At 39.7% G+C, this 249,510-nt stretch overlaps 2 protein-coding genes, 2 long non-coding RNA genes and 6 other non-coding genes across 23 annotated transcripts; 4 read left to right on the forward strand and 6 right to left on the reverse strand.

The window, feature by feature from the left end:
* Positions 1-10,236: 10,236 nt before the first annotated feature.
* Positions 10,237-14,305, reverse strand: LOC123320147. 12 transcript variants are annotated; one of them, XR_006538703.1, is made up of 7 exons: positions 14,111-14,305; positions 13,691-13,751; positions 12,680-12,713; positions 12,433-12,613; positions 11,387-11,671; positions 10,704-10,994; positions 10,237-10,321 (listed from the first exon to the last, which is right to left on the reverse strand). It is a non-coding gene; the product is annotated as an uncharacterized LOC123320147 (long non-coding RNA). The 12 variants fall into 12 exon arrangements; XR_006538704.1 differs by having other exon boundaries at positions 12,675-12,713; XR_006538706.1 differs by lacking the exon at positions 12,433-12,613 and having other exon boundaries at positions 11,387-11,568; positions 11,668-11,671; positions 12,653-12,713.
* An 11,837-nt stretch (positions 14,306-26,142) lies between these two features.
* Trnar-ucg lies at positions 26,143-26,215 on the forward strand. The gene has a single exon. It is a non-coding gene; the product is annotated as a tRNA-Arg (tRNA).
* A 23,633-nt stretch (positions 26,216-49,848) lies between these two features.
* Positions 49,849-51,450, reverse strand: LOC123320098. 3 transcript variants are annotated; one of them, XM_044907272.1, is made up of 5 exons: positions 51,134-51,450; positions 50,930-51,012; positions 50,840-50,869; positions 50,662-50,778; positions 49,849-50,593 (listed from the first exon to the last, which is right to left on the reverse strand). In XM_044907272.1, the coding sequence occupies exons 1-5, from the start codon at positions 51,223-51,225 to the stop codon at positions 50,052-50,054; spliced, it is 864 nt and encodes a 287-aa protein (XP_044763207.1). In that variant the 5' UTR covers positions 51,226-51,450; the 3' UTR covers positions 49,849-50,051. The 3 variants fall into 3 exon arrangements, with proteins under 3 accessions (XP_044763207.1, XP_044763208.1, XP_044763206.1); XM_044907273.1 differs by having other exon boundaries at positions 49,849-50,189; positions 50,353-50,593; positions 50,840-51,012; positions 51,134-51,448; XM_044907271.1 differs by having other exon boundaries at positions 50,840-51,012.
* A 24,837-nt stretch (positions 51,451-76,287) lies between these two features.
* On the reverse strand, positions 76,288-208,416 carry LOC123320387. The gene is made up of 4 exons (XR_006538754.1): positions 208,388-208,416; positions 137,720-137,828; positions 121,451-121,484; positions 76,288-76,325 (listed from the first exon to the last, which is right to left on the reverse strand). It is a non-coding gene; the product is annotated as an uncharacterized LOC123320387 (long non-coding RNA).
* Positions 78,386-79,180, reverse strand: LOC123320386. Its single transcript, XM_044907699.1, has one exon. It carries the CDS (start codon positions 78,881-78,883, stop codon positions 78,422-78,424), a length of 462 nt encoding a protein of 153 aa, XP_044763634.1. The 5' UTR covers positions 78,884-79,180; the 3' UTR covers positions 78,386-78,421.
* Trnat-agu lies at positions 87,981-88,054 on the reverse strand. The gene has a single exon. It is a non-coding gene; the product is annotated as a tRNA-Thr (tRNA).
* On the reverse strand, positions 88,352-88,424 carry Trnak-uuu. Its single transcript has one exon. It is a non-coding gene; the product is annotated as a tRNA-Lys (tRNA).
* A 14,635-nt stretch (positions 208,417-223,051) lies between the features above and the next one.
* Trnav-aac lies at positions 223,052-223,124 on the forward strand. The gene has a single exon. It is a non-coding gene; the product is annotated as a tRNA-Val (tRNA).
* A 537-nt stretch (positions 223,125-223,661) lies between these two features.
* Trnav-aac lies at positions 223,662-223,734 on the forward strand. Its single transcript has one exon. It is a non-coding gene; the product is annotated as a tRNA-Val (tRNA).
* A 532-nt stretch (positions 223,735-224,266) lies between these two features.
* On the forward strand, positions 224,267-224,339 carry Trnav-aac. The gene has a single exon. It is a non-coding gene; the product is annotated as a tRNA-Val (tRNA).
* The last annotated feature ends 25,171 nt before the right edge of the window (positions 224,340-249,510 follow it).

A 249,510-nucleotide genomic window follows, 5' to 3' on the forward strand; every position in this document is an offset into this window, starting at 1 on the left:
TTCTTAACTAAGTATTTGAAAATGAAGTGGTGTTTTCATGGCACTTGTAGTGTTTTTTTGTGAAAAATCGACATTTTGAGCTTCAAAACAACCATGACTGTGGCTTCCATCCTCCAATCCACTGACATAGAAATCTTTAATCAAGATGTCGAACAAACAAAGCGTATTGCGAAGGAGCTCAATCTTGCTGAAACTCAATCTAAATTATCTTCGATATAATTTGCAGTATTTCCAATAACATGCGGTAACACTTGATCGATAGAAATCTCCAAAAAGTCCAAATACGTACACATCTCTTAGCAGATTACCAGGTAAGAAAATCAAATCATTAATGATGCCACAGAAATATTCCAGTCCCAATTCGTGAAACGATTTCCGACTTAATTATGAAGTGTTTTCTCAGTAATGGTAATCTGATTAGAGATATGTACGTATTTGGACTTTTTGGAGATTTCTATCGATCAAATGTTACCGCATGTTATTGGAAATACTGCAAATTATATCGAAGATAATTTAGATTGAGTTTCAGCAAGATTGATCTCCTTCGCAATACGCTTTGTTTGTTCGACATCTTGATTGAAGATTTCTGTGTCAGTGGATTGGGGGAAGGAAGCCACAGTCATGGTTGTTTTGAAGCTCAAAATGTCGATTTTTCACAAAAAAAAACTACAAGTGCCATGAAAACACCACTTCATTTTCAAATACTTAGTTGAGAATATTTTGAGAACTAATGCATAAAATGAAAAAACAATTACTGTGCTGAAATCAGTATAAAAATACCTTTCAAATAAGGTATCACTCACCCCATCTTCCCAATTCAAAAATTGGGGGTGAGGGTTGTAGTAGCAAGGGTTGAAGCGCTATGCGTCCGTACCCTACATCTTAAGTTGTCCCCCTCGAAACAGAAATCGACCTGTCCGAGCATTTCTATCGAAAAACGTTATTTCGTCTGTAATCTCGTCTGTTTCGTTTTCAAATGGCCACCCTGTATTTGGTATTATTTGTTCACCGAATAAAACGGTTTGAATTTCATAGCAAATCTCGTACTCGGCGACTGCCTTCGAAAGATATCTTCCGGACCCGGCTTCGAATCCCGGCATTTCCCTTCCCTCGGACAACGCGAAAAGGTCCCTCTATCAATCTATTCATTTCGTTTTACAGCATCCGGTAGCAGAAAGACGTCGGGAGATTTTATCTGATTTTGATGGGGCGAACGTATTAGCAAGATGGGACATTACCGACTTTACGGTGTATGATTTTTTTCCCGTATCGGGGTTTTACCCCTCGCAATAAAAAGGTCGTGAAATTTTTGCGACCTCTCGTTTTCGGTTTACGGTGTACATCTTCGAACTCAGCTGAGTGATTCCGTCGATCATCGGCCGATACGAAGGAGGAAATTGACGTTTACGTGATTCTTCTCGGATGTGTATTACATTCTAGTAATAAATCTCTGACTTTCATCCCCCTCAGTACAACGAATCCCTCTGTATATGGACAAATGTTCTATGTCGCCATATAACACCCTGTGCAAGTATCCCTTATGGTTCCGAAGTGAATGAGATTTTGACTTTAAAGTAAGAATTTTAGCTAGGTTCGACTTTAAAAAAATCTAATCATGATGGCATTTTTATCGTAGGATCTAGCGACGTTGTTAGTTTTTTCCTATCTTTCCATCTTTTGTTAGATATATTTATGTGTTTTTAAAGCACACCCTATACCGATTACTGAGTGGGACATCCTATTTATTTTTACTTATTTCGATCGAGCACGACATTCTTAATTCAAAATCACGTCACTTGTCAGTATCTGACAAAGAAAATCATTTTTATTTCAATTTGATTTTTCCATCTAGAATGCCATGCATCGTGTAAATCGCTTCATTCTTAATCAAGTAACATGGGAAAACAACCACTTTGAAGCTTATGACCGTCACAGTCGTTTTAAGAATTATTTAAAAGTGGCAATTCCAGTTAACTTGAGTTTTTCAAATGGAAATAGGCTTTTTGTGAAATGTTATTTTCATATAATTTGATAAGTTTCTACCCCATTTTCACTTTTTTTCTGAATAAGTGCAAGAAAGTCGTGAAATAGTCGACTAAGGTTTCAAATTATCAAAATAAAATTAACATTTCCGACTTTTAAATAATTCTCAAAACGACTGTTTGTCTAATATTGACAAGTGAGGTGCTGTTGGATCAAGAATGTCATTCTTGATCGAAATAAGTAAAAATAAACAGGGTCCTGCAGTAGTTCGTTAGGTTCCATAGCTGCCAGACCATACGTTTTAGGAATTTAGTTCAGAAGCATTCCCTTGGTACTTTCAATTCTGCATCTCAGGAAATTATTTTCTGATATACAGGGTGGTCCCAAATAAAATTATTAAACAAATGAGTGATTTTTCAGATTGAACACTCCTTATATTTTTGCATATTTTCAATGTTCTTCAATACCTCTACCATGATGCAAAATATTAGGGATATTTTTCTAACGGTACGGATCTTCTTCAGAAAAAACTGCAAAATTTCGACGAAACAGTAGTTCGGTAAAAACCATTTACCGATTTCCAGAAGCGATAGAAACATGAATTTGATCAGGATTTTCTTTTAACTTAAGAATTTGCCTAGTCACCGTTCCTAAATGATCAACTTCTCTTATGCAGGGTGTCCGTTATCACTGTCCAAATATGAAGAATCGTGTACATCATCATGAAAAAAATACAGGGTGTTACATTTGAAAAAATCGAGAAAAAACAATTTGAAATAATTCATATTTGGACATTGATAACGGACACCCTGTATAAGAGAGGTTGATCATTTAGGAACGATGACTAGGCAAATTCTTAAGTCGAAAGAAATCTTGATCAAATTCATGTTTCTATTTCTTCTGGAAATCGGTGAATGGCTTTTACCGAACCACTGTTTCGTCGAAATTTTGCAGTTTTTTCTGAATAAGATCCGTACCGTTGAAAAAATATCCCTAATATTTTGCATCATGGTAGAGGTATTGAAGAGCATTGAAAATATTTCAAAATATAAGGGGTGTTCTATTTAAAAAATCACTCATTTGTTGAATAATTTTAATTGGGAACAACTTGTATGTTAGAAAATAATTTCCTGAGATATAGAATTGAAAGTACAAAGCGAATGCTCTTCAACTAAATTTCTTAAACGTCTGATTTGGCAGATATGGAAGCCTAACGCACTATTGCAGGACCCTGTATAGGATGAGAACCGAAAGTTGGAATCATTTCCGATCAAACAGGAAGTACGGCAAAGCAAGTTATAAAATGTCGAAAAGTCTAACGTCCAGTTTCATAATGAAATTTAAACTCACTTTAAGCTTAAAGTTTCCTTTACTGTCATTTTTAGTAGGGTTAAAGGAAGCCTTAAAATTAAAGCGACTTTAGGTTTGATTATGAAACCGGCCGTAACTGTAACTATAATACACAACTTGCAAATTTAATTTCTCTGTCTCCAATAATGAAAAAGTTATAGGGGTGAGCCACCTTAGAGAATCACCCGGTATATTATTTTCTATATTCATTATAGATTAAATGGCCTTTCTAGATTTCTATGATGAATTCAAGATTCATCTCTAAAATTTCCCTCTGATTCTAATTGGAATAGGAAGGCAAATTTAATTGGACCAAAAAGCTAGATGTCAAAAAATTTCACACTATCTTGTCATTTTTATGATAATTCGCGAAATATTTCTGCTTCACATTATAAAATATTAAATTTATTTCACAAGAATGGAGGTTTACGAAAGTAATGATGGTTTATTTCACACAACCTGATGGAAACCAGCAGAAAGCTTCGGAATTCACGCCTGATGGATACAGAAAATAATATACAAGGTGTTTCATTGTAAGAACGTGTTGTCTTCATAATTAAAAAACACAGGGAGTTATTGAAAAACAACAACGTCACTGGATTCTAAGGTAAAATTCTTCCAGAGCAACTTTTAACCGTTAGATATCCATCAAACCATAAGGGATAGGTGTAACCCGCAAGAGTGCGCAAATGGAATGACACACACACAAGATCGCGATTTTTCCGTCAAACACGGAAAACCTCCCGTCACCGCAACGATCAAAGACGGCCGATAACCGGAAGAAAAATCCAGAAAAACCACCTGGTGGGGGATTACGTAGAGACGCGAGGGGTGGGGTTGGTACACGGCTGATACGTAAATTGAAAGGCGTGTAAACACAAGGATGAAACATAAAAAGCAGTGATTGGAAAAGCGGGAGAAATTTCACCGGCAGCATCAGAAAGAATTAACGATTCTGACGATTTCCACTCTCTTTGCTCATCCTGAAAAGCAATCCCTACGTCGCAAATAAGGACACCAGGGACGGACGCCGCAGAACCGGGGGGTAAAACATCGGGAAGAAGTATCTGTACGAATCTCAAGAACTATAAGAGCTAGAAAAAAAACAGAGGACTCTTTTCCAGAGAAACGAAGACTAGTGAAAACCGTAGCCTCCTACGATACTTCGTTTTTGAGTTATTAGTAACAAATGAGATGATTTTGACGATTTCGAAAAGTTCTCATAACTATTTCGTCTTTGAAATTACAGAATCTAAACTTGAACCTTCTACAGGCACTTTTTCACGTAGAGTCCACTGACGAGCTCAAAATATTTATTCATTTCGAATCATTAGACAACATGGAAAAAAAAATAGAACAGAATAACTCAGTTTGAATATTGAAGCTTTCATCCTGGTTTTCTTCTCCTTGTCCATCGATAGTTAGAGCTGGAAACGACTTCGGGGAGATCCCTTAGCAGCCCAGCCCAAAGAGGGACAAGACTGTTCCCTAAGACCCTTCCATCATTTCTTCGCTCTCACCACGATGGCAACTTATCCATTTTTAAATGCAAACATTCATTGGGTTTGTTATTATGGAATTGGAAAAAATCGTTTGTCAGTGGATTCTACGTATAAAAGTGCCTAAGAAGATTCAAATTTCAGATCTGTAACTCCAACGACAAAAAAGTTATGAGAACGTTAACCGTTCTCTTCTAGATCTCATAGTTTTCGAGATCCCCCTAGTAGACAACAAATTTCGCCACCCCATGTATTAATCGATGTCAATTCAGAGTTGATAAATCAAATAAAGTCAAATCAAATCAAATGTAATCAAGTAGTTTGTCAAATATAGTCATAAAGTATCATCGTGACTTTTCTATTAAAAAAATTCAAAAGGGCAGCTATCTATTCAATTATTTCGACAAGCAATGGTTGAGTAAATCTCAAGAAAAAAATTCCGTCTCCCAGTTACAAAAACTTCAATTACTATTTAATGGTCCATTCAAATTTCAATCATCCATCACGAGACGTAAATGAATAGTTGCAAAAAAATAGTGCGAGTCTTTTATATGATGTTTTTTCGAGTAACCCCCCGCTTAGATACAAAACTCCCTAAAGATAGAACCTGAAAAGCGATTTTTAATTTTTTTCATTAGAAACCAAAACACTGACAAAAATTGAATTGAGCAGAAATTCTATTGGATGAGACGGCAATGAAAATACTTCTGGTGGTGTTCCCTATAAATACAAGGGGTATAAGAAACCGCACCTAAAATTTGTTTCACGAGAATGCAGGGTTGCTACTTTTAAAAGGGCCAAACTTCAAGGGGCGATCATATAAGTGATTTGCAACAAAAAATCTCATATAACACATGGTCGAAATGTTGACGGTTATTCTTCAATTTGACAAATACTGATTTAACCAAATAGTCCAAGTTTTTCCATAAAATCAATTATAATTGTGTTATCCTTGTAGTCTCGTCAAATTTCACCACTCATCTGAAAACGGCATTAAATCTGCTACAGGATGAGAATTTCTTTGGCTACGAGGATAACTGTAGTATAATTGATTTTTGGGGAGAACTTGAAATATTTCGTGAAATCAAGAAATGTCAAACTGTACAATAACCGTCAATATTTCGACCATGTGCTATATGACATTTTTTGCTGCGAATCACTTGTATGATTCCCCCTTTGAAGGTTGACCCTTTTAGAAGTAGAGACTCTGCATAAATATTATACCATTAAAAAAATGCAATAATTGATAGCTTGATTCATTTGAGAAAAAAAAATTATTGACAGCGTAAGTCGTATCGGCTGGAACATCTTCGAAATTGAAATTTAATTTCTGTTAGTATTCTGATTTCTGAGTGAAAAATTGCTTTCAAGGTGCCATCTTAAGGGGGCTGTATTTAAACAGAAATTATTAAATAAAATTTTTTTATGACAGACCCATACTATTTTTTGACAAAGAAGCCATGTATATCACATTGAATGGAAGATTAAAATTGAATACACCATTAAATTCTAATTGACGTTTCTGGGCTTGAGTAATATTCAATGTTTTGTAAATAACCAATCATTCTTGGGAAAAATTTTCAACACAGAAAAAATTGCAAAATGCATGCATCACTTGATTTCGTACAACCTTAAACCTTATACAGGGTGAGTCTTCGATTCGTACAAATATTCTAATTGGATATTCTCGAGGTGAAAACAATCTATTTCATACCATTTTTTCCGAATTGGCTCGGTTCAAAAGATACTGGCTATTGAAAAACCATAAAAAATGTTGTGTATGAGTTCTATCATCTATCTCACGAACGGTTTTATCGAATGAAATGAGTTTCGGAATGTAGTTTTTCGTTCATTCAACACAAGATATCACCCACGTCTTCTAGTTTTCTCATTATGACTATTAAGAACCATAAAAATACCAAAAATTTTAAGATCCCAACTATTGAAACTAAGTTGGACGCTATCTAATGAATATCTGAATGTTTTGTAAAATAAAAGTAGTCTTCATATTTTCTCGTATAATGTGCCGTTTTCGAGTAATTTGATGTTCAAAAATTAACAGGTATCTTGAAAATTTAAAAAATTGGGAAGGCTGTATCTTTTAATCCGGGCTGAATTGGAAAAAATGGTATAAAGAATGTGTTTCTTGTGATCTCAAGGATCTTCTGTTGAAATATTTGTACGAGTCAAATATTCACACTGTACAGGGTGTCCCAAAACTAGTGAATCAAACGACTCACCACGATAGAGTATAGACCAAACACTACCGAACGACACCAACATTAACGTTCAGCGAAATAGTACAGTTTCCAAAATGAATAAAAATTTTATGAAAATACCTAAAATGCCGATTTTTCGAACAATTTTTTTCAATCACAGGACCAATTTGTGATTGAGGATAGCTTTTTCCGCCCATATTGATCTTAGATTTTTTTATTATCACCCCTAATTAAAATTACTCGGAGTAATTAATCGAAAACCTTAGTAAATGTAGATTGAAAATTTTTTTTTTTCAATAATTTTTTTACTCAGAATAAACCCCCTATAGTTCAGAAAAAATGATGAAAAAAATTATTGAAAACAGTTTTAAAAATTTTCCCATTTTCTGGACATTCAAAATTGATAAATAACATTAAAAATATTTCTTAAACTTATTATCTGTCTAGGATGCGAAAGAGTCAGATAGAGAAATCGATATGGTTAATAAGATTGTTCTAAGAAATTAACTCAATTTTCACCCTTATGTACTGCTGGTGCTCATGAAATGCATAAAATTCTGATTATTTTGGAAACCCTACATTTTTGCTATTGTTGGTGTCATTACAAAATATTCGGTCTACTCTAGAATGGTGTGAGGTTTGACTCACTATTTTGTGACATCCTGTATATGCAACTTTCCTAAATTGCCCTGAATTCACAAAGCAATCAGGAAAAGTTACAAGAGGTTCTTAAGGTTATGTGAATCCTGCTACAGGAATATTCAGATTCAAAAATACAAAATTTTCAGTTTCTTGACCATATATTATTTTTTTAAACTTTCGAATAAAATCAAATTGGAAATTCTTATGATAACCTAAGCAGTTTTCTTGATGAGTACAATGAAAATTATTCTATTTTGAAACTATCAGCGATAAAATTTTCAAAGTTCATCATTGTTAAAAACTAATAAAATTTGAGAAAAAAAATCCAACTAACAACAAAATTATTTATATCACAAATCTGTCATAAACCCTCATTGACCCCCCACTGATCTAAAACGGAATTTCCGGTAATCTACCTACTTCAAAATTTTGCTACGATATCTAGAAGAATTTTTTGAGTATTAAAAGGAACGAGAAACTGAAAACTTGTATGTTTGAAATCTTCCATTGCGATATATGAAACAAGTCAATAAAAATTCATCAAATCACTCACCCTTTGGTCGAGCAGAACATGCGCAACTCTGGGATTGCATCACCATACCATGCTGAAAAATGAAGATTCAAATTACTCAACAGAATTTTGGCACACTGCTTTAATTTCAGAGAACCACATGGGGTTTGAGCATGGTTGAAACATCGCAGGGGAAGTTGATTTTAAATTTTTTTGATATACAGGATGATTCATTCAGGAAACGAACTCCCTATCACTACTAGAGGGCGTTATGTTTCACTTCACTATTTTTAATTTTTTTCTGGAAAAATTCAAAGCCAATTCTTTATCTATAACCAACTGATAGAAAGCCATAGCATTAGATGTTAAAACCACAAACTCATATCTCTTGTTTAACTGAAAGTATTGGGATTTTATCAATTTTAATCGCTAGCCTTAATGAATCACCCTGTAGGATTCGAAACCCTTCAGTAGGATGCAGCACAGTGTTATTCAGAGCCAACTGCTAGGTGAAAAACATTTATAAAGACCCTGTTTTTTAAATCATTGCACTGCAACCGTAAAAAATTCTGAATATAATGAGAAAATAATCCTATATATAGGTCATATAGTTCGAAGTTTGAACAAATCTCTCTGAAATAAGCAAGGATTTCCAAAAATAAAATTCATTGAAAAGTTAAATTTATCAGAAATTAAATAGAGACTAGAAAAAACAAATAAAACTCCTGAATCAGTTTCAAAAATCGACCTACATGATGACATTCAAATTTCCTCTAGATAATTGTGAAACATTCTACTCGTATTGAATTCGAACAGATTTCACAAAAACCGAACTGATCGACAATAAACAGAAAATAGAATTAAGAATCAAAAATATCACTCACCTCTGTCGACCTGGACGTACACGTTACTCCATGGTCCTCCAAGTTCCTGATTGCATCACCAATCCATTCATACCATATGCTAAAAGACGAAGAATAATATTAATCTCATTATAAGTAAAATTAATTACAATATCTCAAGAGAATTTTAGTAAATTGCTTCTACTGAAGAATTGACATGTTAAAAAATTGTTGAAAAATCGCAGCGGGACTAAATTTTTAACTTTCATAATATTTAGGGCGATATACAGGCTGGGCAAAATCAGTTGACTACTGAGGGAATCTCGAAAACCATAGAAGCCAGAAGAAAACGGATGACACACTTCCCAGCTCTTCTTCAGAGAATTCAAGAATGGTGAAAACCGTAGCATCCTACGATCCTTCGTTTTGGAGTTATTAGCAAAAAATTAAATTTAGACTTTCATTGAGCGTGTTACTTTTCGAATTGAAGAAAATCTTTTGTCTGCAGATTCTACGCATAAAAGTGCCTAAGAAGATTCAAGGTTCAGATATAAAATTCAAAAGGCAAATAAGTTATGAACTTCACTAAATCGTCCAAATTTCATTTTTTGCTGATACTTCAAAAACAAAGAATCGTAGGAGGCTAAGATTTTCACCATTCTTTTATTTTCTGGAAAAGAGCTTGAAAATATTTCATTCGTTCACTTCTAGCTCATATAGTTCTCGAGATCCCCTCAGTAGACCAGGAATTTTGCCCACCCTGTACTCTTATTACAATCTCACCTACACAAAGTAATTGCATTTTCTACTAAATACATCCCAATCAAGAAGTTTCAACAATTAAACGAAAAAGATTCAGAAAAAGAAAAGATGGATCAGAGTCAAGAATAAATTAATAAAAACCTAAAATTAGTTAAAAAAATTTACTTACATTATATGAAATGATCACTTTCAAATAAAGGTATAGCTGACCACATATTCACTCGATAGTCGCGAACAGAATGACTTTAATCGAACAATACTGTGAATGGTAAAGAAAAACCAAACTTTCAGATGACGCATTTCTTATATAAACGCGTCGAGAAAAACATCGAAGAAGCTTATATAGGATTTGGTTTTCCTTTGTCTGATTGATAATTTGCAGAAAATAGAATTAAGATTCGATAAAATTACTCACCTCTCTGTAGAACTGGGCATGCTGTAACGTATGTATGTCTATGAAGGGTCGTAAACCTATGAAGTTCCTGATTGCATCACCAATCCATTTATACCATACTGAAAAATGAAAAATATTATGACTTATTCTCATTATGTGTAAAGTTAATTAAAATTTTTGATGAATGAATTACTTATATTGTAGAGTTGATATGTTGTTTAGGAATTGTTGAAACATCTCAATTGGGGTCAATTCTGAACTTTCAGGAAATTCAGGACGATATAAATACGACTTGCTGTATGTCCTAACTAAATCTTATTACAAATTCACATACCAAATATAATTTCATTTTCCACTAAATAAAACCCAATCAAGAAGTTCCAACAATAAAACGAAAAAAATTCATAAAAGGGAATAATTAAAAGCTAAAAAGATCAAAAGTTTAAAAGAGTCAAGAATAAATTAATAAAAATCTTCAAATCAGATTAAAAATCCACTTACATTATATGAAATGATCACTTTCCAATAAAGGTAAAGCCGACCTCATTTTCACTCGATAGTCGTGAACAGAATGACTAGTATCGAACGTTGATACAGATGGTGAAGAAAAACCAAACCATCAGGCGACTCATCGTTTATATCATTGCGTTGAGAAAAACATCGAAGACGCTGGGGATTTGATTTTCCTTTGTCTGAAACAGAATTTAGAATCAATAATATAAAATGCTCACCTCTTTGTCGAACTGGACCAACGTAACTCTATGAAGTTCCTGATTGCATCACCATACCATGCTGAAAGATGAAAAATATTCAGCCTCAAAGTCATTATAAGTAAAATTAATTAGAAAATTTCAACAGAATTTTGGTATTGAAGAGTTGACATGTTTAAAATTGTTGAAACTTCGAAGTGGGAGTCAATTTTGAACTTTCATGATATTTAAGGCAATATAAAGACGTCAAGTTGTATCTCGTAAATCCTAACTTCAAGGAAAAAACTCTTATTATAAACTCACATACGAAAAATAATTGCATTGTCTACTAGAAATATCCCAATCAAGAAGTTCCAACAATAAAACGAAAAAAAAATCATAAAAGCGAATAATTAAAAGCTAAAAGGACCAGAAGTTTAAAAAAGTCAAAAATAAATTAACAAAATCCTCAAATAAGTTTGAAAATTCACTTACATTATATGAAATGATCACTTTCCAATAAAGGCAAAGCCGACCTCATTTTCACTCGATAGTCGTGAACAGAATGACTCGTATCGAACGTTCATACAGATGGTAGAAAAAACCAGACTTCCAGGTGCTTATCTCATTGCGTTGAGAAAAACAACGAAGACGCTGGAGATTTGATTTTCCTTTGTCTGAAACAGAATTTAGAATCATCAATAATATAAAATGCTCACCTCTTTGTCGAACTGGACAAACGTTACTCTATGAAGTGCCTCATTGCATCACCATACCATGCTGAAAGATGAAAAATATTCAGATTGAAACTCATTACAAGCAATATTAATTAGAAAATTTCAACAGAATTTTGCTGAATCGCTTCCACTGAAGAATTGACATGAAGAATAAACTGCCTAAATCTCATTATATATTTATAATTGTTGAAACTTCTTGATTGGGATGTATTTAGTGGAAAATGCAATTTTATTTTGTATGTGAGTTTATAGTAAGAATTTTTTCCCTACAGTTGGGACGTACGAGATATAGCTTGTCGTCTTTATACTGCCTTAAATATCATGAAAGTTCAAAATTGGTTGCCACTTCGATGTTTCAACAATTTTGAACAACGTGTCAACTCTCCAATAGAAGCATTGCACCATATTTCTGTTGAAATATTCTAATTAATATTGAGTATTATTTTAATTAGAATATTTCAACAGAAATATGGTAAAATGCTTCTATTGAAGAGTTGACACGTTGTTTAAAATTGTTAACATCGAAGTGATAGTCAATTTCGAACTTTCATGATATTCAAGTCAATATAAAGACGACAAGCTATATCTCGTACTTCCTAACTTCAGAGGAAAAAATTCTTATCATAAACTCACAAACAAAATAAAACTGCATTTTCCACCAAATACATCCCAATCAAGAAGTTTCAACAATAAAACGAAAACAATTCATAAAAGAGAATAATTTAAAGCTGAAAGGATCAGAAGTTTAAATGAATCAAGAATAAATTAATAAAATCCTCAAATAATTTTCAAAAATCCACTTACATTATATGAAATGATCACTTTTCAATAAAGGTATAGCCGATCTCATTTCAACTAGATAGTCGTGAACAGAATGACTCGTATCGAACGTTCATACAGATGGTAGAAAAACCAGACTTCCAGGTGCTTATCTCATTTCGTTGAGAAAAACAACGAAGGCGCTGGAGATTTGATTTTCCTTTGTCTGAAACAGAATTTAGAATCAATAATATAAAATGCTCACCTCTTTGTCGAACTGGACAAACGTTACTCTATGAAGTGCCTCATTGCATCACCATACCATGCTGAAAGATGAAAAATATTCAGATTGAAACTCATTACAAGAAATATTAATTAGAAAATTTCAACAGAATTTTGCTGAATTGCTTCCACTGGAGAATTGACATGAAGAATATACTGCCTAAATCTCATTATATATTTATAATTGTTGAAACTTCTTGATTGGAATGTATTTAGTGGAAAATGCAATTTAATTTTGTATGTGAGTTTATAGTAAGAATTTTTTCCCTGCAGTTGGGACGTACGAGATATAGCTTGTCGTCTTTATATTGACTTAAATATCATGAAAGATCAAAATTGGTTGCCACTTCGATGTTTCAACAATTTTAAACAACGTGTTAACACTTCAATAGGAGCATTTTATCATATTTCTGTTGAAATATTCTAATTAATATTAAGTATTATTTTAATTAGAATATTTCAACAGAAATATGGTAAAATGCTTCTATTGAAGAGTTGACACGTTGTTTAAAATTGTTAACATCGAAGTGATAGTCAATTTCGAACTTTCATGATATTTAAGTCAATATAAAGACGACAAGCTGTATCTCGTACATCCTAACTTCAGAGGAAAAAATTCTTATTATAAACTCACATACAAAATAAAATTGCATTTTCCACCAAATACATCCCAATCAAGAAGTTTCAACAATAAAACGAAAACAATTCATAAAAGAGAATAATTTGAAGCTAAAAGGATCAGAAGTTTGAACAAATCAAGAATAAATTAATAAAATCCTCAAATAATATTCAAAAATCCACTTACATTATGTGAAATAAGGTATAATATCGGACCTCATTTCCACTCGATAGTCGTGAACAGAATGACTCGTATCGAACGTTGATACAGATGGCAAAGAAAAACCAAACCATCAGGTGACTCATCGCTTATCTCATTGCGTTGAGAAAAACAACTAAAACTGCAATTTGGTTTTCCTTTGTCTGAAACAGGAATTTAGAATCAATAATGTAAATTGCTCACCTATTTGTTGAACTGGACAAATGTAACTCTATGAAGGTCCTGGTTGCATCCTCACACCATCCTGAAAGATGAAAAATATTCAGTATTAAATTCATGATGAATAAAAATTAATCAGAATTTTTCTATAGAATCATAGTGGTTTAAAAAATGTTGAAACATCGCAGTGGGAGCCAATTTTGAACTTTCATGATAAAATATTCAAGACATATGTCCTTACTTCAAGGAAAAAACTCTCATTAGAAACTCACAAACAAAATATAAGTGAATTTTTCACGAAATACATCCCAATCAAGAAGTTTCAACAATAAAACGAAAAAAAATCATCATAAGAAAACAGTTCGAAGCTAGATGGATCAGAAGTTTAATAGAGTCAAGAATAAATCAATAAAATGCTCAAATAATTTTGAAAAATCGACTTACATTATATGAAATGATCACTTTCAATTAAACGTATAGCCGACGACATTTCCACTGGCTAGTCGAGAACAGAATGATTCGTATCGAACAGCGATACAGATGGTGCAGAAAAACCAGACTTCCAGGTGTTGACACATTTCTTATCTCGTTGCTTCGAGAAAAATATCGAAAACGCTTGCGTTTTGATTTTCCTTTGTCTGCAATGAAATAATTATATTATTCAGGATATTTTCGATGATTGTGTTAATGAGAATCACACCCTTGTTCATAGGGGTTTATATGAACAAGGATCAAACATAAGACCCAGATCGCTTCTTAGTTCTTCTCGAAGGAAATTGATCAAATTTTATATACGTATCTAATTAATTGAGATGTAATTCATTTACAAAGTAATAATAGGATGATATCTATCCTATTCTATCCAACGTTTCGGCTAGCATTCTACAGCCGTCTTCAGGGAATCAGCCTTCTTAGGCTGATTCCCTGAAGACGGCTGTAGAATGCTGTAGAATGGTTGTTCTGTCAGTTATACGAACTTTGTCAGATTTATCAGAGCACCAATGAATTTCGTTCATTTTTATGAAATTTTGTTTCGAATCTACCTTGGTTCATAAGAGTCAATTTTTCAGATTACTTCAACTCTACAGTTGGTCCGAAATACGCTGCAATTTTTCGAAAAGGACCGTTGAAAAATGTCAATAACTCCGTTTTTCCAAATGGAATGCCCTAGGGGGCATTCATTTAAGTTCTTAACTGAAGTTAAGAAACCATTCCATCACACAGAAAAGGGGAAAACTACCCCAGATAAATTTTCAACAAATTTTTTATGCGTTAACGATCTTTGTCAAAGCAGCGGCTCGGATCCGAGTGTCGCCAGTCCTGCCCTGTCGAAGCCAGTCGATTTTCTCTCTGTCGACTTTGATCAAAGATTAGCTTTGAGTTAGTCTGATGGGTATGATTCCATGAAATATTAATGGATCGAAAGGTAATGGAATAAATTAATTTCTAAAAGCAATATTTCGCATCGCACTCCGAGGATTAGACATTGCTCCCATCCCAATCGAAACCGTCCGGAAATTAAAGAGAATGCCTAATCAGCACATGCTCGAATCAATATATTAATTGATCCCCCCGGTAGAGTGAAGCCGTATCTCGACAAGATTCCGCGATTTTAGGGTTCGAGAGGGATCTCCGGATGATTAAAATGTTTTGTAGGCTATTTAATCTTCCTACAGTTTTCACACTTGCATTTATCTACTTCCAGTCACTGGAAGTAATATGGATTATACAGGGTGAGTCTTTGACTCGTACGAATATTTAAACAGTAGATTCTCGAGGTCAAAAAAAAACACTTTTCTCTCTGCCGATTTTTCCGAATCGGTTCAGTTTAAAAGATACAGGCTGTTGAAAAACCATGAAAAAATTATTTTCAGTTTTGTCTCACAAACGGTTTTATCGAATGAAATGAATTTCGAAATATAGTTCTTCGTTTATTGGATTAATCTTTTTCGGACACAAGATATCACCCAAGTCTTCCAGTTTTCTCTTACGACCATTACGTGCCATAAAGATACCAACAATTCAAAGAACTCAACTCTTGAAACTGAGTTGGACGCTATCTAATGAATATTTGAACGTTTTGTAAAATAAAAGTATTCTTTATATTTTCTCGTATGATGCGCCGTTTCCGAGTAATTTGATGTTCAAAAATTAAAAGGTATCTGGGAAATTCGAAAAATTGGGAAGGCTATATCTTTTAATCAGGCCTAATTGGAAAAAATGATATAAAGAATGTGTTTCTCGTGATCTCAAGAATCTTCTGTTGAAATATTTGTACGAGTCAAATATTCACCCTGTTTTGGGGTGTCCCAAATCTAGTGGATGTTCAGAAATTCCGAAGTAACTGTGAAATTTGAAAAATTTTGACCTAAAGAATCTACTGTTAAAATATTTCTACGAGTCAAAGACTCACCCAGTATATGTTTTATGGGTCTGTGATTGTCCATCGAGAATTTTCAGCAAAAATTGTCCAATATTCGAAATACTGTGTAATGTTCTAGCCATTGAATTGCAGTTTTCCCCAAAGAATTAGGAATATTTAACTTTGAGCTTTCGTATGAATAGAACATTTCCGAGAACTCAAAAACAGTGTTGCCACATTTTTGAAATGCACAATTTTATCTTTCTCTTCGAATGGGACCACCCATATAAGATGGCATCATTGAAAAGCTCTTTAAATCCCGAATTCAACCATATATATCAACACAGGCATAAAGCGTGTGTTCCTTTTACAGAAACGTAACTTTGTATCGTACCTCTGTAGACAAATACGTAAGTCCTATTGAACCAATGAATTAATGAGGACTTGAAAATTTTTTCGGTACCTCCAATAGATTCGCATTCTATAAGATATAAGGTCTTTTTCTGTCGGACACCCTGTAAAGAGCAAAATTGGTGATACCTCAACAACTAACTTTTTAACCCAATGAGACAGAGGAAATTGTCTTTTTTCGGGAAAGTTACACTGCCATTAATTGCATTCCACTATCTTCTTTTGTTTTCGAGTTATAGGCCAGAATTAAAATTTGGGCGATTTCAACTTTGGTCATTATCTCCGTTTCTGTTTGTGCTAGAATGTTGAAATCTAAACATTATGGAGACACTTTCTTGATAGCAATCCAGTGGCTTGCTATGATTTTTTCCAAAAGGTATATTTGCTGAGCTATAACATAATGTTGTATTTTTTCGTGGGAAACCAGTAGTTTGAAATGGCTTAGAAGGAATGGCTATTCTTTTGCTGTTTCAGAAATATATCATACATCGCCCTCAGTCATTTAAACTACTGTTACTGTTACTATGTTATAGCTCGGGAAATATACCAGTTGGAAAAATCATAGTACGCCACTGGATTGCTATAAAAAAATGTCTGTATAATGTTTTCATTTCAACATCCTAGCACAAACAGAAACGGAGATAATGACCAAAGTGGAAATTGTAAATTTGGTCTATAACTCGAAAACAAAAGAAGATAGAGGAATGCAGTTGATGGCATTATTAGTTTTTCGAAAAATGACCCACCCTGGACAGGGTGGGCAAAATTCGTTGTCTGCTGAGAGGATCTCGAGAACTATATCAGCTAGAAGAAAACAAAGAATGATGAGAACCGCAGCCTCCTACCATACTTCGTTTTCGTGTTTGACAATTTTGTAAAATTCTCATAACTTTTTTGTTTTTGAAGTTACAAATCTGATACTTAAACTTTCTAGAGGCGCTTTTTCACGTAGAATACACTGAAGAGCTCAAAATATTTTTTTTTATTTCGAATCATTGGGCAAGAATTTATTGAATTTGTCATTTTTGAATTGGAAAAAAAATCTTTAGTCAGCAGATTCTACGAATGAAAGTGCCTAAGAGGGTTCAAGTTTCAGATCTGTAACTTCAAAGACAAAAAAGTTATGAGAACTTTTCGAAATGTTCAAAATATCAATTTTTGTTTATAATTCGAAATCTAACAATGATGGGCCGATTCTGTTTTCAGATTTGGATTAGTCATGAAAAAAGACCTCAAATTGTGTAATCTGTTTTTTTCTAGCTGTTATAGTGGGAATTTTGCCACCCTGTACAATGATACAGCTCAAATTTTTGGTAGAGATACTTTGCAGGGATCTTAGGTGTCTAACCATATAATAATCTGACACAATCGAGTAAGTTTCCCTCTTGGGCTCCCCAACTCTTACTTTCAGCGGTTTATGAGAGGTATCCAGGCTGGTAAACAGTCAAGCGAAGGATTTTTCACCATAATTGCTAATAACTGAACTGAGCTAACGCGATGTTTAGGGATGGAGTATGGGTTGATTATTGAAAACAATGAACCAGAAGGCACATACGATTCCGGTCCACGTGTCGCCCCAGCCGCCGCCGCATTATCGACGGCATCAAACATTACACGACGCGTAACAGCTGACGCCGATAACGCGTCGTCGGCCGATCGAACGTTCGAACACGCGCTGCGACATTACGGATCATTCCGGCGGGTATGCCCGGACATAGGAGAGGTATCGAAGCTGAATATGCGATCGGGTCCTGCCTGCACATAATGCACGGCCGACCGGACATCGGCGACAGGCCGTTTGGGTTCCCGCCGCACCGATTGCGGTGCAGTTCGCGCGGCCTTCGAGCCGTTATCTTGGATCGCATGGTGCGGAAGGTTATGGGGTGGATGGGGCGGAACGCGATGCACATACGGCGTGATCCGCGATTTTACAGTTCGGCGAAAGGAGGTCCAGTTGGAAATCGAAATGAAAATATGATTCCTCCCATGTCCATCGGCAATTTTTCCGGAATATTTAGAATAATTAAACAAGGTTGAATACTCACTTTTGTTGTATTCATGTACAGGGTGGACAAAATTGGTCATGCCATCAACTGCATTCCTCTACCTTCTTTTGTTTTCGAGTTATTCGCCAAAATTCAAATTTCAACTTTGGTCATTATAACCGTTTCTGTTTGTGCTAGGATGTTGAAATGAAAACATTATAAGGACACTTTTTTGATAGCAATCCAGTGGTGTACTCTGATTTCCTCCAACAGGTATATTTGCTGAGCTATAACATAAAGTTGATGTGTTTTTTCTTATGAAACCGGTAGATTAAAATGACTTAGAAAGACTGAGGGCGATGTGTGATATATGTCTGAAACAGGAAAAAAGTGGCGATTCTTTCTAAGTCATTTCAAACAACTGTTTTCATACGAAAAAACACAACTTTATGTTATAGCTCAGCAAATAAACCTGTTGGAAAAAATCATAGTACACCACTGGATTGCTATCAAAAAAGTGTCTCCATAATGTTTTTATTTCAACATCTTAGAACAAACAGAAACGGAGATACCTACTGACCAAAGTTGAAATCGCCCAAATTTCAATTTTGGCCTATAACTCGAAAACAAAAGAACATAGTGAAATGCACTTGATGGCATTATAAGGTTCTCGAAAAAAGACGAACGTAACCTGCCATTCATTTTCCTCTATCTCGTTGGGTTGAAAAGTTGTAGTTCAGGTATCACCATTTTAGCCTTGTACAAGGTGTCTGCCAGAAAAAGACCTTATATCTTATAGAATGCGAATCTATCGGAGGTACCGAAAAAATTTTCAGGTCTTCAATAATTCATTGATACAATAGGACTTACTAATTTGTGTACAGAGTGACAATACAAAGTTACGTTTCTGTAAACGGAACACCCTTTATTATTATATGAATAATGAAATGAAAAAACTTAGCTTTATACCTGTGATGATATTATATGGTTGAATTCGGGATTTAAAGAGCTTTTCAATGATGCCATTTCATATGGTTTGTCCCATTCTAAGAGAAGGATAAAATTATACATTTTAAAAATGTGGCAACATTGTTTTTGAGCTCTCGGAAATGATCTATTCATAGAAAAGCTTGATGGTAAATATTCCTAATTTTCATTCATATTCCTTTTTCTCGTTGGCTTAAAAACTTGTAGTTCAAGTATCACAAATTGTGCCCATCCTGTACAGCATGTCCCAAATTCGATGTCCAGTGAGGAAATCTCGAAGACTAGAAGAGCTAGTGCAAAACAAAGAATGGTGGATACCCTAACTCCCAATAATCCTCGCAATGATCCTTCATTTTTGAGTAATTAGCAAAAATTGAGTTTTCAACGAAAAAAGTTCTCATAACTTTTTAGTCTTTGGTGTTACAGATCGGAAACTTGAACTGAAAAAGTCCAAATTTTATTTCGATATCTTCAGTCAGAAGATTTACAACTGAAATAAACAACACTCCGACAAATGATTTCGCACCTTTTCAAGGTCACGAACATCAAGTCACGCTTCGTCACTCAAGATTCATCGATAAAAAAAAAACAATCGATCGAATATCCCCTTTCCGGTCCAGACACATCGGCTAGCAGCAGCGATTTAAAACGATTAAAGATTCCGATATTTCCAACTCATCGCCCGGTCATGCTTCTTCTCCCCGTTCTCAATAACGTATTTAGGGATTGTGCACCAACAATAGACAGGATGTTTATTATATCGCCGAAGGCCTCGCGGCTACCTGATTTCACTCCGATCATTTATTAAGATTAGTATTTTGTTAATGTTACATTGTGGGTGCCATTTGAGGGCATTAGCGTTCGATAAAAATATAAATAACCGATGCATTACCTGTTTTTTTCAATGGAGATGGATTACCTCCAGGGTATATACCGAGGGTATATCTGGAGTCTAAGCGATATTTATGGCTTCATAAGTCTGGAAGCCGGGTTTTACCTTTTTTTTTTCGTTTCGGATCGATGACGCTACATGAATTCGAGTGTTTAGATTCTTCTGTCGGAAAATTACTGGGGTAAGTGATAATCTTAGTGAGGGTGAAGCAGCGAAAATGGAAGAAGAAAACGATTGTATAGATTTTCCATGTACGAGTATATCCCTGAGGATATAAAAATAAAATTTGGACTTTTTCAGTTCAAGTTTCAGAACTGTAACTGCAAAGACAAGAAAGTTATGAGAACTTTTCGGAATCGTCAAATCTCAATTTTTACTAATTACTCAAAAGGATCGTTGGGGGTTGGGGCCATCATTCTTTGCTTCTCTGAAGAAGAGCTCGGCAAAGAGCTCTTCTATTATAATTTCCGAGATTTCCTCACTGGATATCGAATTTGGAACATGCTGTACAGGTGGGCAAAATTAATTGAACTACAAATTTTTTACCCAACGAGATAGAGGAAAGTGAATGGCACATTACATTCGTCTTTTTTCGAGGAACTCATAATGCCATCAACTGCAATCCACTATCTTCTTTTGTTTTCGAGCTATAGTCCAAAATAAAAATTTGGGTGATTTCAACTTTGGTCATTATCCCCGTTTCTGCTTGTTCTAGGATGTTGAAATAAAAACATTATGGAGACACTTTTTTCGTAGCAATCAAGTGGCGTACTATGATTTTTTCCAACAGATTTATTTGCTGAGCTATAATATAAAGTTGTGTTTTTTCGTATTAAAACAGTAGTTTAAAATGACTTAGAAAAAATTGTAATTTTTTTCCCGTTTCAGAAATATATCATACATCAGTCTTTCTAAGTCATTTTAATCTACTCTTTTCATAAGAAAAGCATATATCTACATGTTAATAGCACAGCAAATATACCTAATGGAAAAAATCATAGTAAACCACAGGATTGATATTAAAAAAGTGTTTTTATTTAGCTGAATACAACTCTGTTTGAAAGATCTACAGGTGTGTAGTGTCACAGATTTAGATAGTTATTCTGAAGGTAATTTTGTTTTTCTAGAGGTGGCACAGCTCATTATGAAAACTTTAAATGCCTATATTTTTTCATCAGGGCCGAATCAGAAAAAATGGTATGGTAAAAAAGTGTTTCTTTTGACCTCAATAATCAACTGTTTAAATATTTGTACGAGTCAAAGACTCACCCCGTAAACATGCCATAGCTTTTGTCGCAAGTCAGGAACTATTTTAGTTAATGGGGGAGATATCCTAATGAAATGTTATTGGGGTTGGAAAAGCTCTTCTACAGCCGAGGGATACATTGAAGAAACCATCAATATTAAAATGAAAACAGCACAGAAAAACTTGGGTGAAAGTGAATCATCTAAAGTATGCAAATCTAGACTTTTTTCAGCTCCTAGAATTGTTATGAAAAAATTGTATATACTGAACTTTCAATTTTCATTCATCAGAGTAAATGAATTTTTGGAAATATGTGAACTGCTCTATCGTAAAAAAAACCTTGTGTGTAATCCGATCGTAAATCCATTTTCGAGATTGAAATGCCCCTACAGGAAAGAGTTTCAGGAGAAAGAAGATACTGAAAGAACCCTCCTGATCAACATCGATCGAATCAAATTTCACAAAATTCCCCTTTCGAAATTTCCCAATAGTCACCGATCCGCCCCAATTCCTCCAACCGCCCGCCACCCACCCCCTAATTCCTCCTAATTGTTGTCAGTTGCCAAGGTGACGCCCGGAATAATTATCAATAGATCTGATTATTATTGATGAAGGCATCGCGGGATGCCGTGCCGACGACCGTTCGTTTGTTTCTGCGTCGCCTGCGGCGATTATTGTGACGTCGCAAGACCGCAATTTCGAATTTTAATTGGCAGCGTATGGATCCGAGCCGAAGTCGGTAAATGAGAAGGGGGTGCGGCCGGGGGTCCCATTGAAATGGGGTAAAAAATTCTGAAAGAGGTTTTCACTTTCCGGATTCATCCCGGGTATTTGGAAAAAAATCAGTTAAATCACAGGTTTTTCCAGTAGCAAGTATCACAATATTGAAATTAATACAGATATTATTGAAAATGAGGCTAGATATTGTAGATATAATCCTTTTGGATGAAAGGTACAGTACTGTAGTGGCATTATGGCTCTTATTCACTCGTATGGTAAACCAAACCCACGACATTTAGAGAAATCTACTGAAATAAACTACGTAAACATGGACCACACTCTATAGGAACTGCTTCCTTGCCAATTGCCTGTAGAATCACCCTGTGAAATTCATCCAGAGATAACTTGCCCAACCTATATAACAAAGTTCCTTATTAGAGCTCCCATGAAGACATAGCACAGATGTAACCGAACCTCTGGGCAACATTCAAAATACTCGAAAACCCCGGAGTATCTGACCAAATTACTGTAAAAATCGACGTCGATGAGAAATTCAAGGTCAACGAACAGCGTTGCTTCCCGAACGCCTCCTCGACGTCCGATAGGCGCCCGTCTAGCCCACCGCTAATCTCCCATATGATCCCGCTTCCTCGGGGCCGTAAACAAAATTCCCCATTTTTATTATGCCATCGCCTGTCGATATTCGGCACTCGTAAACCGTTCAGACGTACGTGCATGTGTTTGAGATGTTCCTTAATTATTGAGTTTTTGTCTCGAGTCGTAAAAATCGCGACCGTGTGTGGTCCGTGGAGTTATGGACGTTTTATTATGAGCATTCCCCGATACAGATCTCTGGAAATGAACTACGGGAGGGAGTGGGCAGATTGTCCTGCTGAACGGGACGTGGTTAGATCGGTAATCAGCTTGTTTGACTTGTTGTTTACAAGATTATAAAAATATGTCCCCTGAACGTCTCTCTGAAATCACGAAAAACACACACAGTAGGATAAACTCATTAAAATAAGACGCTTTTAAAAAGGATTAAGTTGGAAAATCCACCATTCCCCAATGTAAATGCTCTTCCATAAAATTTCAAGTACGGACCACTATTTTGAATTTGGCGACAGCAAAAACTGCACACCCTGTGCACTTCGTGTTTGACACGATATTTGAAATGTGGCTCTGCTGTGCCTAGATTTCGTGAATATGCTTTTTGTATCCGGGTAACATAAATGTAAATTTGTTCTCTATTTGTGATGTAACATTTTGAGATCATGGAGGGAATAACTGCCCTTGGGGGAGCTGCATGACGCGAACAAATGTTTAATTGACACAGAGACGATTCCAAATCACTTATGGTCACAGGGTATGCAATGCATATTGTAGAATATTCAAGCTATTTTAATCCTTTGGTCCATATTTTCGAAGAGCCCTACATGTGACTTTCGGAAAATACGAACCAAACGAATAAAATTAACAGCGGGTTCCATAAAACTTGGATTGTCCAATCAACGATTCAACAGTCACTCGCTTTCTAAAACGAAATGACTGTAATCTTTTCTGCACACCCTGTGCACTTCGTGTTTGACACAATATTTGAAATGTGGCTCTGCTGTGCCTAGGTTTCGTGAATATGCTTTTTGTATCCAGGTAACATAATTGGAGATTTGTTCTCTATTTGTGATGTATCATTTTGAGATCATGGAGTGAACAACTACCTTTGGGGGAGCTGCATGACGCGAACAAATGTCGAATTGAGGGACACACAGAGACGATTGCAAATCACTTATGGTCACAGGGTATGCAATGCATATTGTAAAAGATTCAAGCTATTTTATTCATTTGGTCCATATTTTCGAAGAGCCCTACATGTGACTTTCGGAAAATACGAACCAAACGAATGAAATTAACAGCGGGTTCCATAAAACTTTGATTGTCCAATCAACGATTTAACAGTCACTTGCTTTCTAAAACGAAATGACTGTAATCTTATTTGCACACCAGATACTGCACACCCTGTGCACTTCGTGTTTGACACAATATTTGAAATGAGGCTCTGCTGTGCCTAGATTCCGTGAATATGCTTTTTGTATCCAGGTAACATAATTGGAGATTTGTTCTCTAATTGTGATGTATCATTTTGAGATCATGGAGGGAACAACTACCTTTGGGGGAGCTGCATGACGCGAACAAATGTCGAATTGAGGGACACACAGAGACGATTGCAAATCACTTATGGCTACAGGGTATGCAATGCATATTGTAAAGGATTCAAGCTATTTGATTCATTTGGTCCATATTTTCGAAGAGCCCTACATGTGACTTTCGGAAAATACGAACCAAACGAATAAAATTAACAGCGGGTTCCATAAAACTTTGATTGTCCAATCAACGATTTAACAGTCACTCGCTTTCTAAAACGAAATGGCTGTAATCTTATCATTTCTGAACATATTGAAGAAGTATCAATTGTGAATAATTGAATGGACGTATGAACGTCATAATTTGAGAATGATATTCTGAATGATCACGACCCAATTATCGATTGAAAACAAATCGACGTCTATTCGTCAATCAAGCGTTGATTCCCCGATCAAGCTTTATGAAACTTATATCTTGAAGGATAATGGTCTCAAAGATATTGATAACTAGTTTAAACTAGACGACAACCATAACGTTTATGTGGAAAAACGTTGAACTATACCTCCCACCGGCAAATTCTGAATTTCCCGAATCCGATTCGGGTCGTGAATGGAAAAAGTCGAATTTCAAACGCTGAATGCGGCACTTGTTCACGTAACTGAATAAACAGACATTCCTTCTGCATGATAAAACGCGGGAATTGTAAATCCAATACCCCGGTATTGCTCATTTTCATCTCCTTTGTCGGAAATGCCACATGTTCCGATGGCGCCCCAGATTCCAAACATGTGTGCGCGGATATGCGTTATTAGTGTAATATAGTTTGTCTATAAATATGGTCCCCAACGATGGTTATTAAATAATGATGGCGAATGCGGAGCGCTTCCATCGGGAGTTCGTTAACCACTGAAATACACAGTGTAAACTCTAGAAATACCCACCGATACTCGTAAATATTGTAGTGTTTTAACGAAGAATTATAAGCTTATAGGGAATGCCGAGCAATATTAGAAGCTATTCTTTCAACCTAAACCACCCTTGAGTGACCATATCACAAAACAGCTATGAAGCAGAAATGTATCCTGAATTCCTTGTTTAGTCACATAGATATCTCATGGAGAGCGCAAATATAGAGCAGCTATAAAACAGCTAAGCCCTTATATGTGCATCAATCAAGGATCGTTACTGAGTTGGTACATTTATCATCCTGCAAATATTTGTTCCATAAAAGCTCTTTTGTTGATACCTTTGAGTGATGTAACGAAAAATGTGCTACTTAGCTGGAAATTAGCAGAATGATATGGATACAGAACAGGCACAGTCACATCCAAAATAGCGCACCAGACATAATAAGATTTGATCTCCGAAGAAAACATAGCAGAAATGTAACTGGTCAACTGAAGAGACTTTAAAGACGGTTTAATAATCCTGAAAAATTGTGAAAAATTACATGTGCGAAGAATTGAAAAATTTGTGAAAAATATTCACATGATTTCAATAATGGGAAAAGCAGAACTTATAATCTGGACTTTTGTATGATTAAAAAGTAATATCGTGCCCTATATCCATATTATCATTTTCTCTTGTCACAACTCAAAACGATCTCAAGTTCCAATTTTTCTAGTGAAATGAATGTTCGTTGTTGAAAACTGGGTTATTGGCTTTGGATTATCGATTTTGCTGGCAACCATTGATACGTCAGGAGCATTATATCTGCCTACTCTGCCAACAGACCGTGTGGCCTAATGGATAAGGCGTCGGACTTCGGATCCGAAGATTGCAGGTTCGAGTCCTGTCACGGTCGAAAAACTTTTTTGAGTTAGGCATTGTTATATGAAACGAAAAATAATGAACTTCTGATAAGGGACCTTTATGGAGAGAATGAATATTACTATTTCTGTATCCAAACAGGGTATTTCTACATTTATGGTGACATTTGAGGGTATTTTGATGTCATTGTTACGTTCTAAAGACGCTGTGTACTATTCGACAATTATTCAAAGGTAGATACAGACTGTCATAGATCTTGTGTAGAAGTGGTAGATCTTGGGCTTCAACTTCTTGGTCTTTCTGTCACGGTTCCAGTTTCTCGACATCAATGAACGAGCTATAAAACTAAGCTTGCACTGAGTTCACGTCTAGGCAACATGGTGAAACAAATTTTGAAATTATGAGCCAAACTTGATTGTAAGAACCTATATATTTAGAAACTGAAACGACAAGAACTGAAACTGAAAAAGTTATGAAAGAAAGATAAAATTCAGATTCGGATATAAGAAAGTGAACATTTCATTTCTTATAAATTGATATTTGGTGGACAAATGAGTCAAAGACTTTGACTCTACAAATATTTTTACAGTTAAGTGTTGAGGTCAAAAGAAACACTTTTTTCCTTTATCATTTTTCCAGAATCGGCTCGGTTTTAAAGATACAGGCTGTTGGAAAATCATGAAAAATGATTTTTTTTTGTTCTATCTCACACACGGTTTTATCGAATGTATTTTTCGAAATATAGTTTTTCATTGGTTTGATGAATCTTTTTCGAACACAAGATATCACCCATTATGAGCATTACGTACCATAAAAATACCAAAAATTCAAAGAACCCAACTCTTGGAACTAAGTTGGAGGCTATCAAATGAATATTTGAACGTTTTGTATAATAAATTAAAATATCTGCGGCATTCGGAAAATTGGGTACTTTGGCTGAATGCTACTATGTTTAAAAGATCCACAGATATTTAGTGTCGCAGATTAAGCCAGTTATTCTGAAGGTAATTCAGTTTTTTCAGGGGTGGCACAGCTCATTATGAAAACTTAAAATAGCTATATCTTTTTACCAGGGCGGAATCGGAAAAAATGGTAAGGAAGAAAAGTGTTTCTTTTGACCTCAAGAATCTACTGTTGAAATATATGTATCGGCGAAAGATTCACCCTAAATATACATTGAGAATTTTGGTGCTGGGACTCTCTGGCCTCCACTGACGAGCCGCCCACGATAAAAAAGCTCGCTGAAATGACGTCAGGAAATTCCAGCGCCGATAAAACATAGGTAAGTGACGCTCGAACCTATTACGCCGTCCGCACACATAAATAACAGCTCCTGTATCGGCCCTCGAAGCTATCGAAAATCGGGCGCGACTCAACGCGGCCATAAGTCGAAAACAAACGCCGATTAAACGGCCCTACAACGGCACGTACCCGCCAATTGACTCGTTAAGCGGCGTTCGAAAATTGAAACATCGACGGACGTAATTATCGCCCCGGGCGCCGCGGACGCCCGCCGCCCGGGCGCGACCGGTTATCGGAACTCGCTTCCCCGAACGAATTGTCCGTTATTTATCGCCCACGCGGGCCGTCGCGATCCGGAACAGATATTTGTTGTTGAGTTGAGTTTAATTGATTCGACTGGATTTTATAGCGTTTTGCCGGTAAACCGGGGGGGCTGTAGGGGGTAGTTTTACGATCGCGCCGATAGGAATTTAAATTTCGATACTGTGGAGTGTTTGGCGGTATGGCGCGAGGTGACAAACGGCCTGTAGGTCTGTTTGTAACAGGGATAATGCGTAATATATCGGCATTAACGAATTGAATGAGCAAAACACCCATCAGCGATCATTTATTGTTTTGGCTGATCCTGAAGGGAGGTCCATGAAGTGTTAACAAACTGTCTTTGAAGAGGACAAAGCGGGCGTTAAAATTGGCACAAATGGAAAATCCAAATCAATGGAAGAAAGATTCAAGCAATATTACTGCAAAAGAGAAGATTGAGGATGGAAGAAAACCTTGAAGTTGATGGAGAAGAGGTTGAATGGAAAAATGAAGCAACATACCTAGAAGTGACGCTTGACAGAGGATTTACATGGAAAAACCACATCAAATATGCAGTTGATAAAACAAAAGCCGCAATGAGTAGACTTTATCCACTCATAGGCAGAAGAAGTCATATGAATAAGAACATCAAGTTGACGATGATTGAAACTATCGCGCGACCACAACTCACTTATGGATCGGCGGCATGGGGCTTCGCAGATAAGACCCACATCAAGAGAATACAGGCCACTAAGAATAAACTCCTTAGAATGGCAATGGACGAACCCTGGTTTGTTAGGAACAAACAAATCTACAAGGACTTGGAATGGGAACCAGTTACAGAATTTATGAAGAGAAAGGCGGAAAGGATATTCGACAAAGCCAAACAACATCCAAATGAGGATCTACGAAGATTAGTCGACTACGATCCAACGGAAGAAGCTAGAAGGTCAAGAAGCTATCACCGAAGACCGAGAGATCAGTTGAGGATTTAAATGTAACCAAAGAAGAGCTTAACCTATAAAAGCTATAGGCACCATACAACTAACAACACGACTATGATCGTGTGAGAGTCCAGAAACCATTAGAGTCAACTGGTTAATAGGCAAAATGCCAGGAACCTATGAAGAAGCAGTTAAGGGTTTTTAGTGGGTCTCGAGCTCAGAGAGTGAGAATCCCCACACTGTTCCCCCTCAGGAGAGGGTGTGTTCGTCTGTTTTGCAGATTTTCCCTCTGCTACACCAAAAAAAAAAAAATTAGCACGGAACGTTTTTTTTTTTTTAAATTAGAGACAGATCATTCGAAATGTTCTCCATCGCTAGCTACTACAATTTTCCACCTCCCTTCGTCTTTTTAGACGATCCAAGCTGCCAACCAATTTTCGATTGGCAAGTGTTTTAGGCTCATCGTTTCCCTTGACTCTCTAGAACTCAGAAGAAAACCTTGTCATTCTTGCTTTCTTCATTTACTCCGAACATCGCTACTCAGACATCATCATCATTCATTGCTGTATCCCATTACCGAGAATAAACCAACAAAAGGATTGACTTTCTTTCATTATGTCCATATGCTGCTTTCATCTTCGACTATTCCTTATCCATCTAACCTCATCATCTGCTTGACACCTCTTCCTGTTGACTGAATTCCTGTGCCTATCATCTCTGGTTTTACACTTGTTGTATATTTTCGACTTGCACGTAGTACATAGTAGGTTGTTCCAAATCAATTCATTCAATGCTGTATCCCGTAACCGCGAAGAAACCCTAATTTTCTAGGGCTACTTGCGACTATGTGCCCTTCTGTGACTGAAGAGACCCAGTCGCGATTTACAGATCCTTCCACACTCCGGGCATGGATAGTCATCAACCAGATCTGGCCACCGCTTTATTCTTCTCGAGTCTCCATTAGAACTGTGTACCAAAGACCTCCACTGTGACCTGTCTAACGCTAGTTGTTCCCAGTTATGATTGGCATTAACTAAATTTAGGGATTGATGTAGTGTATCCTTAAACCGCTTATACTGTCTACATGGTTTCCGAGCTTCCTCTGCGAATTCACCATACAGAGCAAGTCTTGTGTCTTGCATCCTCAGAATGTGGCCGCTCCATCTGAGTCGGGCTCTCGTTACTTGTGAGTCTCAATTGTTTCACAACTCGTGCGCTGCAAGATTCTACATTTGAAACTTTGTGAAACCATCTGATGTGCATTATTTGTCTTAGATGACGTTGTTGCGTTTGTTCAAGCTGTTTAATATGTCTCCTGTAGGGCGTCCTGCTTTCGCTCCCGTAAAGAAGCATTGGGAGGACGACTGCTCTGTAAACAGCTGTCTTGGTCTTCAGATGGAGGTCGTGATTTTGAAATACTCTGTGCTTAAGCTTCCAGAATGCCCGTGATGCCGAATTGATACGATTGTGTATTTCCGTGTCCAGGTAAGCCCTAGCATTCAAGAAGCTTGTCAAGTGTTTGAACTGCTCGACCTGTTCCAGAGTTTCATTCTCCAGGCTGATACGTGTTTGCAGGCTTTCTGGCGGACTAACCAGGATTTTGGTTTTGTTAATATTGAGTCTAAGGCCCAAAGCTTCGTATATATGTTTATAGGTGTCCAACATTATCTGTAGATCCTCTGAGCTGCTAGCGATAAGTGCGCAGTCGTCTGCACATTGTTCCTTTGTACGATTTTTTGCTCTGAGGCGCTGCAGGTTAAACAGCCCTCCATCAAATCTGAATCTCCACTTAGTAAATCAGTGCTGGAACCACGAAAACACCCCGGAAACCCAATCGGAAAACGACCCTTAGCGCCGAACGCAGTTCGGGTTACCCGGAAAATTGATAAGGGTTGAAATTGAATCGACAGGAAAAATTGGGAGGAAAAATAATGCGGTCGCCGGGGGCAATTGACCCCGACCGAAGCCCCTGAATAAGGAAATCGGTGTATGAGAGGGTCGTGAAATATCTACGCAGTTTGCCGCCCCGTTGAGCGAGGCGTCCCCTATTTTTAACCTTTCTTAGGAAAATCGACACGTCTCGTTTGTCGAAAGGCTTTATTGGTGTACCTTTCATCCCTTTCCTATTATTCTCATTCTGAGCCGATTGTTGCACTGAAGGATCTACCAGTTGATCTACCCCCTTTGCAACTGAGCCTTGTATGTCCAAGACGGTAGCGTCTCTTATAAAATTTGATAAACTTGATAGTACTAATCGAGAGGAATTTATATCACCATCTAAATGGAAGATGATGTCAGTTCCTATCAACTGAATATACAGGGTGAGTCTACCATGTTTGATCTGTCTATAAAAATAGCAATTTTAGGCAAGGAAATCGAGTAATGAGATAACTATTTTATTTTTGTGCCTCTTCGAGGCAAGCCACTTTTTTCGACAAATTAAATGGTTATGATGGTTTTAACTAGAGGTCATATCTTGAATATTGTTCGAGATAAATTAGTGGAATTGTCTTTCAACAACACTTTCAGTGAATTAGTTTTTGAAGATTTCATCTCCACTTTCCTGATTTTTCTCCTGGAGATGAGCTGTTAATCGCTCGAAACATGTTGAGGATATATTGAAAATCACCTAAGTAATTCTATCTGGAATAGTGGCGAAACGAAGGTTCTTGTAGAAACGTGAGAAATAATCGACCAAAACGAGGTTATCATGGAAGACCATCCAACTACCCATCAAACACGTCACCATATTTCGGCCTTCCTTTTTTTTTGGTGTAGCAGGGGGAAAATCTGCAAATCAGACGAACCACCCTCTCCCGTCGGGGAACAAGTGTGGGGTTTCTCACTCTCCTGAGCTCGAGACCCAATAAAAACCCTTAACTGCTTCTTGAATTTTGGTTCCGGGCATTTGCCTATAAACCGTTCATATCTTAGTCGGTTTTCTTCTCGCACACTATCGTGCTGGGATTTATGTGCTTATCCTCTATCGGATTAACACTTTATTGAATTCTTCAATAAGTTTCTGTTGTTATTTTAATCTCTTTTTAATTGATCTCTTGGTCTCCTTCGGTATATTCGCATTCTTTTCTTGTCTTCCTCTGGGTCGTAGTCCACTAGTCTCCTGAGTTCTTGATTCGGATGGTTTTTCGCTGTTTCGAATAATTTCTCTGCTTTTCTGTTCATGAATTCCGTTATGGTTTCCCATTTTAGGTCCCTATATATTTGTCTATTCCTGACAAACCAAGGTGCATCTATTGCACATCGAAGCAGCTTGTTTTCAGTGGCCTGAATTCTTTTGATGTGACTCTTTGCCGCGAAGCCCCAGGCAACTGATCCATAAGTCAGTTGAGGCCTAGCAACGACTTTGATTTATCTTCAATTTTGTCTCTTTCGACATGTGGCTTCTTCTTCCTATTAAAGGGTAGAGTCTATTCATCGCTGCTTTCATTTTGTCGATTACTTGTTTTAATCCTTCCTACTACTTTTCCTAACGCCGACAGTAGACTTATCGGTCTGTAGTTTTGTGGGAACTTCTTCTCTTTGAATGGTTTATTGAATACTATGACTTCTGCTGTTTTCCATTTCTCCGGGTAGTGTTCTGTCCTCATGATTCCATTCGCGATATTTGTTAGAGCAGCTATTCCTCACCTAGGTAATTTCTTTAACATAACATTCGTTATTTTATCGCTTCCGGGAGCTTTCCTCTTCTTCAAACTTCTAATTCGGCCTTCCGCTAGCGTCCACAGATTTTAAGGTCGTCAAACTCAGCCATATGAACAATCCACCCACCCCCCGACCGCCCCTCCGTTCATTCTCGCCGTCATCCCTTTCAAAATCCATCCCGTTCGGAAGCCGGGGTTTTTCTGGGAATACATACAGATACGGAGGCAGCGACGTTCATTAAAAATCTCATCGCATATACACGTTTCGCGTAACGACCGTAATGATGAGACGCGATATCGGAAAATTCGCATTGTACGATAATTGCAAAAATGGCAGAAGAGAGAAGGAAGGGCAGGGCGGAGGGGGGTGAGGGGTAGCAATTAACCTGAGAGGTGTCGCGAGGTTCATCTCCTCGACTACGACGACGACGACGTCGACGTCGAGGACGCGGCTATGCGATATAGGTAGTAAGAGATACCGCTGTATCGGCCGCGGGCTATGCCATCCGTGCGAGCTGATCGAAGCTGCGTTGTCGGATGGCACGACAGATTTCTTCGGAGGTGAATGCTCGAAAAGCTACTCTCGATTTTGGCCCATCATTCCCAATGATCAGCTTGATTTTGTCGTTCGACTCGAAATTCAGAATGCTGAGAAACAAGTCAGAATTCTGAGAAACAAGTAAGAATTCTGAGATACTAGTCAGAAGAATTCTGAGACACAAGTCAGAATTTTTAGATACAAGTCAGAATTCTGAGGTACAAGTCAAAATTCTGAGGTTGAAGTCAAAATTCTGAGGTTAAAGTCAAAATTCTAAAATAAACTTCGGAATTCTGAGATACAGTTCAAAACTTCTACTTGGAAGTGGAAATCCTGAGAAAAAGTCAAAATTCTGAATCGGACGTAGCAATTCTGAGATACAATTGAGAATTCTGACTTTCCAGTGGAAATTCTGAGATACAATTGAAAATTCTGACTTTCCAGTGGAAATTCTGTGATACAATTCAAAATTCTGACTTGTTAGCTGAAATTCTGAGAAACAAGTGGAAGTTCTTACTCGCAAGTCGGTATTCTGAGATCCATGTCGAAATTCCGATTTTGACCCATCATTCCAAATGATCAGCTCGTGTTTGTCGTTTGACTTGAAATTCAGAATTCTGAGAAACAAGTCAGAAATCTGAGAAACAAGTAAGAATTCTGAGAAACAAGCAAGAAGTCTGAGGTACTAGTCAGAAGAATTCTGAGACACAAGTCAGAATTTTTAGACACAAATCAGAATTCTGAGATACAAGTCAAAATTCTGAGGTAAAAGTCAAAATTCTGAAATAAACTTCGGAATTCTGAGATACAGTTCGAAACTTTTACTTGCAAGTGGAACTCCTGAGAAAAAGCCAAAATACTGGATAGGACGTAGGAATTCTGAGATACAATTAAAAATTCTGACTTTCCAGTGGAAATTCTGAGATACAATTGAAAATTCTGACTTTCCAGTGGAAATTCTGAGATACAAATGGAAATTCTTACTCGCAAGTCGGTATTCTGAGATCCATGTCGTAATTCCGACATACAAGTAAAAATTCTGACTTGCAAGTCGGAATTGTGAGGCAAAAGTTGAAATTCTGACTTGAAATTCGGTATTCTGAGACGCAAGTGGGGATTCTGTGATACAAGGTACAATGTTCGAACAAGAATGATTAAGTTTACAGTTAATGTACACGCATCGTTCTTATGGTTTGTTCAAGTGAATAATTAGAATGCTGAGAGTGAGTACTAAACAAGACTGTATTTCACTAGAAGTGCAAGCGAAGTGAGCAATATTATCTAAAGTTAGTATAAAGTTCATCAGACATTCTTGCAACAACACTTTCTCTTACCGAATGAATCAAAGCAAATGTCATTCGAATAATAAATTCTACACGCATTGAATCATTCTCAAACTTCTTGTCTTGTCTTGTCTTGTCTTGTATCTCAGAATTCTGACTTATTTATTAGAATTTTGACTATTGTGTCTCCGAATTCTGACCTTTGTCTCAGACTTCTGACTTATACATTAGAATTCTGATTTATGTATCAGATTTCTGACTTATATCTTAGGATTAACACTTATATCTCAGAATTCTGACTCAAAATGTGCTGAACTCAAAGTAGAAAGACCTTTCAAATGAAGTATCACTTACAGCGTCTTCCCTGTTCAGAACGGGTTGTAACAACAAGGGTTGATGCGATACGGTTTTATATTTGACTAGTTCTCTACGACCCACTCTGTATATCAGAATTCTGACTTTTATCCTAGAATTCCGACCCATACCTCAGAATTCGGATTTCAATTGTTACTTGTTGTTCAGAAAAAAGATTGCAATATGCCAATACTTCTTTGATAATTATTGGTAAAACACGTCGTTTCCAGAAAGGAGGAAAAAAAGCGCCTTCCTTGATCTCAATTGGTGGCAAATCAAAACACTTCTTACAAGAACGCCAGAAGTGCCGAAAAACAAAAATTCTCCCTCTTTCATTGCGGCAAGATCCGGCAACGTCGCCTTCGAACGACAGGTATTAGACGGAGACCGAGACGTGGCGAATTCTTCAAGCTCCTTATTACTGTTAACATTCGCGATCATTTCTCGAAAATTAAAAACGCCCCGAGCACGTATCATTTTCATTTCTGAACAGTGCGAGATAACAAAAACGTAATTTGAAAAATCGCAATTTGTGTTTTTGTCATTATCTCGGATCGCTCCGAGCCACCCCCGGCGTTTTCGTACTGTTTTTCGGTCCCCGCAAGGAGACCAATCAACGCCGCGAGGTGCATATCGGAAGTGGCCGATGATTGATGTTTATGACGACGGCTGCTGCGATTAATTTGTTTCGAAGATTCCAGAAAACCAAACAGTTGATGATTCGATAGAGAATTGCACTCCAGAGAGCTCTTCGAAGTCAACTCGATAATGAAAAGTGGAAAAAAAAAATTATTTTCTCCTAAACTGAACCAGATATTTGAAATTTTGGTATGGAAATATAGGTTTTCGAACACGCCGAATCTATTGCAAGCAATTTCGGAAGCCTATCTCCCTTCGTTTAGATTTTCATCTGTGAAATGGCATTTTTTCAAAAATTGCAATTTTCAATCTGCGATATCTCCTGTTATATTCGTCTGATCCAATTGGGATTTCCGATTTTATAATCAGCATTGCCAAGGCTTCCACCCAAGCACAAAAACTCGATTTCGAAAATCTCGATTTTTTGGGTCAAAAATGAGCAAGGGGTTAGACCCCCTAAAATGACCTATTTTCTACTCTGTCTGAAAATCAGGATGATCCACTATTGTCTTGGGATATGGAGTGCATAGAATTTGTTTAGAAGATTCAAGAAAACCAAACAGTTGATGATTCGATAGAGAATTGCACTCCAGAGAGCTCTTCGAAGTCAACTCGAAAATGAAAAGTGGAAAAACAAAAAAATTTATTTTCTCCTAAACTGAGCCAGATATTTGGAATTTTGGTATGGAAATATAGGTTTTCGAACACGCCGAATCTATTGCGAGCAGTTTCAAAGGCCTATCTCCCTTTGTTTAGATTTTCATCTGTGAAATGGCATTTTTTCAAAAATTGCAATTTTCAATCTGCGATTTCTCCTGTTATATTCGTCTGATCCAATTGGGATTTCCGGTTTTGTAATCAGCATTGCCAAGGCTTCCATCCAAGCACGAAAACTCGATTTCGAAAATCTCGATTTTTTGGGTCAAAAATGAGCAAGGGGTTAGACCCCCCCTAAAATGACCTATTTTCTACTCTGTCTGAAAATCAGAATGATCCACTATTGTCTTGGGATATGGAGTGCATAGAATTAGTTTTGAAGATTCTAGAAAACCAAATAGTTGATGATTCGATAGAGAATTGCACTCCAGAGAGCTCTTCGAAGTCAACTCGAAAATGAAAAGTGGAAAAACAAAAAAATTTATTTTCTCCTAAACTGAGCCAGATATTTGAAATTTTGGTATGGAAGTATAGGTTTTCGAACACGCCGAATCTATTGCAAGCAATTTCGAAAGCCTATCTCCCTTAGTTTAGGTTTTCATCTGTGAAATGGCATTTTTTCAAAAATTGCAATTTTCAATCTGCGATATCTCCTGTTATATTCGTCTGATCCTATTGGCATTTCCGGTTTTATCATCAGCATTGCCAAGGCTTCCACCCCAGCACAAAAACTCGATATCGAAAATCTCGATTTTTTGGGTCAAAAATGAGCAAGGGGTTAGACCCCCCCTAAAATGACCTATTGTCCACTCTGTCTGAAAATCAGGATGATCCACTATTGTCTTGGGATATGGAGTGCATAGAATTTGTTTTGAAGATTCTAGAAAACCAAACAGTTGATGATTCGATAGAGAATTGCACTCCAGAGAGCTCTTCGAAGTCAACTCGAAAATGAAAAGTGGAAAAACAAAAAAATTTATTTTCTCCTAAACTGAGCCAGATATTTGAAATTTTGGTATGGAAATATAGGTTTTCGAACACGCCGAATCTATTGCAAGCAATTTCGGAAGCCTATCTCCCTTCGTTCAGATTTTCATCTGTGAAATGGAATTTTTTCAAAAATTGCAATTTTCAATCTGCGACATCTCCTGTTATATTCGTCTGCTCCAATTGGGATTTCCGGTTTTATAATCAGCATTGCCAAGGCTTCCACCCAAGCACAAAAACTTGATTTCGAAAATCTCGATTTTTTGGGTCAAAAATGAGCAAGGGGTTAGACCCCCCTAAAATGACCTATTGTCCACTCTGTCTGAAAATCAGGATTATCCACTATTGCTTTGGGATATGGAATGCATAGAATTTGTTTTAAAGATTCTAGAAAACCAAACAGTTGATGATTCGATAGAGAATTGCACTCCAGAGAGCTCGCCGAAGTCAACTCGAAAATGAAAAGTGGAAAAACAAAAAAATTTATTTTCTCCTAAACTGAGCCAGATATTTGAAATTTTGGTATGGAAATGTAGGTTTTCGAACACGCCGAATCTATTGCAAGCAATTTCGGAAGCCTATCTCCCTTCGTTTAGATTTTCATCTCTGAAATGGCATTTTTTCAAAAATTGCAATTTTCAATCTGCGATATCTACTGTTATTATATTGATATTAAAATCATATTGAAGCGGATAATTTTCCCTCCAGGAAAGATGTAAAATATAAGAGTATGTTTTCTCAGGAATATATCCACTTCAATTTTTGAGCAGTCTATATCAAGAAGGTCTTGAGCTATCTGTTTCATTCAAGCACCATGCATCATCGAAAGCTATCAAGCAGTCGGAAGTCATTATCGCAATTTTTCGTCGTTTCAGAGCGCATATTCTCATTTTCACAGACGGCGTTGATGAAATCACGGCTACTGCATTCGTCTAGCTATCGTAAATCAGTGGCGGAATCGTGATAAACTTGGCAAGAAAAAGCACTTAGACGATTTGACTTCGGGTGCATTTGTTGTTCGCTATAAATCCGAATTTTCGATGGATCTCGTGACAAGTCACGATACATACTTTTTCACAATTTGTACTGGTTTAACTTCCAAATTCTCGAGTGGGCACTGAGTGCCTAGTCCGTTATTTACGAGTTCAAATGATGCTGAAAGTCGGTTCATTCGATTTTTTCATTTCAGGTTGATAAACATCCCGAAAATGATGAGGTCAGTTAAAAATTCGTCAAGACCGATCGGTTGCACCGACATTGATGAAGTTTACAGATTTATGACTAGAAAAGTTGCTCTTTCAGAATATGCATCACATTCATATCTACGATGATTTTCCTGGATGAAAAACTACTCGCAAGTTGACCTCTGAAAAATTCCCAAAAAGATGGGGTCAGTTAAAAATTCCTCCAAACCAAACGGTTGCGCCGAGCTTGATAAAATATCTAGATTTATCAGTAGAAGAGTTGCTCTTTCAGAATATTCATCAAATTTAGATCTACGATCTTTTTTCTGGCAGATCCGCGTGTCCGACAGTTGAGAGCGTCCAGAGAGGTCCAATCAGTGGAGCAATCCACCCCTGCAAGTACAAACAAAAGCCATCCCGCACCGCAACTTTTTTCGCACAATGTAATAAGCACGAGGTGGTTCAGCGTCACTTCCCGTCGTGAAACGTCCAAGGTGGCCTCCGAATTTCGCCCAAATAACCAATATGGACGTCGTAAACATTTTACGACGCCTGATACTTCGGCAGATAATAAAAGGCCAGACGACGTTACCAAATTGAAGTCCTAAAGTCGGCGAACATCTTTGCGATGAGGGAGATTCGAACTGGAACGCTGTCGAAGAATGTTTCTAATCCCATATTGGTTTGATATTGGTGTTGACCTCGGTGATGCGCGCGCCTCTCGGGTTTCCTCGATGAAAGTTCTTTTATATCGATGGTTTTCTTTCTATACTTGGTCTTTGGAGAACCATGAGGTCTCAGACATATATTGTCACAACTTTGGCAAAAAATTGAGCTAGATTTCTTTAACAACTAGCAACAACGTGTTATTGAAGCACGTGGTACATGGAAAGCTTAACCTTCAGTCAAGAACATCCTGGCCCCTGAGTATAAGCAACTGAGTCTATTCGCTGATGAAATTATTGACCAACTGTTCAATAAGCAAGTTGGAATAAGATTCAGATTTGATGGAGGCCTGTTTGAGCTGAAGCGCCTCAAAGTAAAAACCCGTACCAAGTTCATCACGGAACTTCAATATGCAGACGACTGCGCACTTATCGCTAGCAGCTCAGAGGATCTACAGATAATGTTGGACACCTATAAACAAATATACGAAGCCTTGGGCCTTAGACTCAATATTGACAAAACCAAAATCCTCGTTAGTCCGCCAGAAAGCCTTCAAACAGATATCAGCCTGGAGAATGAAACTCTAGAACAGGTCGAGAAGTTCGAATACTTGGGAAACTTCACAAATACTAGGGCTAACCTGGACACAACCGTATCAATTCGGCATCACGGGCATTCTGGAAGTTAAAAGACAGAGTATTTCAAAATCACGTCATCAATCTGAAGTCCAAGACAGCTGTTTGCAAAGCAGTTGTCCTCCCAACGCTTCTTTAAGGAAGCGAAAGCTGGACACCCTACAGGAGACATATTAAACAGCTTGAACAAACGCAACAATTTCATCTTAGATAAACAATGCACCCCCAGATGGTTTCAAAAGTTTCAAATGCAGAAGTCTTGCAGCGTGCGAGTTGTACAACAATTGAAACTCAAGTAACGAGAGCCCGACTCAGACGGAGCGGCCACATTCTAAGAATGCAAGTCACGAGACTTCCCAAAATAGCTCTGTATGGCGAATTCACAGAGGGAGCTTAGAAACCAGGAGGCCAGTATAAGCGGTTTAAGGATATACTACATCAATCCCTAAAATCAGTTAATGCCAATCATAACTGGGAAAAACTAGCGTTAGATAGATCACAGTGGAGGTCTTTGGTCCAGAGTTATAATGGAGACTCGAGAAGAATATAGCGGTGGCCAGATCTGGTTGGTGACTATCCATGCCCGGAGTGTGGAAGGATCTGTAGATCGCGGCTGGGTCTCTTCAGTCACAGGAAGGCACGCAGTCGCAAGTAGCCCTAGGAAGTTAGGGTTTGATAGCACCGATTTTTTTTTCAATCTTCGTGTAGGTTTACTCTCGGTAACGGGATACAGCAATTAATCAATGAATTTGGAAGAATATACATCTATGTACTATGTGCAAGTCGAAAATATACAAAACAAGTGTGAAACCAGAGATGACAGGCAGAGGAAGTCAGTCAACAGGGAGAGGTGTCAAGCAGATGATAAGGTTAGATGGATAAGGAATAGTAGAAGATAATGGAAGCAGCATATGGACATAATGAGTGCAGAAATCATGGCAAAGATCACCAAGGACAACAAGACCTACAGTTTAGTGAGGGGCTGCGACCTTAGTGTCTATTGTGTAGTTTGGTCTCCAGCTCCAGAGTTCCGATGAACTACAGTATCTGAGAGGGCTTCAAGAAGGCTTAGTCCTCATTCCTTCTATAATTTTCACAAGGCATTCCTTGTGCAGGCTTGCAATGTGAAGGAATTCTGTGTGCAAGGTGAAAAGAAATTTTCTTCTTCTCCCCACAGAATCTACGCTCGTCAGTTTCTGGTAAGCCCATTCTCAACATATACTTCTTAAGGCGATAATGTCCTGTGTGGAGACGTAACTTATCCTTACTCAGATACAAAGACTTCTTGGATCTTGCAGTCTCAAAATCCCGAAGGAAATTTTTAATGATGATGATAGGTTTTTCTTCTGGTTCCTTCCTTCTCCAAGAACTCCTTCTTATTGTTGCATTTTGCTATACCACAGAAAGGCTTGGAGCCAGTAAGTAGCGTTTTTGTAACCTTTCTGGCGAGTATATTGGCCACCCCTATTCCTTTGATTCCAGAGTGACCAAGAACCCACTTTTAAATGGCCTTGTCGCCTCATCAGATGAGAAGTTTCGAATGAAATTCGTACGGAGTGAGCGTAAACGCGGCCCGTCCAATAAACGTCCGTCAATGCTTTCAGACGTGTAATAGAGGCCCTTTTATAAGTCACCAGAGTGGATCGGGACGGCATGACGACCGGACTACCGACATGTGTGGATTGCGGACGCTGAAATCGTCCCTTTATACCGATACACAGAGAGGCGCAATAAATGTTTTCTATCTGTCTCAGCCCTCGTAATTGATTATTATGGACATTCGATTTCCGGCAAATGTATGCGGAAGACGGGGGTAGAATCCGGAGAATCTACATACCTCAGCGACGTGGATAACGTCTTGGGGGGGTTTCGGAGATTGGCCGCCTGGATTCCGGAGCTATTAATTTGATTTCCGGCGATTTGCCGGGCCTCGTTTTCAATCGGATCCTGAGAGGGTATCGCCTTGATTCCTGTAGGATGATACGGGCAGGATTCGAGGGCTAGTCCGAGTGGAACTCGATGATTCAAACAAGTTCATCATGCAGACTCTCAATCTCGTTGAAACTATGTTTTTTGACGCTTCTTCTTTTACACACCATTGATCCACGGTACTCAGTCGGTGAATGTTCACCCAGTGGCCCTCGAAAGTGCAACAGTTCTCCTGTAGCTGACGGCGACCTTCTTCATATTCGATCTGCCGAATGCGAATTCGATAAGTTCAACAATCCGTTAAGTACCATTGTTCACGACCACATCCACGAAATTAATTACGAACGGTTCACACGTACACGTGAGCCGGTAATTAGTATATATGAAAAATCGAGATTAGAACGGGCCGGATTGAATTCCGAAAAAATTACAATAAAATCCGGATGTGTATCTAATTTACCGTCAGATCGCGCCGATAAACAGAAGTGGTATTAGTCGGTTTTACCTGGGCCAATTATGTAGGTTATCTATATGGGAATAATAATTTGATCGTATGTGTGGTGAGTCATTATTCGGATTAATTTTTCGATAGGAGATCGTTGATTGATGATTGGAAACAGTGGCGTAGGTTGAAAGTCCTATATGGAACGATTTTCAATCGATGAACGCATCTACAGGGTGATTTAAACAGTTTATTCTTGAGGTCAAAAGAAACACTTTTTTTCTTTACCATTTTTCCCGAATCGGCTCGGTTTAAAAGATACAGAGCGGGTTTACAGAGCGGGTTTCATGAAACTTTGATTGTCCGATCAACGATTTGACTGTCACTCAATTTCTAAAACTAAATCACTGAAATCTTTTCATTTCTGAATATATTGAAGAAGTACCAATTGAGAATAATTGAATGGACGTATGAACATCATAATTTATATAGCGAAAATGATATTCTGAATGATCATGACTGAATTATCGATTGAAAACAAAATTCTTCAATCAAGCGTTGATTTCCCGATCAAGCTTTATGAAACTCGGGGACAGGCTATTGAAAAACCTTAAAAAAAATATTTTTAGTTCTATCTCACAAACGGTTTTATCGAATGAGCTGAATTTCGGAATATAGTTTTTCATTGATTTGATGAATCTTTTTAGGACACAAGATATCACCCACGTCTTCCAGTTTTCTCATTATGGCCGTTACATACCATAAAAATACCAAAAATTCAAAGAGTGCAACTCTTGAAACTCAGTTGGACAATATCAAATGAATATTTGAACGTTTTGTAACATAAAAGTATTCCTCAGAATTTCTCGTATAATGCGACGTTTTCGAGTAATTTGATGTTCAAAAATCAAAAAGTATCTGCAAAATTTGGAAAATTAGGTACTCTGGCTGAATACAATTCTGTTCAAAAGATCCACAGATGTGTAGTGTCACAGATTTAGCTAGTTATTCTGAGGATAATTGTTTTTCCAAGGGTGGCACAGCTCATTATGAAAACTTAAAATGGCTATATATTTTTATCAGGGCCGAATCTGAAAAAATGATATAGGAAAAGAGTGTTTCTTTTGACCCCAAGAATTTATTGTTGAAATATTTGTACGAGTCAAAGACTCACCCAGTATACAATGTTGGGATAATAGAACCAAGTAAATATCCAGCCATTGCTCACTTATGTGAAGGTCTCTTATCTCGTGGTTTCAAAATCCGAAAATGGATCAGGTAGAGTTTTGGATATAAGGGGTGATTAAGGAGTTTCTGTTGAGAATACAGATGTTGGCAACTTTTGATTGAGATATTGATTTGAATCAAGTTTTTTGTTGCAGATTTGTAATTAACACCAAGATCTCATACGATAGTGAAAAAAGATGGGAAAGATTTACAGGCGCGTATTGAGGAAAATTGGATTGTGTTTTTCAGTTGAAACTGTTCACCGCGTATACAAGGTGTGTTTAAAGGTGAAGCTTTTTTTGACAGAAGGTAGAACTGGCCAAAATAAAACGAAATCTTAGGGGTTGTAGCTCAACCATCTGGAATATTCGATGTAGAGAGTAAAATGACTCATTTCAATGACTTCCAACTTCTGTCAAACAAAGCCCTACCTTTGAAAACACCCTGAATGCATTTCAACAACAAATTCATTGGGGCGAGAGCTGTATAGATGGGTCCTTCTTTAACAATAATTTCAAACTCGGCAAGGCAAAGAGAAAAAAGTTATGATAGGATAAGTTTCGGCCAATTGATTTCTGAATGAATCGATCTAATACGACTCTGTTAATAAAGTGTCTTTTATGCAGGATTAAACTCAATGAATTTGCTCTCGAAAATGCATATAGGGGGTGATCATTTCCAACTAAAAAAATCCAATTTTTCCCAATCCATTCATTTACTGACGTATGAGCTCTAAGTGTTGACAACGTATACATAAAATTTCATTGAAACATAGCAACGCTACCAGAATCCCTACTTGGCATCATTATTTTGTAACTATAACTATCAGCAAACTTAAGGAAAAACAGAGACATGGAAACCTTCAGACGACAAATTAAAATCTGGATTAAGGAGAGTTCAAAAATTGGTTAGAACAAGTCCTTCAATCAAAATCACCATATTTGAGAGATTTTTTGAAAAATAATTCGTGAAAATATTTGAGTTACACGTCCATATGATACCCACGCCACTGCTACAGAAAATAGCCATCGAAACGTCACATTTCCATTTAATCGTTATGATAATCATGTGAAAGAACGGATAAACGTTGCTCCGAAGTAATATTTCGATAATATCTGAACTCGAACAGTCCGAAACAATGGACTAATAATTCCTTCTCGGCAAGATTAGATACCGGGGAAAAATCATCCGCCCGGTTGATTCGGAACAACTCTTGAAAGACGCGGATGAACTTCCTAATGTTTTAATTAGACGTACAGGACTCGCGCATCTAATCGCAATATGCAAACGAGAAGACACGTACGGTCTGAGGCTTGCTCGATAAAATTTGGTTTCCTAATGAATACAACGTTTTAAATGACTCGAATATCGAGCAACGATGCATCGATATCGCCTTAAATTTGATTAATTCATGAGGTCGAAATGTTTCGTGTTAAACTGGCCGAGACCCGGAGAAACTATGTACAGAGTGTCCGCCAGAAAAAGACCGTTATGCAAAACTATAGAAGCCACCGAGAACTTTTTCAGAGTAAAAGTGGTTCTGGATAAATCAGCCTACAGCCTACATAAAAAGATCCTTTTTTTAATGGAGCATCCTATATTTCATTCGACATTTGAATAGAGCTTAAAATATTTGTATTAAGAGTCGAAGACTCACTTTGTATATTATATTCTTTTGAAATAGAGTGATACAAATTTTTACAATCCAAAAACAATGAAGCAAGTGTAAACAAAAGGCCACAAAAGACAGAACCTAGAACCAGTTCCTTCGTTCCAGGTTCCAGCTCTCAGTGTAAGCGGAGGAAGAATGTCAACGGGGTACCATACATGAAAATTGAAAACAGAGATAAAACCTCAGTAAAAACCCTCTGAAATTATCATATTGAAAGACATCTTCTTCATAGGACGAAATCCAAAAACTTCTCCCCTTTTTTTTACCATGATGGTTGACTTGAGTGAGAATGATTTGAAAACAAAATGAAAGGAAAAACGGGTGGGGTATTGAATTTTATATTACCTAATCATTGAAACATTTTGAAATTTGTAACCCATCTCAAAAAGATATGGGCCACCAATTGCCCATAGTTTCTTTTTCTGTGCCACACTCACATCTCGGACTATAAACAACATTCCATCTAAAGAGCATGCTATTACACCGACCATGACCAGTTCTAAGTCGATTTAGCTTATACACCAAATTTTTCCAGGAAGATCAAAACCAAGGACTTTATTCGAAGGATCAATAATAAAACCTCTACTGAAGATGTTACACGAATTCCATTCTGATTGCCGAAATTCTTTGTGACTATTAATCGAATGAAGGAAATCATTAGTCCATAAAGGCTGACGAGATTTCAATCTGGCACTTGAAGAATCTGGTATATGCATGATAAAATTGGGAATAAATTTGGGAATTTATTCCAAGACTTCGAGACTGCCAGCTGTCAGAGAATACGAGGTGGAACGATGTTTGAAAGAACATGTAAGAGGTGTGAATTTGATGGTTCCAGTAAAAATCCTCATAGAATCATTGAATTGCTCAACGTTAGCAGTTCAGAGAGTCCCACCAACATCCAAAATCGATACGCCCAAGTATAGATCTTCGAAGATCAAATTTTTATTCCTAGGATCGAAACAAAAGCCACTATAACTCATGCCAGGCAGTTTCTGCCCACCTGTTAGACCCCTAGTCGACCCCCCTCTACCCCACGCACCCCACCTGTTGTCATTCATGCCGAAATTATACCGATCAGGTCCATTCAACTCCGATATTTATTGGTATACTATTCGGGGCACTTTTTATTCACCCCTGGCTGCGCGGGGATAGTGGATTATCGTTTCTCACGAGGTCCTTTCTCTTACTTCTTTATGGAATTTCATTTTTGTCAAACCGGTGGATCTATTCTTTGACTTTCGTCGCTGGTTCACGCGAGATATTTTTTTCTTAGGGGGGTTGCACACCGGTTATCTTTCACCACCCGCGATCGAGATTTTTTTAGAGTGGTTGGAATCTGGGATTTCACGACTGTTGCTGGCTAATACTGAAACACTGTTAAGGAAGAAAGAACGCATGAAATGAATACAGGGTGATTCACCACAATGGTCTATTAAACCAAAATTTGAAGGAGTAGTGCGCCTTGAAGTTCATTTTAGCCATCAGTCCTTAGAATATTTCTTGGTCATTGTTGAGTACAGGTTGAATATGTGACTAGTACCAAAATTTCAATAGTAGATTCCTGAGGTCAAAAGAAACACTTTTTTCCTATACCATTTTTTACAATTCGGCCCTGATAAAAAGGAGTAGCCTTTTGAAGTTTTCTCAAAAAGCAGTACCACCTCTAGAGAAACGAAATTACCTTCAGAATAATAAGCTAAATCTGTGACACTACACATCTGTTGGTCTTTTAAACAGAGTTGTATTCAGCCAAAGTAGCCAATTCTTCAAATTCCACAGATACGTTTAAATTTTTGAACATCAAAGAACTCGAAAACGGCGCATTATACGAGAAAATATGAAGAATACTTTTATTTTACAAAATATTCATTAGATAGCGTCCAACTTAGTTCCAAAAGTTGGATTCTTTGAATTTTTGGTATATTTATGGTACGTAATGGTTATAATGAGAAAACTTGAAGACGTGGGTGATGTCTTGTGTTCGAAAAAGATTCAACAAATAAATGAAAAATTATATTTAGAAATTTATTCGATTCGATTGAACCGTTTATGGGATAGAACTAAAAATAACATTTTTTTATGGTATATTTCAAACAGAGCTGACTCGTAGAAGATGGTTTGTTGATCTCAAGAATCTACTGTTGAAATTTTTGTTGAAGAGAGATAGTTCATTGTCGAATAACCCAAGACGCAAATTCTCACCACAATATCATGGTTTGTTCTTCCTAAACGTGAATCACCGTGTACCTTCGTCATTCACCATTTTATAACAGAAGGCCTGAAAGAGTCGTTTATTATTTTGAATTAACGAACTTTTCATAACTAGGGAGTTTATCTTGTACGCGCCATGTGAGATTGGATGTAGTAGAGCTTTTCAAATGGCATCCCCAACTTTATGTACCAAAACTGGATAGACCTTTTTTGATGAGTATCCAAGATGACCTACTTGGAGCTTTTTCGAAGTTTGATCCAAATCGCTACTTTTTAGTCGACATAGAATTGAAATGAACAGACAACAGGCGATACGCCTTCTTAAAGACCAAGAAGTATTCAAGAACATAGAAAGTTCGCTTCACCCAATATTACGCAGTGTGCTCCGGCCCTTAATAGCGAACAGATCGCATCTTTTCACGGTTTTTTTTTTATATCGATTCGAATCGGTTCCGAGGTAGCATTGTGTAAGGATCTCGTGAATTGTGACACTTCGTCGGTGAGTCGATCCGAACGTGGCCTACGTCGTATTTTCGGCTATTCGGATTTAACGATTGGATGGGTTTCCCATTTTGTTCGAGAGTTCGATGTGGGCAAGGATCGGGAATGAGCGGATTATCGAGGACGTTTTGTGATCGTTTCGGCCGAAGCCTCATCTAGGGGGTGATATATGCCTTAGGAAAGTGGGTGGATACTTATATTATCGAAATATATAAAATATTTATACATTCACGATATTCCGAAGAATCCAAGAACCATGCTAACGTTATATGCTGACGACACAGGCATAACAACTAGACACCGAAACCCAGAAGTAATAGAACGAGTTCTACAAGAGACGATTGACGAAACAAATGACTGGTGCATAAAGTGGAAAATCAAGCTCAATGGACAAAAGAGCCAAGCAATATTATTACAGAAGAGAAGACTGCGACCCACAACGAAACTGGAAGTTGACGGCGAAGAAATCGACTGAAAAAATGAAGCCAAATATTTAGGAATAACGCTTGACAAAGGACTTACTTGGAAAAGTCATATCAAACAAGCAATCGACGAAACGAAAGCAGCGATGAATAGACTTTACTCTTTAATAGGAAGAAGAAGCCACATGTCGAAATGAACAAAATTGAAGATAATCAAAGCCGTTGCTATGCCTCAACTGACTTATGGATCAGTTGCCTGGGGTTTCGCGGCAAAGAGCCATATCAAAAGAATTCAGGCCACTGAAAACAAGCTGCTACGATGTGCAATAGATGCACCTTGGTTTGTCAGGAATAGACAGATTTATAAGGACCTAAAATGGGAAACCATAACGGAATTCATGAACATGAAAGCAGAGAAATTATTCGAAACAGCGAAAAACCATCCGAATCAAGAACTCAGGAGACTAGTGGACTACGACCCAGAGGAAGACAAAAGGAGAATGCGAATTTACCGAAGTAGACCAAGAAATCAATTAAAAACAGATTAAAATAACAACAGAAACTTATTGAAAAATTCAATAAAGTGTTAATCCAATAGAGGATAAACACATAAATCCCAGCACGATAGTGTGCGAGAAGAAAACCGACTAAGAGATGAACAGTTTATAGGCAAATGCCCGGAACCAAAATTCAAGAAGCAGTTAAGGGTTTTTAGTGGGTCTCGAGCTCAGGAGAGTGAGAAACCCCACACTTGTTACCCGTCGGGAGAGGGTGGTTCGTCTGATTTGCAGATTTTTCCCTGCTACACCAATAAAAAAACCAAGTAGGTATTTCGAATTCGTAAGGAAACTGCAGTTTTCTACCTCTACCTGAAGAGAGAAATACTCGAAAACATTAGACAAAACTGTAGATACAATTTGGCAGAAAACGCTGGATATAAGTCTCTAGATTGTTATTTCTTGATTGAATTATAAAGCACAAAGGAATCCTCTCTTTCATTTTGTTGGCTTCTATGTATTCTACTTCGCAATTTTCCATGACAATTCTGCATAAAGGTGGCTAAGTTTCACTGATATAGTCTCTCATAATTCACAAGTAGTTGGGTATTGACTATTTGGTATTTGACTTCAAATAACCCAATAAAGTGAAATCTGATGGGGCTAAATCACACGATCGAACGAAATTGTATTTAATACAATCAAACTTTAACGCAGTAAATTCAAGCCAAGATCACCCCGAACAGGCCACGATCGTGACCTGGAACGCGTCATCGTTGTGTATCGACGACCGATGATGTTCAGACGACCGTGAAAGGATCCCTCTCTCAGGATTCTGCGGTACGCCCGGAATGTCTGGCTTTGGTAAATAACCGATCGACGTTTACATTACCCCTATTTATCTTTAACTTCATTGGGAAAACCCCCGCATCGCACACGGTGCGGGGTTTCCGAGCGCGGTCCTCCGAGGAATGCATGGGTGGGTATGTTCACAGTATAGACACCAACCAGTAGTTGCACTCTAGATCAAATGAACTGAATTATTTACTCCTCCGAGAACACGCGCATCATTTCGGCGCGCATGAGAAAATGCGCGGCAATTTTAAAGGGAATTATTTTACGAGAAGAATTATGAGCATTGAGGCGAATGTAAAAATAATATTATTTGATAATTATCACTTCTCAAGTATTATTTCGAAATTTTTCATGATTTTCTATTTGAAATGATTATCGTCAGGGGAAACTGATGCATTTTTAGTGCATATGTCCTAAAGTGAATGCGATTGTTGTGAATCAGTGTTTTTTCAGATAATTTTATGTTAATTCTCGGCTAGAAAGGTTTTTTCCTTTAGTTTCAGAGGATTCATTTTTCTAGATTTCTTATTTCCATGGTAATCAACCACCTTCTGTCACAAAGCTGCTGTGATCTGTATTCAATATAGAGCCTTTAGGTTCATCTACTGAATAGGTAATGCATATTTTGAAAATGTGCGAAGGTTTGCTCTGAAAAGTAATTAACTTGTTCATTTAGTTCATTGTTGAAACTGCTGTGACAACACATGAAAAAACTATACTGTGTTCACTATAAATTAGAATGTTATCGTCTACTTACAATATGAAGTCAACATATTCTAGACTGATGAAATGAAAATGCAGAATGAAAAGTTCAAAATAATGAATAAAATTTTATTAATACATACATATAATACAAAAAACACGAGAAACAAATAATATATCTATAAATGTAAAATTTTTATAATTTTTTTTTCTTTTTTGTTTGTTTTTTGTGCAATGAAGTTTCTATTGCAAAATTTAAGTGTGTAAAAAATTCTTAATCTAACATACAAACTTAATAAGTAATTCCAAGGAAATTTCTCACAAGGATTGGTGAAATCCAATAATTTGATCCAATGAGATATTGTAAAATAAATGGGTTTTTATTGACATCTCGTCAACACACACAATGCAATCCTTTGCTGCATCGTCCATATTCCTTGTCTTTAATGAAATGGCCTGAAATATGTGCTCATTTAAGCCAACAGAGAAATCCCAATTTGTGGTTATTCTACAAAGTGTTGCCTTGTGTGGCAAAAAAAATGTTTTTTGTAGAAATTGGTACACTTTGGGTCCCAAAAAGTATATTGTTAGTGCAAATTGTTTAAAAGCGACTGAATACCTATAGCCATGAGGTTTCCTTTTTCGAAGCTTCAATTGGGAGATCATAAAATCTGCCAGGGTCGAATTGAAATTTTTTCTACAAAATCGGATGAAATCTTCATCACTTATATCTACAGATTTCTTCTCTGGAGTTGCAACTAATTTTCGTTTCAAATTCTTCACCACTGATTGTAACTTTCTTTTCCTCGGAGTGGCTGAAGACAAACTAGGAGATGTTTGTGTTTCTTCTGGTTTCTTTTCTATGAATACAGATAAATATGCATAAGATATAATAGTTCAAATAAATAAGTAACGTTGAAGTCCTTACCTGGTGTAGTATATATGTTGGGGTTTATAGAAATCTCACGGCATTCATCTACGGTCTCATTATTTTCAATATCCATTGAAGATGTTGAAGCAGAAGTTGAAGCATTTACATTCACCCCTAATTATAAAAATAAATATTAATTATAACAAATAAAATCTTAATTTTCTTCAATATATACCTTTCTCACCAATGCCTTCTTTGAATAAATCTGGAAAAGAATCCTTTTTTAATCTACTTCCAGATAGCATTTCTTTAGAAAAATGCTCACTACATATTCTTTTTTTGTGGAGAAGTTCTGGTCTTTTCAGAATCCATTCTTGCCTTCCCATTTTTGGAAGCCAAATCATTTGCCTGAAAATGATAGGAAAAATTAAATAAGATACCATTCACGTGCATGTACGAAGTATAGCTGTTTAACTAAAATATTACCAAAAATTTACCAACATTAACACGTGCTTATTCAATAACTCACCTGAAAGTGTCTCCTGGTATGAGAAAAAAACTAAGTTTAGGATTCTTTAAACTACTGTTTTTGCAATTATACACGCTGCAATAATTCACCATTTTGCACAAATATATTTACTTCACACGATTATAATTGCTACAATTTACCAGAGACTGTCTCTAATGTTCACCTTTACTTCTGTTTAACTTTCAAATTTCAAATGCTCGAATTCGAAATGCTGCTCAACAATTTGAGGTTAGGAGCACGGAAATGATGCGCGAGTCATAAATGGAGTAACAGAAACCAGGGAGTGCGACTACTGGTTGGTGTCTATACTGTGGTATGTTGCGGCCATGGCGACACACGATGACGTTTCGGGAAATTGACGTGTGACGTTTTGATTGAAGGTCACTCCGTCGAATCTCGTTTTCGCAGTGGAAATTTTTCGAAACGAAGTAGACGTGGTGACATTATAAGGGACTTTGACATAGTGGCATGAACTGTGCCTTCCCTTTCTATCTATGCATGAAATACGGTCAAAAAATGACAGAGAGAATCTGAAAATCCCGAACATCGAGTATGTTAGTCTTTTTTTTTTTTAGAATTTCGATGGGTCTGCACTCACCTCTATGTAAACTCATTTTCTCTTTCTATAAAATAGCCAATTTCATGCTGACATTGCTCATTCCGTGTTTCTATGCCTATGATAAGTGAACATCACCAAAACTTGTAAGATTGCATTATATCTCCCATAAAATGTCTGCTACACATAAACAGGACTGAGATATGTCGTGGAAGTCGTAAATACGAGGAAGTATTGAAACATTCTCAGCCTACTACAGAACCAAACAAAATTTCAATGTCAAAATATTTTATTACTCAACATATTCTCCTCTTACTTGGAAACATTTATTACAGCGAACCTGCAACGTCTCTGGACCTTTCAAAAAAAAAAGTTTCTTCTTGCTCTGCAAACCAGACCTCCACAGCTGTTATTACCTCCTCGTTGGAACAAAATTTACGACCTTTCAAACTTTTTTTCAGTTGAGGAAAGAGATGATAGTCCGATGGAGCCAAATCTGGTGAATAGGGGTGACGTTCTAGTAATTCAAACCCTAAATCACGAATTTTTTGCATGGAAACATGAGATTTGTGTGCAGGGGCGTTGTCCTGCAAAACAAAACACCTTTGGATAGCTTTCCGCGTCTTTTCTCTTTAATATCTCCCCGTAGAGTGGTCAGTAATGTCCAATAGTAATCTCCGGTTATTGTTCTAACCTTATCCTAAAAATCAATCATGATTACCTCGTGGCAATCCCAAAAAACTGAAGCAAGAACTTTTCCAGCAGACTTTTGGACAGTTAACTTTTTAGGTCTTGGAGAACCAGAGTGTCGGCATTCCATCGATTGTTGCTTTGTTTCTGGATCCTAGAAATGTGCCCAGGTCTCATCCATACTAACAGTTCGGTTCAGGACGTCTACATCGTTTTCAAATCGAGTACAGATCGAACGCGATGCTTTTACCCTTGCACGCTTTTGGTCAACATTCAAACATTTGGAGATCCATTTTGCAGCACTTTTTCTCATGTCCAAATTGACGTGAACTATATGATGAACGCGTTCCTACGAAATATTCAGTGCTTCAGACATCCGTTTTAGACAAATTCGAAGGTCTGATAAAATCATGTCATGAACTGCATCGATATTTTCGGGGACTGACACAGAAACTGGCCTTCCCGATCGGTCATCATCTTCAATGGGAAATTTACCTCTTTGGAAGCTTGCAGGCCAATTTTTCACGGTCGCATACGAAGGACATTGATCACCCAGGGTATTAAGCGTATCTTCGTAAATCTGCTTACCTCTTAACCCTTTTAGATACAGGTACTTGATGATGGCTCGATCTTCTTTCTTTCAATTTATTGCGTAACTCCAGTTCATTTTTTGGACCTCAAACTTCACACTGACACTTCTAATGAGTTATTGTTCGTTGCTAAGGTAACGCAATATTTTTTATGCATGAAACTGATCTAGGCTAACTAGATATCAATACATCTTCGTAGATATAAAACTCAGTGAAGGTGTAAGAAATGATAATAAGCTAATATATGAAAAGATTTATTAAAGAATTGACAGAACCGTTATGGTACTGATAACCGCCCAAAATGGCGTCTCCACATAATCTGTATGCAGACGCATGAATCCAGAGATGCAACCATCCCACGATCGGGTATACGCAATCAACGCGGACGTTTAAGAAAACACCTTCATTATTTTTCCAATTTTTCAACCGCCCTATTTCTCTCTCGGCCGGAGATTAGCCACAGAATCGCGTCGGCGAGCATAGAATCCGGTCGCGAGGGGAACAATCAATATTAAGAGCGTTCGACCGTCCACAATGGCCTCTCCTAATATGATTATAATGATAAGTTACGTCGGCAGATATTGATAACTTGGCGGAACGCGGCCGGCGACGATCAGCGTGTACTTCGGGCCCCGCTGATATAATCAATCAACTTCTCTCTCTCTGTTCGGTTCGCCCCCGCGCCCGCCCGGCCCGCGTATTCTTCGTTTCATGAACTTTTCCGATTTTTCAACGGCTCTCACTCGATTATTTCTGTATTAGCGAGCCCGGAGACGTGTTGTTCTGGTGCCGATGATGGATTGGGTAGGTTCAGGAGGTGCGAGGCGACCCTGGAATTTGGGCGAATGGGGCTTATTACGCCGATACTGCGTCGGGGTAATGATTTTCGGATGAAATCGCTCGTTATCGGTTCATTTGGCCTTCGACCGCGACTACTCAATGAAAATTTTCACTTTTTGTGGAGTGCGTCCGCCAGAAAACCTTATATGCGGATATACAGGGTGAATCATTGACTGGTAGAAATATTTTAATAGTAGATTGTGCAGTTCAAAAAAAACACTTTTTTCCTTTACCATTTTTTCCGCATCCGTTCGGTTTGGAAGATACAGGCTGTTGAAAAACCATAAAAAGTATTTTTTTTTATTTCTATCTCACAAACGGTTTTATCGAATGAAATGAAATTCGGCATATAGTTTTTCATTTATTTGATGAATCTTTTCCGAACACAAGGTATCACCCACGTCTTCCAGTTTTCTCATTTCAACCATTACGTGCCATAAAAATACCAAAAATTCGAATAACCCAACTGTTGAAGCTAAGTTGGACACTATCCAATGATTATTCAACCATTTTGTAAAATACGAGTACTCTTCATATTTTCTCGTATAATGCTCCGTTTTCGAGTAATTTGATGTTCAAAAATCAAAAAGTATCTGTGAAATTTGGAAAATTGGGTATTTTGTTTGAATACAACTCTGTTTAAAAGATCCACAGATGTGTAGTGTCACAGATTTAGCTAGTTATTCTGAGGATATTTTTGTTTTTCCAGGGGTGGCTCAGATAATTATGAAAACCTAAAGTGGCTCTATATTTTTATCAGGGCCAAATCGAGAAAATGGTATAGGAAAAAATTGTTTCCTTTGACCTCAAAAATCTACTATTGAAATATATGTACGAGTCAAAGACTAACTCTGTATAGTCTTGTGGAAAGCTATTTTTTTTTGTATGAGATCAAAAAATGCATAAATAAGTTGCTTTTTTTCCACCCTTAGTAGCTACAGAAGATAAAAAATTCAATATATTGTCGTGTTCTCTCAGTGAAAAAGTGCCTCCAGAAATTTCTTATCGTTATTAAATATTTTCGAAAATGCAGAAGTTAGGACAAATATTTGAAATTGACACAATATCAAAATTTGGTAACATCTTCAAGAAAAATGATGATATCGTGAAGCGGTTTCCACTAATGGATTTTTCACAAAAATCGAGGTCAGGACTGCTCCCATCGTTTTTCCCTATCTAGTCTAGAAGTACCAGAAACAGCCAAAATCAGCCGATTTGGGATAATCTGTACAGGGTGGGCAAAGTTCGTTGTCAACTGAGGGGATCTCGAGAACTAGAGCAGCTAGAAGAAAACGGATTACACATTCTCAAGTTCTTTTTTCATGACTAACCTGAATCTGAAAACAGAATCATTTTTAGATTTCGAATTATAAACAAAAATTGGGATTTTGACGATTCCGAAAAGTTCTCGTAACTTTTTTGTCTTTGAAGTTACAGATCTGAAACTTGAACCTTCTTTAGCATTTTCATACGTAGAAACTACTGACAAAAGATTTTTTCCGATTCAAAAATAACAAATTCAATAAAAGTTTGCATTTAAAAACATGTAAGTTTACCTAATGATTCGAAATGAAAAAATATTTTGAGTCCGTCAGTGGATTCTACGTAAAAAAGTGCCTATAGAAGGTTTAAGTTTCAGACTTGTAACTTCAAAAACAAAAAAGTTATGAGAACTTTACGAAATTGTCAAACTCAAAAACGAAGTATCGTAGGAGGCGGAAGGTTTTCACCATTCTTTGTTTCTCCGAAAAAGAGCTAGGAAATGTGTCATCCGTTTTCTTATAGCTGCTATAGTTCCCATTTCCATTGCTGTATCCCGTTACCGGGAATATATCTACAAAAAGAAAAAAAAAATTGCGAACAGACTTGCAATTTCTGAGGGCTAGTTGCGACTGTGTGCCCTCCTGTGACTAAAGAGACCCAACCGTGACCTGCAGATCCTTCCACACTCAGTGGATAGTCACCAACCAGATCTGGCCGCCGCTGTATTCTTCTCGATTCTCCATTGTAACTGTGTACCAAAGACCTCCACTGTGACCTGTCTAACGCTAGTTGCTCACAGTTACGGTTGGCATCAACTGATTTTAGGGATTGATGTAGTGTATCCTTAAACCGCTTATACTGGCCTCCTGGTATCCAGGCTCCCTCAGCGAATTCGCCATATAGAGCTATTTTGGGGAGTCTTGCGTCTTGCATCCTCAGAATGTGGCCGCATCATCGGAGTCGGGCCCTCGTTACTTGAGTCTCAATTGTTGTACAACTCGCCCGTTGCAAGACTTCTGCATTAGAGATCCTCTCAGTGGACAACGAATTTTGCCCACCCTGTACTCGAGCACTCAGATGTTGCCTCATCTTTTCTGAACATTTCCTTTCTTCAATCTTTACGATATCTCAATTCTAAGAGAAAATGGTTTCACTATCGATTGAGAATTACCAACATTCAATAACAATAATTGACAGGTAATAAAATCTGTAATCGTGCAAAACGAGTTCATTTCGTGCCTATATCAAATAATCCTCTATTTATACACATTTTGCAATACCATTGGCGTTTCTTTCGTTCGATTCATAATTAGGATATCTTGCCACCACCGAGGCTCCCACAAATTCACAATTACGACCTCAAAGTGTCATCATTAACGAGAAATTAATCGACCACTAACTGAATAATTCAGCAACTCCTTAAAACAAAGGTACACCTTTCGATTTCTTCAACAGATAATGTTTTTCGCCACTATCGACCATCTCCATCTCACCTAACAGTAAATCGGTCCTTGTTTTTTCTCCTCTTTTGACATCTGAATGGAGACGGACAGAAATACGAACTGGTAAAACCCATTCAGTCGTTGTAAATTTCCGAATAACTGAACCGAACGCGCGCATTATATGTTAATTAATTTTAAACCGCTCATTATATCTCTGCGAGATCTTCGGACGCGGAATCACTGAACCAATTCGGGAATTAACATTTTCCTCGCCCGTTTTTCCCGATGCCCGGCCGATAGTCTTGCAGGAAGTCGGGCGATACTCATTGTTCGGTCGAGTGATTGGCCGAATGATTAATTCGGAGATTCCGAATACATGCACGCCCGTTTCCGAATCAAAAGTGCACGGGATTCGCGATGGAAATTAGGGATTTTATGAACCGAAAAATGAGGTGTATGTTAATTTCGCGGCGGGTTTGCCGTTTCAGAACAAGTCCACGACTGAAATATACAGGATGGACATTTGAAAACGAAACAGACGAGATTACAGACGAAATAAATTTTTTTCGATAGAAATGCTCGGACAGGTCGATTTCTGTTTCGAGGGGGACAACTTAAGATGTAGGTTACGGACGCATAGCGCTTCAACCCTTGCTACTACAAACCTCACCCCCAATTTTTGAATAGGGAAGATGGGGTGAGTGATACCTCATTTGAAAGGTATTTTTATACTGATTTCAGCACAGTAATTGGTTTTTCATTTTATGCATTAGTTCTCGAAATATTCTTAACTGAGTATTTGAAAATGAAGTGGTGTTTTCATGGCACTTGTAGTGTTTTTTTTGTGAAAAATCGACATTGTGAGCTTCAAAACAACCACGACTGTGGCTTCCTTCCTCCAATCCACTGACATAGAAATCTTCAATCAAGATGTCGAACAAACAAAGCGTATTGCGAAGGAGCTCAATCTTGCTGAAACTCAATCTAAATTATCTTCGATATAATTTGCAGTATTTTCAATAACATGCGGTAACACTTGATCGATAGAAATCTCTAATCAGATTACCAGGTAAGAAAATCAAATCATTAATGATGCCACAGAAATATTCCAGTCCCAATTCGTGAAACGATTTCCGACTTAATTATGAAGTGTTTTCTCAGTTGGCTTCAATAATGTTTTCATTTTGTTGATTAACTGAGAAAACACTTCATAATTAAGTCGGAAATCGTTTCACGAATTGGGACTGGAATATTTCTGTGGCATCATTAATGATTTGATTTTCTTACCTGGTAATCTGATTAGAGATTTCTATCGATCAAGTGTTACCGCATGTTATTGAAAATACTGCAAATTATATCGAAAATAATTTAGATTGAGTTTCAGCAAGATTGAGCTCCTTCGCAATACGCTTTGTTTGTTCGACATCTTGATTAAAGATTTCTATGTCAGTGGATTGGAGGAAGGAAGCCACAGTCATGGTTGTTTTGAAGCTCAAAATGTCGATTTTTCACAAAAAAACACTACAAGTGCCATGAAAACACCACTTCATTTTCAAATACTTCGTTAAGAATATTTCGAGAACTAATGCATAAAATGAAAAAACAATTACTATGCTGAAATCAGTTTAAAAATACCTTTCAAATGAGGTATCACTCACCCCATCTTCCCTATTGGGGGTGAGGGTTGTAGTAGCAAGGGTTGAAGCGCTATGCGTCCGTAACCTACATCTTAAGTTGTCCCCCTCGAAACAGAAATCGACCTGACCGAGCATTTCTATCGAAAAAATTTATTTCGTCTGTAATCTCGTCTGTTTCGTTTTCAATGGCCCACTCTGTATGTGAAAAATCGTGAATAAATAGAATACGTGTTGAAAATCTCGCGAATTCATTACGTTCTCTTAAATCATTACGAATAGAGAGAATAGGGAATACTCCTTCTGACCAAAATGATGTTTTCTTTATGAAATATCTGTGAAACGTCACATTTTGAAATAACCATTTCAACCGTTCCCCAAAGAAATTACTTAAAGTACTCAAAAATGAAGAAAAAAAACGAGGATTTAAAATTTAAAGCGTTTCGTTTCTATTGCACAAGCTGACAACATCGACTGAAATATGCGATGATAATAAAGGATAACAAATACACTATCTTGATGAGATAGACAAAGATGGGTATCTATGAAGTCTGCGACGAACGAGGAAGGTCGTGAAATTTTATGGGATTTTTATGGCCGGTTGCTGTTGAAGGCCGTGAGTACGCGCCTTATGATGGCTGTAAATCAACAGCTGTTATTTTGTTAACAAGCCATTGTTCTTTTAATTTTCTAGTAGGCGCCGTTGCCAAATCGTAAACTAAAAACGAAGCGATTTAAATGTCAAAAACTCATATTTGAAGAATGATTTTGAATAGTTTCCGCGGTGCATTTGAAAAATTCATGAAGGAAACTCATAATTATTCAGTTTAAACTTGCATATGCTGTGACAACCCAAATTGAGGAGAATTCCCCATTGGCCCTTTCAGTTTGATCAAGGAAAACATCGCTTCTTGAAGATTTCCAGGATGTCCGCAGTCACAGCCACCTGCCTTCCTTTTTCATCTTCCCCTTTTTGATTAGGACATGGTCCTGTTCTGTAGCAACGACTGATCCTAATTCTTGGGAGGCTGAGGTCCAGCTTTCGTCTTTTCCTTCTCTGTACATGATCTTTGACAATTCTGGCTATCCAATGTACAGCCATCCTGTTCACATGATCCCTCCAGCTTCTTCTTCCAAGTGCCTTAGGAACCAATAAATATTATCCGCGTATTTGAATCCCTTGAGAATTGTTGAACCGTTAGAAAGCAAATCCAATTGGAGAACTTTCTTGTCTCCTGCAATTTTTTTCATAAAACGAGAAAAATCTAAAAATGTGATCAATATACGAGGATATATTGAAAAATTCTTAGCCTACTATAGAACCAAACAAAATTTCAATGTCGAAATATTTTATTACTCAACATATTCTCCTCCTAATTGGATACATTTATTACAGCGGACCTGCAACGTCGCCAGAGCTTCCAAAAAAAAATGTTTCTTCTTTCTCTGCAAACCAGACCTCCACAGCTTTTATTACCTCCTCGTTGGAAGAGAATTTACGATCTTTTAAACTTTTTTTCAGTTGAGGAAAGAGATGAAAGTCGGATGGAGCCAAATCTGGTGAATAAGGGGGGTGTTCTAGTAATTCAAACCCTAAATCCCGAATTTTTTGCATGGCAACATGAGATTTGTGTGCAGGGGCGTTGTCCTGCAAAAACAGAACACCTTTGGAGAGCTTTCTGCGTCTTTTCTCTTTAATTTCTTCCCGTAGAGTTGTCAGTAATGTCCAATAGTAATCTCCGGTTATTGTTCTACCCTTATTCTAAAAATCAATCATGATTACTCCATGGTAATCCTAAAAAACTGAAGCAAGAACTTTTACAGCGGATTTTTGAAGACGAAACATCTTAGGTCTTGGAAAACCAGAGTGTCGCCATTCCATCGATTGTTTCTGGATCGTAGAAATGTACCCAAGTCTCACAATCTAAATTTCTCATGAAAAACGGTTTCAAGCGTTAAACGATCAACCTGTTCAACTCATCACTCGGCATCAGTCGAATGAACCCAAAGGCCATCCGTCAATCAACAATCCTCTGCTAATCCACACAAAAAAAAAAACAACAACGAAATTGACGCGTTCACCATCGCTGAAACATCGAATGAGAAGTGAAAAAGAGCGATTAATATCGACGAAAAAACAACGTACGCATAATACAGCTTAGAGCACAAAAGCTCGCAAAAGGGATATTCAATTTTCGCGCCATCAGGCCCAATTGGCACGTACAACGGGGGCATTAAAATTTGACGAATGTTCTCTCGAACGTCGATTGTTTGCGTGTATCGGTAGAGAGGCTGTCGGTTCGGTCATTGATATGCCATTTTTACCCCTCGAGAGATCACAATGGCCCGCCACCTGTTGAGCTCTGTTCCCTGTCAATTGCCGTTCGATGGATGGCATGAACCAATATTTCTCTGGGCTGGATGATTACCAAAAACGAAATTAGATGGTGTGAGATAAGCTACATGATTTTTGTGCTTCACTAGAACCATTGAGTATACAGGGTGCTTTCTAAGGTGAGGCTTTTTTCGACAGAAGATAGAACTCATCAAAATAAGTCGTTTCACCAAAAATTGTCTATATAAAATATCCAAGATGCCTGAGATACAACCCCTAGAAGATCGATAAAATTCCATTGAATGGGGAATTCTCCTCAATTTGGGTTATCACTTGCATATGCATATTTAAACTGAATAAGTATGAGTTTAATTCATGATTTTTTCAAATTCACCGGGGAAACTATTCAAAATAATACTTTAATATTTAAATCGCCTTGTGCGGAGTTTACGATTTGGCAACAGCGTCTACAAGACAATGAAAAGAACAATGTCCGATCAGCTTGTTTATAAAATAACAGCTGTTGATCTACAGGCGCGCACTTACTGGCGAGCTTCAACTGCAACCGGCCATAAAAATCCCATAAAATTTTACGACCTTCCTCGTTCGTCGCAGACTTCATAGACAACCATCTTTGTCTATCTCATCAAGATTATGCATTTGTTGTCCTTTATTATCATGGCATATTTCAGTCGATGTTGCCAGCATGTACAATTCTCACAAAACGCTTTAAACTTTAAATACCCATTTTTATTTTTCATTTTTGAGTGCTTAAAATGATTTTTTTGGGAAACGGTTGAAATGGTTATTTCAAAATGTGACGTTTCAAAGATATTTTATAAAAAATACATCATTTTCGTCAGTATTCCCTATTCCAAAAACGAGACTGTGGAAGGTGACTTCGGCTTCGAAAAAACGATACAAAAGATGAACATATGGCTGGACAATGAATGGTACAGTACCAAGTTCATCGGATTAAAGGCATCAGGTCACTTGAGAGCATAATAATTGTTGTATGGTACAATTTAGGGTGAAAAAAAAGTAGAAAATCGAGGCAGTTTCCTGAAAGTGCTCGTGTTAGTTATGTTGAAAAAGTGCTATGATTTCTTTCCAGCTCATCCCATTTTTACGACAATTGTTGGAATGTTCGAACAAGAAGATTGCGATGCCCATTGTGAAAAAATTCGTGAATGATTTAGACGTATTTTACTAGTGAGATTTTGCAGTATTATTCTATATTTTACACTTGTGTACTGAGTCTCTTCTGTCAGTCGGTATCGAAATGAGCTATTTCATAAAATCGTGTAAGTTACTAAAAAATAATGAGAAAAATTCGACAATCCTAATTTTCCATTCTCATTACCACGTAAATATCGAACGAGCCAATATCCTAAACGAAACCACATGGTCGAATCAGGAGATAAGTTTTTTCCCACTACTTTGCGATAATTCAGCTAACAAACGGTCTAGGGTCGTATTAGGATCTATTTCAGTAATCATTTTCAATTTTTTTTCAACTTTGTCATTTCGAAAGTTTTGTATAGGTGATTTTTGGTGAAACGCTTCAATTTGACCAGTTCTACCTTCTGTTAAAAAAAGTCTCACATTTAAATACACCCTGTATATTAATACTCAATGTTAGAACCCAGGAACTTCGATTTATGCAGTGTTTTTCTTTCAAATCTCAATTCGTTCAAGGTTTTCTACTATTTCAGTTCATTTTTCTTGGAAACGTTTGAGTTTGGAGCATTAGACCAAAAGTACCTTTTTTTTGGTAGACGTGAGGCACTACAAGGTTTCATAGAAGGTTTTCGACGAAAATTTGCATCTTGCAAGAAGTTAGACAGGGTTTTAGGGTCAGTAGGCCCTGAAAACATCACTTAAACAAACAATAGGTACTTAAATGCTCCTATTTTATGTTAAGGTAACATCGAAGAATACTAGGGTTCTCCTAATTTCGGATAAAGACATCCGTCAATTTCCAATTTTCCAATACGATCCGGGATAATTGATCGAACCGATATTTCTCTGCGATCGTTCGAGGAAAATTTCCGGTGAACAGAGAGGCAATCAGGGTCTCTTCGGGGCCCGACCGCTAAACCCCCTAATGACTCTCTGAACCCTCAAAACAAAGGCCTGTCAATATCTCATGCTCGGCTGATGACTTTGCCGTGCCAATGTGTATATAATTACCGGGGAATCTTTCTTCGGGTAAACCGGAGCCATCAGTCAAGCACGGTGAAAATATGTAGGAGCTAATAATGTTAGAAGGGTGGTAATTAATTTTATAATCTAATAGAGGCCTACAGACGCAGCCGATGGTTCATGGCAGTGCAAGGCGCGGACAGCGGCGTAGAGAACGGGCGGGCAACTTCGTTGTGGGTTGGAAGTTAGTGAAACCTCGATTGAGGTGATTTGAGGGGTTTATCTCATTTATGCTCAGGCATTGGCGTATATGAGCTTAAACTGAATGTCTCTGAAGGCCTGGGGAGTGAATCCCCTATTTTACAGACCGAGACACTGGCTGCTTCGTATGCTCTCAGGAGTTTCTTAAAATGAACCTCAAAGAGGCGCAAATCTATATCACGAAGAAAGCTAGGCCACGCTGAGGTCCCTGGAATTACACTGTCAGGAATCTCTGCTGACATGGGAGTGCCATAATAAAGCAACTGGCAAGAGGCAAAACAGTGACTCTACTATGGGTATTAGGACATTGTTGTGTTGAGGGAAATGAAAAAATACAAATATATAGCGATAAAGAATGGCTGGCAGGTGAGGACAGAGCCCAGGATTAGGGACAGAGAAGGGAAACTTTTAAAGCCCGACCTTCTGCTAATTGAAGATCAGCACGTCATTGTATGCGACGTCTCAGTGAGCTGGGAGTGCCCAGAGCCTTTAAGCATGGCTTATGCAGTTAAGAAAGCCATATACTCCATTCCCACCTTCCTAGAGAAGGTTGAGGAACTTCACCCGGATAAGATCATAAAGGTGCTTCCACTGATTGTGGGAGCTAGAGGAGGATGGTACCCTGAAAGCCGCAATATCATCAAGATGGTTGGCGCTACAGATGCGGAGATTGGTGACATTATCCATACCGCACTGAGGGGTGGCTGCATCATACATAAGCAGTTCAACCGCGTGGTTTGGCGCTGTGCCCGTAGGGTTCGCGAAGTTCGCGTTTAGTTCGTCCCACTGCAAGACCTCAGTGGTAATGCTTTAACCAGTCTAGCGTGTGCGCGAATTGTTTGTGTGTTCGGGCTACTCTAAGTGCGGTTCGAGAGAGTTTGTTCGTGCGTTTTTGTTCGTGAGCTTCGTTCTATACTTGGACGTATTGATTTCTCTCTGTTTTTTGTCAAATATGTCATGTACTGAACTTTTATTTTTTGTTTTATCTATGGACCTGACATTGTCTACGTCATCTCTGGGGTCATGTGACCGAATAGCATAGGAATATCTTTCTACACTGTTATTTGTATTTTCCTTTGCTGTGAACCACCTTTGTACACTGCCTGTAGTCTGAATATAAAATAAAGCCTTATAACAGAGATCCAACAATGGGAGTTGAACAACAGAATAACCCACTGGAAAAACACTCCTGGACTTACTCAGTCAAAGAAATTCGTGATGATTTCACCGACCTACACCAGAAAACTGCTAAAGCTGTCACAAGCTGAGCTTCGGGTGATGGTGGGACTGCTGACAGGGCACTGTCGGTACAAATATCATTGTAATCATCAGATGGGATTTGTAGGCTCTGTTGATCAAAAGCAGAAAGAGCTGAACACATGGTATGCAAGTGCCCAGAGCTGGCGGACCTAAGAACCACTCTATTGAAACCTGGATACTCCAATTAATAATGATAATAATAATCACCAAAAGGCATCATATTGTGTATCGTATTTTTGTACTTTGGTCTCCTTGTTTCAGGAATTTAGTCCTTGAGCCATGTGATTACCTCCTCACAAAATACAAATCTCCTTTGGTCTAATGCTCTAAGACCACCTTCACCAAGTAAAAAGATCTGAAATAGCAGGAACCACTGAAGCGTTCTTGAACATTTTCGGTTTTACAGAATCCTCAATAAACACCCTGTAAAATGACCATTGGTACTTAGCATCGTAGTGAATGTTTTCTTGATGCTCGTTTTATTTATAGACTCTTGGAAAGATTCTCCGATAGGATTTACAGGGTGGGCAAAATTCGTTGTCTACTGAGGGGACCTCGAGAACTATAAGAGCTAGAGGAAAACGGATGACGTTTTTCACCATTCTTTGTTTGTCTGAAAAAGAGCTCTTATAGTTCTCGAGATCCCTTCAGTGGACAACGAATTTTGCCCACCCTGTACTTACTCAGAGAGGTCCAGGCTCCCTGAGTCCTAATTCTTCCATAACCCATGCCTTCCCTGGACATTTTTAGGATGACCTAATCTAGAAGGACAACATCCCTCCTGCCAATCTGATGAACTGCGCCAGTTTAAGTCTCCAATGCCCCATAGACCATCAAATCCTTATGCCGCCGTCACTGGACCCCCCACCCCTCAACCATTCGCCCAACGCTCAAACCTCACCTCCGTCGATTTATTATTCGAAATCGGTCCCTCATCCACCTCCTACCCCCCGTCCCCACCCTCCAGATATCAATCAGCCTTCCCGTGTCATTAACAAAAACAAAGCCCGCGGTTGTATATTACAAAATGATCGCCGCAAACTTTGCGCGAGGAATTGAGTTTCGACTTTGCGGAATTTCGTCCGAGTCGGCTTTGAAGTTTCAGCTGGCCGTCTTGAGGGCGGAGGGGAGGGGGGGTGGTCTAGCTCGGGGCGGTGGGCTAATGTTTGATAAGTAGAGATTGATGGATTTTCGTCCGATGGTGGCCGAAAAATGGGTGGTGGACGACAAACGAGATTCGAAGGGAGCTGGGAGTGGGTCAGGGGGTTGGGGGAATCTGAGCCTCAACGTATTGAAGTCCGGAATGATCCTTGACCAAGACAGGGTGGGTTTTCGAAATCTTGCCATTGGCATATCTCTGATGTTATAAGATGCATAAAAAACATTTGAAAAGGTTTCGATAGTATAGACTGTATAGGTAGGACAATAATGGTACTTCTAGGAACTCACCCCAACCAACCCCCTGTGCGCTCTGAGCTAACCAAAACTAAAAATTTAAACGACAACTCCTTGCTTTGGATATAATATCATGTAAAAAGTGTATAGAATGCATTGAAATGAGGATGAGGAAAGCTAGGAAAGATAAAAGTATTCGCAGTTATTTCCATAAATATAAATGAAAGACAGATCATCTCGAAGAGTGTTTCTCTTTCGGTTTCATCCTTCTCCTGAGAGAGCTCTCTTGTGGGTACATTTTCCTATACCACAGAATGATTCCAGGCTATTAAAAGATGTGTAAGTCAGTAAATTCTCAAAGTCCTACTCCAGAATACATAATCATTCAAGATGTCAATGAGGTATATGCTTCGGACCCCTATGAGTCCATCTTCAGTCACTACAAATCAAGAAATTCATGTCATCAGAAGAAGAAGCGCCAACAGAAAAAAAACTGTCACCTATTTTTTGGAACGTTAGTTTTTCTTTTGCATTTTGTTGTTTTCTGTTGGCGTATCTTCTTCTGATGAAATGCAAGCTTTTGTAGTGGCTGAAGATGGACCCTTATTGGTCCATCTTAACTGACAAAATAATGTAGAATGAGACTTCGAGAGTTTACTGACTTATGTGAGTACAACTCCATTTCGAGAAGATTGACTTTTTCACCAAATTCAAAGAAAGATGTTGGGTTTCCTTGGATTCTTGAGTGAACGAGAACTCAGACCATTTAATTTATAGTTTGGTAAAAGGGTTACCTGCCACTGCGACCTCAAGGTCTATTGTTCCCACCATCAGAGCTGTTCTCACAACTGTGCCATCTACAGTTTGTCCTTCAGCTCCAGAGTTTCATTGAACTCCAGTATTTGAGAGTGGTTGAAGGAGACTGAGTCCTCAATCTTTCTACAATGTTCTCGTCCAAGACATTCCTTATGCAGGTTTGCATTGGCGGGGCCTTCTGAAACCAGGTGAACAGAAGTTTCCCCCTCTTCCTCACATCTACACTCGTCGGTTTCTGATCAGCATCTGCCTCTTGAGGCTACAGTATCCTATGGGGAAGCCAGTAAGGAAGCTCAACTTCTTACTACGATCCAAAAACTTGGACCTGGAAGATTCCTCTAGAGTGTTTTTCTTTTGGTTATCTCCTTCCATAGGAAGTATCCCTTAAAGATTGCATTTTCCTATATCACAGAAAGGTTCTGGGTTTATGCTTCTTTTCTTGCTTTTCTTGTTGACTTCTTCGTTTTTTTTTTTATTCCAGACTGAAGAGACTGTGCTGTTGTTGTCTATTTCATTAAGTTTCCTCAGGACTCCATATCAGCTTTGAGTGGATGACAAATAAGTTCGGTGCTTTATTAGCAGCTTGACTATCACTAGAGCTTAGATGACTATGTCGCATCTTTGATAGTTCCTTCCCAGGTTTATATCTAAGAATTTTTCGATTGCAGACCCATTAGTCTTTTGTTGACTTTCTTTCGTCACTTCTACACCATCTCAGAATCGATGCAGGTCACGCAGTTTTCAAGGATAACAAGTCCAATAATGGAATTAATGATGTGAATAAAACTGTTTTGAGTGCTGTTACTCGTACTAGAATCATTTCTCTTGCCACCTTCTCAATCGACTGCTTTTCTACACAAAATAATCGATACAAAACAAAACTAAACTAATTTTCGGCAATTTGTACCTTCGATCAGGCATACAGACGTCTGTTATCTTTCAATTCCTGCAGACGCCTTGTCAATTAAAACCTCTCAATCTAAAACAAACGTTCCAAATTTACAGGGGTGACTTGGCAGAAAAGGAGAACGAAGACGTCTCCTCGTGTGTTTATACGTGAATTGTCAACCGATTACGTTATGGACAGACGTCTATAAAAGCTGACTATTAAGCGATTCATTGTATTTATTGTTATTTAAACTTGCTGGCTACCGTGTGGATATACACAACAGGGATGTCCAAAGACACCATACAATAAGAAGAGATCAGCAGGTCGCTCCTGATACGCCATGAAGTCTTAAAGAAGCTCTATAATCACATGTCGTTCACATCCAAACAAATTTCCAACCTTTACCAATGAATAGATCTCCTCTGTACCGATTCAAAAACATTCCTTTGTGATAATTTAAAAATATTGCTGTAGAGAAGTCCTCCATTTGGTCAGCCCTCATCCCTGTCAATGGGCGATCATCTTAATCCCTGCTTGTCATCGTATTTGATTGAGAAGCGACCGCGAGAGATCGTCCAGTGTTGATAATGTTCAATCGCTCAATTTTCCAAACGCGTTTCCATTATGCCCGGATTTTTGTGCCACGCCAGACGACAGAAGCTTGTCTCGAGTGTTTCGATAAGTGGACAATGACCATAATATCGTGATCGACGAAAATTGATCGAGTAGCGAGCGAGGATGTTTTTTGACCGGCCAAGGAGGGGACAGGGGGGGGGAACACTCCGGAGTCAACAATTTTTTTCGATATACATGATGGGTGAATTGCTCTCAACGTTCCTGGAGAGATATCCATACTTTTTTGATATTATAATGAAGTTATATTGATATGCCTTTCAAAATATGTACTCTAAATATCCCTTATTCCATTTATTGTACCTCAGTTCGTACGCTCATTTTTGGTAGCAAATTTTTTCGCTCATTTTTTGGTAGCAACATTTTTACACTCATTTTTTGGTAGCAAAATTCCTACGCTCATTTTGGTAGCAAAATTTCACGCTCCTCTTTTGGTAGCAAAATTTCTAGGCTCCTTTTTTGGTAGCAAAATTTTAACGCTCATTTTTGGTAGCAAAATTTTTGAGCTCATTTTTGGGTAGCAAAATTCTAAGCTCCTTTTCAGATTGCAAAATTTCTAGGCTCATTTTTCGATAGCAAAATTTTACGCTCTTTTTTTTGAAAGCAAAATTTCCTCGTTACGTTCTGGTCAGAAACGCGTACGCTCATTTTTAGAGCAAATATTATTTTTTAGGATTCGTTTTTCAACGAGTTTAGCACACGAAGAACAGTGGTAATATCTTCAAGTTAAACTTTCAATCGATTTTACCCAGAGGTAAAAATAATGATCTATCACAAGGAATATCGATCTACTGGATGTGTACGAATAGCTACCATATGAAGATCGATCTGATACATTGTTAGAGCGGCGATGAAATATACATAAGTATGTTGAAAAGATTCCCATCAACTCCAATCATTTGAAGCACAATGGTTGAGGGATTCCAGACATATTATTTCTTATGTTTACTTATTAAAATAGTTTAATTATTGTGTAGCTTTGAATACATTTTTCATATATCATATATCAGGCTTTAAAACCGAGTGAACGAACTCCATTTATTATAGGTCTCTTCCTCTCGAACAACGTCAATATATAAATGCTCTGAATCTAATAGGAATTTTAATAACCTAGGTTGAAATTATATTAATTAATATAACCACTGAGATGCCTGAAGCAAAGGAATACTCCCAAATGGTAGTGCCATAACGATTAACCATCTGTTGCGACATTTGAAAAAAGGATTTATATTTATCATTGTGATTTTGTATTGTTGGCACATACTGAGCGAGTTAAAGTAGCGCACAAAATTTATATCTTTAGTATTTATTGGAAAAATTCTCTAATAGGTCTATCTCTGTATTAAAGTGTGTAACTTTAGATGCTAAGTTCAAAATTTTTTGTAGATTATTCATCGAAAATTTGGGTTTGAAGACAGAGACTTTTGAATTATTAAAAAAAAATCGAATGTGTAAAAAATATTAATGCGTGGTGACAATTGATTGCAGGCAAAACAATTTGCTACATATTGAGAAAGAAGTAGGTAGTATCATTATTTTGCAATTTCAATAATATTGGTGGGATCAACGCTGCCTCGCCATCATTATACTGTCGATAATTTTGGTCCTCTAGAATCATAAGAAACGAATAGAAAATGAGCCCGGACAAAAACTAAAAAACCGGTCCAATCATCAGTCGAACACAATTCCATGTGACTAGCTAATGATGAGAACGCACTAAGGGGACAAACCTAATTGTCAACAATAAATTCACTCTATACGTTTCTCACTCATTAGCCATCTACCAGTGTTGTTGTTTCACACGTCGAAGTCCATCGAGAAAAAGTTCGTTTCGAAAAACGAATCAGCGTCTATGAAAGAGGCAACAGATAAAAACGACCATCAGCATTCGATCAGATCTTTACGATGCTCTTTCACAGTGACGGACTGGGGAGAATCAGCAGCCAGCAGCTGAACACGACCAAATGTTTCTTTGAAATGATAAAGACGAAACCAGGGGAGACAAAATGATTATGATTCTGTTCATCATAAAAAACTGGACGATTTTCATAAATCGATGTTTTTACTTCACGATGTTTGGTGTCGTGAGGACCATGTTTAGTGTATGATGACCATATTTAGTGTCATGAGGACCATGTTTAGTGTCATGATGACCATATTTAGTATATGATGACCATCTTAAGTGTCATGAGGACCATGTTTAGTGTCATGATGACCATGTTTAATGTCATGAGGACCATGTTTAGTCTCATGATGACCATATTTAGTATATGATGACCATCTTAAGTGTCATGAGGACCATGTTTAGTGTCATGATGACCATGTTTAATGTCATGAGGACCATGTTTGGTGTCATGTGTCATGAAGACCATATATAGTGTCCTGAGGACCACGTTGAGTGTCATGATGACCATGTTTAGTGTCATGATGACCATATTTAGTGTCATGAGGACCACGTTTAGTGTCATCAGAATTTTCTTTCAATGATTATTGTTTTGTCTCATGTTATTGAGCCACTTATATACACCATAGGATAGGATATTGTTAAAAGTGTTTTTTGTTATGAATCAGAGGATACTTTTCTGGGAGTATTCCTGTTTGTATCCCAAATCAGAATAAATAAATAAAAATAAATAAATAAATGATGACCATGTTTAGTGTCATGATGACCATATTTAGTATATGATGACCATCTAAAGTGTCATGAGGACCATGTTAAGTGTTATGATGACCATGTTTAAGGTCATGAGGACCATGTTTAGTGTCATGTGTCATGAAGACCATATTTAGTGTCCTGAGGACCACGTTTAGTGTCATGATGACCATGTTTAGTGTCATTATGACCATATTTAGTGTCATGAAGATTATGTTTAGTGTCATGTGTCTTGATGACCATATTTAATGTCATGATGACCATATTTATTGTCATGATGACCATATCAAGGGGACCATATTTAGTGTGTGTGTGTGTGTGTGTGTGTGTGTGTGTGTGTGTGTGTGTGTGTGTGTGTGTGTGTGTGTGTGTGTGTGTGTGTGTTTGTGTGTGCAATACGCGAACATGTACCTATTGATTTAAAATTAGTTTCAGGTGCTTAAAGTGAGTTTTAACTAGAATTTCTACTTAAATCTTCGAGCATTGTTTATATTTGATTCCATACTTCATCCCAACCGTGTAGAACAGTACTTTGAACCGCCAGTTGACGTCAGAAAGGTCACCGATTACTTCAAGTCATCGCCAAATGATTTCCCATCTAATAAAATGATCGAATCCGGTCCTGCTTCGAAACTCCACCGTCTCTAACCGAGGGAAAAAGAGAGGAACAACATTAGCCGCGGCAATCCAACCTTGTGTCAATTTGTATCCGACCAAGAAGGCCGAGGGGCATCATCAACGTTGATTTTTGATTTTGGTGGGCGGCCCCCCGGTTCAATCAGACTTATCAGCCTGTAGATTGTAATTATAATCGCATTACTGGCAGGAGGATGGAGGGAGGTTTAGAGCCGCGGCGGTACCGGCCCGTGGTACCGACTGAAGGAACGACGGTTGTCAATCCGCCTTTTTTCTACGTTTTATTTCTTCGATTTTTTTTTTTTTTTGATGTTGGTGCGAGAGGGTGATGGGTCCAGGGATGGCAATGCTGTGGGTCCAGTGTCGAAAGGTTATTCCTACGGTTAGGAGCCCAATGAAAGGTAAATCTACAAGGTGTGAATGGACAGTTGCGAAAAAATGTAAACGGTGAAAAAATATTGTTGGGTTTTACATATGATTTTTTTTTTGTCAAGCCCTGTTTACATGTAGCACCCTAAAGATGACACCTGAAAGGAAATTTTGGTGGAAAAAGACACCCCTGCAAATTGTGGCGCAAGAAACTTTTCGCTTTATTCGGTTTTTAGCAAAAAAAAATATTCATCAACAGGTAGATAGCGTGAGTCGTATAGGTTGGAATAACCTTTGAATTTAAATTTATCCAGTAGGCAGGTATGCTGACATTATAGGGTTCTTTAGAAAAAAATTTCAAGCTGCTCTTCAGGTGATATCTTCAGGAGGCTGTACCTAGGAAGGGGCAGCTCAAAAAACGCAAATGTTTATGAAAAATCCACACTATTTCTTGGCAAGGAATCACACCTCAAATTTTTCCGCAACAAATATTGTCTTCGATATTTTTAAGTTTTCTTCTCTAAAGAGATAAAAACGATACGAGGACCTTATACATATGAAAAACACCTTCTACAAGGGTATCCCAATTTTCTTTATTTTGGCTGTTCATGGTAGGGGGAGTCCTGGAGACTTGCTCAGGTAGGAGACTTGAACCACCTCCAATATTTGAATTCAAATTTCGCGCTACCGGTATCGTAAATAGCTTGCAACATACTCGTAACAAGGCACAACTAGTGGCGGCTCCATTTTGGCCGCCATCAGAACAATTGGGGAGTGAGAGGGTTGAACTTGATTTTGTTGTTAGGAAGTAAGAAATTGAATAATTTTTGTTTGTTACACTGTCTGAAATGTTTAGTAGGCGAGTGCTGTTATTTAATTTTATTGCTTTCATTGATTAATATTGTTTTTCAAACGATGAGCCTTTTAAATGATAGTTGTAAAAATTTCAAGAAAACATGTTGAATAGACTGAAAGGGTGTGCGGGAGACTTGACCCATGCTATGGTCGCGATACATAATTAATGGTCCAAGTTTGGCGCACTGAGCCTAGATAATAGTTTGCTTCAAAAAAAAAGAGTTGAATAGTAGAAATAAATATAGAAAATATACAAAGGTTCAAAAAAGTAGAAGACATCTCGTAAATATGTGAGAGTGACACTGAAATGGAAAATATGTATTTCATACGCTGATACATCTGATGATGAAAACCTTGTCATAGACAATCGTTGGTCATTGAAACTTGTTTTCTTTCAATGTTATTCCTGATAAACAAACTTATGGTCAAGTCTCTCTCGCCCCCTGCTCAACTCTTCCATGGGTTAGGGAGACATGAGCCATTTTCGGTTCCTAAAAAAAGAATTGCTGTACTCAAAATGTTCTTCTCACCATCACTCTACTATTATCTATCGTTACCTATTTGGGCATGATATCTTCACTCAAAAAGATGAGTTGCTACCATTTACAGATACAGCTTAAGTGGCTTCAGAGTGAAAATGGGTTCAACTCTTCCGGACTCCCATACTTTTAGACCAGATAGGTAAAAACGTTGAAAGTAGTTGAGGTCACAACCTAATTTTGATATTTTGTCCTTTTAGACAATGTTCCAGAACTCCCTATTTTTGAAAATATCTAACAACACTTTTTCATTGGAAATGTTACACTCTTGTAACACCTTGTTACATCTCTTGTAGGTACTCAGGGTGGATAAAAAACAACTTCAAAACAAATTAAGATATCGTGAAGGTGTTTCCACTAATGGACTTCTTGCGAAAATTGAGCCCAGTACTTTTTCAACGTTTCTACTTATCTAGTCTAGAAGTACCAGAAACAGCCAAGCTTAGACAACTGGAGATAGCCTGAACAGATTCGAATTAAATGAAATTTAGTAAAAAATCAAATATACACTAGTAAAACCTAGGTTCGTAATCTAGAAACAGATTGAGAAAAAGTATCGATACGATCGATTTTCGATATCCTTTCGTCGACGTACCGCGTTGTCATCCCTAGATCGTTCTGCCAATAACGATCGCCCGTTATTGGCTAGGGTTTTCCCTGGCGACCGTTGGTAATTAAAAATCGATTAGGCCGATACGATCCCGATGGTCCGTATAGTAGAGAGGTACCACTAATGTGTGTTATTCGTGGAACGAAAAGTATTAGTTTTGGACGAATTCGATTAATTTTCGAAAGGCTGGAAGGTGGTACCGATTAGGACGGGGAATTATTCGGTATACCCGAGGGACTGATGGGCGATTTCTTGTCGAATTGTTGGACATTAAGAGTTCTGTCTGTGGATGTGGATGATAGAGAGGCCTGGTGGTTCGAAGGCGAGTTGCTTCTATACACAGGGTACAATGTCAATTTATGAGAGGGTTTACGGATTCACTAACAGTTGAATGCCCTTTTTGCATAGTTTATACCAAGAAGAATATAAATTACAGGACAAAAGAGAACAGAATGAAGAAGATGAACATGAACAACACAATTAAGGCGTTTATACAAAAACTAAAATGAAATAAGACATGAAATAATGAATATAAATAGGAACCATGGATGTCTTCAGATGTCTTTCGTAATTTGTCCTAATTCATTGATTTGGAAACAAAAAATCCAGTTGAACTGACGTGTTTTTGAAAATGACTTCATTTTCACCTGATCTTAAATATACCAAAAAATATATACCTACAGGGTCCTGCAATAGTGCCTAAGGCTTCCATAGTTGCCAAACATTTGTATTTTCAATTCTGCATCCCAAGAAATCATTTTTCAATATACAGGGTGTTCCCAAAAAAACTTATTCAACAAATGAGTGATTTTTTAAATGAAACCCCCCCTATATTTTTGCATATTTTCAATGCTCTTCAATACTTCTACCATGATGCAAAATATTAGGGATATTTTTCCAACGGTACCGATCTTATTCAGAAAAAACTGCAAAATTTCGACGAAACAGTAGTTCGGTAAAAGCCCTTTGCCGATTTCCAGAAGCGATAGAAACATGAATTTAATCAGGATTTCTTTTAACTTAAGAATTTGCACAGTCACCGTTCCTACATGATCAACCTCTCTTATACAGGGTCTCCGTTATCAATGTCCAAATATGAAAAATTGTGTATATCATCATGGAAAAAAATACAGGGTGTAACATTTGAAAAAATCGAGAAAAAACAATTTGAAATTCTTCATATTTGGACATTGATAACGGACACCCTGCATAAGAGAGGTTGATCATTTAGGAACGAAGATTAGGCAAATTCTTAAGTTAAAGGAAATCCTGATCAAATTCATGTTTCTATCGCTTCTGGAAATCGGTAGAGGGCTTTCACCAAACTAGTGTTTCGTCGAAATTTTGCATTTTTTTCTGAATAAGATCCGTACCGTTGGAAAAATATCCCTAATATTTTGCATCACGGTAGAGGAATTGAAGAGCATTGAAAATATGCAAAAATATAAAGGGTGTTCCATTTAAAAAATCACTCATTTGTTGAATAATTTTATTTGGGAACACCCAGTATATCAGAAAATAATTTCCTGCGATGCAGAATTGAAAGTACAAAGGAAACGCTTCTCAACTAAATTCCTAAAACGTCTGGTCTGGCAGCTATGGAAGCCTAACGCACAACTGCAGGACCCTGTAGACATACAGAGTGAGTCTTTGACTCGTACAAATATTTTAAAAGCAGATTCTTGAGATTAAAAGAAAAACTTTGTTTCCTTACCATTTTTTTCGAATCGGCTCGGTTTAAAAGATACATGCTGTTGAAAAACTATGAAAAAAAGTTATTTAAGTTCTCACAAACGGTTCTATCGAATGGACCGAATTTCGGAATATAGTTTTTCATTTATAATCATTACGTGCCATAAAAATACCAAAAATTTTAAGAACCTAACTCTTGAAAAAAAGTTGGAGGCTATCTAATGAATGAACGCTTTGTCAAATACAAGTATTCCTCATATTTTCTCATATGATGCGCCGTTTTCGAGTAATCAAAAAGTATATGTGAAATTTAAAAAATTGGGAACTTTGGCTGAATACAACTCTATTCAAAAGATCCACTGATGTGTAGTGTCACAGATTTCGCTAGTTATTCTGAAGGTTATTTTGTTTTTCCAGAGATAGCACAGCTCATAATGAAAACTTAAAATGGCTAGCTTAATCTTTTTAGGCCGAATCGAAAAAAATGGTATAGAAAAAAGTGTTTCTTTCGACCTCAAAAAACTTCTGTTGAAATATCTATACGAGTCAAAGACTCACCCCGTATATTGTGCTAGATTATCGAAATCTTGTTGTTGGAGTCGTTTTTGATTCGTTCATTCTTACTTCAAATCCACTTTGGCTATCTGCATGAACCATTCATCAAATTCTTCATTTATTATTCCATTTTATTTCATCCTTTTTCATTTTAGCGTATAAGCGCGCCTAGATTATCTGTCAGGTTTGTCCCATGACATCTCTAATTCAATAGTCCTTTTCTCCGTCTGTTACTGCCGATAAATAATCCCTCTTCTGCATACCTATCGTAAAGGGGTTACTACACCTTCGTCACCCTTCGCGTTCGCAAGACAAAGGGTAGAATGATATCAAGAAAAAAAATTCGGCCGCATAAACGACATGTGTTTCACGCATCGATTGATATCGTTCCCATTCAGTCCGACTGAATCGAAGCGAACATGAGAAAACAAATGGGGCTGTGGCCCACGAACTTGTACGACCAGGTTTGTAAAAGTAAAAAACATGCGGCACTAACCTTATGACTTCGATGTCGAGCAGGCAGCAGATGCAGTTCTGAAACAAACAAAAAACGAACACTATAGCACATGATTTCATCATAATTGAAAATTTCGAAAAGTGAGAAAGCAAAACTCAAAACAGATTCTATGTTGGGGGGTTGTCCCCCCTAAATTCTTAATAGGGAATAGAGGTTGAGCTAAATCTCGATTGGAAGACAATATGTCCCTTTATACTACTGTCTTTCAACTGAGGTATAGCTCACCCTCCAAACCCTATAAGGAATTTAGGGCTGACAACCCCTACACCTAAGATTGAGGAGATTTTAAATTACAGTTCTGCTAGAAACATGTCCCCCTCTGAATAAAAATTGACCGGTTCCGGCATTTTCTCTGAAAATATCCTTGTCTAGACAAAATTGGCCTGGCAAGTTTTCAAATTGTCTGCCTCTATAACTACTTCAAGGACTCAATAATAATTCCCAAACCACAGTATTCATGTAGAGGGATAAATGATCTTTCAATTGAGGTAAATCTCACCCTCTATTCCCTATTGAGAATTTAGGGGTGATAGACCCTACACCTAAGATTGGGGAGATTTCGGCTTACAATTCTGCTCAAAATATGTTCCTCTCCGAATAAAAATTGACCTGTTCCGGCATTTTCTCTGAAAACATCCTTATCGTGACATAATTGGCCTGGCAAGTTTTTGAATTGTCACCCTGTATATCTACCACCCAAAAGAAAATGAGCGATCTCAATCACTCCCTCCATCTCCGAAAAAACGATCCTCCTCCAACTCTTCATGAATAACCTAATCAAAGCTTCTCGAGTAACGGCTTATCGCGCCCGCGGATCCGCGCGCGACTCGGAGATACTTTTCCGTAGGAGAAAAGGAAGGAAAAGAGGAAACTCCACCTCCTCCCCGTCCCCCGATCTTCCGCCGATTTTCCACGTCGGTCCGTGCGACGGATCGTAAATTAAAATTCAATTAGATATGGAGATTGAACGGCCAGAGAAGTTGTTTCCAATTATTCCGCAGTCGATGTCGCTGACGTTCCCGTAATTGTCAGACGTGCCGTACCGAAAAAAGCGACGGAAATGGAATGGAAAAATACATGAGGGAGGGACGTCTCTTGGAGATCTTAGCTCTCTTAACAGGGACAGATCGTATCGGAGCCACGACATGATTAGGAGACCTACGATTGTTCAGATGCTGAGTATTTCACTCAGATGTTAAAACACTTACAAACTTTGTTTCGACTAGCTACAGTCCCTGGCCATATTATTAGACGCACCATCAATTCGATGCAAAATCTCAAATAAATACGCTTTAAAATTGATTTTTGAATATTGAATTATTAAATTGAACATATATGTTCAATACACATATATATTCTTCATATGTCAATGGTTTCCACGAATAATACATCATATTTAATGAAGAATATTAATTTATTTATGTTTCAACACATTTGGAAATCAAATTCTAATATTTTGTTGAGCCACCTCTTGCCGCTATGAGAGCTTCAATTCTTAGCGGCATACTATCAATGCAAGATTGTACATTTTGCTGCATTTGTGGATGATGATTCCATACGTGGATTATTTTTTCCAAGAGCTGTGTTCTGGATGTGATCACATCTTTAGCCACTTCTCTCTTCATTAGCTCCCACACATTTTCTATGGGATTCATGTCGGGGCTATTGCCCGGCCAATCGAACAAAGGGATATTTTGTTCACGTAAATAGGTTTTTACAGAACGGGCTGTGTGGCAGGGTGCCCCATCTTGCATAAAAACAAATGGTTCGTCATTGGGGAACCAGTCTGCGACTTGTGGCAGCAACAGATTTTGTAAGACTTCTTTGTACTGGTCTTGTCTCATTATGCCTTTCACCACGTACAAACGTCCTGTGCCTTTTCCGCTGATCACTGACCAGACCATCACTTTCGTAGGGTGTTTAACAGTCTGGATGAGGCAGTCGGGATGAAATTTTTCTCCATGGCGACGACGTACGAACTGAGCTTTGTTCTCCAATATTTCAAAGGTGCTTTCATCGCTGAAGCAGACCTACCAAAAACACGAAAGAGAATGAAAATATTAATAATCAATGCCGTCTCTTCATTATTTAATCGTAGATGATTAATTAAATATTAAATTACCGTTCTCCAGAAGTCCAGATCTTTTTCTCTCCACTGTTTGGCCCAATTCAGACGCCTTGCTTTCATTGCTGTTGTTAATTTTGGTTTCTTGGCAGGTCGGTAGGCTTTGAAATCCAAATCCTTCAATTTTCTGCGTACAGTACGCTCAGAAGCATTCACATTAGCATCTTTTAGTTTGGTTCTGATGATATTTGTGGATGCAAATCTGTTTTGCAGACAAATTTTCTTCAGGCATCGTTCTGACCTTGGAGTAAAAATTGGCTTTCTTCCACATTTTTTTTTCCTTTTCGGGGCTAATCCTTTACCGGATTCAACTGCTTTCTTTATGCGTCGTACACTAGCTTCAGAAACATTCAACCTTGTTGAAATTTCGCGGTTGGAAAACATTTCTGCATCAATGAGGGCCTTAATTCCAGCTTTCTTTCGAGGTGTAAGGTCCCTTTTTTTCCCCATGATTCAATGGTCACAATAAACTTTTTCTGGTAACTAAATGTGCTCTAGATGAAGTAAACAAACCGTTGAGTGATTCTAGACTGCAAAGTGAACAAAAAACGCGGAATATCACGTTCAAACCTGCATCAAGCGAGACATCGGCAGGAAGAGATATGTTGGTGATTCATTCTCTGGTTCCAATATGTCAATATGTAATGCAATACATCGAAAATAAATGAAACATAGAACTATATAATGAAATTCATAAATGAAAATGACATTCTGTGGATTTTAAAGTAAATATTTCGTTTTTTTCTTGGCAATACAAGTCAATATATGAAAAATCCTTAGTGCGTCTAATAATATGGCCAGGGACTGTACTTTCTTCTCCTATTAGCAGTGCATCTACGCAGGCTGAACTGAGGCCTTGTGGTCCATTATTCATACGTTGGAACGACTCATGCCTTGAAACACGCCGACTAAATGTCAAAAATCGACAGAGAGTATTCGCTCTCAGGGTGGGAATAGTGGGTGTTGTGTTGCCTAGTTCACTACAGGTGAACAGAATACGTTCAACAGTTTCATCAGTACTCCTGCACCAGCCTGACAAGAAACAACCAGAAAGTCCTGATTTTTTCAAATTTTCATTGAACAGGTGGCGAGTCATTGCACCATCAGTCACAAGACTCTTCTGTCTCCTCTCAAGGGCCAGGAGTTTCTGGTCCTCATCCTCAGAAGACGGCCTCTCAACGAGGAGCCTCAGCTTCTCGTGCTCCGTTCAGAGAACAATTTTCTGTCTACCCACCTAACCCAGAATGTCTGCCCTACAGTAACATCCAAGTGCGCCAGACATAACTTCAAAAACGTCACCGGAATGCAGCTCACGCAAGGCTTTGCTGCATTCCCTTATAAGTGACCTTTTCATCAGGAAGGGATTTCAGCATTCTCTGACAGTTGGAGCATATCCTAGACAAATAATGCCCATCAGATGGTTCCACAAAGTTTCAAATGCAGAAGTCTTGCAGCGCGCTAGTTGTATAACAATCGACACTTCAGTAACGAGGGCCCGACTTAGATGGAGCGGCCACATTCTGAGGATGCAAGACACAAGACTACCCAAAATAGCTCTGTATGGCTAATTCACAGAGATAGCTCGGAAAGCAGGAGGCCAGTAGAAGCGGTTTGAGGATATACTGCATCAATCCCTGAAATCAGTTAATGCCAATCATAACTGGGAACAACTAGCGTTAGACAGATCACAGTGGAAGTCTTTGGTCCACAGTTATAATGAAGACTCGAGAAGAATACAGCGGCGGCCAGATCTGGTTGGTGACTATCGATGCCCCGAGTGTGGAAGGATCTGTAGGTAACGGTTGGGTCTCTTCAGTCACAGGAGGGCACTCAGTCGCAATTAGCCCTAAGAAATTATAAGTTTGATAGCACCGATAGTTTTGTTTTTGTTCATTCTCGTTAACAGCAATGAATCAATGAATGGATGAATGGGAGGCATATACACAGAGTTTTGGAATAATTTTTGATAATGAGGGATAGTTCCTATGGTATCTGATTACCACCATGGTAGCTGCGTCCTATGTTAGTGCAGATTTAGTATGCCAAGAAAAATAATGATTCTAGCTAAATAAACAGAGTGATCAAGGGATTGTTGATCATTTACTCATTACGTAAAATAGCCTCACCAAACCAAAACTCTCATTCCATATTTGCCAGCTCTGATACAAGCCTGTGCCTCGGCTAGATGCACAGCCGATCACAGAACTGCAAAATCGTAGCACAGAAGACGCGTAGACGAACCCTCGTCTAAGAAGAATCTTCCAACCCGATTTATGCGGTCCGGATAACATATTGTGAAATCGTATCTTCGATTTCGAAGGCTCTCGAAGTTACCATACCACGCTGCTTCGCGCTGCCGAGATAGCTGCGTGTGGTCCCTGCCACACGGGCCAGCAAATCAATTAATGACAGACGGACGGACTTACGGGTTTTCACGCTCTCCGCCGGATTAATGTGAGAACGCGCCGTTTGATATTTTCCTAGATTTATGGGATTTCGACGGCTTATTGGGGCTCAGGTGCGGAACTGGATTAACGCGGATCCGAACCGTGAACGGAATTCTTATGGGCTGAATATTTGGATTGTTGTTAATGTCGATGCTGAGGAACGTCTTCGGTCCTGTTCTGCCTTTAAGGACGATATTTATTACAGGATGAGTCTTGACTCGTACGAATATTTCAACAGTTGATTCTTGAGATCAGAAGAAACACTTTTTTCCTATACCTTTTTTTCCGTTTCGGCCTTGATAAAAAGATATAGCCATTTTAAGTTTTCATAATCAGCTGGCCTCCTGGTTTCCGAGCTCCCTCTGTGAATTCGCCATACAGGGCTATTTTGGGTAGTCTTGTGTCTTGCATCCTCAGTATGTGGTCGCTCCATCCGAGTCGGGCCCTCGTTACTTGAGTCTTAATTGTGGTACAACTCGCGCGTTGCAAGACTTCTGCATTCGAAACTTCGTAGAACCATCTGATGTGCATTATTTGTCTTAACGGTGTCCAGTTTTCGCTTCCGTAAAGAAGCGTTGGGAGAACCACTGCTTTGTCTTGCTTTTGTCTTGGTCTTCAGATTGAGGTCGTGATTTTGAAGCACTCTGCCTCCCAACAGCGAACCCAACATGAATTCAGGCGTCTTGCAAGTCAACAGCCATCGAAAATAATAATGAAAGTTTAAAAGTTCTTGGTAAGGCTTCAAACATAGCCATTCTGTTGCCCAATAATCAAGATTACAAAATAATTCCTTCTGCATGTGTGACACTCTTAGTTCAACTCGGAGTTTTGCCAAAACATGGTGCTATTTCTGCTTGTGAAAGCACTCGAAGATGGTGGTCTCCACTCCCCAGGACTTTTCAAGAACAGTGCATAGTACTCGAGTTATTCAATCAGATCGAATTTTACAGCTCCAAATTCAGTATAGACCACTTGCATAGGAACATTTCGATCCAGGTTCTCATCACCAACAACCACCAACACCGAACAGAGAATTCGCATGACTAACTGAAATAAATATCAATTCGTCTTTCAGGTCGTAATTTACAATAAATCACAATAAGAATAACCGAACCTTGGGCGAGATTGCAGATGAAAAATTGGGGTCATTTTCACCCTTACACTATGAACTAGGAAAGATTCGAACCGAGAGATTAAGAGAGCAAAATTTTGTCGCGTGATGAACAAAGTCAATCAGTACCAACAAGGCGGCTATTACTATTCAGCTAGATGGGAAAGGGAAGAAAACGTTCTCACCTGATATCTGAAGAATATTTAAACGAGGAAATATTCTTCAACATTTTGTGAAAATCTTCTATGTGAACAAGTGGGCAGTAGATCGGAGCAATGCTAACCTATTATTAAAAAATATATCATGGGAAAAATCAGGCAACGTATGTGCTACAACATAGGCGAATTTTCGGCTCGTAATTCTCACCGAGATCGGAAATTTATGCCATCGAGATCTTTCACAAGAACGTCATGTAGGCCCCCCTTCATGGCGACAACTCATACAACTTAATTTATTTTTCGATTTAAATAATATGCAAACAAGTTAAACGACGCAATTGCATGATGCTGACTTATTACACCAATGAGAACGGTATTAGAACAAAGACCGACATCGTAAATTTCTATAATAATAGCGTACCGATGAAATACCGATATATTACGCATTAATTACACGGTAAAAATAGAAAAAATTCAAATTTACAACGTGTGTTCATGGTTTGGCTGCCCGAAGTGCGGCGGGGTTCTTGAATTATGTGAACTTTGACGTGAACAAATCGGGCTTTGATGTTAATTCTTTCAAAGAGGTTAATGGGAAACCTTTGGGGTGTACGGCAGCCTGCTCGGATCATGAGAATGTTTTTTTTTTACCGGAAGCCGGTCGATTCCCGAGATCAGATTAATATTCATCGGAATCGTTTGGACCAGTAAAGTGTGCGGGAAATTTTCATTCTCGAACTGACTTTGATCATTGTATAAGTGTATGAAAGCCACTTTCGAAAGGAATAAGACAATACACACTGCGCAAAAAAATTAACGCACATTATGGAAATCTCAAATTTATTCTACAACTGAAGGTGTTCTCAATGATAATTATTTTTATCAGAATTATGCATGCATATGTTATCCACTTTTAATGGTTTTCTTCAATTCAGATGTTTTTCCCCAGCAGGAATAAAAAAAGATGATATTATCAGATTTTGAATGTATTGGCTCCATTCTGAAATCAGTCGTTCTCGATCAATTCTAGTGATCAATAGTTTTTCTTTCCTTTGATTTTCTACACTCGATCGCTATGTAACGCGAAACACGCAATTTGATCCAAGAGGAATGTGCCTAAGGGGTAGTTCTGCGAGAAGAAGGGTGGACATACACAAGAATTGCATAAAGGTTTGGAGTATCCCATACAAGTGTGTCCAGAATGTTGCAGCGATTTAGGTATGAATGTCCGAAGACCAGGACAGGGTAGACCACGGGTAACAACTGCCATTCAAGAACGTTACTTGAGAGTTTCTTCGTTGAGACAACGGTTTGCAACCGCTCGCCTCCTTCAAATTCAGCTTGAGCAAACTCATGAGGTGCAAATTAGCACTCAGACAATAAGAAATCGCCTCAGAGAATATGATTTAAGGCCTCGTGTCGCGGCAAGAGCCCCAGCTTTTACCCTAGCCCATCGAAGGGCGCGTTTGGATTTTGCGAGAGAGCATATCCATTGGGAAGAGGCCGATTGGGAAAGAGTTCTCTTCACAGATGAGTCTAGATTCTGCCTCTACCATTGTGATCGACGTTCCCTTGTATACAGACGTCCACATGAAAAATATGCTCAGTGCAATTTCCTGAATACTACTGGTTTCGGGGGAGGATCGATTATGGTATGGGGTGGAATATCTTTGACTGCTCGCACAGACCTAGTGGTCGTTGATAATGGAGCTATGAATGCTGATAAGTATATAAGGAACATTCTTGAAGAGCATGTAGTGCCATTTGCTCCATACATTGGTGAAAATTTCATTTTTATGGACGATAATGCCAGACCCCATCGTGCGGCATCATTCAGGTGTACCTTGAAGAGGTTGAAGTCTCTCGAATGGAATGGCCAGCAAGAAGTCCAGATCTCAATCCGATTGAGCAGGTTTTGGACAACCTCAATAGAAGGCTGAGGAGTTCAGAAAATCATCAGCTACTCTTAATGACTTAGGAATCCAACTCGGAGAAATCTGGGAAGGATTAGATCAGAACATTATAAGATCACTCATTTTGAGTATGAACCGTCGTTGCCGAGCTGTAATTAACGCAAGGGGTGGAAATACCAAGTATTAAATCACTTATCAGCATTTCAGTATTTTGAAAATTGTTCATTTCTCTTCTTTCACATAAGATTCGGTGAAATCCTGAATTTTTCTTCCATTTAATGTGTCTTGTTTCGTTCAAAACCTTCCCGAGAAAACATAAAAAATAAGTTATAAAGTCAATGTAGAGTTAACTTTCATTAAAATTGAGATTTTCAGAATGTGCGTTAATTTTTTTGTGCAGTGCATTTCAACTGAGCAATAAATTTTTTCACTGTTCAAATCTCTAAGCAACCCTTTGGGGTTGCGGCACCAACGAACGTATACCCATTCGATTCAATCGACGTTTTTTGTGCGGCAACAGCTGAATCGATGGGCAACGAAGCAGTCCACTTTTTTTTTCTTAATCCGCAGTCGTATAAATCAGGGGTCCTGCACGGGGAAGACCATCTCTCTTCGTCAGGTCAATTAGGCGACAAATATTCATCGGTGCCGTTGCTGCATACGAAATCGTACGGACACAAAACGGATATTATGCGCGGTACCGTGTAGTAGGTACGTCCAGGTGGCTTCGACGGTTCGGCTGTTTTTTTTTTTATTTCTGCGATCCGGACGGGTTCGAGGCGTTCGATCGGGTTTGAGGGCTTGAAAGGCGATAAGAGACACTCTGCAAATTGAATGTGGGAAACCCTATACAAGTGAAGGACTCACTCTGTATACTGCTCGATGTTCGAAAGTAAACCTCTTACTGATTCAAAGGAATATGTGTTCATACTGAAGCTCCAAAACTTTCGAGATGATGTACGAGGATGTATTGATATCTAGTTAGCCAAGACCAGTTCCATGAATACAAAAAATATTGCGTTACCGTAGCAACGAACAATAACTCAATAGAAGTGTCAGTGTGAAGTTTGAGGTCGAAAAAGTAAACCAGAGATACGCAATTAATTAAAAGAAAGAAGATGTCCATCGAAAAATTGGAGTATCGAGCCATCATCAAGTACCTGTATTTAAAAGGGTTAAGAAGTAAGCAGATTTACGAAGATATGCTTAATACCCTTGGTGATCAATGTCCTTCGTATGTGACCGTGAAAAATTGGACTGCAAGCTTCGAAGGAAGTGAATTTTCCATTGAAGATTATGAAAGACCGAAAATGAACCGAAATGAACGAAAAGTTCATGACATGATTTTATCAGACCGTCGAATTGGGCTAAAACGGATATCTGAAGCACTGAATATTTCATACGAACGCGTTCATCATATAGTTCACGTCAATTTGGACATGAGAAAAATTGCTGCAAAATGGATCCCCAAATGTTTGAATGTTGACCAAAAGCGTGCAAGGGTAGAAACATCGCGTTCGATCTGTACACGATTTGAAAACGATGTAGACTTCTTAAATCGAATTGTTACTATGGATGGGACTTGGGTACATTTCTACGATCCAGAAACAAAGCAACAATCGATAGAATGGCGACATTCTGGTTGTCCAAAACCTAAGAAATTTCGTGTCCAAAAATCTGCTTGTTCTTGCCTCAGTTTTTTGGGATTGCCCGATTGATTTTTTGGATACGGGTAGAACAATAACCGGATATTACTATTCGACATTACTGATCACTATACGGGAAAAAATTCAAGAGAAAAGACGCGGAAAGCTATCCAAAGGTGTTTTGTTATTGCAGGACAACGAACCTGCTTACAAATCTCATGTTGCCATACAAAAAATTCGTGATTTAGGGTTTAAATTACTAGAACACTCCCCTCATTCACCAGATTTGGCTCAATTCGACTATCATCTCTTTCCTCAACTGAAAAAAAGTTTAAAAGGTCGTAAATTTTTTTCCAACGAGGAGGTAATAAAAGCTGTGGAGGTCTGGTTTGCAGAGCAAGAATTAACATTTTTTTTGAAAGGTCTAGAGACGTTGCAGGTTCGCTGTAATAAATGTATCCAATTAAGAGGAGAATATGTTGAGTAATAAAATATTTTGACATTGAAATTTTGTTTGGTTCTATAGTAGGCTGAAAATTTTTCAACATATCCTCGTAAGCTGTGGCAAATCCATCGTGATACTTTGAGCCACAAATTGAAGCAATCATCTCACGTGCTCCCTCTCACATCTGACGTACCAACTGCACCGAATAAAAACAAAACTCCAAATTAAACCGTCTCCACCTCCAAATTAATCAATAACAGAAACTTCCCCATCCCCTTCAATCCCAACGATAAGATCCCCCACCTCACCCCACCCCCTTTCAGCCGTTCATTTACAAATTTCGTTGCTTCTTCGGTTCCGTATGCGTTTTGCATAAATTCGACGCCGAAAACATCTGAACATCTGACGAAAACGAAAACAAAAGCGGGCCTAGAACCGAAACAATCGAGTAATTCGGAAAGCGACGAGCCTGCTGCTGCTGCTGCTGATGCTGTCGATTCGAATTTGTTTCCCTGGGCGATTCGTTCCATTCCGGAGCTTTCCCAGATAGTCAATTGAAGGAATGAACCCCGAGCTGTCTCTTACCCGTGGCCACGGGTTATAATGCATCGGAGACAGTGGCGCACGTGAGTCCAACAACGGATGGCCAAGATCGATCATCAAGTGACAAGAGGACCATATTTTTTATGTGGGTAGCATACTTCTCTCCACATAGGATGTACAGCAATAGTGAAAATTCGAGTCAAATGCCAAAAATAACAGAGTTTTGGAGCAGTATACGATAATAACATCAAGAATCTCCACTTCCTGGATTTTTTTTTCATCAGGAAAGACTCTGTACACTTAATACTAGCAAGAGAGTGTTAAAATGCTGCCGGTTTCAATCAACAACCGACTGGTGAATTACTGATTCACAGCCCGCGGTTTCGTCTACGCCACTGGCTCCTTTTCTGAGCCGCGTACGGCGGTAGCTCTAGTCCCAATTAGGACCCATATTATTATATTGTTTTCGCCTGGCTGTCGATATCTCAGTAGCTCGGAGCCATTTTAAATATACGCCAAACTATGAGCCTTCTATATAGTTCGTTCGTTGGCAGTTCATTGCGGATATTACCTCCATTTGAATTTATGCATAGTCATGGTTGTTCTTTAGCTGAAGGCCAGATTTCTTACTTCCAGCCGAAGGAACTGAAGGCGGCGTTGAAGGGTTGGATCGATTTAGGGGATGGCTGGAGTTGAAAGGAGTTTTTGTTGGAGTTTACTCCTGTAAACTCCTATTCTGCGTTGTTTTTGTGATAGGGCTCGAATTTTATTCGGTAAGAAGTTTCACATCAAGAAGGAAAATCACAGTTTTATAGAAAAAAGAGGATTTAGGAGGATAGGCTCTGTATGCGAGAGGAAACATTGGCTTCAAAATAGTTTGAGATCGATCAGGAAGGCCAATTTTGGTGTGCTCTTTCAACATATTTGGAGCAACGAGATTACAAGGAAGTAGGCCCAAAGAAAGAAGTCACAGATGCTCAAATCAGGTGAGCGTGCTGGACGCCCCCTCACAGTGAGAGCAGTAACCCTAGGAACATCTGTCTTAAACAAGCTGATCAAATTCGAGCTATGTGGGCTGTGGGCCATTTGGGTCCAAATCATGGGTCCGAATAAAAACTGCAGACCCTAAGGAACACACAGTGCCCTTCACTACTCCTCAATAGACTTTGCAATAGAACTGACTAAAAATTTCATAAAGTATAGTTACGACGTTATTAGGGAATGATCAATCGTTTTCAATAAGCATTCATCCTTTCCTCACAAAATAATTCAATTCAACAAAAAAGGCCCCGGAGGGATTCGAACCCTCGATCTCCTGTTTACTAGACAGGCGCTTTAACCAACTAAGCCACGGCGCCGTTGAAAACTACGATGTTGGGATCGTTTGTGACCCCGAAGACAGTAGAAAACAAATTTTTTCTGATAATGCTCACTGGCCATTGGAAAAAAAATATATTCGATAGCTGAAAAAAATTCGAGAATAATGTGGTCAAACTCCACGTATTATTTTTCACTATCCTCTTCATTCACCCTTGAATATTCAATGTTAGTGTGATGAATTTAATCGAACATTCTTCTGGTATCGTAGAAGATCGATGATTTTCGGTTTTATCGGACCAGAATTCGAGGTTACAGTTCAACAATTAAAAATAAACCGCCCGAGCAGGGACTTGAACCCTGGACCCTTGGATTAAAAGTCCAATGCTCTACCGACTGAGCTACCCGGGCTCCTTGAGGATAGAGATGTGTACACAGGTATACAAAGTGGTAGTAATCGAGTGCGATAAACTCCCGTAGGTGATTCTGCATGAAAAAATACTGACAGTTATTGGAAATCGGAAACTGGTTGTATAGATGCAAATGAAATTTTAGTGGACTTCAAACAGTATTTATTGCACATTTTTTGACATGACACTAAGAATGTTTTGTTCGTCATTACCTAATTGCATGTCAAAAAATGCGCAATAACTCACCTCTTACGACTCACTAAATGTCTAACTTTCATATTTGCATATTTCGACCAGTTTCAGAGGAATTTATGATAGGTTCAATGGTTTTTTCACGCAGAGAGTTCCTGAAAACTACCAGTTGAGAGAGGAACAATCTCTTTGACAGATGGCGTTCACGTGATCGCCGTCTGCCATTCAGTTTTTGGTTCTTCTCTTAGTTCTCAGGAACTCTACATAAATCCACCCCATATCTCGAAAAGACAATCATTTGCGGACAAAAGTTACCTATACATATAGCAAACTTTCATTATTTTTTCATGCTGAATTACCCCTGAACTTTGTCGCACTTATTCACTTAAATTTAGCTACCTGCTCTCCTCTAAAAAAGGCTCGACACCTTTACAAACTGATCATCAAGCAGGCAAATCAAAGGTCCGTAAGCGCTTTCGATGTTTTGACAACCGTCAATCAGATAACTTTTGGACTTCTGGAGATTAGTCCATCCAATATCCTTCCACTAATCGACTAATCAATCCTTCCATCGCTACTGAAAATTTGTTCATGGCCAACCGAATGCTTTCATAAAAGTGAATGGAGTATAAGTATAGGTAATCAACCTAGAACTAAACTTATGGATTTCCAAATATTTGTGTATTACTGATCAATGCTTCTTTGATACTGTCTCCATAATGTGGAGACTGAAGCTCAATCTTTGTTGATAACTTGCTCAACGATATGTCCGCTGTTATCTCGAACAAAATCAATGCGTCATACTTGAAAGAACTAAGGAATATTCCGAACGATTCTCTACCCTTCCAACTGACCACCGCAAACCTGTCCCCACGTTAAGCGTTTAAGCTCTTCTTCATTAAACGAAGACCTATAACCCAACGACCGTTTCACGATAATCCCCTTTATAAGCACCTGCACTGGGTGATCGTACTTAGCGTACCGGTCAGTCTAGTAAGGGCAATATCGGGACCGAAGAGATGGGGGTAAGAATCGCAAAGGGGTCGATCGAAATCAACTGGTTCGATTAGACACGAACTGTTCTGCGGACAGTTGGTGCATGCGAAGGGGAATACGCCAGCGAAACGTCTTAGGGGGTGGTGTGGGAAATGGATTGTCCGGTTTTGGTGGGAAGGGGGGTGCAGTTCAATAGGTGGTCGAAGGGTTGATGTCTTTCTCAACGGAAAATCGATGGGCGCTGGATTGAGGTACGAGTCTTTGGTTGTTAGTAGAATCCTTCTCAAAAGTCGTCGAGGATATACACTGCGCGAAAAAATTAACTGAAGGTGTTCTCAATGATAATTATTTTTATCAGAATTATTCATTCATATGTTATCCACTTTCAACGGTTATCTTCAATACAGATGTTTTTTCCCAGCAGGAATGAAAAAAGATGATATTATCAGATTTTGAATGTATTGGCTGCATTCTAAAATCAGTTGTTCTCGATCAATTCTAGTGATCAATAGTATTTCTTTAGTTTGATTTTCTACACTCGATCGCTATGCAACGCGAAACACGCAATTTGACCCAAGAGGAATGTGCGCAAGCGGTAGTTTTGCGAGAAGAAGGGTGGACATACACAAGAATTGCAGAAAGGTTTGGAGTTTCCCATACAAGTGTGTCCAGAATGTTGCAGCGATTCAGGGAGACAGGTATTAATGTCCGAAGACCAGGACAGGTAGACCATGGGTAACAACTGCCATTCAAGAACGTTACTTGAGAGTTTCTTCGTTGAGACAACGGTTTGCGACCGCTCGCCTCCTTCAAATTCAGCTTGAGCAAACTCATGAGGTGCAAATTAGCACTCAGACAATAAGAAATCGCCTCAGAGAATATGATTTAAGGCCTCGTGTCGTGGCAAGAGGCCCAGCTCTTACCCCAGCCCATCGAAGGGCGCGTTTGGATTTTGCGAGAGAGCATATCCATTGGGAAGAGGCCGACTGGGAAAGAGTTCTCTTCACAGATGAGTCTAGATTCTGTCTCTTCCATTGTGATCTACTTTCCCTTGTATACAGACGTCCACATGAAAGATATGCTCAGTGCAATTTCCTGAATACTACTGGTTTCGGGGGAGGATCGATTATGGTATGGGGTATTTGACTGCTCGCACAGACCTAGTGGTCGTTGATAATGGAGCTATGAATGCTGAACATTCTTGAAGAGCATGTAGTGCCATTTGCCCCATACATTGGTGAAAATTTAATTTTTATGGACGATAATGCCAGACCCCCATCGTGCGGCATCGTTCAGGAGTACCTTGAAGAGGTTGAAGTCTCTCGAATGGAATGGCCAGCAAGAAGTTCAGATCTCAATCCGATTGAGCAGGTTTGGGACAACCTCAATAGAAGGCTGAGAAGTTCAGAAAATCATCCAGCTACTCTTAATGACTTAGGAATCCAACTCAGAAATCTGGGAAGGATTTTGAGTATGAACCGTCGTTGCCGAGCTGGAATTAACGCAAGAGGTGGAAATACCAAGTATTAAATCACTTATCAGCATTTCAGTATTTTGGAAATTGTTCATTTTCAACATAAATACCCTAAACTTCTCTAATTTAAATCGGACACCGTGTATATTTCAATGGGTATCTCCGTTACCTAGTGGGTACCTACCGCCACACTAGTCGACAAAATAATATTCTTGACTATCTTAATTCTTGAACTATCCAATATGCGAATTGATCGAATCGCCCAATATGCTTAATTAACCTCAAACAACCCCATTCTTCAAAGTGCAGACGTGAAACTCAATTCCATAATGTACTGGGTGCATCTCCGATCACGAAAACCATTTAAGCATCCTCACGGGATTCACAGTGTGAAGCAACAAATTAGAATTGTAGGAAAACATCGATTATTGCCGTAAATAGCAATTCCATTTTGATTTATCGGATCTGATGGGCCGATACATTGTTTTTCTTCAATTATGCACCACATACCTCATCGTTTTGCCACGCAGGTGGTTCGGGGCGACCAGAGTCTACGGGAGTTATCGTACGAGTTGTCCTGATCGATCATCAACAAGTATGCCCAATTCTTAATACGCTTCATAGTTTCAGGCAAAAATTTAGTTTAATATCTGTAGTACAAAATCACTTCACTCTTTTCAACGTCTTTTGATGTAAGAAGAAGTTATACAGCGTGTCTTAAATATCAAATACGACGTCATCGATAATTTTTTTTCCAATGGCAATCTAAGGTGTTCCATTAGTGATTGATAAACACCTGTAACAATCACCGTGATACCGGTCCGTCTATTGGTAATCCGCAAAGCTTCAATTGAGATCCACACACAACTTTTCAGCTCTGAACGGGCAAGACCGTCGGGCAGATCGGACCGCGTACGCGCCCCCTCGTCCGTCCGACCGGACAGTGGCGTAACGCGGCCCGATACCCCCTGCAGCGTCGCACGTCGTAGGGGGTCGTGTATAAATCACAACTACCGATCATATTAAAAGACTGCTCGCAATTACTGACATGTCAAATCGTTATTTATACGGCCGGGTCGGTCGGTCTCACGTGGTGACGTAGATTCCTTCGCCGGGGTACCATTTGGTGAGGACTGAGAACGATATTTGCGGCTTAACTTTCGGCGCAGCTGATGTTGATCGATCAGCGTGGACGATCTGGAGTTATGGAGGGTTGGTAATCGACTTCTGTTTCTGCTGCTCACTTATGCCCGGTTTCTGAGCTCCATTTATCGGAAGTTTATCTATTCGATAAACTTATTGGATGGATAACCTTGGATTAAGTTAACCTGTGGACGATGCCGTACTATTTGACGTTTATGTTTACATGCATTCGAACTCACTCTAGTATACAGGGTGTATTTGAAAGTGAGACTTTCTTTCAACAGAAGGTAGAACTGGTCAAATTGAAGCGTTTTACCGAAAATCACCTATACAAAAGTTTCAAAATGACAAAGTTGAAACAAAATTGAAAATGATTATTGAAATAGATCCTAATACGACCATAGACCGTTTGTTAGCTGAATTATCGCAAAGCAGTGGTAAAAAACTTATCTCCTGATTCGACCATAACATTTTGTTATGGTTTTTCACCAGCCTGTATCTTTCAAACAGAGCAAAATCGGAAAAAATGGTAAAGGAAAAAAGTGTTTCTTTTGACCTCATGAATCTACTGTTAAAATATTTGTACGAGTCAAAGGCTCACGCTGTTTATTCGATGTAAGTAAATTCATATTATGTTTCATCTGAATCTGAACGACTTATATTTCAGCTGAATGATTCCACAATAAGATACATCGTGAATGAGGAGGATGACAAAGAATTTCCTTTCATTGGGATTCCCAAAATAGTGGTGACACTTCAGAAGAGATCTGCAACGGCAAATTTGAAAAATTTACGCTTCAGTATTGACTCAGTACCTAATTATGCAGATGAATGTGGAATGATATGCACAGGAAACCGTTCCCTAACACTGCATCAGATGAATTTCATCTTGGGGACTTTCAAACAACATTAAATATTCTCAAGCAACTGCCTTTTATATGTCAATCATTAAATTTCTGTCCATAGCAAGAATAAACATATTGGAAAACTGACCTCTTGTCTTTTCCATGCAAATTACGTGATCAGAAATCCTTACAATCAGTTTTTAAAAACGTCAATTATGTTCATGGCAGATATTCGAATCCAGTTACTTTCTGACGTTAATCCACATCGCGAGAAGTACAAAATAACGTAGAATGGACAACATAACTCTGATTTAAAACCCAAAGATGTTTTGACAAGCGTCATAACCTCACATTTTTGAACTGTACAGCGTCGAATGTGTCAAATATCCATGGCCAACCAAGTGCTTTTGTAAAAGTGAATGGAGAATCTATATCTCGTCTAGAAGTACCTACCAGAAACAGCCAAAATCAAGCTTAAAAAAATGGTACGTACTGAAAATGTACCTCTACAAGCAACATCACTATCCTATATCTTGATCATTCATTAACGTTTAATCTGGACACACTGTGTTTGAATGAATGATGGCTATGTCAAGTAGATGATCAATTTGACCCCTTAGAATAAGAAATTAGTATTTTATGGCAACAATCCGCCGCTTTCACGTTTCCCAATCGAGGAAACGCAGCACGACCGTTAACTCAGCTGCGCATTCGATTTTTCCAATAAAACCGCGAATCATCGGTCCAATCAGACCGCATTAACGGCCGTAGGAAGTTGAAAATTACGCGGAGAAATCGCAGGAAACCGAAAAGTGCTACCGTCCAGCTATCGGCAAGGTCTTACACCGTTAATCCGGCCCTCGAACTCGATCATTTCGTTCGGATATGTACCAATTTGGCCGCCGCTCTTACGGAGCGTCGATAACGTTCCATTCAACGTTATTATTTCATCAATAAGTGTAATGAAAAATGCATCGACGAGTTGCGGCGTACCGCGGTCTCTAATTTGGCGGTGTGCCGCCGAGCAGGCGTTCTCCGCCGATGCGTTCAGATTTATCGAACGATTTTCGATCCGCGACCATTGTTTTTCGGAGTTAATTAGTAGAAATTAGTCGGATTTGGCATCTGATTGTATAAGGGAAGATGGCGGCCGTGTTTGAGGTTAGGATCCGCATCGATTGACGTACAGACTGTGATCTTAGCGCTTATCGCATTGAAACAAGAGAATTTTTGACGCAGAGATCATATTCTCTGCACTGTGAAGCTGTTGGAGAAAAGTTATGTAGGTACCTATGATCAATCATTTTTCCTTAGTTTTAGTTATCATCAAGTCTTCGTAAAAGTTTAATGAAGGTTGTATTATTTATTTTTTCTTTAACTTTTTCTGCTCTGTTTTGTTTTTGTTACAGGCATAATTTGGAGATAGGAGAGGCAAATTTGTCATAACTACACTACTCACGGGGAGATAGGGTTTTTTTACTAGGTTTTTCTCTAAGCTTTTGCATTAGCTTACATACGCCTCAGAGCAAAACCCGTACTTACAATGTTTATCACGGAACTTCAATATGCAGACGACTGCGCACTTATCGCTAGCAGCCCAGAGGATCTACAGATAATGTTGGACACCTATAAACATATATACGAAGCTTTAGGCCTTAGACTCAATATCGACAAAACCAAAATCCTGGTGAGTCCGCCAATAAGCCTTCAAAAAGATATCAGCCTGGAGGATGAAATTCTAGAACAGGTCGAGCAGTTCAAATACTTGGGAAGCTTCATAAATACTAGGCCTAAACTGGATACGGAAATATATTATACAACCGTATCAATTCAGCATCACGGGCATTCTGGAAGCTAAAGGACAGAGTGTTTCAAAATCACGACCTCAATCTGAAGACCAATACAGCTGTTTACAAAGCAGTGGTCCTCCCGAAGGTTCTTTACGGAAGCGAAAGCTGGACGCCCTACAGGCGACATATTAAACATCTTGTACAAACGCAACAACGTCATCTAAGACAAAGAATGCACATCAGATGGTTCCACAGAGTTTCAAATGCAGAAGTCTTGCAACGCGCGAGTTGTACAACAATTGAGACTCAAGTAACGAGGGCCCGACTCAGATGGAGCGGCCACATTCTGAGGATGCAAGACACCAGACTTCCCAAAATAGCTCTGTATGGCGAATTCACAGAGGGAGCTCGGAAACCAGGAGGCCAGTATAAGCGGTTTAAGGATATACTGCATCAATTACTAAAATCAGTTGATGCCAATCATAACTGGGAACAACTAGAGTTAGACAGGTCACAGTGGAGGTCTATGGTCCACAGTTATAATGGAGACTCGAGGAAAATACAGCGGCGGCCAGATCTGGTTGGTGACTTTCCATGCCCGGAGTTAATCACAATTTAAAATCGTGGGCTCCCGAACTACTTAGAAGTGGTTCAATTGCAGTCTGACTGTCAGAGTTTATCGCTAGGTCACACACAAATAAGCGATTTGGACTTAATTTTGCTACCACGCAACTTTTAAAACTTTTGAAAGAAAAACCCTGTATACTTAATTCACACGTGAGAAAGGGTCATGAAGTACCAGGACAAGTCCCAAATTGCTCAATTTTGGCTGATGTTTCTGGTACTTCTAGACTAGATAGGAAAAAACGTTGAAAGGAGTCCCGGACTCGATTTTCGTGAAAAGTCCATTAGTGAAGACCGTTTCACGATATCATCGAAATATCGAAAAGTCCCCCAGTCATCACTCAAACCAAATCCCATCATTTAATCGACGATATACCACACCGAACGAATGAACGCATACGTATCGCAGCGTACGATATTAATTGTTCAAGAAAACGAGAGAAAGACCACCGAACCCAAAAAAAAAACCCTCGCCTATCTATGGCCCGATTGGTTATAATTCATTTTTGACCGGGCCGATATTTCAAGAGCAAATCGACCGACGGCATTAAGTTCGAATACGTGTTCGTCCTGAACATCGATTTATTTCGTACGTCAGGGAATTAGTATCTCCATGTTGGGTACACGGCGCGGAACGGTAATGGTACCGGGATATTTCTGGTGCGGGGTGGTTCTGTAGGTATGCGCGTTTGTGTTTGTGGTTGATATTGATTGCGTCGCTTCAGTAATCGCCATTTAGGGGTGTGTAAGGCTCGGTAATTGATACGTCACTTAGGGAATTTTTGGCGAGGTTAGGAATTTCTTGTAGCTATCAGCGTTTGTTGGGGAATGATAATGAATTAACGCTTGAATTCGTAATAGAACTGGTTTGGGAGCGCTTGTGGTTGTTTTTATACATACCCGCGTCATGATCATCACTCTGTAAACTAAGAAAGTGAAGGAAATTTCGCTCCATACAACACGAGGCCCTTTTTCTCTATTGGAATCTTAAAAACAATATCAGATATACAGGGTGGCCATTTGAAAACGAAACAGACGAGATTACAGACGAAATAAATTTTTTCGATAGAAATGCTCGGACAGGTCGATTTCTGTTTCGAGGGGGACAACTTAAGATGTAGGTTACGGACGCATAGCGCTTCAACCCTTGCTACTACAACCCTCACCCCCAATTTTTGAATAGGGAAGATGGGGTGAGTGATACCTCATTTGAAAAGTATTTTTATACTGATTTCAGCACAGTAATTGTTTTTTCATTTTATGCATTAATTCTCGAAATATTCTCAACTAAGTATTTGAAAATGAAGTGGTGTTTTCATGGCACTTGTAGTGTTTTTTTGTGGAAAATCCACATTTTGAGCTTCAAAACAACCACGACTGTGGCTTCCTTCCTCCAATCCACTGACATAGAGATCATTAATCGAGATGTCGAACAAACAAAGCGTATTGCGAAGGAGCTCAATCTTGCTGAAACTCAATCTAAATAAATTATCTTCGATATAATTTGCAGTATTTCCAATAACATGCGGTAACACTTGATAGATAGAAATCTCCAAAAAGTCCAAATACGTACATATCTCTAATCAGATTACCAGGTAAGAAAATCAAATCATTAATGATGCCACCGAAATATTCCAGTCCCAATTCGTGAAACGATTTCCGACTTAATTAGGAAGTGTTTTCTCAGTTGGCTTCAATAATGTTTTCATTTTGTTGATTATTGAATTCATATCTTTTTAAAAAAAAAAATGAGAATCGGACTGGAATATTTCTGTGGCATCATTAATGATTTGATTTTTTTTACCTGGTAATCTGATTAGAGATATGTACGTATTTGGAATTTTTGGAGATTTCTATCGATCAAGTGTTACCGCATATTATCGGAAATACTGCAAATTATATCGAAGATAATTTAGATTGAGTTTCAGCAAGATTGAGCTCCTTCGCAATACGCTTTGTTTGTTCGACATCTTGATTAAAGATTTCTATGTCAGTGGATTGGAAGAAGGAAGCCTCAGTCATGGTTGTTTTGAAGCTCAAAATGTCGATTTTTCACAAAAAAACACTACAAGTGACATGAAAACACCACTTCATTTTCAAATACTTAGTTAAAAATATTTCGAGAACTAATGCATGAAATGAAAAAACAATTACTGTGTTGAAATCAGTATAAAAATACCTTTCAAATGAGGTATCACTCACCTCATCTTCCCTATTCAAAAATTGGGGGTGAGGGTTGTAGTAGCAAGGGTTGAAGCGCTATGGTTCCGTAACCTACATCTTAAGTTGTCCCCCTCGAAACAGAAATCGACCTGTCCGAGCATTTCTATCGAAAAAATTTATTTCGTCTGTAATCTCGTCTGTTTCGTTTTCAAATGGCCACCCTGTATAGCATTCAACAACTCTCTGCGATTTCCTGCCATGAACAAATAGAAAAAGAGGAGAATTATATGCCAGACGGAATAATACTGCTCCAAGTGGGTGTAGATCCAGATCCACACGTCGAGACGAGCATCGTCAGCAATCATATCATATCTACGATGCCGGAGAAACACATAGGTCTTGAATTCGCGAACAAACAACTTCCTAGCCTAACGCCCAACAATTATACCTCGTTAATTGCTCAACTTTATCAAGCAGAGCGAGCAGGTTCCCACTCGTTTATTTAGCGTATACGTTGAAACAATCGAAAGGCGCGCAAAAACAAAGACGCATCAATTCGTAGTAGGTATCACAGGTGAGTTGTTTTTTATTGAGGCCGTTAAAATAATTGAAGTGGATGATGGGACCGGAGGATATTCTGCAACTGTCCATCGGGTGGTTTAAAACGGTGTCCGCGTGGTTCGTGACGATTTTGTGATTATGCTACAGGCTGTTGGGCTGGAGTGGGGATGAGAGTGTTGGTACCAAACCAAGTCCAAAATCAGAAAAGCAATGAACATCGTTGTCGAAATTTCTTGGTGACCAATATTTGTTGCTTTCGAAAACGTTTGGCTTCGTCAAGTGGTCCAGTAGACGCATAGGAAATACACTGCGCAAAAAAATTAACGCACATTCTGAAAATCTCAATTTTAATGAAAGTTAACCCTACATTGACTTTATAACTTATTTTTTATGTTCTCTCGGAAGGTTTTGAACGAAACAAGACACATTGAATGGAAGAAAATTCAGGATTTCACCGAATCTTATGTGAAAGAAGAGTAATGAACAATTTTCAAAATACTGAAATGCTGATAAGTGTTTAATACTTGGTATTTCCACCCCTTGCGTTAATTACAGCTCGGCAACGACGGTTCATACTCAAAATGAGTGATCTTAAAATGTTCTGATCTAATCCTTCCCAGATTTCTCCGAGTTGGATTCCTAAGTCATTAAGAGTAGCTGGGATGATTTTCTGAACTTTTCAGCCTTCTATTGAGGTTGTCCCAAACCTGCTCAATCGGATTGAGATCTGGACTTCTTGCTGGCCATTCCATTCGAGAGACTTCAACCTCTTCAAGGTACTCCTGAACGATGCGCGCACGATGGGGTCTGGCATTATCGTCCATAAAAATGAAATTTTCACCAATGTATGGGGCAAATGGCACTACATGCTCTTCAAGAATGTTCTTTATATACTTATCAGCATTCATAGCTCCATTATCAACGACCACTAGGTCTGTGCGAGCAGTCAAAGATATTCCACCCCATACCATAATCGATCCTCCCCCGAAACCAGTAGTATTCAGGAAATTGCACTGAGCATATCTTTCATGTGGACGTCTGTATACAAGGGAACGTCGATCACAATGGTAGAGGCAGAATCTAGACTCATCTGTGAAGAGAACTCTTTCCCAATCGGCCTCTTCCCAATGGATATGCTCTCTCGCAAAATACAAACGCACCCTTCGATGGGATGGGGTAAGAGCTGAGCCACTTGCCGCTACACGAGGCCTTAAATCATATTCTCTGAGGCGATTTCTTATTGTCTGAGTGCTAATTTGCACCTCATGAGTTTGCTCAAGCTGAATTTGAAGGAGGCGAGCGGTTGCAAACCGAAGATTTTTCTTCTTCATGCTAACCTGTTGCAGCACTTGGATCGCGGACGCCCTCTGCGGATGTTCGCCACAACAATCGCGATATTTTAAAGCTCGAGCTTAACTAGGAGAGCATCTATGTTAATATGGTACATTAATTCCTTTCTTCGTCTCTGTCCATGCTCGACAGGCTCACCTGTACGTATATATCTGATCTTAATTACTGATTAGAATGGGAATTAAGTAACCTCGAAAACAATAACCTGTTAAATGTATATATTTTTACGTCCTTTGTAACAGAGCAGGGAAACGAGTGAATCATTGGCTTAACAGGGTGGTAAACTGTTGATGAGTGCGAGAGAATAATCTTCATTCGAAGTTGAAATCAATGTGCACATATTTTTGTATGAGTCTTATCGTTCTGGATAGAAGGCCACTTGTCCGACAAATTTCATGGTTTCAATTAGAGTCTTGAAAAACGTTCGAAAGCAAGAACTTTTTCAGCAGATATTTGGACACGAAAGTTCTTAGGTTTTAGAGAACCAGAGTGTTGCCAGTCCATCGATTGTTGTTTGTTTCTGAATCTTAGGAATGTACCCAAGTCTCATCCATAGTAACAATTCGGTTTAAGAAGTCTACATCGTTTTCAAATCGAGCACAGATCGAACGCGATGCTTCTACCCTTGCACGCTTTTGGTCAACATTCAAACATTTGGGGATCCATTTTGCAGCAATTTTCTCGTGTCCAAACTGACGTGAACCATATGATGAAGGCGTTCGTATGAAATATTCAGTGCTTCAGATATCTGTTTTAGCCCAATTCGACGGTCTGACAAAATTATGTCATGAACTGCATCGATATTTTTGGGGACTGACACTGAAACTGGCCTTCCCGATCGGTCATCATCTTGAATGGAAAATTTACCTCTTTCGAAGCTTGCAGTTCAATTTTTCACGGTCGCGTACGAGGGACATTGATCACCAAGGGTATTAAGAATATCTTCGTGAATCTGTTTACCACTTAACCCTTTTAAATACAGGTACTTGTTGATGGCTCGACACTCCAATTTTTCGATTTTCAGAATTACGGTGGACATCTTCTTTCTTTAAATTTATTGCGTGAGTCTGCTTTACTTTTTTGACCACAAACTTCACACTGACACTGCTAATGAGTTATTGCTCGTTGCTATGGTAACGCAATATTTTTTTATGCGTGAAACTGGTCTTGGCTAACTAGATATCAATACATCCTCGTATATCACAGAGCTAGCCTCCATCTTGGTTTTGATATATTGTTTGGTATTAATTTTGAAATTTTGGGCATTGTATTCCTTTTTTCATTCTTTCTTTTTACATGGCATCGTGTTGAAGCTCTTCCGAATGTTTACCTTTTCAATCATAACCATAAACTTCCTTTTTTTTTGGATAAGTGGCACGCCGATTTACACCATTTTTCTCCTCGTTAAATCGCCACAAATCGAACTGCCTTGAGAACAGGTGCAACACCAATAGTTCTCCAAACATCCGACCCTAATAATAAGGTAAGGTAATACAAAGAATCCGAACAATTCACACGCGAAGCCCGGAATAGAAACGGCTATCGTGACACTTTTCAATATTTACCTTTTTTATCATTTTATCACCGAGAGGCTCACACGGAAGAGAGAAGTGGTTGAAAGTTCACAACCACCCCCCTTCTCTCAAATAAAACTATAAATATTTATAAATAGTCTGGGCGCGCTATTAATAAATTTCCGTGCCTGTATATTATGATAAGTTCGTTCGGAGGTGTACAGAAGGTGGTTTATGAAGTCTAATAAACTTTTCTTATCTCCTGCCCAATGCGTTGTAAATGGCGGATAAATTCCGACATGTCGTCAAATCTCGGTTTTATTAATAAATACCGGGGTTAATTTATTTAATCGAAGACCGTAAGTGTTTATTTATACCCGGTCGTTTTATACATACATACATTGTAGTTCGAAATGAATTATTTAGGGTTTGTCGGGTTGTCCTTATCGTTGTAAACGATAAGTTGTTACCGGTTATAAATAAGGTAACGAGGTGAAATGGGGCATGCGGATAATTATAAGTTCCGAAAATAACTGTATTTTTGCTGGGATATGAAAATTGAAATAATCTCGCACAAGTACATGGAAATTTCAGGTATGAGAAATCTGGTCGCCTGAACGTTGTTTTATACAGAAGGTTTCATTGGTAAAGAGGAGGAAGCTAAGGGTAGATAGAGGACACTGAGTTGTTTTTTTTTTTTTGGTGTAGCAGGGGAAAAATCTGTAAGTCAGACGAACCATCCTCTCCTGAGGGGGAACAAGTGTGGGGTTTCTCACTCTCCTGAGCTCGAGACCCACTGAAAACCCTTAACTGCTTCTCGAATTTTGGTTCCGGGAATTTGCCTATAAACCGTTCATCTCTTAGTCGGTTTTCTTCTCGCACACTATCGTGCTGGGATTTATGTGTTTATCCTCTATTGGATCAACACTTTATTGAATTTTTCAATAAGTTTCTGTTGTTATTTTATCTCTTTTTGATTAATCTCTTGGTCTCCTTTGGTAAATTGGCATTCTCCTCTTGTCTTCCTCTGGGTCGTAGTCCACTAGTCTCCCGAGTTCTTGATTCGGATGGTTTTTCGCTGTTTCGAATAATTTCTCTGCTTTTCTGTTCATGAATTCCGTTATGGTTTCCCATTTTAGGTCCCTATAAATCTGTCTATTCCTGACAAACCAAGGTGCATCTATTGCACATCGTAGCAGCTTGTTTTCAGTGGCCTGAATTCTTTTGATGTGGCTCTTTGCCGCGAAGCCCCAGGCAACTGATCCATAAGTCAGTTGAGGCCTAGCAACGGCTTTGATTATCTTCAATTTTGTTCATTTCGACATGTGGCTTCTTCTTCCTATTAAAGGGTAGAGTCTATTCATCGCTGCGTTCGTTTCGTCGATTGCTTGTTTGATATGACTTTTCCAAGTAAGTCCTTTGTCAAGCGTTATTCCTAAATATTTGGCATCATTTTTCCAGTCGATTTCTTCGCCGTCAACTTCTAGATTCGTTGTGGGCCGCAGTCTTCTCTTCAGTAATAATATTGCTTGGCTCTTTTGTCCATTGAGCTTGATTTTCCACTTTATGCACCAGTCATTTGTTTCGTCAATCGTTTCTTGTAGAATTCGTTCTATTACTTCTGGGTTTCGGAGTCGAGTTGCTATGCCTGTGTCGTCAGCATATAACATGGTCCTTGGATTTTTCGGAATATCGTGGATGTATATGTTGTACAGAAGTGACCCAAGTACTGATCCTTGGGGTACTCCAGCCTCTATATCTCTTGTTGAGGCGCATTCTCCCCCCACTTTCACGTAAAATCTTCTATTTTTGAGATAATTCCGGATCAACTTGCATATTTTGATAGAATATCCAGCACTTCTCATCTTATATATTAATCCTTCATGCCATACTCTGTCGAATGCTCTGGCGACGTCTAGTAAAACAAGACCTGTGGCTTGTTTATTTTGGAATCCCTCTGTAATGTACTCTGTGAGCCTTAATAATTGTTGCTCTGTTGAATGCTCTCTTCTGAATCCGAACTGTTCTGGTGGTATCAGTTTCAGATTTTCGGTTTCCTCATTTAGCCTCGTGGCGATAATCCTTTCTACTACTTTCCCTAACGCCGACAGTGGACTTATCGGTCTGTAGTTTTGTGGGAACTTCTTCTCTTTAAATGGTTTATTGAATACTATGACTTCCGCTGTTTTCCATTTTTCTGGGTAGTGTTCTGTCCTCATGATTCCATTCGCGATATTTGTTAGAGCGGCTATACCTTTTCTAGGTAATTTCTTCAACATAACATTCGTTATTTTATCGCTTCCAGGTTGATGAAATTGGTATCAAACCAGCTATCTAACAATGGAAAGGTATACTGGGTGTGTCATTTACAATTGGAAAGTAGTAGGCTGTTTACGGTGTAACCGTTGCAGAGGTCTGAAAATATTTAGAGAGAAAGAGTACTAGATTGAATTGCGCGCTATTGGGCGATCACAATGACAAAACAATTGCGTCAGGACAGATCGTAAGGTGACATCTTGCAGTTGGTGAACAGGATAGAACAAAGCTATCCCCAGCAGAACATCCCCTCGACGAAAAAATCGATAAATCAGCCCATCAGCGCTCAGATATTTACGCAGAGCTATACTCATCCCGGAATCGGGAATGAAGAGTCCTCCAGTGGACCATCAGCGGGGCCGGCAGACAACGGAAGAAGGTCGTTACATTAACGACAGGAATCAATCAATGACCCGATAGCGCGGCCACTTGATTAGAGATAATAGGCTGTTTTATTGCGAACGTTGGCCAGAGCGCCGATATAAAAATGAGTTGATTTATGCCTCCATTATCTCTATTGGCATATGATGTTAATAGAGTTAGCGAAAGAAGGGGCGATACATTCTACGAACGGTCGTTATGGACCAGGAAGTTCAAGGATATCGGGATTTTGTCTGTTCGATTAGGTCATAATATGGTATTTATCTTACATAAACTATACAGAGTGTTTTCAAAAGTTAGAATTCCTTACAGAAGGTAAAAGACATTGGAAAAAGTCATTTCATCAGAACTTGACTATATTATGAAGATGGCCGAGCTTTTACCCATGGAATTGCGACAAAATTTAATTCATTTCAAGTACGGGACTGTGAAAGGCGACTCTGGCAAACTAAACACGACATAAACGTATGGCTGGACCATGAATGTTTCAGTACTGAGTCTATGTGATTTGGCATCAGGTCACTTGCAAAAATTGTTGTATCGTGCGATTTGAGATGAAAATATTGTGAAAATTGAGACACTTTATTGACAGACTGACAAAGCGCTATTATTGCTACCCTATTTCAGCCCATTTTTAAGTCGGGTAAGATTGTTCAAGGGTTTTGAAACAAGAAGAACAATAATTGAGGAGAATGTTATTGGTGTTATATTCTGATGGCAGCAAATCTCCGATCACACCTGCTTATCGCCGAGTCTTATCTCAAGCATCCGCGACAGGTTCCTGGTCCTTCGAGAACCAGGATTCTTGAATGTAATGCCGCGCCGGAAGTCGATAGGCAGAATATTTCCGGTTTGGGGAATTCACAGGTGAACGTGTTTGTCCGTTTTATTAACATTTATTGCGGGGATAAATCCCTGCGTGTGTTTGCCCCCGGTTCATGGGATAGGGGGTGGACGGTTATCCTTGAAGACGCCGAGAAAAGGTGGTGGTTTTTATCGGTTTTCGACCACGGTTTGGAGTGTCGGGCCGTGTGAAAGACAAAATCGGTTTCTACGTGTTGTTCCCGCCATAAGGCGTTGTTGATATTCCCCCTGTTTATCTATACAGGGTGGCACACATGATAGTAATAAATCTCGAAATTTCATCGACCTCAGTGCAACCGTTAGATCTTGACGAATTTTTAATCATCTTTTATCGGGCTTTTTCGACACTCGTATCTCCCAGAAAAATCATCGTAGATCTTGATGTGATAGATATTCTGAAAGAGCAACTCTTCTTGTGATAATTCTGAAAATTTCATTCATTTCGGCGCAACCGTTCGGTCTTGAGGAAGTTTTAACTGACCCCATCTTTTTGGGAATTTTTCAAAGGTCAACTTGCGAGTAGTTTTTCTTCCAGGAAAATGATCGTGGATCTAAATGTGATACATACTCTGAAAGAGCAACTCTTCTAGTGATAAATCTTGAAGTTTCATCTAGCTCGGTGCAACCGTTAAGTCTTGAGGATTTTTTAACTGGCCCCTACTTTTTGGGAATTTTTCAAATCAGGCATACAAAGTTCAATCACTTTCGAGTGTCATCTACAACCACCGAAATCTTCAATTGGAAGCAGTAACAAATCCGAGTTCCACAGGGAGGTAAATTTGGTCCAATATTATTCGTTAAAGATAAAGTTGACATAGGATTAGTGTGAATCGACCAAATAGATTAAACTTTTCTAAAAATTCACGGCGAATTCTCTGTTGGACGAAAACGAACTCTCATGGTAGATCAAGTTATAGACTAACTGCCGGCGCCCGAAGAATACAAATATATCGATGATAATCCGTCGCCGCCTTTGATGTGGCTGCCGACAAGCATTCTCCGCCCAGAACAACTACTAATATTGGCATTTGATTGCGACGTGACGTTGCTGCAACTTTATGGTCGCGGTACCTTAAGGCAGGTCAGGCCTCACGTGATAGGAATTCAGAAAACGCGATCCTGTGCCGTTGCCGAGGTCAGTTATGGCGAGATTGAAGGTGCATCGGTTACGTTATCGAATGATGTCGTTGTGATATATATTTTATTATCTACCCTGCTTTTTTTCAGACTGAAGAGTGAGCTGATTTGGTTTAGTTACACTAGACTTGGTTCTCAAGTTCTTTTGAGACAAGAAGTCAATTTTGCCCAGGTCAACCACCAGTAGTTCTTTACCGACTTGGTATTGGAAATAGCTGAAAATGGATCTGAAGGTCACCCAAAACACGAACAGCGGGTTTCATAAGACTTTGATTGCTCGATCAACGATTTCACAGTAGCTTGATTTCTGAAACGAAATCGCCGAGGCCTATTCATTTCTGGATATATTGAAGAAATAGCAATTAAAAATGATTGAATGGACGTATTAACATCATAATTTGATGCTAGAATGATATTCTGAATGATTGTGACTGAATTATCGATTTAAAAAAAATTTCATCGATTCGTCAATCAAGCGTTGATTCCCTGATCAAGCTTTAAGAAACCCGGTGTAAGATTTTCATGTAGAATGGACCACAAAATCAAAAAATGTTTCAACAAGCGTCATAACCTCACATTTTCGTCCTATACAGCGTGGAAGATGGCAACAAATTTCCAAAGCCAACCAACTGCTTTCATAAAAGTGAATGTAGATACTAGACGTTCGCGCTTCGTGCAATATTCGAATTCCAAACCTATACCTCGTAAAAACGCAGAATCTTGACGAGATCCGAGAGGCAGGTGCCATCGACGAGCGCAGGTTATAGGATCCTGTAACGCCGTTATCGTTAACAGTCATTGATTCACCTGTATCCTGTTCGAAATTACAAACATTCGAACATAATGATGGTTTAATTGCGCTAGATGCACCGGAGAACTCATCAATCCATTTGCATCATCGTTCAGGTGTAGATGAGGCGATAGCTCGTCTCTTGGTATTGGTCGATTAAGGAGTTGAAGACAACCATCGGAACCTATGATTTCGACAAGCTTTTCGGCGTTTTCTATTGCTATCGAGAAAATTCGTTGCAATCAGTCTCTAAAAGATTGATTGAAATACGCTGCGCAGAAAAATTAACGCACATTCTGAAAATCTCAATTTTAATGAAAGTTAACTCCACATTGACATTATAACTTATTTTTTATGTTCTCTCGGGAAGGTTTTGAACGAAACAAGACACATTAAATGGAAGAAAAATTCAGGATTTCACCGAATCTTATGTGAAAGAAGAGAAATGAACAATTTTCAAAATACTGAAATGCTGATAAGTGATTTAATACTTGGTATTTCCACCCCCTGCGTTAATTACAGCTCGGCAACGACGGTTCATACTCAAAATGAGTGATCTTAAAAAGTTCTGATCTAATCCTTCCCAGATTTCCCCGAGTTGGATTCCTAAGTCATTAAGAGTAGCTGGATGATTTTCTGAACTTCTCAGCTTTCTATTGAGGTTGTCCCAAACCTGCTCAATCGGATTGAGATCTGGACTTCTTGCTGGCCATTCCATTCGAGAGACTTGAACCTCTTCAAGGTACTCCTGAACGATGCGCGCACGATGGGGTCTGGCATTATCGTCCATAAAAATGAAATTTTCACCAATGTATGGGGCAAATGGCACTACATGCTCTTCAAGAATGTTCCTTATATACTTATCAGCATTCATAGCTCCATTATCAACGACCACTAGGTCTGTGCGAGCAGTCAAAGATATTCCACCCCATACCATAATCCATCCTCCCCCGAAACCAGTAGTATTCAGGAAATTGCACTGAGCATATCTTTTATGTGGACGTCTGTATACAAGGGAACGTCGATCACAATGGTAGAGGCAGAATCTAGACTCATCTGTGAAGAGAATTCTTTCCCAATCGGCCTCTTCCCAATGGATATGCTCTCTCGCAAAATCCAAACGCGCCCTTCGATGGGCTGGGGTAAGAGCTGGGCCTCTTGCCGCGACACGAGGCCTTAAATCATATTCTCTGAGGCGATTTCTTATTGTCTGAGTGCTAATTTGCACCTCATGAGTTTGCTCAAGCTGAATTTGAAGGAGGCGAGCGGTTGCAAACCGTTGTCTCAACGAAGAAACTCTCAAGTAACGTTCTTGAATGGCAGTTGTTACCCGTGGTCTACCCTGTCCTGGTCTTCGGACATTCATACCCTGAATCGCTGCAACATTCTGGACACAATTGCATGGGAAACTCCAAACCTTTCTGCAATTCTTGTGTATGTCCACCCTTCTTCTCGCAAAACTACCGCTTGGGCACATTCCTCTTGGGTCAAATTGCGTGTTTCGCGTTGCATAGCGATCGAGTGTAGAAAATCAAACGAAAGAAAAACTATTGATCACTAGAATTGATCGAGAACAACTGATTTTAGAATGGAGCTAATACATTCAAAATCTGATAATATCATCTTTTTTTATTCCTGCTGGGAAAGAACATCTGTATTGAAGAAAACCGTTGAAAGTGGATAACATATGCATGCATAATTCTGATAATGTAGTGTATTAAGGTGTACAGGGTGAGCAAAATTCGAACGGATTGAATGGCAACCCTGTAACCGTAAGGAGAAGGAAAAAACCGAAAGAAAATCACCTACTATGGAGGATTTTTTCCAGAATCCATCAATTGGATTCCATATATATGGAATCACCATCCGAATCGGCAGACTCCAATCTTTCCCATTATCAAGCCCAATTTCGATGATCACCCAGCATTAATAACGATCGGCAATTATTCAAATATTAAACCGCAACCTGGATATCTGACGGATCCTTCTTCTTGCTTGCGCATCTCGTCATCTAAGTCGAAATAAATTCATTTTTAATAGATCCGTTTTGCCGTTCTTCCTCCGATAAAGACCCATTGTTCAGATGTCGTGATTTGCTATTGCTTTTTTATTGTTCCCTCTGTCGATCTGCTTCCTTGGTTATGTCAATGAGCGATTAAGGAATGCTGGCATCTCGAGATCCGACGCCTCATCAAATACAGGCCACGGTAATGTTGCATAATAATGATTGTTGAAATTCAACTGAATTGCGGAAAAATTGCGGCAGTTGAAGATTCTCTCTGATGAACCTGTGTTGCTATATTTGGGAATCCCTGGAATGATCATTCAGCTCACACATCATAGTCTTTTTTTAAGCAGATTAGATACAGCTATCACAGACAGGAATCATTCCTTAACTATTATCGCAACTATTCATTTACGCTCTATATTCTCGTTTGTGAAACTCGTTAAACTATACTCCATTCATTTTTATTTTAGCACTCGGTTGGCCATGGAAATTTGACACATTTCACTCTGCATAGTACGAAAATGTGGGGTTATGAAGCTTGTCAAAACATTTTTGGGTTTTAAATCAACGCTATGTTGCCCGTTCTACGTAAAAGTTTCTGTTATTACGTATTTTATCACAATGTCGAATCTCTTCTGAAAATATGTGACGAACATAATTGAAGTTTATACAAACTGATTGAAGGGATACCAAATCCAGTTATTTGCATGGAAAATACAAGAGATCAGTATAATATCATAATATGCACTAGCTTGAGGAGAGTTATTCCTCGTTATCTTCTTTGGCTAAAGTTTGAATACGTTACATCAGTTGTAGATTTCAAAAATATTAACCCGAAGATGAAATGCATATGATGCAGTGGTTGGAAATGGGTATCTCTCGAAGGAATTAACAGATAATTACAAGAATGTTAAATTCTTCAACAAAAATCATCTTGCATCAATATAAGTAAAAGGAATTAAAGGAAGTTTCAAGTCAAGATGAATTTCACCTTTGAACAAAAATTTCACATGAATAAACAATCAACAGGAGAACTGGCGCATATTTGTGGCTGTTCATCTTAATACATCGTTATAATAATAATAATTAGGTATTTATTGGTACCATAAGACATTTGCAATGTATAGGACAAGTCAAAAATAGAAAAATCTATTTTCGGGAACTTATTCTACGATGACATTCATCAAAAATCCTGTAGTAAACTTTTCGCATTAATTCACTCAAACATAAAATCCTCAAATGCCACCACTTTTTTGGGTCTTCCAATAGAAAGAAATTCTTTGTCATCCTCTTCATTCACAATCTTTGTGATTGTGGCAATATTCAGCTGAAATATAAGTCGTTCAGATTCAGATGAAACATTATATAAATTCCCTTACATTGAATATGTTCGCTACCGTCTGACGTATTGTGGATTTTAGAATATCAGGGTATAACTATTTGAATGAGCGGACTTGAATTCTAAATAGAACTTCCTGAAACCCTGTCTCTTTCTTCAATCACTTTCGGCATTTTCGTAATAAAAATTGATATTAGTTGTGGCAACGGCGTTATGACATTAACGACATTTCATTAGTGCCAACCTTACTCCGTTCTAGTTACAAAAACTTGAGAAAATTATTTCATAGCCAACCGACTGCTAAAATTAATTTGAATGGAGTATAGTTATTCTGTTTAATTTTGTTTTTCTAGAGGTGACACACTTCATTATGAAAAGTTTCTTCGAACGCTTGCTGATAAAATTCCAAAAATTCATCAGTCTTCAAAACAGTGTAACGGGTTTGACTTACTAATTAGCGACACCACAAGGTGAGAAAGACACGTATAAAGTAATAACATGACATGAAATTGCTATTATTTCATTAAACAGCACTGGTGGTCATCAACGGCATCAAATTCTTGAATTAATTGAAAATTTGACGGTTTATTATGTGTTATCACTGGATGATGGCTCAAGAACGCTCATGGGAATCCAGGAATAAGAAAGTGGTTTGTGAATATGTTTCGTTATTTCCTGGAAGGTGAACTCATATTACTCTGGTTGGAGGCGAACGACCTCAACTTTGTGGCTACGAAGAAATGACTTCATTTAACATAACTATTTCAGCGGCAACCATTGAGAAAAACTGAATTTACAAAATCTTGAGGTAAGGAAACAAAGTAAAAATATTTCGATATCATTGTGACCTCAACAATCGACTTGTATCAAAACCTATCATTCAACGAACCATATACTGACACGACTTATACAAAGCGAGTTTTTGACTCGTAGAAATATTTGAACAGTAGATTCTTGAGGTCATTAAAAACACTTTTTTCCAAAACTATTTTTTCCGATACGGCTCTGATAGAAAGATACAGCCATTTTAAGTTTTCATAACGAGCTGTGCCAACCCTGGGAAAACCAGATTACCTTTAGAATAACTAGCTAAATCTGTAACACTACTCATCTGTGGATCTTTTAAATAGAGTTGTATTCAGCCAAAGTACCCAATTTTTCAAATTTCACAGATACTTTTCTATTTTAGAACATCAAATTACTCTAAAACGGCGCCTTACGTGAAAAAATTAGGAATACTTCGATTTCACAAAACGTTCAAATATTGATTAGATAGAGTCCACCCTAAGAGTTGGGTTCTTTGAGTTTCTGGTATTTCCATAGTTCGTGATGGCCATAATGAGATAACTGGGAGACGTAGGTGATATTTTGCTTTCGAAAAAGATTAATCAAATAGAAGAAAAACTATATTCCGAAATTCATTCAGCTCGATAAAACCCTTTGTGAGTTGGAACTAGAAATTCATTTTTTTATGGTTTTTCAACGCCCTGTATCTTTTAAACCGAGCCGATACGGAAAAATGTTAAGAGAAATAGTGTTTCTTTCGACTTCAACAATCTACTGCTAAAATAGCCGTACGAGTCACAGACTCACCCTGTATAGAGGGTGTAAATGGGACTAGTGGAAAACAAATTTGATAGTCCAGTGAATAATGGCTCAGAAATCACAAATGGTGAATGAATATCTGATAGAAAATCAGTTCCTAAAGGTTCATTAATCACTAGTGATTTACGAATATTACAATGCTCAAGGAACGCATGGATTATGATCATATTCTCTTCATCGCGGCTCTCATACCCATTTCACAGGAATGTATATAGTTATAGTTTGGTGAGGGAGCTGCATTCCACTGCGACCCTCCATCAGAGCTGTTGTCACAACTGCACCATCTACAGCGTCCTCCAGTTCCAGAGTTGCAATGAGCTCCAGTTTCTGATAGGTCTTCAAGGATGAAAATGGCAGTAAAAGAGGCAAGTCCTCATTCCTCCAATAATTTTCTCGCTCCAGACATTCCTTGCAATGGCGAGGCAGTCTGTAACCAGATGAACAGCAGTTTCCTCCTCTACCCCACGGAAACTACACTGGCGAGTTTCTGATAAGCCCGTTTTCATCATATGCTTCCTAAGGCGACAATACCATCTGAGAAACCCAGTGAGGATTCGCGTAACTTATCTTAATCTGATCCAAATACATCTTGGATCTTGCAGTTGCAAAATCCCGAAGGAAATTTTTGGGATGATCCACTCCTAGAAGCTGGAAGATTCTTCTCTTTTTTAATTTCCTTATTTTGCAGAAGGATCTAGGCCAGTAATTGACGTTTGTGTTTTTTTTCTGGTAACTTGACTTTCAGATTGGATCACTATGTCAAATTTTGGATCATTTCTTCAAGCTTCTTTTGAATACAAGTGTTTCTGCCTAAAAAACACACGAGCAGGAGCCTAACACTTGCTGCTTGTGTTAGGCAAGGTAGGCAGTGCCTACCTTGGTTTTTGAACCATCTGTGTGCCATTTAATGCTCCCAATGCTCCCTCTTTTGATGACACGTACGACATTGGCAGCATATCCTACAATAGATGTAGCTTCTGTCTAACCGGCTCTCGTATCATTAAGTTATCTGTTGTCTCTTCGTTTTGTAAGGATATTTCCAAGTTAAATTGGAAGGCGCAACGTGCCTAGTGAAATAATTCTATCCTCGTCTACTCCATGGGCGAACTTAGAAGATTTCCGGGCCAAGGACGCCCCCTTGAGGAACACCACACCGGACGGAATAACGATTCGATTATCGAGTCATACTATCGACGACCCCTGAATCCCAAAGATGTGCTCATTCTGCTCGTATGCTAGCCGATCGCGAAAACTCGCCTATAGGCTAGCTCGCGCGCACTACGCTCACGTTGTTGATTCGAACGAAGGGCGATCGTACCGATAAGGAAGAAAGAAGGGCCCGGTCTAGAAGCGGCAGCAATCCGTCCACTTTATGGGCATAATAACATATTCAGGTAGCATTCTCAGTTTCACGAGGACAGGGCCATACATCACATGTATAATTGCACAAACGCCATCGCGGGTAGATCGGAATCGGCGCTCGTAAATTTGTGAAATAAATACTGCCCGCAATGGGCCCCCCCTCAGCCGTACGGCCGGCCGTCGGACAACTCGGCAACGGGATAGTTTTTATTTCGACGTTGGATGTCTTCATCTACGTATAGATGTGCTGTATACACCACATGGTGTATACAGCGTATGTTTTCGTTGTGCACACACACACAAAATATGGTCCTTATGACATTTAATGCGTTGAGGAAAAATCCTCAATAACAATAACAATAAATTCTTGAAGATGTAGGATATTTTTGTTTGTGGTCCGTATGTGCGATAATGAGCTATAGTAACTGATCTGATGTTGTGAGTGCCGAAGAAGACTCTTCAGACTGTATTTCTGGTCACGTGGGAATCAAAGGAAAGCAGTAGATTGATATACACTGCGCAAAAAAATTAACGCACATTATGGAAATCTGAAATTTATTTTACAACTGAAGGTGTTCTCAATGATTATTATTTTCATCAGAATTATGCATGCATATGTTATGCACTTTCAACGGTTTTCTTCAATACAGATGTTTTTTCCCAGCAGGAATAAAAAAAGATGATATTTTCAGATTTTGAATGTATTGGCTCCATTCTAAAATCAGTTGTTCTCGATCAATTCTAGTGATCAATAGTTTTTCTTTCGTTTGATTTTCTACACTCGATCGCTATGCAACGCGAAACACGCAATTTGACCCAAGAGGAATGTGCCCAAGCGTTAGTTTTGCGAGAAGAAGAGTGGACATACACAAGAATTGCAGAAAGGTTTGGAGTTTCCCATACAAGTGTGTCCAGAATGTTGCAGCGATTCAGGGAGACAGGTATGAATGTCCGAAGACCAGGACAGGGTAGACCACGGGTAACAACTGCCATTCAAGAACGTTACTTGAGAGTTTCTTCGTTGAAACAACGGTTTGCAACCGCTCGCCTCCTTCAAATTCAGCTTGAGCAAACTCATGAGGTGCAAATTAGCACTCAGACAATAAGAAATCGCCTCAGAGAATATGATTTAAAGCCTCGTGTCGCAACAAGAGGCCCAGCTCTTGCCCCAGCCCATCGAAGGGCGCGTTTGGATTTTGCGAGAGAGCATATCCATTGGGAAGAGGCCGATTGGGAAAGAGTTCTCTTCACAGATGAGTCTAGATTCTGCCTCTACCATTGTGATCGACGTTCCCTTGTATACAGACGTCCACATGAAAGATATGCTCAGTGCAATTTCCTGAATACTACTGGTTTCGGGGGAGGATCGATTATGGTATGGGGTGGAATATCTTTGACTGCTCGCACAGACCTAGTGGTCGTTGATTATGGAGCAAACTTCTCAGCTTGCCTAGCATCATTTTCTGGGATAACACCCTAGGAATTCCAACCGCCGATGAGAGAACGAGAGGATCAGTTGACCAAACGACCGCTCGTTGCCCATTCTATCACGTGCACCAGGAGATGCGGTGTCTTGATTTGATTTTGTTTATCGTTACGTTGTGACGACGTTGTTCCACTCGTATTATGATTATGATTCTTTTGTATATTCGTAGAAATACCGCGCCGACCTTTACGACCGTAAGATATATATTATTAGTAATATTATATCTTGTTTTACGAAAAAGACGGTAGCCGGACGGCGTCTTATGGTACATGTAACCTGGTCTTCTTCGAAGTGTTAATTGATGCTCTTGTATGAGATGAGGAAGTGGATAGGAGCCATACTAACATTGTCACTCAGCCGATAAAAAATTTCTACAGGAAAATTTCAAACGAAACAATGCCATTATTGAGAATTCAACATTTTTTTCCTTTTCTCAAAAAAAAAAAACATCTTCCATCCCCAGTTTATTGGGATTGGAGTGGCTTCATGGAAGGGTGATATGATAGGATGACTTTTTTCGTACTAGACATGTTACTTCATTTACTAAATGGAATGAATCTGCCGTTTAAATATACGTACAAGTCGAAAAGATTCACCCTGTATACTGACGATATGAATTCTGTGCGTTACTTTTCAGCCACTCTGTAATTCCAAAAATTGTTAATCACGAACCCTTACAGAACTATATTCTTGAGGTCAAAAGAAACGCTTTTCTCTTATACCATTCTTTACGATTCAGCCCTGATTAAAAGATATATTCATTTTAAGTTTTCATAGTGAGCTATGCCACCCCTGGAAAAACAAAATTACCTTCAGAATAACTAGCTGAATCTATGACAATATACAACTGTGGATCTATTGAACAGAGTTGTATTCAGCCGAAGTACCCAATTTTTCAAATTTCATACAGATACTATTCAATTTTTGAACATCAAATTACGAGAAAACGGCGCATTATACGAGAAAATATGAGGAATACTTTTATTTTACAAAACGTTCAAATATTCATTAGATATCGTCCAATTTAGTTTCAAGAGTTGGGTTCTTTGAATTTTTGGTATTTTTATGGTACGTAATGGTCATAATGAGAAAACTGGAAGACGTGGGTGATATCTTGTGTTCGAAGAAGATTCATCAAATAAATGAAAAATAACATTCCAAATTTCTTTTCTTTCGAGAAAACCGTTTGTGAGATAGAACTGAAAATAACATTTTTTCATGAATTTTCAACAGCCTCTATCTCTTAAACCGAACCGATTCGGAAAAAAATATATGAGAAAAAAGTGTTTCTTTTGACCTCAAGATTCACCCTGTATAGGCTCATCGAAAAAATTATAGAATAATTTCCTTCCTATGGATATGTTTTATCGCCCACATCGAACCAAAGTAAAAAAAAAACACTCAAAATCCGACCTTCTCGAGTTAATAACTTCTACATCGACCATTCCTATAATCAACCGTCGCAGCGTAAAAGTACTGCGGCACATTCACGAATTAACCCCACAACGCGGCCTTAAGGTGTTAATCGTCGTAAAGGACGTGAGGATTATTCACAGACAGTAAAACGGACGCGATTCCGTCTGCGGAATAATATCGCAAACTCATCGGCCATTAGCGGGGACTGTTGAACGCGGTGGGAAAGTCAATCAGCGCGATCGGACATGAGTTGTAATGATGCGACTGCGAAAAAGATGCACGATGACCGCTCCGACGCAATTTGCAATAAAAATATTGCCATTTTCTGGACAGTTCGCGTATAAATCGATGCTATACTGTGGGACTTATGAGGTGTCTTTGTATAGACTCCACGAAAAGCTTGTCGCGATGCTTTCTGGATCTGGTGAGGATCAGATTAGCTCATGAGGCTGACTTGTAGTTAGTGGCTAGTAGCTAGACCCATTCTCAGTACTTCCTGACAATGACAATGCCCTGTGAGGAATCCAGTAAGGAAGTCTAGCATATTTTTGCTATTATTGTTTGAACCGGAGTCGTTGTTGTGGCTCGATTAGCCTTTTGGGAACTGCGACCATGTAGATCTTTTGTTCTCTACCCTATTGATTCATAAGAACCCAAGGAGGTCCTCAATGGTGTTGATAAAACCGACAACATCCTTAGGAGCCTTGGCCGTTACCTCGTGAGTATCTAGGACCAGTTTCCACATGTGAATAGTTCTTAGGTCAGCCAGCTCTGGACACTTGCATACCATATGTTCAGCTGTTTCTGCTTCTGATCCACAAAGTTTACAAATCTCATCTGCTTTCCCATACGGTACAAATGATATTTGGAGCAACAATGCCTTGTCAGCAGTCCCACCATCTCCCAAAGCTCAACTCGTGACAGCTTTAGCAGTTTTCTGCTGTAGGTCGGGGAAATAATCACGAATTTCTTTGACTCGGTGAGTCCAGGAATGTTTCTCCAGAGGGTTATTCTGTTGTTCAATTCCCATTGTTGGATCACTGTTATAAGGCTTTATTCGGTATTCAAACTACAGGCAGTACAAGCAGATCAAAATCTTAAGCTAATGGGTCACATGACCTCAGAGATGACTCAATGTAAGGTTCAAAAGTTAAAAAAAATAAAAAACAATAGACCTGTACATCACATCTTTGACAAACAACAGAGAGAACAAGTCAGTACACCACTTATAAAAAGAAGTTCACGAACACTATCGCACGAACAAACTCTCTCGAACAGCATCCAGTAGCCCGAACACACAACCGGTACCCGCACTCGCGAGACCAGCTGAAGCTTTACCACTGAGATCTTGCAGTGGGACGAACTATACGAACCCTACGAGAACTGCGCCACACCACGCGGTTGAACTGCTTGTGTATGATGCAGCCACCCCTCAAAGCGGTATGGATTATGTCTCCAATATCCGCATCCGTAGCGCCAACCATCTTGATGATGTTCAGGTTTTCAGGGCACCATCCTCTCCTAGCACCCACAATGAGCGGAAGTACTTCGATAGTTTTACGGGGTATTGTTTTTCAACCTTCTCTAGGAAGGTGGGAGTGGAGTATATTGCTTTCTTGACTGCGTAAGCCATGCTCAAAGGCTCTGGGCACTCCCAGCTAACTGAAACGTCAGATATTATGACGTGCTGATCTTTAGTTAGAAGAAGGTCGGGTTTTAAAAGTTTTCCTTCCCTGTCCCTAATCCTGGGCTCCCTCGTCACCTGCCAGCCGTTCCTTATCGCTATGTTTTCGAGGCGATAAGCAACGTAGTTGTGCCTGGTTATCTTCTCCCAGTGCATAAGACTACACCTTTGCAGGACATGCGAGAGTGACTCACGCTGCATACATTCTGCACGGCAAACGGCTTCTGGTCCTTGGTTGTACGGCAGGCCTGCTGTTGGTAAGCAGTTTGACCGCAGCTGTATTGCCCGTACATAGTCCTCACCTGACCAGTATCTGGGAGGGTTATCAATGTACGTGTTGCACATCTTATGGTTTTTAAGTGCGTTCAGTCCCTTGCCATAGAAAGATTGGTGGAGTTCACTTATATTGGTATTTTCCAAGCCCACAGAAAGGCTCAGGTCCAGCAGGTGCTTGATGCTCTTTTTGTAAGTTCATCAGCTTTTTCATTTCCTTCAACATCACAATGCTCTTGTACCCATAGTAGAGTCACTTTATTCCCTCTGGCCAGTTGCTTCATTGTATTACGGCTCTCCCATGTCAGCAGTGTGATTCCAGGGACCTCAGCGTGGCCTCTCTGTAAAATAGAGGGTTCACTTCCCATGGCTTTAGAGATCCTCATTTTAGGTCCATATACGCCAATGCCGGTGCCCCTTTCTGATTTTGATCCACCAGTAAACCACATGGATGACTTTTTGTCCAAACGATTTACGAAACTTATTGCACTAGGACTGTCAGCTATGACCGTTTGGAAATCAAAGATGATTGGCATAACATCCTATGATTCTGCCGAGAGGTTTGAGTCCACAATATCCCCATATGTCCATCCGGGTAGGAAATTCCTATAAAGGGATATCCTTATTGCTTCCAGCAGGCTACATTTCCTCGCATGTAGGTGTAGGGGAGGCAGATCAAGCATGGCCACAACCACTGCTGTAGGAGCTGTGTGCATAGCTCCAGTAACACAGGCCAGCCTTTGCAGTTTCTGCAGGCTGTTGCGTGTGGTGACCTATACCTTCGAGGAAACCTCTCTTTCAGAAATATTCAAATAAATCGGACTTCCTATTTACACACTTTTTTCATGAGAATCTCCATAACTCATGAATCACTGAGCTTCTTCCTTAGATATGACATATTGTCCTCAACTCAACTTTTGAAATAGGAAAGTAGTAGTATAACTGGATATTGCAGAAGTCTGAAAATAGTTTAGGGAGAAAGTTCATTGTCAATAACCCGAACATGTAAATTTTCAGCAGATAATCATGATTGGTTTCTCCATAAACGTCTAACAGGCGAGAACGGTGAATCACCTTGTATATTTCAAAACAAAATTGTGTTTTTCTCAAAACGAAACAAAAATCCATTCCAAAATTCCCTGATTCGAGTTGAACGGAAGAGAGGAACGAAAGGCCTTTCTACTCGACAGTATTCTCGATCCTTATATCGATGCCACCTACATTGACGATTTCATTAATTTGTTTACCGATCGGAATCACCCTTTAGTTTTGCTCCGCGACCATAAACTGGTCGGTCTGGATATTGCGGAGATCGAAGTTGTAATTTAATGGCACCAATAAAGTACAGGTTAACTCCGGCCATGATCAAGGGTCTACACAATAGTCTACAGTAGGTATACGAGGAGTATGAGAAAATATTTCCGACATGAAAAGGTTTGAAACGAATACAATTGACAACACTGTTTCTCATACCCAAACTGGAGATTATTTAGGGTACGTTTAATGTAGTGAGTTACCTAGTTTTTGTGGATTTGATCGCTAATGCTCGATTTAATGCGGATACTTTAACTCCACTCACAATTATTTTAGCAGTCGGTTGGCCATAAAAATTTGACACATTCCACTCTGTATGGTGCGAAAATGTGGGGTTATGACGCTTGTCAAAACATTTTTGGGCTTTAAATCAACGCTATGTCGCCCGTTCTACGTAAAAGTTTCTGTTATTACGTATTTTATCACAATGTCGAATCTCTGCGGAAAATATGTGACGAACATAATTGAAGTTTATACAAACTGACTGAAGGCATACCAAATCCAGTTATTTGCATGGAAAATACAAGAGATCAGTATAAAATCATAATATGCACTAGCTTGAGGAGAGTTAATGTTCCTTATCTTCTTTGGCCAAAGTTTGAATACGTTACATCATTTGAATTTAAAAAAATTTTAACCCGAAGATGAAATGCATATGATGCAGTGGTTGGGAATGGGTATCTCCCGAAGGAATTAACAGATAATTACAAGAATGTTAAATTCTTCATCAATAATCATTGCATCAATATAAGTAAAAGGAATTAAGGAAGTTTCAAGTCAAGATGAACTTCGCCTTTGAACAAAAATTTCACCTGAATAAACAATCAACAGGACAACTGGCGCGTATTTGTAGCTGTTCATCATTGATATAATAATAATAATTAGGTATTTATTGGTACCTTAAGACATTTACAATGTATAGGACAAGTCGAATGAAAAATAGAAAAATCAATTTTAGGGAACTTATTCTCCGATGACATTTATCGAAAATCATGTAGTAAACTTTTCGCATTAATTTACTCAAACATAAAATTCTCAAATGCCACCACTTTTTTGGGTCTCCCAATAGAAGGAAATTCTTTGTTATCTTCTTCATTCACAATCTTTCTGATTGTGGAAATATTCAGCAGAAATATAAATCGTTTAGATTCAGATGAAATATTTTATAAATTCTCTCACATTGAATATGTTCGCTACCGTCTGACATATTGTGTATTTTAGAATATCAGGTTATAACTATTTGAATGAGCGAACCTGAACTCTAAATAGCACTTCCTGAAACCCTGTCTCTTTTTTCAATCACTTTCGGCATTTTCTGAATACAAATTGATATTAGTTGTGGCAACGGCGTTATGACATTAACGACATTTCATGAGAGCCAACCTTACTCCGCTCTAGTTACAAAAACTTGAGAAAATTATTTCGTGGCCAACCGACTGCTGAAATAAATGTGAATGCAGTATAGGTATTCGATGTCTCATACTCCAAGTGTCGATACCCCCAATCAATACTGTCTCCTAAGTAAACTTAGGTATGTAGTGACAAACTTATTTTATAATCGATATAATCGTTCAACTGTTGTGCAATTTCTGGTAATTCATTTCGAAACAGTGATTCCCGAGATGCGCAGGTTTCTGATACTCCGCCAGACAATACTTGGCCGTCATTGTGAGCACGTTAAACGTACACAGATATCCTGCAGACAAAACTATCGCACAATTTACTCGATTACTCTATTCCCGACTCATTTAAATGATTTAAAACCGTACCACATTACTCACATTGTATAAATCACATGTTATACAGATCGTAAAGTGATTAACAGGAAAAATTAGGGACGCACCATCAGATTTATGGGGAAAAGTCACAAGGAAAATAGCGGAATGATGCATATTCAAGAAAGGTACGAGAGGCTGCATTCGACAAGTGATTTGGCAAAGATTTGAGGTTATAAATCGACCTATTTTCGTGTTGTTTCCGTGAGGTTGGGAACAGTGATGAACGGCTATTTACAGGTCCGCAACGGTTTGTTATGGTTTTCTAGTCTTGGATGGATGCAGTTTACGAAATGCGAAGGAGTATTCCCGACAAGAATTCCTCAATTTCGCGTGTTTTGATACTAAAAAACAGGCTGGAAATTTCACTTTATTCCGAGGATAAAATTAAAATTGGAAAAAAGCAATAATTTCATCTACCAAAAATCAATGTCGAGTATTCGTGAAACTTGTAAAATTTCAATGGTCTGAGTCCGAATATAAAAACTGTAAAATGTTTCGAAACTCGTTCATGAAAAAATAACAACTGATTTGGAATTGAAAAGATGAAAAGAATGAAATAAATAAACACAAACTTCAATAAGAGCAATATGAAAGATTTAACCATGAAACGAAGAGAACTCACCTTTCGAAGACGTGCCTGCTATCAGCTTTCAAACCTGTGGACAAGGAGAAAAATATATGAGTAACGAGTTTTTCTTAACGCTGAAATTGACATTTTAAATGTTTTTATCGTTTAAACGTCATAAGATTAAACAACAAAGTTACCCACGAAAAATGGGAGATGCAGAATCGATGCTCAACTTTACTCACCCTGTATACGAACCGAGCGATTTTAATTAACGGAAAACGTACGTATTTCGAATGCACCAGATCCATGCAGGCCATTAAACGTGAAATATCTAACACACGTTCCCCGTTACCGGCTTTAATTCGAATTTTGGGCGATAATTCAGAATTTCGATCTAACAAGAAAGTATAAATCTATCAAACGGGTCGGGAGTGTTGGACAGATTTATGGAGATAATGAGTCAATTCCCGCTCAGCCAAAATAGAAAACGTACGTTCGATGCGGCGGGCGCCTGTTGCACACAGAGATATACAGGGTGCGCCTTGCGAATCGATACCGATATCAATTTCAACCATTTTTCCTCGGCAAAGTGTGCAGTGGAACAAGGATCCATGTATGAGAACAGGAAAATCAGATTGTGAATGTTCAGGGTCACTAAGATCATCAGGATTGCATACTCCTTATTATTTGTGTCCGGGTTTCTTTGGTACTGTTTGAAATAACAATAATTAGATCTAGTCTTAATTTGCGTTTTTTCTTCACGATGCAATAAAAAATGTCTGATGCTCATGATACTGAAAGTGCGAAACCATATGGTTTGTATATGGTTCGAATGAGTAAAATGCACTCTACTAACGTGTAATAATGGCCCATACTCATGAGCATTAAGTGCTCTAACCGAAACTCAGTGAAGCACTGTCAAGCACTGAATGAGCTTCTGTCATTCGACTTTCGTGTAATACTCACGCCGATACCCACATGACCATCCATACTCAATGCATAATTGAAGTAAAAACAGAATTATATAATTCTAACTAACATGAGTTGAACAACTTTAGCCCACATAAAGACGTTATTGTGACAATACACGTGTTTTACAACTCATGTAAGTGAAAATCATCAAAAATTGGAGTATCGAGCCATAATCAAGTACCTGTATTCAAAAGGGTTAAGAGGTAAGCAGATTTACGAAGATATGCTTAATACTCTTGGTGATCAATGTCCTTCGTATGCGACCGTGAAAAACCGGACTACAAGCTTCGAAAGAGGTAAATTTTCCATTGAAGATGATGACCGATCGGGATGGCCAGTTTCTGTGTCAGTCCGCGAAAATATCGATGCAGTTCCTGACATGGTTTTATCAGACCATCGAATTGGGCTAAAACGGATATCTGAAGCACTGAATATTTCATACGAACGCGTTCATCATAGAGTTCACGTCAATTTGGACATGAGGAAAATTGCTGCAAAATGGATCCTCAAATGCTTGAATGTTGACCAAAAGCGTGCAAGGGTAGAAGCATCGCGTTCGATCTGTGCTCGATTTGAAAACGATGTGGACTTTTTAAACCGAATTGTTACTATGGATGATACTCGGGTACATTTCTACGATCTAGAAACAAAGCAACAATCGATGGAATGGCGACACTCTGGTTCTCCGAGACCTAAGAAGTTTCGTGTACAAAAATTGGCTGGAAAAGTTCTTGTTTCAGTTTTTTGGAATTGACATGGAGTAATCATGATTGATTTTTTGGATAAGGGCACCGGAGATTACTATTCGACATTACTGACCACTATACGGGAAAAAATTAAAAAGAAAAGACGCGGAAAGCTATCCAGAGGTGTTTTGTTTTTGCAGGACAACGCCCCTGCACACAAATCTCATGTTTCCATTCGAAAAATACGTGATTTAGGGTTTGAATTACTAGAATACTCCCCTTATTCACCAGATTTGGCCTCATCCGACTATCATCTCTTTCCTCAGCTGAAAAGTTTCAAAACTCGTAAATTTTCTTCCAACAAGGAGGTAATAAAAGCTGGGGAGCTCTGGTTTGCGGAGCAAGAGGAACATTTTTTTTTGAAAGGTCTGGAGACGTTGCAGGTTAGCTGTACTAAATGTATCCAATCAGGAGGAGAATATGTTGAGTAGTAAAATATTTTAACATTGAAATTGTGTTTGGTTCTATAGTAGGCTAAGAATTTTTCAATATATCCTCGTGTATCAATTGAATACTTTGCAGCCCACAGTTATTGGCATGACAAAAATATGTGATTCAAGATGAGATTGACATCTGACAAATTCATCTGTCACTTCTATACTCAGACTCCCAGAACGAAGTCCAATACCTGAAAGTAGCCGGACCTTTCCTCATCCCAGGAGGAAAAAAATACGTGTAAATAACCCAAATGGCATCGATGCGCCTATATATGCAAGAGCGACCATTCTGTGTCGATACAATGCGAGATACGATTGTTTTATCGTCGGGGCCGGGTAATAATCATTTGTGAACAGGACTGCTACGTCCGAAGAACAACATCTGATCGTTAGTAGATACCTACGGTTCGATGGTCTCGACTTTTTACGGCCCATTTACGGGAATATATTCAGCCGGTATCCATCTACACGAATTGATGGTCGGAATGTTGTAAGATGCCGTCTTTAAATCCGAACAGATATCGATAAATTTTTAGCCCGATCCGTAATCGGTGTCTTTTCCGATCCGGAAGATCTATACGTAGACCGGCGGGTTGAGTTCTTCAATTACACGGTGATGCGTCTGATGCACTCTGTATAATGGCTTCGCGAAGCTACACATTGTGTGAGTACAGACTCACATAAGTCGACACGGGAGATTTGTCTGCGACGGCTAGAGAAGCAGGAACTAGGAGAACTCAGCCTCCACTAGCTCTACTGAAAGCTAGGGGCGAAAAGCTACCCCTAATATGCAATACACATTTAAGTACATATAGAGTCTCGGCCACTAGATGTTATGTTACGTTTTTACGAGTTTAAATAGCAGGATTTTTATCTTAATATCTAGGACAAGAGTTCTTAAATGTCATTTTTCAATACATCTATGAATATTACGATAGGCAAGAAATATATGTACAAGTTCGATGTCCAGTGGGGAGATCTCTGAAACTAGAATAGCTAGAGCAAAACCCATGACACATTTCCGAGCAGTTTTTCGGAGAAACAAAAAATGATGCAAACCGTAGTGTGTTGTGTCCTTACTGTTCAATATTTTCGCCACAGCTGTCTCTATAATTGCTGACGTGAGTATGCCTGTAAGAGGTGTTGAAAGAGGATTCAGATTTGATGGAGGCCTGTTCATCCTGAAGCGCCTCAGAGCAAAAACCCGTTCAAAGTTTATCACGGAACTTCAATATGCAGACGACTGCGCACTCATCGCTAGCAGCCCAGAGGATCTACAGATAATGCTGGACACCTATAAACATATAGACGAATCTTTAAGCCTTAGACTCAATATCGACAAAACCAAAATCCTGGTTGAGCAGTTCAAATACTTGGGAAGCTTCATAAATACTAGGACTAACCTAGACACGGAAATAAACAATCGTATCAATTCGGGATCACGGGCATTCTGGAAGCTAAAGGACAGAGTGTTTCAAAATCACGACCTCAATCTGAAGATCAAGATCTGTTAACAAAGCAGGTGTCCCACCAACGCTTCTTTACGGAAGCGAAAGCTAGATGCCCTACAGGAAACATATTGAACAGCTTGGACAAACGCAACAATGTCATCTAAGACAAATAATGCACATCAGATGGTTCCACAAAGTTTCGAATGCAGAAGTCTTGCAACGCGCGAGTTGTAAAACAATTGAGACTCAAGTAACGAAGGCCCGAAGCCACATTCTGAGGATGCAAGACACAAGACTCCCCAAAATAGCTCTGTATGGCGAATTCACAGAGGGGGCTCGGAAACCAGGAGGCCAGTATAAGCCGTTCAAAGATTTACTGCATCAATCCCAGTTAATGCCAATAATAACTGGGAACAACTAGCGTTAGACAGGTCACTGTGGAGGTCTTTGGTGCACAGTTATAATGGAGAATCGAGAAGGATACAGCGGCGGTCAGATCTGGTTGGTGACTATCCATGCCCGGAGTATGGAAGGATCTGTAGGTCACAGTTGATTCTCTTCAGTCACAGTAGGGCACACAGTCGCAATTAGCCCTAAAAGATTATAAGTCTGTTCGCACCGTTTTTTTTGTTCGAGTTATTGGCAGAAAATTCTGACGATCTCGAAAAGTTCTTATAACTTTTTTGTCTTTGAAGTTACATATCTGAAACTTGAACCTTCTACAGGCACCTTTTCACGTAGAATCCACTGACAAGCTCAAAAATATTTTCATTCCGAATCATAAGGCGAGCTATTTTTTATTGAATTTCTTATTTTTGAATTGGAAAAAATCTTTAGTCAGTAGACTCTACGTATAAAAGTGCCTGAGAAGGTTCAAGTTTCAGGTCTGTAACTTCAAAGACGACAAAATTATGGGAACTTTTCGAAATAGTCGAAAATCTCAATTTTTGCTGATAACACAAAATCGAAGAATCGTAGGAGACTTCGGTTTTCACCATTTATTTGTTTCTTTGAAAAAAAGGTTATAAACGTGTCCTCGGTTTTGCTCTAGCTCTTCTAGTTAGCGAGATTCCCTCACTAGACATCGAATTTGGGACACTCTGTACATTATGAATTTTGATACCCAGGTGTATGAAGAGGCTCAGTTTCCCTTGCCTCCTCTGACGACCCACTCTTAGGATTGAGTACAATTGGAAGTAATTTATTCCACGAGAGAAATATCTATCTTTTGAGTATTGGAGATGCTTTGGTACCCTAAAACAACGTAAATCTGAAGAGAGATCAGTGAAATTGAACAGAATCCGAACGAAAATCGAGTAATCAAATACCGGATCTCGACAATAATAGAATAGACGCCAGATCTTCTCCCAAACAACGCGTTTACATTTTGGGGGCTTCTGAAAAATTTTTTCACGGATTCCACCACGGGATCCAAGGCATAAATCGACCAAGAAAGACATTGTGCTTACGGAGGCAAGAAAACGGGGCCCATATTGCTCTTCCCTCCGCGCCCCCGAAACATCTCATCAATATTCTCGATGGATTCCTGTAAAATGTAAACTGTCCACCTTCCGAGAAAGGTGACACATTTTTTCCCTCGACGTGTAAATCAACCGGTGTATGCTACTACAGGTGTCCGATCGGAGATAAAGTCGAGATTATTACATTCTGCCCGTTCGTGATCTCACCCGAGCCAGGGGCGGTACGTGGTTTCAACAGGGGGGGGGCTGAAAATACCGAGGGATTCTGGAAATTCCACGCTAGGTCATCAGGAGAAGTTGAAGTACGATAAGAACAGTTTTCATAAGTCAAAACGACCTAATATGAGGTCGAAACTGATTTAAGAAAAATCTCTGTACAGGGTGTGAATGAATAATTGCGAAAAAAATTTAGGAAGGGAGATTCCTTGTCAAAATGTAGTATGAAAAATAAAAAACGACTAATTTTAGGGGATAAATTCCGAGGGATGTAACTGGAAAGAGGAAATCTCCTGGCAAAAATCAAAAATAGTGGTCTCTCCGAAAATCTTTGACCAAATTTTGTGGCATTCATTCCGGGACACTGTGTACGTACTTCGAAATGGAGTGAGTGAATAATGATATTTTTTTAAGAGATTGTAATTGCGGGAAAAAAGAAATTGAATAATAGTTTTTTATACCCCTTAAGCCTCCTTGTAACAGCCGAGAATTCTCTACCAGATTCTGGTAAGAAAATGGCAGAGATTTCTTTCCATTCCATTGCTGTATCCCGTTACCGGGAATAAATCTACAAAAAGAAGGAAAAAAAATTGCGAACAGACTTGTAGTCTCTTAGGGCTAGTTGCGAACGTGTGACCTCCTGTGACTAAAGAGACCCAACCGTGACCTGCAGATCCTTCAACACTCAGGGCATGGATAGTCACCAACCAGATCTGGCCGACGCTGTATTCTTCTCGAGTCTCCATTATAACTGTGTACCATAGACCTCCACTGTGACCTGTCTAACTCTAGTTGTTCCCAGTTATGATTGGCATTAACTAATTTTAGGTATTGATGTAGTGTATCCTTAAACCGCTTATAGGGGCCTCCTGGTTTCCGGACTCTCTCAGTGAATTCGCCATATAGAGCTATTTTGGGTAGTCTTGTGTCTTGCATCCTCGGAATGTGGCCGCTCCATCTGAGTCGGGCCTTCGTTACTTGAGTCTCAATTGTTGTACAACTCGCGCCCTGCAAGACTTCTGCATTCGAAACTTTGTGGAACCATCTGATGTGCAGAGATTATTTTGTATGCAACTGAACAGAGAATTCTACCGAAAGTGCGTATGTAACGGTAAAGAATTCACGGCGCATGAATTCTCGAGTGAATTCTCTAGAGGATTCTCGGCTGTCGCAAACCGGCTTTAGATAATAACTGAATCGAGCAATGCAATGATTTTTCTAACTACTCTTTTTTCTCTGTTCAATATGATATACTGTAGATAAAAACACGTACCTATTCAAGGATAAGTATGCGTTGAAATATTAATTTCATGACTTATACATGATGAATCTTTGACTCGTACAACTATTTTAACAGTAGATTCTTGAGGTCAAAAGAAACACTTTATTTCTATAACATTTTTCCGATATGGCTCTGACGAAAAGATATAGCCATTTCAAGTTTTCATAATGAACTGTGCTACCTTCAGAATACTAACTAAATCTGTGACACTACATATCTGTGGATCTTTTAAAAAGTGTCTAAAAGGTCTGAACACCCAATTTCTCGAATTCCACAGACATTTTTTATTTTTGAAGATCAAATTACTCGAAAACGGCGCATTATACGAGAAAATATAAGGAACACCTAGGTACTTTCATTTCACAAAACGTACAAATATTCATTAGATAGCATCCATCTTAGTAGTTTCAAGAGTTTTGGTATTTTTATGGTACGTAATGGTCATGATGAGAAAACTGGGTGATATCTTGTGTTCGTAAAAGATTCATCAAATAAATGAAAAACTATATTCCGAAATTCATTTCATTCGATAAAACCTTTTGTGGGGTGAAACTAACAATAACATTTTTATGGTTTTTCAACATCCTGAATCTTCCAAACCAAACCGATTCAGAAAAAATGGCAAAGGAAAAAAGCGATCCTTTGGACCTCAAGAATCTTTTGTTGAAATATTTTTACGCGTCAAAGACTCATCCTGCGTTGGATTTTCGACGGGAAAAATATGGTGGCTGCACGCCACTGCCCCTGTATCCCTTGTCATTTCTTTTCCCGATATTTATTCCTAACCGATCCCGAGAAATATCGTCTTGAATATTAATCCAGCGTATCTTTCTCATATCTACCTGTCGATGGTCACCAGTATTTGTCGAAATGAAAACGGATAAAAATAACACAAAACATTAATTCTTCGCGTCTTATCAGATCAGGTCTTGATTAATTTTCATTCCTTCAATTTGAATCGTTCACTTCTCGGACCATCCTTGATCAGATACCAGAACGGAGGAGTGAATGATTGAAGAACACTCTGGAGAATATGCATAAAACTGACAGCGAGAAGTTGAACAGCTTTCTCGTCATGTTATGAGCACATTTTTCATTCCATAATATTGGTTTATTATTCTCGATAACTAGCAGGCCAATATATCATATAAAAATCATAATAATACGTCACGAGTAATTTTATGAAAGCCCCCTCCACAATATATCAACGACTGAAGGGAATCAGGCAACTTTTTCATCACCGAACCATTAAAGTTCATCCAAAACCCTGAATTCCACTCAATTCAACCAAATTTTGGTATTAGCAACAATTTCTACGCAGCTCTTCTAGGAAACTCCGTTTTTTCTGGATGATAACACGCTGCCATGTAGATCCTACTAGGTGAACGCCATATTTGTAACAGTTATCATTCATAAAAAAATTGAACGGAATATTACCGGGAAAATTGCGAGGTTAAACAAACCCTGAAAGCTCGGCGTTGATCAACTACCTCCCATAGGGCCATCTAGTCGGCCTGGAAACGCTACAGTAGCGACAGACCGTACGTTCGCGAAAATAGAATTCTCGGAAAACGCAACGAGCGAGAAAATCAACACAAAGGGCCCTTTCGCGACGGCCGCTTCTCGGAAAAACGTCCGCTGCGAGCGCGTTCAATACCATCGCTACCCCGAGTACGATTCCGAACTTCCACGAAACCATTTAATCCGATAAAGAACCAATCTAGGACGACAATCCCGATAGTTTCGATATCGCGGCGCGCTCCGGCGATAGACAACCGATGATTCCCGGCCCGAGAGCGTCGGGTATGGCTAGCCGCCTTTGATGTCGTCCCATTGAAGTACGCCGCGGTTGGTCTTGCTCCCGAGAAGCGGCACGCTGCGCTTCCATTTCGGGGCGCGAGAAGGAGGACGGTCACAATGGGATGGTTGCGGCTTGCTGGGACGCTGATAGTTCGTATCTAATCGAAGGATTCGGGTTATATTATTGGTATTATTAGATATCGATGACGATAGGGAAATATTAATAACGGTCGGGGAAGATCGATCTGAAGGGTACGGGAGGTTGGACAATGAAATGTGCCATGCAGAGTTGATTAAAATCGATTTTCTTTTCAGATTGGATCATTTGAGTCGCCACATGTCATCAAAATGCTATTTCCCATAGAAATAAACAAGATAATATCACCTACCACTCTATACGCAGACAAATAGTGGGGGTGGAGTAAGTGCAATAAATTCAGTAAATCAAAGATTTTTTCTCTGTTTTTGGTATGAGAAATTGTTACACAGCGTTTCCAAAATCTGTGTGTGATATGACGTCATCGATAGTTTTCTAAATGGCAGCCCTAATTTTTTATGATATATTTCACAGGGTGTCCGGATTTAACTTTAATACAGGGTTATAGTGAAATCTGTTTAGTTTAATACAGGGTGTTTTCAAACGCACCTTAACAGAAGGTAGAAGTCGTCGAAACAATGTAAAATATTCAAGATAGCTGAGCTACAACCCCTAGAAGTTCTACAAAATTCACTTCGGCATCGGAAAAACGAAACAAAGCATAAACATATAGTTGGACAATGAATGGTTCAATATATTCGAGTCTATCTGATTAGTTGCATCAGGTCACTTGAAAAAATCGTTGTATCGTGCGATTTATGGTGAAAACAGTGTGAAAAATTGAGACAGTTTATTGAAAGTGCACATGTTGACAATGTGCTTTTATTGTAAGCCTATTTCATCCCATTTTTACGACGATTGTTGTAGAATACGAACAAGAGGAAGATTGTGACCATTGTCCAAAAATTTGTGAATTACTCGAAAATTCTATTTTTTTACACTTGTTCCTAAGTATTTTTCTGTCTCAATAATGAGAAAAACTAGGTAATCCTATGTACATTTTCATCTACAAGTAAAAATCGAAAGGGCCAAAATCCTTGATCAAACCAAATTTGGTTGAGTCATCGCGAGACAATTTCCTATTCATTTGCGATAACAAATGATCTAGGGTCGTATTAGGATAGTAATCAATTTTTTGTCAACTTCCTTATTTTGAAAGTTTTGTAAAGGTGATTTTTGATGGAACGCTTATTTTGATAAGTTCTACCCTTTGTTAAAAAAACAACCTCACCTTTAAATACACCCCGTATATTTCACGGGGTGGTTCTAGCGATCAAAAGATGAAGAAAACTCCATATCAACTCAGTGCGCTGGAGCCTCTTCAACAAAATCTCAAAAATCTAGTAAATATGCAATAGCTGTGTCAAAATTTGATTGATCCTAGTAAAATTTAGTTCATAGGAGGTGTTGGATAAACTGAATGGTCCAGTTATAAAAAAATGGCCTGACTCTGATCAGTGGCAGATATACAGGGCGAGTCTCTGACACTTTCAAATATTTCAGAAACAGATTTTTGATTGAGGAGATAGTTTAATGTCTGAAGTTTAATATCATGAAAGTTTTGACGGCATGCAGACAGGAATTGAATTCTGAAAAAAGTACCTCCCAGAGCAGGATTCGAACCTATTATCCCCCTATTACCGGTCAGCCCGGGTAGCTCAGTTGGGAGAGTACCTGAACGGTAATCGGGGGGTCGTAGGTTCGAATTCTGCTCTGGGTGGTACTTTTCTCAGAATTCAATTCCTGTCTGCATGACGTCAAAACTTTCATGGCAGATTTTTGAGTTCGAAAGAAACACTCTTTTTTCCGATCCGGCCCTGATAAAAAGACATAGCTTTTTTTAGTTTTCAAAATGAGCTGTGCCACCCTCAAAAAAACAAAATTATCTTCAGAATAACTAGCTGAATCTGTGACTTTACACCTCTGTGGATCTTAAGGAGTTGCATTCGGTCAAGCACCCAAATTTTCGAATTTCACAGATATTTTTTATTTTCGAACATCAAATTAGGTACTCTAAAACGACGCATTATACGAGAAGATATGAAGAACAGTTTTACTTTCCAAAACGTGCAAATAATCATTAGAAAGCGTCTAACTTAGTTTCATGAGTTGGATTCTTTGTACTTTTGGTATTTTTATATTACGTAATGGTCATAATGAGAAAACTGGGAGACGTGGGTGATATCTTGTGTTCGAAAAAGATTCATCGAATGAATGAAAAACTATATTGTGCATTTAATTTCATTCAATCAAATCATTTGTGAGATAGAACTAAAAATAATAGTTTTTTATGGTTGTTCAACAGCCTGTAGCTTTTGAACCGAGCCGATTCAGAAGAAATTGTAAAGTAATATAGTGTTTCCTTTGACCTCAATAATCTACTTTCAAAAGATTTGTATGAGTCAAAGACTCCTGTATAATATGTATTAATACGTCGTAATTGTATTAAGCTTGTACAGGGTGGGCAAAATTCGTTGTCTACTGAGGGGATCTCGAGAACTATAGCAGCTAGAAGAAAACGGACGACACATTCTCGAGCTCTTTTTTCTTGACTAATCCAAAACTGAAAACAGATCCAGCCTAACGTTCATAGATTTTGAGTTATGAACGAAAATTGAGAAATTGTCATTTTCAATGAAGCTGAATAACTCGTTTATTTGAACTCGTATTCGAAATCCGTTGTTACATTCTACAGGCACTTTTTTATGAAGAATTCGAATATGATATCATTAAATTTTTTCATCCAGTTATTTTCGCGATACGACAGGGATTTCCGATTTTTCAAATGTAAACTATAGTTGAAAGTTCCCTCATTCTGCTGCAATTTTTTTGCTGATTTCAAAAATGTATCATATGTTGCTATTCACATTGATATAACATAAGAAAAAAAATTCAATACTTTTTCCTGCTTTTCGATTCACTGTTGAATTTTTAGTAGGCTGGCGTAACCATAGCAACCGTTGAATATGCATTATATTTTGTGAACCTGAGCCTCTATGATTGAAATCACGGATTGCTGAATAAATATTTCGATGATTAATTTGCCATCGTTTGTTCTCCCGATGTTTGGCATGCTTATCTTACGATGGTTTACAATTCGAATACTACCGTGGACAGACGTACCTATTTTTCATCATCTTACTTTTGTAAAAATCATAATTATAGACAGCTTTCGTATTTTATTTATATTACTGACTCTTTAAGTTTCTTTCATGAATTGAAAAACGATAATTGAATAAATTTTCTTCTTTAATAATCAGACGAAAGTCTTTTACTCTCTTTTAAAGGATATCGATCTCGATATATAAAAGAAATAATTATTCGACAGTCTGTGATTCCTATCACACAAGGTTGAGTTCACATAGGATTATGTGGAGTTCACAAACCATAATGCATTTTCAACGGTCGCTATGGTTACGCTAGTCTACTAAAAATTCAACAGTGACAACAGTGAATCGAAAAGCAGGATAAAGTATTGAATTTTTTTGTTATATTCATGTGAATAGCGACATATGATACATTTTTGAAATCAGCAAAAAAATTGCAGCAGAATGAAAGGACTTTCAACTATAGTTTACATTTGAAAAATCAGAAATCCCTGTCGTATTTCGAAAATTACTGGATCAAAAAATTCAATAATATCATATTCGATCTACCCATAAAAAAGTGCCTGTAGAATGTGACAACGGATTTCGAATACGAGTTCAAATAAAAGAGTTATTCAGCTTCATTGAAAATGACAATTTCTCAATTTTCGTTCATAACTCAAAATCTATGAACGTTAGGCTGGATCTGTTTTCAGTTTTGGATTAGTCAAGAAAAAAGAGCTCGAGTTCGTGTCGTCCGTTTTCTTCTAGCTGCTATAGTTCTCGAGATCCCTTCAGTAGACAACGAATTTTGCCCACCCTGTACAGCTGACAGTCAAGGTCATCGAATTTTGCCCACCCTGTACATCGGCATCGATTTAAAGACGAAGGATTCCTTCATTGAGACCATACGACCATCGGCAATCAAGTTAAACGACAAGACGCGAAGCCTTCCGGTCTACACGTCGAAATAACAAATCAACCCCTTATACCAAGACCAGAATCAACCCTTGCAGCGTCCCGGAAACGCGCCCGGCACCAATCAACCCGACAACGAACATCGTTAGCTGCCGACTTCAGGAGCGGCCTCTTCAAAAGGCGAGCACCTCCTCCAAGTGAACAGGCCGCGGGGCCACCTTTGACCTCGCCGTCAAATTTCCTGGCCTCGGCCGGACAAACGTTCCCTTTGTAGTCCGTTACACCGGCGGGCCCGGGGCGCGTTGGCGCCTTCCCGATTTCACCCCCCACCCCCCATACCGCGATTGTATTATTGTTTCGTCGTCGCGGCCTCCCATCCCTCCAGATATAATATATCGGGCCTGCGGATTATCGGACTGCCACTCGCAAATTTCGCCCGTTTAAAATCAAACGATCCGGGGTTAATCGGTCTTAGGTGAGGAGGGAGTGGACGGGGTAGAGGGAGGTGGTTGTGGTGGTGGTTGATCTGGCCCGAAGGTTCGTAGATGGGGGATGGGGTGTCTTCGTGTGTGTGTGTGTATGTATGGTCATTTGCAGGATATTAAGGTTTGGATTGGGGTTGATGGGTTTCGCAGCCGATTAAGGGAGAATATATGGAAGTGGGGAGATGATGTGGGAAGTTCAGATCAAACACTTATTGAACGAGCTATTTACAGGGCGATTGCCATGATAAATCAGTTTGTTCCTCCACACTTTTAAAGTAGCTGCTTATCTTGCTTGATCCTCATCATAACCTTTCGGATTCTGCGCTTCATTTAACGAAAGTTTATCTATTCGATAAATATATTGGATTCATAACTGGTAATTTCAATTGCAGAGGCCTATTCGGAAAGAAAAACTTCCAATAACCTTGGATTTAGATGAACCGTCGAAGATGTCGTACTATTTGACGTTCTTGCTCACAAGCATTTAACCTCACATTAGTAGATACCATACTAGGATTTGGGAATTTTAGTAGTTATGGAAGGATACTGGATGGATTGATCTCTAGAAAACCACCTTATTGGTAATTGAAAGTTTTCAAAACATTGATAGTGACCTCACACAAAATAAGCGACACTTTATCCATTCGATAAAGTTTTCGAACTGATAACTAATGATGGTTATTGAACGAGCACAGAAACCGTTCATTAAACTGTCAAAAGCTGCTATTTTCTAAAGATTAATGTTTGCCTTAGCAGAATTATTTCTATATAATTGATAATAAGCCATTTTTTGACATTTCGAAGTTGATAATAACCACAATTGAGGGTTGACAATTGACCTGAAATACCTAAGTGTACTCAGGAAGGATTTTGAAGATGGTCGTTCAGTTAAATGTCGTTTCACAAAGGACTTGACTACTGGGCTTCCGGTAACAAGCAAAGATTACGAGTAGGTACCTACAAGTAACAGGTTTTTCACTATAAATTGACCCCCTCTAACTATATCACAAAAAAAAACATAAAAATATTTCAAACAAAAATTGTACGGAATCCAATGGATTTTTTCAAAATGATTCATTTCTTCAAATGGGACAATCCGTATATTTTTTGCTAGGTCTTCATCTCCCGATCTTTAAATACAAGGTGTATTTGAAGTCGAGACTTTTTTTAACTCGATTTCGAAAATCTCGATTTTTTGGGTCAAAAATGAGCAAGGGGTTAGACCCCCCTAAAATGACTTATTTTCTACTCTGTCTGAAAATCAGGATGTTCTATTACTGTCTTAGGATATGGAGTGCATAGAATTAGGTTCGAAGATTTTAGAAAACCAAGAAGTTGATGCTTCAATAGAGAATTGCACTCCAGAGAGCTCTTCGAAGTCAATTCGAAAATGAAAAGTGGAAAAACAAAAAAAAAAAAATTTTCTCATAAACTGGGCCAGATATTTAAAATTCTGGTATGGGAATATAGGTTTTCGAACACGACGAATCTATTGCGAGCAATTTCGAAAGCCTATCTCCCTTCGTTTAGATTTTCATCTGTGAAATGGCATTTTTTCAAAAATTGCAATTTTCAATCTGCCATATCTCCTGTTATATTCGTCTGATCCAATTGGGATTTTCGGTTTTATAATCAGCATTGCCAAGGCTTCAACCCAAGCCCAGAAACTGGATTTCGAAAATCTCGATTTTTTGGGTCAAAAATGAGCAAGGGGTTAGACCCCCCTAAAATGACCTATTTTCTACTCTGTCTGAAAATCAGGATGTTCTATGACTGTCTTAGGATATGGAGTGCATATATTCAGGTTTGAAGATTTTAGAAAACCAAACAGTTGATGATTCAATAGAAAATTGCACTCCAGAGAGCCCTTCGAAGTCAACTCGAAAATGAAAAGTGGAAAAACAAAAAAACTTATTCTTTCATGAACTCGGCCAGATATTTGAAACTTTGGTATGGAAATATAGGTTTTCGAACACGTTGAATTTATTGCAAGCAATTTCGGAAGCCTATCTCCCTTCGTTTAGATTTTCATCTGTGAAATGGCATTTTTTTCAAAAATTGCAATTTTCAATCTGCCATATCTCCTGTTATATTCGTCTGATCCAATTGGGATTTCCGGTTTTATAATCAGCATTGCCAAGGCCTCCACCCAAGCACAAAAACTCGATTTCGAAAATCTCGATTTTTTGGGTCAAAAATGAGCAAGGGGTTAGACCCCCCTAAAATGACCTATTTTCTACTCTGTCTGAAAATCAGGATGTTCTACTATTGTCTTGGGATATGGAGTGCATAGAATTTGTTTCGAAGATTCCAGAAAACCAAACAGTTGACGATTTGATAGAGAATTGCACTCCAGAGAGCTCTTCGAAGTCAACTCGAAAATGAAAAGTGGAAAAACAAAAAACTTTATTTTCTCCTAAACCGAGCCAGATATTTGAAATTTTGGTATGGAAATATAGGTTTTCGAACACGCCGAATCTATTGCAAGCAATTTCGAAAGCCTATCTCCCTCCGTTGAGATTTTCATCTGTGAAATGGCATTTTTTCAAAAACTGCAATTTTCAATCTGCGATATCTCCTGTTATATTCGTCTGATTCAATTGGGATTTCCGGTTTTATAATCAGCATTGCCAAGGCCTCCACCCAAGCACAAAAACTCGATTTCGAAAATCTCGATTTTTTGGGTCAAAAATGAGCAAGGGGTTAGACCCCCCTAAAATGACCTATTTTCTACTCTGTCTGAAAATCAGGATGTTCTACTATTGTCGTGGGATATGGAGTGCATGGAATTTGTTTTGAAGATTCCAGAAAACCAAGTAGTTGATGATTCAGTAGAGAATTGCACTCCAGAGAGCTCTTCGAAGTCAACTCGAAAATGAAAAGTGGAAAAACAAAAAAAATAATTTTCTCCTAAACTGAGCCAGATATTTGAAATTTTGGCATGAAAATAAAGGTTTTCGAACACGCCGAATCTATTGCAAGTAATTTCGAAAGCCTATCTCCCTTCGTTTAGATTTTCATCGGTGAAATGGCATTTTTTCAAAAATTGCAATTTTCAATCTGCGATATCTCCTGTTATATTCGACTGATCCAATTGGGATTTCCGGTTTTATAATCAGCATTGCCAAGGCCTCCACCCAAGCTCAAAAACCCGATTTCGAAAATCTCGATTTTTTGGGTCAAAAATGAGCAAGGGGTTAGACCCCCCTAAAATGACCTATTTGCTACTCTTTTATTAGAAGATAAAGGTGAAATTGTAGTGAAAAATCCTGTACTTTGTTTTGATTAAACACTGTAAATGGAAATAACTCCATCAAATAATCAAAATTCGTATTTGAACAATGCCACTCACCTAGAACGTCTTCCAAAGCCTCCTTTTCCATTTTCCACCTCACCATAGCACGAGAAACAAAGGAATGAGATTGCAATCCGAGCGATGCAACTTGCCATCATAAAAACACCTGTAAAGAATCGAACGTTCAGCGATAAGATTAGTCATAGCCCAGTTATTCACGGAAATGAGAATTTCAAGCCTTCAAATACGTTCTTTGAAGCAGAGAATTCAATAATAGTAATATCGATTTTTATAGATTTCCATTCAATAAATCCGAAAATCGTAATTGTCAAGGAATACAAGGTGATATTGAATTGTTCTTGGATCCAACCATGATATGGGATGATTAGAATTGTTCTTTTACTGTCTAACACGTATCTGGTCAACCATTCAACGCTCAGGTTCTGTAGTTCCTTACCCAGAATGATAGAGTGAAATGAAACATGTCATAACTTCGTTTCCTTCCATTACTCTCGCTCCTAATTTAGACGTAAACGAAATTTCGCATATTCCTGCCGTTCAGATAAGATCTACTTTGAATCTGTCACAGGACACCCTGTACAACAAAAAAGAGAAAGGAATCCCGGTCCAAAACAACTGAGGAAACATAATATGACATAAACAATGAGCCGAAACCATAACCAGGTAGACGATATTAACATTAAATAACGAAAAAATAATAAATATATAATATGTGTGTTCGGTTTCGGTAGAAGGCCTTATTGTTATTGGACGTAAATAGAAACTGAACGGGACAAGGATAATGGGTGGAACAGAGACGATACCCGGTGAAATAAAGAAAGAAGCTGACTTTTATCGGTGTTTATTGCTCTATGGTTGGATTCCAATATCCACTTTCATGTTCAAAGGTTCGATATCTCAGGCGATTTTATTATTTTATTGGGAGGATACGGGACCTTTAGAGGCCATTTAAGGAAACTGGCCTTATGTGTGAAATATGCCTAAGATATTCAAGGGTCCGCTTTATTGCTGGTTATGGAAAAAGAATATTCGGTCTGGACGGTGGGTCAAATTCCAAAAGTATTATAGGCATATTCCCGTTTTGTTTATATTATTTGTCTTGAATATTTCATGAGGGGTTTTAAAATCTAGTTGAAAAAAATTCAATTGAGCGCTAGGAAAACGAGTTCAAATTTCCCAACAGAAATACGCCGAAAATATGTAATTTTTTCATCAGTCAAACACACAAAAAGTTAGAGAGTACCCTTTTGAACTTCAATTGAAGTCATAACACGATCTGAAATACTTCCACGGGATACATTTGAAAGAATTACTCGGACCCGCATGAATCGTAGATTAAAAAAATCCTGGACCGTTGAAAAAAAGTTAAAATCGATCTGGATTCGGTTCTTGGCGAGGGTCTCTCCCATTACATCCGCTATTTTATGTTGTGCAATATGTTTCGTGTGTCCGGGTATACCAGAAGATGCAAATTCAACCACCACAAATATTCTATTTAATTACTCGGACCTTCTGCACGGGAGAAGGCAGTTTTCGAAGCTATATGTGTTGGGGGGATTGAGAACGCTATTTTTCCTGTGTTTCCCAACTCCTCTCTGGTCCAAAACATGGATTATTAGACTTCACTCTCGAGTACATTGAAGGTCATTAGTCAGTTTGTGATAGGAACATTGGAAATTGAACTTGCTGCCTTCGACTGATTCGCAAAGACTTCAACTGACGATTGTTGCTTTTTCGAGGATCCCCCAGACTTCCCCTATTATGACTTCAGCCTTGCGGCTTTCACACTCCTCTCCGGAGGAAAATTCACTTATCCCAGATATCTCAGATATCAGAAGGATTAAGCTCTGTTGGAGCCCTTTCCAGGTTTTCGGGCTCGTGGTGGTGGTCGGGTCCGGGTCGCTCCTCGGCTCCCTGCTGTAGGTTGGATTCCTGCTCCACCCGCACTTCCTGTCGGAGCGGACAGTGTTCCTCTGCATTCCCCATGTACTTGCGAACAGTTCTCGCCGTTCCCAGCAGTACCGCCTTCTGCATGACCCTATATATATTTTCGTCCAGCTGAAGTTTCCTCAAGTTCTCTAGTAGTTTCTTCGGTATCAGACCTATAGACGATATGACAATAGGGATGGTCTTGACATCTTTCAGCTTCCACTGTCACCTGGTTTGCTCCTCGAGATCTCTGTACTTTGAAATTTTTTCAGTGTGCCTATCTAGAAGATTGTTATTATTTAGAATCCCCACATCGATCCATTTTCCAATACAGCATCCAGATGGTAATTGTTATAAGGAACCTTTTTCGAACTTAGAAGTTGGTGTTTTAGTGCCAATTCTTTGTGAAGAATCTTGGCAACAGCATCATGTCTATTTTTGTACTCCGTGCCCGCGAACTTCTGACATCCCCCGGTGATGTGCTGGATAGTTTCATGTGTCGCACAGCCATAACGACAGCTATCGTCCGCCACTGAGGCATCCTTGGCGATATATTTCATGTAGTTCCTTGTTGGAATCACCTGATCCTGGATGGCGAGCATGAAGCCCTCTGTCTCAGGAAACAACCTTCCGAAAGTCAGCCAGTAGTTCGACGCAGATATGTCGAAGTAATCATGGTTGACCTATTATTATTGTTTGAACTGTCCGGTTCGTTGTGGCTCTATTAGCCTGCGACCATGCAGATCTTTTGTTCTCTACCCTATTAATTCATAGGAACCCAAGGAGTTCGTCAATGGTGTTGATAAAGCCGACAAAATCCTTAGGGGCCTTAGTCGTTACCTCGTGAGTATCCAAGACCGGTTTTCCGATATGAGTGGTTCTTAGGTCCGCCAGCTCTGGACACTCGCATACTATGTGTTCAGCTGTTTCTGCTTCTGATCTACAGAGTCTACAAATCTCATCTGCTTACTTTCCCATACGGTACAAATGATATTTGTACCGACAGTGCCCTGTCAGCAGTCCTATCATCACTCGAAGCTCAGCTCGTAACAGCTTTAGCAGTTTTTTGGTGTAGGTCGGTGAAATCCTCACGAATTTCTTTGACTGAGTAAGTCCAGGAGTGTTTCACCAGAGAGTTTATCCGTTGTTCAACTCCTATTGTTGGACCGCTGCCTTGTATTGGTACTTTCCAAGCCCACAGAAAGGCTCAGGTCCAGCAGGTGTTAACCTTCATGCTCTTTTTGCAAGGTCATCGGCTTTCTCGTTTCCATCAACACCACAGTGCCCTGATACCCATAGTAGAGTCACTTTGTTGTCTCTGGCCAGTTGCCATGTCAGCAGAGATCTCTGGCAGTTTGATTCCAGGGACCTCAGGGACCACTCCATGGTTCAGGTTGATGTACCTACATTGAAAAGAGTTTCAAGATGATGGAAAAACCGAAGGAGAAACACTCTGGTGTCCTCCAAGGCTAGAACCTTCGAAACTTTCGTATTGCGAGCTCTGAGAAGAATCTGTAGCTTAGCAAGAATATGCTTTACCTCCCCACAGACTTCCTTAGCACTGTTGCCTCAGGAAGCACCTGATGTGAATGGGTCTAGCATATTCTGTGGAGAGACCTGATCACCTGGTCACAGAATGCCTGGCCACTGCTAGCCAATGAAGAAAATCCTGTGAACTAAAAGACGTTCGTACTTTTTCTGGCAGATGAATGGGCCTACTCATGTCCTATATTGATTTGGTGAGTATTGAAGGATTTCCGTTGATTCGGCATTGGATTATGACTGGAAAGAGGTAACTCAAACCATTCCTCGAATGAACGTACAGACAGGGAAATCATATTACATAAAAAATTCTCTGCATGAATGCTGCTGGCGTAACAACATCGAAGGCATCTCCCGTACCTCTGGTGCCCATATAGTTACCTTACTTATTTATCCCACCTCGATTTACTTATTGCCCGTGCTTATATTCGAAAATAGCCGGCAGAGGGCAATAGTAACCAATCATTTGTATCACATAAATAGCCATAAAACGGGACGTACCGGCAATAAAATAAGCTATCATTTTCGAAATGATATCCGTTGCCGCTTTCATTATCATATTGTTATTGGGATACTACGGCCTATCGGTTATGGTGTTGCTGGTGGCGTTTATATTAGTAGCCAAACATCGTCCATCGTTCGGGGGATTTGTGCGAGCGAGTGTGTGTGTGCCTTATGAGATTGTTATCTGTTTGTTTTTTCTTTTTCCCGACATGCGATCCTACTTTGTTATCGACGTCTCAATTTTTGCGATTTAACCACGTGAAGGAATGGAATTTACGGATGAACAACCCCTCACCAAGCCGTAGAGTTTCTCTCTACTTCTTTGATACTTTTGTCAAAAAAATAGAACACTGGTCATTGTTTCCTCCTCTCCCTATCTTCTTCTTGCTCGTTTTCAATAATTCTAGGCTAAATAGAGACCTTAAGTCCCATTGTTCATTCACATGAAGTTTGAGGGATTCTGACCAAATGATGGATGATCAGCGAGTCAACAGGAAGCTGTTATGGTCAGCATCTCAGATCTGAACCGACTTTGGCGTTGTCTAGAGAATACATATGAATCTGTAGGCCATTTGTTAGATGTGTGGCAAATTTCTACTAGGGAAACAGGGAATTTACCTTCCTTCTGTACAAATTTTTGTGGCTACTACCTGGTTGGTAGATAAACCGCATGGCACTTCACTCAGAGTTGCTCAATATCACTCTGGTTCACTTAATATAGATGATTTCACAATAAAATAGATATAGCCGAGTATTAATTTATTTTTTCCTAAACCTTTTGAAGGTTGATGATGAAATTATCATTATTATTTTGGCAATTGAGAGTTGAAGAACTTGTTCTCTACGATGCAAGGCGTCGCTAGCAATCTGGACAAAAAACGCCTGACAAACTCGAGTTAGGCAACTTAACATTCACGACTGAACAAATTCTGAAGCCCTTCTTCATCAAATCGTTTTGGGGCTCTCAAATTTTTGTTTTACTTTAACTCCTTATTATCTGAGTGGTAAGTGACAAAACAAATATCGAATTATCAATTCCTTCGTCCATTTCTTGGCTAACGCCTGAGAACACGGCCACCTGACGTTCTTCAAAAACCTCGGCTCGAACTCGCAGATATTCCCCTGATTTAAGACAGCTCCCTGAACGCGCGAACGAACATGTCAAGTACGTCAACAATTTCGCCGTGCGAAAAGCAATTCATGGGCGATAACGCCCAAAAATGTGCATGTACGTTCCGTATATTCGTCCCGAACACGCGATATATAATTGAAACGTCCATTCGGACGTATTTATAATTGAAATCCCGACAAATACTTCCCAGATAAATAATATTTTTCCACTAATTTATTTTTCCGCAGAGGAAATGGAAGATGCGGTAGGGGCGGCGGGGTGGGTGGAACCCCTAACGTCTTCCCCGGGGGTTAACATCTTTCGAAAGACATCAGGTATTTCAGGGGAGAAATAATGTAATTTTCGCATAATCTCCTTTATCGGGTTTTTTGGTTAAGCTATCTGAAATCCGTTCATGTGAGCCATGAATTAATTTTCTTCATTTTTTGTAACTAGAAAGGAGTGAGGTTGTCACCCATAAAATGTCGATAATGTCAAAACGTTGCTGCAAGCATTGGCCCAACTTATCGCTTATCTACAGATAATGCTGGACACATATAAACATTTATACGAAGCTTTAGGCCTCAGAGTCAATATCGACAAAACCAATATCCTGGTAAGTCCGCCAGAAAGCCTTCAAACAGATATCAGCCTGCAGGATGAAACTCTAGAACAGGTCGAGCAGTTCAAATACTTGGGAAGCTCCATACATATTAGGGCTAACCTGGACACGGAAATACACAACCGTATCAATTTGGCATCACGGGCATTCTGGAAGCTAAAAGTCAGAGTGATTCAAAATCACGACCTCAATCTGAAGACCAAGACAGCTGTTTACAAAGCAGTGGTCCTCCCAACGCTTCTTTTCGGAAGCGAAAGCTGAAAGCCCTAGAGGCGACATATTAAACAGCTTGAACAAACGCAACAACGTCATCTAAGACAGATAATACACATCAGATGGTTCCACAAAGTTTCGAATGCAGAAGTCTTGCAACTCGCGAGCTGTACAACAATTGAAACTCGAGTAACGAGGACCCGACTCAGATGGAGCGGCCACATTCTGAGGATGCAAGACACAAGACTCCCCAAAATAGCTCTATATGGCGAATTCACTGAGGGAGCCCGGAAACCAGGAGGCCAGTATAAGCAGTTTAAGGATATACAACGTCAATCCCTAAAATCAGTTAATGCCAATCATAACTGGAACAACTAGCCTTAGACAGGTCACAGTGGAGGTCTATGGTCCACAGTTATAATGGAGACTCGAGAAGGATATAGCGGCGGCCAGATCTGGTTGGTGACTATCCATGCCCGGAGTGTGGAAGGATCTGTAGGTCACGGTTGGGCCTCTTCAGTCACAGGAGGGCACATAGTCCCAATTAGCCCTAAGAAATTATAAGTCTGTTCTTTTTGAAGATTTATTTCTGGTAACGGGATACAGCAACGATACAGCAATGAATGGCCCAATTATATTTGTTCTTCGAATTGTCGTTCCATCAATCAAGCTAGTCATGAATCAGCGAAGGAATTCTTATGGAGGCTGAAACATATATACACAAACTGTAGACTGGTTTCGGGATGATTATTGTCCCTCGTCAGTACGGTGCAGTGTAACACATCGCAACCGGGGGATTGTGTCTCCCGGCGAATAGTTGTACTTTGTTTGTTGTACTTTTTTGTAAATTTCCACAGAGTAAGTGAGGCTTGATTCAGTGTTGGTTGATTCGAAATTAAGTTGTCTTCTTGAGAAAGAGTAAATACCGAAGTTTGGCTCTGTATCTGATTTCAGTGACTTATTTTCGATACTTTCTCGACAAGATAGCACCCAATTTTTCACTACCGGTACTTTTCGGTGATTCAACACCAGACAATCCGAATGAATCATCGAACATTCCCAGTCTCATCTTCACCAACTAGTCCATCCTTCAATCCACACATCCAAACGCCGAACGAGAAAAAAAAACACAAGGTCGACGCCTGACAATCAACGACTTCATTCAATCCTTCCCCCACACCCCCCCGCGCACAAACATCCAATACCCTCCGTTGCCATTACGACGGTCATCATCATCATCATCATCAAGTAGCTATTGGAATCGACGTTCGGACGTCAGATATAGATAATGCATCATCTTTGTCCGGGGCACACAACGCTCGTCAAAGAAACGGTAGCCCCGAAGGATGATGGTCGTATTGATGGTCGTATATCGAGTCCGCGGGATACTTGCGAGCCGACACGTCAACGACCAGATTCATTTGTTACCGGGGCATCCGCGTCTACTGACAGAAAGAAGCTACCGCAATGCGAGATGAAAAAATGTTGATAAATGATGCGCCTATGTGCATTGTGCACCATTCTTCTCGATTTTACCGATGTTTTTGTTGCATTGGGTGCCACATCCTGATTGATTCTCATTCATTACTCGATATATGGTGTCTCATTCAATTTCAATGTAAATTTCAACAGTCTTCCAAAGAATTCAATAATGATTTCGACAGGCACATGCAATCTCATCCGAGGGCTTGTTCTTGTGCGGCTTACCCTGTCATAATTGCTAATTCTTCGACCGGATCCATACGGCAACCCTTCGTCTTCATCGGCTTATCTGTTACTACACATAACCGACTGTTGGATCACGTTAAAGAAGTGACATAGGCCCTGCGACATATTATTAGATACAGGCCGAACTGGCGATGATTAATCACATGTGCCATGTTCAAATCCCGGTTTCTCTAACGAAGATTCAAGAAATGACATTGGGATATCAGATGGTGGATTAAATGTTCGTGCTACAATCGACCGAGGATGCTGATGATCCCCTTTTGGTATCCTGTCGACTCCCAACAATTCCATCTTTCAGTTCAGGGAATTATTAATTTTTTGCCTGAAAAGGCACCATGTTACTGATTTACCTTAGGGTTAAGTTGTCTTTGGACCACACTCTATGTATTTTCTCTATATTGATATAATTAAAATCACTGAATGATTGTTTAGTGCCAGAGTGTCAATTTTATCAAAATTACTCTTTCCAGAGCCTTTGAAGAAGGTTTCATATTGGTTTTTGCTAAATTCGACGTGGAACCTATCAACCTCAATACTTTTGAAAAATTTCATTCTCCTATTAGCGAACCGTTCGACCTTTTTTTTTTTGTGTAGCAGGGGGAAAATCTGCAAGACAGACGAACACACCCTCTCCTGAGGGGGAACAGTGTGGGGATTCTCACTCTCTGAGCTCGAGACCCACTAAAAATCCTTAACTGCTTCTTCATAGGTTCCGGGCATTTTGCCTATTAACCAGTTGACTCTTATGGTTTCTGGACTCTTACACGATCATAGTCGTGTTGATAGTTGTATGCTGCCTATAGCTTTTATAGGTTAAGCTCTTCTTTGGTTACTTAAAATCCTCAACTGATCTCTCGGTCTTCGGTGGTAGGTTCTTGACCTTCTAGCTTCTTCCGTTGGATCGTAGTCGACTAATCTTCGTAGTTCCTCATCTGGATGTTGTTTGGCTTTGTCGAATATCCTTTCCGCCTTTCTCTTCATAAATTCTGTAACTGGTTCCCATTCCAAGTCCTTGTAGATTTGTTCGTTCCTAACAAACCAGGGTACGTCCATCGCCATTCTAAGGAGTTTATTCTCAGTGGCCTGTATTCTCTTGATGTGGGTCTTGGCTGCGAAGCCCCATGCCGCCGATCCATATGTGAGTTGTGGTCGCGCGATAGTTTTAATCATCGTCAACTTGATGTTCTTATTCATATGACTTCTTCTGCCTATGAGTGGATAAAGTCTACTCATTGGGGCTTTTGTTTTATCAACTGCACATTTGATGTGGTTTTTCCATGTTAGTCCTCTGTCAAGCTTCACTCCTAGGTATGTTGCTTCATTTTTCCATTCAACCTCTTCTCCATCAACATCAAGGTTTTCTTCCATCCTCAATCTTCTCTTTTGCAGTAATATTGCTTGTGTCTTTCTTCCATTGATTTGGATTTTCCATTTGATGCACCATTTGAGTAATTCATCTATGGCTTCCTGCAGTCTCTGGTGTATGATCTCTGGGCGTCGATGTCTGAACGCTATTCCTGTGTCATCTGCGTACAAGGTGAGCATATTTCTAGCATTCTTCGGGATATCATAAACGTAAAGCAGAGGTCCAAGTACCCAAGTAGCGAACCGTTCGACCAAAACCTGTCCGAATTTGAAATACCATCGATAACGTCCGATAAATCACCGAACAGTTGTACCTATCGAACAGGTACGTATCAGATAACGCCCGGTGCACAATAAACATGACGTATTGCCCGGGTACGCGTAGGTCAGGTTCAGGCGCTCTTAACCTAGCCCACCGTGCGATCGAATAATAGAAATAAATCTCCCCTTTTTTCGGATATTAAATTTCTGAAATATGGTGGCAACTTTTGCACCTCTCCACTCGCTATAGGTCGTATTGTCGTAAAGTATCGTATGGTGTGATTTGTAGGTCGGATTTTGGGTTCGATGGGTGGTTTACGACCGCCGTATGGACGGCAGGGTGGGCAGGTTGGTAGGTATATGGTGTTTCTTGAAAAAATCGAATACCTTATCGTGAGATACCTAATAACTCACACTGAATGGTATCTATACAAACTTCGGCTCGTACAAATATTTTAACAGTAGATTATTGAGGTGGAAAACAACAATTTTTTTACCATTTTTCGGAATCGACTCGGTTCAAAAGAAACAGGCTGTTGAAAACCTATGAGAAATGTTATTTTTAATTCTATCGATTTAATACTTCCCCTGTTGCTACGTCTTAGTTTTGTATTTCGTGTCGTTGCCATAAAATTCTTATTCCCATCGAGGTATTAATGAGAAAATCTTAAAACATTCGTAATAATTTATACAGTTCTCCGGTGAAATATGAGATTGCGTTTACTATTTTAATTCGTTCTACGGTATCGGTCGAAGTCTGGCACTGTTATTAATTTCCCGATGAGGGAGGTACATTTCCACTGGAATCCATCGTTAATTATGGGGGATTTTCAAAACTACCCCTTTACATGTGACACTTTACGTTTCTGCTCCGTAGTATTTTGGTAGGTTTTATAATAGGAACAATGAGTATTGGAGAACACGCTAAGATCGTTCACGATAATTTGATCGAATTGAATTGATGGAGGTTAAGGATATACCTACTTGAAAGTATCAAGTATCATTTTGTTGACAGAAGGTAGAAGTCATCATTTCAATACAAATTCTCTATATTCATGAAATATTATGGATGGCTGAGATGAAACCCCTAGAAGTTCGACAAAATTTCATATAACATATAACTGGACAATGAATGATTCAGTAAATTCGAGTCTATGCGATTATTTGCACAATACAAAAAAAAAAGTAACAACTTTGTAGTTACGCAATAAATTGAAAGAGAGAAGATGTCCACCGAAATTGTGAAAATCGAAAAATTGCCCTCATCAAGTACCTGTATTTGAAAGGGTTAAGAGGTAAGCAGATTTACGAAGATATGCTTAATACCCTTGGTGATCAATGTCCTGCGTATGCGACCGTGAAAAATTGTACTGCAAGCTTCAAAAGAGGTGAATTTTTCATTGAAGATGATGACCGATCGGGCAGGCCAGTTTCTGTGTCAGTACCCGAAAATATCGATGCAGTTCATGACATGATTTTATCAGACCGTCGAATTGGGCTAAAACGGATATCTGAAGCACTGAATATTTCGTACGAACGCGATCATCATAATGTCAATTTGGACATGAGAAAAATTGCTGCAAAATGGATCCCCAAATGTTTGAATGTTGGCCAAAAGCGTGCAAGGGTAGAAGCATCGCTTTCGATCTGTGCTCGATTTGAAAACGATGTAGATAGACCTCTTAAACCGAATTGTTACTATGGATGAGACTTGGGTACATTTCCACGATCCAGAAATAAAGCAACAATCGATGGAATGGCGACACTCTGGTTCTATAAAACCTAAGATGTTTCGTGACCAAAAATCTGCTGGAAAAGTTCTTGCTTCAGTTTTTTGGGATTGCCATGGAGTAATCATGATTAATTTCTTGGATAAGGGTGGAACAATAACCGGAGATTACTATTCGACGTTACTGATCACTTTACGGGAAAAAATTAAGGAGAAAAGACGAGGAAAGCTATCAAAAAGTGTTTTGATTTTGCAGGAAAACGCACACAAATCTCATGTTGCCATGCAAAAAATTCGTGATTGAAGGTTAGAAATACTAGAACATCCCCCTTATTCACCAGATTTGGCTCCATTCGACTATCATCTCTTTTCTAAACTGAAAAAAAGTTTAAAAGGTCGTGAATTTTCTTCCAACTAAATGGTAATGAAAGCTGTGGAGGTCTGGTTTGCAGAGCAAGAGGAAATATTTTTTTTTAAGTTCTAGAGACGTTGCAGGTTCGCTGTAATAAATGTATCCAATTAAAAGGAGAATATGTTGAGTAATAAAATATTTTGACATTGAAATTTTTTTGGTTCTATAGTATTCTAAGAATTTTCAATATATCCTCGTATTTCTATATCGTAGGTGCCTATATCTTCTGTTAAAGGTTCATGTTCCCATCCTCCATCTCAGCGTCGCTTAATTATCTCGTATGAGTCCTTCTAAATACCTCGTTTTCTTCATTTGCACCATTAGGCCCCATTTCTGATAATTACGGCCACTCATCAAAGCTCGAACAATCCCGAACTTCGGTCACGTCATGAAGCAATAAAAGAGACTCCGCCATATCGATATATTTCATTCCGTTTCCCTGGTCGTGATTTATTTAATTATATGGCGACCATTACCTCCGAGCAATTCTGTAAGTTCTCAGGCTCGGCCGATGTACACTGTCGCTCGACGATGAATATGTGTTCGTATATCATGTTGGTTTTCGTATAAGGAGGAATGTTAAATAAATATCAGGCGGTAATCAGCTTCCGGCGGAAACCGTACAGTCCATGACTCTGTCATTAAAAACGGATTTTTCTTCGTTTCGTACGATTTCTGTGCATTGTTAACGTTTCACGCAGTATCGGTTAACTTGATAATGGTAGATTAGGGAAGAAGCAAGGTCCAATTGTGAGGAGACTCTCGAAATGAGCGCCTTTTGTCGACGACCACGAATGATGATGGATGCTCCACTGAATTCGTTCGGATCTTTTGACTTCCGATAGTGTTTCCAGCAAACCTTCTATCTGACAGTATGTTTTCTAGTACGAAAACCATCTTTTCGCACTTCAGATGTGTATGAAGTTTAAAAATCAAACCATCCTTCTATACTGTGTCATATGCTGCAGATACAATTGCAGAATATCCATGAAAAGTTGAGTTTTTCCTCGTACTCTTCCATTGAATTTCAAGATGTCTCGTTTGTAAATGGGTCTCATGGCTTTGGGTAAGAAGAAATATGTTGAAGAGGAAAAAGAAATTCCTCAGCATCAAGTTGCAGCAGATTCACACTTAGCTTGTGAAGAAAGGGGAGAAATATACCTCTCTCAATAAAACCGTAACCTCCTGATGCTCAGTTTTTCTTCGCAACCCTTTGTTGCACCTCGAAGCCCATAGAACATCCTCGGCATGTAACCATCACGATTTCTCCCATTACACCGTCAACATTTCAACGATATCGCATAGTCGGTCGGCGGTTTATAACAATTAATACCTCTCGCCTAAGAAAACACCACCATAATCTAGAGGCCGTTGCCGCAGATGTACGACCGTCAAATCCGCGATCGATCCGAGCGAACGATGAGCAAAACAACGGCCCCAGCTCGGAAATTACCTTTAATGCATTCGACTCCAAGAGATCGCGGCGGTGCAGGCCGTCCTGTGCGAGCTTTCAGTCGCACACCTAATAAATCGAAGGAGGCCGTGTGGCTTTCGCGCTCAGACAATGACATATGAGTCAATAAGCCGGCTATGTTCGAGTGGGCCATGACCGATCGTCAGCTGTTCCCCGCGGCGAGCTCACGCAGAGCCAGCTCTAATCGAAGATCTGTTATCTGACAACCTTCCGATACACGACGTCATTTTTGATAGAGACACATGGCCCTCTTCGTTCGTTATAGGTACTGCCTGATTTATATCGTCGATACGGGCGGATTCCTGTTTTGACGCCCGCGCGAATTGCTGTCGGGTTTTTGTGGAATTCCGCGATATGGCGAGACGGATTATAAGTCAACAGTCAACGCAACGATGTTTGGGGATTCCGACTACTGAAGGAGTTTTCGTCTACTCCACGAATTCCATGGTGTAGAATCTAGGCGATGGCACGAACTTCTTTTTCAGTTGCTTGTCAGTTTTGAGACACACAGAGGTCTCATTCTGTCATTGTTTTCAAAGATGAAGGTGGACTGAGAATCAATCTCAACCTAACAAGAATTGTACGTCAATACCATACAACATTGGCGACCCTTATGCCTACTATGCATGATTCTTGTCCAAAGCTATCGAATGAACTGTCATCCTCATATCATGTCCTCACCATTTCCCATCTTCCATTCAATATACGAGGATATATTGAAAAATTCTTAGCCTACTTTAGAACCAAACAAAATTTCAATGTCAAAATATTTTATTACTCAACATATTCTCCTCTTAATTGGATACATTTATTACAGCAAACCTCCAACGTCTCTAGACCTTTCAAAAAAAATGTTTCTTCTTGCTCTGCAAACCAAACCTCCACAGCTTATATTTCTTCACGTTGGAAGAAAATTTACGACCTTTTGAACCTTTTTTCAGTTGAGGAAGGAGGTGATAGTTGAATGGAGCCAAATCTGCTGAATGAGGGGGGAATTCTAGTATTTAAAACTCTAAATCACCGATTTTTTTTCATAGCAACATAAGATTTGTGTGCATGGGCGTTGTTCTGTAAAAACAAAACACCTTCGGATAGCTTTCCGCGTCCTTTCTCTTTAATTTTTTCCCGCAGAGTGGTCGGCAATGTCGAATAGTAATCTCCGGTTATTGTTCTACCCTTTTCCAAAAAATCAATCATGATTACTCCATAGCAATCCAAAAAACTGAAGCAAGAACTTTTACAGCAGATGGAGTGGAGGTCTATGGTGCACAGTTATAATGGAGAGTCGAGGAGTATACAGCGTCGGCCAGATCTGATTGGTGAGTATCCATGCCCGGAGTGTGGAAGGATTTGTAGGTCACGGTTAGATCTCTTCAGCCACAGGAGAGCACACAGTCGCAAGTAGCCCTGAGAAATTATAGGTTTGATCGCACCGATAGTCTGGTTTTTTAGTCTTTTTGAGATTTATCCTCGGTTACGAGATTCAGCAGTGAATGAACGAATATAGGAAAGAGTTTCGAGAGAAGGAAGAGACCACAACAGGAACACTGTGGAGGAATCTTCCAAGAGTGGATACTTCTTCCGTAATTTTAAATCTGCGAGGTCCAAGAAGTATTTGGATCTGAGAAAGATCTCCTCACCGGCTTCCCTACAGGACCTTGTCGCCGTAGAAAGCCTCTGATGGACATTGGCTTATCAGAAACTGACGAGTTTAGATTCTGTGGAGACGAGAAAAGTATAGGAGGAATGAGGACTCAGCATCCTTGAAGCTTTCACAGATACTGGAGTTCATTGGAACTCTGTAGCTAGAGGGAGAGCGTTTTTGAGAAGAGCCCTGACGGGAGGCACAATAGACCTTAAGGTCGCAGTGAAATTCAACCCCATTACCACACTATAAACTGAAGATAGGCACATTGAAAGGTTTCAAACAAGGAGACAGTGGGAGTTGAAAGTTATCAAGACCATCCCTATTGTCATTCCATCTACAGGCTTGAACTAAGTACCCCAGAGAGTTTGAGGAAACTTCAGTTTGTAGAAAATATCTATAGAGTTATGTAGAAAGCGGTACTGCTGGGGAAGGTGAGAGTGGTACCAAGTACATGGGAAATGCAGAAGAACATCATTTACTCCGACAAGAAGTGCAAGTGGATCAGAAACCCAACCTACCACCACCATGAGCCCGAAAACCAGGATAGGGCTCCAACGCCTCGAACAGAGCTTAATTCTTCTGATATCTGAGATATCTGGGATACGTGAATGTTCCTCTGGAGAGGAGTGTAAAAGCCGCAAGGCTTTAGTCAAAATAATGATTTGAAAATCAATATATTTGGACGACAAAGCAACACATTATTCCCCAAATGTTTTCGAAAATCACTTCCACGTTAACGACTACCACCTCGCAACGAATTCCCTGCCTCTCGATCTCCTGCAGGAGTTTTTTACAGCCGCTCCACATAGACCTGTCAAACATTAATCCAAGATAAATTTAATCAAGTCTTCAACCCCATACCTCGTTGAATGTGGGACTAACAATTTTGATTGATCGTAATTACTTATAGAAAGTTTCAACCCTTCCGATCCGTGCCTCGAAACGTGCATGTTTTGTAGCGTTTTACGCTGCGATAACGCGAACAAGCGACGCTTTCTGTCGCCCTCTGTCGCGCGTCGATCACGGACTAAAGAGCGAGAACGCGTCGAACGGTACGCGAAGTCTCGACTGCCTCGCCCTCCGGTTTTGTTTTGCTCCTCTCGCTCGCGAAGTTAAGTCATGCAGAGAATAACAAATTTAAGATTATAGACTCTGTTTTCTTACGTCATTTTCAAAGCTTATTTGATGGGCTTAATTATTAATTAAATTTTCGGTAATCTCCATTCGACGACAGTGATTTGGCAAGTTGGATCTCGCCGTGGGGACCCGAGTTGGGCCCGGATAATAATACATGTGGAATATCGTGGAACGTCTTGAAATCCGAATTCGGAAGTTTGGAAATGAGGGTAGGGAGGATGACACGGTGAGGGAAAGGGTCAAAAATTAAGAAATGTGGAGTACGACGATGTATTGATATCTAGTTTGCCTAGATCAGTTCCATGCAAATTGAAAATTTAGTTATACTATCTGCATCACAGACCAATCGATGAAGTTCTGATGAAGCAGCCTTGTTCAGGAGATATTCTCCTTCGATTTCCTGAGACATCCGGTTGCACAATTCAACAATTTCTCCAAGGTGTCGTGGCATCTCTGTTCGTTCAATTGAGCTTCTAGGGTGATGTTTATGATGTTTCGTCAGCATTGTTCCTATTTTTCTCTGTAAGGCTGCTAAATCGGTGGTGGTCCAACAAATGATACCGAATGAGAAGCTCAGAGCTGAGCAATTATGGGTATTAATTGCTTTGAACATTTTCTTGCTGGATTGATCTAGATGAATAACTTGCAGGAGCGAGAAGTTAACCTCCAGAAGCTGGAGTTCATTTTAATTGGACAGCTAGCACTGATGGGGGCACAATTAGTATACCTCAAGGTATCTGTGCAACGCAGATCACTTTAAAATCTACAATCTACACTTGTGACGCTACGTTATCACGTTACAAACTTCTGTTGCTTGTCTGTACCCAGCAACAAGTGTGATTGGCAACAGAACTTAGGTTACGTTGTTCTGTTGCACGTCTGTACCCACCTTAACCGTCGCATCTTGAATACTTCGATCGCAACCCATCTTGTTTCGAATTCCGCGGAATATCGTCATCATCGCCTACCGGTCCCGTCGATCTCCGACCTTTACGACTCTATTCGTCATAGAATCCGTCAACTTGTCATCGAACCCGTCCTCCTCATCACGTTCGTTAAATGTCAAGAAGGCCTCAGATACGCGCACCGAATTATCATTTCGACAAATCTAAGGCGGGCGATGGTCGTAAATCGCGCGGCCATCTTGATTGTCAAACCACGATTTCGTTCGAACAAAAGATAGTGGCCGCCTAGCCGGTCGTTATTATCCACGAATATGTCATAAATCCGTGGAATAAAAAAAAGACGGAACGAGAACCGGGGGCACTTCGAGTCTTTCATACGTCTCTATAAAGTCGCGTCCACACTATGCCGAACGACATCTTTCGACCTAAATGGGGCGACACTTTCGGTTCGCCATGTTCGATTCGACAGGGCGTCCAGATAGGTTTTGCAGTGTGGACGTCCCGAATGAAGAACGGTTCGACTCAGGTGTTTTCGAGCTCTGAATGTGTAGGAGTTGGATTTTGGAAAACAAAATGAATGATTATATTTTTGTCGAGAGAAATAGTTTTTCTTCGTTTTATTCATTTATTTATACACGCCTAAACAAGGAGGCAATGAATAAAATAATAAGGATAAATTCAGATGTATATCACCCGACGATATGAATATCGACAAGTGTTACGATCTGAATTGAACTAGCCAATTCGCCATCGTCCTTAGATTGGTATAACATTGTTTTTAGCGTACAGAAAAAGTGATGTTAGGAATTAGGTACCTCAATATGAAATGTTGTGTGTGATCTAGAAGCTAAACGAGGAACACTGAATTGCAGTGACGAGAGCAGAGCCATTGATTATACCTGAATCGTGTACGATTTTATAATCATTTCACGGACCTTTCTAAGCGAAGCGAACTCAAACTCATTCAAAAGGATTCATAACTGTGGTTTCTATCTGTATAAAAACCACAGTTAATGGTGAATATGGGGATCATGGAGGAACATGGAGGATCTTCTCCTTGATGAAGTCAACGAGCTCAACTTGAAGTATAGGAACGGCTCACAATGGTGTTAGCAAACCCCTCCAAATTAAGGTTTTTTTTTCGAATAGGTGTTCTGGACATTGCAGATCACTCTCAAATATCCACGGATGAGAGTTATCGAACGATTTTGACTATAAAAAATTATTTCAGGGCGATGTTGTACTTGGTAGTTTATTAATTCATTGGTATTTAGACCACTAATTCTTCAAAGATCGTCTTCATCAAGGTGTCGACTGATCCGAATCCCATCCGACACGTCCACACTATGAATTTTGACTTCATTCGATTCGACTTTCTTTGAGCGGGACCGCGCTGATTCGGGTTGGAAGCGACATGATTCGATTCGACTTTTGGATGATTCGATTCGATTCGACACACGTCCAGACTCTTTCGACTTTTCCGTTCGACACAGGTCGAATGATGTCGTTCGGCATAGTGTGGATGCGACTTTACACGACGACGGTAGATCAGGATGTCGTTCACTTGTTTTCCACGGTTTTTATGACGGGTCGACCCGTTTCCGTGGCCAACGATGACCCGTGTACCTTATTTGGATCGTGGTTATCGTATTGAAGTGCCCATACGAGTTCTACAGGAGACGATTGACGAAACAAATGACTGGTGCATAAAGTGGAAAATCAAGCTCAATGGACAAAAGAGCCAAGCAATATTACTACAAAAGAGAAGACTGCGACCCACAACGAAACTGGAAGTTGACGGCGAAGAAATCGACTGGAAAAATGAAGCCAAATATTTAGGAATAACGCTTGACAAAGGACTTACTTGGAAAAGTCATATCAAACAAGCAATCGACAAAACGAAAACAACGATGAATAGACTTTATCCTCTGATAGGAAGAAGAAGCCACATGTCGAAAGAGACAAAATTGAAGATAATCAAAGCCGTTGCTAGGCCTCAACTGACTTATGGATCAGTTGCCTAGGGTTTCGCGGCAAAGAGCCACATCAAAAGAATTCAGGCCACTGAAAACAAGCTGCTACGATGTGCAATAGATGCACTTGGTTTGTCAGGAATAGACAGATTTATAGGGACCTAAAATGGGAAACCATAACGAAATTTATGAACAGAAAAGCAGAGAAATTATTCGAAACAGCGAAAAACCATCCGAATCAAGAACTCAGGAGACTAGTGGACTACGACCCAGAGGAAGACAAAAGGAGAATGCGAATTTACCGAAGGAAACCAAGATATCAATTAAAAAGAGATTAAAATAACAACAGAAACTTATTGAAAAATTCAATAAAGCGTTGATCCAATAGAGGATAAACACATAAATCCCGGCACGATAGTGTGCGAGAAGAAAACCGACCAAGAGATGAACGGTTTATAGGCAAATGCTCGTAACCAAAATTCAAGAAGCAGTTGAGGGTATTAGTGGGTCTCGAGCTCAGGAGAGTGAGAAACCCCCACTGTTCCCCCTCAGGAGATGAGGGTGGTTCGTCTATCTTGCAGATTTTCCCCCTGCTACACCAAAAAAAAAAAAAAAATGAAGTGCACAGGTCTGAGAAAGGTCTGTGCCTAATGGTCAATGGCCATGCTACGTTGGGCTATATACATATTACACTCAAAACGTGATTATTGACTCAGTTAATTAGGAATTTTTAATTGATTCATGGAACTTTAGGTGTGTGATGGAACGTAACGCTTAGTTTCTGCTATAAGATTTCGTTGTAATCTCTCAAATATGATCAAACTATCAAGGAAGCGTTGCAGACGTGAACCTACAAGAATTTATCCTGAAAAGGATTGCAATGATACAAGCTGGTAGAAGTATTTTAGTAATATTGGTATAGGGACCCTCTGTGGTCGATACTAAATTACTTATATACACCCCGTATGGTGATATACTTATCAACAACCCCCTGAAGCCACGAAGGTGATGACCGTCTCCGGAGGACAAAGCCGCGTTGCTCCTTCCGAGAACCGACTCGTCAGAGGCGTTTCGCGACCTCAGAGTTCAGCCCCACGTGTGAAATTAACACGATTCCGAAGAGACAATAAATTCTCGGTCGTTCCACTCAGTTTCTTAATCATTTTTACGAGGTACGTTTCTCGAATTAAAAATGATTAATTCGCCGAATATCATCCTACCGTGCGCCGTCGTCCGTTATTTACGCCGACAACGTCCCGAACGACTCGTTTTTTTTTCCGCGGAGATTCACCGTACGTCGTAAGGGAGACGAAGGGTGAAGGGTGACTTTATGGGCCGATATGGTTCCTATCGAAAATGACCGGTCTGGCAGAACTTCTTCTGAATCCTGTTGTCCGAGAACTCTTTCCACAGAAGATATTCCAACTCGCAAAGGTCAGCTAGCGTAGAGGGAGTACAGGAGACTTGACGAGGTAGGAGACTTGAACCACCTCAAATATTTCAATTCAAATTTCACGCTTCCGGTATTGTGAACAGCTTGCGACATACTCGTAACAAGGCACAACTAGTGGTGGCTCCATTTTGGCCGCCATCAGAACAGTTCGGGAGTGGGAGGGTTGAACGTGATTTTGTTGTTCATTCATTAATTCATCGCTGTATCCGTTACCGGGAAAAAATCTGCAAAAAGACAAAAGAAAAAAAAGGTGCGAACAGACCTGTAATTTCTTAGCGCTAATTGCGACTGTGTGCCCTCCTGTGACTGAAGAGACCCAACTGTGACCTACAGATCCTTCCACACTCCGGGTATGGATAGTCACCAACCAGATCTGGCCACCCCTGTATCCTTCTCGATTCTCCATTATAACTGTGTACCAAAGACCTCCACTGTTACCTGTTCAACGCTAGTTGTTCCCAGTTATGATTGGCATTAACGGATTTTAGGGATTGATGTAGTGTACCCTTAAACTGCTTATACTGGCCTCATGGTTTTCGGGCTCCCTCAGTGAATTCGAAATACAGAGCTATTTTGGGGAGTCTTGTGTCTTGCATCCTCAGAATGTGGCCGCTCAATCTGAGTCGGGCCGTCGTTACTTGAGTCTCAATTGTTATACAACTCGAGCGTTGCAAGACTTCTATACTACATTCGAAACTTTGTGGAACTTTCTGATGTACATTATCTGTCTTGTTGCGTTTGTTCAAGCTGTTTGATATGTCGCCTGTAGGTTGTCCAGCTTTCGCTGAAAAGGTGCGTGGTGTCATTTAGTTTTAAGCTTTCATCGATTTATATTGTTTTACAAACAATGAGCTTTTTTAATAATAGTTGTAAAAGTTTCAAGGAAACATCTGTTGAATAGACTGAAAGAGAGTGCGGTAGACTTGACGCATGCTATAGTCGAGAGACATAATCAGTGGTCCAAGTAACTCACATATGGATCGGCGGCATGGGGCTTCGCAGCCAAGACCCACATAAAGAGAATACAGGCCACTGAGAATAAACACCTTAGAATGGCGATAGACGTACCCTGGTTTGTTAGGAACAAACAAATCTACAAGGACTTGGAATGGGAACCAGTTACAGAATTTATGAAGAGAAAGGCGGAAAGGATATTCGACAAAGCCAAACAACATCCAAATGAGGAACTACGAAGATTAGTCGACTACGATCCAACGGAAGAAGCTAGAAGATCAAAAACCTACCACCGAAGACCGAGAGATCAGTTAAGGATTTAAATGTAACCAAAGAAGAGCTTAACCTATAAAAGCTATAGGCAGCATACAACTATCAACACGACTATGATCGTGTGAGAGTCCAGAAACCATAAGAGTCAACTGGTTGATAGGCAAAATGCCCGGAACCTATGAAGAAGCAGTTAAGGATTTTTAGTGGGTCTCGAGCTCAGAGAGTGAGAATCCCCACACTGTTCCCCCTCAGGAAAGGGTGTGTTCGTCTGTTTTGCAGATTTTCCCCCTGCTACCCAAAAAAAAATGGTCCAAGTTTCCTGCTCTGAGCTTACATAATAGTTTTCTTCAAAAAAAGAGAATTGAATGATAGAAATAAATATAAAAAATATACAAAGGCTCCGAAACGTGAAAAACATCTCGGAAATAAGTGAGAGTAACTCTGAAATAGAAAAGAGGTATTTCGTACACTGATACATCTGATGATGAAAACCTTGACATAGACAATCGTTGCTCATTGGAAATTGTTTTCTTTCAATGTTATTCCTGATAAACAAACTTATGGTCAAGTCTCTCTCGCTCCTTGTTCAACTCTTCCATGGGTTAGGAAGACATGAGCCAATTTTCGGTTCCTACAAAAAGAATTGCTGTGCTCAAAATGTTCATCTCACCATCACTCTACTATCATCTATCGGTACCTATTTGGTCATGATATCTTCACGCAAAAAGATGATTTGATACCATTTACAGATACTACTTAAGTGGCTTCAGAGTGGAAAGGGCTTCAACTCTCCCGGACTTCACATACCTATTAGAGTATTCAAAATCTTCCGCTTCTCCCTTCTTGCCAAAGCGGCCCTGGTCAATTTTCTGCCTCCACGCATCACGAAACGATCCTTCAAAATTTTGCCGATAATGATTCATCTCCGATACAGTCCTGGAATCGGAAGCGCTACTGGCAGCGCCGAGGACAGTCGCCCGCGTTCGGCATCGGCCTGTAATCTGGGGCCCTAATGGCATCATTACAGCGTGTACCTGACCACGTAGGTGGCCGCCGACCATCATCTTCGGTACCCGACGTACCGTACCTCCCAATAAGTCATATCGCAACCGACACGATCTACGGTCTTATCGATACGGTAAGACGAACGGCGAAGTACGATCGCGGCCATTAGTCCGCGTCCGCCCGCGCTCTCCCCCAAGATCGCCGCGGCGGCGTACGTGTCCGTGGTGGACACACGGCCAACGCCGAGCGTGCGGCGTGTCGCACACGAGCGTGGTCGCGGCTCCGATCCAGGAATTCTTCCCGGCGATTTCAGCTGATTTGATGAGGTATAATGCGAGGCGCACGACGAGATAAACCGATAGTTATTCAAGGGGAACATTATTATTTCGAGGAGAGTTCATCTTGTTCTTCCTCTAGAATGTTTCATCTCACAAGATCTGGTACACGATGATGGAATTTTTTGTCCCCCTAGATCAGAACAGGAACTGCATTCTGCCCTCACATTCAAAGCTCAGCTCCCAAACTTCCTTTGCAACGCTTGGAGGCCATCAGGAGAAGATCTCAACTTCACCACACAGTCTGATGCTGTTAAAACATTGAGGAAGAAGCTGTTCCATAGATATTGTCAAGGTAGATCCTTCGATCAGCTGCAGAACACGAAGCCAGATTCTCAGCAGGCATCGTGAACATCCCCACATTGTTGAACTAACAACTCCAAGAGCTTCTATCATTCAGAAATCTTTCTATGACTCTCCCAAGGCTCAGTTCTGTCACCCAACCTCTTCCTGGACGATAAACACGATCTTCTCAGTTCAACCGATGTCTGGATTCACCCTAGATCCACCGCAGAACGATGAAAACGACCGAAGAAGACTGAGGACGTTAGGATGCAATCTTTACGTACACACATATTGTCTCAAGGTACACAATACTTCACCAAGTAGTAGCAGCATATAATGAAATAATAGTTTGGGTCCATGGACATATTCTCAGAATCGGAAGTTAAGGATCAACATTACAACTACATCAATGACCACTCAGAACTTAGCACAGTTCTCTTGAAACGGTGAAGAGTTGTAAGAAGAAGTCACTGGGATGCCATAAACAAATATCCTCATACCTCATGGATAAAATGTATCCAAATATCCATTAGCAGTACTTTTTCATATTGCGCTCTTATAGATTGTGGGTTTTGAAAGGTTCCAACCCCAAGATTCTGGAATGGTTTCAAAGAGGTTACATCCTCGCTCCTTCGAGTTTCTCGTCCAAAGCTTTTTTTTGCCTTGGCTAGCAATGGCCAGGCATTCTCCCACCTGGTGATCTAGATTTCCTCCTCACAGAATCTGCACTCGTCACTTTCTACTAGACCCATTTTCATTAGGTGCTTTCTGAGGCTACAATGCCCTGTTAATAATCCATGTAGGAGTTGTAGCAATTCTTGCTAAGATCCAGACACTTCTAAGATATCGCAGTGTTGAAGTTTCCAAGGAAGTTTTTAGAGTGTTCTCGGAAGATTCCTCTAGGGTAATTCTCTTTCGATATCTTCTCTTCCCTGATATTCCAGGATCCAAGCCAATGAAGACGTTTGGACAGCAGGTTGCCGATAGTGAGCATCTGGTACTAAACCCGTTCTATGCTAGTCTCTATAGTAGTTTTCTAACCTTGTATTCCATTTGATAGCAATTCTTCTGAGTATTTGGGGTTGGGTTGCTCATCGCCCTCATCACCTCATACCTTGCCTCGATATTCTTAGGATTTCTTTATGGGCTAATCTATCTATCACCAGATTCAGAGGTGTGATGGAAAGTCATGAAAACACAGGCTAGCCTTTGTATTCTGTCGAGGATTTGCTTCGGACTATACTGATCTGTCTTGGAATGCCAAACTATTGCCCCGTATACAGGTCTTACAATCATAACGTAAATTCATCGCAGTGTTTTTGGTTTACATCACCAAGTTTTCCCAGCCTGATTTCTGTGCGACATCAGTGCCTTTATAGCTTGGTATCAATATGAAGGCATTCGAATTTAGGAAAGAGTTGAACCATGAGTCGCGTAAACCCTTATGGTGCAGCTCTCTCCTGAATTCGAGCCAAAGGGAGAAAGATATTTGGCAGTCTGAATAGAATACGTGCACTATTTTCAACCAAGAATAAGTTAGTGATCCCTCGAAAAGAGTTCCTGGTTTTGATCTTCCCAGGAAAATATGGTTTATCGTCTAAGAACAGGTCACAGACGTTACAATAGTATACTCACTACTGCATTTCAGTTGTGAATGCCAAGGAACCAGAAGAAACTATAAATCATCATGTCATTTATAAATTTCAGGATGAGTTGATAAGGCACCTTCGAAAGGCTGAGCCCTCATCGTTAACGATGACGCATATGAATATTTGTCGCAGTTAGTGGCCTCTAAGGGGCTTCGAGAAGAAGAGGTACTTGCTCTGCATCGGAATTACACATTGTTTTACGAAAATTCTGCGAATTTCCTCTTTGGAAAGCTCGCACAGCGTAATAAGGCGACCTGTGCGGTAAATCCTCCGCGATACATTCGCGGTACAAATCAGAGACCTATTCGTCGCATACGGGTATCGAAATCGCATATAGATAGTATCGAACGGCTGTATCTCGTACGTCATAAATGCGGCTTGCGCTTATATGCGCCTCTCACACGCTCTCCCCAGTAATCTACCTCTACATACGGAGATATTATGTTGCAGCATGAATAAAAGATGAGTTACAACAATGTTATAATCGCGCATCGAAAACACGCCAATTTTTCACGGAACGATCGTCCAAGCCGATATAGATCTTCGAGATGCTCGTAACTCGACTGAAGATTTTGATATCCGCACATATCCATTATCGTGGGTACGCTGAAGACTGTCATAATTTCAGATTGGTTTGTGGAATGTGTGGTGCATCCACAAATATAAAAATACAATTTTTATGAGGAGTATTGTTGAGTTTTCCCTTGAGTTTTCTTCTTCTAATATCTTCTATACCTACTACTAGAATTACCATCAGAATAGATTTCTTTATAATAGGTATAATGACACCTCCATAAATTTCAGAGTATTGAAAGGAACTGGTCGAAAGGTAAAATGATGGTGAGATAAGATGGTCGATTTCCTCAGAGGTAACTTGAACCTTATGTGTGCTATATGTTATGTGCTATAAGTGCATCTAGAGCCTGTGGAAGTGTGGAGGATGGTATAAACGTACTTATCATCTTCCTATAATGCCCCTGACGTTTTCTATGGATGAAAGATAGTGAGACCTTGGGAACCAAGGCCACAATCCACCTAACTGTCATTGAAATGAGCTAGCTTTGTTCTGACTACATGTGGTCGTACATCACCCTATTAGAAAAGTGAATTGGGAAGCGTTTGAAAAAACACGTGGATCCACCACCTTCTGGATGCTACGCTCTGCTGCCATATGGTGAGGATTCTGAGAATAATTCCTTCGAACCCTGATAAATTAATCACATCAAGGACCGAATCCGATACCGCCTGATAGTATCGCCGTACAGACATGCGATCATTTTTGCGATCTCCCGATCGTCCCTCCATATATCCGGATCGTACGATTCATTTACCACGCGTATATGGAGAACGATCATTTCTCCGGGCTCAGATACAAGCAAGATTATGACAAAGGCGCGCGAAAGAGTCATATATGGGCAACGTGTAACATTCATCGATGCCACGTTCCGATACACTGGCCAACATCGGAATATGTCCTGCTGGCATGATAGACTCTAAGTGTTCCAGTTAGAAGGCTTCTGAACGTATGTTTGTGACAATTAATCCAAAATCGATACGACACCAGATGAGTTGCAATATCATACACCTAACCCATAAAGTGTCATGAGGATTTGATTCGAGTGCAAAAAGTAAGTTTTCTCTCAAATATCCTCTTCGTTCCAAGTTAGAGACTCTCACTGAGAATGTACTCCATTACTGGAAACTTCCTGGTTTCGTCGCCACTTTGACACTTGATACATCGCCTGGTGCGATATATTTCAAAATGTAAAACAGATTTCTGATAGAAATCATTGGACTGTTTGCTCTCTAATAGCATATATGCCAGCCCAAAATTTCTTAATGTGCTAATGGACTGAGAAGCACTAATGGAAAGGGGCAAATGAGGGATATTATCATCATCATCTGAACATTGCTGAACGATGTTGGAGACTCGTCGACCAATTTCTACGTCGGGCAGCGTATCGGCCGGTCCCGTCGATAAATAAATATTCCGATTCCGTAATTTATGAACTGTTGCCCGTTTCAGTTTGTCCACACGGGAAGCCGGCGACCGAGAGGATTTATTCGCGACCACACACTTGGCTCGAGGCTAGCTACCCCGTCCTAGGAGACGTCCTCAAGAACCACGGGCCGAACGTGGATTTATGGTACCACCAGTCTTGGATTTATGGCATCGCAGGATCACGTTCGGTTCGTAGACCAAGACGCGATTTATCGGATGTATAGATAGATATCCGTCAATAGCGTCAATATTAACATTGAAAACTTCAGCCAAATGGGCTCCAAAACCTTTAGAGGATCATTATGGTCTACTGAAACTGTCAATTTCATATTTATATATATATGGGGCTCTATTTGGTCCATGAACGCACGAATATTGTCTTCAAACCCTTAAAAAGTCACAGAGGTGCATCAACATGGACCCAGAAGAAGTTGAAGGTCGAAGGATCTTCTCCTTCTACGTTCGGTGCCTCTACCAGGCTGAACAGAAGCCTTGTGGCCTTGTTCATTCGCCTGGATTTGGAGAGATCGTTGCACCACTCCAATAACAGAGTACAACTAGAATAGGTTGCATTACACTGCGACCTTAAGATCTATTGGTCTCTCCATCGGAGCCGTTTTCTCTGCTATGCCGTCTTAACTTTGCCGTACAGTTCCAGAGTTCTGAGGAACTGTAGTATCTGGGACAGCTTCAAATAGTTTTCCTCCTCACTGCAAATTTCTCGACCAAAACTTTATGGAGTTCCATCCTTCTTCTCACAGAACTCGTCAGTTTCTGTTAGACCAATTTTTATTAGGTGCTTTCTGATGCGACGAAGACCTGTGAGGAATCTAGTAAAGAGGTGTATGCTTGTTTGGATCCAGAGACTCCTTAGATCTCGAAGTGTTGAAGAAGTTCCCAACGATATGTTTGGAGTGTCAGCCCCGAAGGATTGATTCCTTCATATCGGTTTTTCCATCTCCGCAAACTCCTTCTTGCAGGCACATTTTCATAATACCACAGAAAGGTTTCGAGACAATGAATGGAGTTTTTGGTAGTCCCCTAGATGAATTCTGGTATCTGGTTTAGGATAAGTTCCAAGAGATTATTTCTGGAGTGTCATCCATTCATCCCTCTTTCCACATAATTCACATTCGTCAGTTTTTGCTAAACCCAGCCTCATTACTGTTTTCCCAGAAGCAATGCCCTGTAAGGATCCAGTAAGAATGTGTAACATATTGTAACTAAAACCCAGATGATTCTAAGATCGCAGTGTCGAAGTTCCAAAGGACCATTTTGGAATGATCCAGCCTCGAAAGGATCCACAACTGTGTTTCTCTTTCGGTTTTTTCCTCTCTTAAAACTATTTCAGTAGGTTCAAGTTGCAATCTGCTCGTACGTTATTGCCCTGGAAAAGTACTCTTATCCCTCTCTGCTCTCGATGCCAATTTCTGCCTAGTCTGCAGGTGAGCTTTTCTCCGGTTCTGAAGATTGTTTGGTGTCTGGACCAAGCGAAGATTTCTGCCAGCGCTAAGGCATCAGCTAAGGGCCTCCCATATGCCGTACATACAAGAGCTTTTACGTAAATTTGCTGGATAGGAGATTTTTCCCTAAATGAAGCATTAGAGGTGATATAAGGATTCTTAGGCATTCGCAGCTTACCACTTGAAATTCGACCTTTGAGCTTGAGGTCGAAAGACTTTTGACCCACGAAAGAAAGCAGCTGAGTCATGAAAACCAAATAGTTAATTTTGTCGACTTGTGGATTTCTGCCTTCAGGACAAGCCACCTAGGGATCTAAAACCAGCTATTCCTGTGGTTAGGTTAGGTTAGGTAAGGACTCCTGACCCACGAAAGCAAGCAACTGAGTCATGAAAACCAAATAGTTAATTCTGTCGACGTGTGGGTTTTTGCCTTCAGGACAAGCCACCTAGGGATCTAAAACCAGCTATTCTTCTGGTTAGGTTAGGTTAGGACTCCTGACCCACGAAAGCAAGCAACTGAGTCACGAAAACCAAATAGTTAATTCTGTTGACTTGTGGGTTACCGCCTACAGGACAAGCCACCTAGAGATCCAAAACCAGCTATTCCTGTGGTCAGAAGGCAGCCTTTTTCAGCTCGTTTTCTGATCTAGGTCGACAACAATCCACATGGCTTCGTTAGGTCCAAAATTCTCTCACCACAAGAAGAAGAACCATTAAAAAACATAGAGGTGTTGAATAGTATGAACTAGATAACCGATTGTAATCTCTGATCCGGGTCATATGAAGAAATGAGATCCAATGATCCCTATTGCTCAAAACACGGGAATTCTGCTCATTAACAAAACCTCAGAGGTAAAACGAGAAAAGATGAAATTTCACCATTAAATACCATGGATAATCCATTTTCTAGCTTCACTTTACCACCTGGACAATCGGTGACGACAGATTCGAAAGGCTTCAGTAAAAAGCTTATAGGAAGAACCTCTTGAAAGTAACGATGGGGAAAATGCCCAATTTATCTCGAACTGGATTGAGGGTTGGCGACAAAACATCCCAATCTCACCCCTCTCCGATCGGCCGTTTAACGTCCATCTTATCAACTTAATCCGCTGATGAATTTTCAATGTTTGTTCGATAACGACCGCATAAAGCGACCTTAGAACAATCGACTATTGTAACATCGATGCGCACTAATAGGGGTCCCTTGTCTTTACGATCCACTAATGGTTTTTTATGCCATCGTGCGCAGACCCGAACAGCACTAAAAACCCATCCTTGGGGTTATATTTAGTTATATTTAACGGGGAATAGGCGCCGATTTTTATTGGTCGGAATTTGTACCCGCGTACCGGCTGATTGCCTCGTAAAGATCGTTATCTGCCAATTATTGATCAATAAAATCAGATTATTATAGATGGCGCTCATAACGTTTTACGGTCCTTTTGTTTTTATATTCGATCGTAAATACGGGATACCAACAAGGGAGTTTTCTGGGATTTTATACGACTGTTGGCACCGGTCGACTTGATAAAATCTGAGGTGTCCCGGTTTAGATGTCGGTTTTAATGTCCGAGGAGATATTGTCGCTTTATAACCGAGGCGATTGACGTGGTTGCGTGATATGAGTTGCAGCCTTAAGATCACACGTTTTTTTTTTCTACAAATTGGTCAGGATCCCGACGAATGAAACAATATGGCATGAAGGATTAATATATAAGATGAGATGTGCTGGATAATCGATCAAAATATGCAAGTTGATCAGGAATTATCTCAAAAATAGAAGATTTTACGTGAAAGTGGGAGGAGAATGCTCCTCAACAAGAGATATAGAGGCTGGAGTAGACCAAGGATCAGTACTTGGGCCACTTCTGTACAACATATACATCCACGATATTTCGAAAAATCCAAGAACCATGCTAACGTTATATGCTGACGACACAGGCATAGCAACTCTACACCGCAACCCAGAAGTAATAGAACGGGTTCTACAAGAGACGATTGACGAAACAAATGATTGGTGCATAAAGTGGAAAATCAAGCTCAATGGACAAGTGAGCCAAGCAATATTATCACAGAAGAGAAGACTGCGACCCACAACGAATCTAGAAGTTGACGGCGAAGAAATCGACTAGAAAAATGAAGCCAAATATTTAGGAATAACGCTTGACAAAGGACTTACTTGGAAAAGTCATATCAAACAAGCAATCGACAAAACGAAAGCAGCGATGAATAGACTCTATCCTCTGATAGGAAGAAAAAGCCACATGTCGAAAGAGACAAAATTGAAGATAATCAAAGCCGTTGCTAGGCCTCAACTGACTTATGGATCAGTTGCCTGGGGTTTCGCGGCAAAGAGCCATATCAAAAGAATTCAGGCCACTCAAAACAAGCTGCTACGATGTGCAATAGATGCACCTTGGTTTGTCAGGAATAGACAGATTTATAAGGACCTGAAGTGGGAAACCATAACGGAATTCATGAACAGAAAAGCAGAGAAATTATTCGAAACAGCGAAAAACCATCCGAATCAAGAACTCAGGAGACTAGTGGACTACGACCCAGAGGAAGACAAAAGGAGAATGCGAATTTACGAAGGAGACCAAGAGATCAATTAAAAAGAGATTAAAATAACAACAGAAACTTATTGAAAAAATTCAATAAAGTGTTAATCCAATAGAGGATAAACACATAAATCCCAGCACGATAGTGCCCGAGAAGAAAACCGACCAAGAGATGAACGGTTTATAGGCAAATGCCCGGAACCCGAATTCAAGAAGCAGTTGAGGGTTTTTAGTGGGTCTCGAGCTCAGGAGAGTGAGAAACCCCACACTGTTCCCCCTCAGGAGATGAGGGTGGTTCGTCTGTCTTGCAGATTTTCCCCCTGCTACACCAAAAAAAAAAAGAAAAAAAGAATGAAACAATTCCAGAGGAAAGTTCTGAGTAGAAGTTATAGATACATCATTTGCTCTCAATTTCACTGTGAATTAGACAATTTATCACATAAGGTTTTTGTGTAAGTGCTGATTTCAGGCTTCAGTGACTTTGGGTGAACTATAACATATAGAGAAAATGATCAGGTACAATTTTGAAGAGCTCCAAAATATCTATAAAAAAAACACAGCTTCAAGCTAATTTCTTGTGTTTCATACGTTGCCGATCTGCTTGAATCTCAGTGTCTACCTCTAAAGTAGTGATCCCTGATGCGATTCAAAACCAAAATCAAACAAACCAGAGCTTCTGGCACCTCCACACTCGAAAACTCCACCATGTTTATTTTTATTGGATAAGTTTGATAAGATTGTAATTGTTATCTTCAACTATACAAGTCGAGTAATAATTTGCGACACGAGAGATATCAGGTACTGCATATTCATAACGTGTTTATCAAACTTTTATTATCACAAAGTTGCGCTCATGCTTCTGTTGCGTCTTGATGGATCCTTCCGACTTCAGGTTGTTTTGATGTTAACTATGATAGACGGTTAATTTTGTGTCCTCTGTCTCGTGAAATTTCCGCGAAAACTGCATGCAAACCGATCGAGATACTGACAGAGGCTCCAGATCATCTCAACAAATACCGGGTGGATTTGAAGGGGGTGATCCTTGTCAAAAACGTGTGTGAACGACACCTGAAGAGCAGTTTTTGATTTTTTTTTTATCAGAAACCAGACTACTGACAGGAATAAAATTGAGCGGACAATCTATGATGACCGATATCCAAGAAACTTCGCACGCACGTCCGTTGGAGATCCTACCTAACGATCATGATGACTTAATGACCACCTACGAGAAATTAAATGCCCTTTTTCTGGGCTCCACAATAACCCGAACAATGCACAAGGCCGGAAACGAATCTCGGGTTGTGTCGTCGAATCCGCCAACCGACTATAAAAAAAATGACATGTCGTCTTGCTTCAAATCTTTCCGACGTAATTGAGGTAGAGGCAATCGTTGAGGCGGAACCGATAAAAATGTCGTATCTGGTGTGATTGCGTGCGATTTCACGGGCTCCTCGTCCTTTTGTGCTTGACCGGAAGAGGCTGTTGGAGTACATCGAACGATTTTTATATTTCATTCCCGCGAAGAACAGTGATCCAAAGCGAAAACGATGAAGGTAGTGATGACCACGAGAGTGCCGTCTCGAGACTTCATATTTCATTGATGAGACGATATCTCCTGTTTTCCGCTCTATAATCAGCATCGGCAAGGTCTTCACCCTAGCACAAAAACTCAATTTTTTGAGGTTAGACCCCCCTAAAATGACCTATTTGCTTCTCTGTCTGAAAATCAGGATGTTCCATTACTATCCTAGGATATGGAGTGCGTAGATTTTATTCTGAAGATTCTGGAAAACCAAACAGTCGATGCTTCAATAGAGAATTACACCCCAGAGAGCTCTTCGAAGTCAACTGGAAAATGAAAAGTGGAAAAACAAAAAAAAGTATTTTCTCCTATACTGAGCCAGATATTTGAAATTTTGGTATGGATATATAGGTTTTCGAACACGCCGAATCTATTGCAAGCAATTTCGAAAGCCTATCTCCCTTCGTTCAGATTTTCATCTGTGAAATGGCATTTTTTCAAAAATTGCAATTTTCAATCTGCGATATCTCCTGTTATATTCGTCTGATTCAATTGGGATTTCCGGTTTTATAATCAGCATCGACAAGGCTTCCACCAACGCACAAAAACTCGATTTCGAAAATCTCGATTTTTCGGGTCAAAAATGAGCAAGGGGTTGGACTCCCCTAAAATGACCTATTTTCTACTCTGTCTGAAAATCAGGATGTTCTATTACTGTCTTAGGATATGGAGTGAATAGAATTTGTTTTGAAGATTTCAGAAAACCAAACAGTTGATGATTCGATAGAGAATTGCACTCCAGAGAGCTCTTCGAAGTCAACTCGAAAATGAAAAGTGGAAAAACAAAAAAACTTATTCTTTCATAAACTGGGCCAGATATTTGAAATTTTGGTATGGAAATATAGGTTTTCGAACACGCCGAATCTATTGCGAGCAATTTCGGAAGCCTATCTCCCTTCGTTTAGATTTTCATCTGTGAAATGGCATTTTTTCAAAAATTGCAATTTTCAATCTGCGATATCTCCTGTTATATTCGTCTGATCCAATTGGGATTTCCAGTTTTATAATCAGCATTGCCAAGGCTCCTATCCAAGCACAAAAACTCGATTTCGAAAATCTCGATTTTTTGGGTCAAAAATGAGCAAGGGGTGAGACCCCCCAAAAATGACATATTTGCTATACTGCCTGGAAATGAGGGTAATCTATTGCTGTCCTAGGATATGGACTGCATGAAACTAATTTTGAAGATTCTATAAAACCAAACAGTTGATGATTCGATAGAGAATTGCACGCCAGAGAGCCCTCCAAAGTGAACTCGAAAATGAAAAATGGAAAATCAATAAAGTTCATTTGCTCCTAAACGGTGTCAGATATTTGAAAGTTTGGTATGGAAATATAGGTTTTCGAACACGCCGAATCTATTGCAAGCAATTTCGAAAGCCTATCTCCCTTCGTTTAGATTTTCATCTGTGAAATGGCATTTTTTCAAAAATTTCAATTTTCAATCTGCGATATCTCCTGTTATATTCGTCTGATCCAATTGGGATTTCCATTTTTATAATGAGCATTGCCAAGGCTCCTATCCAAGCACAAAAACTCGATTTCGAAAATCTCGATTTTTTGGGTCAAAAATGAGCAAGTGGTAAGACCCCCCAAAAATGACATATTTGCTATACTGCCTGGAAATGAGGGTAATCTATTGCTGTCCTAGGATATGGACTGCATAAAACTAATTTTCAAGATTCTATAAAACCAAACAGTTGATGATTCGATAGAGAATTGCACGCCAGAGAGCCCTTCAAAGTGAACTCGAAAATGAAAAATGGAAAATCAATAAAGTTCATTTGCTCCTAAACGGTGTCAGATATTTGAAAGTTTGGTATGGAAATATAGGTTTTCGAACACGCCGAATCTATTGCAAGCAATTTCGGAAGCCTATCTCCCTTCGTTTAGATTTCCATCTGTGAAATGGCATTTTTTCAAAAATTGCAATTTTCAATCTGCGATATCTCCTGTTATATTCGTCTGATCCAAATGGAATTTCCGGTTTTATAATCAGCATTGCCAAGGCTCCTATCCAAGCACAAAAACTCGATTTCGAAAATCTCGATTTTTTGGGTCAAAAATGAGCAAGGGGTAAGACCCCCCAAAAATGATATATTTGCTATACTGCCTGAAAACGAGGGTAATCTATTGCTGTCCTAGGATATGGACTGCATAAAACTAATTTTGAAGATTCCATAAAACCAAACAGTTGATGATTCGATAGAGAATTGCACGCCAGAGAGCCTTTCAAAGTGAACTCGAAAATGAAAAATGGAAAATCAATAAAGTTCATTTGCTCCTAAACGGTGTCAAATATTTGAAAGTTTGGTATGGAAATATAGGTTTTCGAACACGCCGAATCTATTGCAAGCAATTTCGGAAGCCTATCTCCCTTCGTTTAGATTTTCATCTGTGAAATGGCATTTTTTCAAAAATTGCAATTTTCAATCTGCGATATCTCCTGTTATATTCGTCTGATCCAATTGGGATTTCCGGTTTTATAATCAGCATTGCCAAGGCTCCTATCCAAGCACAAAAACTCGATTTCGAAAATCTCGATTTTTTGGGTCAAAAATGAGCAAGGGGTAAGACCCCCCAAAAATGACATATTTGCTATACTGCCTGGAAATGAGGGTAATCTATTGCTGTCCTAGGATATGGACTGCATAAAACTAATTTTGAAGATTCTATAAAACCAAACAGTTGATGATTTGATAGAGAATTGCACGCCAGAGAGCCCTCCAAAGTGAACTCGAAAATGAAAAATGGAAAATCAATAAAGTTCATTTGCTCCTAAACGGTGTCAGATATTTGAAAGTTTGGTATGGAAATATAGGTTTTCGAACACGCCGAATCTATTGCAAGCAATTTCGGAAGCCTATCTCCCTTCGTTCAGATTTTCATCTGTGAAATGGCATTTTTTCAAAAATTGCAATTTTCAATCTGCGATATCTCCTGTTATATTCGTCTGATCCAATTGGGATTTCCGGTTTTATAATCAGCATTGCCAAGGCTCCTATCCAAGCACAAAAACTCGATTTCGAAAATCTCGATTTTTAGGGTCAAAAATGAGCAAGGGGTAAGACCCCCCCAAAAATGACATATTTGCTATACTGCCTGGAAATGAGGGTAATCTTTTGCTGTCCTAGGATATGGACTGCATGAAACCAATTTTGAAGATTCTATAAAACCAAACAGTTGATGATTCGATAGAGAATTGCACGCCAGAGAGCCCTCCAAAGTGAACTCGAAAATGAAAAATGGAAAATCAATAAAGTTCATTTGCTCCTAAACGGTGTCAGATATTTGAAAGTTTGGTATGGAAATATAGGTTTTCGAACACGCCGAATCTATTGCAAGCAATTTCGGAAGCCTATCTCCCTTCGTTTAGATTTTCATCTGTGAAATGGCATTTTTTCAAAAATTGCACTTTTCAATCTGCGATATCTCCTGTTATATTCGTCTGATCCAATTGGGATTTCCGGTTTTATAATCAGCATTGCCAAGGCTCCTATCCAAGCACAGAAACTCGATTTCGAAAATCTCGATTTTTTGGGTCAAAAATGAGCAAGGGGTAAGACCCCCCAAAAATGACATATTTGCTATACTGCCTGGAAATGAGGGTAATCTATTGCTGTCCTAGGATATGGACTGCATAAAACTAATTTTGAAGATTCTATATAACCAAACAGTTGATGATTCCATAGAGAATTGCACTCCAGAGAGCCCTCCAAAGTGAACTCGAAAATGAAAAATGGAAAATCAATAAAGTTCATTTGCTCCTAAACGGTGTCAGATATTTGAAAGTTTGGTATGGAAATATAGGTTTTCGAACACGCCAAATCTATTGCAAGCAATTTCGAAAGCCTATCTCCCTTCGTTTAGATTTTCATCTGTGAAATGGCATTTTTTCAAAAATTGCAATTTTAAATCTGCGATATCTCCTATTATATTCGTCTGATCCAATTGGGATTTCCGGTTTTATAATCAGCATTGCCAAGGCTCCTATCCAAGCACAAAAACTCGATTTCGAAAATCTCGATTTTTTGGGTCAAAAATGAGCAAGGGGTAAGACCCCCCAAAAATGACATATTTGCTATACTGCCTGGAAATGAGGGTAATCTATTGCTGTCCTAGGATATGGACTGCATAAAACTAATTTTGAAGATTCTATAAAACCAAACAGTTGATGATTCGATAGAGAATTGCACTCCAGAGAGCCCTCCTAAGTGAACTCGAAAATGAAAAATGGAAAATCAATAAAGTTCATTTGCTCCTAAACGGTGTCAGATATTTGAAAGTTTGGTATGGAAATATAGGTTTTCGAACACGCCAAATCTATTGCAAGCAATTTCGAAAGCCTATCTCCCTTCGTTCAGATTTTCATCTGTGAAATGGCATTTTTTCAAAAATTGCAATTTTCAATCTGCAATATCTCCTATTATATTCGTCTGATCCAATTGGGATTTCCGGTTTTATAATCAGTATTGCCAAGGCTCCTATCCAAGCACAAAAACTCGATTTCGAAAATCTCGATTTTTTGGGTCAAAAATGAGCAAGGGGTAAGACCCCCCAAAAATGACATATTTGCTATACTGCCTGGAAATGAGGGTAATCTATTGCTGTCCTAGGATATGGACTGCATAAAACTAATTTTGAAGATTCTATATAACCAAACAGTTGATGATTCCATAGAGAATTGCACTCCAGAGAGCCCTCCAAAGTGAACTCGAAAATGAAAAATGGAAAATCAATAAAGTTCATTTGCTCCTAAACGGTGTCAGATATTTGAAAGTTTGGTATGGAAATATAGGTTTTCGAACACGCCGAATCTATTGCTAGCAATTTCGGAAGCCTATCTCCCTTCGTTTAGATTTTCATCTGTGAAATGGCATTTTTTCAAAAATTGCACTTTTCAATCTGCGATATCTCCTGTTATATTCGTCTGATCCAATTGGGATTTCCGGTTTTATAATCAGCATTGCCAAGGCTCCTATCCAAGCACAGAAACTCGATTTCGAAAATCTCGATTTTTTGGGTCAAAAATGAGCAAGGGGTAAGACCCCCCAAAAATGACATATTTGCTATACTGCCTGGAAATGAGGGTAATCTATTGCTGTCCTAGGATATGGACTGCATAAAACTAATTTTGAAGATTCTATAAAACCAAACAGTTGATGATTCGATAGAGAATTGCACTCCAGAGAGCCCTCCAAAGTGAACTCGAAAATGAAAAATGGAAAATCAATAAAGTTCATTTGCTCTTAAACGGTGTCAGATATTTGAAAGTTTGGTATGGAAATATAGGTTTTCGAACACGCCGAATCTATTGCAAGCAATTTCGGAAGCCTATCTCCCTTCGTTTAGATTTTCATCTGTGAAATGGAATTTTTTCAAAAATTGCAATTTTCAATCTGCGATATCTCCTGTTGAATTCGTCTGATCCAATTGGGATTTCCGGTTTTATGATCAGCATTGCCAAGGCTCCTATCCAAGTACAAAAACTCGATTTCGAAAATCTCGATTTTTTGGGTCAAAAATGAGCAAGGGGTAAGACCCCCCAAAAATGACATATTTGCTATACTGCCTGGAAATGAGGGTAATCTATTGCTGTCCTAGGATATGGACGGCATAAAACTAATTTTGAAGATTCTATAAAACCAAACAGTTAATGATTCGATAGAGAATTGCACGCCAGAGAGCCCTCCAAAGTGAACTCGAAAATGAAAAATGGAAAATCAATAAAGTTCATTTGCTCTTAAACGGTGTCAGATATTTGAAAGTTTGGTATGGAAATATAGGTTTTCGAACACGCCGAATCTATTGCAAGCAATTTCGGAAGCCTATCTCCCTTCGCTTAGATTTTCATCTCTGAAATGGCATTTTTCAAAACTTGCGAATTTCACTTAAGAGTTCGTCAAGACCGAACGGTGGTACCGAAATGGATAAAGTTCTCAGATTTATCACAAGAAGAAGATCTCTTTCAGAATATGTATCACATTCAGATCTACGATGATTTTCCTGGAAGAAAAACTACTCGCTAATTGACCTTCTAAAAATTCCCAAAAAGATGGGGACAGTTAAAACTTCCTCAAGACCGAACGGTTGCGTCGAGGTGGATGAAATATCGATATTCATCACTAGAAAGGTTGCTCTTTTAGTTTTTAGTATGTATCACGTCAAAATCTACTATGATTTTTCTGATAGATACCTAAATCGAAAGTTAGAAAATGGACAAATTAAAAACTTGATTTTCTGGTAAACAGTGTTAGATATCCGAGAGAAAGAAAGGAAGATTGAATGCGTGGAAGTTTCTCTGTAGATTCAGTAAATATATTCCGACTCCCGATGATGTCCATCAGCTCGCCAAGAGTCTGCTGGTCCCCGCTGTCTCCATATTTATACACCGTCGGGGAATTGAAGTTTATTATTTCGTCCATCAGGACGATTTCAATTAACGATATTAATTAAAATTTCGTACGAACCTATATAAACACCGACATGTTATTTCGAATAACTTATATATGCTGCGAGTTTAGCGTTGCGGCGCGACAAACTATTTTCGTTTTGCCATACCCAAATTCATTGTGCAAATATTTGATATTCTCATCGGGTTTTCCGGCAGCGTTTTGAGGTATTATGCATGTCGCGTGGACTCGATAATTATCGAATGGCGAGGCTAAGAAGAATGGGACTTTTGCTACCGATTCAAGTCCGGAACCAGAGTTCCAACCTAATTGACTTAGTGATTTTGTTTTTGGGATTCGGATGTTGGTCTTCTTCCCCTTCAGCAAGCGAGGGATAACAATCCCAAATTATTGCAGAACCAGAGGAACGATGACTGAAGATGAATCAACTTAAACTACAATAGGAGTTGTTCATTCTGTTTGCAATCTTTAAGCCTTCTGTCTGCAGGGCACTGGTTTCATGACCCAAGAGCATCAAAACTTAAGGTCCAATGTCATTTTCATAGTCACTAAGACAACTTTCCACAAGAGCTTTTATTGCTCCAAAAATCAGCCCAAAAAGATAGGAAAGGTTAAACTCTCTAGAAGTTGAAAACTACTCCAATTTAACAACCCTCCAGACTATCAATAGTGCCAACTACTTCTTGTTCAACGAGTTGTCCCAAAACCTATCTACACGCATAATTTGCCGTGGAAATCTTCAATACGCTGCTACCAAACTAACTGTCATACAACCCCCTAATTATCCCCGACGATATATTCAGATATGCACCATCCCCAATCCACTTACAGACAAACTACAACGCTCCTGTCGACAAACGGAAGCGGAAATCGAATCAAAACAATCGAACAAGGTGAACAGGCACAATCCGGCGTTTCCCAATAACAAGACAGTGGAACGGCGGCTGAGCGAGCTGAGCGAGCAGCACCCCTACGTCGGATAAACTCGATAGGTGGAAACGCAGTTTATCTGCATGCGTTCACCTATTATTGACTGGCTTCCTGTTCGCTGATGTGCCGAAATCGTGGAAATTCGAAATCCGTTTAGAGCGGAGCAAGGTCGTAGGGGAGAGAACACACGATATGGTGTGGAGGCAAGAGCAGTACAACTTTTTTTAGCCGTGCATCCGATTGGGCATATGCATGCTGAGTGTTATAGGAAGCAGAACACCCAGTATCAAGGAATTTTATACAGGGTTCCTGATCATAGGATTTTTCTGAAAATTTGGGTCCTACGATTTACTTTTACTGATCTATCTGACTAGAATATTTTCAATGTTGTGACGTTGCCACTAATACGGAATGGATCCAATGGTTCTCTGCACCAAGCCAGTCGATCACTTTCGTGCATAGAAGTCAGAGGAAGGAGACATTCTGACGAAGGTATAATGTCAGTCCAAAACTTCTGATCCGACGCATTGTAAGTGTTGTGCCATGCTCTGCAGATCACTGGTCTAACATTGACTAGTCACACACCACTGCCTTAAACACTCTGACCATTTCTCATCCTGATAACTGAACTTGAAAATATTCCGTAACCATAGCAACGCACAATTACTCATTAGAAGTGTCAGTGTGAAGTTTGAGGTCAAAACAGTAAACCAGAATTAGGCAATAAATTGAAAGAAAGAAGATGTCTACCGAAATTGTGAAAATCGAAAAATTGGATTATCAAGCCATCATCTAGTACCTGTATTTAGAAGAGTTAAGAGGTAAGCAGATTTGAGAAGATCTGCTTAATACCCTTGGTGATGAATGTCCTTCGTATGCGACCGTGAAAAAATTGGACTTCAAGCTTCAAAAAAGGTATAAATTTTCCATTGAAGATGATGACCGATCGGGAAGGCCAGTTTCTGTGTCAGTCCATGAAAATATCGATCCTGACATGATTTTATCAGAAAGTCGAATTGGGCTGAAACGGACATCTGAAGCACTGAATATTTCATAAGAACTCGTTCAACCTATAGTTCACGTCAATTCGGACATGAGAAAAAGTGCTGCAAAATGGATCCCCAAATGTTTGAATGTTGACCAAAAGCGTGCAAGGGTAAAAGCATGGTGTTCGATCTGTGCTCGATTTGAAAACGATGTAGCCTTCTTAAAACGAATTGTTACTATGGATGAGACTTGGGTACACTTTTACGATCAAGAAACAAAGAACAAACTTTGGAATGACGACAGTCTCGTTCTCCAAGACCTAAGAAGTTTCGTGTCCAAAAATCTGCTGGAAAAGTTTTTTGGGATTGCCATAGAGTTATCATGATTGATTTTTTGGATGAGAGTAGAACAATAACCGGAGATTACTATTCGACATTACGGACCACTCTACGAGAAAAGACGCGGAAAGCTATCCAAAGGTGTTTTGGTTTTGCAGGACAACGCCCCTGCACACAAATCTCATGTTGCCATGCAAAATTATTAGAACACCCCCCTCATTCACCAGATTTGGCTCCATCCGACTATCATCTCTTTCCTCAACTGAAAAAAAGTTTAAATGGTCGTAAATTTTCTTTCAACGAAGAGGTAATAAAAGCTGTGGAGGTCTGGTTTGCAGAGCAAGAAGAAAATTTTTTTTTGAAAGGTCTAGAGACGTTGCAGGTTCGCTGTAATAAATGTATCCAATTAGGAGGAGAATATGTTGAGTAATAAATTATTTTGAGATTGAAATTTTGTTTGGTTCTATAGTAGGCTAAGAAATTTTCAATATATCCTCGAATACAGACAAATTTTGTTAAAATGGCTCATATTGATGACTTCCACCTTCTGTTAAGAAAAAAGTCTCACCTTTGAAAACACCCGGTTTATTCAAATAATTTTGTTCAGATAAACCCATCAATACAGGGTGTTCTCTTTTTACATTATTTCGTATATCTTTCGAAAATCCTTCCGCAACTCACGAGAACCGATTTCTCTCCAATTTCCAGCCAACAACAATTAATCATAGGGAATGCCTTCGGCACAATCCATCTCTATTCCGTTTCCCTTAATTCGATTGTTGGTTCAAAAGCGCTGAAAGCAGTTATTCGATAGAAATAACACGAATACACGTCTGTTTAGACGAGATATCAGGCACAAAAGGCACATGTGGGGATCAAACATATAAGTTGAAGGAAATTGTTTCAGAAATCCATTCTGATGCCGCCCCGGCATTATATACCTTGTATATCAATAAAGTTCGTAAAGCGAACCAAGTTAGATGGATCGTGTTAGATAACTATTTCTTGGCGGATTTGCCTGTTTCGAATGCGCTGGTACTCGAGCTGTGTCATTTGCGAGGGAATTTCATGCATACTCCGTCTAGAATCACGAGTAATTTGGTGTTCGATAAATGAAGACAACAGAAAAGGATTTACGCCACCTATTGTCCTCAGCCATATAGGTCGAAAGCAGAACTGGGAGAACTGAATTTTTCAAGAAGATAATGCAGAAAATCAATCATTCATTTATAGCAGTTTTGATCAGTATGGTACAATCAGGTCAAATGAAAACGCAGAAATGCTGCAAAATTCAAAGTATTTATGGTAGACGCTGGCTCTTACATTCAACTGGGACCTTAAGATCTCTAGTGCTTCTCATCAAAGCTGTTCTTACAACTGCGCTATCTACAGCTCACCCTGTAGAGTATCCAATGTTCTCCAGTATCTGGAAGAGATTCAAAGAGGCTAAGTCCTCATTCCTTCTATAATTTTCTTTCTTACGCAGGCTTGCAATGTTGAGGCATTCTGTGAACAGGAGTTCTCTCTTCTTCCCACAAAATCTACACTTGTCAGTTTCTAATATGCCCATTCTCATCATATACATCCTAAGATGACAGTGTCCTTTGAGGAAGCCAGTCTGGAGGCTTAACTTCCTACTCAGATCCAAATACTTCTTGGGTCTTGCAGTTTTAAAATTCTGGAGGAATTTTTTGACATGTTCCATTCCTGGAAGACCCCTCCATAGTGTTTCTCTTTCAGTTACTTCCTTCTCAAGAACCATTTTTCATAGCTGCATCCTCCTATACCACAGAAAGACTGGGCCAGTAAAATGTGTTTGTGCCCTCTTTCTGGCAAGTGTGTTAGCTTCCTCGTTTCCTTTGATTTCAGGCTGACTTGGGACCCTAAAAATACCTTGTTGTTCTTGTTACATTGAGTCTCCATCGGCACTGTATCTCTTTTCCCATTCTTCCCTTTCACATAACATCGTGTTGAAGTTCTCCTCAATGCTTACTTCTTTAATCATAACATCACTTGGTAGGATCTCTGGTAGGTACTTGCTTTGAAAAGATCAGGCTGTCTGACTCTTCACAGATATTCTTTTTTTGGTGTAGCAGGGGGAAAATCTGCAAGACAGACGAACCACCCTCTCCTGGAGGGGAACAGTGTGGGGTTTCTCACTCACCTGAGCTCGAGACCCACTAAAACCCTCAACTGCTTCTTGAATTTTGGTTCCGGGCATTTGCCTATAAACCGTTCATCCCTTAGTCGGTTTTCTTCTCGCACACTATCGTGCTGGGATTTATGTGTTTATCCTCTATTGGATTAACACTTTATTTAATTTTTCAATAAGTTTCTGTTGTTATTTTAATCTCTTTTCAATTGATCTCTTGGTCTCTTTCGGTAAATTCGCATTCTCCTCTTGTCTTCCTCTGGGTCGTAGTCCACTAGCCTCCTGAGTTCTTGATTCGGATGGTTTTTCGCTGTTTCGAATAATTTCTCTGCTTTTCTGTTCATGAATTCCGTTATGGTTTCCCATTTCAGGTCCTTATAAATATGTCTATTCCTGACAAACCAAGGTGCATCTATTGCACATCGAAGCAGCTTGTTTTCAATGGCCTGAATTCTTTTGATATGGCCCTTTGCCGCGAAACCCCAGGCAACTGATCCATATGTCAGTTGCGGCCTAGCAACGGCTTCGATTATCTTCAATTTTGTCTTTTTCGACATGTGGCTTCTTCTTCCTAGCAGAGGGTAGAGTCTATTCATCGCTGCTCTCGTTTTGTCGATTGCTTGTTTGATATGACTTTTCCAAGTAAGTCCTTAGTCAAGCGTTATTCCTAAATATTTGGCTTCATTTTTCCAGTCGATTCCTTCGCCGCCAACTTCTAGATTCGTTGTGGGTCGCAGTCCTCTCTTCCGTAGTAATATTGTTTGGCTCTCTTGTCCATTGAGTTTGATTTTCCACTTTATGCACTAGCCATTTGTTTCGTCAATCGTTCCTTGTAGTACTCGTTCTATTACTTTTGGGTTGCGGTGTCGAGTTGCCATGCCTGTGTCGTCAGCATATAACGTTAGCATGGTTCTTGGATTTTTCGGAATATCGTGAATGTATATGTTGTACAGAAGTGGCCCAAGTACTGATCCTTGGGGTACTCCAGCCTCTATATCTCTTGTTGTGGAGCATTCTCCTTCCACTTTCACGTAAAATCTTCTGCATATTTTGATCGAATATCCAGCACATCTCTGATGGGATGTACTTGCGTAGAAATGATCAGGCATCAGGCTGTCTGACAGATATTCTACGGATGGCCTCATGGTCCACCCAATCAATCAATAGATGAAGAGATGTGGTATACGTGGTGACCTTCGCTGGCTCTTAGTGTAACGTGAATATTCGGAAGTCCATTACGCATCTTCCCGATAATTTCCCAAAATATACTCATAACAAGAAGAAGGACGCAGTCAGGATGTCATTCAACCTTGCCACAGTCGTAGAACAACCGAAAATAACCGCGGGATTGTTCATCCGATCACCGTCGGACGATCTACGATGTTCAAAAAAAAAAAACTACACCAAGACGACTCCATATACTCCCAAAGATTGAAACAGTACATATCGCGCTGAGTTATTTCCAGTTTTCCATCATCTTGAACGTATTAATTCTCGCTTAGTGCCCGTATAAATAATCCGTGTTCGGCAAGAGCCCCGGCTAATTTAACCGTCAGAAGATACAAATTGACGAGACGCACTTAAAGTAGGAGATCGTGTTAAGTCCGCTCGGACGTCTCGGGGCAGATCGGACTAATGCCGCTGTCAAATTCGAGATCACGCGGTATTAGTTCGGACGCGGAATTAATAAGACGGCTGATGCGAGTATCATTTCGTCCGCTTCGATTGATATCGCAGTTTAGCCCTGTCGGTCCAGATGTACCGGACGGTCTGGCCCCGGATGCTGCTGCCACGTTTCGCCAGGACTCGGTTTGAAATCACTCTGTCCTTTTCTCGTGAAACGGGACGATTTCGATCCTTAGATGGTCCTTCGAAAGTCCCATAAGAAACGATTTTTCGAACTATATGTTGTTTGACAGCTGACACTTGACAGCTGACACATGACAATTGACAGTTGACAGTTTTGACATTTCACCGTCATTAAGTATTATTATTATTGAATTAGGGTCTTTACGGCTTGGCACAGCCCTTCAGAATAGCCACCACTTGAATGTTTTGTTCTACTTCTCTTCTTATTCCATCTTAAGGGATCGTCTATGATATTGACACACAAGACGATGTTCTCAGGAGGCTCGGCTGTAAGGTTCTATGGCCAGACAGTTTTGGACAATTGCATACTACGTGATCCGCTGTTTCTTCCTGATTCACAAGGCTCCTCTGCTGACATCCTCGTGCGTATCAACAGCAGTTCCACAATTACCAGAAGTGTCTTTCCAGAGAATTTTTCAATTCTTCACTTCCCATTCTTGGTTCATTGCCTTTCCAAAGCTCACAAAAGGGTTCAGGTCCAACAGGTGTTAACCTCGATGCCCATTTTTGCAAGTTCATCGACTTCTTCATTTCCTACAATACCGCAGTGCTCTGACACCCATAGGAAAGTCATCTGATTGCCTCTAGCAAGTCCTTTTATTGTATAGACTCAAGGTCTCATGTCCCAGGGACATAAAATTCCATAATTTAGGTCTACATACCGTCTAAAATTTTTTCAATTTATTCAAGTGGTTCATCGCATTAAAACAGTGGATAATGACCGTTTTAAACAGTGATCCGACAATAAATATAAATGGCATTATATCGAAAGATTTTGCCAACAGGTTTGAATAAAGTTGATCTAATATAGTTCAAAATGGAATCTGTGGGCTGGGAGACTCTAAGCTTGTGTGTCTCTAGTAAAATAACAATTTTTTATGGTTTTTCAACAGCCTGTATATTCTGAACCGAGACGATTCGGAAAAATAGGAAGAAAATGTTTCTTTGGACCCCAATAATCTATTTTCACTAGTCAAACACTTACCCTGTATTAATAATTACAATTTTCCGGTTTTGAGTGTGATCGATCACTAATTCTCAGCAATCATTCGATGTTGTTTCTTTTCATCAGACTCCACGCTCCACTCTCACACCCAACCGCCGTTTTCCGCATTTTTACACCAACCCTCGCCCTAACCCCCTTTCATTTCGCCCAAATCAAATTATCAATAATGCAACCCTTTTTTAAAGAAGTCGAAAAGTGTTGAACTGTAGTAATTAAAAATATAAGATCGAATACAAATTGAGTTATGGCAGTAATTTAGAAGTTAAACAAAGGGTTGTAGCCTTTGAAGCTCGGGGGTTAGATTGTCGGGGAAAAAAAATGTATAAATCAAGAATAAGTGGTTTTTTAGGTAAGATAAGAGGGTGATCTTTGCGCAGGGGTCCTAAATTAAAAAGGGGTAGCCGATAATAAATTTCCTATCCTATTTTGGGAGTTGTAACATCCCTCTTTTATGCAAAGTTTTTCGACGTTAATAGCTCGATAGAAAATTGCGGATTTTCTTGGCCTGGCAGTCGCTAATGAAAATTTCAAATTTATTCAATGAAACAACTTGCCCTTTCTCTTCTACATTGAGCTGGAGAATTTTCTCATTTCTAAATCCTTCGTTCCATGAAGCTCGACACCTTCATATCAAAAGGTGAAGTTTACTCTTTTTTATTCAAAATAATAATATTATGTATAAAGAAAGTTTGTACTAGTCAATATACGAAGGTAATCTATGCTTCCTAGTCTTCGTAATCAATTTGAAATGTACAAGAACTTCATCATGAAATAAAGACAAGATGCATATGTTCTTAAACTTTGACTAAACGTTCATTTCATCGTTGAAAATAGTGAAAACAGGCACCCATACAAGACAGTCACATTCGAAGATTGGCTCAAAGGATCCAAACTGTGAAAACTTCAACTTCACTAGTTTTAAGATTTCTTGTGTGATTTGACAACGTAGGTCCCTGCTTGGTCGCCAATTCGACCGTGTCCAAAATATCCCAGGTTATTCCAAAATAGCCTTTCGCCCGGTCGAACCGGCAGATGGACGCTTACACGAAACGGTCATAAGTAATAGAATAACGTTATCCAAGTAAGGCGAAACCCGGACGCGTCTCGCGGATGCATAGAAAATGCCCCTGTCAGGCAAATTGGATTACACGCGTTTCCTTGTGTGTATATCTCGTACTGAGTTAGCGCTGGGCCTCTCATGACGCCATCGCTTTAAGGGCAGAAACATGCTAGATTTGACGTAACAAATTGTTAATTCTGTCGCTGGAAATCACTCTGATATATCATGAACGAGAAGCTACCATCCCATTTCGGATGTTAGTGTAATAGTCCATCAGACCCGGTCCATTTGACTGTTCTTGATGGGGAATATGAGAATTTCGTACGAACCGTCATGTATATGATGTTGAAATCGTTCTTGCTCTGGGCAGACATCGATTTTTTCCCCATAGATACGATATAAGATACTAGAATTCCCTTATATTATATTTCAACTGTTTTTCCTCTGCCGGCACCTTCCAGTCCCCTACTTGGAATAAAATGAAGTAGCATTAGACTTGGAGGAAGATAACTCCACCATCTTCGGGGAAATTTGGGAAAATGGTTCAATTTTCGTAGGGTGGACATTTCGGCTTATTTGTGACGAGTTGAAACATGCGTTTTTTTTTCGTTATATTCAAGGCTCCGGACTGGTTTATGCAGCTTTGATTTCCAACAACTGGAGTTTCATTAGTATCAATTTTAACACATCTCAAGCTCCGGCAACACCTGCCCGTCCCAAAACGGACGCGGCGTAAAGAAAAAACGCATCTCGAACTGCCAGCGCATCAATCACAGCTAATAACGGCTAATGACGGAGAGTAATCCGTGGAAATAATTTACAAATAAGCGACGACGTAGCCTCCGATCGAAGCCGATCCGATTAAAATTTCGTCGAAACAAATGAATACAATTACCGGGCCCGGAACCTGTTGCCGCCGCCGCGGCCCTCTCTCGATGCGATAGACGCTAATTATTCGCCAATTTGGCGCGTACAATTCGGAAAATAAATCAGTGTGGGTCGCGCCGTTAACATTGAACGTCGATAATGCCAATCGCGGAAGAACGCCGAATATTCCTTTGAGGAACGCTTTGATGTCGTGCCGACGGCATGCGGGCGATGCGCGGCCGACCGCTATTTCCCACCCTTGAAACGTTCGACCGCAGAATGTCGTTTAATAGATCGATGGATCGGAGGGACGGAGCGGCGATGGCCGGTTAACCGAAAGGCCGACGATCGATCTGATTAGGTGATCGGAATTGCGACGTTTCAGAGTCGGACCGGGGTCGTTGCGGCTCGATTAGCCTTTCGGGAACTGCGATCATGTAGATCTTTTGTATTCAACTCTACTCATTCATAGGAACCCAAGGAGGTCGTCAATGGTGTTGATAAAACCGACAACATCTTTTGGGGCCTTGCCATTTACCTCGTGAGTATCCAGAACCGATTTCCCCATATGAATGGTCCTTAGGCACGCCAGCTCTGAACACCTGAATAGCATGTGTTCAGCTGTTTCTGCCTCTGATCCACAGAGCCTACAAATCTCATCTGCTGACTTTTCCATACGGTACAAATGATATTTGTACTGACAGTGACCTGTCAGCAGTCATACCATCACCCGAAGCTCAGCTCGTGACAGCTTTAGCAGTTTTCTGGTGTAGGTCGGTGAAATCACCACGAATTTCTTTGACTGAGTAAGTCCAGGAGTGTTTCTCCAGAGTGTTATTCTGTTGTTTAACTCCCATTGTTGGACCTCTGTTATAAGGCTTTTTTCGGTATTCAGATTACAGGCAGTACAAGCAGATCAACATCTTAAGATAATGGGTCACATAACCTCAGAGATGACTCAATGTCAGGTTCAAAAGTTAAAAAAATAAAAACAATAGACCAGTACATCACATCCTTGACAAACAACAGAGAGAGAACAAGTCAGTACACCACTTATAGAACGAAGTTCACGAACACTATCGCACGAACAAACTCTCTCGAACAGCATCCATAGCCGCACCAGTAGCCCGAACACACAACCGGTACCCGCACTCGCGAGACCAGCTGAAGCTTTACCACTGAGATCTTGCAGTGGGACGAACTACACGAACCCTACGAGAACTGCGCCACACCACGCGGTTGAACTGCTTGTGTATGATGCAGCCACCCCTCAGAGCGGTATGGATTATGTCTCCAATATCCGCATCCGTAGCGCCAACCATCTTGATGATGTTCAGGTTTTCAGGGCACCATCCTCCCCTAGCACCCACAATGAGCGGAAGTACTTCGATAATTTTATCGGGGTATTGTTCTTCAACCTTCTCTAGGAAGGTGGGAGTGGAGTATATGGCTTTTTTAACTTCGTAAGCCATGCTCAAAGGCTCTGGGCACTCCCAGCTAACTGAAACGTCAGATATTATGACGTGCTGATCTTTAGTTAGAAGAAGGTCGGGTTTCAAAAGTTTTCCTTCCCTGTCCCTAATCCTGGGCTCCCTCGTCACCTGCCAGCCGTTCCTTATCGCCATGTTTTCGAGGCGATTAGCAACGTAGTTGTGCCTGGTTATCCTCTCCCAGTGCATAAGACTACACCTCTGCAGGACATGCGAGAGTGACTCACGCTGCATACATCCCGCACGGCAAACGGCTTCTGGTCCTTGGTTGTATGGCAGGCCTGCTGTTGGTAAGCAGTTGGACCGCAGCTGTATTGCCCGTACATAGTCCTCACCTGACCAGTATCTGGGAGGGTTATCAATGTACGTGTTGCACATCTTATGGTTTTTAAGTGCATTCAGTCCCTTGCCATAGAAAGATTGGTGGAGTTCACTGGCCCTATTATTGTCCTTCATGGCAGTGGTGGCGTTTGGCGGTCTTATCATCTTGATCACCCTGTTCATCCAGATTGAGGAATTCTCTACGACGCAGTCCAGAATTGGCGTGATTCTTCTTAGTCGCTGCATCCTACGGGAGATTATAATGGGGATCTTGTCCCGCATGCAGAATACTCCCAGGCCACCCTCTCTTAGCGGTGCATGGATGACCGCATCGCTCACGTGGATGGGGATAGTGGTTTTTTCCAAGCCCACAGAAGGGCTCTGGTCCAGCAGGTATCAACCTTGATACTCTTTTTGCAAGTTCATCGGCTTTTTCATTTCCTTCAACACCACATTGCCCTAGTACCCGCAATAGAGTCATTTTATTGCCTCTGGCTAGTTGCTATATGGGATTACGGCACTCTCATGTCAGCAGAGATCCCTGGCAGTGTGATTCCAGGGACCTCAGCTGTCCGTGGTGATGAAGATATGCGCTCCTTTGAGGTTATTTTTAAGACACTCTTGAGCGCTTACCTAAACAGCCAGTGTCTCGGTCTGTAAAATAGAGGCTTCACTTCTCAGGGCCTTAGAGATCCTCAGTTTAGGTCCATACACGCCAATGCCAGTGCCCTTTCTGATTTTGAACCATCAGTAAACCACATGGATGACTTTTGTCCAGACGATTCACGAAACTTATTGCACTAGGACAGTCAGTCATGATCGTTTCAAAGGGCGTTTCGAAATTGAAGATGCATAACCGACGGTTTTGCCTAGATGTTTAAGTCCAGTTGATTCAATATCCCCATATGTCCAACCCAGTTTCCGGGCTTAAGGGATATTCTTATTGCGTCGCTAACCACTTCTTCTTTCTATCTTTCCGGCAGGTCGGACCTTTGGTAACTATGTGCGCATTGTTCAATTTTTTGACTTCTATATAATTGGAGAAGTGCTGGTCAGCCAGGTCACCTCGCATCAATCGAAAAAGATGCTGATCTGAAGGAGCAATGTCTGGGCTGTATTGTGTCGTCCGTAGATCTCTCTTGGGATCCTTTGGTTGGATTGAAGCAGCTCATAATACACCGCACTCAGATTATCCCACCAAATACAGAGCATTATCTTCTCGCCATGAGTATTCGTCTTGTTAGTTGATGATGAGGAATTTCCTGGGTATCCATATGTTTCCAGACGTTCTGGATTATCGTGATGGAGCCCCACTTTTCATCGCCAGTTAAAATTCGATGCAAAACGCGAGGAAAGGTGACCGAAAGACCGAGATGTGGACGCCCACGATGTACCACTCCTGCAGAATATCTGTTTCTTCCTGTATCTACCCGTAGAGAGCCTTGGACTACTTGTCGAATCATGCAACAGTGGCTTTTCAACGCTTCTGGTGATTTGGTTTCGATTGAAACGGTTCGTCGAAGACTTCGAGAATTTAATTCACATTTTCGACGATTGTGAGAGGGATTCTACTGACTCACAATCATTGGAATGAGCCAATAAGCACGTGAATTGGTACTGTCAATGGAGCTCTGTGTTTTCTGAAGATAAGTCGAAATATGGAAGGTTTACCCTTATCGCTAGGGATTAGCCATAAGGATCTTTGGATTCTCACCAACCACCTCCATCTAAACACGCAACTCTGGTGATCGAGGATCCTTCAACAATCTGATAGAAAGTCGTTTGTAGACTGAGATTCATGTTCGAGGAAGCCACACCCTTTACTGAACTTGGGATCAACAGGGATAGAACACATAAAAAGAAGAAAGACCAAAACGAAGAAATCCGAAAGAAGTGTAGGTCATCCCATCATATGTCGAGCTCAAAAACGTCTAGGCTCTAAAAGTAACAACAACATTTGCAGGTAGAGCGACTAAAAGTCGAGTATGAACATCGAACTCGATAGTTTTACTAGTTAACCTGGATTCTGAAGATTCCCTACTTGATCTGTCAGGTATTTGTTTTCGTTTGGCAGTGATCATCAATGTTTACTGGAGCCGTATACCCCAGTATTTCAAGCTTAGACTAAACACTAACATCAACATATCATCACATGACTTCCAGACGTTAACGCCGTACGCTTATTAAATTATCGAGGCCGGTTTATCGATGATTAAAATCGAATCCCTTAGGCCAGAAACGCCGATCGCGAAACGGTCGTTTCGATCTCCGTCCTTCTCTAACCAACCACCAGGATTCACCCCTCTCCGTCTATCTGGACCGTTTCCGTACAACATCCGTGGCCCGCTTCGGGACCTAATCCCACCTAATTGAACTCTCATCAATACCAATTAGCTTGATTATAGATTAGCCATGGGCTAATTGATATTTTATTGGATCTGCCCGCATACTAACCGGTGGTTCGAAGACGTATGTTCTGTTATGCGTTAATTACGGGGTTTTAATTGGGGCGATAAGGGGGACAGAGTGCGGTTTTATTTGTTTTTCGACGGCTTCGATCAGGATTGAGTTTTGGGATTGCCGACCACACACTAGAAACGTGGTTATTGGAATTTCAGTGCCGGTCGTGAAAAATTCATGATATTAACAAGCTTTCAGCAAAGGTACGCATCCAAAATCACGGCTCTCGGTAGCTTGAGTACATCGAATGTTCGAAGCCACTTGGAGTATGACCTAGTCGAAGAAAGAGGGTTCTGTCTTAATGGATCAATTCGACAAATGCGAGTCTCGTGATAAACTGGATTTTTTTCCGTTGGCTCGCTCGGATGACAGGCACGATATCTACAGTCCTCTTCCCGATGTCTGATGTATAACACTTCTAATGATGCCAGACATCATTAGCAAGGCTACAACGCCTTTCGGAGAAACGTTATCGAAGACAAATTAGACGATCTTTATTTAGAGGGGATATGGGTTCTTTCTGCTCCTTGATGGGGACGATAGATTTGTCCATTTTTTGTTAAGATCGCGTCTAGTAGGGAATTGAATACGTAGCTTGATATCCTTCTACAGCTCAGAATATTTTTGTATGAAAATTTATACTGGTGTTGTGATCGGAATTTTTCAATTCACATTTATAGGTTACAAATTAGGTGTTTGTTCTTCGAAATGTTCTTTTCAACCATATTCTCCTACAGATTGTGAGGTAATGGTTCTATTCATTGTTAGAAACACCTAGTTAGCATAGTTGCACTATTATTTATTATGCTTCAAAGAACCTGCCTATGTTTTACATCGATCAGTACCTAATGGAATGGATTGCTTCATCGAAATTTTGGAAATGTATGTGTCTTTCGTTTTTCAACGAAATCCACTTCCACAATTGTTTCCGTTAATATTTAATAATTAATGCAAGAAGGAGTAGTTTTCAAACATAGTAAGAGTTTTTGTTATAGAGGAAATCGTCTACATATATTTAGGGCATCATCAGAACCAGATTTTACAGGGTGAGTCTTTGACTAGTACAAATACTTTAACATTAGATTCTTGAGGTGAAGAGAAACACTTTTTTCCTATACAATTTTTATGATTCTGCCCTGATTGAAAGAATATATGGTGTATTTGAAGGTGAGGCTTTTTTTCAACAGAAAGTAGAAATGGTCAAAATGAAGCGTTTCACCAAAAATCACCTATTCAAAACTTTCAAAATGACAAAGTTGAAAAAAAAATTGAAAATGATTACTGAAATAATTCCTTAAACGACCCTTGACAGTTTGTTAGCTGAATTATAGCAAAGCAGTGGGAAAAAACTCATCTCCTGGTTCGACCCTGTGGTTTCGTTTAGGATATTGGCTCGTTCGATATTTACGTGGTAATGAAATTGAAAACTTAGGATTGCCGAACTGTTCCCATTATACATAACATACACGAGTTTATAAAATGTCTCATTTCGATACCAACTGACAAAAAAGACTTAGGACACAAGTGTAAAAAATAGAATAATACTTCAAAATCTCACCAATAAAATTCGTCTATTTTATTCACAATGGGCATCACAATCTTCTTGTTCAAACATTCCAACAATCGTCGTAAAAATGGGATGAAATGGGGAAACATCATAGCACTTTTTCAACATAACTTACACAAGCACTTTCAAGAAACTGCCACGATTTTCAACTTTTTTTTTCACCATAAATTGCACGATAAAACAATTATGATTCTATCAAAAGTGACCTGATGCATCTAACCCGATGAACTTGGTACTGAACCATTCATTGTCAAGCCATATGTTTATGTTTTGTTTCGCTTTTGCGATGCCGGAGTCACCTTCCACAGTCCCGTACTTGAAATTCAATGAAATTTTGTCGAACTTCTAGGGGTTGTATCTCAGCCATCTTGGATATTTTATATAGACAATTTTTGGTTAAACGACTTTTTTTGGTGTGTTCTACCTTCTGTCGAAAAAAAAGCCTAACCTTCGAAAACACCCTCTATTTCTAATTCAGCAGTTTTGAAAATGACAATTTTTCTTCATAACTCAAAGTCTAGAAATGATAGGCGGGTTCTGTTCCCTCAGTAAACAACGAATTTTGCCCACCCTGTACGTACCCTCTGTATTTTGTAATATCTGTAATGACACACCAACCATTAGGCTGAAGAAAAATGTGAAATTTCGACCAGAAGATCATTGTTCTTCTATGATTGCAAGGGGTAGAAAAAGCCAACCCTAAACCTTGTTTTGCAAGAAACTTTTTTCCATATTGAAATTTTCCAATGTAAAAATGTCCAGGTTTGTCCAGGGGAATTGGCTAGCATTCTTCGGGATATCATAAACGTATATTACTTGAACCTCTGCTTTACGTAATATACGCTTATGATATCCGGAAGAATGCTAGAAATATGCTAACCTTGTACGCAGATGACAGAGGAATAGCGTTCAGACATCGACGCCCATAGATCATACACCGGAGACTGCAGGAAGCCATAGATGAATTACTCAAATGGTGCATCAAATGGAAAATCCAAATCAATGGAAGAAAGACTCAAGCAATATCACTGCAAAAGAGAAGATTGAGGATGGAAGAAAACCCTGAAGTTGATGGAGAAGAGGTTGAATGGGAAATAAAGCAACACACCTAGGAGTGAAGCTTGACAGAGGACTAACATGGAAAAACCACATCAAATGTGCAGTTGATAAAACCAAAGCCGCAATGAGTAAACGTTATCCACTCATAGGCAGAAGAAGTCATATGAATAAGAACATCAAGTTGACGATGATTAAAACTATTGCGCGACCACAACTCACATATGGATCGGCGGCATGAGGCTTCGCAGCCAAGACCCACATCAAGAGAATACAGGCCACTGAGAATAAACTCCTTAGAATGGCGATGGACGTACCCTGGTTTGTTAGGAACAAACAAATCTACAAGGACTTGGAATGGGAACCAGTTACAGAATTCATGAAGAGAAAGGCGGAAAGGATATTCGACAAAGCCAAACAACATCCAAATGAGGAACTAAGGAGATTAGTCGACTACGATCCATCGGAAGAAGCTAGAAGGTCAAGAACCTACCACCGAAGACCAAGAGATCAGTTGAGGATTTTAAGTAACCAAAGAAGAGCTTAACCTATAAAAGCTATAGGCAGCATACAACTATCAACACGACTATGATCGTGTGAGAGTCCAGAAACCATAAGAGTCAACTGGTTAATAGGCAAAATGCCCGGAACCTATGAAGAAGCAGTTAAGGGTTCTTAGTGGGTCTCGAGCTCAGAGAGTGAGAATCCCCACACTGTTCCCCCTCAGGAGAGGGTGTGTTCATCTATTTTGCAGAGTTTCCCCCTGCTACACCAAAAAAAAAGGGAATTGGGTGGTGTATGTTAATGTCCAAGAACGTTTTTCCTCGTATGCTACCACCGGATCGAAAACCACCGCCCGCGTAGCCGCGTAGAGGTAGTATTGACAGCTCCGGGTATCCCCATCTGTCTCGCATCATCTCGACTGGCGGCTAGACGAAACGAACGCGACCCGACGACGATGATGACTTCTGGCCTTCGGGCTACCAGACGACCGTTCAATAATATCGCCAAATGCCCCCTTTTGTCGGCGAGCCGGACGGAACGGCCGGACATGTGTCTTGTGCAGAATTCGGAATTCGGTGAGACTTCGACCCGTATATCGAAAAATGACTTACTAATGAGGGCCCCTCGCGGCGGTATTTTTATAATTAGTCCGGGCGGAGGATGATCGTATTCGTTTCGCGACGATCCGAGGGAGAATCGGAGAGATTCCTCACGTGATACCGAATCAATTCTGCTGTTATATGAGGGCTTTCGAAAAAAATTACTGAGATAATTCCATAACGACCTACAGAATTTTTGTGTTTATAGCCAACATTTCCAGAAAACCTCCTTTTTGACGCATATTTTGACCTTCAATTCAATTCTAATATACAGGGTGAATCTTTGACTCGTACAAATATTTTAACAGTAGGTCAAAAGAAACACTGTTTTCCTATATATTTTTTTCCGATTCGGCCCTGATAAAAAGATATAGCCCTTATAAGATTTCATAATGAGCTGTGCCACCCCTAGATAAACAATATTGCCTTCAGAATAACTAGCTAAATCTGTGGCACCACACATCTGTGGATCTTCTTAACAGAGTTGTATACAGCCAAAGTACCCAACTTTTTAAATTTCACAGACAGTTTTAATTTTCATCAAATAACTCTCAAACGGCACATTATACGACAAAATATGAAGAATACTTTAATTTTACAAAACGTTCAAACATTCATCAGAAAGCGTCCAACGGTCCAACTCAGTTTCAAGAGTTGAGACCTCTGAATTTTTGGTCTTTTATGGTACATAATGGTTATAATGAGAAAACTGGAAGACGTAGGTAATATCTTGTAGTCGAAGAAGATTAATCGAATAAATGAAAAACTATATTCCCAAATTCATTTCATTCCATGAAACCGTTTGTGAGAACTAAAAATAATATTTTTTCATGGTTTTTCAACAGCCTGTATCTTTTAAACTGAGGTGATTCAGAAAAAATGGTAAGAGAAAAAACTGTTTCTTCTGAACTCGAAATTCTACTGTTAAAATATTTGTACGAGTCAAAGTCAACCTGTACAAGATCTTGAAATATTATGATAACTAATATTTTTATAATATAACAGCTCCAAATTTGAAATATTTGAAAAATTGCCATTCAGACAATGAAAATCGACACGAAAAGATATCAGCACCTGATTTTACTTGCAATAACAATACCACAATTAGGATATTTGATTTTGATTTCGAGAAAAACTAATTCTCAATCTTCATTTAGAATCATTCAGCATACGGTTCGATTGTGAATCTTAACCTTCCGTGGTCAGAATATTTATCACATTTAGATCTACGATGACTTCCTGAGAGATATGGGGAGTCAGGGAGGGTTGAACCCCTTTTCACTCTGAAGCTACTTAAGTTGTATCTGTAAATGGTAGCAACTCATTTTTTGCGTGAAGATATCATGCCCATATAGGTTACGATAGATAATAGTAGAGTGATGGTGAGATGACCATTTTGAGTACAGCAATTCTTTTTTTAGGAACCGAAAATTGGCTCATGTCTCCCTAACCCATGGGAGAGTTGAACAGAAGGCGTGAGAGACTTGACCATAAGTTTGTTTATCAGGGAAAACATTGAAAGAAAACAGTTTCCAATGACCAACGATTGTCTATGTCAAGGTTTTCATCATCAGATGTGTCAGCGTATGAAATACATATTTTCTATTTCAGAGACACTCTCACTTATTTTCGAGATATTTTTCACTTTTTTGAACCTTTGTATATTTTTTATATTCTTTTCTATTATTCAATTTTCTTTTTTTGAAGCAAACTATTACCTAAGCTCAGTGCGGGAAACTTGGACCACTGATTATGTCTCCAGACCATAGCATGGGTCAAGTCTCCCTCACTCCCTTTCAGTCAATTCAACAGATGTTTTCTTGAAACTTTTACAACTATTATCAAAAAGACTCATCGTTTGTAAAACAATATTAATCAATGAAACTAAATGACACCACGCACCTATTAAACTTTTCAGACAGTGTAACAAACAGAAGTTACCCAATTTCTTACTTCCTAGCAACAAAATTACGTTCAACCCTCTCACTCCCGAACTGTTCTGATGACGGCCAAAATGGAGCCGCCACTAGTTGTGCCTTGTCACGAGTATGTCGCAAGCTATTTACTATACCGGTAGCGCGAAATTTGAATCGAAATATCTGAGGTGGTTCAAGTCTCCTACCTGACAAGTTTCCCGGACTGCCCCTACGAGTCTCGAAAATTGACCTAAAAATCCCAAAAAGAGGGGTCAGTTGAAAATTCGTCAAGACCTAACGCTTCCACCGAGCTCGGTAAAAATTAGAGAGTTACTCGAGATAAACATTCTTTCAAATATCAAAAAATGATTATATTTCCCCCTTCAAATGAGAATAATGGTGGTATTCTGCTTTCATTTGTAAGCCGATCTGTAACTTTTCACAAGCTTACAGGAAAATTACAATTCTGGACGGTTTCTAGTGGTTTGTAGCTTACAGGAATCCGTAACTATTTACGATAAGTATACTTCATTCAAATTTATTTTAGCAGTCGGTTGGCCATGAAATAATTTTCTCAAGTTTTCGTAACTAGAACGAAGTTAGGTTGGCACTTATGAAATGTCGTTAATGTCATAACGCCGTTGCCACAACTAATATCAATTTTTATTACGAAAATGCCGAAAGTGATTGAAAAAAGAGACAGGATTTCAGGAAGTGCTATTTAGAATTCAGGTCCGCTCATTGAAATAGTCATACCCTGATATTCTAAAATCCACAATACGTCAGACGGTAGCGCACATATTCAATGTAAGAGAATTTATAAAATGTTTCATCTGAATCTAAACGACATATATTTCAGCTGGATATTTCCACAATCAGAAAGATTGTGAATGAAGAGGTTAACAAAGAATTTCCTTTTATTGGGAGACCCAAAAAAGTGGTGGCATTCGAGAATTTTATGTTTGAGTGAATTAATGCGAAAAGTTTATTTTCGATTTTCGATAAATGTCATCGGAGAATAAGTTCCCTAAAATGGATTTTTCTATTTTCCATTTTACTTGTCCTATACAATGTAAATGTCTTAAGGTACTAATAAATACCTATAATTATTATTATTACATCAATATATTAAGATGAATAGCCACAAATACGCGCAAGTTGCCCTGTTACTTGTTTATTCATGTGAAATTTTTGTTCAAAGGTGAAGTTCATCTTAACTTGAAACTTCCTTCAATTCCTTTTACTTCCATTGATGCAAGATGATTTTTGTTGAAGAATTTAACATTCTTGTAATTATCTGTTAATTCCTTCGGGAGATACCCATTCCCAACCACTGCATCATATGCATTTCATCTTCGAGTTATTATTTTTAAAATCTACAAATGATGTAAGCCAAAGAAGATAACGAACATTAACTCTCCTCAAGCTAGTGCATACTATGATATACTGATCTCTTGTATTTTCCATGCAAATAACTGGATTTGGTATGCCTTCAATCAGTTTGTATAAACTTCAATTATGTTCGTCACATATTTTCCGAAGAGATTCGACATTGTCATAAAATACGTAATAACAGAAACTTTTACGTAGAACGGGCAACATAGCGTTGATTTAAAACCCAAAAATGTTTTGACAAGCTTCATAACCCCACATTTTCGTACTATACAGAGTGAAATGTGTCAAATTTCCATGGCCAACCGACTGCTGAAATAAAAGTGAATGAAGTATAGTTCAAAAGTGACACTGTCAATGAGTTAGTGAGAGAAACATTTCTAGAATTGCATTATTTACGAACCTGTCAATCTGAAACTTACAGATCGATCGTACTCTACAGATTCGTAACTTACGAATGAAATGCAGAATACAACCATAAGTTTCAAAGTTGTTTTCTCTCAAACATATCGCTTATACTACAATTATAAACTATCATCAACAAAAACCTCACAGAATTTCAAATTTGCCGATTGAATTCGTTTTGCTCCTCATTTGAAAACTTTTTCCAGTTTCAGGCAAGTTATTGTCGATTGCTAATGGGCCATGCACCCTCCGTGGGACCCCCTGTATACCTGCATATATACTCTGATGTCAAAATACAACGTTTTTTGAAAACTTACTATTCCACCACAGTTGGATCAGAGTATAGGGACATCCATACACGACAATCGGCTCTACGACCACAACCACCCATAATTCTCGGGCATATTACCCTCGATACCCTCCGCGCGGCAATAAAAACGGTACCGCACGTTATCAGACGCTAAGGCGGCGCGTAATATGTTTCCATCTGGCGAAAATGGAAACGGGCCGTCGGAAAAACCTATACGGAAACATCCCCCTCATATTTCCACGTTATTCCGTATCTTCGATAATCTTAATGATACGACGACGTAGTCGCGCGCGCTGAAAAATAAGAAAAGATCCCGGGCACCGAATGCCATATTAATAAATTTATTACGATAATAGACACTTTGCCGGGGCCCGGAATGACCCGAAATAATGCCCGAAACTGATTGTATCTCATAATATCGGATGTTCGTTCTCTCCTCTTGGAGGAGCCGTATGTCGTAAAGCTTAATTCTTCGAGTGTTCCTTTTGCGCGGCGAATATTGGATTTCACGAGCCACAAATCATAGATGGCGGAGTTATTGTCTGCGGGAAACGTATCGGGGATTTCCGGATACCGGAAAAAACGAGCTCTCCAGAAGTTGCTGCAAGAAGAAATGGATGTATATGTCCAGAAGATTTTCAGACAAACTTAGATTTAATTAGATCTGATTTCATGTTGATGCTTGACCTAAGAGTAAAAGTGTTACTCTTCACCTCAGGAATCTTCTGTTAAAATGTACGAGTAAGTCGAAGACTCTTCATATCTACTCTCTAACAGGCCCTGGCTTCTAAGTGAAGAAATAAGTTCCTATAAGTCAGCCTGAAGACTTTCCAGTTATACCTCCAAAGAGATGGAAAACTGCAAAAATAATAGTTTTCAACAAGCCTGGAAATTTCCTCAAAATTATAGACCAATCAGCCTACTATCAGCACTAGGAAAAATCGTCGAGAGGGTTATCGCTAAAAGGCTGAATGAGGAAACAGAAATGTTGAAGATAATTCCATACGAACAATTTGGATTTCGACGAGACAATTCGACTGAACTCCAATTACTACGGCTCATGGAATACGTCACCGAAGGAATGCAGACCAAACAGGTCACAATATTAGTTCTGATGGATATCGAGAGAGCTTTTGATAGAGTATGGCACGAAGGCCTAATCTACAAGATAAAAAAAGCAGGATATTCGACCAAGCTGTGCAAGATTATAAGGAACTATCCGAGGAATAGAAACTTTTATGTGAAGATAGATGGAGCAACCTCTCAAACCAGACAATTGGAAGCGGGAGTGCCTCAAGGATCGGTACTTGGACCTTTGCTTTACGTAATATACGCTTATGATATCCCGAAGAATGCTAGAAATATGCTCACCTTGTACACAGATGACACAGGAATAGCGTTCAGACATCGACGCCCAGAGATCATACACCAGAGACTGCAGAAAGCCATAGATGAATTACTCAAAGGTGCATCAAATGGAAAATCCAAATCAATGAAAGAAATACTCAAGCAATATTACCGCAAAAGAGAAGATTGAGGATGGAAGAAAACCTTGAAGTTGATGGAGAAGAGGTTGAATGGAAAAATGAAGCAACATACCTAGGAGTGAAGCTTGACAGAGGACTAACATGGAAAAACCTCATCAAATGTGCAGTTGATAAAACAAAAGCCGCAATGAGTAGACTTTATCCACTCATAGGCAGAAGGAGTCATATGAATAAGAACATCAAGTTGACGATGATTAAGACTATCGCGCGACCACAACTCACATATGGATCGGCGGCATGGGGCTTCGCAGCCAACACATCAAGAGAATACAGGCCACTGAGAATAAACTCCTTAGAATGGCGATGGATGTACCCTGGTTTGTTAGGAACAAACAAATCTACAAGGACTTGGCATGGGAAGCAGTTACAGAATTTATGAAGAGAAAGGCGGAAAGGATATTCGACAAAGCCAAACAACATCCAAATGAGGAACTACGAAGATTAGTCGGCTACGATCCAATAGAAGAAGCTAGAAGGTCAAGAACCTACCACCGAAGACCGAGAGATCAGTTAAGGATTTGAAGTAACCAAAGAAGAGCTTAACCTATAAAAGACATAGGCAGCATATAACTATCAACACGACTATGATCGTGTGAGTGTCCAGAAACTATGAGAGTCAACTGGTTAATAGACAAAATGCCCGGAACCAGTTTAGGGTTTTTAGTGGGTCTCGAGCTCAGGAGAGTGACAATACCAACACTTGTTTCCCCTCAGGAGAGTGTGTGTTCGTCTGTCTTGCAGATTTTCCCCCTGCTAAAAAAAAATTATACCTGAACAATACTTGTTCAACCAAATACTCTTTCTGAGTAGTCCACGAACTTTTCAAGCTGGTGACCAGAAGCATCTGAGGTAAGTGAGTGATCCTTGACGAAAAATGAAGAGGGCTATTCTGGAATTTCGTGTTAAATGCTCTGAACAGTGCCAGATGCAGCAACCTTCAATAGGTCTATCTTCTATCAAATCATTTGATGTGTTTCTAGAGATGTTGAACTCTTCAGAGGCGAGATGTATCGAACAAACTAGACCTCCTGGAGTATCAACGTGGTATCAGACATTCACTTAAGTGCTTCTGCTTTGTAAAAATAAAGCTTGGTTTTCCACCCTGTATTGATTCCCAGCTCTCACAGCATCGATGTTAAAACGTGTGCTATTTCACCTCTTAAGATCTAGCCTCTGATCCTTTATATGTAAAGATGGGTACAACATCATCCAATACTTGCTCTGGTTTCAAGATCCACGTGGAAGGTAACATGATCATCATCATGTTTCGCAGGTGATGATTCATGCCTGGAAATGACAGTCATTTTCTTTAATTTACTGAGTGAAAGAACACTTTTGGCCAAGCTCTTCGAGTGTAGGAAAAGAATAGCTTGGCCAGCCTTTGGTCTCTGATCATATTTTCTTGTCTACCATCACTGAAAGGTTCTTTGAGAAACTGCAACAATGACTTTGGTATCATTAAGACAGTTTTCCCTCGTTCTCTGGCCTAATGGTCCACCATGGACTCCAGAATGACCAGGTACTCAAAGAAAGTTGACCTCGAGTGCCTTAAGTCACATCTGACACTCTCAGACTAACTTTTGTCAAATCAACTGAGAGTTGAGCACTCTCTGACACATTTGACTTAACCGTAAGATATACCGTTAACCTTGTAGGGAAAACTACTTCTTCGTTAGCCCATTGATCGTGATTTGGAAGTGTCACGTTGAACATTAAGATCTTCAAGCTGAGCGAACCTCCTGGAGATTGAAAAAATAAAGCTGATCATCATCTGTTGGATAATGTTTCGACTGAGAAAGGTTGAGTGGCTATGGTGAACAAAATTTCACACCTAACATGATGTCGCCATTTCCCCACAGATGAAAAGCTCATTCATAACCGAAATTCGAAAACGACTCGCAAAAGATACATGACAACAAATCATCCCTAAGCCGCCGGCGTATTTACCGCCTTTTCCACAGACGGGATGGGCCCTCCCCATCCCTTAAGATATTATCGCGCGGATTTCGCACGTTAATAATTCAAGTGCACACGGAGAAAATATTAGCCATAACAAATACGTACACATAAATGCATTTCAGTGCTCGTAACTCAAGGATACAATAGTAAATGTCGCCTCCTACAGGAATATGTATCTTTATCTTATTTATAATGTACGAAAAGGGAAACAAGTATTGATTCACGTTCCTCCCGAGGTCGTAAATTACCATAGGGACAAAATTGTCTCGTTCCTTTTGCTCGCGCAAAAATAATTTACAACAATCGAAATGGCCAATAGCTACAACGGAGAACGGAAAGTTGGAGAGGATGAAACGAAGAGGATTCGCACTGTGTGGCTGTCTTTGGTCAATCCTCGACAGCACAAAGGTTACTCGATGAATGAACGCTCTTTGTGGTGAGCGTAAGCTGGATCGAAAAGCTCGTGATACCACACAAGTTGAAAATACACTCGGGGGATGCAAATTATTGCTACACAGCAAAGTGAGGCAGAAAACTAGAGTTGTGATTCACGCTTTGATGAAAAACTTCTTTTCTATATGAGTTAACCTCTGTATGTTTTCTTGATAGCCAGAAACTACCACTGTAAATTGTTTTGCACTGCGAATTCAAGGTCTATGGCGCTCTTTACAGAGCTCTACACCATCTATAGCTCTCCCTTCAATAATAAAATTCAGTATCTGGGATCTCCAAGGAGTTTAAGTAAGCAAAGTATTTTTTTACGTGGGTCAGCAATGTTGTCATTCTATTATAACAAGATGACTAGGTGTTTCATCCTTTTCCACGCAGAATTTGCAATCCCCTGTTTCTGCTAGAGCTATTCTTCTCAAGGGCTTCCCGATTGTAGTACCCTGCAAGGAATCCAGCGGGAGGAAGAAGCATATGTCTTCCAGGCCAACAAAAGACGTTCGTGCTTTTATTGGCCTTCTCGATATCTAGTGAACCAAGACCCAAACCAGCTTTGAATCGATGACAAGAAAACTGTGTGCTTTGATATCGTTAGGTTATTAATATAATTATTTGAACCGGGGTCGTTGTGGCTAGGTTAGCCCTTCGGGAACTGAGACCAGGTAGATCTTTTGTTCTCTACCTTACCCATTCATAGGAACCCAAAAAGGTAGGCAATGGTGCTGATAAAACTGACAACATCTTTAGGGGCCTTGCCCCTTACAACGTGAGTATCCAGGAGCAGTTTCCCCATATTAATTGTTCTTAGGCCAGCCAGCTCTGGGCACTTGCATACCATGTGTTCAGCTGTTTCTGCTTCTGACACAAAGAGCCTACAAATCTCATCTGCTGAATTTCCCATACGGTACAAATGATATTAGTACCGGCATTGCCCTGTCAGCAGTCCCACAATCACCCTATGCTCAGATCGTGACAGCTTCAGCAGATTTCTGGTATAAGTCGGTGAAATAATCACGAATTTCTTTGAGTGAGTAAGTCCAGGAGTGTTTCTCCAGAGGGTTATTCTGTTATTAAACTCCCATTGTTGAAACGCTGCCTCATATTGGTATTTACCAAGCCCATAGGAAAGCTCAGGTCCGGCAGGTGTTAACCTTGATGTTCCTTCTGCAAGTTCATCGGATTTTTCATTTCCTTCAGCACCAGAATGCCTTGTTTCCATATAAGTGTCACTTTATTGCCTCTGCACTCCCATGTCAGCAGAGATCCCTGGCAGTGTGATTCCAGGGACCTCAGCGTAGCCTAGTGATATAGATATGCGCCCTTTTGAGGTTCATTTTAAGACACCCCTGAGCTCATACGTAAACAGCCAGTGTCTTGGTCTGTATAATAGAGAGTTCACTTCCCAGGGCCTTAGAGATCCACAGTTTAGGTCCATATACGCCTATGGCAGTGCCCCTTTCTGGGTGGATGACTTTTTGTCCAGACGATTTACGAAACACGAGGACGGTCAGCTATGACCGTTTCAAAGGGCTTTTCGAAATCGAAGATGATTGGTATAACATCCAATGGTTTTGCAAAGAGGTTTGAGTTCAGTTGATTCAATATCCTCATATGTCCAACCCAGTTTCCGTGTAGGAGATTCCCGTTAAGGGATATTCTAATTGCTTTCAGCAAGCTGTGTAGGGGAGGCATATCAAGTATGGCCCCAAGCGCTGCTGTAGGAGCTGTGTGCATAGCTCCCGTAACACCAACACAGTTCAGCCTTTGCAGTTTCTGCAGTTTGTTGCATATGGTGACCTCTTCGATACCAGTAGATCATCTATGGATATCATCTTGATTTTCTGTCACATCTTTGGCATTCCTTCTAATGTTTCTAATCATTTAGTCTCAGCTCTGAAGAGCAGTGGTTTTTCTTTCGAATACTTAGTAATAGATTTCCTTTCCGGTATTTCTTTCTACTTAGCAACATAGTAAAGGTGAGTCTGTGCCTACTGGGAAGATTCGCTGATGAGATTTACTTGGTTAGAGGAATACAGGCTCTAAGTTTTACAATTCTTTTTCCTTTAGATATTCTGAGGATGAAAGTGTGAGATCTGGGATCATCTCAAGTGCCCTAGCTGAACACGTTGTCATAGCTCCAATGCTGTGCACAAACCATGGCTAGCCTTTGTATTTGTCGAGGGTTATAATCGTACTGTTTAGGCTGACTACTGCCCCTCAATCGATTTGTGGTCTCACAATGTTGACGTAGGTATATCTATCGCTGTATTTTGTCTTCAATCTCATCGTCCCCACGGAATAGATATAGAGGCGGAAGAGCCATGTTGGTGTGCTCGGCCGCATTCAATTTAAGGTAATGCTGCTAATGCCACATCTCGAATCTCGATGCAGCGAAAATCGTGATTACATCTCGAATCCCAGCGATTCAATCTACCTCAGTAATTCAATAATTATCAATGGTGAATCGCGGAGATTCGCTCCATCTGACAACCACCATCTCCATCAGTTCTTGCGTCCGTGGTCGCTGGACCAATAGGCGAAAGAGACGGATGATATACTCCGGCTCAGCGACAACCGAAGGACATTATAAACAATATCTACTTTAGAGGTATCTCGGGTTTCTTGTGTTCGGAATCGAACGCAACAGATAAATCTTCGGCGGGGAATATTTTAATGTCGTAAACACATAGTAAATCAAATCCGTTCGCCTAATGATCGGAGTAGGCTATACGCGGAATGCGGCCGTCTTCGATAAATTTCTATCTATGTATAGTGGGGATTTGTCGTTTGAAAGGGCGATATTTCTCGATGTTAGGATCGATTTTCGAATTAATCAGGATTCATTAATAGGGGATTGTTCGATTCGACACGGTGTCAGTGGCTAGCGACCCATAATTTTCATATTTCGAAGGCTTCTTCGATAGGAGAGAGGCTGTACGATTGCCCGTTCAATTGGGGAACTCAAGCAGTGAGAAACATACCACTGCTGGCACTTCTTCTTCTACCACCCTCATCTCCTGAGGGGCAACAGTGTGGGGTTTCTCACTCTCCTGAGCTCGAGACCCACTAAAAACCCTCAACTGCTTCTTGAATTTTGGTTCCGGGCATTTGCCTATAAACCGTTCATCTCTTGGCCGGTTTTCTTCTCGCACACTATCGTGCTGGGATTTATGTGTTTATCCTCTATTGGATTAACACTTTATTGAATTTTTCAATAAGTTTCTGTTGTTATTTTAATCTCTTTTTAATTGATCTCTTGATCTCCTTCGGTAAATTCGCATTCTCCTTTTGTCTTCCTCTGGGTCGTAGTCCACTAGTCTCCTGAGTTCTTGATTCGGATGGTTTTTCGCTGTTTCGAATAATTTCTCTGCTTTTCTGTTCATGAATTCCGTTATGGTTTCCCATTTCAGGTCCCTATAAATCTGTCTATTCCTGACAAACCAAGGTGCATCTATTGCACATCGTAGCAGCTTGTTTTCAGTGGCCTGAATTCTTTTGATATGGCTCTTTGCCGCGAAACCCCAGGCAACTGATCCATAAGTCAGTTGAGGCCTAGCAACGGCTTTGATTATCTTCAATTTTGTCTCTTTCGACATTTGGCTTCTTCTTCCTATTAAAGGGTAGAGTCTATTCATCGCTGCTTTCGTTTCGTCGATTGCTTGTTTGATATGACTTTTCCAAGTAAGTCCTTTGTCAAGCGTTATTCCTTAATATTTGGCTTCATTTTTCTAGTCGATTTCTTTGCCGTCAACTTCCAGTTTCGTTGTGGGTCGCAGTCTTCTCTTCTGTAGTAATATTGCTTGGCTCTTTTGTCCATTGAGCTTGATTTTCCACTTTATGCACCAGTCATTTGTTTCGTCAATCGTCTCTTGTAGAACTCGTTCTATTACTTCTGGGTTGCGGTGTCGAGTTGCTATGCCTGTGTCGTCAGCATATAACGTTAGCATGGTTCTTGGATTTTTCGGAATATCGTGGATGTATATGTTGTACAGAAGTGGCCCAAGTACTGATCCTTGGGGTACCCCAGCCTCTATATCTCTTGTTGAGGAGCATTCTCCTCCCACTTTCACGTAAAATATTCTATTTTTGAGATAATTCCTGATCAACTTGCATATTTTGATCGAATATCTAGCACATCTCATCTTATATATCAATCCTTCTGCCATACTCTGTCGAATGCTCTGGCGACGTCTAGAAAAAACAAGACCTGTAGCTTGTTTATTTAGGAATCCCTCTGTAATGTACTCTGTGAGCCTTAATAATTGTTGTTCTGTTGAATGCTCTCTTCTGAATCCAAACTGTTCTGGTGGTATTAGTTTCAGATTTTCGGTTTCCTCATTTAGCCTCGTGGCGATAATCCTTTCTTCTACTTTTCCTAACGCCGACAGTAGACTTATCGGTCTGTAGTTTTGTGGGAACTTCTTCTCTTTGAATGGTTTATTGAATACTATGACTTCCGCTGTTTTCCATTTTTCTGGGTAGTGTTCTGTCCTCATGATTCCATTCGCGAAATTTGTTAGAGCGGCTATACCTTTTCTAGGTGATTTCTTCAACATAACATTCGTTATTTTATCGCTTCCGGGAGCTTTCCTCTTCTTCAAACTTCTATTTATTTCCCGGCCTTGTGACATATTCTTCAGGAACTGTGAAACAGCCTTTCGACTGGTTGAAACGAGGTCCCAAAATCCCCACACCAATCCCTGTGGACAGTACTTCAAAGCGTCTTTGGGAAATTAGCGTCTGAAGTTGAATACTGGGAATAATATCCTGCATACACTAGCTGGTACTTCATGGGGTGCTGATGCAACATCTATTCGAACTACAGTCCCAGTTTTGGTTCTTTCGGCTGCTGAATATTGTTGCCCCGTTTGGGTTAACAGTGCTCATGTGCGAAAAATTGATACACCGCTGAACCTTCTGTGAGACCAACTAGAGAAGACGTACGAAGCCTCGCCCATATGAAGTCTCGTCTAGTGAAACCTCGACTTGTAAGCCCCAATCTCGTTTCTAGATCCTCTGGAAAGTTTCGTGGTCTTTTCCGTTTCGTCTTTTGACTCTAAATATTCGTGGAATCATGCTATAGGTTCATCGAGCCAATGGTATACAGTATATACAAGATCGTGATACGTTTGTCAGTGATTCGTCTCGGTCTGATGGTGGGAGCATGACGAGTTTTTGCCTCAGGTGATTTTTCCACACATAACAACGATATAATTCCAAAGGTAAATGTCTTTTGGACCGATTTCGGTCATTGTTCACTCCTTCGACCGTGATAAGTATACCTTACTTACGTGACAATAAATCATATATGCAGCGCGTTTAACTCGCAATTGGAAAGAAGAAGACAGTTCGAACCGAACTGTTTCCCAAATCAATTCAATGCTGTGAGTCCACCGATGCTTAGTCTTGGACAATGAATCTCAAATATGGATGAAGCTTAGACTATCTTTACCCTGTTTTTACCATAGTTATTTGAAGAAATGTTCGATATTTTTCACACGAATGTTCTCACAAAAACCATTATGAACTATTGAATTGATTCTAGGTTCCTTCCGGAGCAAGGCATGATATGGTACATTGTTGAAATTATCTTCGAATAGACTCGATCATGACGACCCTTGTATGACATCTGAAATAAAACAGTAGTATTCGCGAATTTCAGCTCAATATTGGCGCTAGTTCTCACAAAACTTTTAGCGAACGGTCTGTGTCAATCATGTAATCCACGCTTTAATATACAGGCTGAGCCTTTGACTCGCACAAATATTTTAACAGTAGATTCTTGAGGTCAGAAGGAACAATTTTTTTCCTCACCATTTTTTCGAATAGTCTCGATTTGAAAGATACAGGCTGTTGAAAAGCCATAAGAATATTTTATTTTTAGTTATATTTCACAAACGGTTTTATCAAATGAAATTAATTTCGGAATATAGTTTTTCATTCATTTGATGAATCTCTTTCGTACACAAGATATCATCCACTTCTTCCAGTTTTATCATTATACCATTACGTACCATAAAAATACCAAAAATTCAAAGAACCCAACTCTTGAAACTAAGTTAGACGCTATCCAATGAATATTTGAATGTTTCGTGAAATAAAAGTATTCTTTATATTTTCTCGTATGTATAATGCGCCGTTTTCGAATAATTTGAGGTTCAAAAATTAAATGTATGTGTAAAATTTGAAAAACTGGGTACTTTAGCTGAATACAATTCTGTTCGAAAATCTAGAGATGTGTAGTGTCACAGATTCAGTTAGTTACTCTAAAGGTAACTGTGTTTTTCCAGGGGTGGCACAGCTCATTATGAAAACTTAAGATGGCTCTATCTTTTTTTCCTATACAATTTTTTTCGATTCGGTCCTGATAAAAAGATATAGACATTTTAAGTTTTCATAATAAGCTATGCCACCCATGAAAATACAAAATTCTCCCCAGAATAACAAGCTGAACCTATTGCACAACACATCAATATGTACGAAAATATAAATAATATATAAATATTCATTAGATAGCGTCAAACTTAGTTTCAAGAATTAGGTTTTTTGAATTTTTGGTATTTTTATGGTACGTAATGGTCATTTATGAGAAAACTGGGAGACGTGGGTGATATCTTGTGTTCGAAAAAGATTTATCAAATGAAAAACTATATTCCGAAATTCATTTCATGCGATAAAACTATTTGTTATATTTTTTATGGTTATTCAACAGCCTGTATCTTTTAAACCGAACTGATTAGAAAAAAAATGGTAAAGAAAAAAGTATTTATTTCGACCTCTAGAATCTACCGTTGAAATATCTGTACCAGTCAAATACTAACCCTGTAGAGTTTCACACCAAACCACAAATTCAACCTGTCCCGAGCTTGTAGATACTAATAAAATCTGGAAATTCTGCATTGGCGCGTATTTTCCAGAAATAATTCCAGCCAACGCTAATTTTCGGAAAAAATTCATGCACCAAGAAGATCGAAAGTGAATATTTCATACTCACCACTATATGACATGGGTTGTGGCGCTTCCTGAAAAAAAAGCCATGATTAAAGAAATAAATAAAAATTGAATTCAAAAGCTACAGACTGGATTGTAAACTGATGAAGCTTGCAGCATTTATTGAAAAGAAAAAATCAGGAAAGTTGCTGTTTTTGGACCGATAATGTACATTCAGTGTGCTTATGGGAAGATCATCAAATCACAACCTTTTCTTTTTATTTCAGTCTATTCTACGTTGAGAAAAGAAGGGCTGTCCAAATAATCCCTATACCTGAAATGAAAACTTTCAGAGTTATCAATGAGAAAACTAGCAAGAAATTTTCATTAATGGTTTCTTTAGGTTACCCCCTTTTTCTGCGTAGAATCGACTGATATCTTGAAAAATATGAACTGCTTATTCAAAAATCTTTAATTTTGATGAATTCGATTGGTCCAAACTGATGATCTTCTCTGTACACTTTTGTTCCAAACAGCAAATGGTGTTATAGAACCAAATATTGGCAAAATTTAAAGTGGTCGTGATTATTCTGAAAAGAACTTCCTTAGGAGAAATACTCAAACATTTTTTTCCATAAGAATGCCAATAAGTCATGAACCGTTGAGTTTTTACCCGAGGCAACGATGCAAAGATATACTGGGCGTGCCTTTTGAAATACGAAAAAAGTAGTCTGTTTCTAGTATGACCCAAAGTTGCAGAGGTCGGAAAATATTTCAGACTTCTAGAGCGAGATCACCTTGTACTATTTGATCTCATATTTTGGTCGCTTTTTCAACAGGCACCCTATAGACTATAGAGTATTGCATTATCCAAATATAACAAGTAGAAAAAGACAATTTTGGTCGGTCAACATCGAGAATCGACGTTATGAGCTTTTTAAATGCACGTGGAAAGCTACATATAATCGGAATGACTTCCAAACAGACGACAAAGTCTCCCCGACTTTCCCGTTTGAAAATCTCAATCAGGAAATTCCTCTCCGCGTCAATTTTCCGGACGTATCATTTTCGTTTAATTTCCCCGGTCGCGGCCCGACGTATATATTGAGAAAACTGGATATCCATCCCCCCGACCCTCGGGGGCGAAACGAAGATGGAACATTTTCATTTAGAGTTATCAATCACCGGCCGAACCCTTTCAGACGCGTACATTCTTCTCGCTCCCGGGCCAAGTTTGTCCCTTCAAGGGTCCCTTTCACGTTGACTTTCCCTACGGTAGCTTATACTATATGTACGGCGGTATCTGATCCGCCCGATACGTCCAAGTTTGCGGCCTCGCTCGTATTAAGTAAATGCCGTTAGTCATTTTAATATTGCGGATAAGTCAAGTGTGAAGTTTCCTGGTGCGAAAGGATGGATGGGACGGACTCCCTTGTTCGGTCGCTTTTGCATCTACGTGATTCCCATGTACGTACGATCGCACACACACGCGGGGGGTTGGTTGGTTATCTTATCTCTGCTGACCTCGGAGCCGAAATATCCGAAATTCGATTCAGGAGGAGGATTCTCAATGTGACCCCAACATTTCTTGATAAATTAGTCATTTCAGTTTTGATAACGTCTTCACAGCCTATCGAGGAGAAGGAGATCGACATTTTCAAATTCCAGTATACATTTTTGGGGTTATTTGTGGAAACAAGTGTATACAGGATCTCCCGGAATCACGTGAGACTTACTCAGGCGTGGATAAATTACATGAAGACGAGATAGGAATGCCTCAACTTTTTTCCTACGACGCCTACCTGAAATACGAACCCTCCAAGATGAAATTCTTTGCGATAACTTCCGAACGACTCAACTGATTCTGCTGATTCTGAGCATTTTCAATGGTCAGATACCATTTTTGCTGTTGAAGATATCGGAGACATTTCACTATTCATATATTTGATTATCAACTCTCCAGAAAAAGTGGGTACTCGTTTTTGAGTACAATCATGAAGTGAATATGAAATATTTCTTCAAGCTGTTTATTGTTTTCATGGTAAATGAGGAGAAGACATGTCAAGACAGCAGCTTTGTATGAAGGTTTGGAATAATCATAAAAATTATTTTCAAATTCAATCAAACAAATGCAACGGTGCATTTTTTCCGCGTCGCAGTTTACTTTGTTTTGCAGGATAATTGATAAAGTACATAAATTGAGTAGTTTCACCAACATCTTCAACAGCAAAAAAAGTTTCAGACAATTGAGTTCTAAGGTCAGTCAGTTCCTGGCCATCTTGAAGACTTACAGCGAACTTTCGTTGGAAACAAATCATTACTGATATTTGTATCGACTCGAATTTAAAAAAAAAACAGAATTGGTTTATTCATTGGCAGTTGACACGAAAAGACTGAATTATGGAAGTGCCATTTGGGGGCAGTAGTAGAAAAAAAATTAAGGCCTTCCTGACTCGTCTCTATACAAGGTGAGTCTTTGACTCGTACAAATAATTCAACAGTAGATTCTTGAGGTCAAAAGAAACACTTTTTTCTCATTACATTTCTTCTGATTCGGCATTGATAAAAAAATATAGCCCTTTTAAGTTTTCATAATGAGCTGTGTCACCCCTGGAAAAACAAAATTACCTTCAAAATAACTAACTAGATCTGTGACACTACACATCTGTGGATCTTCGAACAGAGTTAAATTCAGCCCAAGTACCCACCTTTTCGAATTTCACAGATATTTTTTACTTTTTGAACCTCAAATTACTAGTAAACGGCGCATTATACGAGAAAATATGAGGAATGCCTTTATTGTACAAAACATTTAGACATTCATAAGATAGCGTCCAACTAAGTTTCAAGTGTTGTGTTCCTTAAGTTTTTTGTTTCTTATGCTACGTAATGAGCATAATGAGAAAATTGGAAGACGTGGGTGTACGAAAAAGATTCATCGAATAAATTAAAAACTATTTCATTCGATGAAACCGTTTGTGAAATAGGACTGAAAATAAAATTTTCTATGTTTTTTCAACAGCCTGTATCGTCTGAACCGAGACTATTCCTAAAAAAATGGTAAATCAAAAAGTGATTTCTGTGATCTCAAGAATCTACTGTTTAAATATTTGTACGAGTCAAAAACTTACCCTGTATACTTTATTCACACCTGGAAAAGGGTACAGTTTATGTGTTAGGCGACGTTGATAAGAGGTTATTCGTTGAATATTTTGTATTTCGAAATGTAAATGCAACCATGAGTTGATTTCATATTTAATCATCTCAATAATTCAAATCGTTACAGTAAGTGTTATCACACAGTATACTGAGGCACACATAACACAGGCAAGTTCATCCAAGTATGGTTATCTCCATTTTAGTACAATTCGTGAAATCTACTCGCTTTTCTTTTCAATCGGAGAGGCACTCTGAGAGCATTTGAGGATGCCAGAGAGAGCAAAAAATTTGTAGTATTCATGGTTTTATCTCAGGGAATTTTCGCAGTATAATGTTCATTTTTTAATTAAGATTCCCTAAAATATTCATTTCTCATCAGGAAATTATGGAAAAACTGTTTCAAACAATGTCAACATAAGCTGAATCCTGAAATTCAGCGTCTAATTCTGGTGGTAATCCAGAATCAACTTCAACGTTCAAAATTCGTATCTCCACAACGTTATTCTGAAGTGAAATTGCAACGTTTTATTCACGTAGAATTTTTGATGAAAACCTGAGTAGGTAACCTCACTGTGAAAGCATGATGAAACTTCATTTTGAAATTCTTTCAACGATAAATAAAAGTAGCGTTACTTGAAAAATGTCATTTTCTTTCCACGTGTGAATTCACCAGCAGAAAGAGTACCTATCACCCAACAACTTCTTCCCACCTTTTCGCTTTGTTACAGGTTGAAAAGAGAAAGAAGCAACCACTAAACCGGCGATAACTTCTGTTCAAATTAGTGAAACAGAAGAACAACCCAACAACATCCATCCATAATTTCCCCAACAATCAAACATCTACAGTCCGAAATTCTTCATCTACCAAATCCAAATCCCGGATCCAATTATACATTCCAGCGTCCCTTTCAATCACGATCGAATGACATAAAAACGTCAGCGAGACAATGGCCGAGACCGTTCTTCCACTCGGCCGGGGTTGCACGACGATCCGCGTCGATTCAGAAAGACGAGACGCAGCGGGCGGTCCAACCCCCGCAGATCGAAAGTTCGTCCTTTCTCTCGGTCGATTTTTTTCCCGACTTGATATTTAATTCATTCGATTTATTTATTAGGGGCGATTTTATCGGTCCGTAGATCCTTTCGATCGTAAACTATCGACGTTGGGACAGATGGCTCGTCAGGGAGAGAGACGTTTGACGTTTCATTCGGACGGCGTGGGAAGGATCGAGAAACCAACCGCGCGGAATAAGGTTGAGAAATTTTTTTGAGGTGATGCTTGATATAGGACATACATTTCTGATTGATCGAATTAAGGCTTTGTAATGAACCCCAGTTTTCTGAGGAAAATTGGAGTTCATCTTAGTGCATTTCTTTCGTTTTAAATTTCCGTCTTTGAAAATATTTTAATTCTCGAATATTCCGTACGTTCATTCCGACAGGCAGAGTAAATGTAAAAAACCGCTTATCTGTATTTCACGTTGTTTTTCTTACATGCCGCTGAAGATTTCGACGTTTTTCATCTGTTGATATGCGATAAACCGGAGCTGACGACGTTTTTCATTCTTGTCGTATTCTGGAATTTTCAGATTTTTACCGTGAGAGGGGATATGCCTATAAAAGCAAATTTTCCCCCCGCGACGGTCACTTTTCGACTTTTCGACTGTTACTTCAGTTCTTCGGTTCACTTTTGACTTTTGAATTTTACTTCAGTGCTTTCCCTTCGCTTGAGTATTTTCGATTTTTCGCTTTCTAATGTGGTTTCTAACTTCTGTTATAAATTCAGTTGATTTTCCGTATTTCTTTCGCCGTTGAAGAATAATCATTTTGTGTTTGCATCAGTGCTTAGAGTTAATTTTTTAGTTTTTCTTTTAAATCCTTTGAGTTTCGAGTGCTTGAAACAAAGGAGGTAGGTCCCCGTCTGTACCGTTCAGTTTCTTTGTTAGACCTACGCCGTTACTTCCTTAACTTTGACACTGCTGTACTGTATCGTTTTCTGTTGTATTTTATCGTTCTTTACCCTGTTGCGCGAAATAGACATTTTCTTCGCTGTCAGTCATGGCGTGCTATAACCCTTGGGGCAGCGAATAAAAGTCTCGAACAGGTCCGCCCTAGCCCTTGGGGTACGGAAGGGAAAGTTCCGTCAACCCCCCCTGTCCGCGTTCCGCGTCATAAGTGTTAAATCCGAAATCTCTTCTTTTCTGTCAGTCATGGCGTGCTATAACCCTTGGGGCAGAGAATAAGAGATACCGCACTTAGTCAGTGAAATCCCGTAGTTGCGTTAAAAATAGACATTTTCTTCGCTGTCAGTCATGGCGTGTTATAACCCTTGGGGCAGCGAATAAAAGTCTCGAACAGATCCGCCCTTATTGTGTTTCATTTCCGGAGAAATACAACTACATACCGATACCGTATAGCAAGTCCTTAGCATTCGTCAGTTCTGGTTGGCGCATTTTTATTGAACCGTTAATTTTTCACTACACCCGGTATAAATTTCATAAAGTGCTCGTGACCGGATAAGATTTCCCGAATGTATTTTCACTTATAGAATCACTCATATCTCACATATCTCCCTTGTACATATAACTAGTTTCCGAAGGTGTGAATAAACTTTTACATAATTCGATTTTGACTTCTTCGTTGTCGCTACTACCCTAGACAACACCGAGCTCTGTCTCCGGCTAGCAGCTACTCTGGTAGGTTTGCTATTCTTCCTATTGAAAAGAATAGCTGGCGCTCGAGATTAAAGTTTCCTCCGAGTAAACCACGTTACAGCTTCTTGATCTCCCATCGCTTACGAGGTAGGGTAAATAAAGTGAAAATTTATTTGATAAAAATGTTAAAAAACGATATTTACGCAACTTCACAGACAAGTATCATACAAAGGCGCGAACGTAATTGATGCAATTTTTATTTCACTTAGGTACTTTTAATTTCATCTGGAATTTCCTTAATTGTTGGAAATTTGAATTGGACACCACGTATATTTTGCAGATTTTAAGTGAACTTATTATTTCGAACCAGTTTAAACCCGCGACTTCGCTGGCATAATATATTCATTGTAAAACATTCGAATATTCATTTGATTGAGTCCCACTTAGTTTCAACAGTTGTGCTCTCTGAATTTTTGGTATTTTTATGGTACGTAATGGCCATTACGAGAAAACTAAAAGACGTGGGTGATATCTTGTGTTCGAAAAACATTAATTAAATAAATGAAACAGTGTATTGCGAAATTCATTACATTCGGTGAAACCGTTTGTGAGATAGAACTAAAAAAGACATTTCTTCATGGTTTTTCAACAGCCTGTATCTTCTAAACCGAGCGGAGTGTTTCTTCGCACACCAAAATCTACTGTTGAAGTATTTGTATGAGTCAGAGACTTACCCTGTATAGATGATATCACAATAATCTAGATGACGGCGATATATAAGAGGATTGCTTTGGGTTTTATCAAATGTGCAATGTGTAATGCACTATTTATCCTGTAGATCTCCCTAGTAGGTTGATTCACCTTTTTGGTAGATTCACTTTTTGGGGCTGATTCGCCTCCGTTAAACTCTATAGTTGTTCGATCCTGAATGTTAGGGATGCCTGGCTCAGGTTTGTCAGGCGGTTTGTGTCCCAGTCGCTGGCGACACTTTGCGGACAGGAAAAACATCTCTTCGTCTGTCAATCATCACAAAAATGTAAAAGCATCGTCGGACGCGCCGAAAGAAATACTTTCGGTGCGTCCGATATTAAATTGTTGTGATGATTGACAGAAGAAGAGATGTTTTTCCTGCTCGCAAAGTGTCGCCAGCGACTGGGACCTATTGAGCCTTCTTTCTATATTTCCTTGGTAATAATAACCTCACTTCTGAGGGGGTCTCGAGAACTATGAGAGCTCGAAGAAAACCGAGCTTAACTTCAACTTCAAAGGCAAAAAAGTTGTAAGAACTTTTCGAAATCGTCTAAATCTAAATTTTTGCTTATTACTCAAAAATGAAGAATAGTAGGAGACACCGGTTCTCACCATTCTCTGTTTCTCTGAAAGAGGGCTCTTATAGTTAGAGGAGACAACGAATTTTGCCCACCCTGTACATCCCTAAAGCTTCATTTATGAAGCAGGACTTATTGGTCGAAATTTATGGGAATCAATCCCGAGCTAATGGAAAATGTGACCCTTCTGCATTTCTGCGACCCTCAATCACCATCAAGAGCGGGACTAACATCGGAAAACGACGGCTAAGATCATCCCCTGAATACTAACGATCTCAACCCTTCACCGACGCTCGTTTGCGTCCCCGATCGGCCGGATCGAACGGAAAACGCCCATTTTTCGCGTGCCGCACCTCGAAATTCGGGATTAACGCCGATTTTCAGCCAATTTTGGCGTTTTCTCCCCTCCCACCTGAGAAAAATCCGCGCCGATAACCCTCCGACGGCCCCCTCCCAAGATCAAAGGCGAACGGATGCCGATTCGAAATTCGAACTATTCGCCGCACCTGAGGAGAAATTTCGACGTTGACCGGGATCGGTCCGGGTAACGAGCCGCCCCCTGCGCCGAGATCAAAGGATCAAAGGGGCCGCCGCCGCTCGAACTATGCGAAAAATTAATATCTCGCCGGCGATTATTGTTATCAACTGTCGAAATTAGGCGGGGATCGGCTGTACGGAAATGCCTTTGATACGGAAATTAATTCTGTGGTTCCAACCCCCGAAATCGGATACACCTAGCGGTGAACTACAAGAACAAGTGTTTGATTTACAAATTCTTCAACTGCCAACTGATATATTACCCGTTTTTTCAGATCATGCTAGTATCAATCAAATGTGTAATGTGTAATGTACCAGTTATCCCTAGTAGGTTGATTCACCTTTGTGGTAGATTCACTTTTTGGGGCTTATTCGCCTCCATTATACTTTATAGTTGTCCGATCCTGAATGTTAGGGATTCCTGGCTCAGGTTTGTCAGGCGGTTTAAGTCCCAGTCGCTGGCGACACTTTGCGGGCAGGAAAAACATCTCTTCTTCTGTCAATCATCACAACAATTCAATATCGGACGCACCGAAAGTATTTCTTCCGGCGCGTCCGACGATGCTTTTACATTTCTGTGATGATTGACAGACGAAGAGATGTTTTTCCTGCCCGCAAAGTGTCGCCAGCGACTGGGACACAAACCGCCTGACAAAACTGAGCCAGGCATCCCTAACATTCAGGATCGGACAACTATAAAGTTTAAAGGAGGCGAATCAGCCCCAAAAAGTGAATCTACCAAAAAGGTGAATCAGCCTACTAGGGAGATCTACGCAGTTCGATTTAAATAATAACAACGTTTTGACACAAGAGTTGAAGTTATTTAAAATTATCATCTTTTTAACTTTACCTATTATTATTGTCTATCGATACGCTACTGCTAACGGACCCAATTCTGTTAATTGACCTTGATCTTGCCACCTTCTACGTCATCGCCCTTCCAATCGGCTCTGACTGAATTGCAACTTCTTTCTATTAGGTATAGAATGATTACCATAAGGTGATAGTGTTATTTTACCATAGGTGACATTGACTCTAGTAAACAGAACGTCTGCTGAGCCATTCGGCTCCAATTCTGACTCAGAATTTTCACTAACAAGCAATAGAGATAAACGTAAGTTTAACTGAGTCGTAGCAACGAAAAATGTGTGCAACTAATCGAACTAGGCATTTCCATGTTGACATATGTTATCTTTTTCACAAATGAACACGTTTCTCTCCTGTCTTGAAATCAAGACAAGATCTCGAAATATTCAAGAACTTGCCGACTCCTAATGAGAAGTGCCATAACCCCACATTTTCGTTCTACAGAGGGTGGAGGGTGTCAAATTTTCAGGGCCTGTCGACTGTCTTTATAAAATTGAACAGACTATACGAACCAGTAGCAAATTCGATTGTCTCTCATCCGAACGACGCCAGACAGAGGGATCCACATGCGGCAATCGACGCAGGCCAAGAAAACCGAATGAGAGAGTTACAGGGCCAAGACGCCAAGACGGTAACGCCAATTCCTGTAATTGGTACATAAATTCGACTACTGCACCCAATTAAGGTGTACGTGTCCCCGTTACGGATTTATGTTCGGTTAATAGAACCGAATTCGAACTAATAGGAAAACGGAGACGAACTAGTCCCGAAATCGAACCGGAAATTTATCGGAGGGGGTTAAAGTTCGTGCCACGCTCTCCGGAGTTGATGGATTAACCTTCTGGACGTCTACGGCTAGACGCGCACGGCCTACCGGATGAGCGACGCGAAAAACTGGTTCATCTGGATGGAAAAGGACCACTTCGCTATTATCTAGCCTTTGGGATGGCCCCAACTCAGTCAAATATTCTATAACCTATAAATGTGACCGAGAAGTGGACGCCCAAGATCTACTTATCCTGCACAAGATCGTATTTGGAATCTGTAGAAAGCCTTTGAGTACTTTTCGATTGGAACAATTCGTCGAAGACTTTAAGACGTTAACCTACATAAATTTTCACTTGAAACTGTGAAATGTATGCGGACATCGACTAAAGAAAGCATAAGATAAGTCAGTAAACATTTAATAAACAAAAAATAGGCGACAACATGGAAGTTTTTGTAACAGTCTATCCAACAACGATTCTCTCAGCTTTTCTCCCTGTTCTGCTCGTTTTTCCTGCCCCGACAAGACCTCCGTTCCATCTTAAATTCGACCCGGTCTTAATTCTCTCCTCTATAATTCACAGCGTCCCCAATTTACACGCTATAATTGTCCCCTTGTCTCCTGACCTACCGACTGACCAGGGCCCATAAATCACCTCCGACTCGAAGCCAAACCTCCGTGTAAGCCTTCCGTTAAAGTCGCACTTATCATCGATTAGACGTCGAACCGACAAATCGGTACACGGGAATTAGATTCCTTCGGGGTCCTCCCGGGTCGGACGTCGGCGACGTAACAACGCCTCGAAACGGTCTTTATGACACGCGGTCACCTCTGAAACGCGTACGTAACGCTGCCCGAGTGTCGGTATTGTCAGCATCCGGACCGCACTTACATCACCGCATGGACGTGTGCGAGATTTTTCGTCTTGCCTGATCAGGGATGTGCAAATTTCACGCACTCGTTTCGGTTTCAAAAGCGACAAATTCCGAAAAATTATTTATTTCTTAACGAGTGCGGAAAGTGAAACTTTCCCGCACGTGAGTGCCCAACAAAATTCGGGCCAGCAGACAATTTGCGTATCAGTTGGGAAAATTATTTTGTCTACGACTTTTTACTTCATTTTCTCGCACCGTGCAGCAGAATTCACTTCTTGCCTATAGCCGAGGAGACATTTATTTTTCAGCACTGCATTAGTACGGAAAATGATTACGACGAAACCTTCAGAAGTAAGGAAAAGTATTTAAAAAAAATCTCTCAAACAAGTTCGAAAATAGGTCACTTTTCCGCACCAGTGCGGCAGAGTTCACTTTCCGCCAATAGCCGAGAAGAATTCCACTTATGCGGTAAAATAACAACTAAAACGGTGAGGAAAAAGTGGTAAGGATGACCGGAAGTACAAAACTGTTATTTCTCAAACGAGTGCGCGAAGTGAAGTGTTTGGGTAAGTGGTCGAGTGCGGCATGTATGACTTGTAAACATCATTTTTTCTACCGCCTTTTTTCTTCACTCTTTCAGTAGGTGAATCGCGTTTCCGCATTATTTTCTAAACAAGTGCGGAAAATTACAGTTACCACACTTGTTTCGGCAAGAAGTGCCGTGCAGGAAAGTCACTTTATGCATGAGTTGAAAACTAATACTTTTTCACGAAGTTTTGCCATTTTTCTTCAATATTTCCAGTTTCAACTTTTCCGCACGAATGCGGTAAAATTCACTCTATGGCAACGGTCTAAGAGAAATCCACTTTAACTCACTGGTACGGGAAAGTAGAATGTCGGAATTGAATGTGTGTAGTGTGTAGGATTGAAGAAAAAAATCATTTTTGTCTCCATTTTCCTTCACTCGTATCAAAATCCGGAAAACCATTTTTCCGCACCAGTGCGGGAAAAATGGATTTTCGCCAACAGCAGACCAGAAAGACTTTCCCGCACTGGTGCGGGAAAGTGATACTTTCGAATCCCCAATGATTGTTTGAAGTGGTGGAAAACGCATAGGAGTAAAAAGTAGTTGTGTTTTTGACAAGTGCAGAAATCGATACTTTCCAGCACTCGCTACAGTTCAACGCACGAACGAATGGTATATGTTCAGGAGAACTAACAGGTGGCATTGGCTTTACGTTCTTCAGAACAACAAACCTTGATCTGGCGACTTGAAGAATATAATAAAATGTCAATAAAAGAAAAAAATATAAAAGATAAATACATAAAGAATAGAAAAGATATGAATTAACCCAATGGAGTAGGAATCGGTCAGGGCCTAATGAGTAAAAACTCGAGTTTTGGACACGAATTGTACAAGGAACCTTACACATCCCTGTCGTATTCGGAAGACGACCTGTAGGTGGCGTCAAACGAGAAACAATCGAACCGCCAGCCGTGTGTATGTTCCTCCGTCTGTCCGCGTGTATATTTATACGGTTAAAATACCCCGGCACGCTGTACTGCGCCGAATATATGCAAACCCTTTTCTTGTAATTTAGCGAAATAAACATTAACGCTACTAAAAGCAATAAAATAAATCAAGCAGCCGAACGTCGCACGCTGTTAATGGGAAAATCGAGGGAGGCTGAGGAAAACAACAGACGATCGGCTGTGTGCGAGCGCTGCGCGCGCGGTCTCAAGTAACGCCAGACGAACGAGATAGCAGACAAATGAGGTTCGGTCGGGCGAAAAGTTTCGCAGTATATTTCCCGAATGGCGAAGACGATGCCGGGAAATTTTAATGTATAGAGGGTTCCTTTTCTCGCCTGATATATCGGGGAACGTTGAAATACCTGAAAAGCTCCACTGGAAAAGTGGCACAGCTAATACAACACTCAGTATTAAGTTACAACAATTTTCGGTCTAGATGTGTCTAAGGGCTAGGTATACTTCATTCACTTTTATTTTAGCAGTCGGTTGGCCATGGAAATTTGACACATTTCACTCTGTATAGTACGAAAATGTCGGGTTATGATGCTTGTCAAAACATTTTTGGGTTTTAAATCAACGCTATGTTGCCGTTCTACGTAAAAGTTTCTGTTATTACGTATTTTATCACTATGTCGAATCTCTTCGGAAAATATGTGACGAACATAATTGAAGTTTATACAAACTGATTGAAGTCATACCAAATCCAGCTATTTGCATGGAAAATACAAGAGATCAGTATAATATCATAATATGCACTAGCTTGAGGAGAGTTAATGTTCGTTATATTCTTTGGCTAAAGTTGAATACGTTACATCAGTTGTATATTTCAAAAATATTAACCCGAAGATGAAATGCATATGATGCATTGGTTGGGAATGGGTATCTCCCGAAGGAATTAACAGGTAATTACAAGAATGTCAAATTCTTCAACAAAAATCATCTTGCATTAATATAAGTTGAAGGAATTAAAGGAAGTTTCAAGTCAAGATGAACTTCACATGAATAAACAAGTAACAGGGCAACTTGCGCGTATTTGCGTCTATTCATCTCAATACATTGATGTAATAATAATAATAATAGGTATTTATTAGTACCTTAAGACATTTACATTGTATAGGACAAGTCAAATGAAAAATAGGAAAATCCATTTTAGGGAACATATTCTCCGATGACATTTATCGAAAATCCTGTAGTAAACTTTTCGCATTAATTCACTCAAACATAAAATTCTCAAATACCACCACTTTTTTGGGTCTCCCAATAGAAGAAAATTCTTTGTCATCCTCTTCATTCACAATCTTTCTGATTGTGGAAATATCCAGCTGAAATATAAGTCGTTTAGATTCAGATGAAACATTATATAAATTCTCTTATATTGAATATGTTCGCTACCGTCTGACGTATTGTGGATTTTAGAATATCATCAGGGTATAACTATTTGAATGAGCGGGCCTGAATTCTAAATAGCACTTTCTGAAACCCTGTCGCTTTTTTCAATCACTTTCGGCATTTTCGTAATAAAAATTGATATTAGTTGTGGCAACGGCGTTATGACATTAACGACATTTCATGAGTGCCAACTTAACTTCGTTCTAGTTACAAAAACTTGAGAAAATTATTTCATGGCCAACCGACTGCTAAAATAAATTTGAATGAAGTATAGGTAATCTAGCAAAATTTCAGAGATATCCAATCAAGGGGAAAAAAAAGAAGAAAGTAATAATGCACTCACTCGTTTTCAATCTTTTTAAACCTTCGATATTTTTTTCTATCCCTAAACAATTTAGAGAAAATTCCTGCTTAACCGAAGAGTATTATAAAAAAGAAGTCGAAGGTATATATCTTCTCCGTTTTGTTTTCGATGATTTTAATTAAACGTATTCAAATTTATTTCTTTTTTTATTATTTTATTTATCTTTTTTCCTCAAAATAACTCAGCGAATGTACAGTTCGAATTATTGTATTGCATTTTGAAACTTCCTGTACATTCCTAGAAATTTTTTCTAATACTGGGTGTTCTGTTTTCTCTGACACTCAGTAGTATCTACCAAAATATGAATCAATCGTCGCAGATCTTGAGCAATATCCGTTTAATCAATTTTCACCAATCATCATTAATGGAGCGACCTAAAAAACGCTCGAAGAAAAGCGAAAAAAAGCATATTTCTGGCCGTGCGGAAAACCCCAACCCCCTGCCCCGCTCCGCGGCGCCATTAATCAAGATATTTAATTATTGGAACCGAAATTCGAGATCGGGAGTTGGCGAAAAGGGGTAGATTCCCGTGTAGCGATAGCGAAAAGATGCCTTATTTCGTCCGGGCTTTAATAAAATCAGATCCGAGATCGCTGCTCCTAGCATCCCTTCCCTCTGCCCCCGTTCACCCTCTTCCGCAGCCGCCCGCCGCGATTTTAATTTAAATTGGGAATATTTTAGCATGAAATTCGTATTAGGATTTCTGATATTTTATATCTGTGTTTTTCGGCCGGATGAAATTTCATCGATACGGAGATAGCGGGGTTCTACCCCCATGAATATTCATGCGGTGGCGGTAATGAAAAGTACTCAGTTGGAAGGGGTTGATGATACGGCCGAAGAACCGGTCGTAACGTTTGCAGAAGGCGACGGACGTTCTATTTTTGTTAATCATTCCGAAAGAAAACACGAAAAAATCATGGCCACCCCAGAAATGGAATTAGTCAACGATCATTTTCCTTCTGTTCTAGACTTGAGCTGAAATTTCGTTGTTTTTTCCAACCCTATTCAAGAGTCAAGTACTGGTTTCAAACTCGATCAAATCTGTATTCTTCGAAATATTGGTAGATTGAAATTTTTCTTGAGGAACCCAAGCAGGGATGAGCGAGGTTAGTACTTGGATGGGTGACCACACTGATTACGATTTTAAACCGAAAAAGCTTCCGATTCACTTCGGCAATCTCTTCATTTAATGTAACGATTGAAGGAGACTAGTTCGCAGAGTTCTTCAACTTGTCCATATATATATACATCAAGTTTCCGTGGTGTAGTGGTTATCACATCCGCCTAACACGCGGAAGGTCCCCGGTTCGATCCCGGGCGGAAACACACTTTTTATGCTTTCCTAATTGGGAAACATACTTCGAGAATCCTTTCCAGAAATCATGTCATCGAAAACAATAATTCTGTATTGCTGTCTACCATATTTCAGTATTCAGCACTCAGTACTCTGTCTCGAAGATAAGTAATAAAATATTAAGTACTGATACGAAGAGTTGTGTGAAATTTAATGGGAACGATATCGATGGAAAATTGAGAAAAATCAAATCAAATGAAAGGGGAACTTATCGCAAGACGAGGACCAAATTTTGCATATACTTCCAGAACCTCATTCAAGAGTCGAGTACTGGTTTCAAACTCGATCATATCTTTATTCTTTGAAATATTGGTAGATCAAAATTTTTCCTCAGGAACCCAAGCAGCGATGAGCGTGGTCGGTACTTGGATGGGTGGCCACACTGATTATGATTTTAAACAAGTCCGAAAAAGCTTCCGATTCACTCCGGCGATCTCTTCATTTAATATTACGATTGAAGGAGACTAGTTCGCAGAATTCTTCAACTTGTCCATATATATATACATCAAGTTTCCGTGGTGTAGTGGTTATCACATCTGCCTAACACGCGGAAGGTCCCCGGTTCGATCCCGGGCGGAAACACACTTTTATACTCTCAAAAACGCGAAACATTCTTCGGGAATCCTTTCCAGAAATCATGTCATTGAAAGCAATAGTTCTACAGTGATGTCAACCATATTTCAGTACTCAGCACTCAGTACTCTGTCTCGAAGATAACTCATAAAATATTAAGTACTGATACGAAGAGTTGTGTAAAATTTAATGGGAACGATATCGATGGAAAATTGAGATAAATCAAATAAAAGGGGAACTTATCGCAAGACGAGGACCAAATTTTGCATATACTTCCAGAACCTCATTCAAGAGTCGAGTACTGGTTTCAAACTCGATCATATCTTTATTCTTTGAAATATTGGTAGATCAAAATGTTTCCTCAGGAACCCGAGCAGCGCTGAGCGTGGTCGGTACTTGGATGGGTGACCACTCTGTTTATGATTTTTAAACAAGTCCGAAAAAGCTTCCGATTCACTTCGGCAATCTCTTCATTTAATGTTACGATTGAAGGAGACTAATTCGCAGAATTCTTCAACTTGTCCATATATACATACATCAAGTTTCCGTGGTGTAGTGGTTATCACATCCGCCTAACACGCGGAAGGTCCCCGGTTCGATCCCGGGCGGAAACACACTTTTTATACTGTCATAAACGGAAAACATACTTCGAGAATCCTCTCCAGAAATCATGTAATTGAAAACAATAATTCTGCATGATCTCTAGAATCTCCAGTAGTCGTAAATGCTGTCAACTGTAAACTAATCAACAATTCGAACAATAAAAAAAGGAAAATACCGATAAAACGTAAATCCTACATTCAAATGAAAAATGAATATTGAAAAAAAAATAAATAAAAAATTAAACCTTCTGTTTAAATCATTGAAAGATTTTCGTAGAAAATACGAAAAAATAATAATCCTTTCATATGAATTGATTTTTAACAATTATTAACTGGCGATTAGCTAATTAGCTACATAATTTTGGGAAAATAATACAAGTCAGACACCAAAAGAAGCAACCCACATCGAAAAGTGAATCGGATCGAAAATCTTCGAATCAACCCCTTCGAGAACTGATTCATCCCTCCTTTCGTCGACCGAGCCATCGACGAAGGGTTGGGGGGGGGCGCCGTTTGCCGCATAATATCTCACCTACTCCAACCCGTCCCCCTTTCTCGAATTGAAGATGCCCTAATAACAATAATTGAACCAAAAAATCACCCTTCATCTGCCAAATGTATTAGAATTTACGTTTCTCCAAAGAGCGATATCTTTTTCCTAATGTGTCTCTTCGATGCGGGGGCCGAGACCGTCGAAACAAAGGGAAAGGGTTGGAGTAACCGCCGATCTTATAATCGGCACAGGGTGGGATCTCCCGGATTCACGGATGCTGCAATTTTCTCTTCTTTGAGGGGGTAAAAACAATGAACGGCTAAGAAAGCTGTATCTGCTTTATAGCGAAATTTGGAGACTACAGACACATAGGCACAAATCCGAAGGTAACCTCAAATGTCTCAGTAGTTTACTGACTGACATCTTCTTAGCCGAGTCCAAGTAGTGCGAGCAAAGTTGGTGCAGTAAAACGCAAAACATGGGAGCAGTAATCTAATGCCAGCTTCTTCCCAGCATCAATTGCCGAGTCCACTATGTGATTATGGCCTACACCAGTTCCATGCATAAAAAAAATATTGCGTTACCGAAGCAACGCACAATAACTCATTAGAAGTGTCAGTGTGAAGTTTGAGGTCAAAAGTGAACCAGAGTTACACAATAAATTATAAGAAAGAAGATGTCCACCGAAATTGTGAAAATCGAAAAATTGGAGTATCGAGCCATCATCAAGTACCTGTATTTGGAAGGGTTAAGAGATAAGCAGATTTACGAAGATATGCTTAATCCCTTGGTGATCAATGTCCTTCGTATGCGACCGTGAAAAATTGGACTGCAAGCTTCAAAAGAGGAAAATTTTCCATTGAAGATGATGACCGATCGGGAAGGCCAGTTTCTGTGTCAGTCCTCGAAAATTTCGATGCAGTTCATGATTTTATCAGACCGTCGAATTGGGCTAAAACGGATATCTGAAGCACTGATTATTTCATACGAACGCGTTCATCACATGGTTCACGTCAATTTGGACATGAGAAAAATCACTGCAAAATGAATCCCTAAATGTTTGAATGTTGACCAAAAGCGTGCAAGGGTAGAAGCATCGCGTTCGATCTGTGCTCGATTTGAAAACGATATAGACTTCTTAAACCGAATTGTCACTATGGATGAGACTTGGGTACATTCCTACGATCCAGAAACAAAGCAACAATCGATGGAACGGCGACACTCTGGTTCTCCAAGACCTAAGAAGTTTCGTGTCCAAAAATCTGCTGGAAGAGTTCTCGCTTCAGTATTTTGGGATTGCCATGGAGTAATCATGATTGATTTTTTGGATAAGGGTAGAACAATACCCGGAGATTACTCTTCGACATTACTGACTAGTCTACGGGAAATAATTGAAGAGAAAAGACGCAGAAAGCTATCCAAAGGTGTTTCGTTTTTGCAGGACAACGCCCCTCCACAAAAGTTGCCATGCAAAAAATTCCTGATTAAGAGTTTGAATTACTAGAACACCACCACCACCAGATTAGTCTAAGAATATTTCCATATTATATCCTCGTAGTCGTGGTTTGAGCTCATCTATCCGGGAACTTTGCGGAGGACAAATTTGGACACGAGCGTTTCCCAGAAAAATCATCGTAGATCTGAATGTGATACATATTCTAGAAGAGCAACTCTTCTAGTAATAAATATCCAAATTTCATCGACCTAGAGGCAAATCTTCGGTCTTAAATGGGTTCTCAAAGGGAGAAACATCCTTGCAGCATCTAATCTTACCCGATGATATGGTATTTCTATTAATACTCTGGGTGATGATGTTGGTTAGGTCAATCTAGATTGAACATTTGTCGATTTAATATAGTCCTAATGCGTTGAATTCATCTATCGACGTGAACAAATTCCAGGAACCCTAGTCCAACCCTTAGCGTTCAGCAGGTTTTTCCCGATACCCAATACACATCCTAAAAAGGGGTAAGTCGTAGTTGGAAGGAGATAGCGGCGAACATAAAACAGAGAGTGGTCTTAACTTTCGTTCCCGAAGGGCGCCGTCTCTTTCTCTCTCTCCAGCGGCAAGAAGCGGCGACGGCAAAAAGAGAAGGAAGAGACACATGTGCCAAAAAAGGGACTTAGCGTCAATGATCTCGCGAATAATTTAGGGAAACAGAAGGGTTGAAATGGGGGATATCGGTAAAAGCAGATAAAGGGCTGGCAAGTCGGCGGGAGAGGGACCTAATTTATCGACGCTTTCTACTTGCTAATTAACACGGAAATGACTTATTGTGTCGCTTAATTCCGGCAGGGCCGCGGCGCGCTGGCAATTTTATGACTGCGAGGAAAGAATGAGGAGATGCTGGAAGACGATACAAGGTGTATTATCTTTCTGCCAAATTAACACGCGGTGCGTGTTCAACGCAGACGCTTCGGGTTACATCTGTGCGAATTTGGAGGAAGTCTTCTTGGAGGGTTATGGGGTGGATCCAACTGATGGAGAAATCTGACTATATTCGTGAAGCTTAGAGTCATTTCGTTCCAAACCAAAATCAATACAAGCAATTTTCAACTTATGTAAGGAAAAATAGGTGAAAAGCTTCAGAGGCTAGATCTATTGGACTTATTTTCTGAGCTGGGTAAAGAACTGAAATACAATAAAATCAAAGATCTCCAGTGACAGAGATATTATACATTGTGGGAATAGCTAAACAGTGAATTCAGCTCTTAGTTGGTGAAATTCGGGATTTACTCGAGGGGAGATACTTTGGACCATGTAGAGTACCTATATCTACCAAAAATTAGACCTGTATATAGGGCGAATTTTGTCTACAACAGCCTGCAGAATAGTGAAAAAAAACGATCATTGTACATACTCAAGGGTGTCAGATTCAGATATATGTGGTTAATTACATGTTTAAAAGTATATATTCTCTTAATCTGACAATTTAAGCGTGACGATAATGTGTGGGAGGCCGCCAAAGTTGCAAAAAAAAACGTCACGTGTACATTTTCGAGCTCGTTGGCTTCGAGAGAGCTTTTGATAGAGTATGGCACGAAGGCCTAATCTACAAGATGAAAAAAGCAGGATATTCGACCTAGCTGTGCAAGATTATAAGGAACTATCTGAGGAATAGAAACTTTTATGTGAAGATAGATGGAGCAACCTCTCAAACCAGACAATTGGAAGCGGGAGTGCCTCAAGGATCGGTACTTGGACCTCTGCTTTACGTAATATACGTTTATGATATCCCGAAGAATGCTAGGAATATGCTCACCTTGTACGCAGATGACACAGGAATAGCGTTCAGACATCGACGCCCAGAGATCATACACCGGAGACTGCAGGAAGCCATAGATGAATTACTCAAATGATGCATCAAATGATAAATCCAAATCAATGGAAGAAAGACACAAGCAATATTACTGCAAAAGAGAAGATTGAGGATGGAAGAAAACCTTGAAGTTGATGGAGATGAGGTTGAATGGGAAAATGAAGAAACATTTCTAGGAGTGAAGCTTGACAGAGGACTTACATGGAAAAACCACATCAAATGTGCTGTTGATAAAACAAAAGTCGCAATTAGTAAACTTTATCCACTCATAGGCAGAAGAAGTCATATGAATAAGAACATCAAGTTGACGATGATTAAAACTATCGCGCGACTACAACTCACATATGGATCGACGGCATGGGGCTTCGCAGCCAAGACCCACATAAAAAAAATACAGGCCACTGAGAATAAACTCCTTAGAATGGCGATGGATGTACCCTGGTTTGTTAGGAACAAACAAATCTACAAGGACTTGGAATGGGAACCAGTTACAGAATTTATGAAGAGAAAGGCGTAAAGGATATTAGACAAAGCCAAACAACATCCAAATGAGGAACTACGAAGATTAGTCGACTACGATCCAACGGAAGAAGCTAGAAGGTCAAGAACCTACCATCGAAGACCGAGAGATCAGTTGAGGATTTTAAGTAATCAAAGAAGAGCTTAACCTATAAAAGCTATAGGCAGCATACAACTATCAACACGACTATGATCGTGTGAGAGTCCAGAAACCATAAGATTCAACTGGTTAATAGGCAAAATGCCCGGAACCTATGAAAAAGCAGTTAAGGGTTTTTAGTGGGTCTCGAGCTCAAGAGAGTGAGAATCCCCACACTGTTCCCCATCAGGAGAGGGGTGTGTTACTCTGTCTTGCAGATTTTCCCTACACTACACCAGAAAAAAATGGCTTTTTTCTTCTCATTCTGAAGCTAATGATTCAAGAAAAACGAAAAAAATATAATCTGACAGTTTCAGCATACCGAAACAATGAGAATTGGTCAGATAATCAGTTTTTTTGAAATATCTCCTCTCGTGGGCTTAAAATTGTTTTCGCATTCATCATAAAAGTTGTAGAGCAGAACATCTTCTACAAATTTTGTCCGAAGCTATTTTTCATACGTTTGAATGTTTTCGAGATATATGGCGATGAATGTCAGTCTCTGAAAAGTAGCTTCCTTTGGGTTCAATTAACATATCCTCTGAAAAACTGACACAGTCGTGAAAAAAATTTTTTCTATCATTTTAAACTTTTCCCTACGGCCAGTCCCACCACGCAAACTGTCAGATTAACATGAATCTATTATCAGGGACACGTAGGGCATATACAGTATCTTAATCTGACAAGCTCCAGTATGTAGGGGAGACTAGGGAGCATTGATACATGGGGAGGCTTGATACAGGCTTATATCCGCGATCTGTAGCCGTTTTCAAAAGTATTATACTAGTGAACACTATTCTTTGGCAGAGGGCATTGCGTGACGTTAATCTGTAAGGCTAACAGTAGTTTGTTCGTGAAATATTCAACGAAGAGTGTTTCGAGGTGAGAAATTATAAGTTTTTACTCAAGTTACCTAAGGGTTTTATGATCATGCATTAATTCTTCGGCATAAACAAACATTTCACTGGAAAATATGCCTAAAACTACTCAATTTACAGTTTTATTCACTTTTCAAAATACATGAGTATAAGATGAAAACATAAATCACTTTAAAAATGGCTTTCAGGGAGGTTTGAGACATTTGTCGTGGGGAGGCCTGATACATGTATCATCTTCAAAAAATATTCCGTAGCTAGTTGGATAGGCCTACATGAAGGCGTTTTCACCATCCAACATATCAAAGGGATTTTTAAAAACTGTAATTTATCCGTACAATCCCCATGTATTTGACGAGGCCGACTTTTCTTGTGTGGAAGTGACTAACTGACGATTTCCTGATTTTTCTACACCTATGGGACCAAAGCAAGCCAGTATCATTGCTGACCTACCTACTGAGCTAAATAATCCTCTCGATTACTCTCCCAGTACATCGTATCAATCCTCCCATATGTGGGGAGGCTTGAGACAGTTTGCATGTTTTTGTGTTCAACGTTCTGTACAGAATAAGATGTTTATAATTTGAGACTTCTATATTTATTTTGTTGAACGATTAATTGAAGAATTATATAATATAAGAAAAGTCCTGCTTCCTCATATAATTCAGTTTCTAGAATAAAAATTCCAAAAAACGTATCAACCCTCCCCAGTCTCGCCTACACCTGACTATTTTTTTTTTTACATCTTTGAAAACCTGCAGACGCTTTCTCCAACGCTCAAAGTGCATACATCATGGAAATTTTTTTTCATTCTACCATCTAATCTTCAGAATCCACTAGGTCTCCACGACGCTCGAGTAAATATCGATTCAGCATCGTCGGATCCCCAACTATAAACAGTTAATACAGCTCTGGAATCAAACACGCACACGGAAGACACTCAAATTCCTCGAGAATATAGAAGGCAATCTTGCCAACCCAACGACAAACCCTTCAACTTGAGGTCTGTTAAATTAAAAAGAAATTGGAGAGATTTCTTCGAAATCGAATGAAAGAAAAAAGGACCTGATTATTCAATCTAACATCGGATGATCTGCAACCGACAGCCGTCGAAAAGAAACAATCGCTCTCTCATTTTCGATTCATCGACTTCAACCCCCGTCCCCTTCCGCCCCTTCGAAGAGCTGCCGAAACGTCTCCGGCAAAGATTCCCTGAAAAATGAGGAACGGATCCGGTTAACTATTTTCCGGGAAAATGAATCGTAACGGATTCATCACCGAGAAAATTCCCTTTTCTCCGGTCCCATTAGGGAAACGCGGGGGGTGGGTGGCTTTCTCGCGAAAACCCCCGAAATTTGAATAAATCAATACGGGGTGGCAATAAATCCGACATTCGATAAGTGAACCGGGTTTTTGCCGCCCCGTTAACGTGGGGGACGACGCCAAAGGGGTAACGTTCGCCTTCGCTTATATTTCTTACTCTCCGACCGGGAAATTAACGGCACTATAGATCTTGGGCGACAAAAACCGGCTACGGGGCTTAAAATATGGAGTCGGAACATCTTGAAGGAATGAGGTAGGTATTTGGGGGGCCCCGAATTAATGATTAAGTAATACAGTGCAGAGAAACGGTCGATCGGCGATGGGATGTTCGGGAAAACCTGGTTTTTCGTATTTTCCCATCCTTCAACTAGTCACCCTTGATTTCTCCCCTATCTGAGAAAAGGAAACATATCTTGGAGAAAGTTCTGGGCAAATTTTTCGAGCATAGAAAGTAATAGCTATCTTCTCGTCAGTTTTTATACAGAGATTATGCATTTCAAAGGGAGTTTTAAGAGCTATTGGGCCTCATATCAGCGCTGTTTTTGACGCAACGTCCCCTAGAACTGGCCATCCAGAGTCCTAATGACTTCCAGTTTCTAGGAAAGCTGCAAGGAGGGTACCTTCTCACTCCTCCAAGTTTCTCGTCCAAAGCATTTCTCACGTTGGCTAGCAATGGTGTGCTATTCTGTAGGCGGGTGATCTGAAGTTTCATCCTCCTCTTCACATAATCTGCACACATCAGTTTTTGCTAGAGCCGTCCTCATATCTCGCAGTGTTAAAGTTACCAAGGAAACTATTGGAATGTTTTAGTCTCCAAAGATTCCTCCAGAGTAATTCTCTTTCGATTTCTAGCCAATGGGGAATCTTAGGAATCCAAAGAGCAAAGAGGTCGTCAATGGTGTTGATAAAACCAACAACATCCTTGAGAGCCTTGACCGTTTCCTCGTGAGTATACAGAAAAGGGTTTTCCATAAGAATGGTTCTTAGGTCCGCCAACTCTGGACACTTGCATACCATGCGTTCAGCTGTTTCTGCTTCTGATCCACAGAGCCTAAAAATCTCATCTGCTGACTCTACCACACGGTACAGGTGATATTTGTAACGATAGTGTCCTGTCAGCAGTCCCACAATCACCTGAAGCTCAGCTCTTGACAGCTTTAGCAGTTTTCTGGTGTAGGTCCGTGAAATCATCACGAATTTCTCTGACTGACTAAGTCCAGGAGTGTTTCTCCAGATGGTTTTTCTGTTGTTCAACTCCTATTGTTGAACCGCTGCCTAATATTGATTTTTCCAACTCACAGAAAGGCACAGGTCCAGCAGATGTTAACCTTGAGGCTCTCTTTGCAAGTTTATCGGTTTTTCCATCTCCTTCAACATCACAATGCCCTGGTACCTAGAGTAGAGTAACTTTATTCTTCTGGCCAGTTGTTTTATCGTATTATGGCACTCCCATGTCAGCAGAGATCCCTGGCAGTGTGATTCCTTCAGTGTGGCCTGACTGTCCATGGTGATATAGATATGTGTCCCTTCGAGGTTCATTTTGGGACACTCCTGAGGGCATACGTACACAGCCAGTGTTTTGGTCTGTAAATTAGAGCGTTCATTTCCTAGGGCTTCAGAGATTCTCAGTTTAGGTCCATATACGCCGATGCCGGTGCCACTTTCTGATTTTGATCCATCGGTAACCATGTGGATGACTTTTTGTCCAGACCATTTACGAAACTTGTTGCACTAGGACGGTCAGCTATGACCGTTTCAAAGGGCGTTTCGAAATCAAAGATGATTGGCATAACATCCAATGGTTTTGCCAAGAGGTTTGTGTTCAGTTGATTCAATATCCTCATATGTCCAACCCAGTTTCCGTGAAGGAGATTGGCCTCTTCATTTCTTGATTCCCGAGTGATCGACGACCAATATCAAATTAGGGTAGAATAATCTTTGTATGTCGAGAAATATCTCAAAATATGCTTCAATAGATATTCGATTCTCATTACCAGCTCTTTATATGCTTTAGCTATCGAGGGCATTATGATTTTTTTATACAAGTCTACCAACTAGACTCTGAGCAGAGAGATGCAGAAATGCCTTCTGTTTGGTGATCTCAAATTCACTCTAGAAGAACTTTCTATGACTTAAGCCTTGCGGCTTTCACATTCACTTATCCCAGATATCTCAGATATCAAAAGGATTAAGCTCTGTTGGAGCTCTTTCCAGGTTTTCGGGCTTGTGGTGGTGGTCGGGTTCGAGCCGCTCCTCGGCTTCTTGCTGTCGTTTGAATTCCTGATTCGCCCGCACTTCCTGTCGAAGCAGACTGTGTTCCCCTGCATTCCCCATGTACCTAATTGCGTACAGTTCTCTCCGTTCCCAGCAGTACCACCTTCTGCATGACTCTATAGATATTTTCTTCCAACTGAAGTTTCCTGAAGTTCTCTGGTAGTTTATTCGGTATCAGGCCTGCAGATGAATTGACAATAGGGATGGTCTTTATGTCTTTCAGCTTCCAGTGTCTCCTGGTTTGTTCCTCTAGATCTCTGTATTTTGAAATTTCTTCTGTGTGTCTATCCAGAGGATTGTTATTATTTGGAATCGCCACGTCGATGAATAGTGCTGTGTCCTCATCCTTATTGAGCAATATGAGCTCCGGTCTATTATTATTATTACAAAATGATGAGAGTAAATGTTAACCTATGAACAAAATATTGAATCTGCTTCCTTGAGAGGTTTGTATTGGTTGGCAATTCAGCCAGTGGTCACGTCAAGTTATCAAACCATCCCGCTGTTTCCGAGCTTCAGATTTTTCAATCTGAGCAACCCAATACAAAACTCGTCACGTTTTCGATTACTCATCTGTCATTACAATAACACCGACATTCACGACAATATGAATGAAAACATCCATTAACAACCCGTATCTCTCGTACGATTACATGATATACTTCCACCCTCCCCCCAGTCCTACATACATTACTCTCGTTCCTTCCATTCGAAAAATATCCGTCAAAAACCAATCACTTTTCCCGTCATTCATACGCCACCCTTCCGTCGCCCGCGTCGATTGTTTTCGTACGGATTGACGTGCAAGAGGATTGTCCGATTTGACGGCCGGCGTGTCGGTACAGCGCTCGGCCGACCGACTATCGCCGATCGACGCCGCTGTCACGTTGATTGATGCAATTTTTAACGATAGAACGGTCGGATTGTCCGCGGTTGTTTGAGCTTCATTTGTTCCGTTAACGCCTCTTCGTCACGTCGGCCTAATTGGCACTTTTGATGTCTGATTTATCGGGGATTACGCGCGAGTCGCAGATGAGTCGGTTCGATTGGCCGACTTTTGATGGATTCGGACGTCACGGGAAAAAGCTCGGTTTGTATCGCTGCTGTGTCGAAAAAGTGTAAAGTTATCACTGACTGATACGCCGTATATGAAAAATTGGCCCCAATGAAATGATCGGTGTCACTGCAAGCCATTTGATAAACTCAACACTCTGTAAATTATTGGAAGTGCAATTGGAGGTTCAGAAAACCAAAACATCAATGTATTCTAGTCATGATGCAGCACAGCCTGAAGCTTGATGGTCTGAATCCCAGGGATAGAGAAGAAGTTCTTCTGTCCTAATGATATTAGCCATCAATCACTCTGAGGGCTCAACATTAAGCCTACACAAAACTCAGATGGTTATTTCAACTCGTACAACTTCTTAAAAGTACTGTGACGAGAATCAGTAAAGTTCACACAACATCAGAACTAGGACCAATAGAATTGTACACAATATGTCCTTCATCCTCCTGAAAAGTGATTGTGGAACTTCACATAGAGATAGGGATGTTTTCCCCTGGTATTAGTGTGGTCTTGTTTGGGTTGATATTCAACCCCAGAGATAAGCACCATTACTGACCTTTAAGGTGTTTCTCGATATATTGTTCTCAGATTAAAATATTTCTTAGATCTTGCAGTTTTGAAATTGAGGAGGAATTTGATAGATTTATCTATTCCTGGAATACTCCTCCGGAGTGTCTTTTGGAGAAAGAGCTCCAGAGACCCTTTGTTATAGGTGCATTTCCCTATACCACAGAAAGGCTCTGGGCCAGTAGATGGCGTTTGTGTTCCTTTTCTGGCGAGTGTGTTGGCTTTCTTGATTCCTCTGAGTGACCTGGAACCCAGACTAAAGAGGCCTTGCCTTCTTGCCTATTTCATTGAGTTTCCTTAGGAAATTCCCATATCAGCATTGAGTCTATGACATAGAAGTCCAGTGCTTTGATAGCGGCTTGACTTTCAGAATTGATTACTACATTACAACCTTGATGGTGTCTTTCCAGGTTAGGTTAGTTTAGGTTGGGTTAGGTTAGGTAACCATCTCAGCTTTGAGTCGATGACATAGGAGTCCAGTGTTTTGATAGCGGCTTGACTTTCAGAATAAATTACTACGTCACATCCTTGATGGTGCCTCTCCAGGTTAGGTTAGTTTAGGTTGGGTTAGGTTAGGTAACCATTTTAGCTTTGAATCGATGACATGGCAGTTCAGTGCCTTGATAGCTGCTTGACTTTCAGAATGAATTACTTCGTCACATCCCTGATGGTGCCTTTCCAGGTTAGGTTAGGTTAGGTTTGTTTAGGTTGGGTTAGGTTAGGTAACCATATCAGCTTTAAGTCGATGACATAGAAGTTCAGTGTTTTGATAGCGCTTTGACTATCAGATTTGATCACTATGTCACATCCTTGATAGTTTCTTTTCAGGTTTATCTTCAGATTGTGAGTATTTCTGTATAAAAAACATGCGAGCGGCAGCCTAACGATAGTTTACACCATGCACAGAATAGAGATTATGTCTGTTATAGTCTGCAGGCTTAAAAAATAATTTCATCTTGTTACCAATGGCTTGAAATCAAGGTGTTATATCAGGTGAGGCCTCTAGTCGGCATTGTGTTATCAGGTTATCGATAAAAGAATGATGAGCTTTTGTAATGTCCGCGTCGGGTCAGGTAAACGGTGTAATTCTTGTGAAATTGCAGACCCGGCATGGTTAATACATGGATGGTGCATCTACTTTTCCTCAAATTGAAGCTATGCAATCTATTCCGGATTTTTTTCACCAGAAACTAGCCTACCGGTAGTTTGCGGAATGAACTTTGAAGTTTGGGATGCTGTGAAGAAGGGATGTCGTCGTGCAGTCAATCGTATTAGCTGATCTTGTCGCTCTTACTCTTCCACACCTATCAGTATATGCAGCGCTTCTACTAGTAAGATATTCCATGTTCTACTCTATGGGAAACCCAGAGATGGCTAGCAACGTCTTTTTGAGTTAAACCTTCATTCAACTAACTAATCGTTCACCTCAGAAGGTTTCTAAACCCATGTCCAATCCTCAATTGATTCTACCCAACACCAGTAGAGTTGCAATAGCCTATCATAGCACATACGCACCAGGAAAAAAATCATATACCTACGAGTTTCTTGTAATTTCTTTGAATTTATGTTTTAAATATCATGAGGACCATATTTTGTGTGTGTGTAATAGAGAAACTAACTCCTTTCTCTCAGCAATGCGGAAAATTAGTCTCAAGTGCTTGATAAAACTTATTTCTCGGATATCCACCTCAATTTTTGAGCAGTATATCGATTTCTTTTGAGAAAAAAAACACAACCAATTCAATTTTCAAGCAAGATATCCTTTTCGTCCCAATTCAAGCCCGAGAAAGTTCCAAAACAACCGAAAAAAAATACAATATTCCCCCCAATCGCCCACGAATCAAACAGCGTCGAATTTCCCCGCAAAAAAATCCCATACCGGGACCGGAAAGACACGACGCCGACCCGCCTCCGGTGCGATCGGAAACGCGCGCTCGGGAAATCATCCGGGACGGGGCGCCCGGATTTTTTCACCCCTCGTCGACGACGACGACGCTCAACAGGTAGCTATTGATATCAGTTTATTGGAAAATGGGGTATTTTACAAGAGTTTCCGACTTTTTACGACCGTTCGATGTCGATTCATTGCCCCCGCACGGGGATTGGGGTGAATTTATTCGGGGCGCGAAACGAGCCACCGGGGGATGCGGGAGTGACGTTCGATTGTCGCCGTTTTCGGGGGATGTTCTCTTCTGCATATTGAGCGATCGAGTCTACGGAAATTGAGATGTTTTTTTTTGTTCCGTTGAGGGGATTTGTTTTTTTTCGGTTTCGGTGCTCGTAGGGGATGTTCGATTGCTGGTTTTTCCGTTTATGCTTTGCGCGTTGTTCTCCTGTGGACGTGTCGGTGACTTTTGGTTTACACTGATACCGATACTTAGGGGAATATACTGACAATATCGATGTCTTCTTTCGGAATGGTTGAAATTCCTATAATTTTGGTATTTTGAGTCGAAAAGTTTCTCCAATGATTAATCTAGAAACATTATTTACACTAGGATGAGTTACTCAAGATCCACACGAAAATAGGTTGCATTCTGCTATTTTTTTACGTCGAATAAACGCCAGAATATCGTTAGGAAACACGTTTTATAACAACGTTACAATTCAACGTTGATTCTAGGTTTATTACACGTTGCAATTTCCCTCTCTGTAATCAAAATTCTACGGTGAAATAACGTTACAAATTCGTTTCGAAATAACGTTGTTGCAATAAGAATTCGACGCTACAGCATTGTTTATCAGTCTTGCCACCTAAGGAAATCCTGATTCTATCATCTCTGGATATTAAACATCCATTAGAGTTTCTCCATTCATACTTTTTAGACAACACAAACACCAATACCAAGCCAGAACTTCAACCGAGGCTCCAGCAGTGCAAGTCAGGTACACAAACCTCTACTCCACAGAGCCAGTTACACAATATTTGTTGAAGTTTAATGAAGGGGTGTTACTATTTTCATTACTTCCCTGCAGAACAATCGGATGAGGTAGATTTCAGAAAAAATAAAGGTACTTCGTATGATTTCACTATATCTGTTGGGAATTCAACAACTACGTTAGTGGTAAATGAAAACGGAATTCAACGTTGATTTAACGTTTATTACATCCTATTGATTAAACGTTGGGGAGACACGATAAATAAACGTTTCATTTTGGTGGCTTAAGTCACCTAGTTGACTATGACTAGTTTCATATTCAACGTTGATGATTCCTAATAGTATAAGCGTCGTAAAAGCACTATAAAAACACGTCTCATAGATGGTTAGATTAACGAGTTTTCGAATAGTTTCATATTCAATGCTGATTTGAAGTTTCTTACTTATTATTGCTTGGAAGTAATAGTAATAGTATTATAGTAATCGGCTTTTTGCTTATCACTTTGAGTCAATACGATAAGGAATCGTTTTCCATTGGTGGCTAGAGAAACAAGTTGTTGAATGGTTTCTTATTCAACGTTCATGTAACGTTTCTCACTACTTATCGAATTAACGTTGCAAAAGCACGATATGGACACGTCTCTCACCTATTGGTGGTTATAATAACCAGTCATAAACGTTGATTATTTAAGTGAAATCAACGTGTGGTTGAATTTAGGTTTAGAAAAACACGAGTAACCTTTAGTCAATGTCCCCTTGATTATACTATCGAAAACGTGAAAAATAATGGTTGAAACAATTCTAAACTTCCAATTGTTCGTCCAACAAACAAACCAGAAAGAATTCGTACTCAAGACGCCAGTCAGACTCGATCCTCTTCAAATTTTCGCATTAGGGTGGTAGATATCACCCTACCCCCCGGATTCCTACGTCGTTTAAGCCGTTTTCGTACCCGAAACTACATAATTAAAAGCCGGGGCAGGCAGTCACGATGGAAGTAGAGAGGGCACAAGCCCAGCAGCATCGGTAGACGAAAGGTAGAAACGGCGGTTCCCCAAACAACCGGCAAATTCATACAAATCAAGTTAGTAAGTAAATTCTCAAATCTAATATAAATTTTACGAAACGCTTACGAAAACGCTCGAAACGGCGAGGGTGGTGTGGGGGTGCGGGAGGGGGTAACGACGGCCGAGGGAAAACAAAAGTTGGGAGCGTATGCTGAAAATAAGGCTACCCATGGATAACCGGTCTATTCTGCTCCTTGGTGACCACCACAGCTGACAAGGTGAAGAGAGATGTTGCCAATTTCTTTCAAGTTAGTGGAAGTGTCTCGCTAGTAGATATATCGGGAAACTAGAAACAAGACTCCTGCACAAGATCGGTTCCTAACTGTGTCTACCAGTGGAGTGCCTTTTAGCTCTTGTCGATTCATGTAACAGCGGCTTTCGAAAGCTTCTGGTGCTCTACTGTTTGAATCGGTCACTTTTATGAAACTGACATCGATTTTTTACATTTACGTTGTAAAAACGTTAGAAAAATGCATTTATTTAACCTTCTTTTCTTGGTCCCTTCTGATTAGGTCAAATGCAAAATTAACTGAACTGGTCATTCAAAAGCATGTACTTGGGTAAGCTTTTTCTAATCGAAGACTCAGAGGACGTCGTCCACAAATCTTAGGCCATAGAGCTTGCCAGAACTGATTTCGAAATACGCCACCGAACGGCAGGAAACAAAGGAAGAACGCCACGAGGCCCGCCCACTAATAATTCATAAATTGAATGTTTCACAATTGCTAATTCAACATCATTCGCACAGTAGGCTTGTTCTTAACCGGCAAACGTATGTAATTAAGTTTGTTTTCTATTATGTTTCCTATAGGTAGCAGTTGACCACGGGCATAAATAATTCAATTGTTGGGCCAGAAACGGCCGGACGGGGCTTCGAGGGTCCCTTCAGTCCGACGAACGGCAATACTCCCTTGGTCCGCTCTAGGGGTTAGTTAAATTAAGTTTTGCTTTACTTCAGGGTTGGAGAAGAGGTATGTGTGGCGTCCCCGAGGCGGGTGAAGTCAGTCGGCATAACCTGTTGTTGATGGAACGGAGTCACCAGGCCTTCTTTGATCATCGGAGTTTACGTGGATCGCTGCTGTTGCCTCAACGCTGTAACTCCTTCATTTGACGTCTCTGAGAGGGCTCAGGGCGAAGCTTTATTACGGCGATTTAATTTTTGCGATTGTGATTTTGATGAGGGCTGAAAGGGGTTTAGATACTGCAAGACGGACTGCACCGAGCAAATCCAATGACTTCCGCACAAGGAGTTGATTCGCCGCAGAGCAGGGGGATTTATTGTAGTGGATAATGGGAAATTTCGTGATGAAGTCAACTCATTGTCACTTCGGGCAGAAGACATTGTGCAAGTTGTCCCTGCAACCCAAACCATCATTCTTCTCTAGGCCACACGTTCACATATAGTGATAGACAAACATGTGTACAAAGGACACATTCCGAAAAGATTCTCTGCTTTCTTCCTTCCACATGTCTGTATTGACTTTCATAACTGTCCTACTGACATCCTCTGCTTCTTTTCTCTTGACTTCCCTTAGGAATCTCCGATGACAGACTATGCAATGTAACAAAAGTATGTACTCTTTGTGAGACAGGACGATAACACAAAAATTCCTATGTAGATATGGTTAAAAACCATTCAGTCCTGGAAGCTCTTTCTGTGAATTCATAATAACTTGGTGTTCTGTTTTCTATGTCTATGTGGGGCATCCTAACAATTCATCTTTCACCTTCTTCAGTCTTGGGTTGTAAATATAAAATACAATGTTGTATCTTCCAAATTCCGAGATGAAAACGTATTTCACAATGAACCATCTGGACTCAGGCTGTTAACTAACGAAGGAAAAGACTCTATATTTAAGCCCATAACAAATCAAAACAACAATTAAGTTCTTCGAAGACTCACCAAGGTAATTTCCCGTTCTTAGAACCCTCCAACATCATTTTCTCCCCGGAGACAACCGTATATGTAAAATAAACGCAGTCTATCAATTTCTATCTGAGCACCCTACTCAGTAAGGCTACAAATTTTCCAACCCCCTCAGGAATGCGAATATACAAAATAGCAAATGAATACCTACCACACCAAATTGACCTTTTTCCCGCACATACCAATTTGGCGACCGTTGGCATCCGTCTTGTCTGGGTCCAAGGGTCCAAACGCAGAATTTCGCCAAGGAGACACACGATCATCGTCGACGAACAATAAGAGGGCTAATTTAATAGATCGCCCCGTTGGCGATGGGCGGTTTAAGACAAAAACCCCATATTCGTCAACTTCCGATGCGTATTGTCCGCCGGGTGACGTTTGGAGCGACTTCGTCCTCCCCTTGTGTTTCTATTGAATGGCTCGGCATTCCTGACTCCGCCAGTGTGTATGTGTGGTGCTTTGTGTTGTTCAATTACGATGAAGACATTCCTCGATGATTTGAATTTCCCCAACTTTGTCAGCGAGTCGGATGTGTCTTCCTAATTGCGGACAATGAACGTTGTTTTCGGTGGCTTATTGCAGTTCGGATTGCTGTGGTACCATGAAATACGTATTCGAACATCGAAGAATGATTTCATTTCCCTCTTCGAATAAGGCATCTAAGTCAAGAGGGTTTCATGGACTCGGGAACAATTCTTTTAGCTCTCTTTCCGGCAGACTCCATCTGGCATAACTAAGTAGATCTGTCCAGATGTTGGAAAAGCTGCATCATTTTCAAAAACTCTTTCAACCTCTAGGCATACTCGTGGAACTACTGGTCACTCTCACATGGAAGTAGATAATTCCTTATTGCTTCTCTCCATATAACCAGATGGAGCAAGTAGATAGTTTCCAGCTGCCTATGGTACGTCCTGGAAGTTCCTCGAGTGTTCTCCAATTCATTCATTCTTTGCTGTGTCCCGTTACCGGGAATAAATCTACAAAAGACATGAAAAAAAAGAACAGACTTATAATTTCTTAGGGCTGATTGCGACTATGTGCCCTCCTGTGACTGAAGAGACCCAACCGTGACCAACAGATTCTTCCACACTCCGGGCATGGATAGTCACCAACCAGATCTGGCCGCCGCTGTATCTTTCTCCAGTCTCCATTACAACTGTGCACCATAGACCTCCACTGTGACCTGTCTAACGCTAGTTGTTCCCAGTTATGATTGGCATTAACTGATTATAGTGATTGATGTAGTGTATCCTTAAACCGCTTATACTGGCCTTCTGGTTTCCAGGCTCCCTCTGTCAATTCGCCATACAGAGCTATTTTGGGGAGTCTTGTGTCTTGCATCCTCAGAATATGGCCGCTCCATCTGAGTCGGGCTCTCGTTACTTGAGTCTCAATTGTTGTACAACTCGCGCGTTGGAAGAATTCTGCATTTGAGACTTTGTGGAACCATCTGATGTGCATTATCTGTCTTAGATGACGTTGCGTTTGTTCAAGCTGTTTCATATGTCGCCTGTAGGGCGTCCAGCTTTCGCTTCCGTAAAGAAGCGTTGGAAGGACGACTGCTTTGTAAACAGCTGTCTTGGTCTTCAGATTGAGGTCGTGATTTTGAAACACTCTGTCCTTTAGCTTCCAGAATGCCCTTGATGCCCATTGATACGGTTGTGTGTTTCCGTGTCTAGGTTAGCATTTATGAAGCTTCCCAAGTATTTGAACTGCTCGACCTCTTCTAGAGTTCATTGACAAGCCAGTCGACTCCGAAAGGGCAAATGGTTATTCTTCCAGTACGCCCTGGTCCTCCAAACTGATGAAATACAGAGTGCAGAGTTTTACTCATATAATCTTCGAGTTCTGTCGTTATTTGTGCTTGTCTTCCTCATATTCAAAACTTCTCTAAGGCTCTAAAGTACCAAAATGCTCAGAAGCTCATCAAAGAGTGTTTGGACAAGCAGTTGTGTCCTATGTATGCTTCTTTACCGTGTTTTCAAGCCACATGATGCAAACACTGAGAAAAAACCGTCGACGAACCAAACGTCTCGCATACACGAACGGACTTTGGTCAATATCGCCGAATCCATTCATCTTCCCACCCCTTCCAGCATCCTTCCTCCGTCCGGCATGCAAAACTCGCAATCATTAGCAGCCCGCACACGCACCGCCCGACCCCCTCTCAGCCGTCCCGATACGAAGGACAAACGTCAAACCCCAAGGTAGATTTATCAAATTCAACCCCTAATCCCTAATCCGGGGTAGCATCGATCCGACGACGGGGCCTATTACGATCGTGTATTGTTTCCGAATCCGCAGCTGTCACGGACGTGTCGTTTTGTCCGAGAGGCCTACTTGATCGCGGTCCGCGGCTATCTTCGGCGTCGCGCTGTCATTTCTCCGCCGGCGGCGGCTTCGGCGTAGGGATGATTAGTCAAACCCTTATTGTAAACACACGAAACTGTCACGCGTAGGACGGCCGGTCCAATGATATATGGATCGAATCATATATCAAGCAATATTCCGGTAATTCGTTCGGCAGAATGGGAATGCGTCTTTGTTCGGCCAGCGTCGTTTGTTTGTCGTCGCAGAACAGACGGGTGGGGGTGGGGGATGGAATATGTGGTTAGGGTATGATGCTGCGGAAGTTCCGTCAGTTTGTATGATTGACGAATGAATGATAATGTTTCGATTTCTCTTTACAATGACGCCGGTGATCCATATAGGAGGAGTAATCTACTTTTGATATTTCGTGAAGAAACATGGGTTCGAATAAGCAACCCTTCTCTAGTGACATAGGAGGGCCGTAATACCATAAAGCAATTGGCCAGAGGCAATACAGTGATTCTACTATGGGTACCAAGGCATTGCGGTGATGAAGGAAATGAAAAAGCCGATGAACTTGCAAAATGTGCATCAAGGTTAACACCTGCTGGACCTGAGCCTTTGTGTGGGCTTGGAAAAGACCAATGTAAGGCAGTGATCCAACAATGGGAGTTCAACAACAGCATAACCCTCTGGAGAATCACTCCTGGACTTACTCAGTCAAAGAAATTCGTGATGATTTCATCGACCTATACCAGAAATCTTGTGAAGCTGTCACGAGCTGAGCATCGGGTGATGGTGGGACTGCTGCATAGCACTGTCGATACAAATATCATTTGTACCGTATGGGAGAGTCAGCAGATGAGATTTGTAGGCTCTGTGTATCAGATGTAGAAACAGCTGAACACAAGGTACTCAAGTGTCCAGAGTTGGCTGGCCTAAGAACCATTCATATGGGAAAACCTGTCCTGGAAACACATGAGGTAACAGCCAAGGCCCCTAAGGATTTTGTCGGTTTGATCAACACCATTGACGACCTCCTTGGGTTCCTATGAAAGATTAAGGTAGATTACAAAAGATCTACATGGTCGCAGTTCCCGAAAGGCTAAACAAGCCACAACGACCCCTGTTCAAATATATAATATGATATAATTGAAGAGTCAAGAGATGCGATAGTGTATCATCCATGATGTACCGCTGTCTAGGATTTCTCCTGCCCACGAGTAAGACAGTACATTTGTTAAGGTTGAGTGGTACAGTCAGTCATTGTACCACCGTTGGATGGTGGACAAATCTTCCTGAATACAATCATTATTAGTTCCAGGCGCAGCATATAATTTCGTACTATCAGCTGACCTGGCGATGCAAGATTTGACCAGCCCAGGCAAGTCGGATGAATTCAATAAAAACAAAAGTGGCCCCAATACCGATCCTTGGGGAACGCCACTTAAAACGGTTGTAGCATATTCTTGCAAATATTTAGCTATATTGTCACTTTGAAAGAGGTCGAGTTTGAGAACCGAAGACATTCTGATTTGACTTTCGGGGTAATTTTTCCTGATAGAGATCTTTGGTCTACCTACAGTGTCTACACAATACAGGCTACCTTTGCCTGAAGATCCCACTTGATACAACGATGGCTCTATGCTATCCACAACGATGAACAGGATGAACAACGGACCATAAGGCTTAGGTTCAACGCAGTGGAGACCACAAGTACACAAGTAGGAGACGAAGAAGAACCGAAGACCTAGTCACCGCAGTTTCATTGAACCTGCTTCCAAGGCGTCGAAGATTTGAACAGGGGGCCAAAGAGATACTCTGAAAATTAAACCAAGAGACCAAACAATAATCGTGAACATTATTCTCTCTCCAAGCTCAAGGTGCCCTCTCTTTCAAACCAACGATCCATCAAGGCCCGGTTGTTTCCGTAAATCAAGAAATGATCGAACTATAATGGTCCAAGATGGCTCCCGCGAATTATTAAAGCCACGCTGACGGAACAATCGAGCCGAACGGACGATATTCAGCATTCAGCGATCACGACGGGCATTAGAGAGGCAACGGGCGTGTCGCGATGGAACACAGAATCTCGTCGGGATCGGTAAGAGAAAAAGTTGAGCGTTCTTTAATCGGCGATAGCACGGTCGGTGACAATGGTTTACGACCTCATTGCGTGAAGTCGTATAATGGAGCTGATTGACGTTTCCGTATGTCACGGCTTTTCGGTTTCCGCCACCGCGACATGGCCGGTACCCAGGGAAGTAGAAGGTGAAATGACGTAAGCGTCATTCCTCCTCGAGGTGCTGAAGGCCGCCATGAAGCTATATCGAAGGATAAACATTAAGAAATTCACAGTGGTCAAGAATTGAAGTGGGTAATTGCCTGGAATCGCAAGAGTAAGCAGGACTATTCAAGAGCGACGAGCGTAGATAAATTAACAAAATAAAGATTCTACCTGGTGCAGTCTGAAGGCTTGAAGAATGTGGTGAGGCCTCCTCTACCTCTTTGTATTGCTCTATTCAGCATTGAATTAATGGGTTATCAATGAGGCTTAGAGCAATGCTCTGCCAAATGTCCTTCAAGGCATTGGCCAGCTGTTGTAATGTCTGAGGTGGGTCAGGAAAGCGGTGTAATTGCTGTGACATTGCAGACAAGTCATGTTCAATACAACTATTTCTTATAACGTTGACCCCGTTCTTAGCCTATCAGACTTATACAGACGAAATCTGGATAGGAAAAGACAGGTGACGATAGCTCTCCCTACGCCACTGTCCGCCGACGATTCATCCGACATCCGACAGGAACTAACGGACGCTCATTCTTCTTTCTCGATTCGGATCCGCGGGATTCGCTCCGAGACTTTTTTTAATTATCGGCGACAATCTCAACTTCGTCACTAACAAGTAGCCGAGCACAGAAACAATTTTCCCGGTATGATCCCACGGCATTGTCCGACTATATTCGCCGGTTTCTTGTTAGTTCGGGCGCGCGGACGAATAAATCGTCATCTTTCGTGGGAAACTGACGGAAACATCAACGTTTCGAGACGATTACCGTTGACAATGCGTCTGTAATAAAATGCCTTTAAGGAAGCCCTCTAAGTACTGATTTTCCGGACAAATATCGAATGTAGTCCGTTCACTTTCATAAAAGCAGTCGGTTGACCTTGAAAATTTGATGCACGATAGGCGATAGAATGAAACATGTTTGGATTTTGAATAAGCGCTATGTTGGCCTTTCTAACAGAGTCAGTCTTTGACATGTACAGATATTTTAACAGTTGATTCTTGAGGTCCAAAGAAACACTTTTTTTTCTAAATCATTTTTACCGATTCGGCTCTGATAAAATGATATAGCCATTTTAAGTTTTCATAATGAGCTATGTTTCAAAATCACGACCTCAATCTGAAGACCAAGACAGCTGTTTACAAAGCAGTGGTCATCCCAACGCTGCTTTACGGAAGCGAAAGCTGGACGCCCCACAGGCGACATATTAAATAGCTTGAACAAACGTAACAACTTCATCTGAGACAAATAATGGACATCAGATGGTTCCACAAAGTTTCAAATGCGTCTTGCAACGCGCGAGTTGTACAACAATTGAGACTCAAGTAACGAGAGCCCGACTCAGATGGAGCGGCCACATACTGAGGATGCAAGACACAAGACTCAGTTAATGCCAATCATAACTGGGAACAACTAGCGTTAGACAGGTCATAGTGGAGATCTTTGGTACACAGTTATAATGGAGACTCGAGAAGGATACAGCGGCGGCCAGAGCTGGTTGGTAACATCCATGCCCGGAGTGTGGAAGGATCTGTAGGTCGCGGTTGGGTCTCTACAGTCACAGGAGAGCACACAGTCGAAATTAGCCCTGAAAAATTATAAGTGTGTTCGCACCTTGTTTTTTTCTTTTTCTTTTCTTTTTGTTTTTTCCCTTTTTTCGCCTTTTTGTAGATTCATTCCCGGCAACGGGATACAGCAATGAATGAATGAATGAATGAATGAATGCCACCCCTGGAAAAAGCAAAATAACCTTCAGAATCGCTAGCTAAATCTGTGACACTAAATCCGTGGATCTTTCAAGCAGAGTTGTATCCAGCCAAAGTTCCCAAAGTCTCAAAGTTTTCGAATTTCACCGATATTTTTTTTAACATCAAACTACTCAAAAACGAATCATTATACGGGAAAATATGAGCGTCCAACTTAGTTTCAAGAGTTGAGTTCTTTGAATTTTTGATATATATGGTACGGAATGGTCCTAATTTGAAAACTGGAAGACGTGGGTGATATCTTGTGTTCGAAATAGATTAATCAAATAAATGAAAAACAATATTTTGAATTTCATTCCATTCGATAAAACCGTTCGTGGGATAAAACTGAAAATAACAACTTTTTATGGTTTTTCAACAGCCTGTATCTCTTAAACCGAGAAGATTCGGAAAAAATGTTAAAAGAAAAAAGTATTTCTTTTGACCTGAAGAATCTACTGTTAAAATATTGGTACGTGTCAAAGACTCACCCACCCACACACTGGATCGCGAACACAAAACGCTTATTTCGGTAAAACGGCAAGGCTTCGAAGCATTCCTGTCCAAATCATACCGATATCTTAAAACAACGGACCCTAGGGAACACAAAGAGCCCTTTCCCACCTACCTACTCCCACCACACACCGAGCAATAACCTTTCGAAACTCGTCCATCGCTTCTGCCTCACCCTGTATATCCTGAAGTCTTTTTTCACCCTGTATCATTGCTATTTGCTAACGCATCATCAGAAGTTACTAAAAATGAAAAAAAAATCAACCCCTGAGACCCATTGGCGTTCGTCAAAAACTCCCCAGCTAATAATTCCCGCATCGGACCATCGTATCCGGATCGGGGATGATTGGGGTCGATGCCGGCCGGATTTACCGCGGTTCGACGCAAATTGATCTTTTACGCCATCGAAAGGACGTGAAAAACGAATAAAAAACCCCCGTTATTGGCCGTCCGGACATGCCGATAAGCCGGGCGCGCATCCCCATCGGTAGCCGATTAAATACACCCCGAAGGACCGCTAAAGTGGCCCCTCGCATCTGGCGGCCGGTCCCTCTTTTCGTTTGTCGGCATAAAAATCGAGTCGATAAGAGGTTAAACGGTGTAAAAACACCCGAAATTTGTCGTTGAGGTCGAGTATCGGTATCCGATGATGGGGGCAGGGAAAAAAGGGTAGGATCGGTTTTCGCGTGGTTTGGGGTGGATATTGAGAGGTTTAAAGAGGGATACATGACGATTTAGTCTCTTTACATTGAGTATCTATACTCCATTCACATTTATTTTAGGGGTCGGTTGGCCGTGATCTAATTTTCTCAAGTTTTTGTAACTAGAACGGAGTAAGGTTGGTAACTCAAGAAAATGTCGTTAATGTCATAACGCCGTTGCCACAACTAATATCGATTCTTATTAGGAAAATGCCAAAACTGATTCAAAAAAGAGACAGGGTTTCAGGAAGTGCTATTAAGAATTCAGGTCCGCTCATTCAAATAGTTATACCCTGATATTCTAAAATCCACAATACGTCAGATGGTAGCGAACATATTCAATGTAAGAGAATTTATAAAATGTTTCATCTGAATCTAAACGACTTATATTTCAGCTGAATATTTCCACAATCAGAAAGATTGTGGATGAAGAGGATGACAAAGAATTTCCTCCTATTGGAAGACCCAAAAAACTGGTGGCATTGGAGAATTTTATGTTTGAGTGAATTAAAGCGAAAAGTTTACTACAAGATTTTCGATGAATGTCATCGTAGAATGAGTTCCCGAAAATTGATTTTTCTATTTTTCATCTGACTTGTCTTATACATTTTAAATGTCTTAAGTTACCAATAAATACCTAATTATTATTATTATATCAATGTATTAAGAAGAACAGCCATAAATACGCGCCAGTTGTCCTGCTAATTGTTTATTCATATGAAATTTTTGTTCAAAAGTTCATCTTGACTTGAAACTTCCTTTAATTCTTTTTACTTATATTGTTGAAAGATGATTTTTGTTGAAGAATTGAACATTTTTGCAATTATCTGTTAATTCCTTCGGGAGATACCCATTCCCAACCACTACATCATGTGCATTTCATCTTCGGGTTAATATTTTTGAAATCTACAACTGATGTAACGTATTCACGATAACCCTCCTCAAGCTAGTGCATATCGTCGTTAAAACCCGAAAAATGTGTAACTCCCAATTTAATCAAAAAAGAGATTTTGATGCCATCCCTTAGCGGTTTTCAACATCTACATGCTCATCTACATGCTTGTGTAGTTCCATCGAACAGTTAAATATTTTTCCCGCGCAAAATAGATTAATGTGTATCTCCGTGCTTGAAATTGTTTGAAAGAAATACGTGTACCTCCCTTACACTAGCACGGC

This window comes from Coccinella septempunctata, chromosome 9 (genome assembly GCF_907165205.1).
Source record: "Coccinella septempunctata chromosome 9, icCocSept1.1, whole genome shotgun sequence".
NCBI classification, from domain to species: domain Eukaryota; kingdom Metazoa; phylum Arthropoda; class Insecta; order Coleoptera; family Coccinellidae; genus Coccinella; species Coccinella septempunctata.

What these genes read in the sequence shown, in the direction of transcription:
- LOC123320098 (XM_044907271.1), bottom strand. Translation starts at nt 51,225, where the DNA reads ATGGTGAATTATTGCAGCGTGTATAATTGCAAAAACAGTAGTTTAAAG. An exon ending in AGAAGGCATTGGTGAGAAAG is followed by an intron (nt 50,779 to 50,839) that starts GTATATATTGAA and finishes TTTTATAATTAG; the next exon opens with GGGTGAATGTAAATGCTTCA. An exon ending in CAACATATATACTACACCAG is followed by an intron (nt 50,594 to 50,661) that starts GTAAGGACTTCA and finishes CTGTATTCATAG; the next exon opens with AAAAGAAACCAGAAGAAACA.
- LOC123320386 (XM_044907699.1), bottom strand. Translation starts at nt 78,883, where the DNA reads ATGGGGAAAAAAAGGGACCTTACACCTCGAAAGAAAGCTGGAATTAAG.